Here is a 244126-nt window from a genome sequence, read left to right as displayed (position 1 = left end):
TGGGAGAGGAAAACTAGAATGAGCCCTTTGATGTTGGCTTGGAATTGGAATGGTTATAAATTCATGCTTCATAATGTAGAGATATAGATTTAAAAATGTGTGGGTGAGTGGGTGTATACAGACATTTATTCTTTGTTCTGTTCACAGAGGGCCTGGGAACAGTGACATCCTAATGGCAATAAACATATCTAGCAGCCAGATCTTGGCTTCTAAATAGCACTCCTCACTGAAAGGAACCAAGGCTCCTTGAAAAATGGCTAATTTCAGACAAACCTTGGGAAGAGAATGTACAAGATGGACCTGGAAAATTCTGTTGTGAAGAAAGTGTTCAAATAGTGATGAGACATGTCAAAAGACAGAACGTAATTTAAAGGAACTCTGACTTGTCAAATCTGAGACAATTTCACCATCAAAGTAAGTAATAACAATAATTGATTAAAACAAATAGAAAAATATAGAAATTTATGGGTCCACACAGATCCAATAATAAAAAAAGGAGAGAAAAGAAATTCTTAATATAGTAAAATATAAAATGTAAAAAGAACCAAGAGGGACTAGAGATAGGACAGAATCAAAGAAATATGTGTGGCAGAAACCAAAAGAAGTGCATTGAGAAGGAGGGTGTGGTCAATAATGTTGACTATTACAAATGGAAGAAACAGTAAATTTTAGGAACTGTGATAGATTCAAACTCTGGAGGTCATTGGTGAGAATCAGACAGCGGTTGAGAAGGAAGGGAATAGGAAGAGAGAAAGTAGAAACAGTGAGCACAGACAACTCACTAAAGAAATTTCACTTTGAAGTGGAGGAAAGAGTGGAGTAGCCATAGGGGAACATGCTGAGTTTAGAAAGGGCTTTATAAAATAGAAGAAACGTCAGTAGTTTAAATGCTAATGGAGCCCTGGCTGGTGAGGCTCAGTGGATTGAGCGCCAGCCGGTGAACCAAAAGATCGCCAGTTCGATTCCCAGTCAGGGCACATCCTTGGTTTGTGGGCCAGGTCCCCAGCTGGGACGTGACAGAGGCAGCCACACATTGATGTTTCTCTTCCTCTCTTCCCCTCTCTCTAATGGAAAGAAATTTAAAAAGAAAGACAGGTAAAATATATAGGAAAGTGGGAAGAAAATTGGTAAGTGAGGTTCTAGAGATGGCAGGAGGGGACTAGAACTCCCAAGTGGGGGATTAGCACTTTCTTTGTAACTTGAGGGAAAGAGGGGGAAAAACGTGGAATACAGGATAGTATGTAGATTTTGGGACAAAAAGTTGAGGAAGTTTCTATTTGATGGTTTCTGAGGTTTTGGGAAATTTAAGATGGGGTCACTGACTGTAAGTGAGGGTCCAATGCCTGGGATAAGGGACACGAAGAGCGTAGAGAAGCATCTGAGGAACCTGGGAAATAACAGGCTGGCTCAAGACATGCACACAACTCCTTGAAAGCATCAAGGGTCCAGTGGAGTGTAGCATTGTAAAAGTTACAATGGCCCCAACCTGTGTGGTTACCAGGGCCTTTCTCTTGTCCCTCTCAGACAGGGTCTGCAGATTTGGAGGGGCCAGCTTCCTTTCCTTCTTTCCTACCTCCTTTTATTCTGTCTTCCATTTCTTTCCTTAGCAGGTGAAAATGATGTGTCATGTGTCAGTTATCAAACTGACTCCCTCTCAGCTCCAAATCCACCCTTCATGACCTGCTCTGCAAACATGGAGATGGGTCCTTTAAATATTTCCTTTGCCCGCTGATGCAAACCAAACATTGTCAGTAGAGGGCGCTGGAGCGACATTGCCAGAGGAAGGGACTTTTCTTTCAAGTTCTGGTATACTAATCTTCACAGGCAGTTTCCCAGCCCCAGGCTCTTGCGGTGAATGCTGATTAGCAGCACAGTTGGCCAGCAGTTTTCTTCTGCACCCACCTTGGGTGGTTTTGTAGTAGACTGCCTCCAGTGATAACATCTCTTCATTAACAGCTTAATCGAGGACCTGGATTTCCAGCAAGTTCCAGAGGGTGGATTTTCAATTACCCACAACTGTGCCCCCTCCAAGGAGGATTAGAATCTCAGCCCTGGGGAGGGGGTAGAGGTCCCTTCCTTGGGCACTCTATCTCAACCAGTAGATAGTACCTACTCCTTATATCTGTTATGTTCTTTAAAATTTTCTATTGTTAGTAGCCAGTTCCTTGTTGCTCTGATCCTCTTTTATAATTATTCTTTATGTTGAACTTTACCTGTTCAAATCTGTATGGTTTATGTCTCCTGATCGGACTCTGACAAATACAGAATTGGTATCAGGAATGGTCCCAGGAGACAGACCCACAAAGATGGAATTGGGATGGGTTTGGTCATGATTTTGGCCTTGAGTGCAGTACTGAGCAGTGCTCTTTATCAATGGAAAATGGGATGCTGGTACTTTATGACATGAAGTGACATCACAATGAATCAAGCTATCACTTGTTTATTGTGATGAAATGCCAGCTGAAGAACATACCTTGGAAGCTAAGTGGCTGCTGCACTTGACAGTTATGACAGGAATGATGATTATGAAGATTGTGGTGTGGGATGGATCTTTGTGAGTACACTTGAGCCCTTACAGAGAGGAAAAATGACAAGCTCAAGTCTTTAATTCTCAGTATAAGTCATGGTCTAAGAACCAGAGAGTTGCCAAGACGGCCCTAAGAGAATCATTTCTTGTAGCCACAGGGCTATTGCTGAAAATCAAACCCAAAGTTAAGTATGTGGGCTGCTGAATAACAGGAGTTGAACTTGGAGTTTCACGAAGTTTCTCAGGTGAAAATTGTGGAATTAGCTGGTAAAGAATGGGATCCTAAAACTTGGAATGAAAACATGTATTTGGATCCAGGTGAAATTGACAACCTCTCATGGAAGCAGAGAATCTAAAGGAGTGAATTACGACAGTTATTGATTTATTGCCTCTCAGCTCCAAATAAGTAACAGGGAATAAAAACTTTATACTGCTCTAACTTACCATGAAATCGAATTAGAATAAAATGTACTAGCAAACTCATAGAAGATTCATGTATTTAGTTTCCTCATAAGTGTTTTGTAGACATCAGCAGTTGCAGCTCCTGCTTAACCAAGAAATGACCTTGAGCACAAGAAATTGGCTCTCAAAGCGACGGTCAGCCAGACCTGCATTTGGTTACAATTCTTTATTGCCTGGTCTGCAAAAATAAAGATGTTTTCTTCACCAGCTGGTATGATGTCCAGCTTTGTCAGTAGAGGGTACTGGGGAGGCACTGCAGGAGGAAGAAGTTTTCCTTCCTGCTTCTGATGTGCTCCTGCTGGCAGACTCCTACGACACAGGCAGCTTTTCCGGTCTCCAGCTCTTGCTTCATAGGTACTTCTTTATTCTGGATGCTGGTTCCACTCAGTCCTTAGAAATCTGAGAGTCATCTGAAACTTTTGTTTCCCCTGCTGTCCCATGTTCTGATCATCAGGCCAAGTCAATTCCATCTGCTGAACATTTCTCATCTTCCCTTCCCTCTGTTTCTCCCTCCTTCCCTGTTCCATTCCCACTCCTACTGCTTAAGTTCAAGCCTTGCCTGGAGGGTTCAGATAACTCCTGGACTATGGCCTCTGCCTCTATTTTCATCTCAAATTAACTCATTCTCCACACTTCAGATGGAGTGATTTTACTAAAATCTGATCTTATTGTTCCCCAGCTTAATTCTTGAAATGGGTTCCCATTGTTTAACAGTGGTCTCTAAACTTTGTTCTTCCACCCCATCACTAAAACGTTTTTGAGCATACAGCCACAATATATGTACTTTCTTTACTTAAAAAAATTATAAATATAATAAAATATGTGCAAAAAGATAAATGAAAATAAACAGGGTAAAAATAAATATAAATAGAAGTTCTAGTATTTTCTTTCCACATATCAATAGTTATTTTTGGATCCTCCTTAGGAGCATTCGCCTACTATGGATATCAAAAGAACTCTTTAGCTTGTCATACAAAACCCTCATGATAACTCCTATTTGACATTAAAACTTGGTTTAAAAACTACCTCACAGCCCTGGCTGTGTAGCTCAGTTGGTTAGAGCATTATCCCCATATGCCTAGGTTACAGGTTCAATCCCTGGTGAGGGCACATACAAGAATTAACAAATGAATGCATAAGTAAGTGAAACAACAAATCGATGTTTCTCTCTCTCTCAGATCAATCACTAAAAACACCCCTACCTCATCTGTACTACCTTCTCATTTTTCCAGTTGAAGTTGAAGACTTCTGTCCAAGATCCAAAATCCTTTTTTCACTTTTTTTCCGTAGCAGTTTTCATTAGTAACACCTTCAGAATCTCCACCTCAGAAGACTTCGAGGCAGAAACTGGGTTGGGGTAGTTGGGTATGAAGGTGTATGCAACTCTCTGACTTGTCTTGAACCTGTGTTTGCATAGCCAACACTCCTTTTACTTAGATTGTAGGGACTTTACTCAATGTGACTTTAATAGGGAATGTTGAAGACGATGAGGATATTAATGCCCCCCAACACTCACCTGTTGGCAAAGCTGAAGGATTGGTGCAGTGCCTTCAGAGTCTATTAAATGAGGACTCGTCAGAGGAAAGAGCACCAAGGCATACTTGCCTGGTTCATGAGTGATGAGCCAGGGTCAAGGGAAAAGTGATTCTGAGAGGCCTGCTTGGTCTGTGCCTGTCTTCATCCTCCAGCCCACAATCATGTTAGAGATGCTGGAGATGCAGACCAGGCTAGACCCTGCAGGGTCTTGCAGGCCTTGGTGAGCCATTCAGGATGTGTGGTGGGATGCCACTGTAGGGCTTGGAGACAGGGTATTACGTGGTATGACTCATGCTTTACATACACCACTCTGACTGTCTGTGGAAACTAAGTTGTAAAGGGACAAGTAGAAGTAGGATGAGCTTTGTGTGGGTCTTAAGGCAACAACAGGGCCCCAGGTGGACCATGGCCCTGGCAGTCATTGCTACACTGGGCACCAACAATGCCAGGAGGCATACCACATCAGAGGAAGACCCAACGGGATAGCTAATAACATATGTGACACACACCCTGGGCAGCTTAGGATTTTATAGGAGATGCAGATTCTAGAGTGCAAGTGGGATAGGAGCAAAACCAATGACATTGTTTTATGACTATAATGCTGGGTTCATTTTTTACCTACAGGCTAGCATTAACATGGCCTTAGAAACACCTTTATTGTCATTTGCTTTTCATCTATTATTAAAAATTTACTTTTTGAGTAATATAATGTATATATGGTGGGCAAAAGTAGGTTTACAGTTGTAATACAACTAATAACAATTAATAAATAATAATGCAAGAATAAACTGTTTCATGTACTCACAACTATAAACCTACTCTTGCCCACATATATGTGTTTGTGTGTGTATGTGTATTTATATATGTATATATATACTACATAACTCAAAAAGTAAATTTGTAATGATATATATTAACATTAATTGTGAAAGAGATTATCTGAATAACTAGAAATTGATAAGCTTTCTCAGGCTTTTGAAATCACCCTTTGAATAAACACTAAAGAAGTACAAAGTATCTTTATTAATGAAAGTAAAAGAAGATGACCATGAGTCAATAATACTTTGCACTTCAGTCACCTTCCAACAGAGCGTCTCAAAGGGCTGGATATATCTGAACATCAAACCCTTCCACATAGTCCAGGAGGCTCCGTAATTACTAGTTCTCTTAAGATGTAAGCATGACCGTTATCAGGTCATAATCAGAAACTATTTCCCAAATCACAGAGATATTGTGTAACAGCTTTGATCAGGAAACGAGTATTGCATTTGGCTTGTCATAACAAGTTCCTGGCCGAGGCAAATGGAGTATTGCAGAAATGTGTGTGTGTGAACAGTCATGTGCACATGGTGGGGGTGGGGGATTGAACTTGATAAAACTAGAAGGAGGCAGGCTGGTAGGAGCAACGCTGGTGTTGGCATTAGGCAAAGTTCTGACCCTGCCCTCATTAGCTATGCCACTCTAAAAAGTTAACAAATACCCATGGGCTTCAATTTCTTTTTCGGGAGAATGAAGATTATAATTCCTACCTTGATGAGTTATATGTGGATTAGACAAACTAATAGGTGCAGAATATGCAGTATCTAATAGATTTTGAATAACATTATTTCCTGTAACTCAGTCTTAATGACTACTTGATTTCATTTCATTTATTTATTTATTTATTTTTAGGGAGAGGGGTAGGGAGGGAGAAAGAGAGGGAGAGAAACATCAATGTGTGGTTGCCTTTTGCACTCCCCCTACTGGAGACCTGCCCTGCAACCCAGGCATGTGCCCTGACCAGGAATCGAACCAGCAACCCTTTGGTTTGCAGGCTGGGGCTCAATCCATTGAGCCGCACCAGCCAGAGCATGACTACTTAATTTTAAAAATGTTATGATGACTATTGTTTCTGTAAAAATAATTTGTAATTATATAAAATCAAATCATATACAAAAATACAAAGAAGAAAGTAAGAAATCATGAAATTTCCTACCACCAAGAAATAACTTTTTAACATTAGATGATAACAATTTCATACCTCTTTCTGTATAAATGTAGATAGATGAATGGATTAACAATAACTTTACATTTATAATGTATTTTAGTTTAAATACATATATTAACTTTAACTTTGCTTGATATAACAGAAGCTAATGAAACTAAAGTAGGTGAAAGATTTTCTGAACTTCAGATAAATGCTTATGTACAGTAATATTTGTTTTTTTCAAGATTCATTGAAGTTATAAAAAGATAATAGAAAATATGGTGATTTTTTAAAATCTGCAGATTGCATTTTAGCTCAGGTGTGCTTTATTTCCTGAAATGGTGCATGTTTGAGTTTCTGCTTAATGCTTTTATACTTTGAGCTATGACTTTGGTAGCATCTGGTGTTGGCTGTGGCTATGGAAATTTCTGAGGTTAGCTGAAGGCTCTTCTCACATGTAGGTCATGTTTTCCTGCCCAAAGGCCAATGGAATGCTTTCTTATACTTGAAGTCTATAGCTCAGCCAGGATTGGCTCTGGCCAGTCATTCTATATTGATTTTTTCAGGTATATAGTATGCCCTTTGACTGCTGATTACATTCTTCTATATCTCTGTACTTTTCTGGTTTCATTCTTTAGGTTTTCTGCCTCAAGGTCATAGGTTGACAACCTGGAGTTGAATCATCTCTTTTAATTTCCATAATTCATTTTTTTCAGGTGCTTTAATCTATTTCTTTTATCCTCTGACTTTATTATGATTATCTCAAGCATTTTCTCAGAATAATTTTTACTTTTGATCATGTTGGTTCTTTTTTTTAATTGTATTTTTCCCACTAACATTTATCCCTGTGTACCCTCTTCTCCACTCCCCGCTTCCCCCACAATCACCACGCTGTTGTCTGAGTACAAGTGCTCTTCCTTTTTATGCTCCATCCCACCACCCTCCCTCTCTCCCACAGAGCTGTCAGTCTGCTCTCTATCTATGAGTCTGTCTCTGTTTTGTGTGTTAGTTTAGTTTGTTCATGAGATTCAACATATGAATGAAATCATATGGTATTTGTCTTTCTCTGACTGGCTTATTTCACTTAGCATAATGTTCTCCAGGTCATCCATGCTGTTGCAAAGGGTAAATTTTTCTTTCTTTCTTTCTTTTCTTCTTATGACTGAGTAGTATTCCATTGTATAAATGTACCATAGTTGTTTTAACCACTCATCTATTGATGGACACTTGGACTGCTTCCAAATCTTGGCTATTGTAAATAACACTGCAATAAACATAAAGGTGCTTATATTCTTTCAAATTAGTGTTTGGGGTTCTTTTAGATAAATCCGAGAAGTGGGATCACTAGGTAGAAAGGCAGATCCATTTTTAATTTTTTGAGTAACTCCACACTGCTTTCCACATCGGCTGCACCAATTTACAGTCCCTCCAACAGTACGAAAGTGTTACCTTTTCTCCACATCCTCACCAGTACCTGTTGCTTGTTGACTTATTGATGATAGTCATTCTGACAGATGTAAGATGGTATCTCATTGTGGTTTTAATCTGCATTTCTCTGACTAGTGATGCTGAGCAACTTTTCATGTCTATTGGACATTTCTATGTTCTCTTTGGAGACGTGTATATTGAGGTCCTTTGCCCATTTTTAATTAGATTGTTTATTTTTTGGTGTTGAGTTTTGCAAGTTTTTTATAAGTTTTGGATATTAATCCCTTATCAGATGTATTGGGAAATATGTTCTTCCATTTAGTGGGTTGTCTTTTAATTTTGTTGATGATTTCCTTTGCTGTGCAAAAAATTTGTAATATGAGGTAGTCCCATTTTTTTTCTTTTGTTTCCCTTGCCTGAGGAGACATCAGAAAAAAATATTGCTATGAGCAACATCTGAGATTTTAATGCCTATGTATTCTTCTAGGATTTTTATGGTTTCAAGTCTAACAATAAGTCTTTAATCTATTTTGAATTTATTCTTGTGTGTGACATAAGAAGGAGATCTAGTTTTATTTTTCTGCATGTATCTGTCCAATTTTCCCAACATCATTTATTGACTAAATTGTCTTTAGCCCATTGTATGTGCTTGCTTCCTCTGTCATATAATGACTATAAAGGTGCGGGTTTATTTCTGGGCTCTGTATTTTGTTCCATTGATCTATGTGCCTGTTTTTGTGCCAGTACCATGCTATTTGAATTATATGGCCTTATAGTACAGTTTGACATTAGATAGAATGATCCCTCTAACTTTGTTTTTCTTTTTCAAGATCACTGTTGCTATTTGGGGTCTTTTGTGGTTCCATATACATTTTTGGAATATTTGTTCTAGTACTGTGAAATACATCATTGGAATCTTAATAAAAATTTCTTTGAATCTATAGATTGCTTTGGGTAGTATGGACATTTTAATGATGTCAATTCTTCCTATCCATGAACATGGTATATGCTTCTACTTATTTGTATCTTCTTCGATTTCTTTCTTCAGTGTATTATAATTTTCCAAGTACAGGTCTTTTATACCCTTGATTAAATTTATTCCTAGGTATTTTATTCTTTTTGAAGCCATTGTAAATGGGATTGTTTTCTTAATTTGCCTTTCTGATAGTTTACTATTGGCATATAAAAATGCAACTAATTTTTGAATATTAATTTTTATCCTGCTACTTTACTGATTCAATTGATCAGTTCTAGTAGTTCCTTGGTGGAATCTTTATGTTTCTCTATGGACAGTATCATGTCACCTGCAAATAAGAAATTCTACTTCCTCCTTTCCAATTTCGATGCCTTTTATTTCTTCTTCTTGTCTGATTGCTATGGCTAGTACTTCCAGTACCATGTAGAATAAGAGAGATGAAAACAGATTTCCCTGTCTTATTCCTAGTCGTAAGGAGAATGCCTGTAGTTTTTGTCCATTAATTTTGATGCTGGCAGTGAGTTTGTTAAATATGGCCTTTATTATGTTTAGGTATGTTCACTCTATTCCCACTTTGCTGAGAGTTTTTATCATAAATGGATGCTGGATTTTATCAAATGCTTTTTCTGCATCTATTGATATGATCATGTAGTTTTTTATCCTTTATTTTATTTATGTGCTGTATCACATTTATTGATTTGCAAATATTGTAGCAAACTTGCATTCCCAGAGTAAATCCCACTTTTTATCACTTTGAATATTTCTTGTCAATTCCTTTTAGCCTGCAAAGTTTCTTTTGAGAAATCAGCTGACAAACTTATGGGAACTTCCCTGTAGGTAACTGACTGCTTTTGTCTTGCTGCTTTTAAGATTCTGTCTTTATCTTTAACCTTTGGCATTTTAATTATAATGTGTTTTGGAGTGGGCCTCTGCATCTATATTGTTTGGGTCTCTTTGTGCTTCCTGGAGACTTGCATGTCTATTTCCTTCACCAAATCAGGGAATTTTTCTTTCACTATTTTTCAAATAAATTTCCAATTTCTTGCTCTTTCTCTTTTCCTTCTGGCACCTCTATAATGTGAATGTTGGAATGCTTGAAGTTGTCCCAGGGGCTGCTTACATTATCCTTGTTTTTTTTGGATTCTTTTTTTCTTCTTGTTGTTCTGCTTGGTTGTTTCTTTGCTTCCTTATGTTTCAAATCATTGATTTGATTCTTGGCTTCATCCACTCTACTATTGTTTCCCTGTAAATTGTTTTTTATATTAGTTAGTGTATCCTTCATCTCTGACCGGATACCTTTTATGCTGTTGAGGTCCTCACTAAGTTCCTTTAGCCTCCTCATAACCAGTATTTTGAACTCTGCATCTGATAGATTGCTTATCTCCATTTTGTTTAATTCTTGTTCTGGAGTTTTGATCTGTTCTTTCATTTGGGCCATGTTTCTTTGTCTCCTCAATTTGGCAGCCTCCATGTGTTAGTTTCTATGTATTAGGTAGAGCTGCTTTGACTCCATGTCTTGGTAGTGTGGCCTAATGTAGTAGGTGTCCTGTAGGGTCCTGTGGCACAGCCTCCCCTCTCACTTAAGCTGGGTGTTTGAGATGTGCTCTTCGTGTGGGCTGAGTTCACCCTTTTCTTGTAGTTGATTGTTGTTGGCAGATCAATGGGAGAGATATACCCAGGCCAATCAACTGCAAGGATTGGCTGTGACCACTTATCACTAACCTCTGCCCTTTGTGGAGGATCAGCTATGTGGGGGCAGGATGGTGGTGCTCTGACGTGGTCTGTAGCTGTCCACTGGGTACATAGGCTCTGGGTTTTCCCAGGTGGTGCAGGCCAAGGTCAGCCCCCACCTGTGTTTTTCCTGGGCTACTTTTCCTAAGTTATAAAGCAATCTGAGATGGCAGCTATTTGAGCTGGGCTTGGAGATCCCCAGGCAAAGCCAAACTGTGAGCCTAGGCTGGCTGCTGCTAAGCTGGACCTGGAGCCACTTAGTAGGAAGTACAAGTGTATGGGGGTTCAGTGAGGCCAGCTGTCGCTTGTTTGAGAGCTGTGAAGCATGAGCCAAGACCAGCCATTCATATGGAAAAGCAGCTTGGGTGGGCTCATAAGCTGGGTGGGATGGAGTCTCTCAGGATATCCAGAGAAGGGCAAACAGAGTTAGTGAGGTTGGTGGAGTCTCAGATACAGCTCCAGTCTATAAGCTCTATGGCTCTGTGGCACAAGGTTCAGAAAAGGGGCAGTGGCCTCTGCCCACTTTTCTGCCTGAGAGAAAGCTGTTCCCCAGCTCTTGCCTTGATGCCAGACACTTCAGTTTCTCCCTGTATACCACTGGTGCCTTTCAAGCTGCTACCCCAGTGCTGGAGCTCAGAGGGAGTAAGTCTCAGTAAGTAAGTAAGTCTATATGTGGGTGGGTTCTTCAAGAAGAACTACTTGGAACTTCAGAAGTTTCTTCCACTGACTCAACCCTAGGTTTGCAGCCAGAAATTGTGGGGACTTATCTTCCTGGCACTGGAACACTAGGCTCAGGGGCCTGCTCCTCACTTCCAAGATATTCTTCTCAAATTTTTATCCGCTACACATGGATGAGGCATGAGCCTGTTCTGCATTTCTGCCCCTCCAACCAGTCTGAATAGATATGGTTTCTTTAATAACGTCGTTGTCGAACTTCCATTCAACTCTATTTCTGACCATTCTGGGTGATGGTTATTTTAAATTTTAGTTGTAATTTTGATGTGGTTGTGTGAGGAGGTGAGCCATGGTAACCTATGTCACCATCTTGACCAGAAGTCCAGGTATTGCATGTTTAAAAATTTTTTGTAGTACACTGGTTGAAAATTGCTGTCTTGCTCAACTTCCAGTATCCACAGTGTCATCCCATCACATGCTTCTAGGAATAGAATGCCCATGACCTCAAGACTAGGTCATAAAAGATGATTGGCTTCCAACTGGCTCTCTTTTCTGAGATGGTTGCTCTTGGAACCCCTTTGCCATTCCTCAAGAGAGTGTAGATCACATTGAGAGGTTATATGTGAGTGTTGCACCCTTGATAGCCCCAGCTGACGTCCCAGCAGATAGCCCCTATTAACCACCAGATATTTGAGTGAGAAAACCTTTAGATGAGTCCAGCTCCAGTCACTGTTTAAAGGCAGTAGTTTAAAATATAAGAGCCCTTGACCAAGATCCATTTAGTTGAGTCCCATCAGCACCCAGAATTGTGAGAAGAATACAAGTGCTGTTATCTTACACCACTAAGCTTAGAGTGGTTTGTTACATAGCTATATATAATTGATACGTAGAGTAATTTTCAAACATAAATGGTATTATGTCACTCCCCCATTGACATCTAATCATTTAGTATTACAATTAAAATAAAATAGAAACCAAATCCGAGGATGATCTGGCCTTCCCTGCCATCTTCTAACCTGTCCCTCTTGCTCATTGTGCTCCAGCCACATGGATATATTTTTCTGCTCCTGAAAACACCAAGTGTTTTTTCTTCTCAGGACCTTTGCACATACTCTTCCCTGCATGAAATGGACTTCCTATACCTCTTGCCATGGCTGGATCTTTCTCATCTTTCAGGCCTCATCACAAGAATTACCTCTGTAAAGGAGTTCATTCTTATCCAGTCTAAAGAAAGAATTATCTCTCCTTCCCGTCACATTATCCTGCTTAGTTTCCCCAGAGAAGATGTCACTCTCAAAAATTAGTTTGTTATTTATTTTTAAAAATGGTTTTCCTTCTCCCCAAATTGGAACATAAGCTCCATATGGCAGGAATCTCATCTTGTTCATTCTCAAAACTGAGTATAGTAGTTGACACATAGTAGGCACACAATAAATGTCTTTAGAATAAATGGGCATCAAGTGTGGGAGATTTTGTGATTTGCCATCTTTATATTGAAATCCTACCTAACATTGAAATGTTCTATCTTATGGCATTTCCTATTATTGCATCTGAATTAATTAAAAGTGAATAACCTTTTGTTGGTTGTCATCACTCTTTATTCCCTCATTCATTTGTTTATTCACTCATCAAGTACAAGATTCCTTCTCCTAGAAGGCGAGGATAAACAAGCAATAAACATTAAAAATATAATGTAATGTTAGGATGTCATAAATCTATGAAGAAAAATAAAGCAAGGAAAGGGGATAAAGAGTGACAGGAGATTGTTTGATATGGAATGGCCTCTCTGAGGATGTGACTTGAGCAAAGATCTGAATGAAATGAGAGAGTGCCACAGGAAGATCCGAAAGTATTGTAGTGGAGAGATCAAGTGTAAAGTCCCTGAGAAAGGAGTATTCCTGGTGTGTTTGAGGCATAACAAGGAGGTCAGTATGGCCAGAGCAGGAGGGAGAGGCCGGAGATGAGGCCAAGAGAGATCATGGGTGCCAGTCAGTAAGTTTCTGAGATCCTAGAAAGGTCTTTGGTCTTTATTCTAAGAACTATGGGAGGCTTCTGGAGGGTTGTGAATTGAGGAGTAACTAACCAGTCTTTGTTTTAAAGAACATTTCAGCTGCTTATCAAGAAACTAGACATGAAGGGGTAAGAGAGGGAAGAGGACAACTGGTGAGGAAATATTGCATCAACTTCTTTTGATCACTGCAGTTCAAGGTTTGGGCAAATACAGCAAGTCCCAGATGCCTTCATCCTCACATTCAGTGCCTGTGGAGGCTCAGTGGGGCTGGGCTATGGAGGCTTCTTGGGAAATGGTTGTCTCTTCAAAATCAACATCTTGATGCATACCTTTGATATTGGAGACAATGTCCTGTCTTTCTTCATGTGTCTGGTCCATTTGATTGCAAACAGAATAGAGTGTGTTGTTCAAGTGTTCCCACAAACAGAAGTAATTGTCACAGGCTCCCAGTAGCTGTGTCTTAGTTGTGACTCAAGACAGCTGTTCAGCAGCAGTGGGCTTCTGAATAATGAAAATTCCCCAAACACCTCTTTTCTCAAGTTTTAAAATGAAACCCACACTTTGAAAAGGAGAAAAGGTGGGGAAGAAAGAAGGCCAAAAACCCAAACAGTCTTGCCTATACAAAAACACTGAATCCCAGCCCTGCATGATGTGGCTCAGTGGGTTGGGAGTCATCCTGCAAACTGAAAGTTCACCAGTTCAATTCCTGGTGAGGGCTCATGCCTGGGTTCCAGGGTCAAGTCCCCAGTTGAGGGTGAATTGATCGATCTTTCTCTCCCTCGCTTTTTCCCTCCCTTCTCCCTCTCAAAAAATAAATTAATAAAATCTTTGAAAAGAAACCCACTAAGTCCCTTAAAATTGGTTTTACTTCTACTCATACCTCTGAGGTTTTTTTTCTTTAAATTATGTATGTTTTCAGAAGTTTCCAAATGATATTTGAATTGTTTTCCTTCCTAATAAATTCAAACATTGAGTGTCTGTTCTATTATTGAATGAAGCAAATATTTTATACTGGGGAAACCATTTTTAATGATTGGATTATATAAAGTAATGAGTAAGACAGGTGGCAAGGCAGAAGAGTGTGTCACTGTGGCTGTGTCCCTCTGTGACCTGTCCACCTCCTCTGTCCCCTCCTCCCCCAGGACTGCTCTCCCAGCCTGCTTGCTAAGTGGCACAGTGGGTAGAAGAAGGGATTACTGAATGGACATTCAAAAGGCATAATTCTTGGCCCTGGCTTCTGTGGCTCAGTGGATTGAGCATCGGCCTGCGAGCCAAGTGTCGCTGGTTCGATTCCCAGTCAGGGCACATGACTAGGTTGCACATCAGGTCCCCGGTTGGGGGCGCGAGTGAGAGGCAACCACATAGTGATATTTCTCTCCCTCTCTCCTTTCCCCTCTCTAAAAATAAATGAATAAACAAACCAACAAATAAATTATTTTTAAAAAGGCATAATTCTTTTTATTTTTAATCTATAATGAATAAATTTATTGTCTTACAAAAATCACAAAAAGGCATAATTCTTGTCTTCATGGAAGTCACTTACTTTTATCTAGTTGTTTACTTATATCGTTCATTCAATGTGCATTGTCTGAGGACTTCTGAATATCTACACCGACTGTTAAACACAATGGTGGTATTGGATTCTTAAAACAATTTCATTTTGTGATTGTGACGGCAGGCAGTCAGGGTGGATGAGTGCCTCATGGCCCACAGTCTGGCAGCAGCTGGAAACACAGGGCCCTCTGCTGGCACTTGGTGCAAGCATGCTGACTGGTTCATTCCTCCTTCATCTGCCAGCTCCGTGACTGGCACACCATGCGCCATACCTGGGGAGCCTTCTTTGGTTCTCCCTGCACTCTTGCCATCACATTGACATGCTCTCCAAGTCCTATTTGGTTGTATCTTTGAACTATTTCTTCTTTCTGTCTTCTCCTCCCCTTCATTCCCTCCATCATTGTTTCAGTCTAGCTATGATGATTTCTGGCCTAGAGCATTGCCATAGCTCTTAGTTGGAGTCTTTTAAACTCACAATTTTTTTAAAAAGTAGAATTTCCATTTTATTTTTTCCCAGAGAACTTTTCTTCAGTCCTTAAGGACTTAGCTCCTTACATTAGACTTTGGTGGAGGTTGTGGGGTATCACCTGCAGGTCTATATGGGGGTGGGGGGTGTTCAGTCCTTCTGGGCTTCACAAGAATGATTCCTGACTACCTTGTTGTAAAGGGCACAACTCACACAGTAATGTAGTTTCACATACAGCTTGGGAAGCACTCAGACGTCAGAGATACTTGCTTTGGAAATGCCTTTTACAGCTGCTGCCTCTACTCTGTTTTGAATGATGAACTTCTTTAAAAAAATGTTTATTGATTTTAGAGAGGGAGGAAGGGAAAGAGAGAGAACTCATATTGATGTGAGACTGAAACAGCAGTTGGTTGCCCCCCATTAGTGCTCCAACTGTGGAATTGAACCTACTACCCTAGATATGTGCCCTGCCCAGGAATCAAACCTGCAGTCTTTTGGTGTATGGGGCAACGCTCCAACCAACTGAGCTACCTGGCCAGGGCTGAATGATGAACTTCTTAATAGCCTTGCAATTGGTCACGCATCCGGCGCAGTTGGTGCAACGAATGGGCTGCACATGACCGTGACCTTTTTTGGCATGACCACTGTTCCTTCTTTATTTGGTCATCTTGGAAGCAAGGACCCGAGAGAGATAAACTCACTATTTTAATCAAAGAGAAAGCTCTTTACAAAACTGCTAAATTTAGACATGTACTAGTATTATTATGTACTGCCTTTCAAATGATCCGGGTAGCATTCTTGTGTGTCTTGAATATATAAGCATTTCCTTACCATATGATCCAAAAAGGACACAGTTTTATCCCAAATTCATTGTACATGAAATACATACAGATTTTATGTGTCAATCGTACCTTAACAAGGTGGAGGGGAGAGGACACAACATAAAAAAACCCCAAAATATGTAGATAGACACCTTTTTCAAACTTTAATCATTATTAACTTACTTCAACCATGATCTTTTGCTACTTACTGGATTCTCTCTTAGACCCCAAAGCTCTTGCTAATGCATTTTACTATATCTAGAAGTGGAAAATCATTTTTCATTTCCATTTTGCTCAAGTTGCTCCCTGGCATATTTAGTTGAGCTTGATTCTGGTTGACCAGAACAAAGGCATCCCTGACTGCCCTGGAGTGTATGTTTGCATTGTCTAACTTTATTGTGTCATAGGGGGAAAATTCCAGAAGTGGTGGGGGAGCAGATTGTACTAGCTCATGGCTTTTCTCCCTAACTAATTATGTGAGGAACAGGCATGGATTTAAAAACATGAAAGAGCCGAAATAGGGATTGGAATCCTTTCTTGAGCAAAACAGAATTGGAAAGGAGAGCAGTGAAGCAAGAGCTTGACCTTCTCTTAACTTTTTGGGGATTTCCCCAGTTTTTACTCAAATCCTTCTATTTCTCTGTCCTTCCTCTTTCTTTCATGTGCTTTTTTTTTTTTTTTTGTATTCTGGGAACCATAGGAAATAAATATTAAGTTTGCTTACAGGGACAATATTTTAATGGAGGAGAGTTCAATAAGCAACATTTCTGATAAAAATACCTGCTCAACTCTCAACTCTTTACCCTTCATTTTCTCCTTTCCTTGTCTCTTCGGATCAAATTTCATTGAATGCATCTAGGTACAACTTTTCTCCTGTCACTCTAGTGTTTTCAAAGCTGTATTCCATTTCCGTGTTTTTTATTTTACATTTGGAACTAAAAGTTAAGTTTTACTTGGGTTGAAGGAAAACAGAAAAGCAGGCAAATTATTTCAATCTGCAGTAGTGTTAACGTCAGATATGTTTGGCCAGTTGTGAAGTCTTATACAGAGTAGTAATCGGTCAATGCTTTCCTCAGGTTTGAATGCTTTCTTTCACCTCAGGAGTAAAGTAAACTTTTACTCCTACTTGATGAACCTTGTCTCTACTCAACTAACTAGGAAAATAAGATGAGGGTTTTTTTCACCTTATGCCTCTGGGAAAGGAGTTTGGAGTGAGGCCAAACCATCCCAGCCTTTGCCCTCAATTACAAACAGAGTGGAGTGTCTCAGTCCAGGAGTTTGCGCTGCTCAAGAGTTTGCACAAACACAAAGTTGAGAAATACTTCATGCTGGAGTGGGTGCAAAAAGCAAAGGACTAACTGGTTGTTCCCTGAAGAAGAGACATTACTGTGTTGACTTTAGCTGTTCCATATTGGCTCCCTTGTGGGATTGGCTGACCTAAGAGTTGCTCTTCCCTAATTGGTGAGTTACTGAGCTTCTTTGGAATCTAATTTCCTCATTTTTAAAATTAGAGGTGAGAACACATGTTCCCCCAAATCCTTTCATCTTGGCTGTTCTATGAGTTAACTAATAAGACTTGTTTTCCAATAAGCACATACCCAAAGTAGTGCTGTAGTCTTCAAGGTAGACCTTATGTATAAATTTCTACAATCTCGTAATCACCCCAAATGAGGAGGGAGTATTTGAGGGAAGGGGGATGGTTTCCTTCCTTCCTTCTTTCCTTCTTTCTTTCCTTCCTTCCTTCCCTCTTAGCTTCATTGCTTTTTTATAGCCTAAATTACCTTCTACAATCTTTTATCTTTTGAGGCTAGAGTTGACTTTTATAAATAGCCATTTGAGCCAGGTCTTGTGAATAAAGGAGTGGTCAAGCATGATGCCACAACTTTGGCTACAACAGTTTGCCAGAGAGTGTGCTGTGAACTCTGAAATGCTTATTGTCACTCACTGGGCCACAGTTCATACTTCTTGCCAAATTTGGAATTGCATATAAAAAAAATCCTAATATTAAAGGAGTAAAGCACTAGGGCTTTCCCTTCCTTTAGAACATTTTTCTCGGTTCTGGAATTTTTAAATGATCTCTGGTTTTGGTTATACTAGACACTCCTACTGCTTTTTTTCTTTAGAACTTGCTGATTTGTCCAGCTATTCTTTGGTGATTTAAAAAAAAAAAATTATTTATTTATTTTTAGAGAGAGGGGAAGGGAGGGAGAAAGAGAGGGAGAGAAACATCAATGTGGGATTGCTTCTCACACGTCCCCAGCTGGGGACCTGGCCTGCAACCCAGGCATGTGCCCTGACTGGGGATCGAACTGGCGACCCTTTGGTTAGCAGGCCAGCACTCAATTCACTGAGCCACACCAGGCAAGGTTGAGATCTTTGGTGTTTTGTTTGTCAAAATGTGAGAAATAATAACTGCAGAAGCATTCTACATGTTCCAGGTTACTCTAAAAATTAGAACAAATCTGCCCTGGCTGGTGTAGTTCAGTGGATTGAGCATCAGCTTGAGAACCAAAGGATCGCTGGATCAATTCCAGTTAGGGCACATGCCTCGGTTGTGGGCCAGGTCCCCAGTTCGCAGAGCGCTAGAGGCAACCGCACGTTGTTTCTCTCTCTCTCACTTCCCCTTTCTCTAAAAATAAATAAATACAATCTTTAAAAAAATTAGAACAAATCTCTATTTACAATTCACTTTTATGTTTTTATTGAAACAGTTAATTATTGTTTACAAAGAATAGAATCTTCTGACTTTTTCATCATTTTCATAGGTTACAGGGTACCTGCATGGGCACGGGTGAATGTTACTGGCTGATGTTTTCTAGCCCAGGATACCAAGGATAACATTTCTAGCCACTTCATTATGCAGATAGAATGAAAAGCTACTTGGTAGGGGGCTATTTCAGGAATTTAGGTATCATGTGGTTGGCTAGATTTATAGGGACTTTTTCTTTTATATCACCTGCTATAGGTTAAGGCATTAAAAGAGCTTTTTAAAAAAAGATTGGCTCTGGCCGGGTAGCTCAGTTGCTTGGGGTATCACCCCAATGCGCCAAGGTTGTGGGTTCGATTTCTGCTCAGGGCACATGTGAGAATCAACCAATGAATGCATAAATAAATGAAACAATAAGTCAATGTTTCTTTCATTCTCTCTTTCTCTCTCCTTTCCTCTCTCTCTAAAAATAAATAAATAAAAAATAAAAAGATTGATACTCTTTAATTAAAAATGGAAACAAACAACAAATTCCAGAAGTCTTTCCCTCCCAGCCCCAGGCATTCTAATAAGCCCTGAGGCCCCCATTGTGAGGCTGCAGTCAGTGGCCAGGGCCAGGTCCACAGGTTCTCTGGTGTACAGTGGGGGTTGTTGTGGAGTAACAGGCTTCCTGGGGCTGCATCGGCCTGTGAGTAAGAGGAAGGTCATGTCAATAGTCATGAAGATTCCAAATGTCTCTGGGTCTCATCCTTATGTGGCTATCATAGGATTTTCTGCCCGTGAAGAGAATCTTCTGCTGGTGTTCCCCAGAACATCTGTCATGTTCTTCCCCCTGCTCTGGCCTCTTTGGTTGACATGCACAGCCCCTTGGCAGGCCTTACCACTGCTGGGCCAGCAGCATCCTCGTAGATGCTGGTGTCCCTGCCGAGGGCACTGTGCCCTGAAGCTTCTGGAGTTAAAAATCACTTAAAATGTCAGTATTAGTAAAGGTCTTATGGGCAAGCATCAAAATAGACTCTGGCTAATTTACAAAGAAAAAGAATTTATTAAAAGGATATTGGATAGTTTGCAAAATTCCTGTATGGTCAGGGAAAACATGATGGGAAGCTCCATAAACAGCAACAAAGGTCCAGATCCCATCTGGGAGCTGCTCTTATAAAGACGCCTCTCCCTGATCTCCTGTGGACTCCTGGCCTTCTCCTACTGGCACCAGAACCCTGTCACTGTCACCTTCAGCAACGAGACATAGATCCTGCCACTGTTTCTTCTACCCTCCCTAACACAAGGCCTGTGGGTCTTCCCACATTCTACCTCCAGCAGTGCTAGGAAAAGCAAGTGTCTGGTATTTTCAGCTCTTTCCATGGGAAGTGGGCTCTGATTCCTTACATGGAGATTGACTGCATGTAGGAGAGGTTTAGATCCTGGGCACCTAGGAGAGAACCAGATGTCCACTGCAGTGGGGCTAGACCCCCTGATGCTGTTGATACTGTGAGTCCTGCAGCCCCCTCTGAACCACACTGACACTTGTGCATTAAAGTGCATGGTGTGGACCCCAGTGGTCATAAAAGTACTTTTGACAACTGCTCCTTCAGCCTGCAGCTGTGGTCCCTCCTTCCCCAGGACCGGAGTGGACTCTGGGCGAGCTAGTCCTTCATGGCTGTCCTCACCTCCTTCAAAACATCTATTGAAATCTGTTCCTTGTGGGGCCATCTCACCTTTCCAGGGTAACAGTTCTCCTACCACATCAGAAGTCAAGGAAATCATGAAAACTCTCTCCCAAATACATGGCCATCTCCTGAACAGGGAAGTGATTGCAGTGGTAATGGTAGGTGTGACAGGGTATCCTGGCAGGCAGGAGCTGGGAGTTCAATGTCTGTGTCTAAATGGCTCCTTTCTTCCCAAATACCCGTCTGCACCTACTGACTTACATGGAAGACTCTGGGGGAAAACCAACTTCAACCCTGTCCACCATTTAGAACATATGGATATGTAGGAAGGACTTGTTGTGGCCAGTGGAAGCAGACTGTGGAAACTACCATATTCCTAATTGCACCTGCTGTGCTAGACAGATGTTTAAACATGGCCAGGGTGAGGAGAGAGGAGCAGAAGTACAGAGGGAACAGCACTGGGTGTCATGTCAGAACCATCTTGGGAGGGTCTTTGCTCCAGAAGAGAAACAGTTGAGAAAATGATTTTACTATGCAATTCATCATTTTGTGCCCAGACAACAGCCTCCACAACTGAGCATAATACTGAGAGAGGGAGTTATTTGCTTATTTGTTTGATTGTTTTACCTGCTTTTCATGGCTGGAGGAACCAGTGGGCCTTTGCCCCTCAGAGCTGAGGTAATAGCAGGATATGGGAGAAGGTCAGCTCAGAGGTGGCACCACTGTGGAAATGTGGTTTGCCTGCTGGAGTCTGGGCTTCTTAGCAATACTTATGCTAAGGCAAATAACAGCAGTGGGCTGCAAATAGTCAGTGTGGGATCCACTCACTGGCATCTCTGAGAAGCTGTGGGGACCAGCAGCTGCAGAATCTGGGCTCAGCCAGCAGGGACACTAGCAATTATGGAAGATTTACAGACAATGACAGTGATTCAGGGAAATAGAGGTCAGCGGAAGTGCTGTACTTGGCTCAAGAGAGGCATTTCTGAGGACCTGTGGGGGCCATGACTGCACAGTCTTGGTTAAGTGACCAATGAAAAGATTGATGATGATAATGGTGAAAATAATAGATAGTATTTGTGGAGCATGCACTATTCTAAGTGCTTTCCATGTATTTATTCACTTAGTTCTCACTACAGCCCTACTAGGTAGACATTATTATCATCCTCCTTTTACAGATGAGAAACTTAGTTTTGGATAGATTGTTATGTGGCAGATTGCATTTTCCAAAGAAGGCTGCCCTACCTCCTCACCCACATGTTATTCTGCATGTGATCTTGACCTATGGAAATAGGTCTATTCCCCTCCATTTCAATCTGTGCAGGTTTCTGACTCTCTTGTAACCTATAGAATGTGGCAGAAATGAGGTAACATGACTTCAAAGCTAGGTCAGAAAAGGGAATGCATGCTTCACCTTGTTTACTGGAATACTTTTCCTGGACCCCTGAGGCCACCATGCTGTGGGGAAGCTCAAATTAACCCACATGGAATGAGCACACAGAGAGGTCCTGAAACTACATGAAAAGAGAGAAAGGCATACCTAGCCAACCCAGCTGCTCCATCACGGCTTTCTTTCCATTCCAGCCGGTGTCTGATTTTAGCCACACGAGAGACACTGAGCCAACCAAGTTCTTCCTAAGCTCCCAACCCACAGAAATCGTGAGAAACAATAAACTAATCGTTGCTGTTTTAAGCCACTAAGTTTTGGAATAATTGGTAATGCAGCAATAGATAAGTAACAGGTAACTTCCCCGTAGAGCTGAGATTTGAACCATCAGTCTGCTGAACCAAAAGATGATACATGTACACATGAAGACACTTTTTTGGGGGGGGCGGGGTCTTCCAATATACCTGGGGAAGGGAAATGATTCTTGCATGATTGTTACAGAAACAGGGGAGTCCAAAAATCCCCTGAGTTTGTGGCTGGGGGATGGGGAGAAGGAAGCAGCTTTCAGAATGCCTCCACATGCCTGAGGCTGATGGCTGGTGCCTTTCATTATGCAAAATTGCTCGGATGCTTCCAAGGCCTCAGGTGGTTGGGAGGAGTCTTGAACCAGGGGACGGTATGGAAAGCACACAGAGCCTACGTGGGGTTCTGTGAATGGTCAGAACTGTTGGCAACACCCACTGTGTCAGAGGACGCAGTCAGGGATATATAGGCAGCTGCGAACACTTTAGGGGGGCGGCGCGCTCTGGGGCTGTCTCCCTCGCCGGCTGGCGGTTCTTCGCAGGGGTGCTCTGGAGGAGGAGAGGAGATCCACGCGGTTTACAGAAAGAAGACAGTTTGCAAGGTGGCTGAGAATCCCGGTGGTTTTGTATTGAGAGCCGAAGGGCACCACAGCACAGAAAGGACCTCCCCAATCAGATTGAATGATTGGCAGCTGCTGGTAAAGCTGAACTGTGTTTGGGAAGTAGGGAAACGGTGTTTCTGACCTTCCTAAAACTGGCTAGGTTTGGTAGAGGGGAGGCAAGGATATGTGTAACTGTTAAATAAACAATTTTCTTTTCACTCAACTGAAGTATTAAGAGTTGTAATTCTGACAGCGGGCAATCGGACCCCTAAGTAAAGAGCCCGTGGGTTTGTTTTCAATTGGAGCAGCCCAGGGGTTCTGTAACATGATCATCTGGTGTTTAAAATTTACAAGATTCAGTTATAACTTTAATGTGATCTTTTTGTACCTATAAGTTGTTAGGGTCTACATTTTTTTAAATTTCCCTCCCCCAGTTGGGGTCTACATTTAAAGTTAGTTGTTAAATGTTCTTCTAAGTAACTACACAATTTAATGTGTTTCATGGAGTTACTGGAATATAGATCCAAAATTAAATTTGGGATAGCATTTTCCCAATATGATCATTTCATTTTCAAATAGTTTATTTTAAGCCATTGCTTCTCAAAAGGTTTATTTTCACTGAATGCTGCTTTTTTCTTTTACCCATAGAAACAAAGATTAAGATAACAATTGTTAGCATTTATTGGCACTTACTATGTGCCAGGCACCATGTATTTAATCCTTGAGGCAGGTACTATTGCCATCCTCAGTTTATAAACAAAGATACTGAAGCAGGGGGAGGTTAAATACCTTTCCAGGCAAATGCAGCCAGTAAAAAGGTAGAGCTGTGTTTGTAACCCATGTTCTAAGCCAGCACAACACTTTCTCTTTGCCCATAGTTCAGACCAGTTCATCTGATGCTCAGAATGTGCCTTCATGCAATATACTTTTGTAAAGTGTATTTCTTATGTAAAAGGTCAGGCTTAGTTTGTGCTGTGTAGAACTCATGGCCAAAAGGTTACTAGAGGAGGCCTTGTTCTTAACACACAGAGACCTCGTTCCTAACACACAGGGGCCTCTTCTACAAAATCTTTTCTATGCCAGCAAGGAAAGGTTACCACTAAATTATGAAGGAAGGTAAGGCCTTTTGTTAATTATTTTTGAATAATTTATTCTTGGGCTCCCTTTGAGTTGTTGAGGAGTTCATATTATGCCTTAGGAAGTTTTAAAAGAAATAAAATGATAAAAATTTATAGGAGTTATATAAAGAAAATATATGCAAGAAAAGAAGGTATGGTGTTGCAGAGAAAGCCAGGCATAGCTGGTATTTGGCTTCACTGCTGACTGGAGTGTAAACTTTGAGTAAATTAATTTACCTCTGTATGGGTGGCATATGAGCCTCTGTAGAGAATCTCAGAAATCCTTAGGGAGGGAACCTCATAAAGTCAGAACTTGCTGCAGTCATGTAAACTGAGTATTCAAGGTGATAGAGTGCAGGAGATACAGAGACATTTAGGTTAGCCAAGCAGGATGACGTAGTCTGAAATAGCCATGAAGAACGGTGACGTGCCCTGACCTGTCACCTCCTGGGCTGTGGAGAAAACATTGATTAGCTTGTTTCCAGAGAGAGACTAGGTTTTGATGAGTAAGAGAACCAGAGAGCTAGAAGGAAGGAAGGAAGGAAGGGTGTTTTAATTTACTTCTGCTGCATAATGTATAAGCCCAAAACTTTAGAGGCTTAAAACAACAGTTTTTTTTTCATGGCTCTGGGAGTTGACTGGATTCAGCTAGGTGGTTTTCACTCAGGTCTCTCACACTCTTGCCAAGGCTGGGGCTGGAGTTACCTCAAAGGCTTCTTCAGTCCCATGTCTGGCAAGTGATGTTGGCTGTCCATCGAAACCTGGGGCTGTTGGCTGGAAGATCTACATGCAGCCTCTCTGTGTGGCATGGGCTTCCTTGAAGCATGGCAGCTGGGTGCAAAAAGCAAGTATCCCAAGAAGACCACAGAGAAGTGTTAGTACCTTTTATGATCCAGCCTTGGAAGGGAGAGAGCATCATTACTGCCACAGTCACAGACCCTCATGGATTCAAGGGGAAGGAAGGTAGGCTCAACCTCTCCACAGGAGCAGGAGCCAACTTCACAATTAAAAAGAACATGTGGTATAGGAGATCTTGTTGCAGCCATTTGGAAAATACAATCTTCCGTAGAGGGTTAAGTACAAAGAGCAGAAGATTGGAGTTTAAGATTTCAGAAATCTGGCCCTTCAAAACGATACCAAGGGCCACTCCTGTGGGCAGCTTACGTGGAACGGAAGCAAAGGTCATCAGAGTTGAGGAAGATATGGGATGATGAGTCAGGAGAGTTGCATGGTCATTTGCAGGAAAGCAGAGGACTAGAGATGTTGTAGTGAAGGCAGAGAGAGCAAACGCTATTTATTGTAAAACTTTTCTGAGTTTTTGCTTTTGTCCTGGGATGGTGAAAAAAAAAACAACCCTCATCTCTGTGAGGAGGACTTCTTTTTTTATTTGGGAAAAGATATTAGCTGTGGGCTTATTTTTTGTGCAAAAATACTAATAGTTAACATTTTTTTCAGTGCTCATTCAATAATTTACTCAAACTGTACTTACCTGATACCCACTCTGTGGTTAGGTCCTGTTCTAGATAATGATATAGTAGTTAATGAAGCAGACAAAGATCTCTGCCCTTGCCCTGACCATTGTGACTCAGTTGGTTGGGCTTAGTGAAATGTCATTGGTTCAATTCCTGCTCAGGGCACACACCTGGGTTGCTGGTTCGGTCCCCAGTCGGGGCACATACGAAAGCCACCTGATTGATGTTTGTCTCTTGCATCGATGTTTCTCTCCCTTTTTTTCTCCCTCCCTTCCCCTTTCTCTAAAAAAAAGTAAATAAAATCTTTAGAAATAAAACCAACATCTCTGCCATTGTGGAGCTTGTATTTTGTGGGAAAGACAGACATAAAAGAGGTTTTTAAAAACAGCTATAATACAGCCCTGGCTGGGTTAGATTGTCATTTCGTATACCAAAAAAAAAAAAAAAAAAAAAGTTGTGGGCTTGATCCCCAGTCATTGGTTAAGGCATACACAGGAGGTGGCTGATCTATTTCCCTCTCACACCCATGTTTCTTTTTCTCTCCCCCTTTCTCTCTCTCTCCAAAATCAATAAACATATCCTCAGGCCCTGACTGGTGTGGCTCAGTGGGTTGGGCATCATTCTACAAACGGAAAGTTTGGTTTTATTCCCGGTAAGGGCATATGCCTGGCTTGAGGGGCAGGTCCCCTGTTGGGGTGAGCGAGAGGCAACTGGTCATAATCTTATGGGAGCTCCTTTGTAGATAACTAATTGCTTTTCTCTTGCTGCTTTAAGATTCTCTCTTTACTCTTCACCTTTGACATTTTAATTATGATGTATCTTAATGTGGGTCTTTTTGGGGTCATTTTGTTTGGGATGCTCTGTGTTTTCTGAACTTGTATATCTTTTTCCTTTATCAAGTTAGGAAAGTTTTCAGTCATTATTTCTTTAAATAGGTTTTTAATCCCTTGCTTTCTATCTTCTCCTTCTGGTATCCCTATGATGTGGATGTTGCTATGCTTGATGTTCCAGAAACCCCTTAAACTATCCTTATTTTTAAAAATTCTTTTTTCTTTTTGCTGCTCTGATTGGATATTTTCTGCTACCTTGTGTTCCAAATCACTGACTCAGTCCTCAGCTTCATCTAATCTGATGTTGATTTCTTACAGTGTATTCTTCATTTCAGTTATTGTATTCATTTCTGACTGGTTCTTTTTTATGGTTTCTATACCCTTCTTTTTAATCCTGGTGACATCCTTACTAAGTTCCTAGAGCATCCTATAACCAGTGTTTTGCAATCTGTATCTGGTAGTTTGCTTACCTCCGTTTTATCTAGTTCTTTTTTTGGATCTTTCTCCTAGTCTTTCATTTGGGACATGTTTCTCTGTCTCCACATTTGCCTGCCTCTCTGAATTTGTTTCTATTTATTAGGTAGATCTGCTCTGTTTCCTGGTCTTAGGAGAGTGGCCTTATATATTAGATGTCCTATAGGGTCCAGTGGTGCAGCCTTCCCAATCACCCGAGTTGGGCAGGTTGTGTTCACTCTCCTGTTGTAGTTGAATCTTGATTGATGTTGTTAAGTCAATGGGAGGAAGTGACTCCCAGGCTGATAAACTATGAAGACTGGCTGTGACTACAGCAGAGGAGCTGCTGTGCAGGAACTGATGCCACAGAACCAGAGTCCTTTCAGCAGGGCTCGGGTGCCTCCTGAGTTCTTCCCTTGAAGGTGTCACCTGTAAAGGTGGTTGGGTAGTGCTTCAAGCACAGTCTAAAGCTGGTAAAGGGATAGAATAGCTCTGGGGTCTCCCAGGAGGTAAGGTCAGCTGCCATCTGTGCCTAGCCTGAGCTACAAAGTGATGTGCATATGGCTGCTATTTGTGCTGGGCTTGGAGGTACTCTGGGGATGTCAAACTGCAACCTGAGTCTGGCTGACACTAGTGCCTGACCTGGGGCCATTTAGCAAGAAGTATGGGGCATGCTGAGCCCAGATACTGCTTGTTTGAAATTTGTAACTCTTTGAGAGAATTTAGGAACTTCCAAAGCATAACCCAAGATAGGCCATTTGTTTGGAAAAACTACTGTAATGGACTTGGGTGGGCCCAGATGTTGGGATGTGTGGGGTCTTAGGGAATCACCAGGACAGAGTGAAAGGCATTAGCTGGGTTGAGACTCAGATATGGCACCCACTTACTGATTCTGTGGAAGGAGGGCTCAGCATTGGAACAATGGCTTCTGCCAGCACTGCTCTCTGAGAGGAAGCTGCCTCTCCAGTCCTCACACCAAAGCCAGACAATTCAGTTCCTTCCCATGTGTCCCCAGCATATTTCAAGCTGAATGAGTCCATCAGCAAGTAAGTCTGTGCTTGGGCCCTTTAAGAGGAACACCTGGGACTCCAGAAGTCCTTTGTCTAACTCAGTCATAATCCCTGTTGGTTTTCACAGTCAGAAGTCATGAGGACTTCTCTTCCTGGCGCTGGCACTCTGGGCTGGGAGGCCTGGTGTGTGGCTGAGACTCTTTACTCCTTAGGGGGGACCTCTGCAGCCAAGATATCCTTCCCGGTTTTTAACCACTACACGTGGGTGTGGGACCACCTGTTCTGCTTCTCTGCCCTTCCTACCAGTCTCAAAGTTTCTTCTGTATATCCATAGTTATAGGACTTCTGCTCATCTCGCTTTCAGGCAGTTCTCAATGATGATTGTTCTGTAGCTTAGTTGTAATTTTGATGTGGTTGTGGAAGGATGCCAGTACCACATTTACCTAGTTTGTCATCTTTATGATAACTCAAATTCTCTGTGCATTTTAGTTCATATCACAGTAGTTAAGAGCACGGATCTGGGAGTCAGACTGCTGGAGCTTGAATCCCAGTTATGCAACTTATTAGCTATGTGATTTTCGGCAGGTTACTTACCCTCAGGTTCCTTTTCTGTAAGGCATAGAAAATGTTTCCTACATTGTTGTCAGGATTAAATGAGTTAATATAGGTAAAACAGAATGATAGGGACTTGATGCCTGGTAGAGGAAGTTATGGGCTTCAGTGTTTCTACTGGAACTTTGGGACCAAGCTTAGGTTGGTGAATAATCCATTCATTACATTCTGGGAACAAACAGAATATCCATGTCAAATTGAGAGATAGTTTCTCAGAGGGAAGCCACACATGCTGGTTGAAATAGGAGTCACACTTGAACCAGACAGGCCAGGGTATTAACTGAAGCTCTACTCTTATGGTAATTGAGCAAGTTACTTAACCCTCTGAGACTTACTCTTCTCCCATCAAAACTGGGAATAATGATACCTACCCTGTACAGACCTTATAAAGTTTAAATATAACATATCAAAAGACCAACACAGTGCCGAGTATGTAGACATGTGTTCAGTGACTCACCTCTTCACCTGGTGAGTCAGTAGGTCATCTGTGTACATAGAATGTTTACGGGTTCACTTCTCATGAAGTATTTAAAAATTAGCATTTCCTCTGTACTGACAACAAAGAAATAATATCAGAATCCATTATTCCTTGAATGGGAAAATGAGATATCCATCCCCTCTCAATAGGACATTCATTTTGAGTGTTTTCCTAAAGGGCTTTGGGAGGCCTGGGCTTTCACAGGCTGCTATAGAAAACTTCCTGGCCAGCTACTGCCACACCTCAAGGATCCTGCTGTATCTTGCTGTGACCTTTTCCAAAGCTTTGGCAGAAAATGTAGGGTACAGCGTTGTAACCCAGCAAAGCAACTGTGGAGTAATGAACAAGCTTACATAAATCTTTTTAGATATGTAGTTCTGGCATGGTGGATTGAGCCAACACAAAAAATACAGAAATATATAGAAATACCAGTTAAAATATTCTAAGAAAAAAAGCTTAAACATATAGCTGAGTTTGGCTGGAAGAAAGGCCATGTGAGTGAGCTTAGAAGAGGATTCTCCAACCCTGAGATGCCTGCAAGCTTTCCAACACCTTGACTGCAGCCTTGTGAGAGAACCTGAGCCAGAGACCCTGCTAGGCAGCACTCAAATTCCTGACCCACAGGAAATGTGAGAAAATAAGGGGTTTTATTTCCCTTTAAGCCGCTAAATTTGAGGTAATTTGTTACCCAACAATAGATAATAAAAGGACAGTGATTACTCAAAATCACTATATAAAGTTTCTGAAATATCTTCGAGACATGTTTCTTCTTGGAGACGGTGAGAATAACACACAGGTGTTTTCCTTTTAGTTGTGGCCACCAGGAAGCTCAGAGCCAAATTTAATGGCTCAAATGTAATAATTATGCAAGACCTTATGGCCTGGTCTTCTCTTTTATTCTGACTTGTTTTGTTCATCATCCTGATTTTTTAGTTCATTTATATATTTTTCTATATTACATGAATTATGTTAAGCCATTTCAAATTCAGCTAACAGAGAAGGGAAACATTGAGAAATACTTTTTAAAAATAGTTATGTTCATACCTGTTGAATAGGAAGTGCCTGGACGTGGTGTTGGGGGAGATTAGGTAATGCAAGTTTGGCTCAATAATGGGCATTTGGCCGGGATTAATTTGGATGAGGTCAGAAAATACCAAGTGATGATGAAAAAAAAAAAGAAAAAAGGATGGTAACTGATCACCACTTCCAGGGGGAGGGGCCCCTAAGGCTCTCCCACGGCACCCCGCCCCTCCCTTCTCTCCTGGAGCCCCGCCCTTCCCTTCCTCTGGACCCACCTCTCCCCTCGGTCCCACTCGCTGTGCGCGCTGCACTGCCTCTGGCTCCGCCTGCCGGCCGGCCTCCCCACCAGTTGCGCGCTCTGCTCCTCCCTCCGCGCCCGCGCGCGCCTTACCCGCCTCGCCGGGCTCCCTCCTTTCGGGGTGGTTGGGTCGCGCGCCTGAGGGGGCGGGGCCCGGAGGAGGCGGTCGAGCCAATGGGGCGCGGCGGCGGTGGCGGCGGTGGCAGCGGCCGCGGAGGCGGTGGCGGTAGCGGCGGCGGCTGGGTCGGGCCCCGACGGGCGGCGGCTGTTGAGGTGGAGGCTGAGGGAGGCGGCGGCAGCGGCGAAGGAGGTGGCGGCGGCGGTGGCGGCGGCGGAGGAGGAGGGGGGAAGATGGCGGCGCCCGTCCTGCTGAGAGTGTCGGTGCCGCGGTGGGAGCGAGTGGCCCGGTACGCAGTGTGCGCCGCTGGGATCCTGCTCTCCATCTACGCCTACCACGTGGAGCGGGAGAAGGAGCGGGACCCCGAGCACCGGGCCCTCTGCGACCTGGGGCCCTGGGTGAAGTGCTCCGCCGCCCTTGCCTCCAGGTAGTCTGGCTAGGGGGAAGCGGGCCGGGAACAGCCGATCGGGGCGAGGGCGGAGGTTGGGAGTGGGAAACGGGAGGCGGGAGCTCGGGCCTGGGGGTCGGTGGAGACCGGGCCGCGGAGGGACCCACAGCGCTGCGAGCCGACCCCGTAAGGGTAGGGAGCGACAAGGGTGGGGGGCGGTGGCCCGGGGCTCCGACCCAGGGGTAGCCCAAGACCAGGCCACCGGGCGGAGGTGGCGGGGCCGCGAGACCGGCGAGGAGGGATGAGGTGGCAGAGTGTAGCCGCGAGGCCGAAGCGGACCGGGAGCAGTTGGGCAAGCTGGAGCCAGGCTGGGGCCGGGCTGGGAAAAAGCGAGAGAGGTTCTCTGAGGGTGGGTCCCGGGCGGCCTGACAGGTTTCCTGGTTCTGGCCGGGAGAGGTGGGTCAGGGGTGTTAGGACCCTGCTCCGGGGAGCTGTGAGGTCGTGGTCTACCCGCGGTCTGGGATCGCTGCAGTCCAGGGCTGTGTGACCGGTGTGGGCTTGGGGGTTGCATTTCCTTCTGACTTCCCGGTGCTAGGACAGGTGTTTCCGTGGTCAGGCCTCTTTGTACTCTAGCGCTGATGAGAATTTGCAGACTTCTTGAAACGGTGACATTTGCGAGCAGACACGAATTTGACCCTACTCTAGAAGATGCTGTTGGCACTTAACACATCTGATTTCTTGGATTCTCCCTCGTAAATTTCAGTGTGCTTGGGACGGGGAAATGGTTTGAGTTTGGGTCTAGTTTAAGCTTAATTTGAGTAAAATATGAGAACGTCCTGTGTAGTGATATTTTGGGAATTGGGGTGAGTTTTAAACGTTGTTGGTTAGTATAAATGGGATCACCATGCATTGCTAAACTGGAAGTATTGGTTTGTTTTGCTAATACTAGGTTTATAAAAATGTTGTAGTCGATTTATCTGTTTCATTTTTCTGCAATAGGTTTACCTAAACAGATTACTTTAAAAAAGGAATTTACATCTTAAAAGTGTTTATTTTTAAATTTAGCAGGGTTCATTTTAAAAGTAGCAACCGTGAAAGAAATGATTTCAAAGTTGGTAGGTTACTATTTTAATAGAGACATACTATATCTAATATTTTGAATTTGTTAACAGTAGTCACCTTTGAACAGTTTCTTCCCCTACTGTAAATTGCTAGGTAGACAGTATTATATAGGCTTACTAGTTTTATTTTGACCTACATATTGGTGATTACATCAATAAACTAGCATTGGAGTTTGTCTTATAACTATTTATAAACATCTATTTAATGGATGGCTTGAGTCTGATTTGTAGACCAATATTCTTTTGGAAGTAGGTAGAATAAACATCATTAAAAGTTTTTATTTTGTTAAAGTGAAAAAGGCTTTAAATAAAAGCAGATTATTGAGACCTCAAGTAGTTCTTTTTATCTGACTTAAGTATTGATTGCCATTTAGCAGTAGTATTCAAAAACGTGACTATTTTAGGAAAAGAAAGTTTGAGCTGAGGTTTGAGTGACTAGAATTGAAGATAAAGGATGAGAAAAGTTAACCAATGAAAAATATCCCAAGGGAAGTCCTTTACCAGAATATAGCATTAATTCATGTGACTTGCTGAAACACACTTCTCAATCCTTGAGTGTCCTAATTCAAATAGAATGAAGTAGAGATTGATGAGAGAATCATGAGAGTGAGAGAATGAGAATGTGTGTAAAATCCTTTAGTGTTTCGGGAGGCATCACTGTCTAAGGAAATAGTTCCCAGACTTTTGGATTTCAAAAGAAATATTTCCCCCGCAAATTGAGACACTGTAAGAGTTGCCAGTTTTTTGTCCTGCCAGGTATAACCAGAAAAAGCAGCATCAGTAACCCACAGCACTATCGACTGGCACCATCATTTCATTTTTTAAAAAAGGATTTTTTAAACTCATTTGGAAACAACACAATCTCAGAATAAAAGTCCTTTAAATGGAATCATTTAGCTCTATTAAAAAGTTTACTTTCTTCTTCTTATTTGTCCTCATTTTTATATAAATTAGTAAAAACTGGGGCAAAACTGAACCAGCCTGGCAGTCTATTAAGTAACCCTAGTGGGCCACTTGTTAGACTGTGAGCTCAAGCTAGTTATCCTCTTGGAGACTCAGTTGTTTCATATGCTAAATGGGAAGTAGTATTAAAATTTACTTTACTAGATGAATGATAGAATTAACAATGATACATGATATCAATACCTGGAGTCAGTTATAGCTGTTAATCATCGGTTGGAAGTGTTTTTTGTAGTATCTGATAATAAACACTTTTAAGTAAATTGTTTTCATGTTTATTGCTCACTCCATGGCAGAATGTACAGAGTTAAAGTCTATTTAAGACTATATTTAAAGTGTGGCAAGAGAAACAAAATAATGTGCAGAATTATTATTATTTTTTAAGATTTTATTATTTTAGAGAGAGGGGAAGGTAGGAGAAAGAGAGGGAGTGAAACATCGATGTATGAGAGAAACATTGATCAGCTGTGCCCCAACCTGGGACCAGGCTGGAACCCAGGCATGTGCCTTGACCAGGAATCAAACTGGTGACCTTTCGCTTTGTGGGACAACGCCCAACCAACTGAACCACACTGGTCAGTGCTGTAAATACCTATGAAGAATGTAAGTTACATTAGGCCCCTTCTAAGAAAGGTTTCTGTGTAAAAATAGTACAAATGATCTTGAAAGATTAATAAACTTGACAATTCTAGTTCTTAAAACAGTAAAAATAGTGTTTGAAAAGCATCAAGTTCTCAAAAAATTGCCTTTGGAAAATGTTGGATTAGTACTTCTCACCCATCTTTAAAAAAATTCGTACTGTATATTTACTGTTCCCTCCACCTCACTGAGATCATACATTTTTAGAATTTTTGCAAGGTAACACAGTAGCAGATTGGGGCTAGAAGCCTGGCTTCCAGAGTATTGTTTAGAGTCTCCTCCTGCCTCCATTTTTCCAATTAAGTTCTTGTGTACGTAATAACATTCATTACTTCATATTTTAAAGATAATAAAGCATATACAGTGAACAGATCCCTTTATGCCCCTTCCCCCAAAACATGCAGTTCTCCCTTTCCATAAGTAGCCATGAAACTTTCCAGAGCTGTTTTATGCATGTACAAGCATAAAAACGATCGTATTATTCTTCCCATTTTACGAACATAAAATTATATATTCTGCTCTGTACCCTATTTTTGCTAGAATTTCCATCACCACTAATACTTTTAAGTGCTTATTACATTCATATTTGGTGAAATGTTAATTGTTGCTTGTATATAAAAGAAAATTTATTCTAGTAGTTTTTTAAATAATTAAAAAATTTAATTAACAGTTGATGTACAATATTACATTAATTTTAGGTGTTCAACATATTAGAATTTATATAACTTACAAAATGATCATCCTGATAAGCCTAGTACCCAACTGACATCATACATTGTTATTACAATAATATTGACTGTATTCCCTATGCTGTACTTTACATCTGGGAATTTAACTGGGAATTTGTACTTCTTAATCACTTTCCCTTTTTTACTCACCTCCCCAAACCCCTCCCCTCTGGCAACCATCAATTTATTGTCAGTAACTGTGAGTCTGTTTCTATTCTGCTTGTTCATTTATTCTTTAGATTCCACATATAAGTGAAATCATACAGTATTAGTTTTCTTCTGACTTATTTCACGTAGCATAATGCCCTCTAGATTCATCTATATTGTTGCAGATGGCAAGATTTCATTCTTTTTTTATGGCTGAGTAATAGCCCATTGTATATAGTACGTACCACATCTTTATCCATTTGTTTCTCAATGGACACTTGGGCTGCTTCCATTTCTTAGCTATTGTAAGTAATGCTGCAGTGAACATAGTGGGTGCACACGTCATTTTGCATTAGTGTTTTGGATTTCTTCAGATAAATACCCAGAAGTGGAATTTCTGGATCATATGGTAGTTCTACTTTTAATTTTTTGAGGAACTTCTTTACTGCTTTCCATAGGGGGTGTACCAGTTTACTATCCCACCAATAGTACACGAGAACTTCTTTTTCTTCACATTCTCGTCAGCACTTATTTGTTGATTTATTGGTGATAGCTATTCTGACAGGTGTGAGGTGATAATCTCATTGTGGTTTTTTAAAAAATATTTATTTATTTTTAGAGAGAGGGGAAGGAAGGGAGAAGAGAAGGAAAGAAACATCAGTGTGTGGTTGCCTCTCGCACGTCTCCAACTGGGGACTTGGCCCACAACCCAGGCATGTGCCCTGGCTGGGAATCGAACCTATGACCTTTCAGTTTCCAGGCCAGTGCTCAATCCACTGAGCTCAATCCACACCAGCCAGGGCAGAGCAATTTTAAAGCAAGGAAGTTATTATTAAGGCATAGTGTACAAGAAGTAAGTTCCTGGAGTGTTTACCTTCTAAGCCTAAACTTATGAAGATATGGCATTGTAACACCTAGTTAGAGAATAGATATGTGGTGGAGTGAGTTATCAGGAGGACTTAACAGAATAGTCAAGGAAAGAAAGGTAAAGCGTATTTAGGCATATGGAATGGACAGGGGAGGGAAAAATGAGTTAGTTTAAATTTGTACTAGGGTAGGATAGCCCTTTCTCCAAGGGGTGTTTAGTCATGAGGACCTACTGCAGACAGGAGAGTTGGGCCTGGGATATGGTGCTGGCTGAATCACTATGCAGAAGTAGGAATTTAAGAGGAATTCATTTCCTTGATGATTCAGAAGAACTCAAGGGAACAGCATGAAGGCAAACAGAAAACGGTGGCCATTTGAGGAAATATTAGTGGTCATATTTGAATGTAACCCAGACCCACATGAGTTGGGAAAGGACTGGAATCTGTAACTTGCCCAGAAAAATGTAGAACCAGACATTCTCATAAGTTGCATGTTCTTGCAAACACAGATAAGCACTGAGACTTGGGTTTCTCTTCTATACGGTGTTTGTACTAGATTGCAATAGACTTGTACTGGGTTATCAGTTTTTTAGATTTGTTTCCCAGAATCCTAGTTCTGTGGCAGTACAACAGGGATTTTATAAGCATTTGATTCACATTTTAACATTTTAAACTTTAAAACACTATAAACATTTAATATAAGCTCAAATGCATATCATGTTAAATTTTAACACATCAGAGACTATGGATTTATGCTATTGGGATGTCTCAAAGGGGTTATGCTAGGTGGAAGAAAAAGTCACTCTTAAAAGTTTACATGATATGTGATTTCTTATATAACATCGAAATAACAAAATTATAGTCATAGAGAACAGAGTAATGGTCACCAGGAGTTAGGAATGAGGGAAGAGATGGTATAGTAATGGAGATGGTATGACGGAATCTTGTGGGGAGGGAACAGTTCTGAATCGAATTGTGGTTTCTTGAAGCTACAAATGTGATCAAATTTTGCAGGACTACGCACATGCATACACACAGACAAGTGCATGTAAAACTGGTGAAATCTGAGTAAACCTTGGCTTGCACAGGGTCAGTTTTGTGGTTGTGATATTTTTGTATTAGATTTATGCAAGATGTTACCATTGGGGAGGGTTAGGTGAAAGGAGCTTGGGACTGATTTATAATTATTTTAAAATAAAAAGTAAAAAGGCAAAGAAAAAAATGTATTTAGAATATTGGAGGGAAATTATGCAAAAGTAAAAGTTAAAATTATCCATAATGCAAATACCGAGGATAACAATCCTTGTAATATAATTTTTTGCTTTGTGCATATACTTAAATTTTAAATAATCCTATTCATTAGAAAGATTATAGCTTTATATTGGTATTTTCAAAATTTAGGCTAGTGCTTGTTTGCCAATGCAAAATCATATTAGCAAATTCACTGCTATAGAAATCATATTACATTGTGCAATAACACATGACTGCCTTATGTATAATATTCTCATGTCATGATTAGTATATGTATTAAGATTTTTATTTTTTCCCAAAATATTTGTGATTACCAAGTATTCTCATTCCTTAATATTATTAGAGATTTAACCTGGAATTGTTCTACTTTATTATACCTGCATAGGTTTAATAAAATTATTAGATAGCATTAATGTACTATTTAAAACAAAAAACCCTCTTTTGCAAACTGCTAATTCTGTGAATCAGGTTTTTCTTGATACTGTGCAATCAAAACAAAGCTTAATTTGAATTCTCCAGTCATCCATAGATTTAAGGTTTATGTTCATCAGAAGAGCTTCACTGTAAATTTTATAAATTTGAGCCTTTAAAATATACTGATAAAATGAAATACTGATTTAATCTGTCTCATATTGCAGAGTCACATAAAATTTTATTTAGAAAAATATTCTTTTGATGAAAATATTTTAAGTCATATATTATGATCTATAATAACAAAAGAAAGGAATTTCAAGGATGCTACTGTTACTATTGTCTGATTATTGATCTTTATAAAAACATTGTATTAGAGAAGTAAAATAATGAAAGATCTATGACAAAGTAGAAATTAAAGTTGAGTATTCTTAACTCTATGCTGTGTTCTAAGTGTTTTATTTATTTCCTCCTGTGCATTGTGCTAATAGTTAAGATCACAGACTCTAGGGCCGGAGTACCTGGGTTGAAATCTTGGCTCTGTGACTTGATCTCTCTTGTCTCAGTTTCCTCCATAATATGAGGGAAATAATAGTGTCTAGCCCTGACTAGTGTGGCTCAGTGGATTGGGCATCATCCTGCAAACCGAAAGGTTGCTGGATTCCCGTTCAGGGTATATGCCTGGAATGTGGGCCAAGGTCCCTGGTTGAGGGTGTGCGAGGAGCAACCAACCAGTGTTTCTCTTGGCGCATTGATGTTTCTGTCTCTCTCTTTGTCCCTCCCTTCCCCTCTCTTTTATTTTTAAAAGTTAAAGAAAATAATAGTGTCTAACTCAGGATTACTGTGAATATGAATTGTACCATTGCACCAATACCTGTAAACAATTTAGCACATGCCTGTCACAAGAGTAAGTGCTCATAAAACTTATCTGTTATTTTAAAACATGGTTGAGATTATGCTGTATGTATTTTATATCTTTTTTCCTCATTTAACATGCCACAACTATTTTCTCATGCCATAATTCCACCAGTAATGTAAGAGAATGTCAGGTGTTCAGTATCCTTGCCACTATTGGGCATTCTCATTTTTTAGACCTTTATTGATTTGATAATATGAAAATGTCATCTCATTGTCTTGTTTTGCACTTTTCTTCCAAGCATAAGCAAGGTTTAATGTTTTTCACTTTTTAACTGTTTGCATTTCTTCCCCAGTCTTGACTGTATAGATCTTAGAATTTTTTATATTGCTATAGACAAATGCTTTATATAGTTAAAGGATATGAATATTTTACTATATTGGTTAATATTTTTGCCATTTTAGTTTTATTTTTGTAGGATGTGGGTGTTTTTTTAAATTGAAAGAAAATTTTATTATTTTTAAAATTATCTTGATGATGCTATTACGGTTGTCCCAATTTTTCCTCCTTAGCCGCCATCCGCCCAGGCCCCCCTGCCCCAATTCCTCTGGCAATCCCCACACATTTTACATGTCCATAAGCCCTGCACATGTGTTCTTTGGCTACTATACTCCCTATTCTACACTTTACATCACCATGGCTATTCTGTAACTAGTGATTTGTACTTAATCCCCTTCCCTTTTTGCCCATCCTGCCGATCCGTCTCCCATCTGCCAACCATCAAAACGTTCTCTGTATCTATAATTGTTTTTTTCTGCCTGTTTGCTATTTTGTTTATTAGATTCAATTGTTGGTAGAAAGGTATTTATTGCCATTTTATTGTTTATAGTTTTGATTATTTTCTATTTCTTAAATAAGTCCCTTAACATTTCATATAATAGTGGTTTGGTGGTGAGGAACTCCTTTAGCTTTTACTTGCTGGGAAGCTCTTTACTTGCCCTTCAATTCTAAATGATAGCTTTGCTGGGTGGAGTAATCTTGATTGTAGGTCCTTGCTTTTCATCACTCCCAATATTTCTTGCGAATTCCTTCTAGCCTGCAAAGTTTCTATTGAGAAATCAGCTGACAGCCTTATGGGAACTCCCATGTAGATAACTAACTGCTTTTCTTTTGCTGCTTTTAAGATTCTCTCTTTGTCTTTAACCTTTAATTATGATGTGTATTGGTGTGGGCCTTTTTAGGCTCATCTTATTTGAGACGTTTTGTTCTTCCTGTTCTTCATGCCTATTTCCTTCACAAAGTTAGGAAGTTTTCTGTCCCTATTTTTTCATATAGGTTTTCAATTTCTTTACTCTCTCTCCTTCTTCCAGCACCCCCATGATGTAAATGTTGGTACCATTGAAATTGTCCCAGAGGCTTTTTACACTATCCTCATATTTTTGGATTCCTTTTTCTTCATACTGTTCTGATTTGGTGTTTTTGCTTTCTTATATTCCAAATTGCTGATTTGATTATCAACTTCATCCACTCTACTGTTGATTCCCTGTAAACTTTTTCTTTATTTCAGTTAGTATATGCTTCATATCTGACTTTTTCATTTTTATGGTTTCCTTGTATTTTTTTATGCTTTTGAAATTTCTTAGTTCATCTGCTCTTCCCCTAAGTTCATTGAGCATTCTTATAACCAGTGTTTTGAATTCTACATCTAGTATATTGCTTGTCTCCAGTTTGTTTAATTCTTTTTCTGGAGTTTTGTTCTGTTCTTTCATTTAGGCCGTGTTTCATTGTCTCCTCATTTTGGCAGCCTCCCTGTGTTTGTTTCTATGTGTTAGATAGAGTTGCTATGACTCCCTGGCTTTGTAGAGTGGCCTAGTATAGTAGGTATCCTGTAGGGTCCAGTGGCACAGCCTCCAATATCACCCAAGCTGGGTACTTCAGGTGTGCCCTTTGTGTGGGCTGAGTACACCCACCTCTTGTAGTTGAGCCTTCGTTGCTATTGGCAGGTCAGTGGGAGGGATTTACCCAGGCCAGGCAGGTGCAAGGATTGGCTGTGGCCACTGACCACCAACTTCCATCCTCTGTGGAGAATCAGCTGTACAGGGGCAGGGTGGTGCTGCTCTGATGTGGTCTGTAGCTGTCCAGTGGGTGCACAGGCTGTGGGATTTCCCAGGTGGTGCAGGCCAAGGTCAGCCTCCACCTGTCTTCTGCCTGGGCTACCCTGCATGAGCTATAGAGCAATCTAAAATGTCTTTTGTGCTGGGATTGGAGATTCTTAGGCAAAGTCAACCTGTGAATCTAGGCTGCCTACTGCTAGTGCTGGGTCTGGAGCTCACTGAGGCCAGCTGTTGCTTGTTTGATAGGATTTAGAAAGTTGTAAAGCATGAACCAAGGCCAGCCATTCATATGGAAAAGCAGCTTGTGTGGGCCTATAAACTGGATGGGGCGGAGTCTCTAGGGATCTCCAGAGCAGTCAAACAGTGTTAGTCAGGTTGATGGAGTCTTAGATATGGCATCAGCTTGTCAGCTTTGTTGGGGTAGGGTTTAGAAAAGGGACATTGGCCTCTGCTCGTCTTGATGCCAGACACTTCAGTTTCTCCCTATATACCACTGGTGCCTTTCATTGTGCTACTTGGTGCTGGAGCTCAGAAGCAGTGAGTCTGAGCAGGTGAGTCCATGTATGGGTTCTTTAAGAGGAACTGCTTGGGGCTCCAGAACTTTCTTCCAATGACTCAATCCCTGCTGGTTTTTGCAACCAGGAGTTGTGGGGACTTACCTTTCTGGCACTGAAACCCTGGGCTTTGGGGCCTTGTGTGGGGCTGGGACTTCTTGCTCCTGAGATATCCCTTCCGAATTTTTATCCACCTCACATGGAAGAGGGACCTGCCTGTTTTGGGTCTGCATCCCTCATACCTGTCTGGATGAATGTAGTTTCTTTAATTCTGTAGTTGTCAGACTTCCATTCAACTTGATTTCTAACAGTTCTGAGTGATGGTTGTTCTGTATTATAATTGTAATTTTTTGGTTTAGGTTGTATTTAGTTCTTGCTGTTTTTTTTTTTTTAAGTATATTTTATTGATTATGTTGTTACAGTAGTCGCAATTTTTTCCCCTTTGCTCCCCTCTGCCCAGGATTCCTCTTCCCTCCAGCAATCCCATCCCCCTTAGTTCATGTCCATGGGTCGTGCATATAAGTTCTTTGACTTCACACTTTCCTATATTATTCCTAACATCCCCCTATTTTGTACCAATCGATTATGCTTCTTAGTCCTTGCACATTTCCCCATTTCTCCCCCTCCTCTCTCCCAGCTGATAACCCTCCAGATGATCCCCATACCTATGATTCCGTTCCTATTCAGATTTGCTTAGTTGGATTTTGTTTTTAATTTTTAGATTCAGTTATTGATAGTAGTGAGATTGTTGTCATTTTAGTGTTCATAGTTTTGATCTTCTTTTCCTTAAGTAAGTCCTTTTGACATTTCATATAATAATGGCTTGGTGATGATGAACTCCTTTAGCTTCACCTTGTCTGGGAAGCACTTCATCTGCCCTTCCATTCCAAATGATACCTTTGTTGGATAGAATAATCCTGGTTGCAGGTTCCCTTTCATCAGATTGAATACTGCTTGCCAGTCCCTTCCTGCCTGCAAAGTGTCCTCTGAGAAATCAGCTGATAGTCCTATAGGTACCCCCCTGTAGGCAACTCTCCGCCTCTCTCTTGCTGCCACCAGGACATCTCTTTATCTTTCACCTTTGACATCTCAGTCATGATGCGTCCTGGTGTGGTCCCCTCTGGGTCCAGCTCACCGGGACCCTCCGTGCTTCCTGGACCTGTATGTCCATCTCCTTTGCAAAATTCGGGAAGTTTTCCTCATTTTTTTCAATTCTTCCTCATTCTAAACTGGTTTACTGTTTTTTTCTTCCTTATGTTCCAAATCATTGATTTGAACCCCGGTTTCCTTCCCTTCACCATTGGTTTTGTGTGGAGTTTCCTTTGTTTCACTTAGCATAGCCTTCACTTCTTCTCTTATGCGTTTGCTGTACTCAAGCATATCTGTCAAGCCTGTGAGCATCTTTATCACCAGTGTTTTGAATTCTGCTCTTAGGTTCGCTATCTCCTTATCGCTTAGTTCTTCCACTGGAACCTTGATTTGTTTCCCCTTTTGGGCCATACTTCTCTGTCTCCTCATTCTGACAGGCTCCTGTGTTTGTTTGCCTCCACATCCCAGGTAGAGCTGTTGCTCCTGTTTTATTGTAAGGGGCGGAGCCTTAGGTATTTGTCAGTACAGGGCGACCTGTTTCACCACGTTGTGGAGCTGTATGTGGGGGAGGAGTCCGAGAGGGAACAATGCCACCTTCCCAGCACTCGCCCCTCTTCCAGGCACCTCTTCCACTTCCGCACCGGACTGGCGCCCCTCTAGCTGCTGCCCTGGCTGTTGTTCCCTTAGTGGGTGGGCTTGCGGACATTCTAGGACCGTGGGGACCCTTTAAACAAGCGGACTCTGCTGAGACCGGCAGTTTCTGTCTCCACCCCAAACCCCACTAGTCTGCACAGTCAGAAGCAATGAGGCTTAATTTTTGCCAGTGCTGGGACCATGAGCTTCGAGGTCCGGTGAGGAGCTGGGAACGCTCCCCAGGTGTCCCTCCTGACTTTTTAAAATGTGTGACTGCATTTTCCCCGGCCCGCTGCTGCTGCTGCTGCCACCACACCGAGTCCTCTCTGCCCTGGCTCCGCCCCTCCTACCTGTCTGGATGAGTATTTCTTCTTTATGTCTTTGTTTGGTGGACTTCCATGTAGTTTGATTTTCGGGAACTTCTGGTTGTTTCTAGTTTTGAGGTAGTTGTATTTCTTCTTAGCTGTGGAGGGAGATGCAGCGTATCTGTCTACGCCTCCATCTTGGCCGGAAGTACTAATTGTAATTTTGATATGATTGTGCGAAGAGGCGAGCCATGTCTGCCTACTCCGCCTACTTGACTGGAAGTCCGTCACAGGTTTCTGACTTGCATGACTGCTTGGGTGCTTATGTCTTTCACTGATATAAAAACCAGCATCTTGGATATGTTAACTTTATAGTACTTTTGATACTTCCAAGGAGAAATGTCTAGCAGGCAATTAGATATGCAGAACGAGAGCTAAGACGAGAAGTCCAGGCTTGAATATAAATTTTGGATTTATCCATAAGTTAAGCCATGGACATGGAGGTGATTGTTTAGGAATGAACACTGGCCATAATGTATAGGGCTGATCCCAGGTACATCAACATTTAATGGGCCAATACAGGAGACTAAGATAGTAAAAGAAATGAGAAGGAACCGGAAAATCAAGAACATGTCATGAACCATTAAGCAAGGGAAGAATACATCTCATACTTAAGTCACTCACTGTAGGCTGATGCATAGTTAAGAAAGGATATGGGTTATGTGCAATACTCAGCTAGCCAGTTTTTACTCCACCTCTTTCAGGTTGATTTGAAACAAGGAACAACCGAAGAGATAATGCTTCTGAGAATTGCTGAAAGTTTTAGTTATCTTAAGAAGTAAGAAATCAAGGCCCCTCTCGTTCTTTTTTCTCCCTGACTCTCAGGTGGAAGAAGACAGATTTGAGAGTACTAATTTGGCCTGTGTGCTACAGGGTAGAATCACCACTAAAAGGTCAGTACAAAGGTGTGGGCTCACTTTGCTGCTTCTTGCCTGTGACTTAAGTGGTATGAGAAGCCTTTCAGAGAGGGCTTTTTCTTGTCCAAGTGAGAGCCAGGGCCAAACCTCCTACTTGGGCAGAAAAGGCCTGAGGCAGGTGGCCAAGGCCAGATCAGCAGTCAGCCAAGACAAATGGGTTCTCTCTGGTTACATGGCCCTGAGTACTGATAGGAATGAAGTAGAGCAGGCTTCGCTCACATCACAAGGAAAAGACCTAACTGTGTTTGAGAACTGGGGAGATATAGGAGGTCCATCTCATGCCATTTCAGTTAGAAACAAATTAAACTTAAGTAGATTTAAAAAACAGTATCTCCACACAAACATTTGGGCTCACTCTAGCCTTTTGTCTTAAGAGTTTGATACCCAAGTCCTAGTTAAGAATACAATGCAAAGTATTTGGGTTTTTTATTTGTCAGTACAAATATTTAATACAAATATCCCTTAGGGACCCTATAGAATTAAAAATATTGGTGTTGACTGAACAGAATTCTAATATTCCTCAGATCCTCAACTGCAATATCGTCATAAAGTTTCTCAATTTCTAGTACTACATAAACCACATACAAAACAAAACCACAGTGGGCATCTAGATTAAAATGGTATCAGATCAGCAACTTCAAAATAAATACAGATACAATATTTTTGTTCCTTGATGGGAAGATTTGAGTGAAGATTGACTCCTTCCCAAATTTATCTATAATCAAAATCTCATGGGGTTTTTTTAGAGTTCATTAAAATAAATTTTAAAATTTACCTGTAACAGGAAATGCATGAAAAGAGCAAGCAAAATTTTGAAAATGAGGATATCTGCCGTATCATATGTCAAACTTAATATATAAAGCCACACGGGAGAAGGGGACTGTTGTAATGGAATAGTGTAGAAACATAAACTAACATTCAGTGGAACAGAACAGAGAATACAAAAAGAGGCCCTAGGTATATAAGAAAATGCTTATGGCATTTCTAATATGGACAAGTCAATAAATGGAAATAGGCGAAAAGCTATTAATGTGGAAAAAGATCCTCCTACCTGACACCAGATGAAAAAGTAAATTCCACACATAAAAGAGCTAAATATGAAAACAAATTTTAAACAAAATATACAAGTTAAAAAAAATTACTTCAGCCTTGACTGATGTGGCTCAGTTAGTTGGAGCATCATCCCATAGACTGAAAGGTCATGGCTTTGATTCCCAGTCAGGGCACATACTCAGGTTGCCAGTTTGATCCCCAGTTGGGACATGTATGAGAAGGCAACCTCTCTCTCCCCACCCACCCTCTAAAAGAGGAAGAAGAAGAAAAGTCCTCAGGTGAGGATTAAAGAACAAAGCAAAACACTTGGAATGGTATATTTTGCAAAACAAGATTAAAAACCCCAAAATCTACAAAAAAGCCAGTGATGGGACTACATAAAGTTTAAACCATATGAATAAAGATAACATAAACAAAATTGAAAGACAAGTGAGAAACTAGAAAAAAATATGTATAACACACATAACAAAAGATTAACTACTATGATATCTAAAAACATTCTAATCATTAAGGAAAAAAAGACAACCCAGAAGAAGCAAAAGGTGAAGGTATAAACAGGCAATATCCAGAAGAAATACAAATGTTTGTTAAACGTATGTCTGTACAAAAATTAGGTTACAAATTCATCTAACACCTGATAAACTACATTCTAGGTGATTAAGAAATTTTTTCAATACTAAAGTTATAATTACATGTACCAGAATGAGAAATGCCCTTGTAAACTTAAAACTTATGAGAAAAAATTACAAAAAAAAAATTAATTTTTATATACTTAAAACACCTACAGTGAGAAAAGCTAAAATGGTGACCTAGGTAAACACAGCTCAGCCCCCCACACAACCACATCAAAGTTACAACTAAACTACAGAACAACCATTTTTCGGAACCACCAGAAATTGACCTGAGTGGAAGTCCAACAACTATGTAACTTAAGAAGAAACCACATCAAGACTGGTAGGAGGGGCAGAGAAGTGGAAGGATTTGGTCTCACACACACATGTGGTGGGTAAAAATGGGGAGGGATATATCAGAGAGGGGGTGTCCCAGCCCCACAACAGGGCCTCTGTCCCAGTGTTTCAGTGCCAGCAAGATAAGTGCCCATACATATGGCTGTAAAAACCAGTGGGGAATGAGATGGCGTGAGACAGAAACTGCTGGACTCCCAGGCAGTTCCTCTTAAAGAGCCCACACATGGACTTACTCAGACTCACTCCCTGTGAGCTCCAGGCACTGGGGCAGCAGCTTGAAAGGCACCAGAAGCAAACGGGGAAGAGCTTGAAGTATCTGGCATCAGGGCAAGAGCTGGGGGACAGCCTTCTCCCAGACAGAAGTGCTGGCAGAGGCCATTGTTCTTTTTCTGAGCCCTTCCCACATAGAGCTGGCAGGCAGGTGCCATATCTGAGACTGGTAACAACCTGGCTCACAATGTTTGCCATGCTCAAGTGATTCCCTGAGGCTCTGCCCCACCCAACTTTTGGGCTCATCCAAGCTGTTCCCATATGGATGGCTTGTCTTGGCTCATGCCTCACATTTTCCTAAATCCTTTCAAACAAGCAGCATCTGTCCTCAGCATGCCCCATACCTCTTGCTAAGTGGCCCCAGGCCCAGCACTAGCAGCAGCTGGCCTTGGTTCACAGCTTGGTCTCTCTTGGGTACCTCTAAGCCCAGTGCAAGTAGCGCCATCTGCAGATCACTTTGTAGGTTTTGCCAGTTGGCCCTGGACTGAACCCAGGCAGTGGCTCACCTTGCTGTGCACCTCTCAGGAAGCCACTCTCAGAGCCTGCGCACCCTGGGGACAACTACAGATCATGTCAGAGTGCCCAAGAACAACCACCTCACCGACACACTCAAGGGGCGGACTCAGTGGGCACCGTACATACCCCTTCTGAAGTAAGTCCTGCTCTGTGGTGTGGGCACCTGGAGAGCGGATACTCCACAGTGGTCAGAGGTTGGTGGTCAGTGGTGACAACCAGTCCTTGCAGCTGAGGCTGCATGACATGTGATACTGAAACAGATTGAATACAAAAGCAAATATGAGAATCCAGACGTCTTCTGTTAAGCCAGATATTAAAGAGATTTACAAAAATGTAAAACAGGGGCCACTCTTGGAACTAAATTTTTTTTTTGAAAAATAGTTATTCATAATAAACGTTATTTCTGTTAGCATGTAATGGGTTTCTTGTTATCTTTTAAATGAATAAATAAAATTTTCCAAACTTCCTGTTTTAATTTGGAATGTGATAAATATAATAAAAAACTCACAGAAACTAAAACTCTTTAGAGGCTCAATAATTTGTAGGAGTTTGAGAATTACTCAAAACCAGAGTTTGAGATTTACTGTTCTAATTTTATAAATCTTGATACCCATTAAATAATAAGTCTTGGTTATTTTTGATCCCTTGTATTTGCATATACATTTTAGAATTGGTTTATGAGGTTCCACAAGAATACCTGTTAGGATTTTGATTGGAATTGCCTTGAAAAAGTCTAGGGATAACTGAAATCCTTATACTAATGAGTCTTCCAGTTTATGAGCATTATCTTTTCATGTGTTTTGGTCTTTAATTTTTTTCTTGATAATGTTTTATAGATTTCTAAATAGAGGTTTTGTACATCTTCTCAATGGAATTTTTGAAGAAGAAAAGGTCTACATAGGATTAAATTTAATAAGAAAATGAAGGATATTTTGAAAAATATTGTGAAACTTTACCGATGGACATAAAAGAATTGAATAAAGGCTGAAACCTAATTTGTTCTCAGATAGGGTAACTCCCATTGGAGAGACAGCAATGTGTCCCCTCTAAATCGCCGTGTTTCATGTTGTTAGATCTGCTTTTGAATTTTGTCACTTCTAAAATTCAGGTGTGCAGATGTCCCTTAAAATTTATGTCATCTTCTAATCATTCTGGCCATGTGGTAGTAGTGAGGAAGATTTTAGGAACATAACTAATTTATTTTATTTATTGTCTTTTCATTATAACCACATCTCATATGTGACGTAAATACAAAACAGAATTTAAGTCTAAAGGAAAAGAGCTCCTTCAGTAGACATAAAATAAAAATCCTCAGTCATAAGGCAGCACATACTATGGCAATGTCTTTTTTTAGTGCTACATAAAATAACTATACATCTTACGTTAAACGTATCTTGGAGTTGATAAAATGTAATCTGTAAATTCAGTGTAATCCCAATTAATATCTCAACATGCTTTTTAAAAGTTATTATTTTTGATCCTCATCCAAGGACATGCTTATTGATTTTAGAGAGAATGGAAGAGAGGGAGAGAGAAGGAGAGAAATATCAATGTGCGAGAGAAATGTCAATTGGTTGCCTTTGCCTTTAAAAGAAATGTTTATTTTTAGAGAGGGGAAGGGAGGTAGAAAGGGAGGGAGAAAAAGATCAATGTATGGTTGCCTCTCACGCACCCACAACTGGGGACGTGGCCTTCAACCCAGCATGTGCCCTGACTGGGAATCGAACTGGTTACCCTTTGATTCATGGGCTGGCACTCAATCCACTGAGCCACACCAGCCAGGGCACCTTTGCCTTTTGTACATGTGGCAAATTCGGACCAAACTAGCGCCCTAGGCATGTGCTCAGACCCGTAAACTTTTGGTTTGCAGGTCGATGCCAACCAACTGAGCTACATTGGCCAGAGCTCAACATGCTTTTAAAAACTCGATTCTAACATTTATATGAAAGAACAATAGTGGAATTTTTCATAAGAATTATGAAAAACAGTATCATGAAGGGGAGATTAGTGTAATTAAAGTCTGTAGTAAAGACAGTGTAATTAAGAGCACCAGAGTATACAGGTTATCATTGGAACAGAGTTCAGAGTATTGATGTAGCCACATTTAAGAAATGTATGTGATAAAGATTAAAACAATTTTTTAAAAGTATTTTTTATTGATTATGTTGTTACGATAGTCCCAATTGTTTTTTCCCTTTGCTCCCCTCTGCCCAGTACCCCCTTTTCCTCCAGCAATCCCATCCCACTTAATTCATGTCCATGGGTTATGCATATAGGTTCTTTGGCTTCACCCTTTCCTATATTATTCTAAACTTCCCCCTATTTTGTACCAACCAGTTATGCTTCTTAATCCCTGTACCATTTCCCCATTTCTCCCACTTCTTCCTCCCAGCTGATAACCCTCCAAATGATATCCCCTACCTATGATTCTGTTCCTATTCTGGTTTGCTTAGTTGGATTTTGTTTTTAATTTTTAGATTTAGTTGTTGATAGTTGTGAGTTTTTTGTCATTTTAGTGTTCATAGTTTTGATCTTTTTCTTAAATAAGTCCCTTTACATTTCATACAATAATGTCTTGGTGATGATGAACTCTTTTAGCTTTACCTTGTCTGGAAAGCACTTTCTCTGCCCTTCTATTCTAAATGAAAGCTTTGCTGGATAGAGTAATCTTGGTTGTAGGTCCTTGCTTTTCATCACATTGAATACTTCTTGCCAGTCCCTTCTTGCTTGAAAAGTTTTTTTTGTGAAATCAGCTAAGAGTCTTATAGGCACCCCTTTGTAGGTAACTCTCTGCTTTTCTCTTGCTGCTTTAAGGTTCACTCTTTATATTTTACCTTTGGCATTTTAATTATGATGTGTCTTGGTGTGGTCCTCTTTGAGTCTAGCTTGTTTGGTACTCTCTGTGCTTCCTGGACTTGTATGTCTATTTCCTTCACCAAATTTGGGAGGTTTTCCTCCATTATTTTTTCACATAAGCTTTTAATTTCTTGCTCTTCCTTTTCTCCTTTTGGCCCTTCTATGATTCAGATGTTAGCACATTTAAAGTTGTCCCAGAGGTTCCTAAGCCTCTCCTTATTTTTTTTCAATTCTTGTTTCCTCATTCTGTATTGGTTGACTGTTTTTTTCTTCCTTATGTTCCAAATCATTGATTTGAACCCCGGTTTCCTTCCCTCACCATTGGTTTTGTGTGGATTTTCATTCCTTTCACTTAGCATAGCCTTCACTTATTCCCTTATGTGTTTGCCATACTCAAGCATATCCGTCTAGCCTGTGAGCATCTTTATCACCAGTGTTTTGAATTCTGTGTCTGTTAGGTTGGCTATGTCCTTGTCGATTAGTTCTCCCACTGGAACCTTGATGCGTTTCCCCTTTTGGGCCATATGTCGCTGTCTCCTCATCTTGACAGGCTTCTGTGTTTGTTTGCCTCTGTGTCTTAGGTAGAACTGTTGCTCCTGTTTCATTGTAAGGGGTGGAGCCTTAGGTATTTGTCAGTACAGGGCGACCTGTTTCACCACATTGTGGCGCTGTATGTGGGGGAGGGGTCCGAGAGGGAACAATGCTGCTTGCTCAGCACTCACCCCTTTTTCAGGCACTTCTCCCACTTCCGTATGGGACTGGTGCCTCTAGCTGCTGCCCTGGCCGTTGTTCCCAGAGTGGGTGAGTCTGCAAATGTTCTAGGACCGTGGGGACCCTTTAAACAAGTGGACTCTGTTGAGAGACCGGTAGTTTCTTCCTCCACTCCAACACCCACTAGTTTGCACAGTCAGAAACAATGAGCCTTTATTTTCCCTGGCGCTGGGACTAGGAGCTGCACGTTCTGGTCTGAGGCTGGGAACACGCCCCAGGTGTTCCTCCTGACTTTTTAAAACGTGACTGCCATCTCCGCCAGCCTGGTGCTGCTGCTGCTACTCCCACCACCACATCTCATCCTTTCCACCCTGGCTCCGCCCCTCCTACCTGTCTAGATGAGTATTTCTTCTTTATATCTTTGTTTGTTGGACTTCCATGCAGCTCGATTTTGTGGAACTCCTGGTTGTTTATAGTTTTGAAGTAGTCGTATTCCTTCTTAGTTGTGGAGGTAGACTCAACATGTCTCTCTAGGCCTCTATCTTGGCTGGAAGTTTGAAGACAAATTTTTAATAAATAATATTGGGTCAACTGAGTAGCCATTAGGGAAAAAGAAAGCTAGCTTATTATCTCACTTAAAAAAACAAAACAAAAGAACTTTCATTGAGCTGCAGTTCCCAGATAGGAAAATACATGTATTTTAAGGCTCCAACTCAATAATTTGTGTATATCCACCACACAGATTAAGATATATACTATCCCCAGCACCCCCGTATTCTCCTATGCTCTTCCCACTCAGTAAGTACCTTCTTCAGTGATAACCACTTTTCTGATCTCCATCCATAGATTAGTTTTACCTATTTTTGATCTTCAAATACATGGAATCATATTAGGTCTTCTTTTGTGACTACCTTCTTTTGCATAACGTGTCTGTGAGATTTATTTAGGTTGCATGTAGCAGTTTGGTTCAGTAGTATGTTGTGTTGTCACACTTAACTGTTGATGGGAATTTAGTTGTTTAACATTTCTGTGGCTGATAGAATAAAACCGCTAACAACATTGTTATACATATTTGGTGGGCCCAAGTGTATATTTAATGTCAGAATTGAATGGAACTGCTGGGCATAGGATATTTATATGCTTAATTTTAGTATACTCATTTATTCCCAGATTTCCAGAGTGACTGTACCAGCTTACACTCCTACTAGAAAAGCATGGGTGTTTCAGTTACTTTAGGTTTTACCAAACTCCCAAAACCATAAAGAAAAGAAAGCTCATGAGTTTGCATAAAGACAGATAAAACCTATATAGGCAAATCTAGCATAAGCAAAGTTGAAACTGCAAAGATAAACTGAGAAAAATATCTGCCATGCATCTTGTTCAAGGAGTAATTTCCTTTAATAAAAATTAAGTCCTTTTAAATTAATACAGAAAAGACAACTCAATACACAAGTGGGCACAAGACATTAAAAGATAGTTGAAAGTAAAGAAGTGATCCTCAATTTCACTTATAAGAGAAAAGCAAATTAAAGCTTTGTTGAAAGCATTTTCATTGTATCAGATTGGCAAAGATCAAACAGTTTAATTAACTTCGCTAAGAGGTAGAGAAACAGCTACTTCCATGTAGAAATGTGGGATTCTAAACTATGGAGATCAACTTGATAATATCCATTACGATTAAGAATGTACATATCTCAGGAGTATGGATAAATATATTGTGATTTATTTACAGAATGTAATATTAAATAGAGAATAAGAATGTATTAATTACATTTCACATACAATATAAATGATTCTTACACATATGTTGAGTGAAAGAGCCAGACACAAAAATGTAAGTTCAAAAACAGACAAAATTAATAGTGTTAGAAGTCAGGGTAGTATTGCTATTGGAGGAGTTCACTGAAAAGGAAAACAAGAGAGACTTTGGGGGGCTTCTAATGTTCTGTAACTGATTTGGGTGCTGGTTACATGGCTGTGTTTACATTGGGAAAATTTATCAAGCTATAAACTTTGTTTTTGTGTACTTTTCTGAATGTATGCTATACTTCAGTAACAATTTTTAAGTAAAAATAGTGTGTATGCACACAGTCATAAAGAATGCACATACCCTTTAACAATTCCCTTCTATGCTTGTAAACACACATACATATGCATATATATATACATATGCTTATATATTGGCCCTGGCTGGTTTAGCTCAGTGGATTGAGCGTCGGCCTGCGAGCTAAGTGTCGCTGGTTCGATCTTCCAGTCAGGGCACATCAGAGAAGGAAAACTCTGACTCCAAAAAACCTCCGCTGCCTTGCGGCATACCTCTTCAGGGGAAAGGCTAAGGGAGTAAACCCCGACAGAAAATCCGGAGCCGGAGTCCCTAAGGCGGTTTGACGTTGTAGTCAACACCGGCAACTCCTGCGGCGCACCTGAAGCCAAGCTGTATTGACTCCGTCTTTCCCTTGGATCCTTCAGCTGCGAAGAGAGGGGGGGTCTGCTGCATGGGCAACAGCAGACCCTCCATATCACCCTGCCCAGGCTCTGTAGCTTCAACACGGGAGGAGACAGATACCGTGTCACTCCCGAGTCGGACTGCACAGCCATTCTCGGCGGTGCAGATAGACTCTTAGGAAGCTACACCATCGTCTCTCGAGACGGACGGCTGCCGACGATGCTTATATATGTGGGGGTTAAATAGTATGAAGACATTTATTGCTGTGTTTGTAATAGTAAATTTTTGGACAAAACCTAATTACCCATCAGTAGGGAACTAGTAAAATAACTAATGGTACAGTCATACAGTGAATTAGTAATAGCTCTTAAAAGGAGTAAGGCAGTCCTGTGTGAGCTAATTTAGGAATGTCTCTTAAGGTAAGTGAAAAGACTAAAGTGCGTAAACAATACAGGTAGTGTGCTACTACTTCTGTATGGGTATTTTGTAAGGCACATACATAAGAGCATATATAAGTAGAAGAATATCTCTAGAAGGATAGAAGGATAGAAAAGTATATTAATTCCGCTTCTGGCTGGGGACAAAATGAGAGATACTTTCTCTGTATACTATTTTGTGACTTTAAATTTTTTGAGTTTTTAATTGTGGCAAGATATGTATAAATTTACCATGTTTATAGTTCAGTACTGTTAAGTATGCCCTGGCTGGTTTAGCTCAGTGGATTGAGCGTCGGCCTGCGAGCTAAGTGTCGCTGGTTCGATCTTCCAGTCAGGGTACATCAGAGAAGGAAAACTCTGACTCCAAAAAACCTCCGCTGCCTTGCGGCATACCTCTTCTGGGGAAAGGCTAAGGGAGTAAACCCCGACAGAGAATCCGGAGCTGGAGTCCCTAAGGCGGTTTGACGTTGTAGTCAACACCGGCAACTCCTGCGGCGCACCTGAAGCCAAGCTGTATCGACTCCGTCTTTCCCTTGGACCCTTCAGCTGCGAAGAGAGGGGGGGTCTGCTGCATGGGCAACAGCAGACCCTCCATATCACCCTGCCCAGGCTCTGTAGCTTCAGCTCCACTGGAGAGGACACTCCAGCGTCATCGCAAGATGTCAATTCAACACGGGAGGAGACAGATGCCGTGTCACTCCCGAGTCGGACTGCACAGCCATTCTCGGCGGTGCAGATAGACACTTAAGAAGCTACACCATCGTCTCTCGAGACGGACGGCTGCCGACGACGACGACTGTTAAGTATATTCACACTATTGTAAACCTGTCTCTAGTACTTTTTCATGTCCATTGAAAAACTAATTTCCTCCTTCCTCTTACCCTTGGTAACCACCATTCTACTTTCTGTATCTGAATTAGACTTCTCTTGATACCTCCTAAAAGTGGAATCATACTGTATTTGTCTTTTTGTGATTAGCTTGGCTCATCTATACTATTTTGTGACCATTGAATTCTGTACCATGTTTATTTATTATGTAATTAAAAAATTTTTTAAATTTATTTTTTAGAGAAAGGGAAGGAGAAAGAGAGGTAGATAAACATCAATCAGTTGCCTCTCATACATGCCCCAACTGGGAATGAACCCACAACCCACTCATGTGCTCTGACCAGGAATCGAACCGGTGACCTTTTGTTTTATGGGACGACACCCAACCAACTGAGCCACACTGATCAGGGATATGTATTTTAAAAGAGCATTAAAATAAAAAGGTTATGACCTTATCATTCAGAACTGATTAATTATATGGTATAAAGTTGATAGTGTATGTTATTCAGTTCAACCAACATTTAATGCCAGTTTGGGCAGCAAAATAACTTGTGACAAAGTGCTATTTGAAGCTTATTTCTCCTTTTTCATTTTTGGGTCTCAGCCAAATGCAAATTCATCAAGTCCCCAGCCTCTTGACCCTTAGTCTGCTCAGTAGTTTTTCCCCTGGGTTCATTGTCTAACTTTGGCCCCCTCTTTAAAATCTACCTGTTTACCCCAGGCACAATCTGATTCTGTGCCAAGTGCATTGCTTCCTTTTTGCAGATTTCTCCTGTATCTCTGACCTGGAAAAAAAAAAAGTGGGGCAGGGGAGGTTTATTCTGTTAGCAGTTAGGAGCTGCTTGAGAACATTATTTTGGAGCCTTGTGCAGTAATATCATTTCCCATGAATTGAAATGCATTGATTCCATTAGGATTGTTGACTAGATGTGGGGACAGAGGAACTTGTTGAAATGGCTCTGAAGTTTATGGAGAATTTTGTGTCATTGACTGGAACAAAGAGAGGCAGGCAGGCTCTAGGTGGAAGATATGTGACTAGTTTTTGAAACTATTGATTTGAGATGCTGGCCTGTGAAACAGCTGGAGCTGTGAGCTAGAAATGTGGGTTTAGAACACTGCTTATAAATTTAGTGTGTGTCTCTGTGTGTGTGTACAGGCCGTATAGCTCAGTTGATTAGAATGTCATCCCAATAGGCCAGGGTTATGGGTTTGATCCCAGTCAGGGTACATACAAGAAGCAACCAATGAATGCATTGGAACAACAAATCAATGTTTCTCTCTCTCCCTTACTTTCTCTTTTTAAAATTAATTTTAAAAAATACAGAAAAGTATAAAGAAAAAATAATTTATAAAACAGATAATCATTCTTAACATTTTAATTGAATTACTTTCTGTTTTTGTTTTTGTTTTTCTGGTTACATACATATAAAACTAATATGTAAGCATTTTGAAATGCAGTGGAGGTTTTACACCTTGTACTCTGTTTTTTTCTTTGTGTTCTAGTCATGAATGAAGAAGTCCAAGGCCAGTTATGTGTTGTGCTTCTGTTAAGAGTCAGCAGCAAAAGAGGTCATAAATAAAATTCTGGGGCTTGTTGAAATTACACATGGTGAGGTCCTGCACAGATGGAGAAGAAAATGGGCAAGTGCAGAACTTTGGAAACTTGCCTATATTTGAGGATTCAAGAATAAGAAATCATAATCAGAGAAGGAGAATTAAAATAGTACCAAACTAAGAGCAGAGCAAATTCCAAGAAAAAAGAAGTAGTTAGCATTATTACATATTTTTAAAAGGTAAAGCTGGGTGAAGGCTAAGACAAAGACTTTAGATAGGAAATTGTGAAATCACTAGTTGATTTACAAAATCTATTCTGTCCAACAATGAAAGAATAACAAAGACTGAATACTTGGCTACCTGAAACAACTAGAATATATATAAAGTAATAGTTTGCAGACATTGAGTACCAGACAACATAGCACTGTAGTCACTGAAATAGGAGAAACTTACTGAGTTTTATGGGTGCCCCCATTTATTGTCTGGAGGTAGTCTGCAGGCCTCAGAGCAGGGATGGAAAACCCAAATAGAGCCTAGTAGTCTCACTGAGTTGAGAAGACAGATGGGAGTTGGAGGGGCCAAGGCAACTATAATTGTGGGGCAGAGTACCAGAGAGGAGGAAGTTGCATAGAGAACTCCAGAAATATGCAGAGGTGACTCCTTGAGTTTGACTGAGTACTGATTTGCACACACATGAGAGGAAACCACCTGAGGCCAAAGAACCAACAACCCCACTGGGAAACAGTGAGATGGAACTCATGAAGGGTTGGGTGTAGTCTGTGTTCTCACTAGCCTGAGTATACACTGGGCATCAAAAAGGTATTGCCTTGGTGATAGGGCTAAATTAACCCTAATTTAAAGGCTCTTCTACACCTGCCTTAACAAAGTATCAAAGCAAACCTTGGAGGATCCAACTGATTCTAAGAAACTTAACTGTTTGCCAGAGCAAAGCCAAACACTTTAAAGGAATACAGTGTTATCTCGATACTGCTGTTAATTTGTTCTGGGACTAGAGACAAGTGCCGAAACCCACGAATGCTGAATGATGAAGCATTTTCTCTTGTGGGGCAGTGTCGTGACTCATACAAGTTCTAGCAAGTGCAACATAGTCCCAAGCAAGTGCTAAGTGCTGAAACATGTTTTTCTCACGAAAATGTGATGGGTACAGGGTTTGATGAGTTCTGAAGCTGATGAGTACCAAGGTGACTATACCTCGAAATCCAGCACCCGAAACATAACCTGGCATCCACTGAAAAATTACCAGATATGTAAACAACCAGGAAAGTATGGCCTATAATCAGAAAAATCAATCAACAGAAATAGACTCAGAAATAAGATGATGGAATTAACGAACAAGGACATTAAAGCAGCTATTACAGATATGCTTCATGTGTTCAGGCAGGTAGAGGAAATGCTTAACATTGAAGAGAAAGTGTAAGATATAAAAAAGACCTAGAACTTAGGGAAATGGAATGAAAAAATACACCGATGGGACTAACAGCAGATGAGGCACAGCAGATCAATGAACTTGAAGATGTAACAATAGAAATTGTCTAAAATGAGACAGAGGACTATGTGGAGAATATTAATAAATCATCAGTGACTATAACAGGGACAGTAGTCAGCAACGAAAACAGGCTAACATGTATTGGAGCCCCAGAAGAGGGAGAGGGGAGGACAAAAAAGATTTTTAAAAATAATGACCAGAAAATTTCCCAATTTCATGAAAACTACAAACCCACAGATTCAGTAAGCTCAAAAAACCCCAAAGACAATAATATAAAGGACACCATACCCAGGCACATCGTAATCAAATTGCTGATGACCATCAATAAAGAGAAAATTAGAAAGCAGACAGAGAAAATAGGCACATTGTATACGTACAGGTATCTTCCATATAACACGGTACTTCTATAACACAGTTTCACTCTAACATGGTTAGAGAATTGGGGAAAACTGGATAACAAAATTAGGGAAATCCACGTGCAATACTAAACATGATAAAATTTTGGACTGTATTAATCTAATAAACTCATCCATCAAAGAGAACCGACAACATTAAATGCTTGTTGGAAAAATATATGGCCGGAGTCAATTCAAAGTGAAAATGTAATCAAGCCAGCAGAAAACAGGACAGATGCAACAGTAGAATTTGCTAAGTCTTTAGGAGGGGAAGGCTTTGACGATATGACTGTAGAAGATATCCAAGAATTGCTGGTAGAAGATGAAACTGGTGAGGCAATTTTGGTGGAAATGACATCTGGAATGTACCAAGATAACTTAGGGGATGAATAGCACCGATGAAAACAAAGTTAAACAGTTTAAAACTGTAAAGAAAGGCCCAGACTTACCCAGAGTCATATTTCTTTTTTTAAAAAAATATGTTTTATTGATTATGCTGTTATAGTTGTCCCAATTTCTTTTCCCTCTGTTCCCTTCCACCCAGTGACCCCCTCTCCCTCCAGTTGTCCCCCTCCCTTAGTCCATGACCATTGGTTGTGCATATAGTTCTCCTCAACATCTTCCTGTCTACTCCACTCCCTCCTACTATGCTTCTTAATTCCTGCACATCCTCCTCCCTTTCCCCCTCCCCCCTCCCTGCTGACCTCCCCGCAAAATGTTCCCCATACCTATAATTCTTTTCCCACTCTCGTTGCCTACTTAGTTTGCCTTTGTTTTGATTCCCTAGCTTCTGTTGTTGGTTGTTGTGATACAGTTTTCATTTTAATGTTCATAATTTTGATCCTCCTTCTTCTAAACAAGTCCCTTTAACATCTCATATAACAGTGGTTTGGATCTAATGAACTCCTTCAGTTTTTCTTTGTCCTGGAAGCACTTCCTCTGCCCTTCTATCTTGAATGACAGCTTCGCTGGATGGAGTAATCGTGGCTGTAGGTTTTTGCTTTTCATTACTTTGAATATTTCTTGCCAGTCCCTTCTTGTCTATAAAGTCTCCTTTGAGAAATCAGCTGATAGTCTAATTGGGACCCCTTTGTACATAATTCTTCTCTCTTGCTGCTCTTAAGATTCTCCCTTAATATTTAATTTTTGACATTTTGATTATAATGTGTCTTGGTGTGGTTCTCCCTGGGTCCAGTTTTTCTGGAACTCTGTGCTTCCTAGACTTCTAAGTCCATTTCCTTCCCCAAGTTAGGGAAGGTCTGCTTCATTATTTTTTCACATAATTTTTCAATTTCTAGTTCTTCACCCTCTGGCAAGGCTATAATTCGAATGTTCGCTCGCTTATAGCTGTCCCAGAGGTTTCTGAGCCTCTCTTCATATTCCTTACATTTTGTTTCCTCCTTCTGCACTGGTTGACTGTTTGTTTCCTCCCGTTTTTCTGATTTGTTGATTTGATCCCTGGCTTTCCCTTCCTCACCACTTGTCTTGTATGTATTTTTGTTCATTTCAGTGGGGCTAGCCTTCATTTCTTCCCTGTCTTGATTAAATACTGCTGTTAGGTCTGTAAGCTGCCTTATGGCTATAGCTCTGAACTGAGCCTCAGAAAGATTCTCTATTTGTTCATCGGTCAAGTCCTTCATTTGCTTTTTGGTTAGCTGCGTGTTTGGTATTTCAATCATTAATTCTGTCATTCTGACCGTTTTGTTTATCTTTCCTTCTTGGGCGGGGTGCTGTCACACCTCCTACGCTATATTGGGCAGATTCCCGTGTACTTGTCACAACCTGGTGACCTTCCTCACCACACTGTGGTGCTTTGCGTGGGGGTGGGGGTCCAAGGTGGATTCCTGTTGTTACTCTCCACTGAGAGACCGGGAGCCTCCTCCCCCGTCCCCATGCCCTCCGGGCCTCACAGTCCGAGACAATGGAAGTCTGCCTTCCCCAGCATTGGAATCCCAAGCCAATGGGACTGGTCTGCAGCCAGGGCTGGCTCCCAGGTGCTTCTCTCCTCCCCCTAAATACGGGTGTCTGCTTACTGGGTCCCGCTGTTCGTTGCTGCAGCTGCCGCCTCCAGCACAGCTCAATCTTTCAGCCATGGGTTCGCTCCTACCTGTCTGAACGAGCACCACTTATTTATGACTTTATACACTGGACTTCCATGTAGCTTTATTTTCTGGAACTTCTGGTTATTTTTAGTTTTGTTGTGGTTGTATTCCTTCTTAGTTGTGGAGGGAGACAGAGTGTGTCGATCTATGGCTCCATCTTGGCCGGAAGAATATAATACTCCTTTAAAAAAAAATTAAATTTATTGGAATGGCATTGGTTAATAGGATTATAGGTTTCAGATATACATTTCTGTAATGTGAGATCTGTATGTTGTACTGTGTGCCCATCACTTAAAGTCATACCATCTTTTGTCACCATATATTAGGCCCCGTCCTCTCCCCTCCACCCCCTTTTCTCTGGTAAACAGCATGACTTTCAGGTTTATATCCCACATATTAGTGAAATCGTATGGTTCTTAGCTTTCTATGACTAACTTATTTCATTTAGCATAATATTTTCAATTTCTATCCATGTTGTCACAAATGGCAGTATTTTATCTTTTCTTATGGCTGAGTAGTGTTCCATTGTATACATGTACCACATCTTTATCCAGTCCTCTAATAAAGGACACTTTGGTTGTCTCCATTGTCTTGGCCATTGTGAATAGTGCTGCAATGAACACAGGGGCGCATATATCTTTGTGAATACACGTTTTCGAGTTTTTCAGGTAGACACCCAGGAGAGGGATTGCTGGGTCATATGGTATAATTCTTTTTAATTGGATCATTTAGTGTTGAGTTTTATGAGTCCTATTTAAAAAAAAAACAATTCACCTGAAGATATGTTTATTTAATTATAAAGAGAAGAAGAGAGAGACAGAGAGAGAGAGAAACATTTATGGGAGAGAGAAACAGCGATCAGCTGCTTCCTGTACATGCTCTGACCAGGGATTGAACTTGGCAACCTAGATATATGCCCTGACCTGGAATCAAATTTGAAACCTTTTGATGTAGTGGATGACACTCCAACCAGCTGAGCCACCCAGCTACGGGTATGAGTTATTTAAATATTTTGGATATTAATCCTTAGAAGAAAACATAGGTACTAAACTTATGGACCTTAGTCACAGAACATTTTATGAATTTGATCCCAAAAGCAAGGAAAATAATGGCAAAAATAAATAAATAATGCTCTTTAAGTAGAGAAACCATTGTTATTGAATTATGTTGGTGGGGTTGGAAAAAGAAATCTTAAAAGCAGTTTCATCAAGCTCAGGATATTCATTTAGAATTTTATCCCCAATCAAGTTATAGTCTCAAATGTAACGTTTATCTTTCAGCAGTAGCCAGGTCAGACAGTTTCTGCTCTGAATAGCTAAATTATCTTTAAATGAAAAAAATGGATTCAGTTCTACTACATTTCCTATCTGTGGATCCCCCTTGATTAGAGAATTAAATTTCAAAATGTTCTGTTACATTTATAACATGTATAGTAGAAACTGTTCTATGCTTCTAACTTTTGTTTTTCCCTTTAATCTTACCTGCCATTGAAAAGCATCTTGCATTTCTTCCTTGTAAGGAAGTCTTTAAAAATTTTTTTTGTTCTTCAATTTCACTTTACATTCATTATTATTTTGTATTAGTTTCAGGTATACAGCATAGTGGTTAGACAATCATGTACTTTACAAAGTGTTACCTCCAATATTTCCAGTATCCACCTGGCACCGTACATAGTTATTACAATATTATTGACTATATTACCTATGCTGTACTTTACATCTCTTTGACTCTTTTGTAATTACCAACTTATAATGACAAAGTCTTATGGTCGTGAAAAGTATAGAATATACTACAAACTGATTATTCAATTCACATCTTTTAAAAGTTGGAAACAAACTCGTTTATCTTGCGGAAACACTAGAATTGTTTTGTAATTCCAACTTCCTCTCAGTAACCAATGTTTAAACATTGATATTGTTTTAACATTAATTCATCAGCAGTCGTTTATAAGACCTCTTTATAAAGAGATTATAATTTAATGCTTTATCATTTACATTGCATGGTTTTTATTGACTCTAACCATGCTGTTTTGTTCATCTGACTTATATGTATCAAGATTTTGTCATTGAAAAAAGCAGTGTGTTGATTTGCTTTCTGGTACTCCTTAATCTGGGGAATTAAGCCAGAATGTATTCTTGTCATTGCAGGTGTGCCATCAGAACATTCTTTTCTACAAAACTATAGACCACTTTTATTGACAGTATAATTCTTCATAGTTTTACCCAATTCAGAGCTAAATATGTTTGTTGGCTGTAAATCTGAGAACAAGAAGTCTTCCTTCATATCACCATCGTGTTCAAATAGCACATAAGCAATATCTGTGCACTTGCCAACATGCAATGAGTATTTTTTTGTAAATTGGTCTTCCATGACATTAGTTTCTCAATGTGGTGAGCTTTGCTGTCATTGGAAAGTGCAGATTTAGCCAGTATTTCCAACAAATAGCTTTGACATAATTGTTCACTTGTTTCTTTTTTTTTTTTCTTGTGCATTTGTTTATATTGGGATATAAGAGATGGATTAGGAATGTCACCGTGGGTGGTTATACCCTACCAGGTTACTGTCCATTTTAATCAGCCTGGGGGAGATTTTGGAACTTTTTCTTTTTTTAGAGCCGGTGCTGTTGCTGCCAGCAGCTTCTTCAGGTCCACTGTTGAGTGGCTCCTCTTTGGAAGAGAATTTCCTTTTTCTTGGGGACACTCCTGTTTCCTGCCTCTTCAGGAATACTAACTGGTTTCATTTGGGGGAAAGATTTCTTCCTCTTGAGAAAACTTCCATTGCCAAGCTATCTCCTTAAGGTCACTACTAACCAGCTCCTCCTTGGAAAAATATTTCTTTTTCCTGGGTTTGGATGAAGAGACAGGTCTTCCATTCTGTTCTTCTTTGGAGGCTCCTGGAGTTATTGCTTTTTCTTCTTTTGGGGTCTTTCACTTGTTTCTCCTGGTTGAGGACTCTGCCTGAGGACAGAACAAACTCACCCAGGGAACCTGTGGGGGCTACAACCAGTTCTCTGCGTCCCCTGAGCAGGTTCTCTCAGCACCTGTCTCCTTCCTCATACTCCTCCCGCATGCTGTTGCTGTTTTCTGAAGACAGGGTAATTGCTGCTAGTCGTTTCTTTTCCTTCTTCCAAGTGTTTCTTCTGTGGTTTCCAGCTTCCTAGTAACCTGAACAGCCACTTCCTCTGAACCATTGCCTCCTTCATGACCTCCAGATTCTTTCTTGGAATCTCCAGTCTCATAGTATAGCTGCTCCTCCATTTACTCTTGAAGCCTCTCTTCAGTTACACTGTGGGCACCTCAGAAAAGCCATCAGTTCATGAGGCAACACTGCATTTGTTTGCCAGATATATCCAGAGATGTGGCCTTTGTTCTTGGCAGCTGCTCAGCCAGTGAAGTGAAGTGGAAAATGAGTCCACATTTTGGTGTGTTAACCCTTGTCTTCAGGGCTCTGGAAACTTGGTCCATTTGCTAGGCCCAGGGAATCACTCAGACACCCAGACTGGCCATCATCCCCATAGCAGAGGCCTGTGTAGGTCAGGACACGTTTACTTGTTTCTTAACAGTTGTTTTTTGCGTTTTCGTCTTAGCAATCCAAAGTGCTAGGATAGGAAGCCTGTAAAACAAACATTTATGGATGAAATACTGAATATCTGTTTATTAGTTTTTTAAACTTAGTGCTCTTTTCAAAGAATTCTTTTAGTTTTGAGCTTATTTTTATGTATATTTTATATGTACATACTGGTTAAATTTTGTTGCTCCATTAACCAGTTTATCTTTGCATTTAATGCAGTGTGATGTTAACACTTCACCATCAATTATGGCTACAAAACTGAACTCAGTATATAATACATAATACTCTGAGTGAAGTAGGCCTCTTTTGGTCTTTATATGTTCAGAATCACTTTCTTCACCCTCATTTGGTTTCCTGCCACTAGTGTATTCAGAAAAAGTGTGTCTTTTCCACTAAAAAGATGCTGAAAAATCCACTGAAGTTTGTCCACATGTTTAATAGATTAAAATAATATGAATTTTGTTTTCTAATGATATTAAGTTACAAATTTAAAAACAGGTTTAAAATGTGAATAAATCTGTGCATTTTCTAAGATTTTTATGTACCTTTGTAATAGAACTCTTGGGCTGCTCCGATTGAAACAGAACCCACAGGCTATTTAGTTAGGGGCCCGATTGCCCGCCGCCAGAATTATAACTCTGAATACCAGAGTTTGGTGAAAAGAAGAAGAATTGTTTATTTACACATGGTTCTGCCTCCCCCTCCCAGACCTGGCCAGTCTTAGGAAAGTCAGAAACACCGTTTCTCTACTTCTAGGCACAGTTCAGCTTTACCAGTAGCTGCCAACCACTCAGTTCTGATTGGGGAGGTCCTTTCTGTGCTGTGGTGCCCTCCAGCTCTCAATGCAGGACCTCCTGGATTCTCAGCCTCCTTGTAAACTGCCTTCTTCCTGCAAACCGCATGGATCTCCTCTCCTTCTCAAAGCCGCCTGGCAAGAGCCTCTTCTTAAAGCAGCCTGGAGATCCCTTCTCCAAGCCACATGGAGGGAGCCCACAAGAGCCAGAGAGTGAGGGCGTGAGGGCCAGAGAGAGCCTGAGAGAGAGAGCCTCCTAGAGCCAGAGCCAGCCCAAAATATGTCCGCAGCTGCTTCTCTTCCTCCCTACCTCCTCTCTCCCCCTCACTGCGTCCTCTCACGCAGTGGGTGTTGCAAAACAGTTCTGACCATTCACAGAACCCTACGTAGGCTCTGTCTGCTTCTTCCGTACCAGCCCACAGTCCAAGATCCCTCCCATCTTCCTGAGTCTTAGAAGTAAAGCGGATCTTTGCAACAATGTTTCCAGCCACTAGCTCCAGGCATGCAAGGGCATCCTGAAAGCTGCTTCCTGCTCCCTATCTCCCAGCGGCAAACTCTGGGGTTTGTTTTTGGACTCCCCTGTTTCTGTAACACCTTTATGTAGTTGACAGACTAATCTTAAATATATCACATGTAACTTGATTCTACTATGCCTTACACACATCATGCTATATGCAATTTGCCATGTGACTTTGAAACCAATTGGATCTATCTATATTCTTTTTTTCCCTCTATTTTACTTTTATTTTAACACATTTTATTGATTATGTTGTTACAGTTGTCCCAATTTCTTTTCCCTTTGCTCCCCTCCATCCAGTACCACCTTTCACTCCAGCAGTACCACCCCCTTCTTAGTTTATATCCATGTGTTGTGCATATAAGTTCTTTGGCTTCAACTTTTCCTATATTATTCTTAACTTCCCCCTGTCTATTTTGTACCTACCAATTACACTTCTTAATCCCTGCACCATTTCCTCATTTCTCCACTTCCCCCTCCTAGCTGATAACCCTTCCAAATGATCCCTGTGTCTATGACTCTATTCCTATTTTAGTTTGCTTAGTTTTTTTTTTTAAGATTCTGTTGTTGATAGTTCTGAATTTGTTGTCATTTTAATGTCAATATTAACTAAGACCCTTTAACATTTCATATAATAATGACTTGGTGATGATAATGAACTCCTTTACTTTACCTTGTCTGGGAAGCACTTCATCTGCCCTTCCATTCTAAATGATAGCTTTGCTGGATAGAGTAATCCTGGTTGTAGGTCCTTGCTTTTCATCACTTTGAATACTTCTTGCCAGTCCCTTCTTGCCTGAAAAGTTTCATTTGAGAAATCAGCTGATGGTCTTATGGGCACCCCTTTGTAGGTAACTTTCTGCTTTTCTCTTGCTGCTTTTAAGATTCTCTCTTTATCTTTAACCTTTGGCATTTTAATTATGTTATGTCTTGGTGTGGTCCTCTTTGGATCTAGCTTGTTTGGTACTCTCTGTGCTTCCTGGACTTGTATGTCTATTTCCTTCGCCAAATTTGGGAACGTTTCCTTTCAATTTCTGTTTCCTCATTCTGTACTGATCGTTGTTTTTTCTTGTGTTCCAGATCATTGATTTGAACCCCGGTTTCCTTCCCTTCACCATTGGTTTTGTGTGGTGGATCTATCTATATTCTAATGAACAAGACAGATCCACTAATTTTGCACTTTGATGTCACGGCAATGTCAACGCCTCTGTAAAGGCTTTTAAGTGCTTACTTTTAGTTTCTGAACTGATCTTGGCATGAATCCGTAACAAATAGTTTATTAGACCATCACTGGTTTGTGATCCATTCTTTGAATGGCAGCGGACTGTATCACCCCTAGTGAATTTTATCATCTGCAATAAAATCATAGCCTTTATTTTAATTTTCAAATATTTGACAATGTATTTCTGAAAGAATCTTCAAGTATCTACTGTTGTAACAGAATTTTCAGAACATTTAAAGTAGACATAAACTGTTCTTAAATGTTTGAAGTGTGAATTTTACAAATGTAACTTATTAGTGATGCCAGTGGAGATGGAGAGTATTGTTTATTCTCCAAGAAGTCATTAAGAACCACATATTGGGAGGGTCCAAGATGGCGGCAGAATAGGGGGAAGCCACACTAACTTCCCCCCAGGACCAAACTGGAATCACAAGTAAATTATAGAAAAATCATCCTAAATAACCAACTGCAGACTAACTGAAGAGAAGCCTTATAACCAAGGACTTAAAGAACAAGCCACATCAGGACTGGTAGAAAGTGGGGAGGTGCAAGAGGGCTGGCAGCTGAAGGTCCAGAGGCATAGCTCAGCTACAGGGGGTTCCTCCTGAGAAGTGTGAGATCTAAACTCCAAGCTGGGTTCTCTAGCTCAGAGCACCAGAACCAGGAAAGGCACCCACATAACACTGGTTGTGAAAAGCAGCAGTTTCTGTTTGCCAGGGAGAAAAGGCTAGAGACACCACCCTCCTAAAGTATCAACACAAAAAATTGTGTTTATAGCCATGTACCCTGGGCTCCAGTGGAAGAAGGGCAGAGTGGATTATAGCTGCATGAGGAGAGTGTGGGGTTGGTGGCTCTGGGGAGAGAGCCGAAGGGTCAGCTGCCAGGATCCCTGTGCTCAGCCATTCCCCCATGCCCCATACTACAGAAGTCATCTTTCTCAGGCAGAGCAATTCCATGTCCATGCAGCACCAGCCTAGGGGGAAGCAGTAGCCCCACCCACAGAAACCCCTCTTGCCTCCCACTGCTCCTGAGGAGTACAGGCAGAGGCTCTTTCAGTGACTAAGACTCACAGACAGCCTGCAGGTGGAGGTGGATCTCTGGCTGCTTTGAAACTTGCTGACCCACCCATAGCACCAGGACTGGTAAAAGCCAGCCTTGGTGTGCAGCTTGGTTCTTTCCACATGCACCCAGACCCAGAAGAGGGAGCTACAAGCTGTGAATCGCTGATAGCTCCAAACAGGTTGCCTAGAGCTAGTTGCAGGTTGCCCAAGGCTAGTCTCAGGCAGCATCTGACATAAGTCTGCACCAGAGTTTTTGCAGATTTACCTAATACATAGAAACAAACACAAAGAGGCAGCCAAAATGGGAAGACAAAGAAATAGGCCCCAAATGAAAGAACAAGAGACTCCTCCAGAAGAACTAAATGAAATGGAGGCAAGCAATTTGTCAGATATAGAATTCAAAGTAATGATTATTAGGATGCTCAATAGCACGAAAAAGGACATAGAAATTTACAAAAAAAAAAAAGGACCATTCAGAAATGAAGAATGCAATATCTGGAGTAAATAATACACTCGAAGAAATAAACAATAGATTAGGTGAAGCAGAGGATTGAATCAGTGATTTGGAAGACAAGGTAGATAAAACACCCAATCAGAGCAGTGAAAAGGAAAGAGTTTTAAAAAAAATGAAGATAGTTTAAGGGGACTTTAGGACAACATGAAGTGTAACAACACCCACATTGTAGGGGTACTACAGGAGAAGAGAGGGCAAGGAATCAAGAACTTATTTGAAGGAATAATGACTGGAAATTCCCATAGCCTGGTGAAGGAAAAAGGCACAGGTCCAGGAAGTACAGAGTCCCAAATAAGATGGATCCTAAGAGATCCACACCAAGATACATCATAATTAAATGGCAAAGATAAAAGACAAGTCGAGAATCTTAAAAGCAGCAAGAGAAAAGCAGTTATCTACAAGAGAACTCCTCTGAGACTGTCATCTGATTTCTCAACAGAAACATTTCAGACCGAAAGAAATTGGCATGAAATATTGAAAGTGATGAAAGCAAGGACCTACCACCAAGACTAACCCAGCAAGTCTATAATTTAAAATTGGAGAGGGACTTCCGGCCAAGATGGAGGCTTAGACGGACACGCTAGGTCTCCCTCTACAACTAGAGAGGAATACAACTACTTCAAAACAAAGGATAACTAGAAATTCCAGAAAATAAAACTACACGGAAGTCCAACATATGAAGTTATAAACCAGCGGTGCCATTTGGGCAGGTAAGAGTTAAAGAGGGCAGTGCTGTTTGCGGTCGCACCTGGACAGCGGCGGGGCGGTGAGGAATCCCGGCTGCGGTCAAGCCCCTGGCGGTGCGCGACTCCGGCGCTGGGGAGAGCGGCCGCCGCGTCGCCTTGAACAGTGAGGCCCAGGGGGGCGGGAGGACGGATCCCGGTCTCCTAGCTGAATAACTGTGTGAATCCATCTTGGACCCCCGCCCCCAAAGAAAGCACCACAGGGCTGCGAAATAGGTCGCGGACAGGCAGACGCCGGTCGCTGATTTGTGACGCCAAACGGCGCCCGCCGGTCGCTGGGTCATTACGAGTACACAGGCACTGCCCCCGACAGCCGGCCCAAGAAAACAAAACGCATCTGTCAAAATGAGGCAGACAACTATAGAAATACCGGTGACACAACTCACCAGACAGCAGATAGAGAACCTGACAGATGAACAGATAAGAAACCTGTCAGAGGCTCAGTTCTGGGCCATTGTTATCAGGTGGCTTACAGAATTCACAAAAGAGCAGGAAAAAGATAAGAAAGAAGCGAAAAAATTTCATAACGAAAGGAACAAAACCGCATACGAGATAGAAGGTGAGAAAAAATCCAGAGTTCATTTCAACAAACTGGAATATGGAGAAGGAACAAGCAGTCAACCAATGCAGCGAGAGGAAATGGGAAGCAACAATGAGAGGATCAGAAACCTCTGGGACAGCTATAAAAGGCCCAACATAAGAATCATTGGTTTGCCAGAGAATGAGGAAGATGAACTAGAACTTGAAAAATTGAGTGAAAATATAATAAAGGAGAACTTCCCAGACTTGGGGAAGGGAATAGACTTGCAGGTCCAGGAAGCAAGGAGAGTTCCCAAGAGACTGGACCCAGGGAGAACCACTCCAAGACACATTATAATCAAAATGTCAAAAATTAAAGATAAAGAGAGAATCTTAAAAGCAGCAAGAGAGAAGAAAAGAATTATGTACAAAGGGGTCCCAATTAGACTATCAGCTGACTTCTCAAGGGAGACCCTACAGGCAAGAAGGGACTGGCAAGAAATATTCAAAGTAATGAAAATCCAAAACCTACAACCACGAATACTCTATCCAGCGAAATTGTCATTCAGAATAGAAGGACAGAGAAAGTGTTTCCAGGACAAAATAAAACTGAAAGAGTTCATTAGATCCAAACCACTGTTATATGAAATGTTAAAGGGACTGGTTTAAAAAAACAGAAGCTAGGGAGATGAAACAAAGGCAAACTAAATAGACAACGAGAGTGGAAAAGGAACTGTGGGTACGGGAAGCATATTGGGGGGAGGTCAACAGGGAGGGGGAATGGGGAAAGGGAGGGAGATGATATAGGAATTGGGGATCAAGGTAGGAGGGAATGGAATAGACGGAGAGAGGTTGGGAGGAACTGTATGCACAACTAATGGACATAATCTAAAAGGGGGGGACAACTGGAGGGAGGGGGGCCACCGGGTGGAGGGGAGCATAGGGAAGGGAAATTGGCACAAATGTAATATTTTAATCAATAAAACACATTAAATCTGAAAAAAAAATAAAATAAAATTGGAGAAATAAAGAGCTTCCCAGACAAGAAAAAGCTACAAGAATTTGTTACACCAAGCTAGTATTAAAGGGCTTGATTTAAGAAGAAAAAGGAAAAGGGAAAAAACAAACAAACAGAGAAACATAGTTAACAAATACATTTTATCAGCAATCATTTTAAATGTAAATGGCTTAAATGCTCCAATCAAAAGCCCCTGTGTCTAAAAAGAAAGTCTTAAAAAAATAAAGGTTTTGCACAGCAAAGAAAACCATCAACACAATGAAAAGATAACCCATTGAATGAGTGAACATATTTGCCAATATATCTGATGAGGTTACTATACAAAATTTATAAAGAACTTACAAAACTCAACACCAAAAAACCCAGGTAGTCCAGTTGAAAAATTGGCTAAGGACACTTCTTCAAAGAGGACATACAGATGGCCAATAGACATGTGAAAAGATGCTTAATGTCACTAATCATCAGAGAAATGCAAATTAAAACCATGATGAGATACCATCTCACACCTGTCAGAATGGCTATCATCAGTAAATCAACAAACAATGAGTTCTGGTAACTATGTGGAGAACATTATGCTAAGTGAAATAAGCCAGTCAGAGAAAGACAATTACCATATGATTTTACTCATGTGGAATCTAACGAACAAACAGACAAACCCATAGATAGAGAGCAAGCTGACAGCTTTGGGTGGGGTGTTTGTGGGGGTGGAGGGATTGAGCAAAAAGAAAGAACTCATGGACAACAGTGTACTGATTATTGTGGGGGGGAGTGGGGGGAGTTGTAAGAGGGTATTAAAGGGATAAATGATAATGGAAAAAATACAATTAAAAGTAAAAAGAACCACATATTGTGTGGTGTAACTTGTGACCCTTTCCAAAATCTCACAGTATTTACAGCTGATAGTTTTTAGTGTACAGGTATCTCCATGTTTCTGAACTAGCTCCATTGGGTGTCTTTGGTGTTTCTGATTTATGTAGTTGATAAATGAGAATTACCCAACATTTTGTTAGGAAAATTATCAAACATACAGAAAAATAAACATTTTATAGAGTGCCTGTATACCCACCATTTAGTCTACCATTAACATTTTACTGTATTGCATTATTACATGCCTGTATAAATCACTATCCAAACATCTCTAAAAACCTTATCCTGAATGTTTTAGAATGCATAGCATTAACTAGAGTTTATTATTTGCTTACAGTTTGTTTTCATTTGAGTCAAAAATACATACAATGCAGAATATTTTGGACTTCTGGCCAAGATGGAGGCCTAGACAGACACACTGTGTCTCCCTCCACAACTAAGAAGGAATAAAACTACATCCAAACTAGAGACAATCAGAAGTTCCAGAAAATCAAGCTACATGGAAGTCCAACAAACAAAGATATAAAGAAGAAAAACTCATCCAGAAAGGTAGGAGGGGCAGAAAGGACACAGTGTAGTGGTGGCAGTGGCAGTGGCAGCAGCAGCAGGCCAGTGGAAAGCACTGTCACACATTTTAAAAAGTGGGGAGGGACACCTGGGGAGCACTCCCAGCACCAGACCAGACTGCACAGCTAACGGTCCCAGTGCCAGGGAAAATCAAGGCTCATTGCTTCTGACTGTGCAAACAAGTGGGGGTTGGGGCGGAGGCAGAAGCTGCCAGTCTCTCAGCAGAGTCCGCTTGTTTAAAGGGCCCCCACTCTGGGAATGACAGCCAGGGCAACAGCTAAAGAGGAGCCAGTCCCAAACGGAAAGTGCGAGAAGTGCCTGGAAAAGGGGCAAGTGCTGGGCAAGCGGCATTGTTCCCTCTCAGACCCCCCCTGCCCACACATACAGCGCCACAACGAGGTGAAACAGGTCACCCTGTACTGATGAGAAAACCTAAGGCTCTGCCCCTTACAATGTAACAGGAATGTCAGCTCTGTCTAAGACACAGAGGCAAACAAACACAGGAGCCTGTCAAGATGAGGAGACAGAGAAATATGGCCCCAAAGTGGGAACAGATAGAGGTTCCAGTGGAAGAACTAAGCGACGAGGAGATAGCCAACCTAACAGAGGCAGAATTCAAAACACTGGTGATAAAGATGCTCACAGGCTGGACAGATATCCTTGAATATGGCAAATGCATAGGGGAAGAAGTGAAGGTTATGCTAAATGAAACAAAAGAAAATCCACACCAAACCAATGGTGAAGGGGAGGAAACCGGGGTTCAAATCATTTGGAACTTAAGGAAGAAAAAAACAGTAAGCCAGTACAGAATGAGGAAACAAAAATTGAAAGAAATGAGAAGAGGCTTAGGAACCCCTGGGACAACTTTAAACCTGCCAACATCCGATTCATAGGGATGCCAGAAGGAGAAAAGGAAGAGCAAGAAATTGAAAGCTTATGTGAAAACATAATGAAGGAAATGTTCCCAAATTTGGTGAAGGAAATAGACATACAAGTCCAGGAAGCATAGAGAGTCCCAAACAAGCAAGACTTAAAGAGAACCACACCAAGACACATCATAATTAAAATGCCAAAGGTAAAATATAAAGAGTGAACCTTAAAGCAGCAAGAGAAAAGCAGAAAGTTACCTACAAAGGGATGTCTATAAGACTATCAGCTGATTTCTCAAAAGAAACTTTTCAGGCAAGAAGGGACTGGCAAGAAGTATTCAAAGTGATGAAAAGCAAGGACCTACAACCAAGATTACTCTATCCTGCAAAGCTATCATTTAGAATAGAAGGGCAGATGAAGTGCTTCCCAGACAAGGTAAAGCTAAAAGAGTTCATTATCACCAAGCCATTATTATATGAAATGTTAAAGGGACTTATTTAAGAAAAAGCAAATCAAAACTATAAACACTAAAATGACAACAAACTTACAACTATCAACAACTGAATCTAAAAAGTAAAAACAAAATCCAACTAAGCAAATCAGAATAGGAACAGAATCATAGGTATAGGGATCATTTGGAGGGTTATCAGCTGGGAGGGGGAAGTGGGAGAAATGGGGAAATGGTGCAGGGATTAAGAAGCATAATTGGTTGGTACAATATTGACAGGGGGAGATTAAGAATAATATAGGAAAGTGTGAAGCCAAAGAACTTATATGCAAAACCCATGGACATGAACTAAGTGGAGTAGGATTGCTGGGGGAAGGGAGGTACTGGGTAGAGGAGAGCAAAGGGGATAAAATTGGGACTACTGTAACAACATAATAAAATACACTTTAAAAAATAGAAAAAATATACAATGCAATGAGTGTATTTTAAATGTACGTACTCTGAGTTTTGTTAAATGCATATACCTGTAAATCAAAATTCAGTCAAGATATAGGGCAGTGGCACTCACTCAGAGGTAATTTTGCCTCCTATGGGATATTTAACAATTTTGGAGATATTTTTGGTTGTCCCAATTGGGCGGGGTAGTAATGACATTTAGTGGGTAGAGTTCAGTTACAATTCTTTGTCCATAGTGCCACTTTTGACAGATCTTAGTAGTATTATCATAACCTTGGTACGTTGCACTGTAACTCTTGTCAGTCATTCCCCCACTGCACACCCCCAACTTCTCAGAAGTAACCAGCCATTGGTATGATTTTTTTTCTATTATAGCTTTGTTCTAGAAGATATAAATTAGGTCAACCATTATGTATTTCCTGGTAATCTTGCCTAAAAAGGAAACATTGCCTATAAATCTTTAGGGAAGCTAAATTTTCCCATTAATTATAATAAAAATCTCTTGTAGGGTTTCACATAAAGGACACAATAATTTCAGCTACATCCCTATAGCAAACAAAGTAAAGGAGTTCATATTGTCACATACAGGAACCAATCTGGAGCATGTCTGCCTCAGGCTGACCTATAGTATGTGGGTTCTTGATTTCATTTAGGAAGGATTTCACAAAACAAGTCCAGGTGATTTTGAGAGTACGTTTATTAAGGCTTCGGACAGTGAAACAAAGGAAGGACTTAGGGTAAGAGAAGTAACACGAGAGAGCCTTGGTGGTGTTCTGCTTTGGCTTCCTAAAAAGATATATGAAAGAAGTGAGCCGAGGCGGGGCTGCTGTTAGCTCACCAGAAAGTGAAGGTCACGGAGAGAAAAATAAACAGTTGGAACGATCTTCAAACATTCCACAAAGAATACTTTGTTTCAGCCAGAATTTGATAAGACATGTATACCATCCATTTCAAGATATACGATGGAGTACCCAAAAAACACCAGAATTATCTTCTGGAGATCAGGATCCTCATAGTACAGGCTTCTCCCGCCAGGTGAATGTTCTGGCAACCCATCTGGATCAGTGTACCAGCTGGTGTTGTTGTGAGAGGCTGTGTTTGGCTTCAGTGAAATATGTTTTGAAGACTCTCAAAATGTTTGCCCATTTCATGATGGGTGATTTATGAGCATACCTGCCCTCACCTTGCTGGGTGTTCAGCTGTTTTTGACCAAAAATGGCATGACCCCCGTTCACCCGATCCCACCCTGAGTGACTTTTTTTTCATTTTCCTGGATGAAAAAAGCCCTCAAAGGGAAGCATTTTGCTGATGTGGGAGAGGTGAAACAAAATGGCAGAAGCATTAAAAGACATCAAAATGACTAGTTCAAAAATTGTTTTGAGCAGTGGAAAAAGCACCCTGATAGGTGTTTTTCAGCAAATGGAGAGTACTTTGAAGGTGACTGAAGTTTAAACATGTAAGAATAAACACACAATTTTTTATAAGTAAGTTCTGGGTTGTTTTGGGTCCCTCATATGTAGAATGCAGGTAACGCGGTGCCAGTTAAGGGGAAATCTATGAACTTTGGAGAAAAATTGGAGGAAACTTGCCTTGCTTTAATACTAGCTATGTATTTTTTTTCTCTTGAGGGTAGTATTTGAGAATATCTGAAGACAAGATTCTTTAAAATCAAACAAACAGCATAGTTGTGATTTCACTTCAACAGAAACTCAGTTTCCCTAAGTTTTATACCACTTTTTCATTTTTGACAGCTGTGATGGCTATAGTCATACGTTTATTAGTCATTGGTTGCTAAATTGATTCATTTATCGAAGTCACATGGTGATGTCACTTAGTCTCATGACTTTAAATACTAAATCTTTGTTTCTACCTTAAACTGCAAACTCATATCCATTTGCCTGCTTGACACCTCCATTTGGTTATATAAGATGCAAGTCAAATTTGATGTGTCCGAACTGAATTCTCCCTGAATTGCCTCTCTCATCATTTTCCCAGTCTTGTCTTCCCTGTCTCAGAAAATAGCAACTTTTCTTTCCAGCTACTCAAGTTGAAACCTTGGTATTATCTTAGACCCTTTTCTTTGTCTCCACTGCTCACAGTCTATGAGCAAGGTATGGTGGCTCTATCTTCAAAATTTATCCTGGATATAACCACTTCTCACCACTTCCATTGCTATCATCTGGTTCAAGCCACCATAATCTCTTAGATTATTCCAGTAGCCTCATAACTGGTTGCCTTATTTCTGCCTTTCTCCCTCATAGACTGTTTTCAACACTGCAGCCACAGTGATCCTTTTAAAATATAACAGTGGTCCAAAACTTAAATTAGTTCACTATTTCATTCAGAGTCAAAGTCATAATAATAGCCTACAAACCATACATGCTGTTACTACCCTTTGTCCTTTTTGACTTGGTCTACTATTACTTTCCCCTTCTAGTTGCTCAGTCTGTTCCATCCATACATCCTGACTGTTCTTCAAACCTTCCAGGTAGGCATGGTTTGTTTTCTCACCTCAGTGAGGCCTGCCTAACCACTTGACTTTAAATTTTAAACGTAGTGTTTAAATTGGAGTTCTTTCAGCCCTGTACTCACTTTTCCCTGCTTCGCTTATCCCCATCTGACATAGTATACACTCGTATAGTTTATTTGTTTGCTTGTCTCCTTCCATGAAAATGTGAAATCCATGAGGGCATAGAATATTACGTATTTTGTTTACTGTATTCTGAGAACCTAAAACAGTACCAGTTGTTGACACTCAGTATTTGTTGAATAAATTATTATTAAGCTCCTACTCTACTACACGCTACACATTGTGCTAGATATCGAGTATTAACTAGCGTAGAGCATAGACTAGTACAATAGACACAGTAATTTATTAACACAAAAATGTATGTACAGAATCTGAGATAAATGCTCTCAAGGAAAGGAACTTCTGGTTGTATGAGATTTTAAAACCTAAAAAGCTGACAAAGCATGGGGAGGCTCTTCCCTGGTCAGGTGTCAGAAGCTGGGATCTGAAAAATGAAGTAGCTTTTTAAGTGGTGTGCCTTTTTTCATTCCTGATACTGTTTTTCTTTCTTGTAATTTAAAGGCATTGATTCCTTTTACTAATCTTTGATTTGTGCCATTATACTTTTGTTTTCTATTTACTTGACTATTTATCTTACATTTATGAGTGTATTCCACTGGGGGAGGTTTAATATGCTGTGTATTTTCTAACTTTTTGAGATTCATACTTAGATGACTAATGCATGATTCCCTCTAAACACAGGGTTAGCTACATCCCACAAGTATTGATAATATTTTCAGTAGATATTTCTATAGAACTTTTATGTGGTCAGTTAATTACTTATATATTTGGATTTAAAAATAACGTCTAACAATTTCTTATTTCTTCCACCAGTTCTGTGAGACAAAATGGTATCTCCATTTTTCTTTCTCTTCTCTTGGATTACGCAAACATTTTTTCTTATTTCCTTTTTACCCACTATATTATCTTATTCATGTATGTTTAATTACTGCCCTCCAGATTATACTAAGCATTACTGGATTATTGAAATCTAGTATAAATTAATATTTTGTCATTTCTCTGTCAGTGCATGGACTTTCGAATATTTGTGCTTTATTGATTCCTCTCCTACCTTTTGTGTTATTGTCACTTTAATTTTTTAAAATGCTCACCCGAGGATATGTTTGGTGATTTGAGAGAGAGAGGAAGTAGTTGGGGGAGAGAAACATTGATTGGTTGTCTCCTATATGTGCCCCAACTGGGGATCGAACCTGCAAACTTTCAACACTCTACCCAACTGGCCAGGGCTCATTATTGTCATTTTAATTTTACATATTTGTTATCCCACGAGACATTGATAGTCAGTATTCATTTAGCTCTCCATCATATTTTTCCTTTTCAGCTTGCAGTGCTCCTGTCTGAGATCATATTTCTTTTGCATGAAGAACTCTTTTTATTTTTTAAATTCTTATCCAAGGACATTTTTTTTTTATTGCTTTTAGAGAGAGAAGAAGGGAGAGAGAGAGAAACATCAATTGGTTGCCTCCCGTACATGTCCGGACTCAGGATCGTGTGTGCCCAGACTGGGAGATCTAACCCACAACTTAGGCATGTGCCCTGACTGGGAATCAAACCCTTCAGCTATGGGACGATGCTTTAACCAACTGAGCCACATTAGCCAGCGCTGCCTGAAGAACTCTTTTTAGTGTGTGTCTACTAGTGAACAAGTTTAATTTTTATACATCTAAAAACATATCTTCATTTTCAAATCATATTTAGACTTGAGTGTAGAATTGGAGGTTGGCCATTCATTGCCTTTTTTAAAATATAGAATTTATTTATTTATTTTTAGAGAGAGGGCAAGGGTGGGAGAAAAGGAGAGAAACGTTGATGTGAGAAAAACGATTATTTGCCTCTTGGTATGCACCCCAGCTGGGGACTGAACCTGCAACCCAGGCATGTGTTTGCTTTGTGGGATGATGCCCCACCAACTGAGCCACACCAGTCAGAGCCATTCGTTGTCTTTTGATTTCCCTTTCTCTTGGTGTTATCTGTCAGTTTTGTTGCTGATTGAAGATTAATGTGTCTTTCCCCAACCCCCTTTCTGGTGCTTTTTAAAATGTCTATAATTTTCTTTGTTTTCTGGAGTTTTAGTAGGATGTGCCTGTGAAACTGGAAAAGTTGATGTTCGTGCTTCCTGTTACTACCTGCACCAATAGAGAGACAAGGATTGAATCTTTATGAGCGCTTTATTCAGGTGGCTGGTGATCTGAGAAGATGGAAGGTTATATACCCTCAAAAACCATCTTAACATCTCATTTCAAATCAACCTTTTTATAAGAAGAAAGGGTAGGTAAGGGGTTTGGGAAAAGGTTAATTGGATAAGGGTTGCATTCCAGTTCTTGTAGTAACAGCTTTTCACACGCATTAATCACTTGAGCCTACCAATTAATGCTAAAATCTTTAACTCTTGAGTTCCCTTATCACCTGCATGTATTTTTCTTTATATGCCTTACTTGGGGTTCAGTACTTCTTGAATCAGTGACTTGGTGTCTGTCTTCAGTTTTGGAAAATTATTAACCATTATCTATCTCTGCAAATACTGCTTTTGTCTCATTTTCTCTGTTTGGGTTTGGTCATGGGAATGAATAACTGAGTCAGGTTATTAAGGGGGTAATTGATGTGGTTGTATGGTTCATCTATATGATGTTGAAGTCTCTCAAAAAGATGATAGGAGTTATAGAGGAGAGAAAGACTATGAACAAGGAGCTAAAGACTTTCAGTGAAAGAGTGAGAGTATGACTGTAAGTGTGCTTATAAGGTTGGTAAGTAACAACAGTGAGAGTGAGGGCTAGGGCATGTATAGTTATATTGAAACACACCTGCAAGGAGCAGGGAGTTCTGTAAGAGGGAAAGAGGAGCAAAGCCCTGAAAGCAAAAATGGGAAGGAAGAAGGATATTTTCTTCTTTGACTTTGACAAATGAGTAGAGTGAGACAAGAAAGTATATCCATTTGGATGGACTGCAAGGGAATTAAAGAAGGTAGAAAAGACCTTTTAAATGTCAAGGGCTTATTGATCAATGAGCAGGAATTTCAAGTTATAACAGAGATTTGAATGGTAGGAGAAAGGAATGAGAAATTAGATTTTAATGGGAAGTATAAAACAGTGTGAGATTCATGTGGTGATGGATGACTTAGGGGATTTGACCTTCTGGCAGTGACAAATAAAAGAGATGATATGAGCATTGCCCATTGTGACTCAGTTGGTTGGAGTGTCATCACATGAACCGAAAGTTGCAGGTTTGATTCCTGGTTGGAGCACATGCTAGGCTGTGGGTTCGGTCCCTGGTCAGAGGATCTACCAGAGACACCCAATTGGTGAATTTCTCTAACATCCATATTTCCCCCACCTGATCCTCCCTTCCTTCCCTTCTCTAAGCATGTCCTTGGGTGAGGATTTTAAAAAGACAGAAGGGTGATGAGAGGAATGAGATCAGTCGTGATAGTTTCTGAGATAAAGATGGGTAATCAGATTTTCTATCCTGGTTTGAAGACTTCCTTTTCCTGTATGGGAGCCCATGAGGTGGTACCCTCCTAAAGCTTTAATTTATTGAACCTGTTGAATAGGGTGACCCAGCCAAGGCAGGCTTTCTATAGGAATTCAATATGCTTTCATATCTTCATATGTGGTTCATGAAGGCTGGACATAGCAGCTTCTCAAGGCTTTTTAAAGCTTTGAGATATTTTTGAGGGTGGAAGGGAGATGATTTTAAATTTTTTTCTCTTTTAAAATTATAGTTTACATTCAATATTATTTTGCATTAGTGTCAGGTGTACAGCATAATGGTTAAGACAGTCATATACTTCACAAAGTGTTCCCCTTGGTATTTCCAGTACCCACCTGGCTCCATACAGTTACTACAATATTACTGACTATATTCCTTGTGCTATACTTTACATCCCTGTGACTGTTTTGAAGCTACCAATTTGCACTTCTTAATCCCTTTATGTTTTTCACCCAGTACCCCAAACCCCTTCCCCGCTGGCAGCCATCAGTCTGTTCTCTGTATCTATGGGTCTGTTTCAATTTTGTTTCTTCATTTAATTTTTTGAGGACCCTTCATACTGTTTTCCACAGTGGCTGCACCAGTCTGTATTCCAACCAACAGTACATGAGGGTTCCCTTTTCTCCACAAACTTGCCATCACCTGTTTGTTGATTTATTGATGATAGTTTGTTGATTTATTGATGACAGGTGTGAGATGATATCTCATTGTGGTTTTAATTTGCATTTCTCTGATGATTAGTGACACAGAGCAACTTTTCATATGTCTGTTGGCCATCTGTATATCCTCTTTGGAGAAGTGTCTATTCAGGTCTTCTGCTTATTTTTTAATTGGATTGTTTGTTTTTTTGGTGTTAAGTTGTATGACTTCTAAACCTTTTAGTTTAACGTAGTCCCATTTGTTTATTTTTTGTTTTGTTTTTCTTGCCCCAGTAGATATATAAAAAATATATAACTAAGAACACTGTCATACAGTTCACTGCTCATGATTTCTTCTAGCAGTCTTAAGGTTTTGGGTTTCCATTTAAGTCTTCAATCCATTTTGAGTTTAATCTTTTATATGGTGTAAGAAGGTAGTCTAGTTTCAGTTTTTTTGCATGTATCTGTCCAGTTTTCCCAACACCATTTATCGAATAGACTTTTTTTTACCCCATTGTATATTTTTGCCTCCTTTGTCAAATATTAATTGACCACAGACATGGGTTTATTCCTGGGTTCTCTATTCTTTTTCATTGACCAGTGTGTCTGTTTTTATGCTAATAGCATGCCATTTTGATTAGTATTACCTTGTAGTTTGATATCAGGTAGTGTGATACCTCCAACATTGCTCTGTTTCAAGATTACTGTTGCTATTCAGGGTCATTTGTGGTTCCATATAAATTTTAGGATTATTTGTTCTCATTCTGTGAAATATGCCATTGGTATTTCAATTGAGATTGTTTTGGGTAATATGGACATTCTAACGACATTAATTCTTCTATTCCATGAGTATGGCATATGCTTCCATTTATTTGTGTCTTCTTTCTTTTTTTTAAAGATCTTATTTATTTATTTTTAGAGAGAGGGGAAGAGAAGGAGATAGAGAGGGCAAGAAACATCAATGTGTGGTTCACTACATTCCCTATGCTGTGCTTTACATCTGAATGACTATTCTGTAACTACCAATTTGTACTTCTTAACTCCTTCACCTTTTTCACACATTTCCCAAACCCCTCTTCTATCTGGAAACTGTCAAAATGGTCTTTATAGGATGAGTCTGTTTCTGGTCTGCATGTTGGTTTATTATGTCTTTTAGATGTCACATACAAGTGAAATCATATGGCATTTGTCTTTCTCTGTCTTATCTTACTCAGCACAATACCTACCCTCTAGGTCCCTCCATGTTGTTTCAGTACTTCTTTATCCATTCATCTATTGATGGAGACTTTTTTTTTGGCTGGGTCTGTGGGTGTACATCTGTTTACTTTTTTTTAAAGTATATTTTATTGATTATGTTGTTACAGTAGTTCCAATTTTTTTCCCCTTTGCTCCCCTCTGCCCAGTAATCCCCTCCCCTCTGCTCAGTAATCCCCTTCCCTCCAGCTGTCCCATCCCCCCTTAGTTCATGTCCATGGGTCGTGCATATAAGTTCTATGGCTTCACCCTTGCCTATATTATTCTTAACTTCCCCCTGTCTATTTTGTACCAACCAATTATGCTTCTTATCCCCATTTCTCCCCCTCGCCCCCTCCCAACTGACAACCCTCCAAATCATCCCCATAAATATGATTCTGTTCTCATTCTGGTTTGCTTCGTTGGTTTGTTTTTAATTTTTAGATTCAGTTGTTGATAGTTGTGAGTTTGTTGGCATTTCAATAGTTTTGGTCTTCTTTTTCTTAAGTCCCTTTGACATTTCATATAATAATGGCTTGGTGATGATAAACTCTTTTAGCTTTACCTTGTCTGGAAAGCACTTCATCTGCCCTTCCATTCTAAATGATAGTTTTGCAGGATAGAGTAATCTTGGTTGTAGGTCCTTGCTTTTCATCACGCTGAATACTGCTTGCCTGTCCCTTCTTGCCTGCAAAGTGCCCTTTGAGAAATCAGCTGATAGTCTTATAGCCACCCGCTTGTAGGCAACTCTCCGCTTCTCTCTTGCTGCTTCTAGGATTCTCTCTTTATCTTTCACCTTTGGCATTTTAATCATGATGTGTCTTGGTGTGGTGCCCTCTGGATCCAGCTCACCCGGGACCCTCCGTGCTTCCTGGACTTGTATGTCCGTTCTGTTCACAAAATTTGGGAAGTTTTCCTTCATTATTTCTTCACATAAGTTCTCAGTTTATTGCTCTTCCTCTTCTTCTGGCATTCCTATAATTCAGATGTTGTCACGTTTAGAGTTGTCCCAGAGGTTCCCAAGCCTCTCCTCATTTTTTCCTATTCCTGTCTCCTTACTCTACTGGTTGACTTTTTTTCTTCCTTAAGTTCCAAATCATTGATTTGAATCCTGATTTTCTTCCCTTCACCATTGGTTTTATGTGAATTTTCCTTCATTTCACTTAGCATAGCCTTCACTACTTCTCTTATGCTTTTGCTGTACTCAGGTATATCTGTCAAGTCTATGAGCATCTTTATCACCCGTGTTTGGAATTCTGCGTCTGTTAAGTTGGCTATCTCCTCATCTGTTAGGTTGGCTGTCTCCTTGTCACTCAGTTCTCTCATTGGAACCCTGATCCACTCCCTCCTTCGGGCCATACTTCTCTGTCTCCTCATCTTGACAGGCTCCTGTGTTTGTTTGCCTCTGTGTCTTAGGTAGAGCTGTTGCCTCCTGTTACGTTGTAAGGGGCAGAGCCTTAGGGATTCGTCAGTACAGGGCGACCTATTTCACCACGTTGTGGCGCTGTATGTGGGGGAAGGGTCTGAGAAGGAACAACGCTGCTTGCCCAGCACTCACCCTTTTTCCAGGCACTTCTCCCACTTCCATATGGGACTGGTGCCTCTCTAGCTGTTGCCCTGGCTGTTGTTCCCAGAGTTGGTGGGTTGGCGGACATTCTAGGACTATGGGGGCCCTTTAAACAAGTGGACTCTGCTGAGAGACTGGCAGTTTCTGCCTCCGCCCCAACCCCCACTGGTTTGCACAGTCAGAAGCAATGAGACTTGATTTTCCCTGGTGCTGGGACCATGAGCTGTGATATCTGGTGAGGAGCTGGGAATACTCCCCAGGTGTCCCTCCTGACGTTTGAAAACGTGTAACTGTGCTTTCCACTGGCCTATCGTTGCCGCCGCTGCTGCCACCACCGGACTGCGTCCTCTCTGCCCAGGCTCCGCCCCTCCTACCTGTCTGGATGAGTATTTCTTCTTTATATCTTTGTTTGTTGGACTTCCATGCAGTTTGATTTTCTGGAATTTCTGGTTGTTTCTAGTTTTAAGGTAGTTGTATTCCTTCTTAGTTGTGGAGGGAGACATAGCGTGTCTGGCTCCACCTCCATCTTGGCCGCTATTCATGGAGACTTAATTGCTTCCATATCTTGGCTAGTGTAAATAATGCTTCATTGAATACAGTATTATTCCCTCACTTATTGTGGGTATTACGTTCTAGACCTACCCCCCCGCGATAGATGAAAATCCTCGAAGTAGAAACCTTACATTTATTTTAGTATTTATATATATTTTAAGGCTTTATAAACCCTTCCCACACACTTATAAACCGTTCCCAGTTCCTTATTAACCTTTCCCACTCCCTTATTAACCTTTTCCACACTTTTATAAACACTACTTATGTTCTTAAACATATTCTACACTCTTAAACCTACGTAACTTTAACAACATAACGTATACGGTACCGCAAAATTCCGCGATATAGTGAAAAATCCACGATAAATAATTAAATATAATATTTTTTAAAATCCCGCGATACAGTGAGGCCACAATTAGTAAACCACAATATAGATAGGGACTACTGTATTTGGATGCATACATACGTCTTTTCTAGTTAGTGTTTGGGTTTCTTCATATAAATATTCAGAAGTTGAATTGCAGGATTTTATTTTTTGTATTTGTTATCGCCATTGTTTTAAAGTATGTTTAGTCCAATGTAAATATTTCTACGCCATTTTTTTTTTAAATTTCCATTTTAATGAAATATTTTTTCCTTTACTTTCAGTCTGTGTGTGTCTTTTGATCTGAAGTGAGTCTCTTGTAGACAGCATATGTAAGGGTCTTGTTTTGTTATATATTCAGCCACCACATGTTTTTTCATTGGAACATTAAATCCATTTGCATTTTAAGTAATTGTTGGTAGGCATGTATTTATTGCCATTTTATTATTGATATTTTTAAATAAGATTTTAAAAAAGATTTTATTTATTTTTAGAGAGAGGGGAAGGGAGGAAGAAAGAGAGGAAGAAAAACATCAATGTATGGTTGCCTCTTGTGCACCCCCAACTGGGGACCTGGCCTGCAACCCAGGCATGTGCCCTGACTGGGAATCGAACTAGCAATACTTTGATTCACAGGCTGGCACTTAATCCCCTGAGCCACACCAGCCAGGGCTATTATTGATATTTTTGATATTTTTATTTTTCTTCTAGAAAACCCTTTAATATTCTTGTAATACTGGTTTGGTGGTGATGAACTCCTGTAGCTTTTTCTTGTGTGGGAAGCTCTTTTTCTGTCCTTTGATTCTAAATGATAGCTTTGCTGAGTAGAGAAATCTGAGTGTAGGTCCTTGCTTTTCATCACTTTGAATATATTTTGTCCTGCAAATTTTCTGTTGAATTCAGTGACTGTCTCATGGAAGCTCCCTTATAGGTAACTAACTGATTTCCTCTTACCGCTTTTATGATCCTCTTTGTTTTTAACCATTTGTGTTTTAATTATTATGTGTCTTGGAGTTGGTCTCTTTGGGTTCACCTTGTTTGGGACTCTCTGCACTTTCTGGATTGTATGTGTCTTCCCTTTACTAGGTTAGGGAAGATTTCCGTCATTATTTCTTCAAGTAGATTTCCAATTTCTTGCACTCTCTCTTCTCTTTCTTGTATCCCTATGATGCAAATGTTGGTATGCTTGAAATTGTCCCAGAAGCTCTTTAAAGTATCATTTTTTTGTATTCTTTTTCGCTTTTTGCTGTTCTGATTGGGTTTTCTGTTTGCTTATCCTCCAAATTGCCAATTTGAACCTCTGCTACATTTGCTCTACTGTTGATTTTCTGTAATGTATTCTTCATTCTGGTTTTTGTATTTTTCATTTCTGACTGGTTCATTTTTTTTGTCTCTATTTTTATATTTTCTAGCTCATTATTGACATTCTCACTAAGTTCATCTGCTCTTCCCTTAAGCTTATAGAGCATCCTTATAACCAGTGGTTTATTTTTATTTTATATTTTTTATTTATTTTAAAAAATGTTTTAAATCCTAACCTAAGGATGTGTGTATTGATTTTTGTAGAGAGAGGGGAGAGAGAAACATCAGTCTGTTGCCTTCTATATGTGCCTCTACTGGGGATCGAACCAGCAATGTAGGTATCTTCCCTGACTGGGAATTGAACCCACAGCCTTTTGGTGTACAGGATGATGCTCCAACCAACTGAGCCACCCTGCTAGGGTTATAACCAGCATTTTGAACTCTGCATCTTGTTGATTATTTGTATCCATTATATTTAGTTCTTTTTTTGTTCATTTATTTGGCACACATTTCTTTGTCTCCTCATTTTGGATGCTTTTCTGTGTTTTTTTTTGTTTGTTTGTTTGTTTGTTTTTTGTGTAGTAGATAGAGCTGGTACATCCCCCAGTCTTCGTAAAGTGGCCTTATGCAATAGGTGTCCTGTAGATTCCAGTGGTGCAGACACCCCAGTCATCCGGGCTGGGCACTTCAGGTGCCCCCTGTGTAGTCTGTGTGCACTCTCCTGTTATAGTTGAGCCTTGATTACTTTTGACATGTCAAAGTGGGTGGGTGATTTATTCCTCGTCGTACTGGCTGTGATGACTGCTTGTGTGACCACAGTGAAGGGTCAACCCCATCGAGGAGGATTCACTTAAGCTCTGAAACTCCATGAGACTTCCCCTTGAGTGTGTTCCTTATAGAGGTGGTTGGGTGGTACTCTGGCATGGATTGGAGCTGGCCAACAGGTGAACAGCTCTGGGGCCTCCTGGGAGGTGCAGGCCAAGATCCGTTGGTGCCTGGGCCATGTCCAGGGCCACCTGTCATGAGCTACAGATTGATCTGCAGATAACTGCTACTTGTGCTGGGCTTGGAGGTGCTCAGGAGAAGCCAAGTGCAAACCAAGTCCGGTTGCCACTAGTGCTGGGCCTTGGGCTGCTTAGCTAGAGTTGTGGGGCCACCGAGGCTATGTGCTGCCTGTTTGGCACTTGTAAACCTTTGAGAGATTTTTAGGGAAGTCTGCATCATGAGTCAGGACAGGTCACTTGTATGAAAAAGCCACTGGAAATGACTTGCATGGGCCCAAAAGTTGGGTGGAGCAGTGTCTCAGGGAGTCACCAGGGTGTGCTAAATAGTGTTAGCCAGGTTAATGGGGACTCAGGTATGGTGCCTGCCTGATGGCTCTGAGGGGAGGGCCTGGCAAAAGAACAATGGCCTTTGCCAGCATTTCTGTCTGGGAGAAAGCTGCCCCTTCAGCCCTTAGAAGCTAGTTTGGTTTCTCCCATATATCATCAGTTTTTGAGGTGTTGCCCCAGTTCTGTAGCTCAAAGCAAGTTAGTTGGAGTAAGTTCATTTGTGGGCCCTTTAAGAGGAATGCCTGAGCTTCCCAGCAGTCTTCCATCTGACTCAGCCACAATCCTGACTACTTTTCACAGCTGTACTTATCTTCCTGGCACTGGAACCCTAGGCTGGAGGGCCTAGTGTGTGGCTGGGACCCCTTGCTCCTCAGGGGGCACCTCCTGATTTTTAATTGCTATATGTGGGTGTTGGACCAATCTGTTCTGCTTCTCTGTCCATTTTCCCAGTCACAATGTGGCTTCTTTTATACATATTTAGTTATAGGACTTTTCTTTAGCTAGATTTCAGGCAATTCTGAGTGATGGTTTTTATGTGGTTGTGGGAGAATGCAAGTACCACCTTTACCTACTTTGTCACCTTGACTGGGCAGCCTTTTGGGAGTTCTTTGATTAATGATTCAATTTTGATAGCAGTTTTGGTCTGTTCAGATTTTCTGTTCCTTTTGACTCAGTCTTCAATGATTTTATGTTTCTCGGAATTTATCCGTTTCTTCCAGATTGTCGATTTTGTAGTCATATACTTGTTTCTATTGTTTTATTAAAATTCATTGTATTTTTTGGTGTCAGCTATCGCTTCTCATTTTTTAAATTACAGTTTACATTCATATCACATACTTTCAGATGTACAGCATAAGTGTTCAGACAATCATATATTTTACAAAGTGTTCCCATGAATATTTCAACTACCCACCTGGCACCATACATAGTCATCACAATATTATTGGCCATATTTCTTGTGTTGTACTTTACAGGGAGAGTTTGGGCATGTGGCTTCGGGGTGAGTGCTCTAGGGACAGCCTCCAAAGCCCCTGTGCTGAGTCCCTTTCTCCCACAGTCCACAAACTCCATCTTTCCTGTGCTGAGTGCTCTCCTTTATACGGCAACTGCCTAAGAAGATACATTAACTCCACCCTCCCAACTCTCTTAGGCTTTAGGCTGAGGGCCACTTTTCAGTTACCTGCTGTACAGCAGGGGTCCCCAACGACTGGTACTAGTCCCTGCTTGTTAGGAACCAGGCCGCACAACAGGTGATGAGCTTGAATGTAATGCGCCTGAATCACCCCAAAACCATCTATCTTCCATGAAACTAGTCCCTGGTACCAGAAAGGTTGGGGACCACTGCCCTACAGTGCCGCCCCTCAGGGCATAAACCTGGGGAGATGCTGTAGCTCCACCCTCCCGATTCTCTGTGGTGCCATCCTGGGCCTGCATAGCAGTCTTTTTTGAAAAACTCTTGAGGAAATCCAGGGAAACTTAGGGGATGCCAGAGACACACAGGGAGAAACTGAATTTTGTGGCTTTGGGTTGAGGGCCATTTTTCCCCAGTGCCAGACAAGTGTCACCATTCCTGTGTTGGGTCTTCTGACTCCCCAAGGCCCCACCCTGCCAAGCTCCCACCCTTCAGAGGAATCTGTTGGCTGTACCCAGCCTGGGCCCATGTTATAGTCTTTTTTGAAAAACTCTAGGAAATCTGGGTAAACTCCAGGGGTTTCGGAGACACACAGGGACTGAGTTGTGTGGTTTTAGGAGAAGGGCCATTTTTTTCCTGTGCACCCAACTGGTGCCAACCCCCACCCCCACCCCACCCTACAGCATCAGCCTGGGGAGATGCACCGCCTCCACCCTGCTGACTACCTGAGGCCTCACCTGCCAGGCTTGCATGCTGAGGTGGGATCTGCTGGCTGCAGCCAGCCTGGGCCCGCTTTGCAGTCCTCCCTGAAAAATTCTCAAGGAAATTTGGGCAAATTCAGGGGGTGTCAGAGACACACAGAGACTGAGTTGTGTATAGGCAAAGGCGCCCAACGGTCTCCAAGCCAAAGCACCTGAGAGCTGCAAGCATTCCTCTACCGAGACAACTCTTAATCTGTTTTTGCCTCATGAACTCTATTGGCTTCACCTTGAGGAGTCCCTGAGACCCCACCCCACTGCAGAGGTCCTTGTTCCTCAGGTGGTGGTAGCTGGCTTTGGTGTACCCTGAGACTTGCTGAGCGACAAAATCATCTGTCATTGCTTTTGAATCTGTATTAATCTCCTCTCTTATTTCTGATTTTATTTATTTGGGTCCACTTTTTTTTTTTTTTAAGTAATAAGTCTGGTTAAAGGTTTATCAATTTTGTTTATCTTTTCAGAGAACCAGTTGTTCATTTTCATTGATTATTTTAAATTTTTTAGACCCTATTTCATTTATCTCTGCTCTGATCTTTATTATGTCCTTCTTTCTACTAACTTTGGGCTTTATTTTTAGCTCTTTTTCTAATTCCTTTAGGTGTAAGTTTAGCTTGTTTACTTGCATTCTTTTTTTGTTGTTGTTTGTTTCTTGAGGTAGGTATGTTACTGTTGATGTTGGCAGTGAATCGCACCAGTTGTTACCAGTGAAGTTGAACCTCAGTTCTTGAGTTCAGCAAAGAAAGAATTCAGAGCCAGGAACTCAAATTATAAGAGAAAGTTTATTTAGAAAGTTACAGGGGCAGTAGAAGGGCCCTTGGAGCTTTGGAAAGTACACTTGGAAAGAAGATTCAGGTGGGTGTGCTCTGGGGAGAGGGACAGGGAGGAGGTCAGAGAGAAAGAAGGAAAACAAACGTGTGTGCCCTGGGTCATTGGTCTTGAGGGTTTTAAAGGCTGGCAGTTTAGGGGAGGTCTTGGGGTGGGGGGGAGTCTCAATAGAATATTCATCAGCTTTATGCTGATGTAGCAAAATGAGATTTATTCCTCTGAGATCATCCATCCTTGGGTGTGGTTGGCACAAATGGCACTAATTGGATTTTTGTAATCTATCTCCCTGACTAGGGTGATTTAAGCTATTTACTCTCTGGTTGTGGAGAACTGTACACCATTTACTCTTATTTGTTTATTTACTTTCATTTTTTATTTTAACAAAATATTTTTCATCACCATTTATCCTCCCTATACCCTCTTCCACCTCCACCAACCCCCGTCCCTCTGCAATCACCACACTGTTGTCTGTATCCATGAGATCTTTTTCTTTTTTCTTTTTTACTCAATTCCTCCATCTCCCTTCCCCACATTTGGACTGATGGTAGAAGTATAAATTGGTGTAACTTTTTTGCACAACAGCACAATAGTTTTTAAGATGCTTATGACAGTTGATAGAGTCATTTCTCTCTTTGTAGTCTATCCTGTGGAAATAATGTACTGTATGGACAGACTTTTGCACAATATGTTCATTTAATGCTTCATAATCATAAGAAGTAGAAACAGCCTAATATTCACCAACAATATTTTCAGTTAGTTATAGTATTCCCATAAAATACAGAACATAATACAATGTTTAGGGTCAAAGTTTAAATGTTTTAATAAAGTGTACAAGTGTTTGTGAAAGAAAAAAGGCTTTATATAAATGCATGCTATTTCATAACCATTGGGCCTTGAAGAGGTAATTAATGCCAGATAGCCAGTCTTGTGTACACATGCTACTTATATTTTGGTATTAAACCACTACATAATTATTCTCAACACAATTATTTCTCACAACACTACTCTGAATTAGGTACCATAATCACCTCCATTTTACAAATGAGGGAATTCATAGTCCCAAGATTAAGTGACTTAGCCGAAGTAACATAGCCTGTAATAACGGAACCAAGATTGTCTGACTCCAAAGCCCGTATCACTTCTAGCACTGGGGTTTCTGTATGTCTTTCAGGAAACTGGTCCATGGTGTAAATTACATTGTTAATATTTTTTTTTGAAGATGCCAAACTTTTTGTCATACCTAGTAGACCCCTTCATAATGCCCCAACCAATTTTGGAAGCCAGCTGGACTTTTATTTCTGTATGTTGCAGCTTATTTAGGTTTGTTTGTTTGTTCAATAAAATGTGCTCCCCAGAGTTTTACAATCATCAAACATAGTGTAATTTAAAATAATGTTTGAATAGATTTATTGTATCAGTAGGCCATTATAAAATGTTCATCTAGAATTTAAAAAACTATAGGCAAAGTATATTTCCCTAACCAAGCTTGATCTAAAGGGGGAGCAGAGAAGAATCCAGTGTTCTTACATATATTCGTAGGTGAAAAGACTACTTGTAAATAGTGTATGTGAGCCAGCATCTCAGTAAAATTTTCCTCAGAGTAAGGAAATAGCAGGGAAACTCCTATATTGTTAATCACTTCCTCTCTTTACTAATGTTGTATTCCTGAATGTTTTAGTCATGATATTAGGGCCTTGATAGATTTTTCATGAGGAAAGAGATTGCAGTAAAATTTAAACTGGGTTGAGGGGAAGATAGTTGAGTTGGGAAGACATTAAGGTTCGTTATTAAATAACTTAATAATGATTGATGAACTTGCTATGGCATCCTTTTTTGCTGCTGTCATTATAAAAGTAATATTTAATCATTAAAGAAAATTTACAAAATACAACGAAGTAGAAGGGGGAAAAGTATCCAATTTAAACTACTACCTATCATTCAGAAACAATTGATATTTTGTAGTATTTATTTTCTTCTTTAAAATAATTTATCCTTTTTCTGACTACTTAGTTATGCATGTCCTTTGTAGAAAATTAGGAAAGTACATAAAAGTTCAATAATGAAAATAAAAATTACCTGTCCTACTATTACACAAATTCTTTTCTTAAAATCAAGGTGACATTTATATTACAAAATTAACCCTTTTAAAGTGTACAGTCAGTGCCATTTAGTAGTACACTTGCAGTGTTGTGCAACCATTGTTGCCCTGTGTAGTTTCAAAGTATGTGTATTACCCCCAAAGGAGATACTGTGCCCATTAAGCAGTCACTACTCACTCCCCCTCCCCAGCCCCTGGCAACCACTAATCAACTTTCTCTCTTTGGGTTTGCCTATTATGGACATTTCACATAAATGGAATCAAACAATGTGTGACTTTATGTGTCTGGCTTATTTCCTTAGCATAATGTTTTCAAGGTTCATTCATGTATCAGTATTTCATTCCTTTTATAGCTGAATAATATTGCATTGTATGAATGTATCACATTTTGTTTATCCATTCTTCCGTTGATGGGCCCTTGAGTGGCTTCCACCTTTTGGCTGTTGTGAATAGTGCTGCTGTGAACAAGTACGTGCTTGAATACCTGTTTTCCAATCTTTTGGGTGTATACCTAGGAGTGCAATTGCTGGGTCATGTGGTAATTCTGTTTAACTTTTTAAGGAACCATTAAATTGTTTTCCACAGCTGCGGCACCATTTTACCAACCAGCAATGTACAAGAGTTCCAGTATCTCCACATCCTCACCAACTTTTGTTATTTTCCAGTTTTTAATATTATAGCTATGAAATCTTTTAAAAAATAATTTATTATAATACATATTATTTAATTAATTTTAAAAGTTCTCTCTATCCCACCTCAGTTTTTAAAATTGGTCTGAACTATGATGTGTTCTTTGGGGGAAGCTGGTTAAAAGCAGTGAATTTCAAACGTTTTTATCTTAGGACACCTTTATACTTTTAATAGTTGTTGAGGACCCCAAAAAGTTTTTATTTATGTGGGTTATATCTTTGGTATATACTGCATTAGAAATTAAAAATAGAAATGTTATGAAAAATAACTTCTCTCAAATACACACATACAAACTAGTGAAAAGGGTGGCATTGTTTCTCTTACCGCAGATCTCTAACTTCTGCCACAGTAGAAAACATGGAGTCTCACATCAAATCCTGCATTTGATCTGTTGCCTTATCATATGTCGTTCATGTAGCCTTTGGGAAACTTCCTTATGCACTTATGAGAGAATAAGAACGAAAGAGGCAAATAGTATTTGTCTTAGATTTAACTCAGGGACCCAGGAGATCAGAGTTGGAGATTTGTTGTTTCTGGCAAAATTAGGAGTAAACTTAAAACAATTTCTCATGCATAGCTTAGGGAAGTGTGGTGTTAGTTGTTTGTGCCCCCAAACACAAGATATTCAAGAAAAGGACTACTTGGGTCAAAGATGAACCTTTTTTAAGACTCAAAGATGAAAAAGAAATTCTCTTTTGTATAATCACTTCATTGATGTTACTATACTGAAGCAAAACGAATGTATGTATGTGTCAATGATTTTAAGAAAACATTTCTTTTTGCTTAGTTAGTTAATATCCCACCTTATTCCATAAATTACTTGGGGCAGCTCTGGAGATAAGTAGGATGATAGAATTTTTAATATATATGGGACAAGAAGAAAATGGTTAGAAACTAATATTAAAGCCAGGAATAAAGTTAGTACGTAAAATATATTTCATATGTTTCCATATGGCTTTTAGAAGTGAGGGAAAACTGCAGTGTTTTCAAATGTTCCAACGTGAAAAAATTTACTGAAATGTTTTAAAATTACCCAATCCTTAGCAATTTTAAAGTATAGTGCCATTTATGAAAATCTGCTTATTCACCTTTCCAAGGAAAAGAATCGTGTGTGTAATGCCAGTCTACTTTGCTTGTGAATTGACTTGCTAACACTTATTAACAATTCTAAATGTTTTTAACTTTATTGTATTTATCAAGAATTAAGTGGTTATTCTGTTGTCTGAAAATGCTAGAATAGTAATTGCATTTTACAACTTAATGTGACATAAGGGAAAGAGTGTAGTGCTGCGATCTAGGAGACCAGAGATCTATCTTCGGTTCCAGGGCTGGCTTCCTACAAGCTTGGCCAGCCTCACACTTCTTGCTCCTGGGCGAAGAGGAGTGTGGATTGATGGGAAGCGATTAACAGAATTTAACTTGGAAAATGGAAGCACTCTAATCTGGTGTTGGAGTGGGTTTGTTTGTTTATTTAAATTATCCTTTTACATTGTTGGTAAGTATGCCAGGATTAGTATATTAGGATCACAATTAGTATACCTCCTTTTATTGCGCTTCACAGATAATGTGCTTGGCAGATAATGTGGCAACCCTGCTTCGAGCTGGTCTATCAGCGCCATTTTTTCAACAGGCTCAGATGATGGTTAGCATCTTTTAGCAATAAAGTATTTTTAAATTAAGGTATGTACATTGGTTTTTTTTTTTTTTAGACATGATGCTATACGTACTTTAAATAGACTATTTAACTATAGTATAGTTAAATTATTTTTATTGGGTTGGCCAAAAAGTCCATATGGTTTTTTCTGTAAAATAAAAGACTCATATTTTCATTTTCACCAGTAACTTTATTGATTTGGATATTTTGAGTATGTTGGCTATCTCCCATTGTGATATAACCTTGATTATTCTCAATTAATGTCTCAATTTGATCGCTATCAGTGTCAGCTGCTCTAACCCACCCACTGTGGAGCATAGTGCAGTGAGAAATCTCCAGCACAAAACTTCACAAAACACTTTTGACATGTTCAACCAGTCACAGCACCGTCTCCATACACTGCACAAATCGTGTGTGTGTGTGTGTGTGTGTGTTTCAGTTGAGTTTTTACCTTTCTTGAAATAATAAAGCATAATATGCTGAAAATGTGTATTTTCTTCCATCTTCAATATTAAAATGGCTGCACGAAAATTCATCAATTTTGATTTTTTAAAAATGCATCCTGATATGACAGCTGTCACAGTACTATTTAATACAGTTGTTTTGAATCAAGTTAAAGAGTGAAGTGCTACTAGAGCTATCTTACAGAAAAAACAACAAACTTTTTGGCCAATGCACTAGGAAACCAGAAAAATTGTGTGACTCACTTTACTGTGATACTTATTTTATTGCCGTAGTCTGGAATCACACCTACAGTGTCTCCAAGGTATGTCTATATTAGGATTACTCAGATGTTCCGTTTGTTAAAATGATATGGTTAAGATTTTTGCATTAAATATATGTAAATTTTACCTTAGAAAATAAAAATAATCAAGTGGTGAGTGGATAGAGGTGAAGATGAAACAAGAAAAGCATCGTTTTTGAAGCTAGGTAATGGGTACATGAGGTTATTAACACTTGAAGGTTTTCATAATAAAATGTGTTTTTTCAAGTAACATTCTGGTCTGTCATTAGAAAGTCAAAATATAATATTTAGAATTGATAAATCAAAGAATAGCAATGTAAGCATATATAGAAATGTGAAAGTAAATAGGAAATACAATGTGCCTCTGAGGATTAGAACAGTGTGGCGAGGGCTAGAGCAGGGAATGTCTATTTTGTTTTATAAGGCTTTCAATGTTAACTTGATTTTTAAACATTATGCATGTATTACTTTGATAAAATGATGTATTAGTTCTGTGGGTTACTGCATTGTTTTCTAGGAGAATATCCACTTGATCCTATGTGAATAATTAGGCATTGACCAGTGCTTGGAATATGTAAAAATTCTGTTTATTTACGATAATTTTGGCTATATGCCCCATTATTTCCATTGCCAAAGTTGGTGATTTACATTTAAATTCCTACTTCAGATCAGTAGTGCTAAGCAGTTTGACTGAAGTTTCTACCAGTCTGTACCCTTTCCCTCCTGCAGCACTTTACAGTAGTGAATGATCATAAATAAGCTTATATTACTCTCCTATTTAAAAGCCACCAAATCTCTTCCATTGCAGTTAGAATAAAATTCAAGCTCTACATCAGGATGTACAAACAAGGCCATAAGTGATGTAAATAACTGGACTTCTGCCTCAGTCTTTTGTCACTCTCTCGTCATTGTGGCAGGCTTAATGGCCTTCTTTTGCATACTGGTTGCTCAGTCCTGCTTCAGGCCTTTGAACTTGCCATTCCTCCTGAGACGGACTGCTTTTCATCACTGAGGGTTTAATTCCTAAAAAATGGCCTTACCTGACCATCTAGCTAGAGTAGCCCCCTGCACCCCTTCTCCACCTAGAGCAGTGGTGCTGAATGTGATTCTTAGACGAGAAGCATGAGCATCACCTGGGAGCGTTTTGTTTGAAAATGTAGAGTCTTAGGCCCTACCCCAGACCAGCTGAAGTGAAATCTGTACTTTAACAAGACCCCCAAGGATATTGTATACACTTTTAAATTTTCAGAAGCTCTGGTCTGGAATAACCTGCCCCTTCAGTTTTCCTGTGTATCTGCTAATAGGCTCCTAGATTTCTGAAGGTAACAGTCATTTGTTTGCCTGTTTATTCTCCTTAAATGAAACAAGCTCTGTAAGGGCACCACCTTGTCTCACGTTTACCCTCCTGGATCCCAGCACCTGACTGCTCAATAAGTATTTGATGGAGATTATTTCATGGTTGTGTGTAGGTGTGAGTTTCTTGAAGTGTCTTTCTTTGTGTGACTTATTTCACTTAGCATAATACCCTCTAGGTCCACCCATGTTGTCAAAAATGGTGACATTTCATTTTTTATTGCTAGGTAATATTCCATTGTATATCACCTCTTCTTTATACATTGATCTATCAGTGGACATCTAGGTTGCCTCCGTAGCTTGGCTGTTGTAAGTAGTGCTGCAGTGAACATACAGGTGCATGTACCTTTTCGAATTAGTGTTTTCATTTTCTTTGGATAAATACCCAGAAGTGGAATTGTTGGGTGATATGGTAGATCCATTTTTAGTTTTTGGAGGAATCTCCATACTATTTTCCATAGTAGCTGTACCAGGTTGCAGTCCCAGAAACAACAGTCTTACAGAGGGGTTCCCTTTTCTCTACATCCTTATCCACACATGTTATTTGTTGACACTTTGATAATAGCTCTTCTGGGGTGGGTGGTATCTCACTGTGGTTTTGATTTGCATTTCCTTGATAATTAGTGATGTTGAGCATCTTTTCATGTTTGTTGGTCATCTGTATGTCTTTTTTGGAGAAGTGTCGCTTCCTGTCCTCTGCCTGTTTTTTATTGGATTGTTTGTTTATATTTATTAGTTTGTTATTGTGTTGTATCAGTTCCTCATGTATTTTGGATATCAACCCCTTATCAGATAGCATTTGCAAATATATTCTGCCTTTCAGTAGGTTGTCCTTTTGTTTTCTTGATGCCTCCCTTCATTGTACAGAAGCTTTTTAGTTTGATGAAATCCCATTTGTTTATTTTTGTTTCTGCAAACATATTATTTAGATTTATGATCTATGTTCTAGGAGCTTGATGGTTTCAGCTTTTGCATTTAAATATTTAATCCATTTTGAGTTTACTATTGAATATGGTATAAGAAAGTGCTCCAGTTTTATTTTTTTGGCATGTATTTTTTTTAGTTTTCCCAACACCACTTGTTGAAGAGAATGGCATTTCTCCATTGAATATTCTTGCCCACCTTGTTATAGATTAATTGACTATATAAGTGAGGGTTTATTCCCAGGTTCTCTATTCTGTTCCATTGATCTATGTGTCTGTGTCAGTACCATACTGCTTTAATTATATCTTTGTATAGTTTGATATCAGGGAGCATGATACCTCCAAATTTGTATATTTTCCTCAGGATTGTTTTTGCTCTGTGGACTTTTGTGATTTCATATAAATTTTAGGGTTATTTTGTTCTAGTTCTGAGAAGAATGCCTTTGGTATTTAGATAGGGATTGCATTAAGTCTGTAGATTGCATTGGGTAGTATCATTTAAACAATATTAATCCTTCTAATTCAGGGGTTCTCAACCTGTGGGTTGTGACTTCTTTGGAGGTTGAACAACCCTTTCACAGGGGTCACCTAAGACCATCGGAAAACACATACATAATTACATATTGTTTTTGTGATTAATCACTGTGCTTTAATTATGTTCAATTTGTAACAATGAAAATACATCCTGCATATCAGATGTTTACATTATAATTCATAACAGTAGCAAAATTACAGTTATGAAGTAGCAACAAAAATAATTTTATGGGTGGGGGTCACCACAACATGAGGAACTGTATTAAAGGGTCACAGCATTAGGAAGGTTGAGAACCACTGTTCTAATCCATGAGCATGGTATATCCTCCCATTTTTTCCCCCCATGGTACAAGTCTTTTACGTATTTTGTTAAATTTATTCCTGGGAATTTTATTCTGTTTGATGCAATTATAAATGGGATTCTTTTCTTATTTCTCCTTCTGATAATTCTTAGTGTATAGAACACAATGGGTTTCTATATGTTAATTTTGTTTTCTGCAACTTTACTGAATTCATGTATTCTTAATTTTTTGATCATTTAGGGTTTTTTTATATAGAGTATCATGGTATCTGCATATAGTGACAGTTTTACTTCTTTTCCAAATGGCTGCCTTTTATTTCTTTCTCTTCTCTGATTGCTATAGCTAGGGCTTCCTATACTATATTGAATTAAAATGGTTAGTATGGACATCTTGCTTGTTCGTGATCTTAGAGGAAAAGCTTTCAGCTTTTGACCATTGAGTATGATATTGTCATTTATAGCCTTAACATGTTTAGGTAAATTCATTTTATCTACTTTGTTGAGAGTTTTTATAGTAAGGGGATGTTGGAATTTGTCAAATGCTTTTCTGCATCTATTGAAGTGATCCTATGATTTTTATCATTGGTTTTGTGGATGAGATGAATAATATTAAATATTTTGTGGATATTGAACCACTCTTGTACCCCTGGTATGAATTCCTCTTGTTCATGGTATATAATCCTTTTAAGGCATTGTTGAATTCAGTTTGCTAGTATTTTGTTGAGAATTTTTGCCTCTCTATTTATCAGGAATATTGGCCTATACCTCTTTTTTTTTCTTTCTTTCTTTTTTTTTTGTAGTGTCTTTGGCGTGTTTTGTTTTGTTTTCTTTTGTTTTTTTGGTATGTGTGTGTGTCTTTGGTTTTTATATCAGGTAATGCTGACCTCATAGAATGAGTTTGAAAGCATTCCTTTCTCTTCAGTTTTTTGGAATAGTTTGAGATGGATAGGTATTAATTTTTTAAAAATGTTTGGTAGAATTCACCTGTGAAGCCATTGGGGTTTTGTTTAGTGTGTGTATGTGTGTTTAATTACTACTTCAGTTTCATTGCTAGTAATTGGTGTGTTCAGATACTTTGTTTCTTTCTGGTTTAGTCTTGGAAGGTTTTATGTGCCTTGAAATTTATCTATTTTTTTCTTGATTGCCCAATTTGTTGGCATATAATTATTTAGGATATTCATTAACCATCCTTTGTATTTCTGTTGGGGTTGATTGTAATCTCTCCTCTTTAATATCTTATTTATTTATTTGGACTCTCTTTCTCTTGATGAGTCTTGCAAGAGCTTTGTCAATTTTTTTTTCAAGGAACCAGCTCTTAGTTTCATTTATCTTTTCTATTATTATTATTATTTTTAGTTTCTGTTTCATTTCTTTCCACTCTCATGTTTATTATTACCTTTCTTTTACTTATTTTGGTTTTTGTTTGTTCTTTTTAAAAATTCCTTTAGGTATAAAGTTAGATTGTTTATTTGGGGTTTTTCTTGCATCTGGTGGTATGCCTCTATAGCTATGAACTTTCCTCTTTGAACTGCTTTTGCTGCATCCCATAAATTTTGTAAAGTTGTGGGTTTTTTTCCTCAAGGTAGTTTTTATTTTCTGTTTGATTTCTTCTTTCATCCATTGGTTGTTTAGTAGTATGTTAATTAATCTGCACACTTTTGTGTTTTTCTCCAATTTTCTTTCTGTAGCTGATTTCTAGTTTCATGCCATTATAGTCAGAAAATATGCTTGATGTAATTTCAGTCTTCTTAAATTTATTTTGGTCTATTTTGTGGCCTAATATGTAGTCTATCCTGGAAAATGTTCCATGTACATGTGAGAAAACTATGTAATCTGTGGCTTTGGGATGAAATATTCTATAAATGTCTATTTAAAGTCAGTTGGGTCTAATGTGGCATTCAGGCCATTATTTCCTTATTAATTACCTGTCTGGATGATCTATCCATTGAGATAAGTGGGTTATTAAAGTCCCCAACTATTACTGTATTACTGTTAATTTCTGCCTTTATGTTCATATGCTTAAATACTCCTATATTGGGTGTGTAGATGTTTGTAATTGTTATATCCTATTCTTGGATCAACTACTTTATCATTAGGTCATGCCCTTCTTTGTCTCTTTTTACATTCTTTTTCTTAAAGTCTATTTTGTCTGATGAGTATTGCCACCCCAGCTTTCTTTTCATTTGTATTTGCATGGAATGTCTTTTTCCATCCCTTCACTTTCAGTCTGTGTGTGTCTTTCGATATAGTAGGCAGCATATATATGACTCGTGTTTTTTCAAACCTTCGTGCCACCCTGTTTCTTTTGATTGGAACATGTAGTTCATTTACATTTAAAGTAACTATTGATAGGTATGTGCTTATTGCCATTTTATTAATTTTTTGGTAGTTTTTGTTTCTCTTCTCTTTTCCTTTTTCTCTTGATCTCTTTTCAATTCATTGGCTTTCTCTAGTATTCTTATTGGGTTTCTTTCTCTGTATTTTTTTTGTATGTTTTTTGTAGGTTTTTGGTTTATGATTACTGTGAAGTTCATATATATCCATCTTTTAAGTTGATAGGCATTTAAATTCAAATACATTCTAAAGTACTACATTTTTAATCCCCCCACTTTTTGTTTTTGACATTGTGTTTTATATCTTTTTGTTTTGTGCATATCCTGACTTTTGTAGTTATAGTTAATTTTGCTACTTTTGTCTTTTAACCTTTATATTAGCTTTTTAAGTGGTTGACTCATTATGTTTATTAGATATTTGCCTTCACCAGTGAGATTTTTTTTCTGTGTTCTTTAAAAAATTTGTTTATGACCTTTTCTGCATAAAAAAGACACTTCAACATTTCTTATAAAACTGGTTTAGTATTGGTGAACTTCCTTTTTGTTTGGGAAACTCTTTATATTTCCTTCCATTCTGAATGTTAACTTTGTCAGATATAGTATTCTAGGTTGTAGATTCTTCTTTTTCAGCATTTTATTTCCTGCTACTTCCTTCTGGCCTATAGAGTTGCTGCTGAGAAACCAGCTGATAGCCTTATGGGATTTCCCTTGTATGTGACTTAGTTTTTCACTCTTGATGCCTTTAAGATTGACTCCTTATCCTTAACTTTTGCCGTTTTAATTATAATATGCCTTGGTGTGGTCCTCTTTGGATTCATCTTATTTGGAACTTTCTATGTTATCCTGGACCTGGATATCTGTTTCCTTCCTCAGATTAGGGAAGTTTTCATCCATTATTTCTTCAGATATACTTTCTGCCCCTTTCTCTGTCTCTTCTTCTGAAATTCCTGTAATGTGAATGAATGTTAACGTGCTTGATACATGCTATCACAGAGGTCCCTTACACTCTCATTTTTTTAAATTTTGTTTTTTCATTTTGCTGTTGTGATTGGGTGATTGGGTGATTTCTATAATAGTCTTCTTTCTTACAGGTCACGAATCCATTCTTTTGTATTAACTATACAGTCGTCCTTCTCTATATCGTGGTTTACTTATCGTGGCCTCACTGTATCACGGGATTTTAAAAAATATTGTATTTATTTATCGTGGATTTTTCGCTATATGGCGGGATTTTGCAGTACTGTATACATATGTTGTTTAAGTTATGTAGGTTTAAGAACATAAGTAGTGTTTATAAAAGTGTGGGAAAGGTTAATAAGGGGCTGGAAACAGTTTATAAGTGTGCGGGAAGAGTTTATAAAGCCTTAAAATATATGTAAATACAAAAATGTAAGGTTCCTACTTTGCAGATTTTCACCTATCCCGGGGGGGGGCGAGGGGGCTAGAATGTAATACCTGCAATAAGTGAGGGAATACTGTGTTGCTTTTGATTCCTTCTAATGTCTTACTCATTTTTGTTATTGTATTCTTCATCTCTTACTGTTCTTTGTTACATTTTCTAACTTGTTGAAGTACTGTCTGAGTTTGTTTATTCTACTCTCAAGTTTGTTGAGCATCCTTATGACTCTTTCAATTCTATGTCAGGCAAATTACTTACCTCCATTTCGTTAATTTGTTATGTTTTTGTTTTTGTTTTTCTGTTCATTTGAGGCATATTCTCTGTCTCCCCATTTTGTTTGACTTTCTGTGTTTATGCCTATGAGTTAGATAAAAATAGATATCTCTCCTGCCCTGACCAGCGTGGTTCACTTGGTTCACTATGTTCCCCATAAATCAAAAGGTTGCAGGTTCGATTCCCAGCAGGGCACATGCCTGGGTTGCAGGTTCAGTCCCGGTCGGGTCACGTATATGAGGCAGCTGATGGATGTTTCACTCCCTCTCTTCCGCTGCCCTCTCCTCTTTCTAAAAATAAGTAAATAAAGTCTTTTAAAAAGATAGATATCTCTCCCAATCTTGAAAAAGCAGCCTCTGTGTAGACTGTGTCCCAGATAGTTTTCACAGGTTGGTTGTAGCGGGTGTGTATGTGTTGTGCCTCGTGTGTCGCCTGTCCAGGAGTGGGCAGGGTGTCTGGTGTGAGCACCTATCCTGTTTTGTCTGTGGACTGATTGGGCCAGGTCAGGGCTGCTCTGAGTGAATGTGTCACAAAGCCCTACTAGCTTCACACTTTCTCTGAATTGAGCAGCCCCACGTGTGTGCACGCATGCTCTTTGCTAGTTTTGCACCTTCTCTGGTGAGGGCAGCCCCGCATGCATGTGCAGCAGCGCTCCTCTCACTCCGCACAGAGCAGCCCTGCCCAGGCCTTACTCCCAGTGGGGCAGCCCGTAAGCATGTGAAGCAGGGCCCTAGTGTCTGCAGTTTTTTTGGACAGGCAGCCCTACCAGCGGTAGCACAGCATTTTGCTAGCTTCGCATTCTCTCCAACCCCCTGCCATACGTGCTAGATGACTCTCTTGGTGGACAGGCCCTGTATCCATGCTGTGTTGCCCTTCTGTTCCTGCTGGAGCTATCCTTGGAACAGCTGGCTGGGTTGGGTACACCTACAGCAGGCTGGAAGGTTGGCTAGACAACCTGGATAGAGCTCCTGCCTGCTATCCAAGTGCAGGGAAAATGTAACAATTGTGCCCATCGATTCCTCTGGTCCTGGAGAGTTTTCTCAGCTACTGGCGAGCTCTTGCGGTTCCCCAACCTTCTCTATGTGGTCTTTCTCGGTTGTTCCTTGTGCAGAAGCTGTTCAGTTGGCTCTTGGTTGTCTCAGGAGGAATTGCTCTAAATATAGGTGTACATTGGATGTGTTCTTGGGAGGAGGTAAGTTCAGCATCCTCCTACACCACCATCTTGGACCTGCCTTTCTATCTACTTAATTTGAATGAACAAATAGGACAACTTACATCAGTGGTTTTCAACTGGGGGTGATTTTGCCCTCAGAGGACATTTGGCAGTGGTTAAAGACATTTTTGGTTGTCACAACTGGCAGGGTACTAGTAGTATGTAGTGAATAGGGGCCAAGGATACTGCTAAACACCCTGTGATGCACTGAACTGCCCCCTGCCAAAAGAATTAGCCCAAAATGTCAATAGTACCGCTGCTAAGAGACTCCAGCTGAAATTGAGAGAGCCTATCCTCTGCAAGTACTAATGCCGTCAGAAAAAGAATACTTTGGGGAAAAATTGGGACAGTTGTAAAAGAACAACAATGAAAATAGGCAAAAAAAGAAAAAAGAAAAGAAAAAGAATGCTTTGTTCTACCTTTTGGAAAAGAGACTGTAGAAATTAGCAACTTAGAGATTCGGATGGGTATATTGGCATAACATTCTCAGATAATTTTACACTTTTCAAAATAGGAAAATTCAAATATAGGGTTACTGGTTTTCCTTATTTTACAGATGGGGTCGAGGATTTGGTCTTTTGGGTTCCATTTTTGGAAAGGATGGTGTATTAAACCAGCCAAACAGTGTCTTTGGACTTATATTTTATATACTACAGTTATTACTTGGTAAGTATTATACAGCAATACAAAAATAAGGTTTTTTTTTTGTTGTTGTTGTTGTTTTGTTACATTCCATTTAGTACTTTGTCTTTGCCCTGAAGTGTGTTTTTAAATAAAAGCATATGTTAATGATAGAACCACTAGTTTGTTACACATTTTTGTGTTGTGAAACTTGGTCCACTACAATTCTGATGATGCTAATGCTGAATTTGGTATCTATTGGTATTTAAGCAGGGATAGTGGCATCCCATAATATCTGTAAAAACCAGTCCCATTCAGAGAAATTATTACTCCAGTCTTCCCTGCAAAACTTTTTCCTTGCTATTTTATATACTTCTTAGCTATTTTAAAATACATGCTTTGGGAAAACATTAGTGATAATGATATTCATAATTCCATCACCTTTGTATACCCATTATTAGCACTGTCTTCTGATTTTTTTCACTTATTTTTACACACACTCTTATATTGTCTTTCCTCTTGTTTTGTTATTGTTTACATCAGGTCCTCAAAGTTTTTTATGTCTAATTAACACTGTGATCAACTTTGTTTAAAATTCCCCTGACACCTATGGCCTTCCCTCTTTGAATTATTTCCACAGAGTAAATTTCCAAACATGGGATGAAGAAGTCAAAAAATATATTTCTAAATGGAGTTTAATATGTATTAGGAAACTGCTTTCCCTCAATTGTCAGGTTTCTCCAAGCTTCATCCACCTTCATTTTTAAAAACTGTTTTCTGTAAAATACCTCATTCAATGTTATATATTAGTAGCTATTATTTTTATTTTACTATATTTTAATTTTCCTTTATTGCCAGTTTAGTTGTTGGGGTTCTGATTATAGTCCATTTTCATATTTGTTACAAATATTTAATCCATTATTTATCATTTTCATGTTAGTTTTGTGAATTTTGATTGTACATAAGTTTTTATACTTTTAAAGTTAAATTAATTCATTTTGCCCTTGCATTTCAGTTGTTATTATTTCATCCTATTATCTGCCAGCTCTTCTGTCTGGCTGAAGTTGATTTGTTATGAGGCAAACTGTAAATCTAAATTTTTCTCAATAGTCCTATCAAGTTTGTTTCATTCTACACTTGTATATCTTGTAGAAATATAAAAATATGTTCAAGGATATTCATAGCAGTAGTTTAAAATAGCAAAAAAATGAAAGTAACTCAGTAAAACATAATGGTTGAATAAATTAGGTTGCATCCATACTAAAAAAACAGTGTAGCCATTAAAGGAAAAAGTTGGTCTATATGTGTATCCTGAAAAGATAAAGGCGTAGTTTAGAAAAAGAAAAACAAATTGTGGTATAATTGGTATAAGGTAACTTTATGTTTATACATGTAAATGCATAAGAAAGGATCTGGTGGTTGGGGGCTGGAGGTGAGATTTTCACTTTTTATTCCATTTATTTGTATTTGTTTTGTTTGGGTTTCTAAAGATGGATATAAAGTATATACCCAAATTAAAATAGCCTAAGAAATGCTTTGGACTCTGTTAATTTTTGCAGATAGAGGTGGAACAAATTCATATTTACATTTAGTATCATTATGTATAGATATTTTAAATCATATGTATCATTTTTTTTTCTATTCACATTTATGCATTTTTAATGTCATTGTTTTTACCATTGGAGACACATTTGAAGTCATCTGCAGTTTCCAGAGCATGTCATCTTCACTTTCTTCTAAGTTGTTTGAGATACAGCATTTAAAAAAATTTTTTTTAAGATTTTTTTTATTTTTAGAAAGAAAGGAAGGGAGGGAGAGAAACATCAATGTGTGGTTGCCTCTCACATGCGCCCAACTGGGGACCTGACCCACAACCCAGGCATGTGCCCTGACTGGGAATCGAACTGGTGACCTTTTGGTTTGCAGGCTGGTGTTCAAACCACTGAGCCACACCAGCCCTGGCGAGATACAGCATTTTAAATTTAATTTTTCCATACGTAATACATTCACATTGTTCCAAAGTTTTAAAAAGTGTATAGAATGCTACACAGTGAGAAGTCTGTCCACCGCTGTCCCCCTCTGCCCACTTCCCGCTGCCTGTCATCCCTGACTTGTAGCTTGTTGTTGTTATTAGGGTGTCTTAGGCATATACAGGAGAATACAGATGCATAATCTTAATTTTCCTCCTTTTAAAAAGCAAATGCTGTACACACTGTTCTGCATACTTTTTGTTTGCTTGACTGACATATTGTAGTCATCTTTCCATAACAGTACATTGTGTCTTCGTTCTTTTTTACAACTGCAGAATATTCCATTGATTGGTTGTGCAATCACCTATTTAGAGTTACAGCACATTTTAAATTCCATTGGATGTTCTATCCTGAGCCACCAGTTACATTACATTAGGACAGGTTTGGTGCAGTAATATTTAACTAATAGCTTCTGTTTATGAAGCATTCTAAGTGTTTATACCTATTAGCTCTTTTAATCTGCACTATAGTATTAGGACGTAGTCATGATTATAATCACAGTATTACAGTTAAGAAAAAAATTAGCGCAGAGAAAGTAAATAACTTGTCCATATCATTTTGAAACAAATTTTCTTAGGTTAAAATTAAGGCGGCAGCATAGTTTTGAAGTTTCAGATGTTTAGCATAGTTGAGGTCAGTAAACTTTTTTTGGTGAAGAGCCAGATAGAAAATAATTAGGTTTTGTTGACTGTTACAACTACTTAACTCAGCCCTTCTTGTGTGAAAGCAATGGCAGGCATTACATAAATCAATGAGTGTGGCAGAGTTCCAGTAAATCTTTATTTACAAAATCAGGTGGCCAGTCAGATTTCCTAGTCCCTGGCATAAGTAACCCAACAGCATCTTAGTCTTGAAGAGCCCTCTTAAAGCATCAAACTTTTGTACCAGCTGGTGCCATGGGCAAGTCAGGCCCCTGTGACTAGGCTGCAGCCCACAGGCCACTTCTCTTTAACAGACAGTGTGGACTTTAGTTCTTTAACTAAACTCTTCAAACCTACTACTACCTTTTTTTTTTTTTTTTTCCTGTTTCTGTTAGTCTTATCCATTAGTTGTTGGGTAAATGCACATGTTCTTGGTACTGTTGGCTACAGGAAATTACAAAACAATACATAGAAAGGTGTCGGATGGCATCAAGAATTCAGGCAAGTTTTTGTAATGAGGGCCCCAGCCTAGCACACATAATTGTCTTTTTTCTTGATCTGGTTTTTATCCACATGTGGTCAGCTGGTCAAATGTGGTTTTCTTTGTCCTCTAGGGTGAGCCATTTCTTAGATTTTTTCCTTCTTCAGCCACATTTTGGTGTAATTATCTCCCATTATGGATTTTTGATAAATTTTTTCTAAACATAGGAAAGCAAATTTTATTTCCCACATATAGGGAGTCTGTATTGAGAAGGCCAGGGAAAATGTGTCCTGCTTGGAAGAAAAGGTTGTGGTCCTAAGGTTCCTTTATTCATTAAGAACGGAAGGGGGGGTTGCGGGGGGGGGAGCTGTTGATTTTACAAATCATCTTCATTGCATAATGTGATTGTAAGATTGCTTATTTTCTTTGTGTGCCTTAACTAAAGCTAGTTTATGAAATAAGTAACATCTCATTTACAATATCAACAAGTCAAAAATATTGCAGCTATAAAATGAGTATTGTGTGTGCAAAGTCAGCCTACATAATCTTAACAAAATAGGCTGGGAGTTTTTGTTCTCAGTTTTATAGTGCTTTGCTGTCAGATCAGTATTCCAACATTAGCAAATCACAAAATGTTACCATGTTACCTTTTAACTCAGAAACTTTCTCTCCAGTGTCAAGGTCTGACTGAACCAAGTGTCTTTCTCTTGCAGGCATGACAGCAAGTGCAGTTGCAGCTTTAATCCTCATGACATCCTCCATCGTGTCTGTAGTAGGGTCTTTGTACCTGGCCTACATTCTGTACTTTGTACTGAAGGAGTTTTGCATCATCTGTGTGTTCACATACGTGCTGAACTTCATTCTTCTTATCATCAACTACAAACGACTAGTTTACTTGAATGAGGCCTGGAAACGGCAACTGCAGCCCAAGCAGGACTGACAACCTGGTGAACTCTCAACTGACAGTCTGAAGTCCCTTTTTCCATTAAGTTAATTTTGCAGCATTTTTTTTTTATTCTTCACAACAGACACTTGCCCTAAGAATCTTAAACTGATTTTTTAAAACCTTGTAAATTAGAAGGGTATTTTCTGTGTCAATCCTCATTTTAAATATGGATACAAAAAAAAAAAAAAACGCCGAGCCAATCAAAGACAAGCTTTAACTTTACTTTGAAGATATTTCTAAAATAATTAAATGTAGCCCTCAGTTGTAAAGTGAGCAACCATTGCTAGTAATTCTCCACTGTGTATGAATTCAATTTCAGGTATAACAAATGTGATCATGACATGAAAATATTTTAGAATAGATACTGTATTAGTATTGCCATGTTTACAATATGTAATATGTTTTTAGGTGATGAATTTAAAAATGTAGATTCAACTAGAATTCATGTCTGTGATATTTGTAAATAAAGGTAGAAATATTGGATCCATCCCTGCAGAACTTACTGTACAGTTTAGTTGAAGTAGCAATGAAGAATTGTCAGCTCAACACTGATGAAGAAAAAGTGAAAATAGTAAGTCTATACAGAGCATCTTGTGAAAAGCACCGATAGCTGTGGATCCAACATTGACTCAAAATACTAGCGTAGGTGGTTCCCTTTCATCTCCTTCCTCTGAAAGGAAGAAACTATTTGGACATTCAAGTCAAACTTGTGTCTAGTCATAAAACTGGATCAATTCTACCTTACAGAGTAAGTCATGTGACCAAACCATCAAGTCCAAGGCCTTCTGGACAGTAAAGATGGGAAAATGGGTAAATTTCTTTGGAGAAAAGCTGGAAATATTAATATAGAATTTAACATAAAGTCTTCTTCCAGGAGTTGACTTTTCATTCAGATATTTTTCCTTAACATTGGTGCCAGTCAAACAAACAGTATTATGGCTTTGAAATAACCAGTATAAGCCCAGTCACTCCAAAGTAGGATTGCTGTTGGGTAGCTCTGTAGTGTTTTCCCTGTTACTTTCTGCACTAATCAAATGTCTAGTTTATTGTCTTAGAGTCTAATATTGGATTTGTAAACTTTAGGGCTGACACGCTGCTCAGTTTGCTTAATTGGGAGTACTACAGGTAAAGTAGCTGAAGGTGAAATACAGTAATGTCACTATTCTTTCTATTAACTACACAAATGCAGAATTTTTAAAAATGATTTGAATAAATGCAAATAAAATTATGACAGTATGTTTCTATGGTTAACATCTTACATCAAAATGTTAAAAGTGCCTTCCGTCTTAAATCTTAAACCAAATAATTTGTGTGTTGAACTTGGGCAGAAGTGTCCTTCCTTTCTTAGCATGAAGTAGACAACTTGAATTCTGTAGAGAAGTTCTGTATGATCATTTTATTCCTTAGGCTGAGAAGTAGTAGCAACAATTTTGCTTTGAATTAAATTAATCATTATGTTAAAAATAGACTAGTAAATTAAGTGCTTTATTTGCCTTTTCAAAGGGAGGGGACAGGCTCTGCTCTGTAAACTGTATGTGTAGAGTCAGCAACTGTTTCCAACTAACTATCATTAATTGATGCAATGTATTCTTTGGTCCCAGGCAGGTATAAAATCTGAATTGTAATGAACTTGAATGAGATTAAATCAGTTTTGTAAAAGAATTTAATTCAGATTTCATCCAGGCTGGTGTTTTCCCATGAATGTGAATATTTCAATGCCTGTTTTATTATGTATGTATTGTTCATATTTCTGTAAAGAACTCTAGAAAGCATTGATTAGATGTCTCGTGTTTATGGAGAAACGAGCCCTAATGTTGACGTGAACTGTACAATGAGGTCATGTAGTAGTGCTTCCAGTTCTGCCAAGCCGTTTACTGGTTCTTTCCTAAGCTACAGTGGAAATGGCTTAACGATTAAGACTTCTGTGGTATATATAACACTGGTTGTGCTAAACAAGTTCCTCATGTCCCAATTTAAAAAGTTTTTTTCATCATATTTGTATCAATCAGCAGAGTATAGTTAAAGCTTGTCTTGATGTTGCACTCTTGCAAATGTCTTCAACTCAATGAGAAGATGTAAAAATGTTCAGCTAGACCCTTCACTTTTTTCTTTGCTTTCCTAAGCCTGGGGAAATCACCACTGTTTGAGTTGTATAAAAAGTTGCCACATTCCTATGACCCAGAATTAATAACCTTTTTCTCACTGAGCGATGAACATGTGCTGCCTGATATAAAGAGCATTGCCATGCCAGTGTCTCAGTAAGCGACAGAACCCTGGGGGTGTTCGCTGTACTTGTGCCCTGGATGAATTTAGTCTCCTCGCTACGTCTTCTACACCACCCCAGAATGGGGAAAACACCGTGTTATAAAATTTGAAGATTCTTATGACTATTTTAGACTGAATATTTAAACATTGTAAAATTACTAGCCACCAACATTGAAGAGCAGATCAGAGGAAAAACTGAATTTGTTTTTGGCAGTAATTCCATGCTTCTTAGTTTTTGATATGATTTATAACAAATGAAGCCTCATTAACTTGATAGTTGTATCATTTGAAGAAGTAAGAGTTGTGGTTAGATGATAAGTTCTAGGTACTCTAGCTGGTTTGGAGAATTTCATTTGGTTTTTCATTGCAGCTAGTTGCTGTCAGTGAGGGTTAAATTACGGTGAAAGAACTCGGGTTCAACTAGCTGGGTGCCAGGACTGACTTTTACTTGATGTATGTAGCCACTCCTTAAATCCATTACTTTTAAAGATGGTGAAAGCACTGACCATTTTCGCTCGAAGAGACAAGAGTTTTTGGTATGAGAGATCTTTGGACCTACTAGGTAGGATAGAGGACCAATACTACAGTGAAATGAAAATGATTCATTGGCTTTAGTTTGCATGTATTTCATTTACTTTTAAGACTATCAGTAAAAGTGCAAAGTTACCTTCAGCAGTTATTTCGTAACTTAAATTGGTACCACTGCTTAACACCAGGGAATGCTGACATAGCTTGAAAATCAGTATTAAACAGATGCCAACAAGAAACCCACTGCCTTTTTTTGGTAACCTATTTGAGAAGAAGCACCTAATAGGCAGCCTCTGTCCTCATGTGTTTTCCCCCAACATGCAAACACTGGTAAAACATCTCTATTTAGATATGTTAGGCAGCACTTATGATTCCTCATTTGTGAGTACTATGCTTCAAGAAAACAAAAGGGGTGTGGGTGGGAGTCCAGTCTACTTGGTTAAATATGTTTTTGACAAATTAGCCCAGAAAAGGTGAAATGTTTTGTCAATAAAACTGTATTAAGCATGGCCTAAGTATGAGGTGTATGACCTGTATAGTATGTTCCATCAAAAATATTTATTCTAGTGCTTTAAGCTCCAGAGTAAACATTCATTTAAAATGGAGTTCGCTGGGCAGATTTCCCCTTTAACATAGATAGGAATATTCTTTATCAGAGACTTAGGACAGTTTTGCTAACTGGTAAAAAAAACAAAACAAAACAAATGTAAATATGTAAGAATGTTTATTTGTTGCACATAACTTTTTGGTATAAAATAAATGTAGAAGTTACCTGTGGAAGTTGCTGCCATCATTCTTATACTGCAGTATCACATTTTTAAAAAGCTGAAGTGAATTCACTCTTATAAACTATTCTGAAAGTAACCTCATTTCTACAGGTGTACTGAGTTGATTTTTTTCTCTCAAATTATATATAACTTACAGAAGACACAAGCAGAATTCTTAGAGATTATAGTTCTTGGAATTCCTATAGGTTTATGATATATGTGGTTGTCAAGAATTAATGAAAAAGATGTTACTGCTTTCAGTTCTGTAAGCACATATGATGTATTTATTAATCAGCTGTTTTTCCATGGATTTACTTTAGCTCACTTTGAATACTCCATTTTTACAGTTTTCTTTAAAAAGTAACATCTGCAAGAAAGATGAGTCCATTTAAAATACAGTTTAACCATGTTTTATTGAATAGAACAAATGTGTTTGGTCCTAGAACCTTAGGACTTAAGAAATGGGTCTTACAGTGCATTATTTGTGTTGATCACTGAAATGCTCTTTGTAAGGCTACATTCCCTTCTACATTAAAAGGCAACCTAGGAATTACAGTCTGAAAACCCGTTTCCTTTTATCCAATTTGGATATTTATTTCAGAAACAGAAGATAAAGGACAACTAAAAGCCTCAAAGTAAAATAAGCCTTAAAACTCTTGATTAGCCCTGGCTGGTGTGGCTCAGTGGATTGAGCGCCGGCCTGCGAACCAAAGGGTCGCTGATTCGATTCCCAGAAGGGCACACTCCTGGATTGCGGGCCAGGTCCTCTGTTAGGGGCACTGAAGAGGCAACTACACATTGATGTTTCTCTCCCTCTTCTATTCCCTCCCTATCCCTCTCTAAAAATGAATAAATAAAACCTTTAGAAAAAATTAAACTCCAATTAGAAGTGATGGTGATAAGGCATCAGAAATGAATGAGACACCTAGATTGGGGAAGATAAAAATACTTCGATCTAAGAATTGAAGTGTATCAAGAACTTACCTAAAGGTAATTATCTGCCTGGAGGAAAACTCAAAAACAGCATATCTTACCTATAATATGGAGGCATCCCACTAGTGAAAATAATGGTCCCCCACGTCTCATTAGTTGAAACAATAAAAAATCAAACTATGAAAGTAGAAATAACACTTGGGGAGAATCTGCAGTGAATGCCAGTGTTGAAGGGCAAATGTAAAAGGGCAAGGGTCTGTTTTGGCTTTTAGAAAACAAAACATCTAATTCGTTATCTTGTCTTCATTTTTCTTAAGGACAGAAAAATGATAGGTAGGCAACAAATACTAGGTTTGCTATTTTATTCCCTTGGTACAAAAGGGTGGAACACCAGGCTAACAAAGCAGCCGTGCATTCATTTATTAGTAAACATTTTCTACCACGGCACTGTGCTGGGTATCATAACCAAAGTACGTAGGTATTTCTGCCACTAACTTATTGATGAGCTGGTACAAAGCTGTTTCATGTGAGTTAGCCTCTTGACTTCGTCTGAGCAGTCCTGGGGGAGGTCACCCCGGAAGTTCCCAGAGCCATAATTCTCCTACCAGGGTGTTGTACAGTATTTGGGGAAAGAAAAACTCAGCTCAAAGAGTCAGCCGTCTTGCCATCATTCTTCAGAGGTGAGTCCAAGACACACAGTTTGGAGGTTTGTGGGTCTTAAAAAAATCACCAGTAGCAATGAGGTTGTACTTACATGTTACGTTTAATAAATTGTTCTATTTTTAAAAATAAATTGGTTCTCAACAATTAGTTTAACTATCAGAACTGATTGAACTATTTTTTATTTTAAGTCAACACATTTTTTTAAATGTGTAAGTAAAACGTTGTAGTAATAGAATTGTGCAATCCTTAGCTGTCATTCCCAAGTATTATTCTTTAGTGGAAAACTCTGGAATTTAAAACATGGAACATGAGAAAAGGCTTTTTTACAGTGGGCATCACTGTGAAAAATGATCCATGTACAAAAAAGTATTTCATAGTTTCAGAGATATTGGTTACATCTACTGCTTGGATCAAATTTAAAAAATGGAGGGTGAGACTTGCATGAGCCTGTCAAGCAGCAGAGTAATCCACACAAGGCCCGCTGCGGGAGAGGTGAGAACAGCGCTTGTTTGTAGGTATTCTGGTAACAAAGATAAGAAGTGTACTTTATAGATGAACATTTATGAAGTATAAATACATAGTATGGCTAACAGGAAAAGTCAACGTCTAATAAAGCTATAAACTCCACCCTACGATATTTATTAAAAAGACAACAAAATGGGCCTTACCCTTAATTTGTAAAACAGTATATGTTATGTTTAATATTCTTTAATGTTTGTCAAGTAAAGAGTTTTATATATTATTCCTGGACATTAAACCAGAACACAAAACTTGATTCCTTCAAGAAAATTAAGTGGAAAAAATATGTAACCCCCCAGAATTCCTAATTATTTGAACTGACTACACTCTCATTTCTTACAAGTGGTCTCAAGACGGCCACTAAAATGGGGTCAGCATGCCTTTACTATTTCTGTCGTGGCACTTGGACAGGGAGGCTAGCAGGGGGCGTGAGTTCACGCATGTGAACTCAGCCACAGGGAACTGAATCAGGTTCTGTATTAGCTGTATTGGTTCATGATCTTCCATTTGATTGGACACCAATAAAGAGTGTTTTTCCAAAGCATTCAGCTTTAAACCAGGATAGGTGAATACTAAAATTTTAGGAATAATATCCCTTAGTATAATGGAGCCTGTGAAGAGGAAAAATGATTCCTTAAGGAAAGACCATCCATCCTCTGGGAGTTGGGAATAGTTAATTAACCCTTGAACCACGCAGAGACTGGGGTGCCAACCTCCTGCGCTGTTGAAAATCCACGTGTAACTAGTTAACCCTCTCCCTGCATATGCAATCCCCCGTGCAGAGCTGACCCATTGGCAACACAGGTTTGAACAGCATGATCAATATAAAGTGGACCTGTGCAGTTCAAACCTGTGGTGTTCAAGGGTTAACTGGACTTGTCCACAGGCCCCGCCTATTTAAAGAGGTCTCATGACCAGTGGAATCAGTTATGATGAGATCAAAGGGCTTTGGGGCTCATCTCCACTTCTGTCAAGACTAGACTATGGCTGAGGATAATAGAACAATGTCCTGGAAGAACTGGTAACCTCTGAGCTCCCTTCCAATCCAGACACTCCTCAACTCTGAACTGTGGGAATTGGCACACCGACCTTGGTCATTGTTCCAGCATATCACTTTCTCTAAATTTGTTGGGGCTTTGGCTCATCTGTGGAGTTGTTTTTAAAAATATTTATTTTTAGAGGGGGAGAAAGAGAGGGAGAGAAACATTGATGTGCAAGAGAAACATCAATCGGCTGCCCCTTGCATGCACCCAATGCAGGACCTGGCCCACAACCCAGGCATGTGCCCTGACTAGGAATTGAACCAGTGACCTGGTGCTCAGTCCACTGAGCCACATCAGCTGGGGCTCCTCTGTGGCGTTTTACTCTCACTCAGTCAAGGCTGGCCTGGTTTGGCACATGAGCAGGGTGGCCCTAGGCTGCGGGACTATTCCTGTGGACATGCAGTCTGTACCCAGCTACTCTGAATGTGGTGTGAGTGTTGAAGCAAAGGTTCCCCCCCCCCCCTTTTTTTTAAAGAGAGGAAGAGAAACAGCAATCAGTTGCTTCTCTCACTCCCCCAACTGGGGACCTGGCCTGCAACCCAGGCATGTGCCCTGACTGGGAATCAAACCAGCAACCTTTCGGTCTGCAGGCTGGCACTCAATCCACTGAGCCACACCAGCCAGGGTGAGGCAAATGCTTCTCAAAAGTCCGTACACGGTTAAGGCTATGTAAACAGTTTGACATATAAAAATAATTTCAGATTCTCTTCAGCAGTACCGATCGTTCAATTTATGGATGGTCACTTTTGAGCCAGCCCTTTAATCCCATATTGCAAAAGCCTTTATTTTCACCTTCTAGCAGATGGCTACAAAACCCAGACCAAAGTTTCCAGTCGCACACACAGTCCAGGAGGTACTCTGTTTGCTGTAGACATTGCCCCTTACTTGGGAAGGACTGGCTGGCAGCTGGTGTCAGTAAAGAGGTAGTTCTTGCTTTACAAAGTAAACAGGCTCTTTCCCACACACTGTGACTTGGCAGCTGACGGGTGGTACCTGGTTTCATTGGCAAGTTTCCAGTATCTCTCTCGCAAAAGGAATGCTGCACTTTTCGGTTGTCTCTGGCGAGTGAAGATCCCCTTTTTATTCCCTAATACTCTCTGTGGTGCTAAAAACAAGGCAAAAGATGTTTCAGATGACTTTGGATGAACCAAACTGGAACCAAGCTGGAGCCAAGCAGGGCACTAAACAGAAATATCCTCTTATAGTTTAAGGTTGTTTGGTCTGATGTGACCACTTAATGGGTTAAAGATTTAACTACTACTGCTCTCCTAAAACACCTCAGCTCCCTGATGTTTTAATTTCTCATCTGTGTTTATCTTTTTACTTGCAAACTAAGGTTTAAAATAGTAGGGTTCCCAGCTCTCTCGTACCTGGAGGGCTGAGACAAAAAGTCACCCTTGGAAAGTCGACTCTCCTACTGGGAGCTCAAGTCCAGACCAACCAGAGGTGCCTAGGTAGGACCTACTAGCAGGTGTCAAAGTCCTCCCGGAGGAACTTCCAGCTGGGTTCCCACTTCCAGTGGCTGGTCTCCCAGAGGCGCAGCTGGGAAGGGAGCAAAGCCAGCAGCAGCGGGTTAGGGCTGCACCCTCAGCATCCTTCTCTCCTCCCCTTGTGGGTGGAAACCACAGTGTCCATAAAAACGAAAGTCGGTCTTTCCTACCAAGAAGTTCAGGACAATAGTAACTTCCACGATAAGCAGGTGTCATGGACTGTACCAAGCACTTCATCATATGAAATCCCTATGTCAGCCTGCAAGGTGGCAGGCATTATCCCCACTTACAGGTTTATGAAATGGTCAGGGAACTTGTCTAGGTCACAAGCTAATTTCTCACTACACAAAGCTGGTGCAGCTATGCGATCCAGGATATTTCCAGAAGCCATTAGTCTCATTTGCCAAGCAGAGTAGTGGCTTGTGTTCTCATTCTTTCTTCTCATTACCTCTTTCCATTCTAATTTTTAAATTAACCTTCCCAAGACCTGTATTCTAATTGCCACTACTACCAAATCCTTCCCCGCCCCCCAAATTGCCCCCCTAAGTTTATGGTATATCAAGTAACTAGTAATCTGCAGTTGCCCTCATCTACCCAACCTGAGAAAGAGCACAGATGGTATTCTCTGAAGATTTTCAAACACTCCCACATTCTCCTGTATTTGGTGAACCAGCCTTGTGCAACTGAATAAGAACTGTACCTTTCTTAGGCTCTGTACCCTACTCTGGAATAAGGAGTGTATCCTACAACATCCACTTTTTCCTCATAATGTAATGAAATGGACCATGCCAGTTAGCCATTCTGCCTCATGCTAGTAGGCTCTCCCATTTGCTTTTTTACCATAAAATGATTGGGGAAGCAGGCAAGTGATTACTGCTTCCTAAGTGCAATTTACTTTTCCTAGGTAATGCCCTATGTAGCCTACATTGATTAGATCAGCTCCCCACTTCTTGTTTCCAGTGTTCTTACAACCAAAGGTCCCGAACTGAAAGGCCAACCTGAAAAAATGAGAAATGGTACATTCCATAAACCAAAACGCCACTTACACTGGTCAGTCATAAAGTCAGCAAAATTCCAGATGAGTTCTCCAACCACGTATTCTTTGCGCTTTTGATCCAGGACTGAATGATACTGCTCTAGCAGACTTTTCTGGTAGTCTTCACTGAACATCAGAGGTGGATCCTGGAATTCAAGGCAAAGGGAGAATGTAAGAGCCAGAACTGGCAGAATTGTAAATGTCAAATAAAAATAAAGATCCATGTGATGATGACCAAAATATCTGTCCTCAGGGTGGGCTGCGCTGCCTGCAGGGCTTGCTAGTGCTGGTGCAGAGACTCAGGCAGGGTTTGACGTAGCCCAGAGTCAAAAAAGGAGTTTTTTTTTAAACCTCAATTAGTAACTACTTTATTTATAAATATAATTTGATGCTTACTTTCTCTTAGTTTTCCACCTCTGTTCAGCAGCTGAACTATACTGAAAGTAAAAAATGTCTTTGAATAATAAGTTTAAGGCTCAAGTCTCAAGGCCACTGTATAATGTGAGAAGAACTAGTGTGACTCAGACTTAAATCACCAGATTCATCTGTCTCTGGTCTGGGGATGTAGCTGCTCTTCGGCACCCAATCAGGCCAGTGTGAGAGAGAAAGTGATAAACGAGAGAAAGAAGTGGCCCTGCTGTCGCAGGCCTCACAATCCAGCAAGAAAGACAATAGCTGAAGTGTAATGAGGGTGAACATGGGGAGTGCAAAGCAGGAACCAGGGGTGCCAGCAGGAGCTCACTGAGCTGGGGCCACAGACAGCTTCCCCGGGAAAACACTGAAGCTGAGGCGCGCAGGGCGAGGAGCAGGCCGCACACGACGACAGCAGGAAGCGACATCTACGGACTCATCCCCCATGTGGTGAGGCGCTCCTGTGCGTTCTGTACTTAGATATAAGATCTTTGGGATGTTCTCGGGTCTCAGTTTTCATCTCATGGGAATTTGGGGGAGCTCAACTTAGATGCTGAAGGATGCAGGAGTCCAGTCATTTGTGAGAGAACAAAACCCTACTGGCTTTGCCTTTCTTTTGCAATGAGAAGAATTAAAATGCTATGTAAGATGCACTCAAAATATAACTGTACAATTAAGCCAAGCTTTGTTCTGGTTCCAAAGTTGAATTTGAGGGCACAATGTAGATTTTCTTTGTTTTAAAGGAAATGACCCTGCATTATCTAATACTAGTCACACATGACTACTTAAGTTTAAAACTAAATTAAACCATATCAGCTCAGTCAAAGAGCTACATTTCAAGTCCCCAGTAGCCACATGTGGCTAATGGCTACCCTTTTGGACAGTGCAGATATAGAACATTTCCATCACTGCAAAAAGTTTTAGCAGACAGTGCTAACCTAGACTCTTAGTTTCTTAAAAATCAGAGTTGGCTATCTTTTCAGAGAGGGAGAATAAATGTGCATATACATTGTCTTCATAAGCTAACTCCCCACCTTTACCAGTTTGTAGAAGTGGCATTCTGTGTAACCAAGATGACTTTAAGGGTGTGAACATAATATAGTTCATGTGGGTAGCTGTTCACCATACCAAGAATCAGCATATTAAGAAATGTGTGTCAACAAAGAATCCCAGTAGCTGTGACAGGCAAGTGTGAGGTGGCTGCAGTGGAGAAGAGTTGGCTGTGGTTCAAGAATCCACGAGAAAAAAATCTCCACAAGACAAAGCAGCATATCTTTGGTGAGGAAATGGACAAAATAATAATAAAAAAGCTAGTGATTAAAACTTGCTCCAAGATTTCACTCATTCCCTTAACAAATATTGTTCAGCACCTGCTGTGTGCTGGCCACTGCTGAGTGCTTGGGAAGCAACAATAAATGGGATCCAGTCTCCCTCCTAAAGCCCATAGTCTGGTTAAGGAGAGAGCCAAAGAAATAATGATTGTGCACAGTGACAAGTACCCAGACAAACACCAGGCAGAGGGAACAGTTGTTCTAGCTGGGCAGATGGGATAAACCTCACCAAAGAGGGAACATTTAAGCTGAGACTTGAACACGGAATAAGAATCCGTTTGTGGCAATTGCGGTCCTAACAACAGCATTCCAGGCAGAAGGAAACCAATAAGCTAATAAAGTGGCTGTCTCTGAGGGCCCTAACCAGGTGGCTCAGTTGGTTAGAGTGTTGTCCTGTACACCAAAAGGTTGTGGGTTCAGGTTCAATTCCCGGTCAGGGAACATACCTATGTTTGTGGTTCAATCCCCAATTGCAGTGCATATAGGAGGCAACTGATCAATGTTTCTCTCTCTCCCTTCCTCAATCCTTAGGATCAATGGATATGTCCTCTAGTGAGGATTAAAAAATTAAAAAAAAAAAAAAAAGCTTCATTGTAAAAAAAACAAAACGGGGCTGCCTCTGAGGACCAAACAAGAGCAGGTGAGGCCTGGAGAGGCCTGGCGAGGCCTGAGTTGTGAGCAGCCATGCATGCAGAGGGAGTGGAGGGAGAGGTTGGGTGAGCAAAGGACTGCAGGGAGATCTTCAGGATGAATGAGGGATGGGGAAGGAGGCACATTTCTAACTTGGGGAAATGAGTGACCTCATTGCCCAAGAGAGTAAAAAAAATAAACAATGTCCTACGCTACTTACGTGGTGAAACCCAGCAATGGCGTCGGCTCCATACTCGCTCTGAATAATTGGCTTTTGATAGGTCGTATACCAGTTCTCAAACTGGGTGGCCAGCTGCAGCTGAATCACCTCCAGGTGCCCATAGTCATGATACCAGGAGTAGTAGCTGTTCACACAGATGACATCCACATATGGTGCCTAGGACAAGAGCGTTAAAGCTTGTTCACGAACCAGAACATTGAGTAATAGTGTCAGGACTCTCATACTCAGGGTCTCTTCTGGCAGAGCAGGTAAAAAGGAGATACAGAGAATTATTTCGATGCTTTCATGTGTAACAAGGAGTGATCTGAATGGAGCAAGTCTATAAGCCTGGACTGACGCTCCTGACCTGGCCGCAGCTCTGTGGAGGGCTGAGGCAGAGCAGGCGCCCAATGAACTGACCTCGTTCCTCTCTAGGGAGTGCTCCCGTTACTGGTCCTCCTCACATGGCCTGGAGAAATGTTCCCAGCTGAGGGATAGATGCAATTTTTCTCCTCACAAAGAATCCTGATTCACCATACCATTCCCGAGCTAGTGCTGTGAGCTATAAAGAGGCTGGAAAACTTCCCCCTTGCACAGTAGCCAAGATGATGGGGCAGGACCACCTGAATCTAAACAATGCAGCGCTCAGGACACAGCGGCCAAGACCAGACAGCCCGATGTCTAGTCTCTAACATCAACTAAACACAGCTTGCCTCCATAGCCTGCACTGGGACTGATGTGGCCTGTCTTTCCCAAGTGACTGTAGCCTCTCCAAACTGTGGTGGTGGAGAAGGCAGACAAGAAGAAGGAGCTGGGGAGGGACCCTGGGGTGGATACATGAGCCTGGCAACCTTCTGAGGAGGCCAGGCCTATAGGCTTCCCTGTCCACACGGAAGACTGGACTTAAGGAGATGCCACGTGGCATTGAGAACATGCAGGGCCTCCTTGGGCCTGCTGGTGTCTCACCACAGTCTTTATGCTTCTTGAGGGGGTATTCTCAGAGATGGCAGGGGGCACCAGGGCTCCACAGCCACTTCCATCCATGTTAAAATGACAGCATTCACAATTTATATTTGTATCTAGTGCTTCTTGTGCTTCTCTCTTTAGATGATTTCTCTTTCCACAGCACTTCCCTCCTAGGCACTGGCCTTGCTCTCCAGATAAAGAACATTTTCTTCGCTCCCGTTTTTCAGCTTCAGTACAACTGAAGGCATTGTTCCTGAGGCGCTGCTGCAGCGGGGCCCAAGGAAGGCCATGTGGTCTGGCCAGCTATGGGAGCCTGCTCCTTCGATTCTCAATTGGATCTAGTCAGTGGCTCCCAAAGATGGGGGATGGCTGCAGTCACTGAAGAGCTTTTTAAACTCCGATTCCCACCCTGCAATGACTAAATCAGAATCTCAACATCCAGACATCTGTACTTGCAAAAAGCTTTTCTTAGTAGTTCTGACAATCAGCCATTGACAGCTTTAAGCTCCCTTAAACCTCTGCTCTTTTATGAGCACAATACACTGAGGTGCATAAAATTAAACTGACACACATAGAATCTGGACCAAGAACAAATTAAATATCCCTGTGCCCAGCATCCTTGGACTTAGGAAGCCACTCTGCCTGGTGAATAAGCAGGTAGTTATCTTTAACCTCAAGACCATCTATGAAAATTTTGCACTGGCATCTCATGGTTCCTCCGCTCACATTGGCCCAGGAGCTCCCCTCCAGCCGCGGAGGCTCCTGCTGCACCAGGTGTCCCCTAACGATGCAAGGCCCCGCACCGCGCCGTAAGGCTCACACCATGTGTGCGTTCCTATAGACATGGGGCCCCACATCAGGAGGCTCAGGCCAAACACTATTCACTGCAGCTCAAGGCATAACTGGAGGACAGGGGGGAGGAGATGAGAGTGGTGTGGGGACCGCCAGGCTTACCCCCTGGTCTGCTTCATAGTTGGAGTTGGTCACAAAGGTCACGGGCCGGGTGGGGTCCAAGGCTTTTGTGTGGGCAATCAGCGTCCTGTCCACGGAGGGCAGAAGACAGGGCTGTTGTCAGGCTGGGAAGGGCTGTCGTAACCCCCTCCGAGCCTCTCCCTCCCGTCCCCCCTAAAACCCTCACTGATCTCCTTCCTACCTCTAAGTGGATTTCAGGTAAGCAAACATGTTCCTCTAGTCTGAGAGCATGTTCCCAGACACCATTCCTTCTCCCTCCCCAAATCCTCCATCCACCTCCCTGAAGAGGCCACCTCGCAAGGAAAACCAGGCACAGAGCCGAGGTCCTTGGGCTGGGCACTGCCAAAAACCGGTTCTGAATCTCTGAAAAAGCTCTTGAGAACAGGAATGGATGGAGTGTGGATCAGGATGGATATTAATGCAACAAGCAGTTAGAAGGTGGTGTGAGGAGGCCGGGTGTGCGCTGTGTGCACGGCTGGCCCTGAACCTCACAGCCACACGCCCAGCTCCATGCAGCGATGGGAGCAGGGACACCTGCAGATGTTAGAAATTGCAACGACAGCAGGAGCAGGAAAGAGGGTTCCAGGAGACACTAACAGGACACAAAACTGACAGTGGAGAGTCAGTGACAGCCTATTGGAGGAAAGGACATTAATGCTGAACTGCACTCACTGAGCGGGAAGGCAAGAAGAGGCTTCCCAATTGAGGAACCTGTCAGAGCAAGTCGCCCTCAATTACTGCTCAAACCTATTTGTCTCTACTCTCCCTCACAGCTAGTGACACCCTCTCCCCGTAATTGCTCCACTCATTCTAAGGCTGTGGTTTCCATAGGCCAGACCAGGTACCCCATATCCTTAGGGCTGAGACCCATTCTCAGAAACAGCCCGTTTGTCAGTTGGGAAGCTTCAGAGCCTGGCTGAGCTCCTCTAGCCCAGGCACCTCTATCCATGTCCTGCCCCTACCCCTGCTGCTCCAAAAATCATATCTGTTCATTTTTCCACCTCCCCAAAAGGCCCTTCTGGAACCTCAGGCACCCGTTCCTGGGAGCCTACATATACTCTTCTCACCCGCACAACACAAATTCTGTTCACCAGCTCTGGCTCAACACACCCCTGCTCCCCAGCACGCTGGAGCTGCGTGCTCGGAGCTGTGGGTCATTTTGCCCAGGTGGGTCACTCCTGGGGCCTTGTACAGCGTGGCTCAGCTCAAGGCACTTTGTGAGACTCACATGCAGTGTGTCTCAGGGAGTTTTAATGGCCTCTTGCAGCAAGTAAATTAACTCTTCTCTGCAGGCCAGGACTGGGAAAGAAGGAACCTAGGAAAACACTGTAGCAGCACTGCTCTCAAGTGGTGTTTATTCCCATTGCAATGCAGTGGCGCGGGGTGGGGGGCCGGGAGGAAGGAGCTACTGGGACCAGGAACTTTAGATGGCCCAGTCCTGTCCCCAACAATGCAACTTTAGAATAGTTAGAATATGCATGTTGTTGAAAAGCCTGTTTGTAATTACATGGGCAGATAAGCTGATTTTATGAAGCCTAACTCCACCTTACAGATGAAACCAAGGCATCACACACTAGGTTTTTTTTAAGTTTTAACACACACTAAATTTCCCAGGAATGGAGATACCATTAAAAGTGAGGGAATATTATACCTGGTTTCATTTGGAACTTCACCTAGAGCGAGTCACCATTTTGGAAATGTGCAGCACTGAAGGGAACAGTGTTCGTGGTATCAGTACCAGCGCAGTGTTACTGCTGCCAGCTTTTGGAGCTGTTTTCACGGGATTCCACTTTAGATGTAAGCATCTGACCCCTTCACTGGGTCTTTTGGGGAGTCAGGCCCATGCATTTATGGATTATTTTATCAGTGATTCTCCTTTATACCAGTTAGGCCAGGCCACTATTTTTTTTTTTTCTTTCTTTTTTTTTTTTTTTCCCCCTTTGGTCCACTGACTATTTTTTTTTCTTTAACTTGAAGTTATATATATTAAGTAGGTTAGGTTACCTCTGGATTTCATTTCAGGTGTGGAAAGCAGGCACTGAGTATCACTGGGCTGAAATCATAGCTTAGCTGGGTAGGAATCTGGTCCCCTGAACTGACCGGGTCTGGATGCACCTTCAGGTCTGGGCTGGGAGCTGGATGCTGACTCCCACACATCACACACCCACCTCAAGGAAACCTCAGCTTTCCAGAGGCCGCCAGCCAAGGCTGAGCAGGGCCTGGCTGAAGGTGAGGTGTCTCCCCTGACTTAGGCCAAGGCAGGTAGGGGCACTCACTTGAAGTAGTAACCTGCAGGTTGCAGGAAGGAAGTGGGTTCATTGGCCACAGACCACATCACAACAGCTGGGTGATTCTTGTCCCTGCGCACCAGCTCCTCCATCACCTCCAGGTGGTGCTGCAGAGACACGTTGCTGTAGCTCTGGCTATGGGGCAGAGGGAGAAAAAGGAACATGTTATGGTCTGCCACCTTGGCAGGCCGAGCAGCATGGGCAGTGGTCACTCACATCAATGCTATGCCCACGCCAGGGCTCTCATCAATGACCACGATCCCATACTGGTCACAGAGCTGCATCACCTCCTCCGCATAGGGGTAGTGGCTGGTACGGAAGGCGTTGGCACCAAGCCATAAGAGCAGGTTGAAGTCCTTCACCAGCAGTGGCCAGTCAAAGCCCTTCCCTCGGACCTAGGGGACAGCAGAGTAATGTGACTCCCGCCCCATCCCTGTCCAAGGTGCATTTCCTTCTGGAGCTGGGCCCATCACCCTCTACCCAGTCAAGCATGGCCCCATCAGGTAGTGGTTCTGAGCAGTTTGCTTAACTGCTCTGAGCTTCCCTCAATCGCTTCAGGGGCCCCGGGAAAGTGAAGATGAGAAATAATCCCCACAGTTAGGCAGGAGCCCCAACTCACGTCTGCATCCTCATGTTTGTTGACCCCATGGAAATAGAAAGGTTTCCCATTAATGAGGAACTGGTTCTTTGTGACAGCCACAGTGCGAATCCCCACGGGGAGAGCGTAGAAGTCAGCCACAGGCCCAGCGGCCGTCTGTGCAGTCAGTCGTACCTACGGAAGCCATGCACTGGCATAAGGCACCCTTGATGGCCTGAGCCCCACAGCCCACTGGCCAGTGGGAAGGCCCCTTGCAAACCATAGCAGCCTACCTCGGGGACCTGGCAGAGACTGAGAAATTACAAGCTTCTGCCACTAGCAAGGAAGAACCTTCACCCACCCTCCCCCTGGGGTCTGCTCTTCAAATGTAGGCTGCCCCACCAAAGGTTAAAAAAATCAGACTGGGAACACTTTAATCCAATTGACTAGGAAACTCAGAGGACCATGCCTGCCTGCCCACTTGTCCTTCACCCATGTTAAAGCCAGGCAGGGCTGTCGGAGGGGGCAAGAGGCCTCCCATAGCCCCAGTCTTAACCACCATTACCTCCAATGAATACAGGTAGGCAGGGTGTTCATGCATCAGGTATGGCCACCAGAGGTGGGCATTGGGCACCCGCAGCTGGCCCTGGCCCCCAGTTCCCTGGGCCATTACTTTGCCTTCCTCATCCAGAAGATACACTTCCAGCTGGAAGTGTTCACTGCCCTGGACGAAAATCTGGTAGTACACCAGCCCTGCGGACACCAGAGATCAGAAAAAGAGAAGGACATGACCTGGGTTGTACAGATGAGAGAACCCTGAAGCCACCACTCTGAGGAGTCCTCTAAGGCCCTGAGACCCTACCAACAATTGTTATTTCTTGAGCTTGATCTGCAGTGAGGGCAGCACAGTGGGGAAGGGACATGGAGTCCCCATGTGTCCTGAGTGATGAGATTTTAGGCAAGCCCCACTTTTCATTGGGCCTTATTTCCTCCTAAAATGAGGGCAGACCAGATTGGTATTTTGGAAGCCCTTGCCAGCTTACATGGGCTGGACTTTAGCTTCTAGGTAGCTGGGAACTTGTGAGGGTTAAGAGATGCTAGAAAAGCCTTTCTCCTGGGACTTCTTTCCAAACAGGGTACAGAGCCTCGTTGGGCCTGGCTGGGGGCAGATCCTGCTGGCAGCCCTCACCAGTGCTTTGGTCCACGTTGGTGGTGACGGTGATGTCATCAATGTAGGTGGTGGGCGTCGTGTAGAGGAGCACAGGCCGGTGCAGTCCCGCATAGTTGAAGAAGTCAAAGTTTGTGTTCTGGACAAAGTAACCCTTCGGGTACCTAGAGTGGGAGGACAATGACCAAAGGGGGCCTTGCCCTGAGACCTTCAGCCTCACCTCTGCTAAGGCTACCCTGCCCCTAGTGGGAAGACCACTGGGCAGGGTGGGGACTGGGATTGGGGAGCAGGGTGCTGCTCACTTGGAGGTATCCGTCTTGTAGAGGATGGTCCCTGGCGGCAGGGTGTGAAGGGTGAGTGTGTTGTTGATGGCGATGGTAATGCGGCAGGAGGACAGGGGCCCACTCTGGACCAGCTTGCTGATGTCAGCCTCGAACGGAAGATGGCCCCCCTCGTGCTCTGCCACATGGACCCCATTCACCCACTGCAGACACACAGGGATTTATGGAGAGGGAGCAGCAGGCCAGAGAATAAGGGGCATTGCCATCTCATGCATTCCCTTACAGTGAGATGCCCAGCCAGCTGCTACCTGCCTCATCGGCCTGATGGGAGGAATGGAGCTCCAAAGGCGACCAGGCAACCCTCCCTGGCCCAGGGCACAAACCCCAGTGTGGGGCATGAGCATTTCCCCCAATCCACCCCAGGAGGCAGGCTGTCCAGTGACAGCAGGGAGCCAGGTACTCCAAGGCAGCCCCATGTGTTCTCAGCAGCTGCACCTGCCCACTCTCCCTGCTTGCTGCTCACTGCACTGACCACAATGGCATAGTAGTGGGCGCTGCCAATCCTCAGCACCACTCTCATGCCCAGGTCCTGGGTCCATCGCTGGGGCAGGGTCACCTTCCGTTCATACCACACCCAGCCGATAAAGCTACGCAGCCGCTCATCCTGGCCCACGTCATTGAAGCTGGAGGGAACAGGCATGTCCAGCGTAGGGCCCGACTGGGGAAAGAAGGGCCAGGATCAGGTCCAGACCATCTAGAAAATCCAAGACCAGGGCCCAGGCAGCCCCCTTCCCTAGAGGCCAGGTCCCCCAGCAACCCTGCCTGCAGGAAGGCTTCTCCAGACCCTGGAATTCTAGGCCACTCCACAGTTGTTACTCTTTGCCAGCAACTGACCAATGCCTTTTATGGAGTTCATTTAATTCGCACATCGCCATGAGACATCAGTCACTCACTTTCAATGGACAGTGTACAGCAAACACCTACAATGCTGCTCCAGATGCTAGGAATAAACCGGTGAGTACGCCTCTGCTGTCAGGTAATCAGCTCTATCAGGAGTGTGGAGAGTGACAGGGGAGTATCTTAGGAGTCAGGGAAGGGCTCTAGGGGCCAGACCCATGGGACACTGCCTTAGGACAGCCTGGCAGAACTGGGTGAACCCCTTGACCACCTCAGGTAAAAGGCAAGGCAGGAGTGAGTGAGGCACAGTTCAGTGAGCCTGGAAGCAGCCTGGCTTTCTTAAAGTCATCTTGTATGTGGGATGTGTGACCTCTAAGGAGGGGATTTCCTCTGTCCTTCAGAGCTGTATCCCCAGCGACTGACACAAGCCCTGACACATAGTAGGAATCCAATAAATATTGGCTGAATGAATGGATAACTTGCTGGTGAGGGATCGACTGCTAGGGTGGTTTATGTCCCAGGACTGGTGGGGCCAGAAGCTTTCTCAGGCAACCAGCACCAGGGTTTCCGGGGCAAGAGGTGAGCCCAGGGCCACACGCAGGCTGAATGAAGGGACAAGGATCGGCAGAGACCAGACCCTGACTAAGAGGAAGATGATCAACTGGCGCCCCAAGAAAGAAGGCTGGCTGTGCACGGGCTGTTTTGCTGAGGAAACTGTAGAGTGGGGCACATGCCTAGCACCCAGCCCCCACCGCCTTCCTTTTTTCTTCCCCTGCTGAATACTGGGCAGCAGAGACCAGAAAAGAGGATCTGGGAGAGGCGGGCGGCTTCTGGGTACACACAGGCCGGCCCCAGCCCCACGTCAGAGGGTAGCCCTGGAGTGCGGTCCCCGGCTGGGTGCCAAGCCCCGATCGCTACCCGAACCTGGAACCCAAGGTCCTGCCTGTCAGGGCACCAGGGCAGAGCTGATCCCAAGATGCCTAAAGTCTTCTCTTCTCCCGCTGCCCGCCCAGCTCGGTGCCGCGGACCCTGCTCGGGCTCGGCCTACCGCACCTAACCGGGCTCGAGCGGGGCCCTTCCCCCGGCCCAGTGGGGGTGGGCGCCCGCCCCGCTTTCCTTCGGTGTTCGAGACGCACTCCGCCCACTTCCTCCTTCCGGGTGGGCAGCCGCCCCCGCCCCACCCCCACCCTACGCCTCCAAGCCCGTTATGTTTGACCACCTCCGGGCCTGCAGCTCTGAGGGCATGGCTGCGACGCCCCGCGCCGGGCTTCTCGGAGCTTCCCTACCCAGGCCCTGTCACCCTTGCCCCTGGAGCCCGCACCTCCCGCAGCGGCGTGCGGTACCACTGCTGCTCGAAGCCCTGGCGCCGATTTTCGGAGAAGTCGGCACGGAAGCTCCAGAGGCCGTTGAGCTCCTTGCGCTCCCGCGACGCGCTCTCCCGGGGGTACAACATCCCGCCCTGCAGCGCCAGCCCGCAGCCCCAGAGGAGCGGGCCGAGCACAGCCCATGTCCTCGCCAGCCCCCGAGCCATGGTTCCCGAGCGCCGCCAGCAGCCGCTCGCTAGGATGGGAGTCGCGTGGGAGGTGGCCCGGGGGCGGGGCGGGGGTGGGGCTTGGCGCGACGGGTCCCGCCGGAAGCCCCGGCGCCATTTTGACTTCAGGCGGTAGCAGGTCAGAGGAGGCTGGCGGTGCGGACCGCTGCGGAGGAGTCACCTGTCTGCCCCGCGGGGGCCCCGAGGCTAGGCCCTTAGAGGAGAAGGAGCCCCGAGCCAGCATCCACGAAAAGCGGAGGCCCCGGCTCAGCGCCGGCCACCTGTGCCCCCAGGGTCACTGCCTGCCCACGCCCCTCCCTCCCTGGACTGCTCCCGCCCCGGGTGGCAGGTTCAGGGCCGAAGGCCAGAGCCAGATCCCGGAAAATGGCGGGATTCTCCCCCACCTCCATCTCGACCCGTTTCTTCGAAGAGGTCGGTCGGCCTGGGGCACCTTTTCTTGATTATGCCTGCCAGACACCGGTGAGCCCAGCCGAAATCTTTTTATTATGCCTGGTGGGGGCCAAGGATGCGAGGATAGGGGGCTTATGGCCCCAGTAACCTAGGAAACTACAACTGTTCTTTTTGATACAATTACCTGATTTTTTTTACTGTTATTTTTCATTTTTGCTCTGATTTTATGCATCTAAGCAAGTTTCTGATAGTGGACCTTGATACTAGAAACGGAGTCCCCATGTTATCAAAGAAACCCTGGTTCTTCTCTGCCAACAGTAAAGAATTACAGATCAGCGAGCCTGTTTGCATGCACGCAGTTTATTAGTGACTAGAAGAGCAAACACAAGAGTGGCCAAAGACTGGGGTGGCAAGCTCGCCCTAGTGTGGCCAGAGAGTGAGTCCTTTGTTCTGAGGGCTTACATAGTTGGCGGATGGGGTGAAGAAGTTACATATTGATTGACAGATAAAGGTGGTGCCAGCTTTTCTCAGGAACATGACTACCCAAACTTAAGTATGTGCGAGGGTCTAGAAGCCTGAATCTTTATCACGCTCCAGACTCCATTTGTTCATCTTGGTTGTAAAATAGATATGTGACAGGAGGCAGTTAAAGTTGGGGCAGTTATCCAAAGTCATTTATGGGCTCTTTCTGTAAGCATTAGGGACTCGTTGGTTAAACAGATGGTGACCAGAGGCCGGCAATTAACCAAAGTTGTCTTATGGGCTTCTTTGGGCACTGTGGACCTCTTTCCAGGCCTTGGGAAGAAAGCACAGTTTCAAAGGCTTTCTTTCCTAGCTAGTGGAGATGGTACATAGAATTCCAAAGGCTTCGCTTCTCCCGTGTTAGCATGGTGTTTTCTTGTGATTTTGAAACACCTGGCAATATCAGACCAGGCCCAGGACTGCTCAAGTTAGCGGGTGAGACGTGTCTTTGCTTCTAGCCTCCTTTGTTAAGTTCTTTGTTAGGTTGCAATGGTGAGGGTCCTGCCTTTATTTCCCTCTGCTACTCATTCTACTGTAATACCCAGACAGTAAAAGTAAGATATATTCTAAAAACTGCCAAGGTATAGAGGCTTTTTCCCAAATGCTTACATATAAAAATAAGAGGAAATAGGATACAAAAGTATATATAGTATGATCCCAATATTGTTAAAATTATACCCACACAAATATAGATAAATGTGAAGTGTTACTACTGGTTATTATTGAAGAGATAGGTGATTTCCATTTTGTTCTTCATACTTTCCTGATCTTAAAAAAATCTATGATGAACATGCATTATTTGTATAATCAGAATCAATGAGTTTTAAAAAACAAAGTCAAAATAAATTAGTAAAACTCCTATAAATTAATAAATTGGCTTATCATTTACCCACAAGCCTTTATATATTTAGTTAGTACAAGCTGAGGAAAGAGTGAAGAAATGGACTAATTCTCTAGTCAAGCTGCTAAAAATTACTGAAGTAGGTTGAGGCATAAGGAAATGACTATTCTTGTTTTAACTAGCCTGGGAACTTAAAGTTTTGAACTACCCAGTCCTGTCAATTCCTGAATATACATCAAACCTCCAGATAACCCTCTGATTACCCTCTGAAGAATGAAGGAAAGAATATTCACATATCCAGACCACCTGATGACACCCAGGATCCAAATCACTGGCCATGTAGAGGATTTCCATCTCAGACCAATCCAGAGGCTAAGAATGCAGGACTGAGTCTTCTTAAGAATATACTTCATATTATAAGAACTCATAGCCTTCCTTTCTTCTTCGAAACAGTCTGGGTATTGCCTAGTTGTGTTTCTGGTTTGCAAACACTATACCCTTGATAAATCTTTTTTACTTCAAGTCAGAGCCTCCAGACTCTGTACTTGTTCAACGCTATCGTCTAATGGAAAGGAGGAGAATGGAGAACAGATGAAATAGTTTCCAAACTTATGAATCTGAAAATCAGACCCTGGTGGGTAAAGCCCAACAGCCCGTTTCCTTCCTCACTTGTTTGGAGCTGTGTAAAAATATGAGTGGAGATGTAAATATAGGTGTTGTCAGCATTGAAAAGATGAAAGAATGAAGGCAGTAGAGAACAAATGAAAATGTTACTGGTGAAGATAGAAATCAAGAGAAGAGGTGTGTCCTGGCCAGGTAGTTTAGTTGGTTAGAGTGTCCTCCCAATTCGCCAAGGTTGTGGTTTCGATCTCCTGTCAGGACACACTAGAAGCAACCAGTGAATGCATAAAAATAAGTAGAACAACAAATCAATGTTTTTCTCTTAATCAAAAAATTTTTTTAAAGAGGTGAAATATTCAAAAGAAAGGGTTTACTAAAAACAAAATGGAGAGAAAGGAGAAAGAGGGAGCTTGATATATCAAGAGAGAACACACTAAGAAGAGTATGGCTCTGGGAACTGCTGCCAGGGTCTGCCTTATATAGGGCTGGGTTCTTCACACAGATGCAGAAGGGAGCTCTTTGGGGAGTGCCTGAAGGAAAACTTAAAACTTATCTAGAAGAGGCTTAAAAACAACTGAAGAGCATTTCCCTCTGTTTAAGAGAGGTTTGGCCTGTCTCAAACAGATAATCTCTGAGACACCCCAACATTATGAGTACAGGAGATGAAGAGAAAGGAACCAGTTCTCATCTTGGCATGGTTTTCTTGACCTGACCTGTCCTGGCTCCTATGTTCCTACATGCCTCTGTACTTTTTCCTCTGACTGGAAGCCCTTCCTCCTTGACTAGTTAACTCTTCCTCATCATTCTCATTCTTCATTACTCAGTTCAGACATTTTTATCTTCACATTCCTTGGCCTCCAAGTCACCCCCCCCCCCCATACACACTCTGAATTTGAGATAGGATAGTAAGAAGCTAGGAAAACATGGCAAGTGGAATAGGGAAACCGAGACAGCAATTTACAGCCAGGTGCAGAAGGCCTGACGGGGCAAAACTGGGAAGTTAAGGACCTCAACCCCACCCCCCTCTGGAAACTTCTTCCCCACTGGCCTTTCCAACCTGGAGATAATATCCAGGCCCAGAAAAGCAGCAAAGCCAGGTGGGTGATACCAGAACCAATTCCAATGACTAAAGACACCCTGCTCTGTCACTGACCAATCAGTGGAGACCAAGACCCAGAAAGGGGACACCTGGAGAACTGATGAATATTCTATTCAAATCCTTCCCTGAGACCACCCCTAAGATTCCTGCCTGCAAGAAAGAGGTAAAAGCCTCAAGACAATTGACGCTGCACACGCTCTCCCTTTGGGGAGCAGCCACTCCATTCCCTTTCCTTTCTACCTCCCCCACTTATTTCCCCACAGGCATTTGTCTCCTAAACTCTGAGGCAATGAGCAGCTGGCAGCTTGTCCCAGGCTAATCCCCGGAACCTGTTCCAAGGCCCCCTTTTTTTGACTTCATAGAGTTAAGACAGCCCAGCCAAGAATCTCCTGTTGCTTCTATGCTAAACCCTTGTTTCACTGTCCCCAGCTTTAATGAATGTATCCTCATAGTCACCTGGATTCATGTTGTGAAGTCTTCGGTACACAAAGTCAAGAACCCACACCCTACAGCTGGCCCTAGGCAGACCTGCTCAGGGCCAGGCCCCTGTCTGGTAAGAAATTCATTGAGGAATTTGGCACTTGGTTGAGGCCCCTTCTCCATCCCACTTCATGTCCCTCTGAGTAGCCTTCCTATACTGAGCCACACTGTAGATTTGTTTTTTTGAAACCCACTACTTCTGAGATTTCTCCCAGCCTACCATTGTTGTGGCTACACAAGCAAGACTGAATATTCTGAGGCAGCGTATAAAGCAAGCAAAGATTTATTGCTGCGGTCGGGCCGAGACTTGGGTCTCAAACAAAGCACTGACCACGAATGGGGTTTAGGGCAAGGCTTATATAGGGTTTTGCTTCTTCAGTGGGAAGCAGCCTTGGGAAGCGGCTGGGCAGGACAGTGCTATAGGGGCGTCATAACAGGAACAAAAGTTCACAGGGCCATAAGGTTATCTCTGGTTGCAACTTTTCAGTCAGGGTCGAATTCTCTGTAAAGCAACTATCTTCAAAAGACTAGATATCCTGTAAAATATAACTTTACAAGGGTTATAAACAAGTCACAAGCAAATGGAAGGAGGTAGGGACTATGGGAAGGAGCTGAGCTGGGGTCTCTCAGCTTATAAATCATCGAGCAGCTGTAACATTCCTCCCTTCTAGTCCCCTGACAAGACCTTTTAGCAGACCTTTGCAACTTCTTACAGAGAATAGCTGATGCCCCTACACCATCTCCTATTTTCAACATCCCCATTTACTCTAAACTTGCTCCTTTACTAAACTGAAGCCACATTTCTTCTACTCTCCCTATTTTTTCTAAATAGAGCTGTCCTGGTTTTTCAGCCTGGAAGCCATTCTTACACCAACACCCTGCATCTCCCTGGGATCACCCACCATGCCATAGCTTTTCTTCTGAAGCACCTCCACCCTGCCTCCCCTTCTCTCTTTCTCCCTTGCTGCCAGCACCCACATCACCCTTGGGGAATCTTCTCCCTAGTCCCCAAGCATGACCTGGAATGAAACCAGCTTATTCTATGTTCCTCCCATAGAAAGGTGCACAAACCCTTTCTATTCTCAGGACTCACCTGCCAGTAACTGCGGATGAAAGGGGAAACCAAGCTAAAAGATATGGGGAAGTTACTAAGTTCTAACTCATAGGCACTGGTCTGTAGTTCTGTCTTTACTGCAAAACTTTCCTCTACTATTTGTCAGAGAACTTGCTGGAAGGAGGTGGCGCCTCTCACCTCCAGTGAACAGTTTGAGAATCTGAAGTGGCATTGAGAGACTAATTCCTCCCTGACCTGGAATAAGCCCCATAGGGCATTTCCTCCTGTCTGCCAGTTGCTAAACCCAGCCTTTTTCATCTTCATTCTAGTTTATCTCAATGAGGCAATTGACACACAAAATCTTAAAACTCGGCAACATACATAAAGCCCATGGCAAGACCTATGAGGTCTGTCTGGGAAAAGTCCAGCCATTGTTAATATAATGAGAACAGTTTGTGTGACATCTATGTAACCTGGCAGCCAAGGAGAGTGGACTGGAATGCGCATGTATGAACAATGATGACTTCACTGTACTAGTCAGGGTGGTGGTGGTAGATGCTGCTGAGTGAGCATGTGTACTGTGTGGCCATGGCATTCAAAATGACTGAACAAGTAGAGCAAAAAATCTGCATCAGATTTTGCATTAAGCTTGAACATTCCTCTGCAGAAACTATTTGGATGATTCAGGAGGCCGTAGCTATGGGCAACTTGTTATTGGCAGCCTCATTCACGACAACATGCCTGCTCACACATCACATCTCATGCAGAGTTTTGGCAAAACATCAAATCACCCAGGTGATTTAGCCCTCTTACAGCCCAGATTTGACACCCTGCAACTTCTGGCTTTTCCCAAAACTAACTCACCATTGAAAGGGAAGAGATTTCAGACTGTTAATGAGATTCAGGAAAATATGATGGGGCAGCTGATGGCAATTAGGAGAACTGTGTGAGGTTCCAAGGTGCCTTCTTTAAAGGGGACTGAGGCATCATTGTCCTATGTACAATATTTCTTGTATCTTCTTCAATAAGTGTCTCTTATTTTTCATATTATGTGGCTGGATACTTTCTGGAAAGATCTTGTATGCTTCCTGACTATCCTTCACCCCGCCCATGGGGTTCTGGAGGACTGGAGAGAGGATGAGGCAGGATGTACCTGAGAGAGACTCTGAGATTGCAGAGTGGTGGGAGACCAGGAGAGGAAGACAAACTCATGTGTAGAGCTGACTTAAGTAAAACATTCCTCCTCAGTCATGCCCTCCAAGAAAATATGAGTTCCCTGCAGAGGTGGATTAACCCTAAAGCTGGAAGGTTAAGCTTTAGAACCCCTCACTTGCCAGAACTCCTCCTGAGGCCCTAAGAGGGGTGCCAGCAATTGTTCACGTGGTATAGTGGATACCTCTGGTGCCCTCTGTCTCATGTCCCCAGCAGTGTCTGATTTCAGCAGAGCTGAATTCCCTGAAAGCTCAATAACCAATGATCAGTTCCCTGAAAGCCCAGGCTTACCCCCTGCTAAGTGCATCGCATCCCAGACAGGCTCTAAATTACTAAATTCTGCTTCTTCAATAGAGTTGAGAAGTGGGGGCGAAATGGGTATTAATAACCTAGAGACACTTCATCCAAAGGGACACAGGAATCATCAGAGGAGTGGCAACTATGGGAAGACATGTACAATTGAGGTGTGACCTTAATAATACAGTTTGATATTGGCTTTTCCTTCTTTCTCTTACTCTTCCTGCTACTATATTCCTGGGATCACTTCCTAAATAAATGCATTTGTCTAATAGGTCTTTATCTTAGGCTCTGCATTTGGGAAAACCCAACCAAAAGTGTCTCTAGAAAGTCACCCCTCAGGATGAGACAACCTTTCCAGTCATTCAGAAGGAAGGACCTGATTATTGCTTTAGTGAGTAGAGGGTCATAGCTCCGGGGGTGCTGTAGCATTGTAATTATTAAGGCTATTACCTTTGGTTAATATAGATAAGGTACAAGTGGAAGGAGAAATGCTAGGTCATGCAATGTAACATGAATAAAATGTGAGTAAAGGTAATTTTAAGGATTATGGAGTTAGCGACTTTTGCGTAAGTGCTCAGAGAACCTTAGAGAAAAAGAATGGCAGGCTCCGTTCAGCCAACTAACAATATAGGTCACAATGTGAAAGCCATAACACTCCTTGGCCCTGTTTTTATTTTATTTTTAAACCAGAACATTTATTGAGTGACTAATCATTGAAATCCTTAAGATGAACTGGACCCTGCAACAGCTGCCCTGTTGGGTTTAGCTGTTGTTCCTACACAGAATCCATGCCTGAATCTGTGGCATACAATTTTTAGGTGCCTCATTGACCAGTCCCGATGGTATTTCACCTTTAGTCTTTCTCTTCCACTTGGCAAAGTAGCTGCAGTTGCACAGGTAGACTTCTGAAGGTGGTGAGCCTTAGAGCCACAGCAGCAGCACATGTGTGTCTTATCGTACTGCCTTCTGAATGATGACATTGCTTATCTCATCTTGCTTCTGCAGCCAAGCCCAAAGAGCTCCTTGGCACTGTTTAAAGAGATCTTTATCTTCTGTAGTTTTAGGAGGACTGTATTGAAAACTGAGCCCAGTATTTAACTATAAGCTGCCGGAACTGCTAGTGTCAGGGATCTGGGCTCTGGGATGATGACATTTGAATGGTTCTTCCTGAAAATCTGGGACTCCCAGATTTACCTGAATCCTCTTATCAGTTAAAGAAGCCCTACCACCTTGAAAGTAGCCTCTTTTTTGCAAAATCACAGGTGAATATCTTATCTGAGGAGGATGCTTCACAAATATGTCCTCCTCCAAGTCCAAACCCTCCTTCCCAACTTGCCTCCAGACTAGTAACGGGTCAGGTCTCAGCACAGCACAAACAGAACTACAGGACCCCCTCTGAGGAAATAGCTTACTCAATGAAAGAAGGACCCGGCTAAAAAACACTACAGAAAGGGGGAAACATGTGAAGGAGTGTTCCTGAGTATGTTAGACCAGATGTGGAACATAAAGCTGGATAAGAGGTTTATTGACCTGGAGTAAGGTAACGTGGAATGTAATGTCCTGGGAAGGATATTTGGAATCAAATCCCTATTACATTCTTGGGAAGGTTCCTACGTTTTTGTTTTTTTTTTAATTTTATTTTAAATCATTTTTTATTTTTCAGTTACAATGGACACACATTATTATATTAGTTTCAGGTGTATTACCTGGTAATTAGACATCACATAACTTATTAAAGGATCATCTGATAAATCTCGTGCCCATCGGACACCATACATAGTTATTAGGACAGTATCAACTCTATTCCCTGTGCTGTACTTTACATCCCATAACTATTCTGTAATGACCAATTTGTATTCCTTAATCCCTTCAACTTTTTCCCACCCCACTAACCCCCCCTTGCATCTGGCAGCTGTCAAAATGTTCTCTGTATCAATGAGTCTGTTTCTGTTCTGCTTGTTCATTTAATTTGTTTTTTAAGATACAGTTGTTGATAAATATGTATTTATTGCCACTTTATTATTCATTTTAAAATCTTTTTTCCTTTTCTTCTTGTTAAAGAAGACCCTTTAACCTTTCTTTTAATATGGGTTGGTGGTGAGGAACTTTAGATTTTCCTTATCTGGGAAGCTCTTTATTTCTTCTTCAATTTCAAATGATGGCCTTGCTGGATAAAGTAGTCTAGGTTGTAGGTCCTTTCTTTTTATCACTTTGAATATTGCATGCCAGTCCCTTCTGGCCTGAAATGTTTCTGTTGAGAAACCAGCTGACTGTCTTAATGGGGGCTCCCTGGTAGGTAACTAACTGTCTTTCTCTTGCTGCTTTTAAGATTCTCTCTTTAGCCCTGGCCAGCATGGCTCAGTTAGTTGGGCATCATCCCACAAAGCAAAAGGTTGCTGGTTTGATTCCCAGTCAGGGCACATGCCTAGGTTGCAGGCCTGGTCCCCAGTTAGGGTGCATGCAAGAGGCAACCAATTGATGTTTTGCACATTGATGTTTCTCTCCCTCTCTTTCTTCCTACTTTCTCCTCTAAATAAATAAGTAAGTAAATAAATAAATAAAATCTTTTTTAAAAGATCATCTCTTTCTCTCTAACTTTTGACATTTTAATTATGATGTGTCTTGATGTGGGCCATTTTGGGTTCATCCTGTTTGGGACTCTCTGCACTTCCTGGACTGATATGTCTATTTCCTTCACAAGTTAGGGAAGTTTTCTGTCATTTTTTTCAATAGGTTTTCAATTTCTTGCTCTTCTCCTTCCAACACCTTCTTGATACAAATGTTGGTATGCTTGAAGTTATCCCAGAGGATCCTTACATTATTCTTAAATTTTTTAATTCTTTTTCCTTTTTGCTGTTCTGATCGGACATTTTTTTCTTCATTATATTCCAGATTGCTGATTTGATTCTCAGGTTCATCTACTCTACTGTTGATTCCCTGTAAATTATTCTTAATTTTAGTTCATGTATCCTTCATTGCTATTTAGTATTCAAACATGTTCTAAGATCTACTGTCATAAAAATGTTCTTGATCCCAAATTCCCTTCCACAGTGAAATTTATCAGAAGAATTTTTTATGTCCAATGTCACCAGATTCTGTCATTATATTTACTTTTGACATACTCCAATTAGATTTAACACTCCATGGAAACTGCTCTTGGCATAATTACCAATTACGTCTGTGTTGTAGATCCAAACTACTTTTCAGTCTACTTACTCTAGGTAACCTTTGACTTGATTGTTCAAGGCTATATTCTCCTAGGCTTCCATGAAGCTACAAGCTTTTGGTTTTCTTACTACCTCTCTGGCCACTTCTCAGCCTCCTCTGGTGACTCCTTCTCCTGTGTCTGATCTTTAAATGTTGGAGTGTCCTGGGCTCTCTATATTCTCCCTCACCCTCCACCAAATTATCTGACCTATTACAATAGCTTTCTATATTATTTACATGTTGATAGAATCTCCTTGTGTAATCCCCTCCCAAATCATATCAGGGTTGGCCTGTGTGATCAAGAGAAGATGTTGCTTCCAAGACTGGGTCATAGTGTGGTTTCTGCCTTTTGCTCTCTCTTAGATCACTTGCTCTGGGGAAAGCTAGCTTCCATGTTCTTTGGACATTCAAGCAGCCTATGGAGTGGCATGGGGTGAGAAACTGAGGCCTTTTGCCAATAGTCATGTAGGTGAGCCATCTTGGAAGTGGGTCCTCCAGCCCCAGTCAGATGACTACAGCCCCAACTGACATCTTGACTGCAACTTTTTGAGAGACACAGAACCAGAATTACCCAGCTAAGCTACTCCAAAATTCCTGACCAACAGAAAAGGTGAGATAATAAATTTTTATTGTTTTAGGTGACTAGGTTTGGGCATTATTTGTTATGCAGCAACAGATAACTAATACAACCGCCAAGTTTATATCTTCAACCTTGTTTACTCCACAGACCTCCAAATTCATATCAACCCTTCAATATCCAAAAGCATCTCCAAATTTACATGGACAGACCACAATTCTTTTAATTTTATTATGTTTTATTTATTGATTTTGGGGGGGAGAGAAAGAGAGAAGGAAACATCAGTTTGTTGTTCCACTTATTTATGCATCCACTATTCCATTCTTGTATGTGCCCTGACTGGAGATTGAACCCACAACCTTGGCTTATTGATTTGATGCCCTAACCAACTGAACTGCTTGGCCAGGGCTAACCACAACTCTTGATTCAGGAAACACCACTACTACCCAGTTTCTACTCTGGGAGAAATCTCCATCTTAATAACCACTCAGCTTCTCAGGCCAGAACCTATGGGTCATTATCAATTCCTTCATTTTTGTCACAGCTGTAACTTTTTTTTTTCAATTAGAGGGTGGTGTTCAGTTAACAGAACAACAATTATTTTGTATAAGCTGCATCAGAGACAACTGAAAATGAGAAAACTACCATCTCCATGTATAACTAATTTGTGCTGTGTACCAATAAGAACCTGCTTTAAACTTAGTTGCCAATTTTCAACCCCCATACTGTATCAGGTAAGGTTAAAGGCTATTGAAAATATCACCAGGACAGGGCTATCTAAAGACACATTTAGTAGTGTGTTAACTATACAAAAAAAGATACTGTACAGTTTAAAAGTAAATCTTACAACAGCCTTACATTTCAATTTTTTTCTTTAAAATGAGGGAGTTGTGACATCCAGTCAAGATGGAGGTCTAGGTACACGTGCTTTGCTTCCTCACACAACCACAAGAAGAATCACAACTAACCTTGAAACAAAAAACACCCAGAACTGCCAGAAAATTGAACTGTATGGAAGTCTGACAACCAAGGATTTAAAGAAGCCACATTTATCCAGATGGATAGGAGGGGAGGAGACAGGGAGCCAGGGCAGAGAGGACTCAGTGCAGTGCAAATAGGTGGAGGCAGTGGTGAAATGGGCAGTCCCACATTCTTGTGTGGTAGGTAAAAATTGGAAGGGACACCTTAGGAGTGAGCGATCCCAGCCCCAGGCCAGACTGCACAGCCTTGGGTTCCAGTGACGGGAAGACAAAGCCTCACAGCTGCTGGCTGTAAAAATACGTGTGGCTGGGGCAGTGGAAGAAATTGCAGGTTTCTCAGGAGAGTTCATTTAAAGGGCCTGCATGGTCCTAGAATGTATGCAAACCTGGGATTCAGGAATCCCACTCTGGAATTCAGTGCCACAGCAGCACCTAGAAAGGCACCAGTTGCATATGGGAAGTGGGGGAAGTGACTGGGAAAGGGGTGAGCACTGGACAAGACTCCAGAAGCCAGACAGTGACATTGTTCCCTCTACAACCTCTCCTCCCTCACACAGGGCCACAAAGCAGTGAAGCAGGTTGCCCTGCCTCAGTGAATACCTATGGCTCTGTCCCTTACAACTTAACAGGTGCACTAACACAGGGAGTCAAAGCAGCTCTACCTAATACTCAAAACAAACACAGGGAGGCTGCCAACTTAAGGAGACAAAGAAATATGGCCCAAATGAAAGAACAGAACAAAATGTCAGCAAAAGAACTAAGGGAAACAGAGATAGCCAACTTATCAGATGCAGAGTTCAAAACTCTGTTGATAAGGATGCTCAGAAATTCATTGAGTATGGCAAAAATCTAGGGGAAGAAATAAAGGCTACACTAAGTGAAATAAATAAAAATCCACAGGGATCTAACAGTGAAGGGAAGGAAGCTGAGATTCACATCAATGATCTGGAACATTGGGAAGCAATAAACATTCAACCAGAACAGAATGGAGAAACAAGAATTCAAGAAAAATGAGGAGAGTATAAGAAGACTCTGGGATATTTCCAAAAGTTCCACCACTTAATCATACAGATGCCAGAAGGAGAAGAGGAAGAGCAAGAAATTGAAAACTTATTTGAAAAAAATAATGAAAGAAAACTTCCCTAACTTGGCTGAGGAAATAGACATATAAGTCCAGGAAGCACAAAGAGTTCCAAAAAAGTTGGAACCAAATAGGACCACACCAAGACACATCATAATTAAAATGCCAAAGTTTAAAGACAGAGAGAATCTTAAAAGCAGCAAGAGAAAACCAGTTAGTTAACTACAGGGCAATTCCCATAAGACTGTCAGCTGATTTCTCAAAAGAAACTTTGCCGGCAAGAAGGGACTGGCAAGAAGTATTCAAAGTGATGAAAGCAAGGACCTACAATCTAGATTACTCTATCCAGCAAAGCTATCATTTAGAATGGAAGGACAGATAAAGTGCTTCCCAGACAAAGTAAAGCTAAAGGAGTTCCTCATCACCAAGCCATTATTACATGAAATGTTAAAGGGACTTATTTAAGAAAAAGAAGAAGATCAGAACTATGAACATTAAAATGACAATAAATACACAATTATCAACAACTGATTCTAAAAAGTAAAACAAAAGCAAAACTAAGCACACAACTAGAACAGGAACAGAATTATAGAGATCATTTAAAGGGTTATCAGCTGGGAGGAGGGAGAGGGAGAATGGGGGGAAAGGCTACAAGGACTAAGAAGCATAATTGGTAGATACAAAATAGGTGGGATGTTAAGAATAGTAAAGGAAATGGAGAAGCCAAAGAACTTAATTCACTACCCATGGACATGAACTAAGGGGGGGGGGCGGATTGCTGGAGGATGGGGGTACCAGTTGGAGGGGGGAAAAGGGGGACAACTGTAATAGCATAATCAATAAAACATACTTTTTAAGAAAGGAGTGAGTTGTGTTCAGGGGGGTTAAATGTTTTATAGACGAGAAAAAAACTGCGCTAGAACCAACTTATTCATTATCGTCAGCTTCTCCATCTTCATCTTTCTCCTCCTCATCTTTTTCATCTTCCTCATCTTCCTCCTCTTCCTTCTTCTCCTTGCTTGGTTCAGCCTTGACGACTCCTCTTCTGCCACATCGGGCTCTCCTTTGGCTCAGGGTGCACCGTCTCCTTTCGGTGTTTCTCCTTAAGCACAGCCGCCTTCCTTAGGCTGCTGGTTCCCGCAGCTGCGTGACCCCACCTCTCTCCCCGCTGCTTTGCAGCATCAACATAGGGCAGGAGGGATGCTCTCCTTCGATTTTTGGGTGATATTCATCATGTGCATAAGCTTAATAAAATCTGTCTGGAAATTTCTCTCAATTTCTGTCTTGGGAAACCCAAGAACTCCAATGATGGTAGCATTTCCATTTTTCATTTTTACAATCAATGCTGCAATGTACATTCTCCAAGTGGCTCCTGACCTTATGCTCAAGTGTAAGACTTTCCCCAAGTGTGTCATAGGAATGGAGCTTATGGGTCGAAGGGTCTGTCCATCTTCCCCTTTATGAGGCATTGTGAAGCGCTTTACAAGAGGGTGTACCCATGATACTTGTATTTCCAGCTGCCCCAGCTAAGCGAAAGCTCCCCTTGACCCAGTCCAGGCCTCCCCTTGACTCAGTCCAGGGCCACATAGCTCCCCATTTACCAGTCCTACTTGTTCCTGGTTCACAAAGAACTTTTATTTACTTTTATCTTGACTAGATCTTCCAGGGTTTTTTTTTTCTTTCTATTTTTGTGTCTTATTTATCATTATTATATTTCTGAAGAATGGAGTGACTATGCTGCTTTTGGACTCTAAATAAGTGTAGATGAAAAAAATGTTCATGGAAATTAACCTCACAAAGTGATTGGATCATAAATTCTAACCAGACAGATCAAGGTGGGTAGTCATGCCTAGGCATGTAACTTCTAGTAAGAGGTTTATCTTTGCCTTAAGCAAGACCTGTCTGTTGTTTTTATGTATCTAGGTTAATGTGCCTTTGAAATAAGTATAACCACCCTCAAGAGAGCACGTAATCTGTTAACTATCCTGCCTACAAATCTCTGTCTTGCATTCTCCCATCTTCAAGTAATCTTCCTTACATTCCCTCCTTAACTTCAAATGCATAGAAGAAACTGCAAAACTGCCATTCTTCGAGTATTTGAGATCTTGCTTCCTGGCAATTGTCATCAGTTTTGGCTCAAATTCTCTACAGATTTGGTCGTTCTTATGTCAACATAAGTCTGTTTTAAGTTACTTTTTTGTATATCTCCCCCGTCTTTCAGTGTACTTCTAACTCGCACACCTGTTCCTTGGGCCCAGAGATATCTTCCCAAGCTTGTCTTAGAGGCTGCCATGTTCTTTCTCCTGTTTTCTCAGTCGTCTTTCTCAGCTTGGCTCAGATGCAACTCCTTCTGTTTCCTCAGTTAGAAGGAACCTCTCCCTTCGCCATCCTCCTGGGATAGCAGCTGTTACTGTATTTGTAGTCAGAGGCCCAAGCTGGAGTCCTGGATGTCTAGCCAAACTGTGACTCTCTGGCAACAGATCCTCCTCCTTGTTCCATAACCCCAATGACACAGGCCCTGACCCCAAAGTGAGAGCCTACAAGGTATCACTTGGGTAAAAGTCATCTGGAGCACATGGGTGTGCCCACTGGACTTCTACTGCTTGATGACTATATTAACAGTAGCCCACAAGAACTGGCACTCCACTAAGGGATTCTTTTATTTTTTAATTCCTTTTTTAAAAAATCAATTAATTAAAAAATTTTAACAATAAAAAATAACAATCCCCCCTCTCAGACTTAAGACCCTTTATAATCTAATAAAGGACAATGGACGAAGGTCTCAAGCTCCTCTAGCTGCATCAAGCTGGGCATGATCATCATCCTACCTACCCTTGGGTCCAGAAATCCTTAATAAGAGTGGGGGTGTGGAGGGGAGGGTGGCCTTCCCACATGGGGAAGGATATTGCAGACTCCAGGTCAGTTGGCTGTCCCCAGACAATGGCATGCTTTGTTTAACAGGATGGAATTTTTGTATTCTAGGGGCAACAGATTTGGCAACAGGGTTAAAAGGCATCATTCAATCCATAACCACTAGATGACAAAAGGCAGGGATTAATTTTTCAATGTCCCACATTAAGGGAAAAAAGGGCTTCTTTGGAGGAAGGTGTGCCAGGCACGTCTCACCTGTCCAAAACCCTTTTGCCCATTATACTTAGTTTGGGCTGAGGGAAATATTTTAGGTTTACCCCTTCCACTAAGGGATTTTTACAGCTCTAAAAGACTATAAAATGGAGTTATTCTTCCTCTGTTACAGCTGAGGAAATTGAGGCTCAAAAAGGTGGAATGACTTGCCCAAGGTAACATATCCCAAATTACATTTACTCCTTTCCCCGCAATTTACCCTGCATTCAAAGGACCTTCTGTTGTCTAGAACAGGAAATAAAAGATTACGCTCCCTCTGGTGGTGAGATGCAGCAACACAAAATGTCCCTGCAAAGATGGGAGGTTCACTCACTGTCTTGAGTACATGAAGCAAGTCACAGGACACTCAGCCGATCAGAACACAAGTTTAAACCTTCCTCTTACATTGTTTTCCAATAGATACACTTTATTGCATTTTAAAAATATCAAAAATAGGTTTTGAGAATCATCTGCCATCTTGTTTTGTAGCCTGACAACTCTTAGATCTTATTCATTGGCTTGCTGATTGGTTTTTCAGAGTCATAAATAACATCTAACATTTCTCTGATATCCTTGTGTTTAACTGTTTTGGCTTGCTGAACCAAAGTAGCTGAATTTGATACAATTTCAATGCCAGTAAGTTTCTAGGCTTGAGAGATTGAACAAGTAATGCCTGGCCTCACATGAACACTATAGATTTTTCAATAAAAAATGTCAGATTTCAACAAGAGCCCCACTCTCCTGAATAAAAACGTTGATGGGGAAATGATCATTCACTGACCTCCTCTTTTAATGGAAGCCCAGTGGAACACCCTTGATCATGTGGTATATTTGACCACAGATTGTATGAACTATATAGCCAGTTTCTTTCTATTCTCCACTGTTTGTCAACTCAGACCCTTTTCCTTTTATTTCCAAGGGGACTGAGTTTTACATTTTTAAAAAAGATTTTAAAAATTTGTTTCTAGAGGGAGGGGAAGGGAGGGAGGAAGAAAGGTAGAGAAACCTCAATGTGTGGTTGCCTCTCGCACACCCCCAACTGGGGACCTTGCCCACAACCCAGGCATGTGCCCTGACTGGGAATCAAACCAATGACCTTTCGGTTTGCAGGTTGGCACTCAATCCACTGAACCACACCAGCCAGGGCTGAGTTCTACCTTGATGGAGTCCTTTTGCAGAATTCCTATGGGGCCCTTTACATTAACTGCACATCCCTTCAGAGTGGTGTTGACATTTTCTGAAATGTCAACAGTCTGGTCGCTCAATATGGTCTTCAGTCTCGAAGTAGATGCAGCAAAGAGAGCATCATAGTGTTTATTTTTTTTAACAGCTTTGAGATATAATTCACATACAATACAATTAATCTATTTAAGGTGTACAACTCAGTGTTTGTTTGTTTTCTTAACATTTTATTTACTTATAGAGAGAGGGGAAGGGAGGAAGAAAGAGAGGGTGAGAAACATTGATGTGAGATCAGCTGCCTCTCATAGGCACCCAGAAGAACCCAGGCCTGTGCCCTGACCAGGAATTGAACCAGAGACCCTTTCCTTTGCAGAATGATGTCCAACCTGCTGAGCCACAGCAGTCAGGGCTAAAGTCCAGTGGTTTTTCACACTTATCACAGGTAAGTGTGACCATTGTTATAGACAATTTTAGAAAATTTTCATCACTTCATCAAGAAACTCTGTACCCTTTAGCTATTTATCCTTCTATCCCTCATGGCCAGCCCTAAGCAACCACTGATCTACTTTTTGTCTCCATATATTTGGCTATTATAGACGTTGCATAAATAAAATTATGTAATATGTGGTCTCCTACCTCTTCAATGGTTTGAAATTCTGCGTGTTTATATTGTAATTCTGCTTTGTACCACAATTAATTGGAATCAGTGTTTTTGCCCTGTGATTATATACATTTTTTTCAAGATTAGCAGAACATTACAGCAAATCCAGAATTAAATTTTATTCTTTCTTCCCGAAGAGAATCCCAGAGGCTCTATTTCTCCAGAGGAAACAAAATGAAAAGGAGGAAAATAACAACCTAGGGGGTTAAGACATTTTGAACTTTTATTGAAGTTTTTATCATCTAGGCCCTGCCTGCTCTGGGGTCGGAGCTCACCTATGAGATGCAAAGGCTGGGAGATGGATGGGTCAGGGCTGCCTCTCTTGCCCCGTTACAGACTGCAGAGCTGGCCTGCCAGTAGGAAAGATGCCCAAGGACACCCAGAGGTCATTCAAAAGGGCAAGAGTGAAGAAAAGAGATCAATGTCCCATCCGCTGGAGGAGGGAATATTTACTGGCGCAAGGGCTAAAGATGAGGCCCTTGCCAAGAGGCCAGGCCAGTTCTCAAGCCTGTCTAGGGGAGCCACAGGTACTTGAGGCATGTTGGGTCTTCTGCAAGGTCAGGCAGAGCACAGGCATCTGCTAAGGCGGCACATAGAAGCTCTGCTTTGGGTCTGACCTAACAAGGGAGCACTTCAAACTGATTCACTCCTGACATCATGTTTAGGGAAGGTCAGCCAGACCCCTACTTTCACAATTGTCCCTTTCCCCAACAAAAATGACAATCCTTTGTTTCAAATATTGGGTGGGAATCACACAGTTCTAGGACATGTCCCAGAAGCAAGCAGCTGTTGCAGTGCCAACTTGTGGAGTTAAGCAGATGCTCTAAGGAAGAGGATGGTTCTGGAAACCTCAAATCCAAATTCCCCTTGCACAATTTCAAGTAAGTTCAGGGAGCGGGGAGGAAGTAGAGAAGAGGAAGGCAGAAGCAAAGGTTCAGTGCCAGATGGAGACCTGGCTTGTAGTGACAGGGCAAGAGAGGAAGAACACAAAAAGGAGCTAAAATGATAAGAGTTTCTAGAGTTGAGTTTGCAGCAAAAACAGTGAAGAACTGCCTGCAGCTCATTTTATTCCTATTTCATCTATCTGGGAGAATGGATCTTCAGATTAGAAATGGAAGGACAAACGTTGGTAAAGGAATCTGAAAGCCCAGTGTAGTGGATTGAATAGTGTCCCTCCAAAATTCAGTTCACTCAAAACTTCAGAATGTGACTGTAGTAGTTTTCTAGGGCAGTTGTAACAAAATTTCACTCTAGAAGCTTTCTTGTGGATTCTCTGGAATTTTCTAAATATAGAATCATGTCATCCATAAATATAGTTTTACCTCTGCAATTTGGATTCCTCTTATTTCTTTTTTCTTTTTGACATTTCAATATTATTTTATATTAGTTTCAGGTATAGAGCATAGGGGTCAGACAATTATATAATTTATAAACTGATTCCTGCCCCCCCCCCGATAATTAAAGTACCCACCTGGCACCATACATAGTTATTACAATATTATTGACTGTATTCTCTATGCTGTACTTTACATCTCCATGACTATTTTGTAACTGCCAATTTGTACTTCTTCATTTTTTTCTTTTTTAAGTATATTTTATTGATTATGTTGTTACAGTAGTCTCAATTTTTTTCCCTTTGCTTCCCTCCGCCCAGTACTCCCATTCCCTACAGCAACCCCACCATGCTTAGTTCATATCCATGGGTCATGCATATAAGTTCTTCGGCTTCACACTTTCCTATATTATTCTTACCTTACCCCTGTCTATTTTGCACCAACCAATTATGCTTCTTAGTCCCTGCACCTTTTCCCCATTTCTCCCCCTTCTCTCTCCCAACTGATAACCCTCCAAATGATCCCTATACCTATGATTCTGTTCCTATTATGGTTTGCTTAGTTTGTTTTTGTTTGTATTTATTTATTTATTTATTTATTTCAATTAGCAATATTTGCGCCTCGGGTAAACCTCATTGGCTACGATACTGCCACTGTGCAAAGCTTATTATTTTTTTAGATTCAGTTGTTGATAGTTGTGAGTTTCTTGTCATTTTAGTGTTCACAGTTTTGATCTTCTTTTTCTTAAATAAGTCCCTTTAACATTTCATATAATAATGGCTTGGTGATGATGAACTCCTTTAGCTTTACATTGTCTGGGAAGCACTTTATCTGCCCTTCCATTCTAAATGATAGCTTTGCTGAATAGAGTAGTCTTGGTTGTAGGTCCTTGCCTTTCAGCACTTTGAATACTTCTTGCCAGTCCCTTCTTGCCTGCAAAGTTTCTTTGGAGAAAGCAGCTAATAGTCTTATAGACACCCCTTTGTAGGTAACTCTCTGCTTTTCTCTTGCTACTTTTAAGATTCTTTCTTTATATTTCATCTTTGGCATTTTAATTATGATATGTCTTGGTGTGGTCCTCTTTGGGTCTAGCTTGTTTGGGACTCTCTGTGCTTCCAGGACTTGTATGTCTATTTCCTTTGCCAAATTTGGGAAGTTTTTCTTTATTATTTTTTTTAGATAAGCTTTCAATTTCTTGCTCTTCCTCTTCTTCTTCTGGTACCCCTATGATTTGAATGTTGGCACATTTAAAGTTGTCCCAGGGGTTCCTAAGCCTCCTCATTTTTTTCAATTCTTATTTCTTCATTCTGTACTGGTTGAGTGTTTTTTATTCCTTATGTTCCAAATCATTGATTTGAACCCTGGTTTCCTTCCCTTCACCATTGGTTTTGTGTGGATTTTCCTTTATTTCATTTAGCATATCCTTCACTTCTTCGCTTATGTGTTTGCCATACTTAAGCATATCTGTGAAGCTTGTGAGCATCATTATCACCAGTGTTTTGAACCCTACATCTGAGATTGGCTATCTCCTCGTCGCTTAGTTCTCCCACTAAAACCTTGATCCGTTCCATTTTTTGGGCCATACTTCTCTGTCTCCTCATCTTGACAGGCTCCTGTGTTTGTTTGCCTCTGTGTCTTAGGTAGAGCTGGTGCACCTGTTACGTTGTAAGTGGTGGAGCCTTAGGTATTAGTCAGAACCGGTGACCTGTTTCACCACATTGTGGCGCTGTATGTGGAGGAGGGGTCTGAGAGGAAACAATGCCGCTTGTGCAGCACTCACTCCTTTTCCAAGCAATTCACCTGCTTCCCGTATGGGAGTGGCACCTGTCTAGCTATTGCCCTAGTTGTCATTCCCAGAGTGAATGGGTTTGCAGATGTTCTGGGGCTGTAGGGGCCCTTTAAAAAAGTGGACTCTGCTGAGTCCAGCAGTTTCTTCCTCTGCGCCAACTTCCACTGGTTTGCACAGTCAAAAGCAATGAGGGTTTCTTTTCCCTGGCACTGGAACTGTGAGCTGCACGGTCTGGTCCAGGTCTGGAAGCACTCCCCAGGTATCCCTCCCTACTTTTTAATGTGTGACTGCGCTTTCTGTTGGCCTGCCACTGCCACAACTGCCACTGCAGCTGCCACCACACTACTTCCTCTTGGCCCCGGCTCCACTCCTCTTACCTGTCTGGGTGAGTATTTCTTTTTTATATCTTTGTTGGACTTCCATGCAGCTCGATTTTCTGGAACTTCTGGTAGCCTCTAGTTTTGAGATGTGTTCCTTCTTTTTATGGAGGGAGATGCAGCGTGTCTATCTAGGCCTTCATCTTGGCGGGAAGTCCTAACTTTCAATGCTATAATTCCATGCACATTTTATTTATCTCTATAAATAAGTTATGTGGCTCTAAAATTAGATATCCAATTTCTAAGAGTCTCCCAGTGAAGTAGAACACTTGCTTCAAAAAACTATGGAGTCACCATGGTCAGGTAGCTCAGTTGATCATCTAGATACACCAAGGTTGCGGGTTCAATCCCTGGTTAGGGCACATACAAGAAGCAACCAGGGAAGATAAATAAGTGGAACAAGTTGATGTTTTCCTCTCTCCCTCCCTTCCTCTCTCTCAAAACAACAACAACAAAAACAAAAACAACTATGGAGTGGGGGGAATTATCGTGAGAAGTGGGACTGATTATTAATAGGTTTTTAAAGAGGAGGATGACAAAAATGTGATGGTTGCACAAATCGTATACTTTAAATATGTGATTTGTATCATCTGTGAATAAGATCTCATTAAGCTGTTGTTTAAAAAAATAACTATGAGGCCAAAGTCATTAAGGCACTTTATCAATTATTGGATCACATCCTGAAGTAAACTGGGAACTGATGTCTTAAACGATTCATTTTAGCATCCTGTAGACCTATATATCATATATCCTAAAGAGAGGATGGCCATTCAGGTTCATTAATTTTTACCAGAAGTTCTCAATCATTACCCATAACCTCATTAAACAACACAGAATAAACCTTCCCACTTGATATCTTTCAACCATTGCCAAACTTCTATCAAGAACTCTTGACAGAGCGAAATACAGAATATTTGAGGTACATGAGGTCCACCTATCCCTCTAGAAAATCTAGATTTCTTCTTCCCCCAAAAATAAATAAACTGAACATTTTAAAGGGATGTGTTTTATAGCATATGCATCATATTTTAGTAAAGTTATTATTAAAAATAAAGGAATAAATAAAAAGAATGGATAATGTATGTTTAGAAAAGTAATTGGTACTTGGGGTGGTGAACATACAATATACAGATGTATTATAGAATTATACACCTGAAACCTATATAATTTTATTTACCAATGGCACCCCAATACATTCAATTAAAAAATGAACTGGTAGATATTGGAACCCAATATAGTTTATTTGAATACAAATCCTATAAAACTAACTTCACCCATTTTTTTGATAGAGGAATCTTTTATCAAAACTTTTGATAACATCCTTGATCTCTTTTAGACCTGAATGAGGTAATGCTCTAACAAAGGCTATCTGAATTTCAGCTAGATATTTGAAAAAGTCATTAATGACTTGATTTTGAAAAATACAGAATGGGTGACAGCATTATTGAGTATAGTCATAATTGCTTGAGTAAACATGTCCCCCAAATGCCAATTAAAGGTAAGCTAGGAGAGGTCTCACATTGTATGCCATAGGCCTTCAGCCACAGCTCTGCTTTCTTCATCATTTTTGTTGGTGACTTGAGAAAAATAGGTGAAATCCTGGTCAAATTTGTGGGAGTCAGAGGACCAAGTCAATTTCAATTGGATGAATTCTACAAGGAAAATATTTAGTTTGCACTTTTTCAAATAACTGTGGAACATGGGATGAGATATAGTTCCATAGGGTTCACGTAGAACATACTCTGGAATTTTGTTGACTTGGAACCTACCAACTTTGTGGCTGCCAAACATGTCAATGCAATTTTGATGCTTCAGTAAGGCAGTACTCATCTGTTTTAGATACTCCTGGCTGCTAACCTAACAGCCATTGCCCCATCCTGTCTCTCCTATAGACCCTAATTTTTTTCAAAAGATAGGCTCAGTGAAGTGGGCCCTGCCCCAAACCCAGAGGGATGATTCAAGTTTTGTACAAGAGTCAATAAGACAACCTCATTCTCTTTTGCCAGGCCCTTGCTTTTTCAGCACTACTTGTAAGATGTGAGAAGACATAAATTGAGGTAAGAACTGTTAAGCAAAGAGAAACCCGGACTTGATAATTTGGGAAAATTTCAGCCTGTTCAGATTGCAAAAGATCCTAAAATTAGGAGATTCAGTTTTAGGAAAGAGCGCTGGACAACGTTTTGCTAGTACCTAGAAGGGATCAAAAGGTCAGAGTATTCTGTTGTTCAGAGTGCTCTTTGGCCCTGATTTGTGTGGCTCAGTTGGTTGGAGTGTCATCCCATAAACCAAAAGGTCACAGGTTCTGTTCGCAGTCATGGCACATGCCTAGGTTGCATGTTTGATCTCAGGTCGGGACATGTACAAGTGGGAACCTATTGATGTTTCTCTCTCACATCAATGTTTCTCTCCCTCCAGTTGTCTCTCCCTTCCCCTTTCTAAAATCAATAAGCATGTCCTCAAGTGAGGCTAAAAATAAAATAAAAAGAGTGCTCTTTGAAGAGATTTGGTAGAGGACTCACGGATGGGATCTTTTCAGGAAAGATTTGTGGAAGAATCTATTGTCTAATGAAATGAAGTCCTGTGACATACCCAGGAAACTCAGAGTTCTTAAGGACTAAGGAACAGAGAAAGGAGGAAAATAAAGGCTTTCAAAGTTTTCTCAAGATTCTACAGGCAGGAAATAGGCTAATATACGTTATTCAACTGCAAACATGTGTTAACATATAAGAAAAAGATGTGGTGCAGGCTGCAGGGTAGAGCTGAGAGCTATGGAGGATTATTCCTAGGCCTTGAAACCAAAGAGTTTTCCAGGTTGGATTTTAAAATTGCTTGCAGCCAGTGACTCCATTTTTTCTTTCTTTTTAAATTGAAAATTTCCATTTCCTTTCTTTTTAAATTGAAGTGTCTGTAACTATTATCCTTTGCCTAAACCAGCGCTGTTTTTGGGGAGTACATAATTTGTTACTTGAGTTTACACGTGTGAATTCATTTAATCCTCACCACATGATGAGTTTCACAGGTTTGTGGAGAGAGGAATTTTTCCCAGAGTCTCCTTCATAACTAATTTTATATTCAGATGATGACTTTTGAGCTGATGAGATTTTGATGAAATTTAGAACATGAGTTGACACTGTAATGTGTTGAGACTTTGGGGGTCTTGGGATGGAGAGAATGCATTTTGCATATGGGATAGACATTCATCTTTGAGGGCTAGAAGCAGAGTGTAGGAGGCTGAATGATTCCCCCAAAGCTGTCCCTATCATAACCCTGGAAACTTGTGAATGTAACCTAACATGGTAAATGGAACTTCGAAGATGTAATTAAGAATTTTGAGAAGAGGTTATCTTAGTTTATCCAGATGGATCCTGAATAATCACAAGGGTCCTCATAAGAGGGAGGCAGAAAGGTCAGTCAGAAAATTTGAGAACACAAGCAGATGGTCTGAGTCAGAGAAAATGTTACACTGCTGGCCTAGAAGATGGAGGAAGGGGCTGTGAGCTAATGTATGCAGGTGGCCTCTAGAAACTGGAAAAGGCAAGGAAAGATTCTCTCTAGAGCCACTGGAAGAAGCATGGACCTGCTGACACTTGATTTTGTCTCAGTAAAACTCATTTCAGACAACTGACCTCATGAATTATGTTTATGTTGTTTTAAGCCACCAGTGTGTGGCAATTTGTTGCGGCAGCAATAGGAAACCAATACAAGGTCACGCTGAGCTTTGGTGTAAAAAGAAAAAAAGTAGATAAGAGGAAAAGATTAATTCAGTTGGTGCAGAATAGAAAGAAACAAAATGTAGCTGTCATGAATGAGCAGAATTTGGAGAAAAGCTACACAAACTCTTGTTCTCCCTGAGCTAGGAGAGGCTCATTCCTTCTTTTCAGGTCAGACCACATATGGCCAGACTCACTGGTGGGGAGCACTGAGAGGCTGATTCTAGTACCCGTATGGAGGAACTTTTTATGGGATTCCCTGAAAACAAATTTCCCAATTAAATTGGGGTGTGCCCCATTGATGGAGGTGGTAGGGTAGGCTTTGTGCCCTGTGTCATGTTATTACAATTATTTTATTCCTATCAGCTGTTTGATGGACGTAGTAGTCCCTCCTTCATTTCCGAGTGGATTTTAGGCACTGTCCGATCAGCGATTTTGAGTCTGATGTACACAAGAAGCACCTGGGGAATTCGTTAAACTGCGGATACGGAATCAGGTCTGGGCGGGAACCAGAGGAGGCTGATATTGCTGGTCTGCAGCAACCGGTGTAATAAGGCTCTAGAGTCCAGTGCTTCTCAAATTTGAGCGCACATCAGAATCACACGAAGGGCTTGTTAAACCAGAACTCTAGGCCCCCACCCAGAACGGATTTCAAGTCTCGGGGGGCGGGGCGGTAGGCCCTGAGGGAAGGAGCTAGACCAGCCTCCGGGAGGCCGCGGAGCCACAGCAGGCGCCAAGGACACCAGGAGGACCATGATATCGCGACTGAGAAAGCAGACGAGCTCATCCACAGCCCCCAGTCTGAGCCTATAGTATCTCTTCCCTCGCGAGAAATTAAAACGCTGGAAGATGATGAAGAGGAGCTTTTCGAAATGCGGGCAAAGCTGTTCCAATTGACTTAGGGAACGATGTCCCAGAAAGGAATTAATGGGGCACCGGCGACATCAGCTCCTGAAGCGTAAGGAGAAAGGGATCGTTTGCTTCCTCGTGAGGGGGGACAAGACCCTCAAATAATGTGCCAACCACTACATCACGGCGGTGATGGAGCTGAAGCCAGACGCAGGCAGTGCCCCGCACCTGGATCTAGAACACCCAAGCCGATTATGCTCAGGAGCGCCCCATGCGGGAGCTGCGGGCCACCGGCTTCCTCAGTGCTGAAAATGTACAGAAATTCAAGACAAAGTTTGAAGAATGCTGGAAAGAGATCAAAGAGAAGAGAAAGCAGGATTGGGCAAAAAAAGATAACCCGAGAAAGAGGCTGAAAAGCTAGATGCTCCTCCGCTGGAGGAGAGCAAAGGGGTCTGAAGACAAGGAGGCCAAGGAGTAAGCTGAAGAGAGAAGCAGGACGTCCTCTGCCCTGCCCTTGCTTTCTTTTTCCTCTTTTCTTAAAAAAACACTTCGCCCTGCCCCAGCTTTTCAGTTTAGTTCTGTTTTGTTTTTACAAGGGGCCTTATATAAAAAGAACTGAATTCCAACATTCAAGTGTTTTGGCGGTTTTTTTTTCCACTAATTTTTTGCCCTACTGAAGATGACTTCAGAAAATCCATTCCCTGGTCATGAAAATGTACTGTGCTTTCTTTTCCATAGTGAAAACACTTGTTCACAGCCATCAAAAATAGTGAATAAACAACACATTGGAAATCTTAAAAAAAAACAAAAAACAAAAAAGGAGGTAAAGTGTCAGTGGGGATCCGAAAGTTTGCATATTTAACAAGTTCCCAGGTAATGATGATAACTCAGGAACCACACTTTGAGAACCACTACTCTAGAAGATTCTATCTGTGACCCATAGCGTTGATCCTTTTGGTAACTTAAGTGTTGTGTTCCCACTGCTAAGAGTTTTGGTTCTTTAGCTTACATACGCTTTTCATTGCTCCCAGAATCACTTGGGAGGGTTTATTCCTTATTCCTCAAGTTTAGCTTGTCTTTGTTGTTAATAAAGTATACATTTCAGACATTTCTTTTCAGGATGTTAGTGAGATTTGTGTAGAAGTCTTTGCCTCTCTGCTGGCTCTGGGGACTCACCGCTATTGAACACTTACTGTGTGCCAGGCCTGGCCTCTGGCCCCTTGCAGACTCAATGTGGCGCCCCTCTCTTGACCTCAGCACCACCTGGGAATGACCCTCCATAGTAGTGCCTGGGAATTTCTCTGCATATCCCTCTTTATGGTGTGTGAAGCTTATCTCGTGTCAGGCATCACACATCAAATATCCCATTCCCCTCAGGAGGGCAATGATACCTTGTAATTGTGCCTGATGGTCCAAGGAAGGGTGGGTTAAACAAGAAGGAATGGGAGCAGGGGAGCTGAGGGGTCACTGGAAGGATAGACAGGAAATGACTGACTGGGTGAACTAAGCCCAGCAGGCCCCACCAGGGGTCCAGGAAGGCCAGTCCTGCCAAGACACCCAAGGCAGGAAGTCACTGTGATGTGCAGCAGTCAAAGGGAGTGGGGTCTGAACAGCCCAGAGGCTCTGATGAGACCAGTCCCCCCATCCCCTGAAATTCACCATCCCTACTTCTTTGATGACCCCCACTGCCTCTCCACAGACCCCAGGAAGCCGCTGCTAGGGGAGTTGGGCTAGGCAGGAAACACGTGGCAGCCTCCTCTTGTGCCCACTTTATTTGGGAGCAGGGTGGGGGGCCCTAGGCCTGCTGTGCCCGAAGCAGTGCTCGCACCTGGCCGATCTGCCAGTCGACACTGGAGCGTGCAGTGCCACCCAGGGCAGCATATTGCTCCACACTGTGTCCATAGTCCCACACACGGCTCACGTCGCTCGAGAACAGGGAGCTGGGGAAGAGAAAGAGATGGGCTAGGACAGCCCAGCGCCCCCATCCTCGGGGGCCTGGGCTCATCCCCTGGGAGGGAGCAGAGAGAGGGCAGGGGGCTGCACCTGATGGTCTGTAGCTCCTGCAGTGACAGCTGGTTGAGGGCGACCCCTTTGGTCTCGGCCATGAACACTGCTTTCCCAGAGGCCTCGTGGGCCTGGCGGAAGGGCATCTGCAGGTGCCAAGCAGAGGGCAGCACTGAGGCAGGCTTCCTGGGCTCCCTGGCCTGCTGTGGGAGCCCGCGCCCTCCCTAACCACCCCCACACTGAGGGGAGGAGGGGGCACCCCTGTCCCTTCCACCTCAGCCGCTCACACTTACCCCTTTGCGGACCAGGTAGTAGGCGAGGTCAGTGGCCAGCATGTCAGGACTAAGAGCCCGCGCCATGTTCTCACGGTGAATCTGGGGGTGCGGACCGGCGTGGGGGTGGTGAGTCTCCCGGCTGAAGCTGCTAGCTCCAGGCCCACTCCTCAGCCAGGAAGTCTCCCGCCTTGGGCAGAGCCACTCCCGCCCACCCTGTTCTGCTCTCTCAGCTCGAGCTGTCTCTTCGTAATTGTTGATAATTTTTAGATGTGCTACACAGGGTTGCCTTTATGTTTTCAGTCCTTATCTTTAGTGTGCATCAGAGTCCCTGGAGGATTTCTTACAAATACAAATCGCTGGGCCCCACCCCAGCCTCTGCTTCGGCAGGCCTGGATAGAGGCCTGGGGCTGCGCTTCTATGGAGCCCTCAGGGGCTGATGCTGCTGGCCCCAGACCACACTTTTGAGAACCACTGCTTTAGAGTCACATCCTGAACTATCTAGGAATGAAATGATATGAAGATGGGAATTTGGTTCAAAATAAGGGGGGTGGGACAGGGAGGGGGTCAAGAGAGCTGTCAAAGCAAGAGTGGCCATGAGGTGATTATTGCTGAAGCTGAGTGTTGGTACATCAGGGTTCATTATATATTTTCTCAACTGTTATATACTGAGATTTCCCATAATAAGATGATTTAAAAAGAAATCTGGTCAGGCCAGTTGATGGGATTCCTTGAGTCTAAGCCACTTCCATAAGCTTTGTCCCTCCACTGTTCCTCAAAGGCAGGAACAAGCACATACCCTCCTCCCCCTGCCCCAGGTCTTCTGGGCCACCCACCCTTGCCTCCTCTCAAGATCACCCTCCTGGAACGCCCATCCCAGAGTTCAGGGGCCTAGGAGAGAAGAGGCGTGTCTTGCCTGCAATGTAGAGATGACACCAGTGGCCACCTGGAGGACAGCACTCATGGTTTCTGACACTTCAAACACGGCTTCCTTGTCTTCCTGGAAGGCATGAGGCAGGAGATGAGGGCTCAGCAGCCCCGCCCCCACTGAGGCCTTCCCATTGCTTTCCACAGGGGACATTCAGCACCTCCCACACCCACACCAATGGAGAGGAGAGAGCTCTCAGGTGGCAAGGTCTGGGTGCACAGGAAGGTGGCAATTCTGTTGGGCTCCTGCCTGGAAGTGCCAGGGCCCCAAGAACGAGGATGTGGTGTATATGCAGGTGGGTGCCTCCTCCACCACCCCCAGTCTCACACCTGTAAGTCCTTGTTGTAGGTGCTTGGAAGTCCCTTGAGGGTCATCAGGAGCCCAGCACACTGAGGGCAGAGTAAGGATCAAGAGGCTAGACTTCTGAGCCCATCCTAGAAGCTTCCTCAGGACGCTTGGGTCAGCCAGAGGCCTTGCCCCACTCCCTGCCCTCCTCACCCGTCCAAACACTCGCCCTGCTTTGCTCCGGATCAGCTCCAGGCTGTCTGGGTTTTTCTTCTGGGGCATTAAGCTGCTACCAGTGCTGGGGACAGAGATGCTGGGGTGAAGGGGCTCCTCTGCCCCTTGGCTGGTCTGCTGGTTGGGGTAGAGGAAGGAAGCCATGCTGGTGGGAGCAGAGCTGGGGCGAGGCAGGGTGCAGCCTTACCTGTAGGCATCGGAGAGCTGCACAAAGCTGAATTCTTTGGTGCCATAGAGGATGAGGTCCTCAGCCATCCTGCTGAGATGGGTCATGCACAGCGAAGCCCAGAACAGGAACTCAGCTTGTGGGAGGGAAGGGAAAGCAGGTTCTCTGGTCACCCGGCCTGGAGAAGCTCCAGGTGGACCATATGAGGGGATGGGAGGAGGCTGGAAAGCAGCTGGGACTGGGGGACAAAGGTGCAGGATAGTGCAGGGGATGAGCAGGCCAGTCCTCAGAACTCACCCACGAAGTCTCGCTCACTGGTAGCATCCATGCTGTTGACAGTGATGGCCCCAAATTTCAGTTCTGGACCAGGGAGTGGGGGAAGGCAATAGGGCTGGGCTGGAGGTGACCTCTGCCCTGACCCAGGTGGCCCAGCCACCTCCCTGGGCCCCCTTTCAGGGAGGAGAAGTAGGGAGGCACAGAAGGTGCGGTGAGGGTCCCTTGTACAGGTCCCAGGACAGAGACAGGAGCCCTGAGAGCACCTTGCCTCTCTATCACCAGTGTCCAGAAGTAATAAACAAAGGTTTCACCCAGACTCCTGCCTCCTCTCTGCAAGACCCCATAGAAGCTGATGGTAACCCCCCAGGTGGGGCAGGGGGCTTACCTGCCCGGAGCAGCTCCCGGTCCACACCCAGTGGATTGCCTGCAATGGCCCCACTGTGGGGACAGGGGATTTTGAGTGTCCAGGGCTCCTGGCAAGGAGGCCCTGGCACATAAACACATGTACACCCAGAGCTGAGCCCTGGTTGCAAGGGCTATGGCCAGTCAGCTTGGTGTCCGTCACTTGTCCCTGTGCAGGGAACATGGCAGGTTGTGGGCAATTGCCTGGCTCTCTGGTGCTTCTCTGGAGAGCTCTGGCCCTGCTTGGACACATTTGCTAGCTCAGTTGTCCATATCTTAGAGAACTGGGGGTCCATGCAAGGTCCTGCCTGCCCATGTAGAAAGAACCCTAGATGGAAAGGCCAGTTACCAGATTTTTTGTTCCCCTCTGTCAGTCCCCAAGGGCCATGTGAACTATGTGGCAGCAACCACGTCCCCACCCACACTCAGAGCACTGAGACCTCACTCACCTCCCTAGGGGCAGGACGTTGATCCGCTTCTGCACCTCCAGTAGCCTCTCAGAGTCTCTAGTCAGCGCCACAGCATGGCTGTGGGCAGCCAGGGGACAGAAGGTCAGGGCAGCCTAGGGACCTCCCCTCCATCACAGCCCCTCCATCACAGTCCCGCTCACCTCAGGATCCAGTGGCTCCAGCGGATGGGCTGAGCTCTCTGCAGGTGTGTGTACCCTGGGAAGAGGACGTCATGTTCCCTGTGGGGGAAGAGCAGGGGCAGGGAGCCTGAGGGGCTCAGGAGGCCCAGGTGAGGCCTGCCCGTGACACCCGGACCCCGCAGGCCTGCGCCCTTCCAGGGAAGAGCAGGGCAGGTCTACCAAGGATCTGCCTGTGTGAGGGAACAAGGGATCTCCTGGGGACAAGCAAGTTGTAAGAGAAGAGACCAGAAGTTGGGGAGTACGATCTAAGGACTGGGCTGGAGGCAAGGTTTGGCCATGACCAAGTGTGGATTGCACCCTCTGCTCGGGTCTCTGCAACTGCCACCAGATGTGAGCAGGTGCCAGGGCAGGGGAGGAAGGAGGGCCACAGTGGGTGCCACCTGGCAGTGGGAGCCATGTCCATGAGGGTGTGAGAAGCTCCCGAGGACCCCAGAAGAGCCGGGGGCACTTCAGAGTAGGTGGGGCAGAGGCAAAGGTGCTGGGGGTGGTGGTTCTGGTTTGTCTTTTTAACAAACAGCTTTACTGAGACATGATTCACATATAATTCACCCATTTAAAGTGTACACTGTAATGTACAACCATCACCGCATCAATTTTAGAACACTACACTATCCCCCAAAAGAAACCCTGCCATCTTAGCACTCACTCCTTTTTCCTCCCAGTCCCCACAGGGTGATGGTGCTTGTGCCTTTTCCCCAGGTGGTGAGGTCTGGGCAACAGGGATCACAGGGAGCTGAGAAAAAGGAAGGGTCAACCCTGTCCCTGACACCAAAGAGGGACTTCTCAGTTGTCAGGGAACAGAAGCCAAAGCTTGGGATGAGGCTGGAGGGAGGCAGCCTTTGGCGCTGTCCTTTGCCAGCCATGCTGGGTGGAAATGGGGATGAGGGACACAGGCAGGCTGAGGAGTGGCCCTGTCTGTCCCAGACACCGCCAGCTCCTTCCTCAGACTTCAGGGCATCTGCCCCATGCCTTAGCTTCCTGCTCATGAACCCTCAAAGGGTGAACTTTCCCTGCCTGCTGTGCTAGGCTGGTAGGAGGGCTGGGGACACCACAAGAAATGCTCTACTCCTGGCTGCTCTGCCTCACGCAGTCCAGGAGTTCTGGGACCCCCTACACCCCAGGGCCTGGCTCTCCTACCCTCTTCACCCCTGTCACCTAGATCTGGTATTCAAGCTGCCTGTCTCAGGGAAGAGGAGACCTGGCTGCCCTCCTGCCCCTCTCTACCACCTGGGTGTCCCCGGGGACTCACGCCTCTGCCCGATCCACCATGGTTCTGATGAGCTCCCGGAGGAGGGCAGAGAGCGTCGAGCAGTTTTGCCGCATCCACAGCCTGAGATCTGTGACCACCTGTGGAGAGGAGGGGGTGGCACTCAGGCAGACATGTGTGGCTTCCCTGGGGAACCAGGACAGCTGCTGAGATCCGGCTCTGCTGTCTGACTCCCCAAGGTCAGGCAGCACAGGGTGGGGGGCAGAGAGGGTGACAGCACCTGGTCATTCCGACTTCGTCCTGTGTGTAGTTTCCCTGCAGTTTCACCAATGAGCTCCTAGGGATGGAGGGAGGCATGGGCTAGTCTGCTGCTCACAGCCTAGTGGGGTCTGCCTAGGTGGGCGCACTTCCTCCCTGCCCTGTAGTCCTCCCTCCCAGCCCCAGGGTCCCCTACTCCTGCCCAAGTTTCTGCCATCTCTGCTGAAGCCTCCCATTCTGAGGTCCCATCCATACTCAGCCAGTGACAAAGGGAACAGAATGCTTATGCTCAAAGTGGCTGAGAGCAAGGTGGAGAGGGGAGGCTGAGGGCAGGAGGGGGTTGTACCTTGAGACGCCGCTCATTGGCTGTGTGGATGTCCTCATCATTGGGATTTAGTTTGAAGGTTCCCCGGGCCCACTCCTCAGCCACCTGTAGCAGATGCCAGCAACCCAAGGGTCAGGCTGGCAGGCATCAGCAACCAAGAGGGGCAAGCCCTGTTCCTACCCTCACCCTGATCACTGCCTGTCCCTGTATTGGAGTTGCATCCTGGGAGTGCTCCACAGGACAGGGATGCTTGTGCAGCCCCCACCCCAAGGGAGCACCTCAAGCCTAGTGACCCCTAGTGCACGAGCCACCACAGGGCCACAGGGGCCTTAAAGGGTGAAGTGAGATGGTGAGCACAGTACATGGGTAAAGGGCACCTCTCTAGGTGAATCACTGCCACAAGGGGATGTGAGGGGCTTAGGATGACAGTGCAGCCTGTGCTCGGGAATTGGTAGGAGCCTGGGGCCACCGAAAGGGGCCCCCTGGTGGGCATTGGGGCGTGGAGAGTACCTTGTCCAGGCCCTGGAGTATCTGGTCCCTCTCAGCCTTGGTGAGGAGCCCTGCCTTCTCCAGGCCCCGGCTGTAGGCCTTGCTGCCCTGCACATCCACTTCCCACAGTTGCCGGTCGTAGGAGATGGACGAGTTGAACTTCTCCATGATGGGGTCCACTGCGCCCACAAACCGGCCGCCCCACAGCTTCCCGCTCTGGTCAGGAGAGCAGGAGCAATTACTCTCCTCCCCCCACCTCAAGATCGGTGCCTCTCACAAAGGGCCCTCAGCAGTTACCAGGAGTGATGGCAGTGGGAGCCAGTCTCACTGAGGCTCAGAGAGAGGCAAGCACTTGCCCAAAGTCACTCAGGGGGTGAGTGTGGGAATGTGGCTGGACACTGACATTAGGGCTCTTTCCCCCACATGACACTGCTCCAGGGAGATGGTGGAAGGGTACAAGGCACCCCTGAGGCCACAGCAGAATTCCTGGGGCTTTTCCTGCCGCTGACCAAGGTGGAATCCAGAGTCTGGACCCAGCTCTGATATACCATGATAATGATAGTAATACCGGCTAACATACACTGCGTTCCCACTGACCGTTCGAAATGCCTGGCGTGTACTGACAGCAACCCTCTGAAGTAGGTACCAACACTGTCCTGGTACAGAGAGGGGAAAACTGAAGCACAGAGCAGTTCCGTATCTTTTGTCCTCATGGTGAGTGGCAGAGGCAGGACTATAGCCCAGCAGTCTGAAGACAGCTCATGCTCTGAACCCATGTTCTACCAGACTGTTCTGAACTTTTGCTGCAGGGCCAGGCATGGAGGTACCTGAGGGACCCCATGAGGCTCAAGTTTCCTGCATCTTTCTCCCATAGCTCAGGGCAGGACCTAAGGTCCCCTCCCCAAAACTTCTTTGGAGAGTACCTCTGACACAGCTTATCACTAGCCTTCTAGGAGGTCACTAGCTGACCCTCTGCCCCCGAGGAGCCAAGGGCAGAGGGATGGGATAGGGACACCTGTTTTGAAAGGGGGCATAGGCCAGGGCATGGGACAGGTGGGGGAGGGGGATACAGAACGCCTTTGAAGTAGTCCAAGTGCCCAGAGTGCCAAGGATAGGACGAGAGTGTGCCAGGGTGGATGTGGCACATTTTCTCTAGAGTGGGGCTTACATAGCCACTGGGGACATGTACTCCTCTGTCTCGGACCTCTGTTAACCACTTGACCATGGGCATGTTATATAACCTCTCAAAGCCTCAGGGCTGCTCCTCTACCAATGTGATAAAATTTGCAAAGTGCATACATAGCACAGTGCCTGGCACTCAGTAAGGACTCAGTAAATCCTAGGTATTATTAAAGGAGCAGCTGAGAACTGCTGGAGCCAGGGTGAACCTTAGCTTGGTTCCTGTGTGTACCAGGGAGCTCCACCATGCTCTGGCCCAGGCTGTGAGTTGACCCTGGAGTGCCCAGCAGCCTTGGCCACCAGAGGACTCTGCCCTGCATAAGCAGCCTCCGCCCCCTCAGCCTTTTGAACTGGGCCTGCCCCTTACCCCTCCGCAGCCCCAGCAAGCCTTGATTTAGTCCTGACTACTGGGGCCAGGGGGCCAAGGCCAGCCAGTAGGATGGGGAGCCAGCCTGCCCCTCAGCCGGAGGGCTGGCACCACCTCCCTCAGCAGGTCCCTGGACTCCCTGCCTGGGTTATTAGCAGTAACAACTACTTAACAAGTGGGGCTGCAGCCAAACCAATTAGTACCAACCCACAGGACTGCCTGGAGCAAGCAGAGGTCACCTGACACCCTGGTATCCTGAAATCAGTTCATTCTCCTTTGTGGCCAAGTTCCCACCCCACTAGCAGTCTTAAAAGGACCCCAGGAGGATGTCAGAATGAGATGCCATAACCTGGGCAGAGGAGAGGGGGAAGCCCAAGGTGGTGGAAGAGGGCACCGCTCCAAGCCAGCAGACAGCTGGGCCAGGATGATCCCTTTAGGGCAAGGGACAGGGGCACTGGGATAAATGAGCAATAGATAATGGGGCACGCAAAAGGGAAACACCAGTGTGGTTACTGTGAGTATAATTTGCCATCACTCACTGAACACCTACAATTGCTTGGCCCTGTCTAAGCGTTCCATGTGTGCTGTTACACCCTTCTGCGAGGTGGGCACTGTCATCCCTTTTTTACAAATGAGGAAAGAGGTTCAGGGAGGTCGAGTGACTGCTTCAAAAACCAACTAAGTTTGGCTCCAAAATCCAGGCCCTCCACCCACACCTAGAAGCTCACAGGGCAGGCATTCTTATCTCATTTATTGAGGTGCACAAATAGGTCCAGAGGGAGGAAGTGGCTTGTCAGCTAATGAGGGCCAGAAGGAACTGGAATCCAGACCTGCTTCCCAAGCCCATTGACATCTCAAGCAAACAGACCCTTTTACCTGAAGGGTTCGAAGCAATGACCTCATGATCGAGTACCTTACAGATGGAGGCAGACAGCTATTATTATCCGCACCTGCCAGTTAAATCAACTGAGGCCTGAGAAGAGGAACCTACGCCTCACACTCAGGAAGAAAGCCCAAGAGTTCTCTGGCTCTGTGGAAGAGGGGCAGCTTCTGGGCACTGCGGCCACAGGGTATGGCCCCCTACTTCCTGGCTCTTTCCACAGGCCAGAATCGTGTGGACTCTGCTACACGGGGACAATTGCCACAGTAGGAGGTCGGGTTAGGACCTCCTTCCCGAGAAGTGTGCTCTGGTGGGTTTACCACACAGACCCGTCTGGGGAGAGGTGCAGGAGGGGCAAAGGTTTCTCCCAGGCTCTGGCAGGTGCCCATTGCCTGGGCTCAGTAAGGGCAATAACCAGGAGGGCGGAGCAGGTCTGGCACCAGATCCTGTGAGCGGGTCAAGGCCCTGGCCGGCCCCCAGGGCGCCCCTCCCCCTCGTTTGGAGTCTTGCATGACCGGTGTCCTCGAGGTCCCACTCACCTCCGATGCCATGTTGGGTGGTTCCTCGCCGTCCGGGAGCCTCGATCCTACGGGTCTGGAAGACAAGACCGGACTGACGACCTCCTCGGCCCCCGCGGGCCGGGCCCCGCGGAAGGAGCTGGCTTCAGGTCCGGCACGGCGGGGACCGAGCGCAGCCCGTGGGGAGGCGGACGTGAGCAGCGCCTCGGTCCTGGGCGTCCTCAGCACCCGCCCGGCCCACCTGTCCCGCCCCGCGTCCGGTCGCCGCGCACTCACTCACCACCGCCTGGTCGCGCAGTCTGCACCTTGCCTGCCAGCCCGCGGGGCTTTTCTGGTGGAGAGCGCGTCAGCAGCAGCCTGGATATGTCCCCGCCTCCTGGCCGCGGCTGCACCAATCCCAAAAGGATAGGTGGGCTTTGCCTCCGCCCATCAACCCGGGCTGTGGGCGGGGCCGTCCCCAGAATGACTCCACGCGGCGCAGCCCCAGGGCGTGGTTAGGGGACCGAGCCCAAGCTACCACGCTTGACGCAGCCGGTGCTCAGGCAACTGGAGACGCGGGCTAGAGGTAGAGGCGAAAACGCCGGGCCGGGTAGGGGCTAGAGGTCCCACAAGATATCTAACGTATAATGGCATAGCCGTAAGTTATTAAGCAAACCCGTACCAGGCACCTCCTGAGTGATAGGTACAGAGTTAGACATTGAAGAAAAAGAAATGTGTACAAGAAACGACACCTGCCTCAAGAGGCTTTAACAAAGCAAGGACAAGGTGTGCGGGGATTGGGGGTGTCACAGGTCACAGAAGGCAGCACAGAGCAGAGCGGGTGTCTATCTTGGATACGCAGGAAAGATTTCCTTGACATGATGAACTAATTAGTCAACAAAAATAACAGGCTGAGTTCTAGCACGGGAGGTAGTCTCGAACTCCTGCCCTGGAAGTGGGTCTTGGAAGATGAAAGGAAGTTAGCTTAGTGAAGATTAAAACATCCCCTGCAGGGGGAGCAGCCTAGGCAAAGGCCTGGAGGCCAGAACGTGAATGGCCTGCTGGGAGAACAGGAAACCATCAGAGTGGCTCAGAGTGGCTATAACAAAGGGTCAGAGGCTTGAGGATGGGCTGGGGAGGAGAAGGGGGAAGTAAGGTGAGGCAAGATTGTGAAGGACTTTGAATGTCAAGGGAAAGAGTTTGGTCCTGGTCCGGTAGGTCGAAGAGATCAATGTCTGGGATGCCTCCTGTGTTGAAGGTTTTCAGTCCTCACTCAGGATTGGACTTCCTGAAATGTATCAGGCTTTTTCAAGCCTTCTTTTAAAAAAATTATTTATTTATTTATTATTTATTTATGTCTTTTTAGAGAAGGATAGGGAGAGAAACATCAATGTGTGGCTGTCCCCTGCGCACCCCCAACTGGGGACCCGGCCTGCAACCCAGGCTTGTGCCCCAACTGGGAAACAAACCGGCGACCCCTTGGTTTGCAGGCTGGCACTCAATCCACTGAGCCACAGCAGCCAGGGCAAAAAATATTTATTTATTTTATTTAGAGGGGAAAAGAGGGAGAGAAAGAAGGAGAGAAACCTCAATGTGTGAGAGAAACATCAATTGGTTGCCTCTAGCACACTCTCAACTGGGGATCTGGCCTGCAACCCAGGCATGTGCGCTGACCAGGAATCGAATCAGCAACCTTTTCAGTTTGCAATACACTGAGCTACACCAGCCAGGGCATCAACCCTTCTTAAGTGCTCTTCCCTATGCCTGGAATGCTCTTCCCTCACTGTCTGTCTTGTTACCTCCCATTTGTCCATCAGTATTCTAGCCAAGTGTCATCAATGTTAGGAGACTCTCAGCTGATCCAGGTGGATGCTGGATTCAGGTGCTCCCAAGGGATCCTGCGCATAGGAGCATCTACCAGTCTTTTCATGAATTAGGAGCACTGTACTTGTCGCTTCTAGGTCTTCCTCCCCACACAAATGTGAGATCCTTGGAAGTAAGACCTCATCTATTTTACCTCTGTGACCCCCAGCAGGCCACTAGGTGGACAGGAAAACCTGTGAGAAAGCCATGTGGTCCTGAAAATTAAGAGCATGTAGCAAGTCCCTAGGATCTATCTGCTAGTATCTGAGGCCTAACATCCTTTCCTGGGAGGCCAAATGTGGAAGCCAGCCGAACTCTGCAAAATGAGGTCACCTTCCTGAATATTCAGCTGTATACAGGAGCTAAACTCTTTAGCAAATGAATTGAGGCTGGAAAGGGAGTTGGGAAAACTGTTTGAGAGCAGGGCCGTAACCACAATACCTAACGTGGTTGCCCTGACTGGTGTAGCTCAGTGAGCTAGGTGTCGTCCTGCAAACCAAAAGATTGCTGGTTTGATATTCCATCAGGGTACATATCTGATTTGCAGGCCAGGTCCCTGGCAGGGGTGTGTGCAAGAGGCAATTAATCGATGTTTCTCTTGTGCAGGTCTCTGAAATAAATACCTAATGTGGGTAACTCACCAGATTCTAGATTCTGTACTAAAGACTTCACATGATTAATTCTATTTTATCCTCACAACAGTCCTGTTTAAACATGAATAAACTGAATCTGCAAAGGGTTAGGGTTATAGGATATGCCCATGGGCACCTAGTTGGAAGGGAATAGTCTGGCTGCCCACACTGTGCAACATGACAGAAAAGAGACTGTCACCCTTGGTTTGCTTGCTGCAATAGCAAACTTGGCTTCTCTACTGGCCGCTGTAGGACTGGGGAAAGGAACACAAGAGAAGGAAGAAGACAAGGAGGCAGCATAAAGTCTAGTGAAGAAAAATACCTAAACAATCAAAGGAGTCTACAGCTCAGGCCCTGACAGTAGATGCTAAAGTGGACATGACCCTTGATCTTGAAGAAATGTCCTTAGCATAAAAGACCCACCAGAGCTAAATAGTCAAGTTCCCTCTGAAAAAGCTGACACCCCTGAGCAAAACATCTGGGTCTCTAAAAGAGGCTTAAAGAAGTGGCTAGTCTGTTACCAGTGCATGAGAGCCAGCTCCTCTTCAGATGGCCAGGATGGAGATGAGGGGGTTTGGGGACAGTGATGCATTTATTCACAGGGAATTGTTAGTGTTGTCTGAATCCTATAATGCAACAGAAATTGTAGGTGGGATTGGATCAAATTCTCAAGCCTTATTAAATGACAGGTGCCCAATTTCATTGCCAGGAGACCCAGATTATAGGAAGTTCTTTGAGCTGAAGGGAAATGACATCAAGTGGAAGCTTGGTCTACTGGAAGGAATAAAGAACAGCAGAAAACACTACTGTGTATAGAAAACTTTTTCTCTTGTCTTTATTTAAATACAAATAACTATTTAAACTAAAAATAGCCCTGACTGATGTGGCTCAGTGGATTGATTGCTGGCCTGCAAACCAAAAGGTTGCCAGTTCAATTCCCAGGCAGGGCACATGCCTGGGTTGCAGGCCAGGTCCCCAGTTGGGTGAGTGAGAGAGGCAATGGGTTGATGTCTCTCTCACACATGGATGTTTCTCTCCTTCTCTTTCTCCTTCCCTTCTACTCTCTCTAAAAATAAATAAATAAAGTTTTTTAATAAAAGCCTAAATAACAATATATCAATAATTACTCTGAATGTAAAATAGATTAAACACTTCAGTTAAAGGCAGAGATTGTTAAAATGCATTTAAAAAGTAAGGTCCAACTATATGCTATCTACAAAACGTCCACTTAAAATATAAAGACAAGTTAAAAAGTAAAGAAATAGAGAAGATACACCATGTAAACACTAATTATAAGAAGTCTGTAATGGATATATTCATATCAGACAAAGTAAACTTTAAGGTAAAAAAAATTACCAGCTATAAAGAGGATCATTATATAATGATAAAAAGGCCAATTAATTATTAAGTGCTAGCCCTGACCAGCTGGCTTAGTTGGATGGAGCATCATCCCATACATCAAAAAGTGTTGTGGGCTTGATTCCCTATCAAAGTACATACCTAGGTTGTGGGCTTGATCCCCGGTCAGGGTGTGCACAGGAGGCAACTGATTGATGTTTGTCTCTCACATCCATGCCTCTCTTTGTCTTTCTCTCTTGCTCTCCCTTCCTCTCTCTCTAAAATCAATAAATATATTATTAGGTGAAGATTAAAATAAAAAACATCAAGTGTTAAGCATCCTAAATGGATCTGCTTCTAATAACACAGTTCTCAAATATATGAAGCATGTATTAACAGAACTAAAGGAATAAGTAATCCAAAATTACAATTGAAGATTTTATTAACATCTCTATCTCTGTAATGACAGAACCAGGGCATAAAGAATCAGGAATGACATGGAAAATCTAAACAGAATCATTACCAACTTGATTTAATTGACATTTTGAGTACATGTTACCCAACAACTGCAAAATAAATTATTAGTGCCCTTTGTAAGCAGCAGATAATGATAATAATTTTTGTATTTAAAAGTGAACCATAAAATATATTACAGTATAAATATATACCATGGAATATAACTCAGCAATAAAAAGAAGTGAACTAGTTATACATGCCGCAACTTGGCTTAATCTCCAGGAAATCGTACGTTTAATGAAATAAAAATGCCAATCCCAAAGGAATCAGTTAGTATTGACTCTATTAGTACAGCACTTTTGAAGTGACAGAATTATAGAAATGGAAGACAGAGTAGTGGTTTCCAGAGATTAGGGATGGTGGGGGAAGGCAATTATTACAAATAAAACATACATGTATAAGTCTTTTCATGAACATGCGATTTAGTTCCTATGGGTAAATACCTAGGAGTAGAATGGTTGAATCATATGATAGATGTATGTTTAACTTTTTAGGAAATTAACAAATAGTATTCCAAATTTTACTTTTCTTACCAGAAGTATATGATTTTCAGTTCTGCACTTTCTTGTCAACACTTAGAATGGTCAGTCTTTTTAACTTCTTCACTCTTATAGGCGTATAATGACATCTCATTATTGTTTTAATTTGCATTTCCCTAATGACTAATGCTGAGTATCTTTTCATGTGGCTATATAACATCATATATGTTCTTTAGTGAGGTGTCTATTTAAATTGTTTTGCCCTTTTTGAGTTGTTTGCTTATTGTAGTGTTTTGAGAGTTCTTTATATGTTCTGCATATGTCTTTCATTCAGATAAATGCTTTGCAAAAATTAGTCTGTGTATTTTTCTTTCTCTTAATACCATCTTTCTTAGAGCAAAAGTTTTAATTTTGATGATACAAGCCCCCTCTCAGATATATGATGTATGGTCTGCAAATTTCCCCCCGATTCTGTGGACTCTTTTTTCCCACTTTCTTGATTGTGTTGTTTGCAGCACAAACGTTTTTTAATCTTCATAAAATCCAATTTACAGTAGTCCCTCGCTATATTGCGATTCACTTACCGTGGCCTCACTGTATTGCAGGATTTTAAAAAATATTGTATTTAATTATTTATTGCGGATTTTTCACTCTATAGCGGGATTTTGCGGTACTGTATACATATGTTGTTAAAATTACGTAGGTTTAAGAGTGTAGAGTAAATGTAAGGTTCTTACTTCGCGGGGGGGTCTGGAATGTAATACCCACGATAAGTGAGAGAATACTGTATCTATTTTTTTCTTTTGTTGCCTGTACATTTGATGTCACATCTAGGAACATATTACCTAACCCCAAATTATGAAGATTTACCCCTATGTTAATTTTCAACTAATTTTTCTGTATGGTGTGAAGTAGGCATTCAAGTCCATTCTTTTGCACATAGATATGTTATCTTAGTGCCATTGGTTAAAAAGACTATTCTTCCTCTCCTCCATTGAATTGTCTTGACGCTGTTGTCACAAATCAATTGACTTAAATGTCAGGCTTCATTCTGGATACTCAGTTCTATTCCATTGATCTATATGTCTATCCTTATGCCTGTACTAACTATCCTGATTAATGTATAGCACTATAGTAAGTTTCTGAAGTTAGAAAGTGTAGGTCCTTCAACACATTTTTCCTTTTTCAAGACTGTGTGACTCTTGTATATTTCTTGCATTCCCATACAAATTTTATAATTAACTTGTCAATTTCTGCAAAGAAAAGGCAGCTGGAATAGCACTGAGTCTGTAGATCAACTTGGAAAGTATTGATATTTGACAATATTAATTCTTTTTTATTTTTTAAAAATATATTTCATTGATTATGCTATTACAGTTGTCTCAATTTTTCCCCTTTGCTCCCCTCTTCCCAGTATCTCCCTTCCCTCCAGCAATCCCTCCTCCCTTAGTTCATGTCCATGGGTCATGCATATAAGTTCTTTGGATTCTCCATTTACTTTACTACTCTTAACATTCCCCTGTTTATTTTGTACCAACCAATTTTAGTTCTTGATCCCTGCACCTTTTCTCCCATTCTCCCTCATGCCACTCCCCACTATTAACCCTCCATATGACTTCCCTATCTATGATTCTGTTCCTGTACTGTTTGCTTAGTTTGTTTTTGTTTTTTCAGATTGATTTGTTGATAGTAGTGACTTTGTTGTCATTTTACTGTTCATAGTTTTGATCTTCTTCTTTTTCCTAAATAAGTCCCTTTAACATTTCATATAATAATGGCTTGGTGATGATGAATTCCTTCAGCTTTACCTTGTCTGGGAAGCACTTTATCTGCCCTTCCATTCTAAATGATAGCTTTACTGGATAGAGTAATTTAGGTTGTAGGTCCTTGCTTTACATCACTTTGAATACTTCTTCCCAATCCCTTCTTGCTTGCAAAATTTCTTTTTGAAAATCAGCTGACAGTTTTATGGGAACTCCTTTGTAGGTAACTCTCTTCTTTTCTCCTGCTGCTTTTAAGATTCTCTCTTTATTTTTAAACTTTGGCATTTTAATTATGATGTATCTTTTTTAAAAAGGTTTTATTTCTTTTTAGAGAGAGGGGAAGGGAGGAAGAAAGAGATGGAGAGAAACATCAATGTGTGGTTGCCTCTTGCTTGTCCCCACCCAGGGACCTGTCCCTGCAACCTAGGCACATACCCTGACTCAAATCAGTGACTCTTTGGTTCACAGGCCTGTGCTCAACCCACTGAGCCACACCAGCCAGGGCATGATGTCTTGGTGTGGTCCTCTTTGTATCTAGCTTGTTTGGGACTCTGTGCATCCTAGACTTGTATGTCTATTTCCTTCACCAAATTAGGGAAGTTTTTCTTCATTATTTTTTCAAATAAGTTTTCAATTTCTTGCTCTTCTTTTTCTGGCACCCCTATAATTCGGATGTTGGCATGTTTAAAGTTGTCCCAGAGGTTCCTATGCCTCTCCTCATTTTTTTCAATTTTTCTTTCTTCATTCTGTACTGGTTGACTGTTTATTTCTTCCTTATGTTCCAAATTGTTGATTTGAACCCCAGCTTCTTTCCCTTATATTGGTTTCATGTGGATTTTTCTTCCTTTCACTTAGTATAGCCTTCACTTCTTCTCTTATGCATTTGCCATACTCAATAATTTCTGGGAGCATCATTATCACCAGTGTTTTGAACTTTGTGTCTGTTAGGTTGGCTATTTCCTGTTCTGTTAGGTCGGCTCTCTCCTCCTTGTTTAGTTCTTGCTCTGGAGCCTTGATCTGCTCCCTATTTTGGGCCATACTTCTCTGTCTCCTCAACTTGTCAGGCTCCTGTGTCTGCCTCTGTGTCTTACGTAGAGCTGTCACACCTGTTACATTCTAAGGGACAGAGCCTTAGGTATTTGTTAGTGCTGGGCAACCCGTTTCACCGCCTTCCATTGCTGTTTGGTTGAGTATTACTTCTTTATATCTTTGTTTGTTGGACTTCCATGCAGTTTTATGTTCTGGTAGTTCTGGTTGTTTTTTGTTTTGAGGTATATATAATCCTTCTTATGGTTGTGCAAGGAGGCAAAGCATGGCCGAAAGAGCCAAACATCTTATATACAAGGTATTACCTCCTTAAATCATCACAACTACCCCTAGAGGTCAATGTTATAATTATTCCCATTCTACTGAGGAAAATATTGAGTGTGGGAGACTTAAGTGACTTGCCCAACAATACCCAGCTAGGAAGTGACCAAGCTGGGAATTGAACCCCAGAAGTCTGGCCACAAAACTGTTGTTCTGTGCAGGGAAGCATGCAAAGAGATTGAGTTATCAGAAATTAATTTCCTGAGAGATTAAGAACAATGGGATAATAGGATCCTTGCTGAATCTTACATGACAATCAACTGTCTTTATAGTCCTTGAGGTAAAAAGAAAAGTTGTACAAGGAGTCTCGAGGCGGCTGTACTCTTCAAATGCTGTGCCAAGATGGACCATACATAGCGTTGAAAATGCAGACCCCAGCCTGAAAGAATGCTGTAGAGAATCGCAAGAGCCCCAATCCTGTGAGCTATTAATGGAGACAGTTGTTGGTGACCCAGCCTGGACAGAGGCCTCACCACTGGCAGCACTTTAGAAAGGCTCAAGTGGCAGTTACCATACTAGAGTATGCTTCATAACAGGTTCTGAGAATCAGAGGAGTGGGGGTTGAATCTCAGCCACATCACTCCTTGGGTGTGATCTCAGATGAGTGACTTAACCCTTTGGAGGTTTATTAAAAAGAAGATAATGATACCCATGTACTGGGCATTGAGTGAAGAAGAAATTAGAGATGTACTAGGTCTGATTTACACTAAGTAGTCAATAAATGGTAGTTGCTATTATTAATAAATGAAACCCTAGTGGACCAGAATATGCTGGTTTGAAATAATAACAATTAGGACTAGTATTTATTCAGTTATTAATTTGGGATGGAACAAAACATCCCAAATTGTTAAACAACTCTCATCATTATTGTTAACTTTGATCATTCTGGGGGTTGAATGGGTTCAGTGATGAGGTTCTGACTCAGGGTTTCTTATACAGTCGTAGTCAGATACTGGCTAGGGCTAGTGCCATTTCAAAGGCTTTTTCTGTCATGTCTGAGCAGAAGGACAGTCTGCATGGAACAAAGGATTTGCATGGGAGTGTATCCATTTTCTGTTGCTGCTGTAACAAATTACCACACAAAACCCCACAGCTTTATTATCTCACAATTCTATAGGTTAGAAGTCCTACATGGCTCTTACTGGGCTAAAACTAAGATGTTGGCAGGGCTGCAGTCCTTTCTAGAGGTTCCGGTGGAGAATTTATTTCCTTGCCTTTTTTGGTTTCTAGAGGCTACCTGCATCCCTTGGCTCATGGCCCCCTCCTCCATTTTTAGAGCCTGAAATATTGCATCTCTCTGATCCTTCTTTCAGTCACACCTGACTCCAACAATAGCTGGGAAAGATTCTTCTCTTGTAAGGACCTATGTGATTAGATTGGGCCGCCCAAATGATTCAGGATAATCTCCCCGTCTCAAGGTTCATAATCTTAATCACATCTGAGGAGTCTCTTTGGATTAGGGTGTGGACACCTTTGGGGAACCAGTATTCTTCTTACCATATGGAGAGACTCCAGGAAAACTCCCCTGAATGGGGCTGACCACTTGTTTCCTTCCCCACCTCCCAGCCCTGCATTTCCAGGTAACAAATTTTCTTGCTCACTGGAAGTCTCTAACTCAACTCATGTCAACTATTCCAAGGTAAGGTGGGTAATGAAGGACTCCATGATTTTCCTAAGAAGATGGACAACATATCTGCAATGAGAACTAGATGATAAGCATATATCACCTTATACTTAGAGCTTTTTAAATTCAAAATCTTATTTCCTTGCTTTTGATAGATAGAAGGATAACAGTTAACATCTTCTCCCCATGCTATCTACTTGCTTCCCAAGTGCTATTTTAAGCACAACAACTCCATAAGGGAGGTACTGCTAATATTGTTTTATAGATGAATTAACCAAGACACAGAAAGATTTTTAAGAAACTTACCTAAGGCCACACAGCTTAGGTGTGTGATAGAGCCTGCATTTAACTCAGGTGTCTGACTACAGAGCCCACATTTGTACCCACCACATTTGACTGTCTCATTCTTGTGAATCCCAGGAATAGAAATCATCCATGATATCACCAAAGGTCTACAATTCCTGCTCCTGGGATGATAAAAAAGAGATCACAACCCTGTTCTATTTTGCTAGTGTTTCTTTCTGGGCCTTGATCGTAGGCAAACTTTCTGTGTCCATACACAGTTCCAGCTTGGGGGTCCAGGACTGTTCAACAATGAGTGATGCCTATTTTCAGCTGAGGGCTGAGTGCTGTACAAGGTTTATCTGTCTCTTCTGAAACCTTGCCTGGCCCCTCTACTCAGAAATTTCCACCTTGGTGTATCAAAATAAATGAGGAAAGGTCTAGTGCAGAATTGGGAGGTACCCCTAATGTTGGCAGGACCTAAAACTGAAAGAGGTAAAGTTGGGGTGTTGCTGGTACACATGGGTATTGGAGTTGGCCAGGCGAGAGTGAGAACCCTGGCTCTGACACTTCCTAATTCCTCTCTGTGAAACGAGCTGATTCTAATACTTAACTTCGAGAAATCCTGAGAGAAGTAAATGAGACTATGCTAATGCAGTGTCTGGCACACATCCTCATGGAATCTTTGTGAGGATTAAATGATTACATACATGTGAAGAGCTTAGATCAACTCTTTGGCACCTGGTAAACTCTAATTAAGTCTGACTCTTCTAGTCTCTCTCTGGGTGACCCAACTTTAAGGGCTTCACTTCTACTTTAAAAGCTCTATCTGCTGATTTTCTTCTGAACTCTAGACCTAATCACTTTGGTGTTCAATAGAACTTTCCACTTCGAAGACATACAAGGTTTGCTCATGCTCTGGGCCTTTGTATATACTTGATAGCTTGGCATAAAAAGCCAGCTGTTAAGAAAAAAAAAAAAAGCCACTTACTTGGTTTGTATGCTTTGGGTGGCAAAAAATAGACTCATTAGGCAGCTTCAAGTTTAAAAAGCTGCAGAGAGGTCCTGAATGGGATGAGGCCAGACTGGAGTTTCAGCCTTTAACTAGCCCAGCTTTGTAGGCTGGGTTTTCCTGTCCTGCAGGCTTCTCCTGGACAGCCTTCCCCTGGGAGCAGGCCTCACCCTCCTGACTACTCAGCTGCCCCTAGGGAGTGAGTTGGGTGACTGCATATGACCCCCAAGGTCTTACGGTGGTCTCCTTTGGAGAACCTGGAGCTCACTCATTTTATGTGGGGCCCTTAGAGGCACTAGCTTCTTCCATGGAAGCTCATTCCAGAAGCTTCGGCCTTCTGTGCTCCTCCCTGCATTCTACCTTTGTGACACCTCTCTGCCTCATTAGTCATTTCCTCTTCTGCTCCATTGAGTCTAAACACAACATATTGCAATTATTGATATCCTGAGCTGGTTCCCCAACTAGGCTGTCAGCTAGCCAGGCAGAAAGTGTGTATTATTCACATTTGTATCACCACTGCCATTGCCCTGGCTGGTTTAGCTCAGTGGATTGAGCGTCGGCCTGCGAGCTAAGTGTCGCTGGTTCGATCTTCCAGTCAGGGTACATCAGAGAAGGAAAACTCTGACTCCAAAAAACCTCCGCTGCCTTGCGGCATACCTCTTCAGGGGAAAGGCTAAGGGAGTAAACCCCGACAGAAAATCCGGAGCCGGAGTCCCTAAGGCGGTTTGACGTTGTAGTCAACACCGGCAACTCCTGCGGCGCACCTGAAGCCAAGCTGTATTGACTCCGTCTTTCCCTTGGACCCTTCAGCTGCGAAGAGAGGGGGGGTCTACTGCATGGGCAACAGCAGACCCTCCATATTACCCTGCCCAGGCTCTGTAGCTTCAGCGTCATCGCAAGATGTCGATTCAACACGGGAGGAGACAGATACCGTGTCACTCCTGAGTCGGACTGCACAACCATTCTCGGCGGTGCAGATAGACTCTTAAGAAGCTACACCATCGTCTCTCGAGACGGACGGCTGCCGACGACGATCACCACTGCCAAATGGGCTCATCATGGTGTTTGCTGAGTGAATAACACACACTATCTTTAGCCCTTCTTTGTGAGGGTCACTCTCCTCAGGCGATTCGTCACATGAATCAGGCCAGCAAGGCCTGGGGTAGTATTTTATTTTTAAAAAATGTTAAAGTAAATTAGTTGTTTTTAAAATAATATTTTTTTTTAATTTTTTTATTTTGGTTTTTCAATTACAGTTGTCCCCTTTTCCCCCAATTTCTCTCCCCCACCCAACCCACCCCCTCTCCCACAATCATATCCCTCCCCGTTGTCCATGTCCATGAGTCATTTATACAGGTTCTTTAATTAAACCCTTCCCTTACTTATCCCCCTTCTCTCCCTCTCCCCTCCCCCCTATTGCTGCTATTCTGCTCTTTGTTCTATTTAGTTCCTTTGTTTGTGTTGTTCTTTAGTTTCCTGTATTAGGTGATATCATATGGTATTTTTCTTTCTTTGCCTGGCTTATTTCACTAAGCATAATTCTCTCTAGTTCCATCCATGTTGTTGCAAATGGCAGGAGTTCCTTCTTTCTTTCTGCTACATAGTATTCCATTGTGTAAATGTACCACAGTTTTTTGATCCACTCATCTACAGATGGGCACTTAGGTTGTTTCCAGCACTTAGCTATTGTAAACAGTGCTGCAATGAACATAGGGGTGCATAAGTTCTTTTGAATTGGGGTTTCAAGATTCTTCGGGTATAATCCTAGTAGTGGAGTCATTGGTTCAAAAGGCAGTTCCATTTTTAATCTTTTGAGGTAATTCCATACTGTTCTCCATAGTGGCTGCACCAGTCTGCATTCCCACCAACAGTGCAGTAGGGTTCCCGTTTCTCCACATCCTCGCCAGCACTTGTTGCTTGTTGATTTGTTGATGATGGCCATTCTGACTGGTGTAAAATGGTATCTCATTGTGGTTTTTATTTGCATCTCCCTGATGACTAATGATGTGGAGCATTTTTTCATGTGTCTATGGACCTTCTGTATGTCCTCTTCGGAGAAGTGTTTGTTCAGGTCCCTTGCCCATTTTTTTATTGGGTTGTTTGTTTTCTTGATGTTGAGTCGTATCAGCTCTTTATATATTTTGGAAATCAGTCCCCTGTCTGTGATGTCATTGGCAAATATGTTTTCCCATATGGTTGGTTTCCTTTTCATCTTGCTGATGTTTTCTTTTGCTGAGCAGAAACTCTTCAGTTTGATGTAATCCCATTTATTTATTTTTTCCTTTATTTCTCTTGCTTTAGGAGATGTATCCGTGAAGAGATTGTTACGTGAGATATCTGATATTTTCTTGCCTATGTTTTCCTCTAGGACTTTTATGGTGTCACGGCTTACATTTAAGTCTTTGATCCATCTTGAGTTTATTCTCGTGTGTGGTGTAAGTTGGTGGTCTAGTTTCATTTTTTTGCAGGTCCCTATCCAGTTCTCCCAGCACCATTTGTTAAAGAGGCTCTTCTCACTCCATTTTATGTTCCTTCCTCCTTTATCAAAGATTAGTTGGCCATAGAGGCCTGGGTTTATTTCTGGACTCTCTATTCTGTTCCACTGATCTATATGTCTGTTCTTATGCCAGTACCATACTGTTTTGATTACAGTGGCTTTGTAGTATTGTTTGATATCTGGTGTTGTGATTCCTCCTGCTGTGTTCTTCTGTCTCAAGATTGCTTTTGCTATTCGGGGTCTTTTTTGGTTCCATATGAATTTATGGAGTATTTGTTCTAGGTCTGTGAAATATGTCATTGGTATTTTAATAGGGATTGCATTGAATTTGTAAATTGCTTTGGGTAGTATGGCCATTTTGATGATGTTGATTCTTCCCATGCAAGAACATGGTATTTGCTTCCATTTATTTGTTTCTTCCTTAATTTCTTTCTTCAATGTTATGTAATTTTCAGAGTACAGGTCTTTTATCTCTTTGGTTAAGTTTACTCCTAGGTACTTTATTTTTCTTGTTGCTATAGTAAATGGTATTTTCTTTTTTGTCTCTGTCTCTGCTATTTTATTGTTGGTGTACAGAAATGCCTTAGATTTCTGTATATTTATTTTGTACCCTGCGATTTTGCCAAATTCACTTATTATATTGAGTAGTCTTTTAGTGGAGTTTATAGGATTTTCTAGGTATACTATCATGTCATCTGCATATAATGAAAGTTTCACTTCCTCTTTCCCAATTTGGATGCCTTTTATTTCTTTTTCTTGTCTGATTGCTGTGGCTAGGACTTCCAACACTATGTTGAAAAGGAGTGGAGAGAGTGGACAACCTTGTCTAGTTCCTGAGTTCAGGGGGAATGCTTTCAGTTTTTGTCCATTGAGTATGATGTTGGCCTCAGGCTTCTCATATATAGCCTTAATTATGTTAAGATATGCTCCCTTTATTCCCATTTTGCTGAGTGTTTTCATCATAAATGGGTGTTGTACTTTATCAAATGCTTTTTCTGCATCTATTGATATGATCATGTGATTTTTGTCTTTCATTCTGTTTAGGTGATGTATTATATTTATTGATTTGCGAATATTAAACCATCCTTGCATCCCTGGAATGAAGCCCACTTGATCATGATGTATCATCTTTTTGATGTATTGTTGGATCCTGTTTGCCAATATTTTATTGAGGATTTTAGCATCGATGTTCATCAGTGATATTGGCCTGTAGTTTTCTTTCTTTGTTGTGTCTTGACCTGGTTTGGGGATTAGGATAATACTGGCTTCATAGAAAGAGTTTGGGATTTTCCCCTCTTCTTGGATTTTTTGGAACAGTTTGAGGAGGATAGGAGTTAGTTCTTCCTTGAATGTTTTGTAGAATTTGCCTGTGAAGCCATCCGGTCCAGGGCTTTTGTGTGCCGGGAGATTTTGGATTACTGTTTCAATTTCCTTTTTTGTTATTGGTTTGTTGAGACTTTCCACTTCTTCTTGATTTAGTTTTGGAAGGTTGTATGTTTCTAGAAATTTGTCCATTTCTTCTAGATTGTCAAATTTCTTGTCATACAGTTGTCTGAAGTAATTTCTAACTATCATTTGTATTTCTGAGGTATCAGTCGTGATTTCTCCTCTTTCATTTCTGATTTTGTTTATTTGTGTCTTCTCTCTTTTTTTCTTGATTAGACTGGCTAGAGGCTTGTCGATTTTGTTGATTTTTTCGAAGAACCAGCTCCTAGTTTTGTTGATCTTTTGGATTGTTTGTTTAGTCTCTATGTCATTTAGTTCTACTAAAATAATATTTTTATAATTAAAAATAAGGTGCATTGAAAAACATTAAAAAATTTTTAATGTATAAAGTTAAATGTTAAAAATTCCCCTCACTTCTTTTTCAATCCACTATGCACAGGCAAACACCATTAAAAAATTAAACAGCTACGTATATTGATATATAATTCAGATACCTTTGCCCACTTAAAGTTCAGTGTTTTTTAGTATGTCCATAGGGATGCGCAACCATTACTACAGCCTAATTTAGGACATTTTTGTTTTTCCCAAAAGAAACTCAGTATCTATTAACTGTCACTTCCCATTTTCACCCCTCTCCCAGCCACCACTGATTAACTTCTTGTCTCTACATATTTGCCTTTCTTGGACATTTCATATGAGTGAATCATACAATATGTGGTCTTTTGTGTCTCGCTTCTTTCACTTAGCATGTCTTTGAGGATCACCCATGTTGTAGCATGTATTAGTAATCTATTCCTTTTTATTGCTAAATAGGATTCCATTGTATTAGTACAGCACTTTTTAAAATCCAATCATAAGTCACTATTAACCGTGTAATATAACTTATTTATTTTTTTCAGATTGTCTGGGTTTGAATCACTGATGAGTAAATTCCTAGATGAATGACCTCGGGTAAATCTAATCTTTCTAAGCCTGCCTCTGTTTCTTCAATAGTAAATTTTGAATAACAATGGGATTTACCTTATACAGTGTTGTGGTTGTATTGTCGTCCCCTGGCTGGTTTGGCTCAGTGGATTGAGCGTCGGCCTGCGAGCTAAGTGTCGCTGGTTCGATCTTCCAGTCAGGGCACATCAGAGAAGGAAAACTCTGATTCCAAAAAACCTCCGCTGCCTTGCGGCATACCTCTTCAGGGGAAAGGCTAAGGGAGTAAACCCTGACAGAAAATCCAGAGCCGGAGTCCCTAAGGCGGTTTGACGTTGTAGTCAACACCGGCAACTCCTGCGGAGCACCTGAAGCCAAGCTGTATTGACTCCGTCTTTCCCTTGGAATCTTCAGCTGCGAAGAGAGGGGGGGGGTCTGCTGCATGGGCAACAGCAGACCCTCCATATCACCCTGCCCAGGCTCTGTAGCTTCAGCTTCACTGGAGAGGACACTCCAGCGTCATCGCAAGATGTCGATTCAACAAGGGAGGAGACAGATACCGTGTCACTCCCGAGTCGGACTGCACAGCCATTCTCGGCGGTGCAGATAGACTCTTAAGAAGCTACACCATCATCTCTCGAGACGGACGGCTGCCGATCGATCGGTTGTATTGTCATAGCAATTGATATCCATTGAGCACTTAACTATATGCTAGGCACATTATAAGGATTATCTAACAGATCCATGATTTTCAGATTAGGGAATGGAGGTTAGGAGAGGTTAAGTAATCTCCCAAGGTCAAACAGCCCCTAAGAAAATGATGGAGGGAAACAGAATCACAGGCTGACCAACTGCATAGCCTTAACAACATCATGGAATAATGAAGTGCTTAGCAAGGACCTTGCAAAGAGAATGAGTTTAGTAAATGGTAACTGATAGAACTATTAAAAAAAAAAAAAAAACCCAGAGAAAATTAGCAACTGACTCATCAGCTAAAGATACCCACCACTTAATGTTTTGGCACATTTCCTTCCAGTCTTTAGAAGATATTTCAAACATACCAAAAAAACCCAGAAGATAATAGACATCAAACTCCCACCCCCTTTTTTTTAAGACATAAAATATAGTACATTAGGTGGCTCTGCCTCCCAAATCCTTAGATTTTTTTTCCTACATATTATTTTTCCTTAGACTATTAGGGCCACCCCACATCATTTTCTATCTTCAAAAAACCCTATCTTGAGCCCTGACTGCATGGCTCAGTTGGTTGGATCACTGTCTTGTTCCCAAAAAGGTTGAGGGGTTCCCTCCGTGGTCAGGGCACATACCTAGGATGGGAGTTCAATACTGGTTGCGGCATGTATGGGAGGCAACCAATGTTTCTGTCTCACATTGATGCTTTTTTCTTCTCTCTTTCTTAATCAATAAATATATTTTCAGGTTGTGGGCAACCACGCCTCATGGTTTAAGGAATTGTAGACCCGGCCTGAGCAGGACGAGCCGCCAGCGTCCTGGTCATGCTTATCTCTAAGTCTCAACATAAGACTGCATCCGTAACATAACTGTCAGCCACTCAGAGGGTTGCCATGGGAATTAGATCAAAGATCACTTGTTAAGCTCATTGTTTTAAAAACTTGCTCTGCTTTCCTTATCAGCAATGTAGTGTAAGCTATCTTTAGCAGGGAGTATATGGAACCCTGCACCTGGTCCGAATGTTTTATAGACCTTGACTCTAATCAGTCAGTGTGACTTCCGAATTAGTGTATGTTCTCTGTTACTGTCAAATGCCTTAATACAATAGACAATTTATGAATTTTAGCCTTGTATCTCTCATCTGTGTCCTCCTCAATAAAAGACACAAGGGATGAAGGTTTGGCTTCTGGTCTCCACTAGAGAGGCAGTCACCTTCCTTCCCCCAGACATAATGAAATGTCCTGGGTAAAAATTTGTTCCGCCGTGGTCACGAAGCCTCTGCTGGACGGAGCGACTTCCAACCGAGCCTAGGGTGTGTGTGGCACCTCTGCCATATCAGGTAAGTATTAAAAAACAACAACAACCCTATCTTGAGCATTTTCCCAAATATACCTAATATGATACATGACTTTTCATGGCCACGTATTATACTGTATAACTGGAACATTTTTTATTAATTCTATATTGTTGGACATTTGGTCTATCTCCTAGAAAAAAACATCACCACACATCATTTTTCTTCAAGCACCTGATAATTCCGTTTGGATAAGTTCCTAAAACAGCCTGAAGGTCAGAGATTGCTTGACATTAAGGCTCTTTACGTGTACTTACTTTTGCCAAATAGCTCTCAAGAAGGAATGGGAACAGGGAGAAGTTAGGCTGGGATTTAAAAAAAAAATCTTTTACAGGTTTTATTAAATTATAACATACATACGGAAAAGTGGGCATAAGTGTACAGCTCACTGAATTTTCAGCAACTGAACACACCGCGTACCCTGCAACCAGAGCCGCCTCACCTCCTCGGCATCACTACTCTCTGAGGGGTGGGATTTTAACATCGCCAAGGACTACTAACGCGATGACGTCTTTGGAACCTTAGTTTATTAATATTTTGGTATAACCCAAACCACGAAAACATGAGCTAAGTCCTGTCTGCAAACGTTTAAGAGACTCAAGACCGGCTGGGCGAAGAGCACGGGGCCAGACGGTGACGGTGCCCGGCTATACCGGGATCCCGCGGGCTTCGCCAGACTCCCGACGTTCCGCGCGCCGATCCCGGCATGCATCGCGGCGCGCGGAGTCGGCGTCGCGGCGTCTGGCGCAGGTTGCAGTCGAGGACGGCTGGAGCGGCGGGGCGGCGCGGCCTGAGGCTTTTTGCGTGCTGACCGCCGGAGGCGACGAGGCAGGGCGAACATGGAAGTGTAAGCAATCCAAGGCGCGTACCTAGCTTTCGGCGGAGGGCCTCAGCGGGGGACGGCTAGATGCTGGGAGCTGAGAGGCTTGGGCACTGGGCGACCCCTGGCCTGGCCGTGTAGGGAGGGCGACGGGCGAAAAGGCAGGGAAGAAGATTCGCTCTGTTCCTCGGGGTCTTCGCCTGCGCTTTCACCCCTTGCTTAGGACTGAGGCCATTCAGTGTGCTGCTTCCTCCCTCATTCATTTGCTAGCATTTCCGAGGTCACAGTGGTGAGCCCGGCCGGGTATCCGAGCGGGACTAGAATGTATAAGTTGCCCTTCAAACTAGATGTGTGTTCACTGTGTGTTATACAACTTATAATTCCTTTACCCAATAGTCTTAGCCCAACTTTATTTCTCCAGTCAATCACATCCTTGGATCCAGTGTACATATACAATATTGCATGTCTTGTGCATAACTGTTCTAAAGGATCGTATTTTGTGTACATCACCATATAATGTAAAAAGAAAAGTCTGCATATAAATAATGCAGCCAACTATCCAAGTGTCAGGTGTCACACCAATTAAAAACACCAAATAAACCTTGAACAGTGAAAAAGAAGGTACAAAGCCTTGAGTTCACCCTGGAGGTATCCATAAGAGAGAAGAATAAACTTTGCCTGGGGCAGTGGGCGCCTGGGAACCCTAACTCTGAAGAGGGGCTACCCCTCTGAGGAGGCGCAGTTAGCCCTCGAAAGGGAGGGGTGGGCTTTCTGGGAAGAAAACTGCTTGAGCCTGGATTGTGACCACAGAAACAGCAGGGGGCTAGGGTGGTGGTGATGGTGGTGGTGGTGTGTGTCTTAACAGTTTAATTCCACACGGTCTTCTCCATGGTTGGTCATCGTACTGCTCACAAATGGAAGCTTTTGCAGCTACTCTGCATGTGGCTTTTTACATGGTTGACATTAATTTGTAGGCATGCCTATGTTGTGTTTGTCTTTGGCACTGATTATTCAATACTCACATTTCCTTTATGTTCTTTTGTCTCATGTTTAATGGTTAAATGTACTACTATTTTTCAGACTTAACACAATATGTATATGTGCCTGAAGTGAAAGCTTCATGAAGTAATACTTACTGTATGCAGTACATTCTGATATTGTCAAACCTACGTTTTAGAGTCAGGAGGCGCCTTGACTGGGTGGCTCAGTTGGTTGGAGCATCATCCCATATACCAAAAGGTTACGGGTTCATCTTGGGGCAGGTACAGGAGGCAACTGAGGGATGTTTCTCTCTCACATTGATGTGTCTCTCTTTCTCCCCCTTCCTCCCTCCCTTGCTCCCTCTCTCCCTCTTTTTAAAATCAATAAATATATCCTCAGGTGATGATTAAAAAAAAAGTCAGGAGTCTTTGGAAATAAATGACAAAGATTTATTCAAGGGTCTTAGAGGTTGCTAACTGAAAACACAGGCGAAAAGCTAGAAGTGTTTCCAAGAAGGAAAAGTTGAGTTCTTATAATAAAAGTCTCATCCTTGAGAATAATCAGCCTTGCATTCTTAGCCCTGGGATGGCCAGGACTGTTGTTACGGAACAGGAATTGGGGTCCCACTGCCTGCCTCCACCCTCTAGGCAAAATTCCAGAGGCAAAGGTTAGGTCATAGAGGAAGGGAGTCTTTATTCAGAAGCTTCACAATTTTGGATTAACAACTTTCCACATGTATTAGTCACTTAAGCCTATCAATTAAGGCTAAACTCTTTAACACCTGATTTCTCCTAGCTTTCCCCCTGTTAGTTTTTAATTATCTTATTTCTGTGGGGTTTACACACTAAAACATAAGATACAAAAACTACACAATTTTGGAAGAATGTCAGCCTTCTGCCTCAGAGCCTGTTCCCTCTAGAACACCCAAATAAGAATAACCCTGCCACCCTCTGCCAGGCCAGCCCAATTCCATGCTGTTCCTGGAGTTCCTTTCCATGCAAAATACCATCCTTTGGGAAACAGGGAGCTGCAGCACCATCATCCAGGTATCCTGGAGGAGGAGGAGCCCTAGAGTCCTGGAGCACTGGAGCCCTGGAGCCCTCTTGTTATTTCCATGTGCTCTGGAGGCATTCCACTTTTCAGCCAATCCTGTTCTAGACTGTTCACCTTTGCTTCAGCAAACTCTTCCTGCAGCCCCTCCCTGCTCCCCAGTGATGTGATTAGATCTCCCTGTATCATTGTTATCAGTCAGATGTCACGAAGTCTGGATGATGTCAGGTGGTCTGGAGGATGGGCACCAGGAAGTCTGGTCCTGAGTCCTTTAAGGGGGTAGTCAAACAAGAGAGTTATCTGAGGATTATCAATATATGTATGGACATTGATGCCTAACAAACTGGTGTCTGTCTAGGTATTGATGCAGGACTGGAAAGTTCCAAAGTTTTTTCTCAAGCTAGTTAAGGCAAGAAAAAGAATCATTTCCTCATGCCTCAACCTCAGTTAAGCAGTTTGGTTAAAATTAGTTCATTTTATAGTTTCCCTATCTTCACTCTTTCCTCAGTCTCTTCTCATTTATTTAAACTCTAATTGAATGTTTACCCACTAAATTGATTTTGCATTCCACTAATGGAGTTTAATCTGCCACTTGAAAAATATTTGTATTACTCTAACCCGAACCCTCATTATCAGTTTCCCATCTTTACTAAAGACTTTTCTGTCAGTATACAAATCTGCTTTTATTTATCCATATTAAAAACTTCCTTCCACATTCATGTCCACCTACTGCTCCACTTCTGCTTCCTGTCACAACAAAACTTCTTAGAAGTGTTGTTTATCCCCTCATTTTCTCATTTTGTTGGGCTTTCATCTTCACTAGTCTACAGCAAGTGGCACTGAAGATTCCCTGAGCCTTCCATCTTGTCACATCCAAGGGTGGATTTTCTGGCCTCAACTTTGTTGATCTCTTAGCAGCAATTGATACAGAAACTTAGAAACTCTTGGCTTTGTGACATGATCTCCTGGATTTCTCCTAAATCAAGGACTACTTCTCAGTCTCCTTTCTTGGCTTCTAAATATTGAGGTATTTTAGGGTTCAGTACAGGGTCCCTTTTTCTCCACACCTGCTCATGGTCATTTTACCCATCTATATGCTGATGGTCCCCAAAATATATTTCTAGCCCTTTTCTCTCATCACCCATCCAGTTGCTTAGACCAAAAATCTTAGCTCTTGTTCCTCACCCCTAAACCCAGTCCATCAACCAGTCCTGTTCTTTCCACCTTAAGAATATATGTATTTTGAATGCAGTTGATTTTCATCTTCTCCACTGCTAATTTTGTAGTCCATCTCTGGTCTGGGTTAAGCAGTAGCCTTTGGCTTCTGCTCTTGCCTGTCTCACTGCTTTTTGTTTTCCACGCAGCAGCCAGAGTGATCTTCAAATGATAATTGGATCAAGTCAGCCTTCCGCCTCCCCGATAAAACCCTTTATTGACTTTCTGTTGTACTTCTAGGAAATCCACACTCCTTACTAGGACCTGAAAGATCCTGTATAACTTCACATACCAACCATATCTCTCACCACGGTCCTCACCTGCCAAACACACACACTTTCCACTGGCAGTCAGTTAGTTTCTGTAACTTCCAAGCCCTTTCCTACCTCGGGACCTTTGCATTGCAATTTCCTTTGCTTGGTATACTTTCCCCTTTGTCCTGCTCTCTTCTTATCCTTTTGCTAGCTGTAGTGTCTCTTGTCAGTGTTGCTTTTCTTCTTTGTTCAATCCAAAGTAATCCTCCTTTATGACTCTCATAGCACCTTGGTTACTTTTCCCTTTAATAGTTACCAGTTATAATAATAATAGGTATATGTTTGTTTACTTGTTTAGTGCCTTCTTCATGAGAGTGTAAGTTCTATGAAGGCAAGGGCCATTGTTCAGTTAGTGCTTAGCATGGCATCTGGCACACTAGGAATTCAGTAAATATTTGTTGAATAAAGTAATAATACTACTTCACTCATTTAATTAGTATAAATTAATTAACTAGCTTCCTAATTGCTAGGCATATCAATTTTCTGATTTTCCTAAGTGAAATGGTTTGAATCAAGGGTTTTCTCCTGTAGCATTCTCTCTTGCTTCTCCCAAGGAGTCCTTGACTTTTTTAAAGCTAATCAAGAATTTTGAAGCTAGCAGTTTATGGGAACATGACTTTTTCTGAGGCAGGCATGTGATTTGGGAGTAGAAGGGTCCCTGACATGGAAAGGTGTGGAGGCCTAACTTCTAGTTCCTGCCTGGCCTTCAGCATGAGATGTGACTTCTGGCAGTGTGGGCTTTAGGATCTTCAATACACCCCCGGATCTCTGAGAGGGCAAACATACTATATTTCTCTCAGATACTTCTAGTTCCTGGAGCAAGAAGACACGAATGGAAAACTCCCCTGAGTTATTACCACTATTTTTCCTTTGGTCACTGTGTAAATACCTACTGAGTAAATAATAGACATACACTAGAAATTTTTTTCTTTTTTTTAAAAACAGCTTTGTTGATATATAATTGATATGCAAAGAACTGCACATATTTAATGTGTATAATTTTATGAGTTTAGACTTATGCAAACACCATGATATGATCACCAAAGTCAAGGTAATTGACATTTCCAATACCTCCCAGAACTTTCTTGTGTCCCCACCTCCACGTTTTTATGGCAAGAAAATTTAACATGAGGTCTATCCACTTAACAAAATCTAAGGGGCACATACTGTATTGTTAACTATTATAGGCATTATGTTGTACAGCATATCTCGAGAACTTATTCATATAGCATAACTGAAACTTTGTACCCATTGAACAACTCCACATTAAAAAAAATTTTATTTTTAGAGACAGGGGAAGGGGAGGAGTATGAGAGGGAGAGATACATCGACGTGTGAGAGAAACATCAATTCGTTGCCTCTTGCACACCCCCAGCTGGAGACATGGCCTGCAGCCCAGGCATGTGACCTGACTGGGAATCGAACTGGTAACCTTTCTGTTCTCAGGCCGGTGCTCAGTCCACTAAGCCACACCAGCCAGGGCAACTCCACATTTTTTGTTGTATTTTTTCCATTGCCATTTAGCCCCCTTATACTCCTTGCCCCACAACTCTGCATTTAATATCCAGAAAATATAAGAAATTCCTACAACTTCATAGCAAAAAACCAATAACCTTAAAAGGCAACCTATGGAATGGGAGAAAATATTTGCAAACCATATATCTGATATGCATTGTTTCTTTTTTATTGAATTAACTTTATTTTTATTGTTGACATTATTACAGATACCCCTATTTCCTCCTCCCCTTTTGCCTGCCTCCACCTAGTCCCCACCCCCCTTTCCTCTGGCATCACCACACTTGTCTGTGCCTATGGGTTATGCCTCTATGTTCTTTGGCTAATCCCTTCACCTTCTTTCATCCAGTTGTCCCTCTGCCCTCCCCTCTTGACAGCTGTCAGTCTGTTCCAGGTATCCATGCTTCTGCTTCTGTTTTGTTTGTCAGTTAGACATTTTTTAAAGTTGAGGAATATTTATGTTTTTATTTGGGTGAATGACAGAATATTTTTCATTGTTATAGAATTTAATACCCCTCTCTTATAACTGGTAGGATTAATGGACAAAAATAAACAATAATATAGGTTTATATCGCAATGTAAATCATTTGACCTGGTTGAGGTTTATGGGATACTGTATCTAATTGCTGCACAATACACATTCTTTTTAGTGCATATGAAACATTCATAAAGATCTACAATTTTCGAGCCCTGGCTGCTGTGGCTCAGTGGATTGAGTGTCGGCCTGCGAACCAAGTGTCGCTGGTTCAATTCCCAGTTAGGGCACATGACTAGGTTGCACGTCAGGTCCCCAGTTGGGGGCACATGAGAGGCAACTGCACATTGATGTTTCTCTCTCTTTCTCCTTTCCCCTCTCTCTAAAACCAGATAACTAAAATAAAAAATAAAAATAAAATACAATAACCTTGTTAAAAAAATTAATAAAAAAAGATCTACAATTTTCTTTAAAAAATTTTTTTTAAATATGTTTTATTGATTATGCTGTTACAGTTGTCCCAATTTCTTTTCCTTCTTCTCCCCTCCAGCCAGTGATCCCCCTCCCTCCGGTTATCCCCCCCGCCCTTAGTCCATGCCCATTGGTTGTGCATATAGTTCCTTTCAACATCTTCCTGTCTACTCCACTCCCTCCTACTATGCTTCTTAATTCCTGCATCATCTCCCTTCCTTTTCCCCCTTCCCCCTCCTCACTGACCTCCCCCTAATATGTTCCCCATACTTATAATTCTTTTCCCACTCTCGTTGCCTACTTAGTTTGCCCTTGTTTTGATTCCCTAGCTTCTGTTGTTGGTTGTTGTGATGCAGTTTTCATTTTAATGTTCATAGTTTTGATCCTCCTCCTAAATAAGTCCCTTTAACATCTCATATAACAGTGGTTTGGATCTGATGAACTCTTTCAGTTTTACTTTGTCCTGGAAGCACTTTCTCTGCCCTTCTATTCTGAATGACAGCTTTGCTGGGTAGAGTATTCGTGGCTGTAGGTTTTTGCTTTTCATTACTTTGAGTATTTCTTGCCAGTCCCTTCTTGCCTGCAGAGTCTCCTTTGAGAAATCAGCTGGTAGTCTAATTGGGACCCCTTTGTACATAATTCTCTTCTTCTCGTTGCTTTTAAGATTCTCTCTTTATCTTTAATATTTGGCATTTTGATTATAATGTGTCTTGGAGTGGTTCCCCCTGGGTCCAGTTTATTTGGAACTCTCTGTGCTTCCTGGACCTGTAAGTCTGTTTCCTTCCCCAAGTTAGGGAAGTTCTGCTTCATTATTTTTTCACATAATTTTTCAATTTCTAGTTCTTTTTCTTCACTTCTGGCAACCCTATAATTTGGATATTCGCTCTCTTGTTGTTGTCCCAGAGGTTTCTGAGCTTCTCATTTTCCTCACTTCTTATTCTCTGTTTCTGTACTGGTTGACTGTTTGTTCCTTCCCTATGTTCCAATATGTTGACTTGATCCCTGGTTTTCTTCCCTCACCACTTGTTTCGTATGTGTTTTCATTCATTTCATCAGGACTAGCCTTCAGTCCTTCCCCGTCTTGATTAAGTCCTGCTGTTATTTCTGTAAGCTGTCTTATAACTATAGCTCTGAACTGAGCCTCAGGAAGATTATCTATCTGTTTGTCTGTTAATTCGTGTATTTGCTGTCTGGTCAGCTGCATGATTGGGATCTCTATCATTATCCCTGCCATCCTGACAGGTTTATTTACCTTTCCTTCTTGGGTGGGGCTGTCACACCTCCTATGCTATAGGGAGTGGAGCCCTGTGCACTCGTCACTACCGGGTGACCCTTCTAACCACAATGTGGTGCTTTGCATGGGGGTAGGGGTCCAAGATGGATTCCTGCCGTTCACTCTCCGCTGAGAGACCGGGAACCTCCTCCTCCACCCCCACACCCTCTGGGTCTCACAGTCTGAGACAATGGGGGTCTGCCTTCCCGGCGTTGGAATCACGAACTGACGGGTTTGGTCTGCAGCCAGAGGTGCTCTCCAGGCATTTTGCGCCTCCCCTTAAATACGGGTGTCTGTGCTTACTGCCTTCCCAACGCCACCGGCACAGCTTGACCTCTCCGCCCCGGCTTTGCCTCTCCTACCTGTCCGGACGAGCACAACTTGTTTTTAACTTTATACGTTGGACTTCCATGTGGCTTTATTTTCTGGAACATCTGGTTATTTCTGGTTTTGCGGTAGTTGTATTCCTTCTTAGTTGTGGAGGGAGATGGAGTGTGTCAGTCTAGGCCTCCATCTTGGCCGGAAGTCCGATCTACAATTTTCTGGGTCAGAAATAATTCCCAGAAAATTCCTTCCCCCACTTCTTTTCTTCTTCTTCTTTTTTTTATCCTCACCAGAGGATATGCTTGTTGATTTTAGCGAGAGTGGTCCGGTTGGGGACCGAACCTGAAACCTAGGTACGTGCCCTGACCAGGAATCGAACCCGCAGCCTTTTGGTTTATGGATGACACTCCAACAGAGCTACACCGGCCAGGACCTCAATACATTTCAAAGAATTGAAATAATATGCACTATGTTCTCTGACCACAAAGGAATAAAGTAAGACATCAGTAACAATAAAATATCCGTAAAATTGCTAACTACTTTTTTCTCTTTTATTGAATTTATTGGGTGACATCGGTTAATAAAATTATATAGGTTTCAGGTGTACTATTCTATAATACATTATCTGTATATTGTATTATGTGTTCGTCTAAGTCAGGCCTCTTTCCATAACCATTTCTGAATGACAGAATTTAAAAACAAAATCTTTTGAGTATCATTTGGGAACTTATTTTCCCTCAGGTAAAAGGATACAAAAATTTCATAGTAAAATTAAGTATTTATATACAGTATATAAAGTATTTGCCTTGGGATTATTTTTATATCTGGAAAACTTGTGTTCTTTTCTTCTTGAACATACTATACATAGTTAGGAAAATAGACTGCGTTTATCTCTGTACAACCTTTGTGAGATAGTGTCAGAATTTTGTTCATTTTATAGCTGGGAATACTGAGGTTTAAAGAAGTTAGTTAACAGGTTCTTTAACAATTCAGTAACAGGACTGGAAAGAGGATACTTGTTTGTTAACTCCCAAGAAAATGCTGTAGGTTAGATTGTTCATCAACTTGGATGGCTGCCTGTTTTTCTTGTACCAGACTTCAGTTTTCCAGAATATGATTTGAATCAATAATATAGGTTGAACATACGAGAATTTGAGCAATTCCATTCGTCACTGCTTTCGTAAGAGTTAGCTGTGTGGCAATTAATAGGCACTGTTTGCGTGGACTTTTTCTGTGTGTTTCTAAGAAAAGTCTGCCAATAGATCATTTTGTTCTGTTTTTCAGAGTCGGTTTTCCAAAGTAGTTGTTTACATCCATTAAATTGACTTAGCAAGTTAAGCAAATTTTACAGGTTAAATTTCAAACAGCAAGTCAGCTTCAATCAATTAACTTATTACTTAAGGAAATTAAATCTGCCTCCCTGTAGGTATAGATTGAGACAGTCTTTAAAATTCACTTGACCCTGGCTGGTGTGGCTCAGTGGATTGAGTGCTGGCTCGTGAACCAAAGGGTTGCTGGTTCAATTCCCAGTCAGGGTACATGTGTGGGTTGCAGGCCAGGTCTCCAGTTGGGGGCGAGTGAAAGGCAACCACACATTGATGTTTCGCTCTTTCTCCCTCCCTTCCCCTCTCTCTAAAAAATAAGTAAATAAAATCTTTTAAAAAATTCATTTGGAATATTTGCTTTAAACACCTATAAATAAAATCAGTAATATTCCAAGTCCTATAAGAGAATATGAAGTTTTGTGTAGATGGGCAGATTCTAGAAGTCTGAATGCTTGTGTATGTATTAAATAATACTGAAGTGTTAGCCATAGAGCAGGCAGTTCTTGCTGAGTAGGGATCAACAGCTTATAAGTACAATTGATAGGTGAGTCAATTGATGGATTCTAGTTACTCTAGGAAACATTGGGGAAAATGCATTTTATGTCCTCATTTATAAATTGTACTAATGTCTTTTTTTAACCTTATAGAATTCTTTAGTTTTACATTTTCACTTTTCTCAACATGTTAACTTGAAAAATTTCAAACCTATGGAACAGTTGCAAAAAGAGCATCACAAATACCTTTATACCCTTTATGTAGAGTCAGCATTTGTTAACATTTTGATATATGAGCTATTTACCTTTTCTCTTATATATGCAGGTTTCTCTACACATGTACTCACATACGCACACGCACACACTCTCTCTCTTCTCTCCCTTCCTCCTCCTCACACACACACACACACACATATTCAACCATTTGAGAGTTGTAGATGTCATGTAATCTTACCCATTTTTATAAACGTATTCTCCTATGTAACTATAATACCTTTGTTATACCCAGGGAGTTTAGCACTGATATAATTACTGTTATTATAATACAACCTATATTCACATTTCTCCAGTTGTCCCAATAATGTTTCTTTTGGGGGTGTGTGGGGGTGTGTGGGGGTGTGTGGGGTGTGTGTGTGTGTGTGTGTGTGTGTGTGTTACCAATTCAGGATCCAGTCAATAATCATGCATTACAACCCTTGGTGGTGTGGCTCAGTGGATTGAGCTCCGTCTGTGAACCAAAAGGTCGCTGGTGTGATTCCCAGTCCAGGCACATGCCTGTGTTGCGGGCCAGGTCTCCAGTTGGGGGTGTGTGAGAGGCAACCACATATTGATGTTTCTCTCTCTCTCTTTCTCCCTCCCTTCCCCTCTCTCTAAAAATTAAATAAGTAAAATTAAAAAAAAAATCACATTGCATTTAGTTATCATATTTCTAGCTTTTTTTTTTGGTGACATTGGCATTGTGACAAGTGACATTGATATGTGAAGAATCTAGGCCAGTTGTTTTGAAATATATTCCTCAGTTTGGATTTGTCTAATTATATATTCATAGCTAGATTCAAATTAAACATTTTTTGACAGGATTGCTATAAGGGATGTGTCTTTCTCAGTGCATCACATCATCATTATTGATGCTGTTAAATACGATAACATGATTAAGCTGATGTTTGTCAAATCTCACCATATCCTCTTCTCAACAACCTGCCACTTAGTGGTTGTTACAATAACTTCTTGAGGATAAAAACTGCTTAAAAAATTTCCCAGTACACTGTTCATTTAGGACTTCATAAAAGGTAGATATCATATACTTATTGACATTTTATTGAATAAAGGAAGGCCTGATATATATTGGCATTTACTCTATTAGCTGAGTTAAGAAAATTATCCTACTACTAAAAGAAGAAAAAAAAAACACACACAAGTAAATCAGCTTCTGCCAGCCCGAGTTTGCAGATACAATACTTGTTTAAACATCCATTGTGCTGCTGGTACCAAAACAGAGAGGTTCATTAAAATAAACATAAAAGAGAGTTTTCCTCCTTTGGGTATTGGTTCTAGAAAAGGCTGATGATGTTCTTTGGATTCATGCATTAACATTATTGACTTGCGCAATGAAGCATTAACCTAGGAGAGCCAGGGACAGGATTCCCAGGGCATGGACTATTCTGCCTTCCTGATGGGGGGGGCCATGATTTGGAAATAAAGTTGTAACAGTGGCACCCTGGGATGGATCCGATAGCCTTGAGGAAAAATAACATTTGCCTTTTCCCCCCTCCCAGTTTGTTTCAAGCAGGGATGTCTTAGTTGCTGTGTATTTTGGAGCACACAGGGAGCAGTAACTCAATTTCAAGCAAAGATAGGAGGAAGCCTTGTGGACTGATTTCCTGATTAAGTAAGCAAAGATGACATATGATTTGATTTGTCATTTTCAGTTTTAAATTAACCATAGCACATACACTAATTATGCATTGTCCTTCCTGTGGGTGGTTCCTTTTAAATATGATATTTTTTGTGACCTGAGTGCAGTTGTGGCCATTTGGGCAAAGCAGCACTTTTGTGAAATCCCAGCTATTTGTTGAGTGACTAGTAGCATTTGGTAAGCTTCACATGCTCGTTTCAGTACAGTGCTGACATCACCGTGCTGATGCTGTGTCCTTGTGTTAACCACCTGCTCGTCTGACTTTATTTATTGACTAGGGAAATCACCCATCTGTTTGACCCATGTTTTGAAATTTTGTATCATTTTCATCATATAGCCTCCTTGTTTAAGAACATACAGTTTATCCCCATTTTTTGTTTTATTTATTTTAAAAATGTTTTATTTATTGATTTTAGTGAGAGAAAGAGAAACATCGATTTGTTGTTACACTTATTTATGCATTCATTGGTTGATTCTTGTATGCATACTGACTGGGGATTGACCCCTCAACTGTAGTGTATGGCAGACAATCCTGGCCAGGGCCTTTTCTTTTCTTCTTCTTCTTCTTCTTTTTTTTTTTTTTTTGTCGATGGGGAAGCTTAGAGGGGCTATTAACTCACTAAAGCTCATATGACTCGTATACCATGTAAGTTGCTGAGCCATAATATGAACCCAGATTTGTCTGATTTCAAAACTGCATGTGTAATTATCATACTAGACTTCCTTCAGACTATTAAAAGCAATAAATACTTTCTGATATGATATTGTAGAGTGGGTCAATTATAATTTAATGTAAGTCACTTTGCTGTGCTCATTCCTAAATGAAAGATGACACTTTGCCTTGATTAACTGTAACAGGGGTGCCAGGCTTTTGGCCATTGCTTGACACATGAACTATACCTGTTGAACTAGAATAGAAGAGGAACTTCTTTGTTGTAATTTTGTGGATATCTGCAGGATTTCTGACATTGCTGGAATTCCTAGTGGTGATGCTAATGTTAAGGATCCCATTTCTGGTGATTCAGTATGAGGACTTTGCTGCCCAAGATGTTAATAGCTGGGGGAAGGCAGATGGTGCTGGGAAGAGCTCATGGCTGTGGCATGAGACAGCACTGTTTCTCCAGTTAATTCCAGCACCCTCACACTGTTTATTGATCGCCTCATCCTTGGTATTCTTCCTATAACTAACTTCCCCCTGATATCTGACTTCTTTTAACTTCTGCCTACATAGTTTAGAAATAAGTAGAGTATTTTAATCACCTACCTGGTGATGGATGTGTATATACTATGGCTGTAAAAAAGAAGGTATGCTGTGAAACACTCCATTACCAGCTAGAATTTAGGACATTTCTCCTAAAGGTTTTAGTCCCAGAATTCCTGAACTGGACTCCTGAATTTTGACAGAGGAATTATTTCACAGATATTTAATTAATACACAAGGATATAAGCCCAGACAATGATAATTTATTTTTCTTTTGCAGGAAGGATGCCAATTCTGCACTGCTCAGTAACTATGAGGTATGTAGCTTTGAAGAATTTTCCTTTCTGTTAGTTTGTTCTTTGCTTCTGAAGTGATTGAATTGTGGTTAGGAATGACTGAATTAATTTGGATTTCCCACTTTAAAATAGGACAGATGGCATCATCTGGTGGACCTTGCAATGTTCTAAGCTTAGTAAATTAGAGTAATTCAGGAAAGCTGGGAAGAATTTAGTATACAGTGAGCAACCTTCCTCTAATCTCAGAATTTTAGATCTTCATTTGGGTTGCCTTCATGAGATGGAAGCATCTATTTTGGAACTGCTTCTGTCACCAAAAGTTTCTATTAAATATATATGCCTTTTCTTAAATTACCATCTTTACCTATAAAGTAATTTCATATGTCATTTTGATCCTCACAGTAGTCTCATAAGTATTAAAATCTTTATTTTGAAAGTGAGGGCTTAGTTGACTTACCAATACGAATAACTTAGTAAGAACTAACAGATGAGGGTTTTGGGGCTTGAGGGTTGGGTTGCTGGGGAAAGGGGGGAAAGAAGGAAAGAGGTTGGTGAAAGGGGAGATAGAATGTTATTGTTGCCTGCCTTCCATTTGGCCTGGATCTTGTTTGGTACTAGCAAAACCATCTGGTAGGTTAATTCCAGGTGTACAAAGAACAATGCATGCATACATTCATTGTCAATTTTTCATATGCCAGAGTCTAAACTCATAAAAACTTGTAGGAGATTTAGGCTCCACTGTGTGATATATATGGAAGGTAGTAGAATTAACACAGTTGACCATTTTCCTCCCTTCCCGAAGAGTCATCTTAAATGGTTGCTGCTCATAACAGGAAGGAAATGGTTGTTGGTCAAGCCATTGGTTTTTAGGAGCCTCCAGTTTAGTCTCTCCTAAGTGTTTGGATCTTTTATCCATTGAAGAAACACTCATTGCATTAATTGGGTCTCATGCCACTATTTGGGAAAATGACAGGCAGGAAAGGAATTGCATTACTTCCCTCAGTTATCTCGTATAATCTCTAAAACAGGAAAGAGATATACTCACCTTATCCTCCTTAACACTAATATACATATGTTTCTCCCTTGGGAAAGTTTACTAATAAAGTTCTATAGCATTTTTACCTTCATTTTTTTGGTAAACTATATTTTAGCACTTGCCTCATAGTTTCTCTTGCCCAAAATAAATTTTACTGTATTTTCATAGTAGAGAAGTAGAATGTGCTTTTTAAAAAGATTATTTATTTTAGGAAAATTTACTTTTAAATAATTAAAGTATTTTTGAGGTCTGAGTTGATTAGAGATATAGTATATATATTAGTAGTAAACATTTGAAATATTTTAAGTAAACTAATTAATTTGAATTATTTGACTTAAATAAAAGCATTTTAAAAATGTCGCATACTTCTTGAATTCACATTTGTTCTAATGGAAGAGTTGGAGGGGAGGGTTTATGTAAAGAAAAGAAGTACTATTTTATTTTCAAAATCGTTGACCTTGAAATAGATACATTTCTCAAACTTCTCTATAAAAATCTTTTATATATCTCTTCCTAGGTGTTTCAGTTACTAACTGATCTGAAAGAGCAACGTAAAGAAAGTGGAAAGAATAAACACAGTTCTGGGCAACAGAACTTGAATACTATCACCTATGAAGTAAGCCTGGGCTTCTGGAGGGTCTGCCTGAACTACCATTGACGGGGGTTGTTTTATTCTGCTGATGACTAGCCACCAAATCAAGATTGCCTCCTGTCTGATTTGAATAGTTGTACTATAAGCCTGTTTTTATTCTGTTTATGAAAATGGAAAGAGTTTGGCCAGTTGCAAAGGGTAGTCAACTATAAAATTAGAGGAAGCAGTCTCTTAAGACTGTCCTCAACTTGTAACACCAATTTCTAATCAGGCATCCCAAGATTCAGTAATTTTCTAGAAGTACTCACAGAACTCAATGAAAGCCAACAGATTCACTGTTACTGTTTATTATAGGGAAAGGGCACAGAGTAAAATTGGCCAAGAGAAGAAGCAAATAGGGCAGATTCAGGGAGAAATATCAAATACAGAATTTCCATTGTCCTCTTAATGTGGTTGTGTGTGACACTATGCCCAGAATATTGCCAACTGGGGAAGCTCAGCTGAGTTTCAGTGTCCACAGATTTTATTGGGGCTCTATTCCACAGGTGTGACCGAATGATTAATTGTCCATGTAGTTCATCTCAGCCTCTAGGCTGAGTGATACTGTGTGACCCAAAGCCCCTATCCTAAATCACATTGTTGAGACTGTCCAGTAATCTAAGGCTTAAGACAAAGACACTAGTGTTATAATAGCTATAACATTGCAAGAGACTGGAGATTACCTCCTAGAAGCTGAGGTTAAAGGCCAGATCTTTTCTTTGGGCAATGCCAAATTCTTTATTACACAAAAGTGTTGTTATTCTAGAAAACTTAGAGTATACCAAAAAGCATCAAGAAGACAGCAAAACTAATGCATAATCTTGATTTCTAGTGGATATTTTGCAGCATTCTCTTCCAACTTTATGTTTTGTCCTTAAAAAAGAAAGTTTAAGCCATTATATTTGTTATAGGTGATGTCTGATTTTGTATGTCATTTTAATTTGTTTTCTTGCTATTTCCTTTCTCTTCTGATTTTGTCTCTAGAGGATTTGATTTTGATTTCTTTATCTTTTCAAAGATATTATTAAACTTGAGATTAATTATCACAATTCCTTTTAAGGAGAATAAGGGGGTTAGCACTTTTGTGACCATTCCTCCTCATTCAGTTTTGTTCATTTAATCATGTATTTAAAATCCTATCATTCATTCATGTTCTTTTACATTATATAGATCATCTCTTTCAAAGAAGAAAACTATTTGTTGGTAATTAGTTTTATAAACAAAAATCAAAACTATCAAATACTTTTAACTACACAATCAGTTTAAGCTCAATCCACTCCTTAGGTTCTTGCTTTTAATTTATGTGCCTTAAGGAAAGTTATTGTGGTACTAAATGTTTTGAGACATTTTATACTTGAGAATGTATTTCTAGTGTTCTTAATGTACAGAACAACTCATCTGAATATGGAGTTCTTGGGTTCAGCTTTTATTCTGCAGGGCTCTATATGTATCACTTGACCTGTTAGTATTTGTTGTGGAGGGGTGTGAGACCAAGCTGATGTTTGCACTTTTGAGAGACTCTTTACTCAGATGCTGCTGTTACTGTTTATTTTTCCTGTTTGAAATCTCCTCATATTATGTCTAGGTGGGGTTCCCTTTAAAAAAAATTAATAAAAGCTTTTTATTTTGAAGTAATTTTATTTTTACAGAAGAGTTACAAAGATAGTGGTGAGAGTTCCCATGCACCCTTCCCCTAGTTTTTCCTATATAAATCTTACATAACCATAGTACAATTATTAAAACTAAGAAATTAACATTTATACATATTATTAAACTAAACAAAAGATTTTATTTGAAATTACTCAGTTTTTCCACTAATTCCTTTTTTTTCATGTTCAAGGATCCAGTCCAGGACACCATTTTGCATTTAGTTACTGTGTCTCCTCAATATCTTCTGATCTGTAACAGGTCCTTAGTCTTTCCTTGTGTTCCATGACCTTGGCACTTCTGACGAGTACTGGTCAGTATTTTGTAGAATGTCCCTTGATTCTGCTATGTCATATTTGCTCATGACTAGACTGAAGTTAATGGCTTTGGGGGAAGAATACCATATAGGCAATAACAGGATACATGATATCAGTGTCTTATTACTTATCCTGTTAACTTTGATCACTTGGTTAAGGGGCTTTCTGCCTGGTTTCTCCACTGTAAAGTTGCCGTTTTTCCATTTCTATATTCTGTTAGAAAGGAGTCACCCAGTCCAGCCTATATTCAAGGGGAAGAGAATTAGGTTTCACCTTTTGAAGGTAGAGCTATCAAAGAATTTGAAGACATATGTTAAAACCATCACAGTGATTAATAAAGATTTTGGGAAAGACCCTTTGAGGCTATGTAAATATCCCATTTCTCCTTAAGCTTTTGCTTATTAATTTTAGCATTCATTGGTGGTTCTTCCCTGCACTAATTATTACTATGGTGAGATTGCCTAATGGTGATTTATTGCCTTCATTTCTCTTATGTTTAATAGTTAGCATTCTTCTGTAGAAAGAGTTATTACTTTTTATCTATTTATTCAGTCATTTATATCCATAGGGATTCATGGTTATTTATTTTATTCTTTGGGTTTCCTGTATTTAAAAAAATTGTCTGAAATATGATAATGTAATTGTCAGATTAAATTTTTCCTTCTTTTTTTAAGGTCAGAAAAGTTTTCTTCTAAGATTTCATTAATTATTCTTCCTGTTCTAGCTACTGGTTTTCTTTTTGAGGAATTCCTAATATGAAGATTGAGTCTCCTGACAGCATTTGTTTTATAGAAGATCTTTGAAACAAAATTTTAGAATACTAAATTGTAACTATTACCTTCCCTTTTTCTCATGCAATCTTTCTTTTTCCTTTTTTTAGACATTAAAGTACATATCAAAAACACCATGTAGGCACCAGAGTCCTGAGGTTGTCAGGGAATTTCTCACAGCCATGAAAAGCCACAAGTTGACCAAGTAAGTAAAAATTATCTTAAGTAGGAAAAGTGACACGTAATGAAAATAACTTAGAAAAGCCACCCTCAGCAACTGTTTTTATACTCAGTTGGGTTTTGAAGTCTGATTAACACTCAGTGTGCTCTTTCTTTCTTTCTTTTTTTAGTTTATTTTAGAGAAAGAGAGAGAGAGAAACATTGATTTGTGCTTCCACTTATTTATGCACTCATTGGTTGATTCTTGTTCCCTGACCTGGGATCGAACCCACAACCTTAGCGTATTGGGATGACATTCTAACCAACTGAGCTACTCAGCCAGGCCCTAATATGCACTTTTAAAGTAGTATTGTAGATGAGACAACTGAGACTTCAATATAGGGATCCTTCTAGAACCAGCAACAGAACATAGTGGGGTTATTTAATCTTAGAAAATTTTTTTTGGAGTCCCAGTTCTATGACCTGTCCCATCACTCCCTCTCAACATTCAGATCAAATTGGTTGAAAAATAGGGTTCGCAAATTAAACTTTTTATAAAGTCAGTCAGTTAAGTCATTTGATATTTGGGTTTGCTTGGGGCAAAAATGGCTTGATGATATTATGTCTGCTTTTCTAGTGCCCAGTTATTTTTCTTGGTGGCTTTCTTGAATAAGGTAAGCTTGTAGGAATTTAAAACATTAAGAATTTGATTAAAATTTTACTTGAGAAGAAAATTATCCCTAGACTTTCAGAATTAATACCAGAACTTATAAATTACAAAACTTTTTGTCATTACATTCAGGATAATCAATACTTTTCTTTTGGTGGAATCATTTGGTGCTATTTCAGGCACACAGTGAATACACTGTCAGTAAACTGAATGCACTTTCTCTTGCTTCTAGTCTTCAAATGAATTCTGAAGACAAATATCTTTAGAATGTGTTTACGTATATGTGTGTGAGAGTATTGAGTGTGAGTGTGTGCATATAGTTTGTCTTATTTTTAATTGTAAAATACACAGAATATAAAATTTATCATCTTAGCTCTAGCCAGGTAGCTCAATTGATTAGAGCATCATCCTGATATGCCTAGGTTGAGGGTTTGATCCCTGGTCAGGGCACATACAAGAATCTACCAATGAATGCACAAGTAAGTGGAACTACAAATTGATGTTTCTCTCAATTTTAACGATTTTTAAGTGCAATCCAGTGGCATTAGGTACATTCACGTTGTTGTACAACCATCACTGCCATCCATCTGCAGAATGCGTTAAACAACTCCTTATATTTCCCACCCTCTGGCTGCTGGCAGTCACTGGTCTGCTTTCTTTCTCATGAATTTTGACTGATCACCTCATGTGAGGGAATCATATAGTGTTTGTACTTTTGTGTGTGGCTTATTTCATTTAGCATTGTCTTCAAGGTTCATCCATGTTATAGTGTGTGTCAGATTTTCCTTCCTTTGGAATATTGTACAGTATTCCATTTTAACACTTTGTTTATCTCTATTCATTGATGTATACATGGGTTGCTTTCACCTTTTGGCTATTGTGAATGATGCTGGTGCTGTGAACATGTTGGAGCATACAATAATTCTATTATTAATTTTTTGAGGAACTACAATATTTTTCATAGAGGTTGTACCATTTTACATTCCCACAAGCACTGTGCAGAGGTTCTAATCTCTCCACATCCTAATGAACTCTACTGTTTGTTTGTTTTTAATAATAGCCATCTTAATGGGCATGAAATGGTATCATTGTGGTTTTGTTTTGAATTTTCTTATTGATTGATTGCTTGATTGGTTTTAGACAGAAACATCGATTTGTTATACTTATTTATGCAATCACTGGTTGACTCTTGTATGTGCTCTGACGGGGGATCGAACCTGCAACCTTGGCCTGTTGTGATGATGCTCTAACCAACTGAGCTACCTGGCCAGGGCCTCTTTTGCCTTCCCTTAATAATTGGTGATATTGAGCATCTTTTCATGTGCTTATTGGCCATTCATAATCTTATTTGGAGAAATGTCTGTTCAAAGTCTTTTGCCCATGTTTGAATTGAGTTGTTTCTTTTTTCTTGTTGAGTTTTAGGAGTCTGGATCTTAATCCCTATCAAATATATAATCTGCAAATATTTTCTCCCGTTCTGTGGGTTTCCTTTTCACTCTGTTGCTAGTGTCTTTTGATACACAGTTTTAAGTGTCAATTCATCTATTTTTTTTTGTTGTTGTTGTTCTCTGTGCCTTTGGTGTCATGTCCAAGACATTATTGTCAAATCCAGTGTCACCAATATTTTCCCCTTTGTTTTCTTCTGAGAGTTTTGTACTTTTATATCATATGTTTTAAGTATTAGATCCATTTTGAATTAATTTTTGTGTGTGGTATAAGGTAAGGATCCACTTTCATTCTTTTTCATGTGGATAGCCAGTTTTCCCAGAACCATTTATTGAAAAGATTGTCCTTACACACTGAATGGTCTTGGCACCTTTGTTGAATATCATTGACCATATATGTGAGGGTTTGTTTCTGGGCTCTTTATGCCATTGGTTTATATGTCTGTCTTTATGCCACTACTATACTGCTTTGATTACTGTAGCTATTTATTTATTTTCCTCACCTGAGGTCGTGCCCACTGATTTTAGAGAGCAGGGAAGGAAGGAAGAGAGAAGGGGAGAGAAACACTGACGAGAGAGAGAGAAACATCGATCATTTGCCTCCTGTATGTGTCCCAACCAGGGACCAAACCTGCAACCTAGCTAGGCATGTGCCTTGATGGGGAATTGAACCCACAACCTTCTGGTTTACAGGATGATGCTCCAACCATCTGAGCCACACTGGCCAGGACTGATTACTGTAGCATTGTAGTAAGTACTGAAATAAGGAAGTGTGAGACATCCAACCTTTTTCTTTTTTTCAATATTGTTTTGGCTATTTAGGAGCCCTTGGAATTCCAGATGAATTTTAGGATGGATTTTCTACTTTTTACAAAAAATGTCATTGGGATTTTGATAGGGATCACATTGACTCTGTATATTGCTTCGGATAGTATTGACATCTTAAAAATAGTAGGTCCTCCAGTTCATGAACAAGGGCTGTCTTTCTATTTATTTGTGTCTTTTCTAGTTTCTTTCAGCAACATTTTGTAGTTTTTCATGTGTGAGTCTTTTACCTCCTTGGTTACATTTAGTCCTAAATAAACGTAAATGGAATTGTATTCTCTTCCAGATTGCTCATTGTCAGTATATAGAAACCACACAACTTGCATGTTGAGTTTGTATCTTGTAACTTTGCTGAAATTATTGGTTTTCACGGTCATTTCTTCATACAAGATCATGTTGTCTGTAGACAGAGATAATTTTATTGCTTCCTTTCCAGTTAAGATGCCTTTTATTTCTTTTTCTTGTCTAATTGTTCTGGCTAGGACTTCCAGTACTATGTTGAGTAGAAATGGTGAAAGCAGGCATCCTTGTCTTGTTCCTGATCTTAGAGGAAAAGCTTTCAACCTTTCAACCTTGAGTATGATATTAGCTGTGGTTTTTTTATATATGGTCTTTATTATGTTATGGTAGTTTCCCTCTATTTCTAGTTTGTGTATATTTTTAACGTGAAACTGTGTTGAATTGTGCCACATGCTTTTTCTGCATCAGTTGAGATAATTATGTACATTTTTCCTTCATTTCTTAAATGTATGTTACATTGATTGATTTTTGTATGTTGAACTGTCCTTGGATTCCATGAATAAATCCCATTTGGTCATCATGTATAATCCTTTAACATGCTAGTAATTTTTCAGGAATTTTGCATTAATATTTATAAAGGATATTGGTCTGTAGTTTTCTTGTAGTATCTCTGTCTGGCTTTGTTATTAGGGCAATTTTGGCCTCATAGAATGAGCTAGGAAGTGTTCCCTCTTCATTCTGGGTGAATTTGAAAAGGATTGGTGTTAATTCTTCTTAAATGTTTGTTAGAATTCACCTGTAATACCACCTTGTTCCAGGCTTTTCTTTATTATGAGATTTTAGAACATTAATTTAAAGTCTCCTTACTAGTCTAGAGTAGGTTTGTTCAGATTTTCTATTTCTTCATTTAGTTTTGGCAAGTTGTGTGTTACATATACATGGTCTGGACCACATGTATATATTTTTGAGGGAAGATTATTTACTTGTTCCCCAAAGTCATTCTTGATCTTTGGTATATTATAAGCATTAGGAAGATCCAATTGAAAAATTGGGGTAGATGACAGAAGATCCTTCCTTATTGGAAGCCAGTATAAATTATATCAAATTGAATCAGGGAAGTTTCATGTGTCCACATTACGACAGTAACTTCCATTTATTGAGCCCATTTAGTGTTACATGCATTTAAAATTCTCATTTAATGGTTAGTTGATTGATTGATTGATTTTCATGAGAGAGAGGAAGGGAGGGAGGGAGAGAAACATCAATTTGTTGATCTACTTATTGATGCAATCATTGGTTGATCCTTGTATGTGCTTTGACCAGGGATCGAACCTGCAACCTTTGTGTATCAGTATGACTCTCTAACCAATGGAGCTTCCCATCCTGGGCTCTCATTTAATTTTAATTCTCACAGCAACCTAATGGACTACTATTGATGCAATCATTGGTTGATCCTTGTATGTGCTTTGACCAGGGATCGAACCTGCAACCTTTGTGTATCAGTATGACTCTCTAACCAATGGAGCTTCCCATCCTGGGCTCTCATTTAATTTTAATTCTCACAGCAACCTAATGGACTACTGCTACTATATAGACTCTCTTGCCAATGGGGATATCTTCTTGAGTGTATATTACTTTAGGTTTTTAGTTTAATTTTTTTTCTTTTCAGCTGTCTTTGCTTTTGATTCCTGAATGATAAAGCACTGTTATTCTACCTGTTATGATAAAATAATTTCATTCCAATTAACCCAGGTAAATCAATTATCACCTCTTTGAATTATTTTTTTCTCCAAACACTTATTTACATATATATATGTATGTAGAAATTTATTACAATAATTTGGCCCACATGTTTGTAGGGGTTGCCTAGGCGAGTCTGAAATCCATAGGACAGACTGTCAGAAAAAGTGGGCCGGAACTCAGGCACAGCCTGAAGCTTCCAAACACTATTTTTTAAAAGACTTTATTTATTTATTTTTTAAGAGAGGGGAATGAAGTTGGAAAGGGAAAGAAACATCATTCAGTTGCCTGTCATTTGTGCCCTGACTATGGACTGGACTGGCAGCCCAGGCATATGCCCTGACTGATGACCTTTCGCTTTGCAGGACAACACCCATCTGAACATTTTTAATGGGAAGGTCTAAGATTCAGGAGAGGTGAAATTGTGAGAGTGCCAAAAGTGTAGTTGATTGAAGTTGTTATTTTAGTCAATGTTTTTTGACCATTATTACAGTTGATAAAACAGACTTGAAGCAGGTTGTGTTTACGATGGAAAGAGCAGAAGCTGAATCCTCAGTGGTGGTGTGGCTTTGTTGCCTGTCTTAGGTACAACCCTTATGGCTAATATTTGTGATGTTTGAAGTAGTCAAGGGTACTTGGTCTTATCTTATATCTGAAAATCATTTTTAGAAGTGCACATAATGAAATGGTTCAGAAATTAGAGTTTAGCTCTGAAAAATAGGCTAACTTCCATTGGAAATGTTTCTATAGAATATGAAGGAAAGGAAAGGTGAGAAAACAGCATATGAGTGTAGGAGAATTAAGGTCTTGGCTGTATTTTATATACACACTGCTTCACTTAATCCTGACAACCAACTCCTTATTTTACAGGTGAGTGAACTGAATCTCAGATTAGTTATATACATGCCCCAAATCAGACATAGGGTAAGCGATAACCCAATAGTGAATTCTTTCATCTTAACCAAAGTTTTCTATAGTTTTTTTAAGAAAGCTGGTAAGTTTGTGTATCAAAATAGTGGACCCATAACAGTATTGTGATTAGCAGAGGGGAAGCGGGGGTGAGGGAGGTAGAAAAGAATAAAGGGGGGAATAAATGGTGAAGGAGACTTGACTTGGAGTGGTCAACACACAATAAAATATACAGATGATGTATTATAGAATTGTACACTGAAACCTATATCATTTTATTAAGCAATGTCACCCCAGTAAATTCAATTAAAAAAAAGAGATAGTGGACCTATTACCCTTTGGATATTCTTGCCAGGGCATTGAGAATGAGCTTTTTCTTTGGGGGAAAAAGAACAGAGCTATTCCCTTCCAACAACCAGGCAAGGAAATTTTTCACCCTAGAAATTTGAGTTGACACTGGACTGATATAAATATTTTTTTCAATGTTTTATAATGTCATTAATGTACAAGCAGTTCTTGTGTATTGCAGAACAGTTCCATCGCCCCCAGATACTACCTATTCTTTTGTAATTAATCCCTTCCCCTATACCCAGTGCCTGGCAAATGATCTATTTTCCTATAGTTTGCTCATTAAAGAAAGTCATGTAAATGGAATCATATAGTATATAGCCTTTTGAGTGTGGCTTCTTTCACTTAGCATAATGCATTTGAGATTTATCCACATGGTTGTATGTATTAGTAGTTTATTCATTTTTATTGCTGAGTAGTGTTACATTGTATGGATGTACTACAGTTTGTTTATTCACTCACCAGTTGAAAGATATTTGAGATATTTCCAGTTTTTGGCAATTATGAATAAAGGAATTATAAACATGTCATACAGGTTTTTGTGTGAACATAAATTTTCTTTCTCCCGGGTAAATACCCAGGAGTAGGATTGTTGAGTCATACATCAGCTGAACTTTTTAAGAAACTGCCGCTCCTTCCTAAAATGACTGCATCATTTTGCGTTTGCCCTAGCAATGTAAAAGAATTCCACTTACTCCATATCCTCATCCATACTTGGTATTTTTAGAACTTTTTATTTTTACCTGTTCTTATTGGTTTGAGGTGGTATCTCATTGTGATTTTAATTTGCATTTCCCTAATAATGAGTAATGTTGAACATTGTATTCTTTGATAAGGTGTCTATTTAAATATTTTGCCCATATTTGTTTATTTAATTCTGAGGTTTTGTTTTTGTTTTTTAATCCTTACCTAAGGATATGTGTATTGATTTTAGAGAGAGAGGAAGGGAGGGGAGAGAAAGAGAGAGAAACATTGATGTGAGAGAGAAACATCTATCGGTTGCCTCCTGTATGTCTCACAACCAGGTATCAAACCCACAGCCTTTTGGTGCACAGGGCAATGCTCTAACCAACAGAATCACCTGGCCACGGCTATTTCTGAGTTTTGAGAGTTCTTTATATTGTAGATATGTGTCCTTAGTTCATTATGTAATTTGCAAATATTTAGTCTATGGTTGTCTTTTCATTCTCCTAACATTTTCTCAGAGAAGAAGGTTTTAATTTTGATGAAGTCACATTGATCTTTTCTATTCTTTTATGCATCCCTGGTTTTGATGTTATTATATAAAATGTCATTCCCAAGATCACAATAATTTTCTGTTATGTTTTCTTCCAGAAATGATCCATTTTAAGTTAATTTTGAGGGTACAGTGTGAGATGGGTTGAAATGCATTTTTTTGTATATGTATAGATTTGAAACTCTTTCTTTCAGTATCATTTGTTGGAAAGACCATCCTTTCTCCTTTGAGTTTGCCTTTGTATTTTTGTAAGAAATCTGTTGAGTCTATTTATTCATTCCATATTCTGTTCCATTCATCTTTGTGTCTATCCCTTTGTCAGTACCACACTGTTTTGATCACTGCAGTTTGTTAATATCTACAACAGAGTCTGCTGGGATTTTGATTGGGATTGCATTATTGTATCTGTAAATAAAATTTTGAGAATTGATATCCCATCACTATTGAGTCTTCCAATCCATGAAAATTTTATATCTTCATTTATTTAGGATTTAATTTCTTTCATCACTCTTTTGTAGTTTTCAGCATATAGAGTCTACACAGTTTTTTTAGATATATACCTATGTATTTCATAATTTTTGGTCCTATTATCATGGGACCTATATATATTTACATAATTAAGAAGATCGGCAAAAGCTGGGGAACTTCCGGCCAAGATGGAGGCCTAGACAGACACGCTGCATCTCCCTTCACAACTAAGAAGGAATACAACTACCTCAAAACTAGAGACAACCAGAAGTTTCAGAAAATCGAGGTGTATGAAAGTCCAACAAACAAAGATATAAAGAAGAAATACTCATCCAGACAAGTAGGAGGGGTGGAGCTGGGGCGGAGAAGATGCGGTGTGGTGGTGGCAGCAGTGGGAGCGGCAGCAGGCCAGTGGAGAGTGCAGTCAGACATTTAAAAAAGTTGAGAGGGACACCTGGGGAGCACTCCCAGCACCAGACCAGACCAGACTGCACAGCTCACAGTTCCAGTGCCGGGGAAAAGAAAGCCTCATTCATTGCTTCTGACTGTGTAAACCAGTGGGGGTTGGGGCAGAGGCAGAAACTGCCAGTCTCTCAGCAAAGTACATTTGTTTAAAGGGCCCCCATGGTCCTAGAACGTGTGCAAACCTACTCACTCTGGGAACAATGGCCAGGGCAACAGCTAGAGAGACACCAATCCCATTTGGAAGTGAAAGAAGTGTCTGGAAAAGTGGCAAGTGCTGAGCAAGTGGCATTGTTCCCTCTCAGACCCCTCCCCCACATACAGTGCCACAACGTGGTGAAACGGGTCACCCTGTACTGACAAATACTTAAGGCTTCACCCCTTATAACATGTGTGACAGCTCTACCTAAGACACAGAGGCAAACAAAACACAGGAACCTGTCAAGATGAGGAGACAGAGAAGTATGGCCCAAAAGGGGAAGGGATCAAGGTTTCAGTGGGAGATCTAAGCAAAGAGGAGATAGCCAACCTAACAGATGCAGAGTTCAAAACACTGGTGATAAAGATGCTCACAGGCTTGACAGATATGCTTAAGTATGGCAGACGCATAAGGGAAGAAGTGAAGGCTCTGCTAAATGAAATGAAGGAAAATCCACACAAAACCAATGGTGAAGGGAAAGACACTGGGTTTCAAATTAATGATTTGGAATAAATGGAAGGAAAAAACAGTCAACCAGTACAGAATGAAGAAACAAGAATTGAACAAAATAAGGAGAGGCTTAGGAACCTCTGGGACAACTTTAAATGTGCTGACATCTGAATCATAGCGGTGCCAGAAGGAGAAGAGGAAAAGCAAGAAATTGAAAGCTTATGTGAAAAAATAATGAAGGAAAACTTCCCATATTTTGCAAAGGAAATAGACATACATGTCCAGGAAGCAAAGAGAGTCCCAAAGAAGGTAGATCCTAAGAGGACCACACCAAGACATATCATAATTAAAATGCCAAAGGTGAAAGATAAAGAGAGAATCTTAAAAGCAGCAAGAGAAAAGCAGAGAGTTACCAACAAAGGGGTGCCTATAAGAATATCAGCTGATTTCTCAAAAGAAACTTTTCAAGCAAGAAGGGACTGGCAAGCAGTATTCAGTGTGATAAAAAGCTAGGACCTACAACCAAGATTACTCTGTCCAGCAAAGCTATCATTTAGAATGGAAGGGCAAGATAAAGTGTTTCCCAGACAAGGTGAAGCTTAAGGAGTTCATCATCACCAAGCCATTATTATATGAAATGTTAAAGGGACTTACTTAAGAAAAAGATTAACACTATGAACATTAAAATGACAGGAAACCTCACAACTATCAAGAACTGAATCTAAATAATAAAAACAAAAACAAACTAAGCAAACAACCAGAGCAGGAACAGAATCATAGGTACGGGGATCATTTGGAGGGTTATCAGCTGGGAGGGGGAAGGGAGAGAACTGGAGAAATGGTACAGGGATTAAGAAGCATAAAAGGCTGGTACAAAATAGGGGGAAGTTAAGAATAATATAGGAAATGGTAAAGCCAAAGAACTTACATATATGACCCATGGACGTGAACTAAGCGGGGTGGGATTTCTGGAGGGAAGATGGGTGCTGGGAAGAGGGGAGCAAAGGGAAAGGAAATTGGGACATCTGTAACAACATAATCAATAAAATATACTTTAAAAAAAGAAAAAGAAAAGATTGGCAAAAGGAAAATAAATCAAATTTTTGAAGAGCAAAAATAAAAAATATTGAAAGTAGCCAGAAGAAAACAATACATTACATATTTGTGTGCCCACAGATTACTCATCAGAAGCCATGGCAGTCATAAATTTTATGTAATAGTTGTATTACATCTACATACATTAAAGTTGTATTTAGTAGTGTTTTAACATTTACGTTCTATACTTTCATATGTTTTAAAGAACTTAGAGGACAAAAATAGTCTTCATATTTCTCCAGAATTTTACCATTTCTTTTCTTCTTCATTTATCCCTGAATATTTATGTTTACTTTTTATTATTTACTTCAGCCTGAAGAACTTCTGTTAGCAATTCTTTTAGAACAAGTCAGTTGGCCGCAAATTTTTTGAGTTTTCTTTCAACTGAGAATGTTATTTTCTTTAATTACTGAAGGGTATTTTCAGTGGGTTGAAGGTCTTTTCTTTCAGCACTCTAAAGATGTTATTTCAGTCTTCTGACTGCCATGGCTTCTGATGAGTAATCTGTGGACATGCAAGTATGTAATGTGTTGTTTTCCTCCGGCTGCTTTAATATTTTTTCTTATCTTTGGTTTTCAAAAATTTGATTTTTTATTTTATTTTTGCTGAGTTTCTTAATTATGTAAAATTTAATTTCTTAATCAAATTTGTGAACTTTGGGGCCATTATTTCTCAAATTATTTGTTCTGCTCCAGTCCCTTTCTCCTTTCTTTTCAAACTCAAAAAGACACAACTGTTAGAACTTTGATAATTGTTCTATAGGTCCCCAAGGCTCTCTTCTCTTTTTGTAGACAAGGAAACATTTTATTAACATTTCCCAGACAATCTTATATGCTTATTACTCTCAGCTCTTTAATTGGAGCATGTATGACACACTGACACAAAAAGTTTTGGATAATAGAAATACAAATGGGGGATCAGGACTTGAGGAAGGGAGTGGGAGGAAGAAATTGATGCATCGCTTTTCCTCTAGATCTACTTTGTCACAAAGATGGAGAATTCAGACTATAGAGGTTGCATGCAGTTTCAGCTGGACTGCATCTTCTCATGTGACAGTATTCTCTTTCAATCTGTGGTTCTTCTGTAGACTATTTATCAATAGGGATCACAGAGGAGTCCTGTCCAGCAGAACTTCCTGTGGTAATGGCAATATTTCTCTGCTCTGTTGTACACAATAGCTTCTAGCCACATGTAACTCTGGATCATTTGAAATGTGGCTATGGAGGAACTGCAGTTTTAGCTTTATTTAATTTTAATTAAATTTAAGTATTAATAGCCGTATGTAGTCAGTTGCTGGCATGTTTGAGAGTGGCATTTTATAATACCTCCTTTTGACTGACTATCTCACAGCCATATACAGAGTTCAAGTGGCCTTTACAAGTCCTTTGCTGAATGATTCTAAAGCTTGATGCCAGCCCTTGTCCCAAAGCCAGACAATTCAGTCCCTCCTAGTATGTTCCTGGTGCCTTTTGAGCTGGTGCCACAGCATTGGAGCTCAGAGGGCGTGGGTCCCTGCGGGTGCTTCAAGAGGAATGCCTGGGACTCCAGTGGCCCTATGTCTCACTCAGCCATAATCTCTGGTTTTTACAGCCAGAAGTTATGGGGACTGCTCCTCCTGGCTCTGGAAACCTGGGCTGGGGGGCCTGGTGTAGGGTTGGGACTCATCGATCTTCAGGGGGGACCCCCACAGCCGTGATATCCCTCTCAAATTTTAACTGCCACAGGTGAGTGTGGGATCATCTTGTTCCATGTCTCTGCCCCTCGTACCAGTCTCAGTGTGGCTGCTGCTTTATATCCTTAGTTGTAGGACTTCTGGTCAGCTAGATTTTGGGTGGTTCCCAATGATGTTTTTTCTGTAGTTTAGTTGTAATTTTGAAGTGGTCATGAAAGGAGGTGAGCACAGTGTTTATCTACTCTGCTATCATGACTAGAAGCCTTTCCTAATTCTTCCATTGCTGCTCTTCTGAGTCTTAGCCTTCCCTTGATTTTGTGACTTCAGTGTCCATTTGAATTGATGACTGAACCATGGTAAGCAAAACCTTTTAACAATTTCATTTCATTCCTTCCTTCCTTCTTTCTTTCTTTTTTCCTTTCTTTTCGTTCATTCTTCTTCCTTTCTTCTCTCACCAGAGGATATATTTCATTAATTGGTATAGAGAAAGGGAGAGAAAGAGAGAGAAAAACACCAATGTGAGAGGGAAATATTATTCAGTTGCTTCCCATACACTCCCTTACTGGGGACCAAACACACAGTCTAGGCATGTGCCCTGACCAGGAATTGAACCCGCAGCCTTTTGGTTCATGGGATGATGCTCCAACCACCTGAGCCACCTGGCCACTTTTAATTAAACGGTTGATTCCTGGAGCTGATGAACAAGTACAAAGGTTATTTATTCATGACTGTCAGAATCAAAGCTACAGAGAGTGCTTTTCAACAACTAACCACTAGAGGGGGCTAGCAGGCTTTTTTCACTGTGGCTGGGGCCTGGCTCCTACTCGAGGAGGTAGCCAACCGTTGCAGCCCATTGGAATTCACCCGGCCTCAGTGTCTGGTTATCCAAGTTATCCAGGCGGCTCCTTGGCATATACCACCAAGACCTGGATCGTCTTTTGCTAGCCAGTGCTGTTTAAGACAGGAATCACATTTACAATAGATAGAGACTGTTGACATGCTCTTTAATTTTTATATCTGGGTATCTTTAATAGAGTTTTTCTCTACTGTTCTCAGGGAAAGGGTATTAAATATGCTAGCCCTTAACTGGTCTTGTTCTAGTAGTGCAAACTGGACTTTCATTAATTTGCTTAAATACCTCCTTTACTAGAGTCCTTGAGGATATGGTAGGAACCATGTTTTATTTGACTTCACAGCTTTATTCAGCAAAATGGTAGTATTGAGACTCAGCTTGAATTCACTTTGACACTAAGTCCCGTGTCAGTTTTTATTTAGCATGTTAATTCCCCAAAGCATTTGGTTCTTCAATCATTTTAATTTTTTTGCTTAAGACATTTAATTCAAGAACTGCAGCCTGGTTTGCAGCCCCAGTTCTCTTCTTGAGATCTCTTCCCTAAGACGTTCAGCTCTGACTATCAGGAATGGAGGAAGGACTTGCCTTCAAGACCCAGCTTAGACAGGCCTGTAAGTAACTTTGGGTTCCTAAAGGGTTCTTCTGTGCACAGATTACTCTTGGGACTTGCCGCCATATTTGGGACATGTACCTCTGGGGTCAGCAAAGCTCAGAGTGGAGGGATTGTCGGGTTTTCCTCGTATCTGGAGTGTGGTTACCATGTTTGCTTTCAGAGCATGGAATCCTGCCTCCTGTCTCCCCAGTGTTCAGCGGTTGTCTCTCCCTTGAATTTCTTCTGGAAGTCAGTGCTACCCTAGCTTTTTCTTTAATTTATCTTTACATTTATTTCATGCCAGCTTTGTCTCAGTTGTTGGGGATACAGAGATGTGAATACAGTTTAACTGCTGTGGTAGTGGGGACATAGTAGAGAGACATTGCAGTGTCAGAATTTTAAGTATAATATTTTGTCTGTAGGAAGTTATACTGGATTTAATGTGAAGAAGAGTTGGCCAGATGCAGGTGAGTTAATGCTTTTTAAGTACAACAGAAGGATCATGATGTGCTGAGGCATGGAGTCAGGAAGTAGCCTAATGCTTTCCTGTGTAGTGTTTTCAGTTTTGTTTACAGTAGTTACCCCTTATCTGTCGGGGATACCTTCCAAGCTCTCCAGTGGATGACTGAAACCACAGATAGTACCGAACTCTTACACGCATATACTATGTTTTTTTCCTATATATACATACCTATGATAAATTTTGATTACTAAATCAGGCACAGAGATTAATAATAACTAGTAATAAAATAGAACAATTAAAACTATACTGTAATAAAAGTTATGTGAAGGTGCTCTCTCTCTCAGAATATCTTATTGTATGTACAGCATGGATACACTGGACAGAGTGATAATTCACGTCCTGAGTGGGGTGGAGTGGGGTGGCATGATGTTTCATCACATACTCAGAATGGTGTGCAATTTAAAACTTATAAATTGTTTATTTCTGCAATTTTCCAGTTAATAGTTTTGGACTATGATTGACAGAGGGTAAGTGAACTACAGAAAGCGAAACTGCAGATAAGTGGTGGTAGTGGTGGGGACGACTCTAATTGGGCATGAATGCTTAGGGCAAAGGAAGGCATATAAACCCACATAGACTGACAAAGACTGGATTTCAGTGGGTTCCGGAGGCTGAACCTAGGAAGTTGAAGATCATACCAAACACTTTGGAGACAGTGGCAGGATTATAAGCAGGATAATAAGATGACCAGATTTTCATGCTATTTAAAATATACTTGTAAGAGTGAGGACAGATTGAAAAAGTGGCAGAGTTGAAGTGGCTTATAGAGATGGTAAGGAGGGGCAGATATCTTGAAAAAAATATAATGAGTAATTTTTGTGACTTAAATGGGCAGTGGGTAAGAGGGAAGAGTCAAAGATGACCCTCCAGGTTCTGGCCTGAATGTTTGGCTCTTAATAAGGTGAGAAGTACAGAGAGAGGAGTGGTTTGTTTGGAGGTATAGTCAGATTGCTTTGGGATGTGTTGTGTGCCAAGTGTGTATGAGCTGTTCATGTGGAGACATCTAGATGGCATTTGGTTACAAAGGTCTGGTAGCTCAACTCACATAGTATGAAAACATGGATTCTTGGTTAAAACTTACAGTAGCAGATAAAATTGTGCATTTTGGATGAGGATGAAAGATGGCACCATGGGAATGCTACAGAGGCAAGCAGAAAAAAAGAAAACCTATAAAGAGGTGGAAAAGGAATAGTCAGAAAGGTAAGAGAATCAGGAAATAATGGTGTGGTGGAAGCCACAAGAATAGATAGTTTTAAGGAGGGATTGATCAGCAATGTCAGACATCACAGAGACAGGACAGCAGGGCAGAGAAGCATCCACTAGAGTTGTCAATGTGGAGGGCACTGGGCCCTTTAACACAACAGTTTTGGGGATCAGCCGGGACAGTAGCTAAAAGTACAGGGAGTTGAGAGATGAAGGGAAGAAAGAAGAGACAATAAAAATAGGCTTGGTTATGAAGTCACCCCACCACCCCAAAACTGGAGTCTGCAGTACGTGTGGATGTATGATTTTACTTCAGTTCTCAGCTCCTTGGGTGTAGGAGCAAGAACTTGCTTGGTTGGTTTGACTCTGCATTGTGTTTTTCAGGGAGCAGCTATGAATGTTTTTGTTCCTTGAAGACTTACAAGGTCCTTTTTGAAACTGGGAACATTTGCAGCATTTCAGAGCCAAGCAGAATAATGACTGTTAGACAAACAAAGTTCCTTCGCTTTAATTGGTTTGTAGACAAGATGTCCATTTATTCAGCTATGTCTTTTCTCTCTTCCTGCTTTTTCTCTGTTTTTTTATATTGTTGGATGATGGTGGTTAAAATAAATAATTTTCTTTTGAGTGAGGGTTGATATTTTCTGACTCAGTTGGGCCTTCAAAACTGCTTGATGATAATTCCTAGTCCCCACACCTGGTCTCTGCAGCTTTTTGTCCTGTTAACTCTCTTCACATCCAGACCTCTCAGATGGTGACTTGACTTCTGCCTCACTGAGAAAACTATCTAAAATGAACTTAATTCCCTCATATTGCCTCCAGTTTGCTTTTTCTTTCCACATTGCTGTGGTCTTGGGAGAGCACACGCTCCTTCACTGAATGAAATTTCAGAATTTTGTTTTTCTAAGGGTCTTTCCCTTAGATACTTCAGCCTTTCCGCATGCTTGTCTCCTGAGGTAGTAAACGTGCTCCAGTCTCCTTTCAGATCCTGCCCTTCTCTGCGACACTGAGCCAAACCAGACCCGCAGCCACCGTGAACAGTAAAGGTCATTATCCAGCAGAGCCAGCCAACCTGCGTAGGTTTCTGAGAATCCAGAGTACCCTTAGACCCTGCTTCCCCTCAGACTCTGCCCTTTACTGACGCTACACCTGCGTACTCACAGCTCTGTCATCTGAGCTTTGCGCGCCCATGGCCTGCCACAGTCAGCTGTTTCTCCTGGCGCCTCACTGTATCTTCCCGTGGCCCAATCTGTGGCTTTGGCCCTTTAGGGTTCACAGTCCCCATGGCTTATTATCCTCTTGTTTCCATCTACCCACCTTGTTCAGCAATGCTGCTGGAAGGAGGGTATGAGGCAGTGCCAGATTGAGAGCTGGGGTACTGCTGGCAGCATTCCTTGTCCACCACCAGATGCCCTCTCAGTGCTGCTCAGCTTGTACTCATGCAGGCAGCTCATGTCCTTGGAACTCCGTGGAAGGGACAGTTCCTCATGGGTGGCTTAGATGGTGACCACACCATCTGGAAAGGAACCAAGGCCACCTCTGTGCCAGGAAAGATGTGCATACTTTCAGCACATCTCATAGTGTAACTGCTTTAGTCACATTAACCTGAAGTTGCAGTTCAGACACCTGTTGTTCAGTGTCTTCAGGTGCCCAAACTGTCAGGCACTTCTCAGACATAATGAGGAACCATGTAATGGGAGAAGTACCTCCTTAAAGCATTCTGAGGTGGGGCAGGTATACATTCATAAAATGAATGTGGAGAAAGCAGCCCTAAGGATCTTTCATTCTCCTGGAGTAATACTGTATCATGCTGGTCTTTGTTTTTAGTAATAAGACATCAAAGTAGCGTTGGAACGAACTTTGATCTTCCTAAGAGTTAAAAGTTGCCAAATTATTCTGATTGGTTTTTATTACTCTCCTTTAAGTATTTGATTTATATCACTTGTTTTAAATGAAACATGTTAGTTGTTTGCCTTTCCCTTTTCTTTCTACCCCACCCTCAGCCCTGGCCTTCCGTTCCCTACCGCCAGTCTTCATTGAATCAGTGGTGCAGGGCAGAAAGCTGGTCACGGCTAACTTCCTTCTCTCTTTGCACTTCTCCCCATTTGCCTTTTTTAACTCTTCTTTCACAAGGATTCTCTGACATCCCTGCTGTGTCAAAGCACAGACCCCTTTTACTTACGCCTTTGCATCCCTTCGGACAAAAGTGGAGGGCGCCCTTTTGGACCTTCCTCATAGGTTATCTCTTTCCATATGGACCAAACCCAAGTTTGCTTTGTTGACAACAAACAAACAAAAACCTCTGAACTTTGTTTGAACCAAGGATACCAACACAAACAGTATTTTGCAAATACTATTTTCATAACAGTTTAAAATATGAGAGGCAGTGAGGAAGATGACGTTAGAGCCAAATTAAGGAGAATTTTCAGCTCAAAAATTGGTTCCCATTTATTATCCAAGTGCCTGGTATAGCCACTCAGGACTCCCAAGAATTCCTCAGCTGGGTTAATGGGATCATATTGTGAATGCCTCACGATAAAATGACTGAAGTCTAGAGAAATCTCATGAGGTTAAGAATATTTTAGGATCCTTAATATTTTGATTTTCACTTTCTGAAATTGGATTTTATTTTATCTTCTAATTTTAGTTTATCTGAATTTTGTGCTCTGTTTATGCGATTTCTGTATCATTAACTGTTATGGAAATTGAAAATTGTATGGTTTCTGTGTACTATGGTGTACTTGGGTGGATTTTTATACTAAAAATGTAGAATAAAGACAGTTTTGAAGATTTGAATAAAGTGATGACATTGCATTATAAAATAAAGTTATTTTCTCCACAATTTTTCCTTGGTCTCCACAGTCCAGTTGTTACTATAGCTGTCATTCCACTGGACGGCTTGCACAGGCTACCAGTGCCCTCTTTTTTCAGCAAATCCAGTGACTTCTGTCAACCTACTTTGCTCTTTTCAGCATTTGACATGGTTGAAAATATCCTCTGTGTGAACTGTTCCTCTCTTGATTTCTCTAACAGCACTTTCCTGGGTTTTCTTTTTCTTTTTTTGCTCCTTTCCATCCTCCTCTGCTGCCTTATCTCCTGGTCCCTTAAATGGAGGTGCTTTGTGCTGTTGTCAGGGCTCCTCACGGGCGCTGCAGTTGGTCTCTGGGCCGTGATATGTACTGGCATGGTCTCATAGCACTCCTTGCTAATGACTCCAGTTCTGGTCTTTTCCTTTAGTTTTAGCCCAAACTAGAACTAAAACTAGACAGCCTGCTTGATAGAATCCTTCTCATTGTGTTCTAAAAGTACCACAAACTCAAATTCATTTCAGTTAATATATTTCGTCCAAACAGGCTAAAAACTTGACAGTGAGCTTTGACTCTTCTCTCTTCTTCGCCCCAGCCCCGCCAAAGCTAGGCACTTGTCAGGTCCCGTTGCCCTGAATATACCTGAGAGTGACCAGGCACATTGTACATGTCTGGACTCTCATTGCCATCCCTGCTGCTGCCGCCCAAGTTCAAGGCTGTTTTCTCTCACCTGGGAATATTACAGTGGCTTTGCCTCCATTTTCTCAGATCTTCCAGAATTGCTTTGGGTATCAGCCTGAGCATGTTAGTCCTTTCCTTGGTTGCTCTCCAGTGTCTACAAAGTAACATCTAGCCTCTTTGTAATCAGGGCCCTTTGTAATCTTGTCCCAGATGTCCTTTTCAAGCTTGTGACCCACCACCTCTCTAGGGTTGGTTTTCTAAAGCTCAGTTAATTTTAGTTCTGGGCATTTACTTGTGCTATTCTTGCCATGACTCCCCATTCTGTATCCTTTCTGCCTAGAAAATCCTTCAGAGCCCAGTGCATGGGTCTTCTTTGTGAAGTCTTCCTCTTCAAGTGTAGAGTAAATGTTTGGGGGATTATGAGGAGAACTTTACTACAACTGCTTTAATAATGACTACCATTTATGGAAAAATTACTGTGTGACAGTCACCGTTATGAACACTAGGAATAGTAGAAGCAGAAGGTTAAGAACATGAGCTTTGATGGTAGACTTCCAGCTCTGCCATTTACTAGCTGTGTACCTTGGGCAAGTTATTTACTCAGTGTCAGTTAAGTCTGATGGTTAAACATGCTTGTCTAATGGAAAGTAAGCAATAAGTGGTAGCTGCTGCCATTACAAATGTAAAATTTTTGTCCCTCTTCATGCATGTTTTACAAATGATGAAACTGAGGCTTAGGGACTCTGGGTAACTTTTACTGCTTCCCCAAATACATAACTGTGGGAATTGTAGCTTTCTCATCCTTTTATTCCATAATATCTTTAAACTCAGTAAGTATTTATTAACTTGAATTTAAAGATGAATCTGGAGCTCCAGGGTGAGATTGAAAGAGAAATTTAGAAATTGTTACTTGCATAGCGGTGGTAATTGAAGCTGTTCTCTTTAAATCCTGTCATCTTTGAGAGTCCATACATTTCAGCCACCCCTTCAGCAGGGAGCTGTGTATTGCCTGTGACAGATGGCAGTTATCTTCAGCCGTTACTTATGTCTTCTGTAAAACTGCTTTTTATGTCTTCCTTCCCCAGCTGGATTGTAAGCTCTTTTGAGGGCAGAAGACTGTACTTTGTACTACTGTGTATTAACTCCTGCCCTCTTAGGGTTGTTTTTGTTTACTCAGATAATAGGTCAAACCTGAGTAACATTTAATCTTAATCTCAAAAAGGAATTCTCAAGCCATGACCAACCAAGATGATTTTGTTAATCTTTACTTTCTATAATTTGAATTAAAACTTTTAAAAAATATTTTCCAAATAAAATTCATTAAACCTGCATCTCTACTATTTTCTTCATTTTTTACAATTCAAGCCTTTATACCCTGTAGGATTCTAACACATATTTGTACCCTTGAGTAAGACTCATTGACATGGGACTCCTATTTCTATTCCCATTCTTTTATTTTACAGTTGAAGAAGCTGAGGGCCATGTTCCAAGTGGTTCTCCCATTTGTTATCTGGCAAACTGCTCTAAACATCTTGGTAAAGAATCAAGATCCTTAGGGGTATGAGAGTTTTAAGTGCTTTGTACTTTTTTTTTTTTTTTGACAGAGCTGAAAAACTTCAGCTGCTGAATCACAGGCCTATGACTGCTGTTGAGATCCAGCTGGTGAGTGAAGGAGGCCTGAACTTGGTGTGGGGTGGGGGTGGGGGTGAGGGGGAGGTTCTGGGTGTGATATGTAGAAAGGGTGATAGAAAGGCTGACAACAGACAAGCCAGGCACTGACATATCTTGAAAAGACTGTCGGATCATTCCATTCTGTAAGTGAGAAGAAACCTCACCAATTTGATCCTAGTTAGTATGGACTTAGGTAAAGTAGAAGACTGGAGGAAATTTAATTCCTACTATAAGGGTCAGGCCTTTGATTTGGTGGCTCTTTGTCTTACCTGATGTCCTTCGTGATTCTGGCCATTGCTTCCCTGTCAGGTTATTGCCAACCCAGATGTTGCTTAAAAACATTACGCTCAACGTGACCCTGGTAGCCCGCCTTCTACACCACTGTCTGGTGCCCTTTCGAAAACCATCAACTTGTTTATCGTATTTCCCTGCATAAAACCATTCAGAGGAGCCTCATCACTTGGAAAGTCTGAATTGCGGTCACAGCATAAAGCTTCAGAATTGTGGGGGGCAGGTGGAGTAGAAAGTTAGAGACGGTGTAAGGGGGGGAGTGTGAAATGAGGTCCCGTGGTGCAGATCCAGCGGTTGCTGTGCCAGCGCACTGTGGCAGCCCCCTTCGGGAGCGCAGAGCAGAGAGCGCCAGTGAGCTACAAATATTAGGCAGGCCCTTTAACCGCCAGTAAAAAACTCCGGAGAATTCATAACTGTTTCCAAAGTCAGTTTTAGAAGTATCTAGCTTTTTACTACTTTCCTTCAGAAAAGTGTGGAAGAAAATGGCCGAAAACACCTATGACTCTTAAGAGTTGTTTAAAAACAAACAAACCAATGAACAAAAAATCCTTTCTTTAAAGGGTCATGGGGTTTTAATTTCTGACTAAAACTTACTGTCTTTATGGTGGTGTTTCTGCCCTTCATAATGTAATCAAAATTAAGTTAGAAAAATTTCCCCCACAAAAGGTGCTTTTCTGGGTATCTGGCCTTCAGGATACATAAAGATTCCTTTTGGAACCCTCTTTATTCTTATGCTTTCAGCTTAGTTGGAGCTTCAACTTAGAAAAGAGAAAAAACAAACAAAACAGCAAGAAACTAATCCTTTTCCCTCTGGGTTAAAGATCACATGTCATGCCTCCTCCAACTTTAATCAGCAACATATGTTATTCATGGCTTCCTGACAGATGGAGGAGAGATGAGGAGGATTAGTGCGGCTCATCCCAGAGCCTGTAGAAAGCTCTGTCGTTACTTGGTAAGATTACCTGCTGTTAAGAGTGCCTGCTGTATGCCAGAGGTGGGGCTAGGGGCTTTATATATGTCACCTTGATGCCCTCACTGTAGTCTTGGCTAGTGAGTGGCTGATTTGGGTCTGTGTGATTCAGAAGTCTTACTGTGTCCCTGCAAACCGCGTGCTCTTGCAGAAAGATGTGTGTGGGATGCCTTCGGTCTATTCGTTCTCTTTTACTTAGTAAACATTGTGTATGTTGTTTCCCAATAGTTGGACCATTTACCAAGGCTTGTAGTAGAATCTCTTCTCACTGGAGTAGGATAAGAAATCAGGCTTTCAGAGTGGAAACTGCAAAGGACTTGAGAATTTCCCCATGTTAACCTTACAACCCTTTATGCCCCCGGGTCCAGAAGTAATCCTTGCATCTAACATTTGTCAGCATTCAGTTTTTGAGGCTGAAGCTTCTCTGTTTCAGGTGTACCTCAGCCATGATTTGTTGTCATCCTCAGACCCAGACCTGCTGTCTGTGCAGCAGTGAGGAAGCCACCCGGCTTCTGTGACTCTGCCATCCCCCCTCTGAGCCTCTTGGTCTGAAGATAGGACAGTGAACCCCTTGATCTCACAGGCCACTATCCTGAACAGCACTATCATCTATGCCTGTTATAATTTAGTGATTAAAATGTCTTGAATTATATAGTTTTATAACTTACAAAACACTATAATGTATTAATTTGGTCCTGACTGTACACAATTATTTTCATTTTATATTAGAGAAAATTGAAATTTACAGAGGTTACGTGAACTGTTCTGGGTCAAATAGCTAAAAGTGTCAGTGACTATTAAATTTTAGAGATATTTGAGGAAAGCAGGAGGTTAGGCCCGGCAGCTTAAAATGAGAAACAACCACTTTTGTAGTTCGTCTGCTCAGTTTGACAGCCCCTGCATATTGATGTGATCTTTGTAGATGATTAGAAACATTTATCATTTATGGTGACCCATCCTCAAATGCTTTGGAATTTTAAATTTCATTTGCCTTTATATTCTGAACAACTTGAAACCTTTGGTATCGGAATGTTGAGATGGTGCTTTGCACTTCTTTACTTCAGCTCTGTTTCTTATGTGTTGGGGAAAAAAGGTGAAGAATAATATAGTTACTATCGTTTACCCTAGTGATCTAAGATGGGTTAGTAAGTTTCTGATTTCTGAAAGTTTCTTTTTGTGTATATTTCATTTCGCTTAATGTGGCTTCGGTTTTCTTTCTGTGACTGGGAATCTTGGGTTGAAAAGAAAAGTTCCTGACTATAATTATGCTTGAGGGTTGTATGATAATCAAAGCTGCTCTTGGCGAATGTGGCAAAATAGAAAGCTCATCAGCCCTTTGCCAAGAACACACCTCGCTGACACCTAATCTTAGTGTTGCATCTGCCAAATCCAGACACTGTGGTGCAAGAAGGTGGCCTGTTGAAGTTCTCTCTGTTTGGTTTTCTAAAAAGGAAGGCCTCTTAGAGGTCATATAACCCAACTCTTTTAAACCAGTGGACTCCAGTCTGCTGTGGTCTCAGAGAGGAAATGATAGAAACCTCCCTGCAGTGGAGAGCATGGTGTTCTAGGAAGAGCTGGGATGCAAGTCAAAAGACCTTGCCCCTGCTTGCTATGAGACCCACATCAAGTTTCCTTGTCACGCTGAGCCTCCACTTACCTGTAAATTTTCCTGACTTCATGGGAAGCATTCTTGAGAAGCTCTGGTGGCAGTGACTCTGGGAAAACCCCTCATAAACTGTGGAGCACTGTACAAATCTTGGTGGGAGGTTGTCACTGTTCTAACAATAGTTCAGCTCTCCTTCACCCTCTTTCCTGAGGCAGGAAACAGTTAGTCATCAACTGCATTTGCCAGTTAATTCATAAACTTGGAGACATTTTTCTCTCAAATGGAGATCATCTTTCCTCAGGGTTAAATCAGATTGGTTTATATCCCTCCTTCCTTTTCCCTCGTTCTTTGGAGGGAATCTGTGTTAGATTTCTGCCTTTTACAGACCCTAATTTTGCATGTCTGACTTAAAAAATGGGCTTTGGGGGATTGTTTCTTCTTCGGTAGAGAAGTTACACTTTATTGAGCCTTTGAGTCTTTAGAAAATGGACATTTTATTTCATAGCATGATGGGAAGTAGCTTCATTGGTTCACCCAGCACAGCATCTTCACCACCCTGGAACACCCAGGATTACTCTCTAGTTGTGGCATCATTTTTGGACTAAGCTAAATGAAGAGACCAATGTTTTGTCAGGAGTTTGCAGTGTGATCTTGGATGTGTCATCTGACCTCTTTGGTTTCTGTACCGTTATTTGTAAAATAAGGCAGTAGACTGATTTCAGTATTATAAACCTAGCCTGTTCATCTTTCTTCACTTAGATCTGCTGGGATTTCTTTCTAGAATTCCTTTTGGTCGTAGTTGCCAGATGTCAGAGACTGCTGTGAGAAATGCCATAGGATAGGACACTGGACACCTTTAGCTAATGCCATGAAGTGAATCTGGTTAAACTTGACAGCCTGCGTACTTTTAAAAGGAGGGTTGACTGTGTATTATGTTTGTGTTCATTAACATATTGAGAATTAGAGGTGAAGCTAAGAAAACTGGCTCATGATTGTGGGTATCATCTGTGTGTTCAGATTTCTAGGACCATGTCAGAAACCAGGCTTTCAGTAGACCTTTGGTGAGGCAGTGTGCGATTGTTTTCCAGCCGTCACTCATCAGACTTCTGTTCTGCATTCTCAGGAGGTGACTAAGGCAAGCGGTGTGTGTTCAAGTTGGGTAGGCCTGGCTTGGAATTCTAGGTTTGCCTCTTCGCCAGGATTGTTGTGAGGATCAAAAGAAATAATGGATATGAAGTGTAAGGTGCAGTACCAGGCACATAAGCTCCCTAAAGAGTTGTTAGTGGTGGGGTTAATGAGGATTAGAAAAAATATTTAAACCATATGGCACATAGTGGGCAGTCATCAAATGAGTTGTTGTTACAATTTATAAGTTACAGATGAACTTGTGAAATACACAAGTATATAAAGCACCATTTCACTCCCCAGAGGTGAGTTTTCTTTGCATCTATGGCATATTCACATATGTATATAGGGTTTTCTTTTTCTTTAAAGAAAAATGCTAACCTGTAACTGTTTTTTCCCTGACCCATTTTGAGCAGTTGCACTGGGTTGCCCTGAAATTTGAGCTAGCTTCTCCTTCCTGTGGAGCAAAGATGGGGAGGACCTAGTGACCTGAGGTGGCTCAGGAGCCAGGCCCTGAGCTCTGTGCTAAGAGGCTGGGCTGGGGCTGGGACCAACATGGGGTCTCCCAACCTACAAGGCTCATTCGTAACCCCTGGAGGCTTTTCTTTCCTTCTGCAGATGGTGGAAGAAAGTGAAGAACGACTCACAGAGGAGCAGATCGAAGCGCTCCTCCACACTGTCACAAGCATTCTGCCTGCAGGACCAGACGCTGAGCAGCAGAAAAGTACCAACTATGAAGTGACAATGGATGAAGAGGACTCAGCATAGAAGAGTACAGCTGGCCCGAGCGTCTCACGAAGCTGAAAGGCCCAGCAGCCGTTTTTCAGACATAGAAAATTGTTTAGTTTTACCCTCTACCCCAACAGACCTAATTTCATGGTTAGTTGGGTGAATCACAAAAAATAAGCCTTTCTCAAAAATAAGCTAAAAAATACTTTGCCTCCAGGAGAAGAAACATGGTGAAGACAGGCTGAGGTTGTAGGGCAGAGAGCTAAAGAGGGGAGGACAGAGTCAAAGAGGACAATGACTGTGGAACCCTCTGTGGTACAAATATTTCTCCTGAGGCCATTGCCACAGCTGTGGGAAGGGCTTTTAACACAGCTAGTGAAATACTTGCATTGCCTTTGATGGTCTGCGTCCTACTCATTCGTTTCATCTACTTCCCTAGGAACTTCCCAAGCAGGGGCATAAGAAGTGAGTTATGAGAATCTAGTGAGCTGGCTAAAAACTCCCAGAGCAGCTCTAGTTTAAATGAGCCGCTGAACTTGGCTCACCTTAGAGGAATCTGCCCCAAACACAGCAGAGGTAAGACAAGAACAAGACTGGTCAACCGTGCTCAGGTCTAAAGGCCCTTGTCCTCTAATGGCCTGGGCTTTGTCTGCAGGCTCACCGTTTAGTCTTAAATGTTTCGGCACAGCTCATTCCAGTTGAAAAGAGGCAGGGCAAACTGAATGACTAGCAACAGAAATGCAGTGTTGGTCGCCTGAGGACCCTCACAGTTTTTCCCTGAGCAGGTGCCTCCTGTTAAAACCAGGTGAGCTTCATTTGCACAACGAGTAGATTATTTACATCTTTAAAAAGGGCACAATTATGTACCCCTTTTCATAGACAATACGTAAGAACTAGAGGTTGATTAATAAGAATTTGAATTTATTGGCTATTCAGGGTTGTTTCTATTTTTAAAAATTTTAAATATTAAGATAATTACTGTGTGAAGAGCTTATTAATATTCAAGCATTGGAGAGTTTAGTACCTCCAGATACGTGGTTGCCTTTGGTCCTCGGAATGTTGAAAAAAAGTCTTAATTTCTCACGCTTGGCACCCTATTTGAGGAAGAAAATGCCCATAGACATTAATTTTCCAAATTGGCACTTGTTTTGTTGTGAGAGTGCATATTTTCAGTGCTGCTATTAACTGGATTACTTCCCACTCCCTTGTGATTTCCAGGTTTTCATTTTCTCTACCTCCTCCTCAGATCAAGGGAAATCTGCTCCAGCAACACTAAAATTAACAGGACATTTATTTTTAAATCTTTCTTGAGTATTAGGAATTTTACCAGGGGCTGTTGGTTTATTAGTCAAGGTGTACATATGCCGGTGTATTATTGTTTCATCTTAACCCGAGTGTGTTAGATTTTTTACTTGATGGTTTAGGACTTAATCCATTTAATAATAAATTGTTTCCAGGTAACTGCCAACTTATGTTATTTTTATAAATCTTTGAAGTTTGTTTTTCTGTGTCTAGGAGGAAATGAAATGAAATCTGACTTAAAGTTTAAAATGTATGATTTCTTAAAAAATTTAGTGTACTTAGATCTAAATTCTGTGTTGGAATTCAGGAAGATTTTTAGTTTTTATATTTGGGATCTGAGTGTAGCCTCATTTTCTGATTAAAGCACACAGGCTCTGGAATACTCACCTTTCATCAGAAGCATATTTTGTGTAATATTCCTGTCAAATTAATAAACATTTGCAAAAAAAAAAAGTCATAATTTACACAAGAAGCTCAACCAGGAGCTTTAAATTTTATATCCTTCTAAATGGTTTCAGTTTTTGACCATGTGATTGTTTTATTCTTTAAAACGAAAAGAAGTATTGTTACCAAACAGCAGTTGGGGTCCTGCTGTCTGCTGCCACCGTCTAGGCAAAATTCCAGAGGCAAAGGTTTGTTGATAAAGGAAAAGAGTCTTTATTCAAAAGCTTCACAATTTTGGAATAACAGCTTTCCACATGAATTAGTCACTTAGGTACCCTGGCTGGTTTGGCTCAGTGGATTGAGTGTCGGCCTGCGAGCTAAGTGTCTCTGGTTCGATCTTCCAGTCAGGGCACATCAGAGAAGGAAAACTCTGACTCCAAAAAACCTCCACTGCCTTGCGGCATACCTCTTCAGGGGAAAGGCTAAGGGAGTAAACCCCGACAGAAAATCCAGAGCCGGAGTCCCTAAGGCGGTTTGACGTTGTAGTCAACACCGGCAACTCCTGCGGCGCACCTGAAGCCAAGCTGTATTGACTCCGTCTTTCCCTTGGACCCTTCAGCTGTGAAGAGAGGGGGGGTCTGCTGCATCGGCAACAGCAGACCCTCCATATCACCCTGCCCAGGCTCTGTAGCTTCAGCTTCACTGGAGAGGACACTCCAGCGTCATCGCAAGATGTCAATTCAACACGGGAGGAGACAGATACCGTGTCACTCCTGAGTCAGACTGCACAACCATTCTCGGCGGTGCAGATAGACTCTTAAGAAGCTACACCATCGTCTCTCGAGACGGACGGCTGCCGACGGAGTCACTTAGGCCTATCAATTAAGGCTAAACTCTTAACACCTGAGTTCTATCAGCTCCCTGTTTTTATCTATTTCTGTAGGCTAGTTTACGAACTAAAACAACATAATATACAAAAGCTACACAACTTTGGAGGAAAGGTAGTCTTCTGCCTGGGACCCTGTTTCCTCCAGGACACCCAAAGAAGAATAACCCAGCCACCCTCTGCCAGGCCAGCCTGACCCTAGGCTGAGCCTGGAGTTGCTTCCCATCCAAAATATGATTCATTGGGAAATGCAGGCAGCTGCAGCATCACCGGTGAGGCATCCTCGAGGAAGAGACAGCCAGCCAGAGAACCAAAAAGAGCCCTTTTTAAATTTCAGATCTTCTAGCCCATAATTCCATGTGCTCTGGAGGCATTCAGCTTCTCAGCCAATCCCATCCTAGACTGTTTACTGTTGCCGTGGCAAACTCCACAGCCCCTCCCTACTTCTCCCCAGTGATCTGGTCAGAGTTCTCTGTATCAGTAGTATGTCCATTTGCATGTTGTTCTTGACCTCTGTAAAATTTATTGAATGTGTAGTTGACTGTTAACTCTTGTCCCAAACATGGAGGCTGAAGCCCAGTTCGGTCACTGGAGGAGGGGCAGCACTGAGGGAACCTGGGACAGGCTCTGAAACATGGAAAGAGAAAAACCTTGAGATGTCCTAATTCATCACCAGGGCCAGAGAATGGGAAAGAGAGAAGGGAGGGTAATCAGTAAATAGAGCCAAGCCAGCAACGACTGTTCATATTCCTGAATGTGAGACAGGATAGTAAGAAGCTGGGAAAACTCTTAGGCAAGTGGAATAGGGAAACAGACAAGAAAATTAAATAAGGCCAAACAGTTGGAGCAATTTACAGCCAGCTGGGTAATTGCAAGACCTTATTGCCTCTTACCAAGGACACTTGAGAACAAATGTTTTATACCTCTCCTCCCCAGCCAGAGAATACATAGCCTCCCTGCCCGCAAACCATGGGTGACCCCAAAAGAGAGGAATGCTAACGCCAAGGAAGTGATAACACCAGAACAAAGGGAGCCAGTTTGGAAAGAAGCTGTGCGACTCTCCCAAGAAAAACAGCATGCCTGCACATCTGTGCTCCCCATAGGAACTTCCCCCTCCCAAATTCCCACGTTTCCCCTACAAAAACTTCACTTCTAAAAGTTCAAGGTAAGGTGAATGTTAGGGTTTTAACCTGCCGCTTCTCAGACTGCTAGCCTCTGATATTAATAAAAGTGCAATAATACTCCAATCCCTGTCTCTGCTTTTTGGCGGAGCGATGACAGGCAGCTAAGTCTTTTTCTACCCTGAAACCAATTTAACACCATTCATGTAAGCTGATTATTTCTCAGTAAACTATATACTGGATCACATATCCTGAAAAAAAAAATCAACCTTATTTACACAATGAACAAAGGAAAAAAAGGAAGCAAAACTGCCTAGAGATGCTTTTATAATTTTTAAAAATAAAAGTATAATTCATATACCATAAAATTTACCATTTAAAAATGTACCATTCAGTGGTTTTGAGCATTATCACAATGTTGTACAACCATCAGCACTACCTAATTCCAGAATGTTTTCAATCACTGCATAATAGAGAGCAGTTACATCCATTCCCATTTCTTCATAGCCTCTGGCAACCATTAACTTAATATTATTTTTCATGGATCATCCTTTTCATGTATCTAAAAAGTCATCATGAAGCCTAAAGTCACCTAGATTTTCTTCTCTGTTGTCTTGGAATTTTAGAGCTTTGCATTTTACATTTGGTTCTATGATCATTTTGAGTTAATTTTTGCAAAAGGTGTCTGTGTTCTTTTTTTTTAATGTGAATATTGTGACTGTCTGTTTCCTCTTGCACCATTTATTGAAAACACTATCCTTCCTTCAGTTGCTTTTGACTTTTGTCAAAGATGAATTGACCATCTTTGAGTGGGTCTGTTTCTGGGCCCTATTCTGTTTTATTGATCTATTTGTCAATTCTTGCACCAGTATCACACTCTTGATTATTGTAGCTTTGAACTGTCTTGAAGTCATGTAATATCAATCCTTCAGCTTTTTTCTCCTTTTGCATTTTTTCCTTTAGCATTCTTAGGATTCACTGATACTTTTTAAATACAGTATTGTATACTATTTACTTATTTTTTTAAGTTAATTTATTTTAAAATACATTTTTCCATGACTGTATACTCAACCTTCCAAGAATCTGAAGATTTGTTATCATCTTTGCAATATATTTTTCTTTCTTATTGTCACTGTATTATTTTTTATCACTCTACAACTTTTTATTCCCAATACTGCCTACCCTCCCCCACCTTGGCAACAATCAGCTTTTTTATATCTATGTGTCTACTTCTTTTTGTTTATCTTTTGGGTTTTAAAAAATTCCACGTGTAAGTGAAATTATATGGTATTTATCTTTTTCTGACTTTTTTCTTTTTGCTTACTGTAATACCCTTTAGGTCCATCTGTGCTACAAATGGCAAGATTTCATTTTTTATGCTGTGTAATATTCCATTGTGTATATATGCCACGTCTTCTTTATCCATTCTTTTTTTAAATAAAAAAGTATTTTTAAGTACATTTTATTGATTATGTTGTTACAGTAGTCCCAATTTTTCCCCCTTTGCTCCCCTCTTCCCAGTACCCCCCTTCCCCCCAGCAATACCACGCCCCCTTAGTTTATGTCCATGGGTGGTGCATATAAATTCTTTGGCTTCACCCATTCCTATATTATTATTAACTTCCCCCTGTCTATTTTGTACCAACCAATTATGCTTCTTAATCCCTGCACCATTTCCCCATTTCTCCTCCTTCCCCCACCCAACTGATAACCCTCCAAATGATCCCCATACCTATGATTCTGTTCCTATTGTGGTTTGCTTAGTTGGATTTTTTTTTTTTTTTTTTTAGATTCAGTTGTTGATAGTTGTGAGTTTGTTGTCATTTTAATGTTCATAGTTTTGATCTTTTTCTTAAATAAGTCCTTTTACATTTCATATAATAATGGCTTGGTGATGATGAACTCTGTTAACAGCTTTACCTTGTCTGGGAAGCACTTTATCTGCCCTTCCATTCTAAGTGATAGCTTTGCTAGATAGAGTAATCTTGGTTGTAGGTCCTTGCTTTACATAATATTGAATACTTCTTGCCAGTCCCTTCTAGCCTGCAAAGTTTCTTTTGAGAAATCAGCTGATAGTTTTATAGGCACCCCATTTGTAGGTAACTCTTTGCTTTTCTCTAGCTGCTTTTAAGATTCTCTTCATCATTCACCTTTGGAATTTTAATTATGTTGTGTCTTGGTGCGGTCCTTTTTGGGTATAGCTTGTTTGGGTCTCTGTACTTCCTGGACTTGTATGTCTATTTCCTTTGCCAAATTTGGGAACTTTTTCTTCATTATTTTTTCACATAAGCTTTTAATTTCTTGCTCTTCCTCTTCTTTTTCTGGCACCCCTACGATGTGGATGTTGGCACGTTTAAAGTTGTCCCTGAAGTTCGTAAGCCTCCTCATTTTTTTCAATTCTTGTTTCCTCATTCTGTACTGGTTGACTTTTTTTCTTCCTTATGTTCTAAATCATTGATTTGAACCCCTGTTTTATTCCCTTCACACCATTGGTTTTGTGTGGATTTTTCTTCATTTTATTTAGCATAGCCTTCACTTCTTCCCTTATGCGTTTGCCGCACTGAGGCATATCTGTCAAGCCTGTGAGCATCTTTATCACCAGTGTTTTGAACTCAGCATCTGTTAGGTTTGCTGTCTCCTCATCTGTGAGGTTGGTTCTCTCCTCGTTGCTTAGTTCTCCCACTGGAAGCTTGATCCATTCCCTCTTTTGGGCCATACTTCTCTCTCCTCTTCTTGACAGGTTTCTGTGTTTGTTTGCCTCTGTGTCTTACGTAGAGCTGTTGCACCTGTTATATTGTAAGGGGCAGAGCCTTAGGTATTTGTACAGGATGACCTGTTACACCACGTTGTGGCGCTGTATGTGGGGGGAGGCGGTCTGAGAAAGAACAATGCCACTTGCTCAGCACTTGCCCCTTTTCCAGGCACATCTCCCACTTCCGTATGGGCCTGGCGCCTCTCTACCTGTTGTTCTGGCTGTTGTTCCCAGAGTGGGTGGGTCTATGGATGTTCTAGGACTGTGGGGGCCCTTTAAACAAGTAGACTCTGCTGAGAGACTGGCAGTTTCTGCCTCTGCCCCAACCCGCACTGGTTTGCACCGTCAGAAGCAATGAGGCTTTATTTTCCCTGGAGATGGAACCGTGAGCTGTGCGGTCTGGTCTGGTGCTGGGACTGTTCCCTAGGTGTCCCTCTCAACTTTTTAAAATGTTTGACTCCACTTTTGCCAGCCTGTCGCTGCCACCTCTGCGGCTGTCACCACCATACCGCGTCCTCTCTGTCCCAGCTCCGCCTCTCCTACCTGTCTGGATGAGTATTTCTTCTTTATATCTTTGTTGGACTTCCAAGTAGCTTGATTTTCTGGAACTTCTGGTTGTCTCTAGTTTTGAGATAGTTGTGTTCCTTCTTAGTTGTGGAGGAAAACACAGCGTGTCTGTCTAGGCATCCATCTTGGAATGAAGTCCAGGAATTATTTTTACTTCAGTTTACCTCTATTTAGGGTGATGTGAGCAGTCGCCACAATTACTCTGATTTATTTCCATGGTCATGAGCAGTGACCCACTGGGGCCAGTATCCTGTCATGGGGTGTATGCAGGATATATATGTGTTGCGAGGATGGGAGGTAATAGAACATGAAACTAGAAACGAAAATTGGAATAGACTTAGCTCTTTGGTAAAGGGATATAGCTTATATCATATGTTAAATCACTCTAGTTGCAGTGTGAAGCATACATTGGTGGGAGGAGAGGAGAGACAGAAGGCAGGCAGCAAGGTTAGCTCTCCAATTATTGAACTAATCATGGAGTAAACGGATTAGTTTATGACCCAAGACAGTGGAAGTGAGGGTAGAGTGAACTCCAGGAATTCTTTATATATTAAGAATGCCTACAACTCAACAAGAAAAGCAAACAAACAAACTACTTAATTCTAAAATGGGCAAAGGACTTTGAATGGACATTTCTCCAAAGAATATATATAAATGTGCCATACACTTGGGAAAAGATGCTGAATGTTACTAGTCATTAGAGAAATGCAAATCAATACCATGATGAGATTCATACTCATTAGAATGGCTATTATAAAATAAAACAGAAAGTAGCAGGTGTTGCTTAGAACATGAAGAGTAAAATCTTGCCATTTGGGACAGCATGGGCGGACCTAGAGAGCATTATTCTAAGTGAAATAAGTCAGAGAAAGACAATTACCACACGATTTCACTTGTACGTGAGATGTGAAGAACAAACAAAACAAAACAGAAGTGCATTGCTTGTGGAAGTGTAAAATGGTGCATTCACTGTGGAAAATAGCATGGTAGTTCCTCAAAGGCTCAACATAGACTTATTATATGATCCAGCAATTTTATTTCTGGGTATATACCCAAATAATTGAAATTAAAAACTCAAACAGATATTTGTGTACATACAGTAGAATATTATTAAGCCTTAAAAAGAATGAAATTCTGACAGATGCTACATTATTGAACCTTGAATTATGCTAAGTGAAATGAGCAGACTCAAAAGGACAAATGTATGATTCTACTTATATGCAATATCTAGAGTAGTCAAATTCACAGAGGCAGAAAGTAGAATGGTGGATGCCAGAGGCTAGGCAGGGAGAGAAACGGGGAGTTTTAGTTTGGGAAGATGAAAAAGTTCTGGAGGTGGTGGTGATGGTTACACACCAGTGTGAATGTACTTACTGCCACTGAACTGTACACTTAAAAATGGTTAAAAGGGTAAATTATTTTATGCATATTTTACCCCAGTAAAATTTTTTAGAGAACCAGGGTATGGAAGGCAGAAGGGAGCAGATACGTCAACCCTGAATATTGGTGTACTTAAATCTGAACACTACTCTGGCTCTGAGCCTCCTGGAACTGAGAAAAAGTTACTCATCACAATGCCAAGAATATGTTGATTGGTTCTAATAGTTTAATGGAAACTATTGCATTGGTTTAAATTGTGGCAGCTGAAATTATGAACTGTATGCATACAAAATTAGATCATGGAAGTAGAAAGTTAAATATTGAATATAAAAATACATAGACTAAAATTCAAGAGATAATGATTTTTTTGGTTAATAGAGGGAACAAGGATTTTTAGAAAGCAATTATGTGTTTAGTCTTCACTTTCTGTGCTATAGATTAGTGATTTTTGCACTGCATTCTATTCAACACTTAAATTACCAAGAGGGAACTTTAGAAGCCTACTCATGGGTCTCAGGGGCAGGAAAAAGTACAGGGCTATGGGCACCCATTCCAATACAACCAGTCCAATCATTCTTTAGACTTCCTTTGAAGTAGGATCATTTGCTGTGGGTGTACTTTGAAAACCACTTACGTAGAATATACCTTTCAATTAAGGATTGGAATCTTATTACTTAAGAATATGAAGTTCAATATTCTGATTAATTTGTTTTTAGAATACAAGCTACATTGTTTACCTAAATAATATTTAAAAATAAAATTTGTATATTTATTAATATGAAATATATATTACTATGAAAATATTAAAAGTATTTTATTTTGCTGTTGTGAACAAGGTAAATTAAGATTTAGAAAAGTATTGATTATTGTAACTTTTATTTTAACAGCGGTTCTAGGAATATGAAATAAAAGACAATTTAGAGTATTGCTGCTTTTAAAGGCACTTATGAGTCCACTGAGCGATAACATGCAGGCTCTTATAATACTGCTTAATAAATACCAAGAGAGTGGGAAGCAAACTTACTACGGAAACACGTTCAGAGAGCCATGTAACATGGAGACTGCTCAGGAAGGAAAGAGGGAGTTTCACAGAAATCTATGTTGAATAAATAAAACCTGTGAACAATTGTAAATGTTGAGTGGCAGTTCACCATACTTTATGAATTGAATTGTATCCCCCACAAGAAAGACAGTTTGCAGTTCTAACCCCCAGTACCTTAGAATGTGACATTATTTTGGACATAGGATCTTTTTTTACAGAGATAATAAAATTAAAATGGGATCATTTGGGTGGGCCCTAATCAATATGACTGGTGTCTTTATAAAAAGGGGACATTAGGACAGAGATACAGAGGGAAGACAGTGTGAAGGGACATGTGCAGAAGGTGGCCATGGACAGCCAAGGAGAGAGACCTGAAAGAAGTTCTCCAAAGGAACCAGTCCCTTGACACCTGTAAATTGGTGAGTGTAATTGATTATGGACTTCTAGCTTCCAGAACTGTGAGACAATATATTTCTGTTGTCAAGTAAAAATAAAAAAAATGAAAATCTAAGCATTTAACCCTAGTATTCTAGGTCATTTACAGTCTGGCCCCCTATAAAATGTCCAACTTTGTTAATCTCTTGCACAACCAGCCAAATAGGTTTACTCATTCATTAATCAACAAATTTTTATTGCATGTCTAGGGCTGGGCAGTGGGGATAAGATGTGATTCTGTCATCCAGTATCCCTGCTTTTAGGAAGCTTTATATGTTTGGGGGAGAGATGCTAAATGACTGATTTCATAGTTCACTGTTTAATTACAACTATAGTTAGAGGTAGAAATGAGATGAGCTAAGAGAGCATATAACCAAGAACCTGACCTAGTCTGGGAGAATCAGGAGAGGTCCTCTGAGAAAGTAATGTTTGGACTTGAAAGATGAGTAAAGTTAGTGAATGAAAGAACATTCCTGGAAGATACTTTTGTGTTTTCCCATATTTATGCTTTTATGTATCCTGTGCCATCTGCTTGTACTACATGCCTTATTCAAATATCCAAATTCTAACTCAAGATCTGGCTCATATCCTCCCTTTTCCAGAAAGCCCTTCCTAATCATCTGCTGAAGTATTCTCTCCTCACTGAAAACTAGACAAGTTTGTTGGTTTTTAGCTGTAAGCTATGCATGGCCTTATGATATTTTTGCAATTCTCACCTTGCCCTGTTACATAAATCTAGGAGTTATCTGTGATTCCAACCTCCATCCAACCCATTAGCAAGTCACTTTTGTTTTAGTTCCATGCAGAAGTTTTTGAGAAAGCAATGATTAGAGTACTTGGTTGAAATAATCTTAATCTTTTTACCTTTTTTAAATTGTAAAATAAAACACAGATACAAAAAAGCACATAAAACAAATTATAGGAGATGGATTGTAAAGAGAATTTTTATTATTATTTATAACAATGAGTTACAAAAGGAATATCCTCATAACCACTACCCAGTTCAAGAAATAGAACTAACTAGCAATACCACTATTGGGTATTTATCCAAAGAAAACAAAACCACTAATTGGAAAAGATATAAGTACCCCTATGTTGATTGCAGCATTATTTTCCATAGCCAAGCTATGGAAGCAACTTAGGTGTCCATTGATAGACTAATGGATAAAGAAAATGTTATATGTATGTTTAAAAGGTATCCAGCCATGTAATATGAGAAATACACATTTCTTGAAAAAGGTACAAGATACAAGAAACATTGTACATAGGACAATAATGCCTCAGTCCCCTTCGCAGTAGGCACCTTGGGACCTCACAGAGTTCTCCCAATCGCCATCAGTTGCCGCACCTTGTTTTCCTGAGTCTCATTGGTGAACTGAAATCTCTTCCATTTCAAAGATGATTTTAGTTTTGGGAAAAGTCAGACGTCGAAGGGTGTCAAATCTGGGCTGTAGGGGGACTGAATCACCTGGGTGATTTGATGCTTTGCTAAAAAACTGCAGGAGATGTGATGCATGAGCAGGCACATTGTTGTGATGAAGCTGCCAGTCACCAGTTGCCCATAGTTGTGGAAACTATCAGAATAGTTTCCTTGGAGGAATGTTCAAGCTTAATAAAAAATTTGATGCAGATTCATTGCTCATTTTAAGTGTGACAGCCATACAGTACACGTGCTCACTCAACAGCATCTGCCGCTCCCATTGACTAGTACAATGAAGTCGTCATGGTTCATGCATGCACATTGCAGTCCACTCTCTTTGGCCGCCAGGTTACATCAATGTCATGCAAACCATTCTTGTTATAGTAACAGTAGCTGGACTTTTTCCAGACAGACCTCGTATATATATGATGGGATATTATTCAGCAATAAAAAGATGAAATCTTGCTATTTGCGACAACATGGATGGACCTAGAGGGCATTATTCTAAGTGAAATAAGTCAGGGAAAGACAAAAAACCATATGATTCACTTATATGTGAGATCTGAAGAACAAACTAAACAAATAAACAAAACAGAGACAGACTCATAGATACAGAAAACAAGCTGATGGTTTGCAAAAAGGAGGCAGGGAGCGGGTAGAAGGAAAAAAATTAGGAGAGGGAAAAAAATTAAATCCTCACCCAAGGATATGTTTATTGATTTTTAGAGAGAGAAGAAGGGAGAGAGAGAGAAACATCAATGTGAGAGAGAAACATCAATCAGTTGCCTCCCACACATGTCCTGACCGGGGATTGAACCCACTATGTGCCCTGACCTAAAATCAAACCTGCAACCCTTTAATGTTCAGGACAACACTCCAACCAACCGAGCCTTGTGGCCAGGGAAAGGAAATTTTTTTTTTTACCAATGAAGACATCCTCCAAGATAGAAATAATGAGTCACTTAAATTAGTGACTTTTAAGATTTTTATCAGGTCATACTATGAAAACTTGTCCACTAGAAATCATTATTGAGTTTTCAGTACTGTATTTTAATACAGAAATGTTCTCTAATTAGGTAAGATCTAGGCTGATTTCATTCCTATTAAGTCCTAGTACACAGTACTTTATTAAAATGAGAGTGTATGAGTAGGTAACAATTGTCATGTGATTTACTAATTAATTATTATGAAGCAGTTTAGACTTCATAGCATAGTATAAGTACTGTTGCTAAAGAAAAAAAAAAAAAAAAGAACCGGAACTTCTTCAGTCACTCCAGAAACTCTCCTTTTGCTTTGTTCTAGATATAGTCACACTCCTTCCACTTAAAATATCCACAATTGTAACCTGTATAGTAACCATTTCTTTGGGTTTCTTTAGTTTTATTACTTAGGTGTGCCGTTCCTTACCACAATAGTTCACATTTCAAGGAGATGGCTCTTACATCTTAAGAAATATTCCTGGCATAAAAAACTGGCAAGAAGTCTATTTATCTTTTAAAAAGATTTACATGCATCTCAAAGAAACAGAAAGTAGTTATAATTTCAAGTTTTTCTAAAGAAAGGCCTGGGCAGAAGGAAGGAGTGGGGGAAAGTTCTCTTTTCCTTTAAGCTTCAGGGAAATTTTTAAAAAAATTATTAAATAAAAATTTTATTTACCCTCATACCCAGGGGTAAAGTTCATGTAGGACAGACAAGATAAATGTTTAAATTATTTCCCTTTATTTACCTATTTTCAAGACAACAAATTAACTCCTAGTCATCTTCCAAAGGTGACAAATAAATTTTGTTTTAAGTACTATTCATAACTCATCTACTTAACTCTTATTGACGAGTTTCAGTCTACGTAGTTATCTTTAATGCAGTTCAAATTGTCATCTGGCCAGTGGGAGCCTCTTCAAAGTTGACTTCTGTGTGATTTTGACTAACTATAGAGGTCTTTGAGAGCTACTTTGAGGTCTGGTATGAGAAGAGTTATAGGCCACATGGTACCTTTCCCACCCTGAAATCATCCATTTCTTCAAAAAGCTCTGGTTTCAAGACCACATCAACATCGCTACTGATTGATCATTGTTTCTAGGTCTTTTTTCAGTCAATTGACCCAGAATATATAAATGTATATGTTTATGTCTCTCCAGTTTGGGTTATATTATGTTCTTATTTCTCATTTTGGTTATCTAAAACTTGTCCTTTAGGATTTTTTAGTAAGAGCCTATGAGAGCAATATTCTCTGAGTTCTTGCGTGTTGATAATAGTATGTGCCCTTTATACTGGAAAGTCAGTTTTGCTGGATATAAAGTCCTTGGGTCACATTTTCTTTTCCTTGACTATCTTAACTATATTACTCTAATTTCTTTTGGCATCAAGTATTGCTGTTAAAAAAAATTTGGATCTTCTTCTTCTGATAGCCACTTACTTTTTTTGCCCTAGATGCACCCCCCCCCACCCAATTGTTTTTTTTTTTCTGAGAGCCTACTGAATTTACGAGATAGACTATGTCTTGGTAGTAGTTGTTCGGGTCAAGTATTCTTGGGCGCGTGGTATGTAGGTATGTAATTTCAAATATTTCTTTCTTAAATTCAGGAACATTTTCTTAAATTTTTTATTTTACATATTTTCTTGATTATGTATTTTATATTAAGATATATATCTTGATCTTTAATTATACATTCTTGATTGCTATATGTATTCTGTATACTTGCTTCAGAGATTTATATACTCTGCATTGGCTCTTCCTTTGCCTCTTATATATTCATCATTTTCATTCAAATCATTTTGTGCTCTTCTATGATCTCTTTACATTACATTCTTTTCCTTTCTTCTGTTTCCTTTAAGACATTTTATTGTGTCTTCTAATTTAGCCTTTATTTTTTCCCTTTTATTTTTAGTTCTTCACTCATTTCTGAGTTTTTGTAATTTCATAGACTGTATCTTTCATGTTTTGAATGATTTTTTAGCTGATTTTAAAAAATCATAATTCAGCTGCTTTGTGGGCATGTATTTCTGGCATGCTATTGTTATTTTATAGAAGTATTATCCCGCTCTTTTTCCTTATTTTTAATTAACAACTTTATATGAGATTTGACCTCAATAATTTTCTAGTGTTTATTTTTATGTGAAATTAGTTTTCTGGAACTTCTAGAAGGAGTTGTATGGTTAAGGATGATTTTTCTAACTTCATGGAGTTCCCTTTTTTGTTGTTTTTATATAATATTCAAAAATATGGTAGCTTACTAACTCTGTTCTCCTCCCACACTTTTATTTAGACCAAAGATAAGACCAAATGCCACCTGTTTTTGTAAATATAGTTTTATTGGGACACAGCATTGCCTGTACCTTATCATATTCTTTATAACTTCTCTCAAGCTAAGTCAGCAGAGTTGAGGAATTGCAACATGTACTGTACAGTCTACAAGCCAAAAATATTTACTGTCTAGTCCTTTAAGACATCTGATTTAGACTCTTTTTCCCTTTGCCTCTATTCTTGTCTCTATTTTCTGGTCTGCTCAATTTTGATTTACTCCTAGCAGTGTCTTCTCAGTGTGGGGCACAATTGTAGAAGTGAGCCCCCACCAGCAGTTTGGAGCATTCAGAAGGAAGCATATTGTCTCAGGCTTTAGCACAACTTGCTCACATTTAAAAAATTGTGGTAAAGAGACTTCCAGTCAAGATGGAGGCGTAAGTAAACAAGGCTCACCTCCTCACACACCACATCAAATTACAACTAAAATATAGAACAACCATCACTCAGAACAATCAGAAATTGAGTTGAATGGAAGTCTGACAATTACAGAATGAATGAAACTATATCTATCTAGACTGGTAGGAGTGGTGGAGATGCAGAAACATGGAATGGCTGGTTCCACGCCCATATGTGGTGATAAAAAACTGGGAGGGATATCTGAGGAGCCAGGAGACCCAGCCCTACACCAGGCCCTCCAGCCCAGAGTTCCAGTACCAGGAAGACAAGTTCCCATACTTCTAGCTGCAAAAACCAGCACAGGTTGAGTTGGTGGAAGAAACTTTTAGAGTCCCAAACGGTTCCTCTTAAAGAACCTACACACGAACTTACTCAGAATCATTCCCTCTGAGCTCCAGCACCGGGGTAGCAGACTGAAAGGCGCCAGTGACATAGGGGAGGAATTGAAGTAGCTGGCATTGGGCTGAGTGCTGGGGATAGCTTTCTCCTAGACAGAAAGGTGGACAGAATCCATTATTCCTTTTCTGAACCCTACCTTGACAGAGCCACAGAGCCAGCAGGCTGGTGCCATATCTGAGACTCTATCATCCTGGTTAACAATGTTTGCCCCGCACTGGAGGTCCCCTGAGGCTCCACTCCACCCAATTTATGGGCCTCTCAGGCTGTTAACATTGGCTTTCCCATATGAATAGCTGATCTTGGCTCATGCTTCAAAACTTCTTAGATTGTCTCAAACAAGGAACAGCTGGCCTCAGTGAGGTCCCAACTCCTATACTCTTGCTAAGTGGCCCCAGGCCCAGCACTAGCAGCAGCCAGCCTAGGTTCACAGGTTGACTTTGCCTGGGAAACTCCAAGGCTAGCACAAGTAGCAGCCATCTGCAGGTTGCTTTGTAGCTCATGCAGGGTGGGCCAAGCAGAACATAGGTCAGGGCTGACCTTGGGCTGCCTCACCCAGGAAACCCCAGAGCCTACACACCCAGTGGACAGCTACAGACCATATTGGAGCACCACCACCCTGCCCCTGCACAGCTGATCCTCCACAGAGGGAGGTGGTCAGTGGTCACAGCCAGTCCTTGCAGCTGACTGGCCTGGGTAAATTCCTAATTGACCCGCCAACAGCAATCAAGGCTCAACTATAAGAGGAGGGTGTACTCAGCCCACATGAAGGTCTCACCTCAAGTTCCTAGCTTGGGTGATAGAGGAGGCTGTGTCGCTGGACCCTATAGGACACCTACGCATTAGGCCCCACTACCAAGACATGGAGGCATAGCAGCTCTACCTAATATATACAGAAACAAACACAAGGAGGCTGCCAAAATGAGGAGACAAAGAAACATGGCCCAAATGGAAGAACACATCAAAACTCCAGAAAAAAACTAAGCAAAATGGAGATAAGAAATTTATAAGATGCATAGTTCAAACACTGGTTATTAGAATGTTCAAGGAACTTAGTGAGGACCTCAGCAGCATAAAAAGTATCCAGCCAGAAACAGAGGTTACACTAATTGAAATAAAGAACAATTTACAGGGGAACAACAGAAGAGTGGATGAAACCAAGAGTCAATCAATGATTTGGAACATAAGGAAGCAAAAAACAACCAATCAAAACAGCAAGAAAAAAGAATTAAAAAAAAATGAGGATACTGAAGCAGCCTCTGGGACAACTTCAAGGGTCCAACATTTGCATCATAGGGGTGCCAGAAGGAGAAAAGAAAGAGCAAGAAATTGGCAATCTATTTGAAAAAATAATGAAAGAAAACTTTCCTAATTTGGTGAAGGAAATAGACATTCAAGTCCAGGAAGCACAGACTTCCAAACAAGATGGATGAAAAGAGGACCACTACAAGACATATCATTATTAAAGTGCCAAAGGTTAAAGATAAAGAAGAATCTTAAGAACAGCAAGGAAAAAGCAGTTAGTTACCTACAGGGAAATTCCTGTAATACTGTCAGCTGATTTCTCAACAGAAACTTCGCAGGCAAGAAGTATTCAAAGTGATGAAAAACAAGGGCCTACAACCAAGATTACTCTATCCAGCAGTTATGATTTAGAATTGAAGGGCAGATAAAGAACTTCCCAGACAAAAAAAATAAAGAAACTAAAGAAGTTTATCATTACCAAACCATTATTATATGAAATGTTAAAGGGACTTATTTAGGAAAAAGAAGATCAAACTATGAAAAATAGAATGACAATAAATACATCTTTATCAACAATTGAATCTAAACAAACTAAGCAAACAAGAAGAACAGAGACAGAATCATGGATATGGAGAGCATTTTGATGGTTGCCAGATGGGAGGTGGTGTGGAGGAATGGGTGAAGACGTGAGAGGTTTGAAAAGTGTAAATAGGTAGTTACAGAATAGCTATGGGGATATAAAGTACAGTATAGGAAATGGAGTAGCCAAAGAACTTATACGCATGACCCATGGACATGAACAATGGTGGGTGATTGCCCTAGGGAGTGGGGCATGCTGGATGGAGGGGGCAAAGGAGGAAAAATTGGAACAACTATAATACCATAATCAATTAAATATAATTTAAAATAATATAAGTAAAATTGTGGTAAAATATATATAACCTCAACTTTATTATTTTAACTATTTTAAGGTAATAGTTCAGTGGCATTAAGTATATTCACAATGTTGTGCAACCATCATCAGTATATATATCCTGGACATTTTTATTATCTCAAACTGGAACTTGTACCCGTTGAACAATTACTCCCATTTCACCCCTCCCCTATAACTTCTACTCTACTTTCTCTCTATGAACTTGCCTATTCTAGGTACCTCATGTAAGTGGAATCCCACAGTATTTGTCCTTCAGTGTCTGCCTTATTCCAGTAAACATGTTTTAAAGATCATCTGTATTGTAGCATTATCAGAATTTCATTCCATTTTATGACTGAATAATATTCCACTCTGTGAATATACCACATTTTGTTGATCTCTTCATCTGTTGATGGACACTTGGGCTGTTTCGATGCTTTGGCTACTATAATAGTGTTGTTACCAACATTGGTTTACAAATATCTGAGTCCCTGCTTTTGGTTCTTTTGAGTGTATATCTCAGAGTGGAATTGCTCAATTATTAATATATGGTAATTCTATTTTAACTTTTTGAGGAACTGCTACAGTGGTTTTTCCATTTTTTCCAGAGGGGCTGTACCACTTTACATTCCCACCAGCAATGCACATGGGTTCCAATTTCTCCACACCTTGTCAACATTTATTTTTTGTGTTGTTTTGTTTTTGTTTTATTAACAGCTGTTATAATGAGTGTATGGTGGTACCTCATTGTGGTTTTGATTTGCATGTCCCTAATAATGAATGATTAATGATGAGCTTCCTTTCATGTGCTTACTGAGAATTTTTATAACTTCTTTGGAGAAATGTCTATTCAATTACTTTAAATTGCATTTTTTTGTTGTTGATTTGAAGGAAGTCAGTTCTTTCTACATTTCATATATTAACCCCTTATCATATATATGATTTGCTAACATTTACTCCCATCTGTGGGTTGTGTTTTCACCCACTTGAAGGTATCCTTTGATTATTTTCCTTTTTCCCAATTAGTAATTTATAGCGAAATGCTTTGAGAGTATATAAATACCCTTTTCCTCATCAAACTTTCACTTACTAGTTTAAGCATTTATTAATGATTCTTTTTCAAATCAGGGACTACTTTTTTGAGCACCTCCCATGTTCCAGCTGCTGCGGTAGGTGCTTAACATGTATTATTTCTATGTCACAGATTAGGAAACTGAAGCTGAATAAGTGAAACATTGGCACAAGGACTCTCACTAGCAGGCGGTGGAAATTGGAGGCAGACTCCAGAACCATCTGCTACAAGTTCACATGCTATAGGTTGGGAAGCAAGTGTTAGCTGGAAACTTGAGACTCTGAGCATCACGTCTATTGCACAAGCCTGTTTCTGATGTTCCCCCTTGTGCTTCCCAAACACGCCCTGTCTTAGAGAGAGGGTAAGGCAGGCAGACTTCGGGGCTGTGGGCTGTGACAGTCTGGGTGTGTTCTCAGTCAGGAGGCAATTGCCACACAGAGTGCCAGCTACTCAGACTGGTCCCTGTTTGCAACCTTGCAGGTCATTATGTATCTGCAGTGCCCTGCAGGTATGGCTGGGTCAGTGGCTGGGTTTACAGAACCAGAAACCCCACGCTGTCCTTTCACAGGGCAGGGGATGGAAAGGCTTGGTAACCTGGCAAGTTCCGGGTTAAACATCACCATTCTCCCCTCTTATGGGACCTTTGCCGAGAGGACCAGAACATAGGCAGGGTGGGGTCCTAGGGCCGGGAGCCAGAGCCCTGAGTCACAGGGAACCAAAGAGTCAGGGCCAGGGCAAGACACACTGAGCCAGAAAGCTTGGAGGAAAGCCATGGCCTGAATGCTGGGAGGAGGGAGAAGTCACCAGATGCAGGCAAGGTCACAGGAGAGGACCACAGTCAGGACTGGAGCCAAGAACACGCTCCAGCAGGTCAGGATCACATGGAGCTGCTATAGGACGTCCTGACCCTGTATCTGGAGATCTCCAGTGCTGGAGGCTTGTTCTCCGGGGCTGACGTGGCCTAAGACTGGTAGATTGGCCCAGGCTGGGGATGTACAAAGCCAGGAGCGCGCATTGGTTGCAGGCGCCGTCATGCATCAGGCTTCATGGTGGACGTTCACCTCTTCAGTCACAATTGGGCATCTCTAACAGGCTCCTCAGGCCTATACCCACCTCCGCTACCTGGGGGTTCTGCCTCTGCATCCCAACAGCTGGCGTCACCTAGCTCAGTGCCTCATCTGCTGTGACTACTCAGTCAGGCCCTGACCCTCACTTTGGATGAAAACTGCATTCTTCTGGAGCTTTACTCTCAGAGACTTTCCATATAGTGGTTCTTTTCTCTTTAAACTATCTGGAAATAATTTCAAACTTGCAAAAAGTTGCAAAAATAAAAACAGCACAATATAAAAATATGTATTTTTCCCTGAGCCATTTTGAAGTAAGTTAAGTGCACCGTGGCCATTTATCCCTAAATGCTTCTCTGTATAATTATTGCTGTTTTTTTCTCCTTTGCAACTAATAAGCAATGTGGGGAGACCATGCAAATATCGTGTTCTTTGTCAAAACTGCCCTCTGATTTAGCATCCGCTGATGATTCTTGCCTATGCCGATCTTGCAAAATAGTGATTTACTAACTCCAATACTCCTTCCACGCTTTCTCTTCTGCCCTCAAAATTTTTCTGTGAATAAGAGAACTTCTCCCATTTATGTATTTATGGACTCATGGTATGAATTCATGAGTTCTTACTTTTTCCATGGTTTACAATTCAATACTTAATTATTCTGGTGTTCAAATTGTCCCAGATTTGGTAGTGGGAACTCCTTTGACCTGTTTCCTTTATTTAAAAAAAAAATATTTATTTATTTATGTTTAGTACTTTCTTACTTTCTGGTATAACAAGAAATTCCAAGCATATCTTGTACTGGCCCCAGACTCAGTCATTCCTCTAAAGAGCCTGATTCCTTTTAGTGGTGAAGGTAGTAGAGATCAAGTTAGGAGTAGTAGGTGTCCTTATTGCTACTGAAGTGTCCTTGCTTTTTGGCTCTTTTGATGGACAGGACTAGGAAATATATGCATGAATACACACATGCACATATGTGTATATATTTGCATGTTCATAAATATGTCTGACATAAACATGTATATACATATTCATATACATCTGTTATAAATCATGAATTTACCCTGATACTGCCTCACAGGACTATTTCTTGCCTTCCCCGTTCCATATTTGTATGCCTCTTCTTCCTCGGTAAGAATCCTGGCTCCCAACCATAGCCGTACATTTGCTCAATCCTATATTACATCTAAAATACTT

The 244126-nt window shown here is 41.3% G+C and overlaps 4 protein-coding genes, 1 non-coding gene and 4 pseudogenes across 7 annotated transcripts; 3 read left to right on the top strand and 6 right to left on the bottom strand.

The window, feature by feature from the left end:
- Nucleotides 1-15482: 15482 nt before the first annotated feature.
- On the bottom strand, nucleotides 15483-15999 carry LOC150009169 (small ribosomal subunit protein eS26-like; annotated as a pseudogene).
- Nucleotides 16000-30280: 14281 nt separating this feature from the next.
- Nucleotides 30281-107751, top strand: VKORC1L1 (vitamin K epoxide reductase complex subunit 1L1). The gene is made up of 3 exons (XM_090276933.1): nucleotides 30281-30651; nucleotides 101922-102031; nucleotides 105852-107751. The coding sequence occupies exons 1-3, from the start codon at nucleotides 30281-30283 to the stop codon at nucleotides 106076-106078; spliced, it is 708 nt and encodes a 235-aa protein (XP_090133059.1). The 3' UTR covers nucleotides 106079-107751.
- On the bottom strand, nucleotides 62386-62470 carry LOC150009168 (small nucleolar RNA SNORD86). Its single transcript, XR_016511585.1, has one exon. It is a non-coding gene; the product is annotated as a small nucleolar RNA SNORD86 (small nucleolar RNA).
- Nucleotides 107752-113560: 5809 nt separating the features above from the next.
- Nucleotides 113561-126638, bottom strand: GUSB (glucuronidase beta). Of its 2 annotated transcripts, XM_090276931.1 has the most exons (12): nucleotides 126391-126638; nucleotides 124705-124890; nucleotides 124194-124375; nucleotides 123913-124055; nucleotides 123289-123476; nucleotides 122766-122918; nucleotides 122363-122541; nucleotides 122135-122281; nucleotides 119841-119925; nucleotides 117921-118097; nucleotides 115339-115474; nucleotides 113561-113907 (listed from the first exon to the last, which is right to left on the bottom strand). In XM_090276931.1, exons 1-12 carry the CDS (start codon nucleotides 126598-126600, stop codon nucleotides 113738-113740), a joined length of 1956 nt encoding a protein of 651 aa, XP_090133057.1. In that variant the 5' UTR covers nucleotides 126601-126638; the 3' UTR covers nucleotides 113561-113737. The 2 variants fall into 2 exon arrangements, with proteins under 2 accessions (XP_090133057.1, XP_090133058.1); XM_090276932.1 differs by lacking the exons at nucleotides 123913-124055; nucleotides 124194-124375; nucleotides 126391-126638 and having other exon boundaries at nucleotides 124705-124831.
- Nucleotides 126639-133862: 7224 nt separating this feature from the next.
- On the bottom strand, nucleotides 133863-134153 carry LOC150009165 (large ribosomal subunit protein eL37-like; annotated as a pseudogene).
- An 11714-nt stretch (nucleotides 134154-145867) lies between these two features.
- LOC150009164 (U4 spliceosomal RNA) lies at nucleotides 145868-145950 on the bottom strand (annotated as a pseudogene).
- Nucleotides 145951-148925: 2975 nt separating this feature from the next.
- On the top strand, nucleotides 148926-152604 carry LOC150009163 (ran-specific GTPase-activating protein pseudogene; annotated as a pseudogene).
- Nucleotides 152605-153764: 1160 nt separating this feature from the next.
- Nucleotides 153765-162812, bottom strand: ASL (argininosuccinate lyase). 2 transcript variants are annotated; one of them, XM_090276929.1, is made up of 17 exons: nucleotides 162730-162812; nucleotides 162471-162525; nucleotides 159527-159721; nucleotides 159038-159121; nucleotides 158714-158770; nucleotides 158476-158573; nucleotides 157188-157265; nucleotides 157027-157104; nucleotides 156561-156613; nucleotides 156197-156259; nucleotides 155921-156035; nucleotides 155713-155797; nucleotides 155544-155603; nucleotides 155203-155286; nucleotides 154308-154388; nucleotides 154054-154160; nucleotides 153765-153950 (listed from the first exon to the last, which is right to left on the bottom strand). In XM_090276929.1, the coding sequence occupies exons 2-17, from the start codon at nucleotides 162480-162482 to the stop codon at nucleotides 153806-153808; spliced, it is 1395 nt and encodes a 464-aa protein (XP_090133055.1). In that variant the 5' UTR covers nucleotides 162483-162525; nucleotides 162730-162812; the 3' UTR covers nucleotides 153765-153805. The 2 variants fall into 2 exon arrangements, with proteins under 2 accessions (XP_090133055.1, XP_090133056.1); XM_090276930.1 differs by having other exon boundaries at nucleotides 162726-162749.
- An 18113-nt stretch (nucleotides 162813-180925) lies between these two features.
- Nucleotides 180926-224717, top strand: CRCP (CGRP receptor component). The gene is made up of 6 exons (XM_090276928.1): nucleotides 180926-181063; nucleotides 193870-193906; nucleotides 195439-195537; nucleotides 198397-198491; nucleotides 218469-218526; nucleotides 223146-224717. Exons 1-6 carry the CDS (start codon nucleotides 181056-181058, stop codon nucleotides 223293-223295), a joined length of 447 nt encoding a protein of 148 aa, XP_090133054.1. The 5' UTR covers nucleotides 180926-181055; the 3' UTR covers nucleotides 223296-224717.
- The last annotated feature ends 19409 nt before the right edge of the window (nucleotides 224718-244126 follow it).

Source organism: Furipterus horrens, unplaced genomic scaffold (assembly GCF_987537825.1).
Source record: "Furipterus horrens unplaced genomic scaffold, mFurHor1.1.pri manual_scaffold_5, whole genome shotgun sequence".
NCBI classification, from domain to species: Eukaryota; Metazoa; Chordata; class Mammalia; order Chiroptera; family Furipteridae; genus Furipterus; species Furipterus horrens.
The sequence above is the reverse complement of the archived record's forward strand: the minus strand, read 5'-3'. Positions and strand labels throughout refer to the sequence as shown.

What these genes read in the sequence shown, in the direction of transcription:
- VKORC1L1 (XM_090276933.1), top strand. Translation starts at nt 30,281, where the DNA reads ATGGGGCGCGGCGGCGGTGGCGGCGGTGGCAGCGGCCGCGGAGGCGGT. An exon ending in TCCGCCGCCCTTGCCTCCAG is followed by an intron (nt 30,652 to 101,921) that starts GTAGTCTGGCTA and finishes CTTATTTTACAG; the next exon opens with ATGGGGTCGAGGATTTGGTC. An exon ending in TATACTACAGTTATTACTTG is followed by an intron (nt 102,032 to 105,851) that starts GTAAGTATTATA and finishes TTTCTCTTGCAG; the next exon opens with GCATGACAGCAAGTGCAGTT.
- GUSB (XM_090276931.1), bottom strand. Translation starts at nt 126,600, where the DNA reads ATGGCTCGGGGGCTGGCGAGGACATGGGCTGTGCTCGGCCCGCTCCTC. An exon ending in ACAAACATGAGGATGCAGAC is followed by an intron (nt 122,542 to 122,765) that starts GTGAGTTGGGGC and finishes GCTGTCCCCTAG; the next exon opens with GTCCGAGGGAAGGGCTTTGA. An exon ending in TGACTTTATGACTGACCAGT is followed by an intron (nt 113,908 to 115,338) that starts GTAAGTGGCGTT and finishes CCTTGTTTTTAG; the next exon opens with CACCACAGAGAGTATTAGGG.
- ASL (XM_090276929.1), bottom strand. An exon ending in TACTCCAGGGCCTGGACAAG is followed by an intron (nt 159,122 to 159,526) that starts GTACTCTCCACG and finishes CATCTGCTACAG; the next exon opens with GTGGCTGAGGAGTGGGCCCG. An exon ending in CCGGGAGCTGCTCCGGGCAG is followed by an intron (nt 156,260 to 156,560) that starts GTAAGCCCCCTG and finishes TCCCTGGTCCAG; the next exon opens with AACTGAAATTTGGGGCCATC.
- CRCP (XM_090276928.1), top strand. An exon ending in CACTGCTCAGTAACTATGAG is followed by an intron (nt 193,907 to 195,438) that starts GTATGTAGCTTT and finishes ATCTCTTCCTAG; the next exon opens with GTGTTTCAGTTACTAACTGA. An exon ending in CTGCTGTTGAGATCCAGCTG is followed by an intron (nt 218,527 to 223,145) that starts GTGAGTGAAGGA and finishes TTCCTTCTGCAG; the next exon opens with ATGGTGGAAGAAAGTGAAGA.